General features: G+C 42.8%; 4 protein-coding genes and 1 long non-coding RNA gene across 12 annotated transcripts; 2 read left to right on the top strand and 3 right to left on the bottom strand.

Annotated features, from left to right (window-relative positions):
* Positions 1-17,101: 17,101 nt before the first annotated feature.
* Positions 17,102-22,889, bottom strand: VSX1 (visual system homeobox 1). Its single transcript, XM_004764323.2, has 5 exons — positions 22,441-22,889; positions 20,276-20,354; positions 19,738-19,861; positions 18,570-18,750; positions 17,102-17,385 (listed from the first exon to the last, which is right to left on the bottom strand). Exons 1-5 carry the CDS (start codon positions 22,862-22,864, stop codon positions 17,102-17,104), a joined length of 1,092 nt encoding a protein of 363 aa, XP_004764380.1. The 5' UTR covers positions 22,865-22,889.
* A 51,792-nt stretch (positions 22,890-74,681) lies between these two features.
* On the bottom strand, positions 74,682-76,845 carry RRP36 (ribosomal RNA processing 36). The gene is given in 4 exon segments (XM_045077927.1): positions 74,682-76,206; positions 76,209-76,412; positions 76,415-76,540; positions 76,611-76,845. Coding segments are annotated over 4 exon segments (939 nt in total). The 3' UTR covers positions 74,682-75,832.
* Positions 76,846-161,214: 84,369 nt separating this feature from the next.
* Positions 161,215-163,788, bottom strand: LOC101671546. The gene is made up of 2 exons (XR_201396.3): positions 163,740-163,788; positions 161,215-161,295 (listed from the first exon to the last, which is right to left on the bottom strand). It is a non-coding gene; the product is annotated as an uncharacterized LOC101671546 (long non-coding RNA).
* A 53-nt stretch (positions 163,789-163,841) lies between these two features.
* Positions 163,842-207,206, top strand: ENTPD6 (ectonucleoside triphosphate diphosphohydrolase 6). Of its 8 annotated transcripts, XM_045077587.1 has the most exons (15): positions 163,842-163,995; positions 164,273-164,500; positions 176,716-177,039; positions 178,628-178,704; positions 180,895-181,038; positions 182,885-182,960; positions 183,830-183,865; positions 184,739-184,827; positions 185,539-185,618; positions 186,243-186,307; positions 200,246-200,347; positions 202,828-202,968; positions 204,632-204,688; positions 205,834-205,946; positions 206,059-207,206. In XM_045077587.1, exons 2-15 carry the CDS (start codon positions 164,326-164,328, stop codon positions 206,155-206,157), a joined length of 1,578 nt encoding a protein of 525 aa, XP_044933522.1. In that variant the 5' UTR covers positions 163,842-163,995; positions 164,273-164,325; the 3' UTR covers positions 206,158-207,206. The 8 variants fall into 8 exon arrangements, with proteins under 8 accessions (XP_044933522.1, XP_004781286.1, XP_044933523.1 ...); XM_004781229.3 differs by lacking the exon at positions 164,273-164,500 and having other exon boundaries at positions 176,719-177,039; XM_045077588.1 differs by lacking the exon at positions 180,895-181,038.
* Positions 207,207-226,255: 19,049 nt separating this feature from the next.
* PYGB (glycogen phosphorylase B) lies at positions 226,256-283,015 on the top strand. The gene is made up of 20 exons (XM_004781236.3): positions 226,256-226,630; positions 240,007-240,108; positions 251,892-251,970; positions 254,664-254,767; positions 259,199-259,330; positions 261,349-261,460; positions 261,845-261,927; positions 263,062-263,205; positions 263,801-263,893; positions 265,229-265,375; positions 266,631-266,794; positions 267,717-267,831; positions 268,993-269,094; positions 269,760-269,907; positions 273,286-273,344; positions 275,272-275,413; positions 277,173-277,380; positions 278,763-278,897; positions 280,102-280,168; positions 281,601-283,015. Exons 1-20 carry the CDS (start codon positions 226,388-226,390, stop codon positions 281,751-281,753), a joined length of 2,532 nt encoding a protein of 843 aa, XP_004781293.1. The 5' UTR covers positions 226,256-226,387; the 3' UTR covers positions 281,754-283,015.
* Positions 283,016-285,631: the final 2,616 nt, after the last annotated feature.

Raw genomic sequence — 285,631 nt, 5'->3', positions numbered from 1 at the left:
AAGGCTGGGTTCACAATGGCCTTTGCACTGAGTTATAAGCATCTCCTGCTTTTTTTTTTTTCTCTGCTCCCACCTCTTCTACCCACTCTTCAAAACCTTTCTGCCTCCTCTTGAGTGACTAAAACTGACAGGTTTCAGAAGCCAGTATGTTGCTGTGACCCAGACAGGCCAGTTCTGGTATCTGAAATAGCCTGGTTTAGCTATTATTCCATGGCGTGTGTACGTGATACAAACCATTTCTTTCTAAAACAACAACAACAACAAAACACCAAAAACAAAACAAGACAAAACAAACAAACAAACAAAAAAAGCCCACTTGACCCTTCCCAATCCAAGAGTACTTCCTCTGTTTTTTTTTTTTTCAACTATGCTTTAACTTGGGTGAGAAATGTTTTTGCTTCTAAGGAATCCTAAGAAGAATTTCTATAAAGGAATCCTTACAAATAAATAAATCCTAATAAATAAAATAAATCCTAATAAAAATTCATATGTACAGACATTCCATTTACCACTTCCTGCTGGACTTGCACAGTCCCATCCATCAGCAAAGCATAGTTGGGGTCTTCAACTTGTCCCAGAGACTTAGCCTGGAAGTAGATCCCATGCGGTCACCTAGAGGGTGCACTGTGGACATTTTCAGGGAGTAAGGAAAGAACTCTTTTCTCCCAGTCTCCATAAAAGGGGCAGAGGCGGATCAGTTTCTTCTCTCATTGAGAAAGAACATTGGAAGGCCAGAGATATAAACCAATACAGAGAGCAGGAAATAAGCAGTCGAATTGGAATTGGACTTGGGCATAGAGGTGTGGAGGGGGATAAGGAGCCTGCTGCTCTAGCCCCTCATCAGCACTGCACTTCAAGAGTTCCCACCAGCTTCGGGTTGTATTTTTATATCTGCTTTTTATAGAGAGAAAAGTATATATTTTTTCCTCTTATGAGAAAATTCCTGTTCCAAGAGAAAATAAGGCAAGATCAAGGAAGGAGAGAAGAGCTAGCCAGAAATTACCTAGTAAATCAATCATGGATCCTAATCAGAACGTGAAATGCAAGTTAGTAGTAGTGGGAGACTGTCACTGTGGGAAAAACTGCAGTGTTGCATGTCTACAGCAAAGACTGCTTACCTGAGGTGAGTGCAGTCAGCCTCGCCTGGGCTTGGACTTGGACAGGAGAGAGGGTCGGCGAGTGGGAATCCCCCTGTCTCAAGTTGGGCTTCTCCTCCCATTTCCCCCTTCACTGGATTTTCTTTTTCTAAGCAGTCTTTCTTACTACTTTCCCCCTGGTAAGCCTGCCCAGAAAGGGGAAATGAGCTAGAAGCTTTTAGGGGACTTGTCTGCACATTCCTCTTTTGCCTCTGAAACTTGATCTGTCCTGTGTGCAGAACCACAAGTTGGGAGGTTTGGATCCTCACACTTTGAGGAGGATCACTCATCACCCTCATCACACCTTCTCTTTGAAGGACACAACTAAGGGACTGAAAGGACAAGTCAGAGATGAGAAGAAACTATTTTCCAGTCACATATCTGATAAAGCACTTAAATCTGGACTATATAAAGAACTATATGAAGAAGAGGGGGTATGAGGGAGTGCGGGTGGAAGGGAGACCCTCGGTTCTGGCAGAGCTGCAATGCCCTTGTCTTTACCTTCCCGTCCTGACGCTGGACATTATTGGGCTGTTCTGGCTTCAGCCTGTGGGTCTTCAGGAACCAACAGTTGCACCAGGCAAAAGAAGAAGAAGAAAGAAGAAGAAGAGGAGGAGGAGGAGGAGGAAGAAGAAGAAGAGGAAGAAATCAGTGACACGTGCGTGGGGGGACGCAGACTCCTGGCTCCTGGCACCCTGAACCACCTGTTATAGGAAGGAGCTGGTGAAGAACGTAAGCAACTGGTGGAGGGAAGCACGCAGGTGGGTGTGAGGACCACCACGATTACATCCTTTCAGCATCTCAGAGGCTGAAGTCCAAGTATCAACCCTTTTGTGTTCCCTTGAGAGGGAGCCCGTCATCTTGCTAGGCTGATCTGTACCCCCACCCTTCAACACACATAAGGGCCCGTGTGGGCCAAATGGACTGGTTAGTGGTCGTTGGGCCAGCATGTTGGTCTGGGGTCTGATGCTCAGACCTGGCCCAAGGACTGATGCTCTTAGCAGCCCGCTGCCCCTTGGGGTATAAGCAAAACAAATGCTCTGCTAACCTTGACTGATTTGGAAGCCTGGGGGTTTCTCCATTGCTCCCGCATCTGTAGCCTGGGCTTACACCTTGGCTTTGCTAGCTCTGTGACTTGGACAAGTTTCTTAAACTCTCTGTGCTTCATTTTCCTTTCCTTGAAAAGAGGAGTAACATCTCTTTCCCCAAGGCCAAGGTCAAGATTAAATGCAATAGTATCTGTAGAAAGTCTAGCCTGCAGTGGGCACACAGGAAGTACAGTAGTGGAAGCTATGCTGTTGTCCTCAAGCCAAGAAGGATAGAAGGAACCTCATGGAATCTTGTTTCAACCAGATTCTTCAAGATTCCAACACCCAAGATGTAAAAGTATAATAAAGAAGGCAAGCAGAAGAGAACCGGGATTTGGAAAACTGGTTGGTTGCATTCTTTGGGTTTGGGGAAGATTCTTTCCTGTTAGCTGTATGATCTGCAGAGGGAAAGACAGGCAGAGGAGAACATGTCAGATGCGCTTCCACTGGAAGTCAACCCCAGGCCCTGCTGTGTGTCTGTGTGTGTGTGTGTGTGTGTGAGAGAGAGAGAGAGAGAGAGAGAGAGAGAGAGAGAGAGATGCCCTCCTCCTGCCAGAGAACCAAGGATTTTAAGGCTGGTGAAGAGCGAAATAGCTAGCACTACACATGTGACTTGCTCTGTGCCAAGCACATTTTTTACTTAGCTTTAAAATTATCTACAGCTACCACCAATGACCAATCCCCTGGTGAGAAAGGTACACAAAGAAATAAAAAGGCTTATTGAAAAGCCCACAGCGGTCACATGAAAGAGCAGCACTGACACCCAGCACTCCTGCTGCCATCTCAGGAGCAGCCTCACCATTTGGCCTGAATCTTCATTTTTAATGGAAAATGCAAAACTGTCCATGAAGATTATGACTGTGGCACAGTGTCCCAAAGACTGCCACCAACACTACATCCCCTGTGTATAAGGGATACTGTGCTGCTCCGTGGAGAGGGGAGCCTGTCCCCCACCCGTTAAATACAGGCTAGGGGATTGCTTTGATGCCTGGCCACAGGGGCCATCCCTGACTGACAGACCCAGATCGGTGCCCTGCAGGCCCCAGCTGCAGCTCCAGCTTTTTTGGAACTCACGCGTGGTGCTGTAAGGGAGCTGAAGTAGCCTTCTAGAGGAAGAGCCTCACGAGAACAATGAGAAAAGTACATAAAGTTGACTCAACTTTAAAATAAAGTAGTACAGGGGCACCTGGATGGTGCAGTTCATTAAGCATCAAACTCTTGGTTTCAGCTCAGGTTGTGATCTCTGGGTCCCGAGACTGAGCCCCGTATTGGCCTCCAGCTCAGCTCGGAGTCTTCTTAGGACTCTTCTTCTCCCTTTGCTCCTCATCCCCTCAAATAAGGAAAGAAACCTTTAAAAGATAAAGAAGTACCTAGTTTTTGTTTTCTTCAGGCTGGGTAAAGAGAAGTGATTATGTGGACATAAAACATTTCAGAATTCAGGTGGTACAGAATTGCACTTCCAGCAGCCAGCCCATTACCCAAGAGATAACAAACCAGTTTTCCAAATCCCCAATCTCCTCTGCTTGCCTTCTTTATTACACTTTTACATTTTGGGTGTTGGAATCTTTAAAAATCTGGTTGAAACAAGATTCCATGAGTTTTCTTCTATCCTTCCTGGCTTGAGGAACCTGGGAACCTGCCTCCTGAGTGTCACAGCCCTGGGGTTCCTGAGGCCAAAGCCATCCTTTCTGCCCCCTGGAAACATATCTCCCATGACTAGAACCAAGTGGAGCCACTGTCCACCTGCCCCAGCCATATTCCCTGGGCTGCTTCCCTGGGGCCCCAGTGGTGCTGAGAGAGCAGCCAACCATCCAGGCAGAGCTGGTCACATGTTCTTCCCAACAGGCCCCTGGGCAAAGTCCTCAGCACTGAAATCTGTACATTGGCATGTGAAGAAGTAGGGAGGCCTGGGAAGTTTCCCATGGGAAGCTGGGGCTTATGTTACATCTTAGGCCTGATGTTCACATTGGAGGCTATAGCCCACCAACACTGCCTTTGACTCTTGCCTCCTTATATCCAACCACCTACATTACTTAGAAAATGGGGATGCTCCTAGAAACAGTTTTGTTGGTAATGGACGTGGGAGAACCGCCTGCCCCCAGTCAGCAAGACCTAGCCTTGACTCACCAAATCTGTTAAATCAGGTGCTTCCACAAAAGCCTTAAAAGCACTCTGCTTATCCACTCTGCACTTCTCTTCAATGACATGCAAAGGTTGTCTGTGGAGCCCCTCCTGTGTGCACAGCCCAGGGCTAAGGGCTGACAGCTTGACAAGGATGACCCCAACACAGCCCCTGAGCTCAAGCTTACCACGGAGGTAACGGGGAGAGGTGGTTACCTCCTCTCAGAGAGACAGTCACTCAAATGAGCAAAATGCAAAATAAAACCCAAACAAAAATTCCATAATAGGAGGCTTGAAGCATGTCTGAAGGTGGAGAACACTTGGTGGGCCAGGAGTCTAGGAGTGCTTTCAGAAGGGTGTAGGGAAAAGCTTCCCCCCTCAGGTTCCCGCTTTGCAGTGTTGCCATGACCTCAGTGATAATGATGACATCTGGGGAGGTTTGTATCCACCCCCTTTGGCAGTGGGGGCTCAATGATTCTCATATAGCTGCAGCACAACCTTTGTCTCCCATCCTGTAACACTGCACACCACATCCCTGTGGATGAGCTGCCCGACCTCATGCCCTGTAGGGTTTACCCGACGATACACAGCAACTACAGGGTAGGAGCGCTCCCCACCAAAGAGCAGCACAGGAGGTGAAAATCAGGACGAACTCCAGGGCTCCAAAGGAGACATACCATCTGCCACAGCTCCTGCCTGACTGATGCAGTCAGGAGCATGGTCTGCAGCTCTTTAAAGCTGGCCCAACTAGAACTGGTTTTGTTCTGGACAGAAGGGATGGATGGTCTGATGGGTTTCTGGTCCAGCAACTTCTGAGAATGGCAGCCAGTTCTGCTGGGAAGATTTGCATTTCAACTTGGATGAAACAAAAAATTAAGGGGGTAGACAACTAGGGAGGGCTCTCAGCTCAATCTTGGGGTTCCCGTTGAGCTCCACTGGTGATTCAGTGGGGAGGTAACAGGAGGAGCAGGAGGGGAGAGCAAAGTGGGCAAAGTGGATGAGACAGCCAACTGCAACACTGCTCAGAGAAGCTACCTCCCAAACTAGGACAGCCATCCTGAACAGTGTGTGGATTTCCTGCATGTGCCAGAAAGGCCTAGGGTCCACTTGTCCTCATGGTTCACCAGTGGGTTTATCCTCTGGTAGAGGCCTATAGAGTCTACTCACTGCTCGTCAAAGACCCTAACGCCCACCAGCAGCCCATCCTGTCCCCTTCATGGTCTCAGTGCAGTGGGTATCCTTGCTTAGACACTTGTCTGGCAATGATCACCCTGGATGTTTGGGTTCTCCATCACAAGAGTCTATGGGGGAGGAAGGGCATCCAGGGAGCAGTCTTTGAGCAGGTCTGAGCTATCGGGCCCCTTTTCTTGCCCCAAAAATGCAAAAGGCAGCTGAAACCACTCTTGCTATCTTTGCCTGTGGCAATAGGAATGCTTCCATGGGCTCCCCAAACTTTCACCTCAATCAACTCAAATATGAGATTTTACATACAGCACAACTTTGAGACAAACACCCTGAAAACAGAGGGCTCAGCCAGCAAACAGGTGCTGACCACCTGGGGAGGACACTGCTTTCTCTGGGGGAGGACACTGCTTTCTCTGGGTGCTGGTTCCAAAGACAGATTAAACAGGACCCCAACCCTGAAAGCACCAGCTGAAAATACAGGAGGATGTGTACTCATTGACTGCTTCAGAAAACCAGTGGTAGAAAATATAAATCTGGTAGTACCAAACATCTGATAGCATGGTGTTTGGAGAAATCTAAAGCCAACCAACACTGCCACCTGGTGATAAATTCTTCATTTAACTTTTTTCATTATTAAGTCTAGTTTTTAATCCCAGTCCCTCTTTTTACCCATTCTCCCTACACACCTCCTTCCCCTCTGGTTGCGGTCCTTTTGTTCTCTATAATTAAGAGTATGTTTCCTGGTTTCGCTCCCGCCCCCATCTTTGCTCAGTTATTTTGTTTCTTAGCATAATACTCTCTAGATCCATCTATGTTGTTGCAAATGGCAAGATATTCCTTTTTATGGGAAGTCTACATTTAATGTTAACGTTACTTCCCATCCTATCTGGGAAACCTAATATTTGTACTACAAGACAGGTCAATCAGATGACCACAATACATTCTTTGAAATCATGTCACCATCAAAGGAAATTCAAGAGGATTTTCTGAATAATGAGACCCCTTGAAATAGTTTTTGTCTCTTCAGTGAGTTCCTGAGCAAAGATTGATTGTGTCCAAGGCAGTGTGGCCATCCTGAATTCAAAGGACACACCCTCTGGCTAAGGACACGAAACATCTGTTATATATGGTAGGGAGAAAGAGAGAGAGAGAGAGAGATCATGGTGGTGGACTGGGTATATGAAATAATAAAAAATAATTTATTTTTAAATTCTGATAAAATGGGAAAGAGAAGCTTCATGTCTCAATCCATTTGGGCTGCTATAACAAGTATGGACAACTGAATGGCTTCAACACAGAAGTTAATTTTTCAGTGTTCTGGAGGATGGTAAGTCCCAAGATAAGGCACTGGCAGATTCAGTGTCTGGTGGGAGAACCCTCTTCCTGGCTCATAAACAGCCATCATTTCACTGTGCCCTCACATGATAGGAGGGACAAGCAATCACTCTAGGGTCTCATTTACAAGGGCACTGAACCCAACCTCAGGGCTCCACTCTCATGACCTCAGCATCTCCCAAAAGCTTCATCTCCTAATGTCAGCACGCTGGGGTTAGGATCTCAACACACGAGTTCTGGAGGCACACAAAAATTTGGTCCATAACACCATGGTTGAAGAAAAATCCTGAGGAGGAACAAATGGTGGAATTTGGAGAAGAAATTATAGCCCAAACATACATACAGTATGCTTTTAGAAATCAGAAATAATTCTAGAAAACTAGAAATAGAGAATGTAACTACAAACCATTGGTGAAGGAAATGGAACAAAAGTGGGCCAATCAAAAAACAAACAAACAAACAAACAAAAAAAGAAACTAAGCTGGAATGAGTAACATGGGAAAGGAATAAGCAAGAAAGGTAAGTCAGAAAATATAAAACAAGATAAGGGGATGTATGTCCAAATATCTTATCTGTAATAGCTATAATTAATCAGACTTTACCTATTAAATATGTTGCATAGAGTCAAAAGGATAGAAAATTTGAAAAAGAGGATGCAAGACATGGAGTGTGGCACACACACACACACACACACACGCATTTGAAGTTCCTGAGGAAACAATAAGAAGAGGTAATATTCATTGATTTAAAAGCTGTACATTGGGATGCCTGGGTGGCTCAGTTGGTTAAGCAGCTGCCTTCGGCTCAGGTCATGATCCCAGCGTCCTGGGATCAAGTCCCATGTCGGGCTCCTTGCTCAGCAGGGAGCCTGCTTCTCCCTCTGCCTCTGCCTGTCATTCTGTCTGCTTGTGCTCTCTCTCTCTCTCTCTCTCTGACAAATAAATAAAATCTTTAAAAGAAAAAAAAAAGATTAAAAGCTGCACATTTCCCAGAATTAGTGAAAGACATACTCAGTCTCTAAAGTGCACAAGTCAAAGCAGTTTAAGTAAAATGAAGTCAACACCTACACACATCATAGTAAAACTGTCAGAAAGCAAAGACAGACAAGCAGCAGGTCATAAAAACAGAAAGAAAAGATGGATCGCCTACACAGGAATGGTGATTAGATTGACAGCTGACACAGGTGGGATATCTTTATACTATTATAGGAAAATAATTGTCAACTGTGAATAGTGTAGTTTGTGAAATAATTTTTCAAGAACAAGTGCAAAGTACAAAACAAAAACTAATAGAGTTCTCCACTCAACTCCCTCACTAATGAATTCCTTCAGGAGAAAGAGAAATTAGCCCCAAATGAAGATCTAAAATTCAAGAGGGCCATATGCAAGGAAGTTGTTGCACTTGTGGGTAAATCAAAACAATAATTAACTATATAATTGGAACAGCAATGTCTACATGGTGTAGTGAATCAGAGAGGGAAACAAAATCCTGAACAACAAGAGTGTAGAAGTGGATGGGGGTAGCATCCTACAATCCTTCCCATGGTCGGGAAGAGTTTTAAATTTAAGAAAATATGACTGTTACATTTTCTAGATTAACCACAAATAGAAACACAACTTCTAATCTAGTAGCAGGGAAAGTAAAATAAAAGAATTTAAGCAATCTGAGCTATAGAAAGAAAGGAGAAACACATTTAAAAGAAACAAAAGAAAGAAAAGGTGAAATTTTTAAACACACATAAAAATAAATTAATGAAGGGAAGCTGGGTGGCTCAGTGTGTTAAGCATCTGCCTTCAGCTCAGGTCATGATCCCAGGATCCTGGGATCCAATCTCACATCAGGCACCTTGCTCAGAAGGGAGCCTGCCTCTCCCTCTGCCTGCTGTTCCCTCTGCTTGTGCTCTCTCTCTCTCTGACAAAGAAATAAATAAAATCTTTTTAAATTTTCAAAAAGATCAATAATTACATTCTAAGTAAATGGAGTAAATTCTCTTGTTGAATACAAAGATTGTTGGCATGAATAAAAATCCCAACTAGATACTTTTTCAAGGAATATACCTCAACCTAAAAATGTAAATATATATAAATATTGATACTGAAAGCATGGAAAATATTTACCAAACAAACGTGAATTAAATATCAGAGAAAGTGAAGTAGAATTCAAAATAGAAGGGGAGATAAAGACGGAAGTTACATATGGTAAATGGTCACCAGGAAAATTCAGGAATTCTTAACTTGTATACATCTAAAAATACAACTCCAAAAGCATAAAGTAAAAATTGACAGAAATACAGGGAGAAATTAACAAATCAATCCTCACAATTTTCAGGCCACGTATACACAATCCCAAAAAACAGCTCATAAAATTTGGGATAATGACTGGATGTCATTTAGACTGACAAAAATGCTGTTTGTTGGATTCAAGCTTTGTTTACAAAACTGAATTCAGTAAAGCCAGTTTGTGTGCAGATGGAATTTTTTAGATCATAAAAGCTCTTTCAGATTCCACTATAATTCTGTCATGGCTAGGATGTTACCCCCTTCCCACGCAACTTGAGACTCTTGAGGTTTTGTGAGCACATGGTTTGGCTTGGAAAGGAATGGAGTGGTGGAAAGAAGCATGAGACAGAGGAGGAAGGAGGGGACACCACAGCAAGGGCTCATTCTCAACAAGTCACCCCGTGGGCCACTGGGGCTGGGGTCCCACCAAGACCTTCAAGTTTCTTTATGGGATGCACATTAGAGTTGCTATTACAGAAGTGGAAAGGGGAACATTCATTCACAAGGATTCAACCCCCCTCCACCACAGGTCATGAGTTGTGGCTCTTGACACTTCCAAGTCTCACAGGTGAGAGTACCAGATGAACTCCCAGAAGGATCCATACCTCAGTGTCTGAGAAGCCCAGGTGGAAAGCAAGAGACTTTCCATGCAGCAGCCAGACTTGCAAAGTCAGTTGATTCAGCCAGAGTAAGAAATGTTCATGAAGATGTGATGTGTGTCTCAGGAGTATTTCAATCAGAAATTTCTTGAAGGACTCTTCATTGCATTACTTGGCAAAAGAAATGGATTTCTGTCCCCCACTCCCCATACACGTGAACACACACTTCCTTGCAATAATCATTTTTCCTAGAGCTGCTAGGAAAATCGCCACACCCATTACAAAGCCTTTTCTCAGAATTCCCAGAATTCTGAAAAACTTTGCAGCCCCTACTCAGTGTCCAAAGTGAGGCCAAAGAATCTCAAAATTAGTATCAGAACCAATGGCTCAGAGTTCATTAGCTGTCATTATTTGCCCAGCATGAACTCAGCAATATGGAAATGCAGAGCAGAAAGTCTAAGTCTCTCAACCTTCAAAGTACTTACAATTTAAATTTTAGGACACGACCTGCAAGAATTTCTAAGTGCCTGAGTAGATGGGAAGAGATTTATCCTTCTAGACTGAAAGGATTCTTCCCCAGATCACACATACCCACCAATTTGACTTCCTCAAAGGATTTGAAAAACAATTAGCATGCCTGCCTACCTCCAAAATATGTGCCTTCCAACATAAGTTTCCCTTATTTTAAAAAATTGTTAGGGCACGTGGCTGGCTCAGTTAGTGGAGCATGTGGCTCTTGATCTCGGGCTTGTAAGTCGGAGCCCCATGGGGGATGAAGAGGTTACTTAAAAATAAAATCTTTAAAAAATTGTTATCAAATAATTTCATGTCCCTGTTAAAAACTCAGATAATGCAAGAGGATGTATAGCAGGTAACAGGAGCCTCTGCTCTCCTTTCTCTCACCCTCAGCCTTTCCACTCAGCCACTCTTCTAATCCTTTCAGCTGTTCACATCAAAGATATTCCTGTATAACCTGAAATCTAATCACAAAGATACATTGAACACACCCAGAGAGGGCATCTTATAAAATAATTGATCTGTGTACTTCAAAAATATCAATGTCATGCAAGACAAAGAAAGGCTGAGGAATGTTCCAGATTGAAGGGAAATGACAACTAAATGTAATACATTATTCTGGATTCTGCACAGAAAAAGGAAATTGCTGTAAAAGACATTATTGAACCAATTGTCAAAATTGAAATGTGACTGGGGGATTAGATAAGAAGCTTCTGTCCAGATTTAGAAATCTGTATTTTTTTCAGATTTAGAATATTATAATCATACAGTGTGTAGTAGATAAAATGTCATGTTCAGATTATAATACTGTATTTAATGCAGTATTAAGCTATTGTATCTAATTGATACTATATTGTATTAGATAAAAGTATAGGATTCAGATTTAGAAATACTGTAGTCTATTCAGGTTTAAAATTGTGTTCATATTCAAAGCATTGATAATAGATTTTCTGAAGTCTATAACTAGTCACGTTATGTAAAAGAAGGCTCTTTTTCTTAGAAAATACACACAGCTTTAAAGATACAGAAGCAGATACAGCCACAATGGAAAAAAAGTATGGAAGTGCTTTTAAAAATTTAAAACAGAACTATCATATGATCCAGCAATCTCACTTCTGGGGATAGATCCAAAGGAAATGAAATCAGTACCTTGAGAAGACATCTGCATCCCCCTGTTCACTGCAGTATTATTTACAATAGCCAAGACCTGGAAGTGACCTAAGTGTCTACTGACAGATAAATAGATTTTAAAAAGTGAGATATATACATATGATTGGTAAATATATAAGTGAGATAAATGTATTATATATATAATTTATGAATATATAATGGAATATTATTCAACCATACAAAGAAGAAAATCCTGTCATTTGCAACAGTATGGGTGGACCTTGAGAGTTTTATGCTAAGTGAAGTAAGTCAGACTGACGGCTAGAAGACGTCATCCAGAAGATATGACTGCCAGTTCGCCCATGAACTGGACCATGATAATCAGAGTTTGCTCAACCCCTCCCCTGTTCTTAGAATGTGCATTCCATTGCCTTTTCCACTTCCAGAGGCTTCCCTAAGGATACAAACTTGAGAAAGTGAATGTGGTCCTGAAACCATCTGAACAGTATATGTGACTGAACACACTTAAGACCTTTGTAAAAACTTTTAAGATCTGGCAGGCAGGTGCAGAAATCTACCAATCTTGCTGCCACCCAAGACAAGCCTTGTATGTATGTTCCTTTTGCTATTAGAACTGCCACCTACCAACCTGGAGTGTCTGCCTCTTTTGTCCATCTCTCCCTACCCTCCACATACAGTCCCGTATAGATTTCAGGTTTCACCTAGGAAGCTCCTGAGGACCTTCTAACACAGGGAAGGACAAAAACTACAATTTCACTTATAAGGAATCTGAAAATGTGAAACCCATAGAAACAGAGTAGAACAGTGATTGTCAGGGCAGAGGAGTGGGGGAATGGGTAGTTACTGGTCAAAAGGTACAAACTTTCAGTTATAAGATAAATTCTGGGGGATCTAAGATACAGCATGGTGACCATAGTTACCACACTGTGTTCTTTAAAGTAGCGATGAAAGTAGCATTTTAATGTTTTCTCCATAACAACAAATGGTAATGCTATGAGGTGAAAGATGTGTTAACTCACCTATTGCAGTAAACATTTTGTGATATACTCATGTATCAAATCATCAGATTGTACACCTTAGATTTACATAATGGGCTATGTCAATTATATCACAATAATCCTGGAAAAAAAGAGAAAAAGAGGCAGATGATATATGCAACTTCCTCTTAAGTGGTTCAGAAATATATATATTGTGTGTGTATATTTTATTATATTTATACTGCTAAACCAAAGGAAACAACAGTGATTTCCACATCTTGTTCAAATGTCATTTCTGAAAGTATCTCCTGAGCTCATGAAATTTCTCATGCACTGATGTGCTGCCTCCTGCTGCTGAAAGCAACCTGGGAGTGTGATTCTGGGAATGTGACATATTAGGAATCTTTTTAAATTGGCCTCACTAAAATTGTAATTTTTTACAATCTCCTTTTGAGATTTTATAGCCATATTTTAGCCAGTAAGCAATTTTGAAAGCTGGAATGATTCAGTCCTGTTGTCAGTCTGTGAGCAGATTTTATTTTGACCGGCTGCATAATTTCAGTAAGGGTTTGAGAAGACTGTGTGTAAAATGCCTGCTTGTCTCTTCATTATCAAATTGGCACTTCTAAGAACCAGACAGGAAATGTGAGCAGAGTACAGACTTTTCATTATAAAAAGTTTTCACACTGTATTTTCTTTTTTTTTTTTAAGATTTTATTTACTTATTTGACAGAGAGAAATCACAAGTAGTCGGAGAGGCAGGCAGAGAGAGAGAGAGGGAAGCAGGCTCCCTGCTGAGCAGAGAGCCCGATGCGGGACTCGATCCCAGCACCCTGAGATCATGACCTGAGCCAAAGGCAGTGGCTTAACCCACTGAGCCACCCAGGTGCCCCACACTGTATTTTCAAGAGTTTTTGTCCAGTGTGAATTTAGCTCTAAACTGAAAAAGAGGTATTACTATTTTAATAATATTAACAAATTAATTTTATTTTTACATACTAATTTTATGAAACTTAAAAAATACGAAAGAAGACCAAAAGTCTGTCCTACTTTGTTCCTGGAACTCTTCCTAAATGTTGCTTACACAGAGCATTCTAATAGGTTACTATTCCATTCTGTACTTAGTCGATCCCATGTTGTTAAACAATGGTGGAAAGTATTCTCATTTGAGTCTTGATATTAATAGGAATGTCAGTAATAGTCATATAATAGCTAATATTTATTTTTCTTTTTCTCTGCCATGCCAGAAACTGAGCTAAGTACATTACTCATGTCCTCTTATCTCATCTTCTGGGGAAATTAGAATGTTCTATTATTATCCCCATTTTATGACTGAAAAAACTGAAAGATCAGAAAGTTTATATAATGCATCCACAGTTAGGAAGGTAACAGAGCCACCTCAAAGACTGGGCTTTTAGATATATGTATTGTGTATGTGTGTGTGTGTGTGTGTGTGTACACATATATATGTATATATACATATATATACACACACATTACAAAATATTAAGATGTGAGGCACCTGGGTGGCTCAGTGGGTTAAGCCTCTGCCTTTGGCTCAGGTTATGACCTCAGGGTCCTGGGATGGAACCCTGCACTGGGCTAGCTGCTTAGCAGAGAGCCTGCTTCCCCCTCTCTCTCTGCCTACCTCTCTGCCTACTTGTGGTCTCTCTCCCTCTGTCAAATAAATAAATAAAAATCTTAAATATATATATTAAGATGCTATTATTGTGGGGTTTTTTTGTTTTGGGGCTTTTTAAAGATTTTATTTATTTATTTGACACCGAGAGAGAGAGAGAGAGAGAGAGAGAGAGCAGGAACAGGAGCAGGGGAAGGCAGAGTGGGAGAGGGAAAGCAGGCTTCCAGCCAAGCAGAGAGCCCAATGCAGGTCTCGATCCCAGGACCCTGAAATCATGACCCATGCCAAAGGCAGACGCTTAAAGACTGAGCCACCCAGGAGCCCCTAAGATGCTATTTTTAAAATAAGCATCCTCTATTCCTACTTTTAAGTTTTTTTTTTTAAAGAAATAGGTATTTCTTCAGCTGTAGTGAAAAGAAGGGCCATCTGTACCCCAATGTTTATAGCAGTAATGGCCACGGTCGCCAAACTGTGGAAAGAGCCAAGATGCCCTTCAATGGACGAATGGATAAGGAAGATGTGGTCCATATACACTAGGGAGTATTATGCCTCCATCAGAAAGGATGAATACCCAACTTTGTAGCAACATGGATGGGACTAGAAGAGATTATGCTGAGTGAAATAAGTCAAGCAGAGAGAGCCAATTATCATATGGTTTCACTTATTTGTGAAGCATAACAAATAATATGGAGGACATGGGGAGATGGAGAGGAGAAGGGAGTTGAGGGAAATTGGAAGGGGAGGTGAACCTTGAGAGACTATGGACTCTGAAAAACAACCTGAGGGTTTTGAAGGGACGGGGGGCAGGGGGGAGGTTGGGGGAACCAGGTGGTGGGTTATTATGGAGGGCACGTATTGCATGGAGCACTGGGTGTGGTGCATAAACAATGAATACTGTTACACTGAAAAGAAATTTAAAAAAAGAAATAGGTATTTCTTGAATGAAATGTTAATATTCATTGTTTGAGTTGTTAATAAAATGTTTAAATAATTTCCTATTATGATACTAAATTCACTTTGCTTTCCTGGTGTAGGAACTTCTGTCTATAGTACAAATGTTTATGACTTTTTTGGTTAGTGATTTTTCAAAGTTCATACTTATTCTGGAGTCAGTGTTAGTAATATGTATTTTTCCAGAAAATGTGTCCATTTGTGGGAGACCTTTGATGTATGTTGGTTGCACAGGTTACTAGCTCCCTCCCCCAAACTCAACCTTAGAGATGGAAGAGAGATGGAAGCAAGAATCTTACAACCAGCTGTGAGGCAGAAGATGGTCCAAAACAAGCATGGCCATTTGGCTTGAGTGTGGTCGGGTGCCTCTAGACAGGAAAGTTAGAACATAATTTCTAGAGTTCTTTGCCAACACCTGATCTTTCTCCCTTTAGTCTCAGGATTCAGCAATGCTCTCTATGAGCCAGAATGAATAAAAGGAGGTAGTGCTCATGGTTGTCTGTTTCTACAGTAAGAATAGGTAACATTTACTTCTCCCAATAGTATGGAACTAGCTAGGATGAGAAAGACCAAAGGAAGGGAGGCTCTGTTTTATCATCTGGAAAGATGGGAAAAACAGACCTGGTCTGACTGCACCAACTTCCAGAGAAGGCCTCTCAAATGGGGGATCCTTACTTTCCTTCCCCACTCTGGCTTCATCATGAAGCTTGAGGTGAAAGATGATGAATCTAAGCTCTCTCTGAACTTGAACTCTAAAAGGTAAATTAAGGGCAGTTGGGTGGCTCAGTCGATTAAGTATCCAACTCTTGATTTTCACTCAGGTCATGATCTCAGGGTCATGAGATCATCGGATTCTCTCTCTCCCTCTCCCTCTGCCACTCTCCGCCCCAGTTCTCGCATGAGGGCACTCTCTTACTGTGCACTCTCTCTCTCAAAAATAAAATAAAATAGTAAAATAAAATAATAAAAAAGTGAATTAGACCTGGCTGCCACCCAGTGGGAGTTTACAAAGCTACACATGATACGTGCTACAGCCTAAAGATATTCTGAGATTTAAAAGGGCCAAAGGAGGGGCATCTGGGTGTTTCAGTGAGTTAAGCCTCTGCCTCTGCCTCTGGCTCAGGTCATGATCTCAGAGTCCTGAAATCAAGCCCCACATCAGGCTCTCTACTCAGCAGGGAGCCTGCTTCCCTCTCTCTCTCTGCCTGCCTCTCTGACTACTTGTGATCTCTGTCTGTCAAATAAATAAATAAAATCTTTTTTAAAAAGGGGGGGGGGGCAAAGGGGCTTCTTTAGGGAATCAGTGATAGTGGCATTGCATACACATGTAACAGAAAGAGCATCCCGAGAAGCAACACACCACACAACATTTATTCTTAAAAAATAAATGTGGCAAAAGAAATACAGGAAAGGAAACATTCATGAAATCCAAGTTGCTTTCAAACATAAATTTTAAAAGACCAAAAAGACTCATCTATCTTTAAAACATTGCTTATAGATATTGAATAATTATTTAAACATGGTCCCATGATATTTCAGAAGGGAAGGGAAAGTATGGCTTTCTTTCTTACTTATGAGTTCCAATGTATACAGCCTATCAAATGATGCTTAAAATAATACAAAAGTATTCCCTAACAAGAAAATCTGAAATGTCCAAAGCCAAGTTTAAGGTAAAGATACTTTAATTCATTCATGTCTGTATGGGCTTTTTGCTATTTTTAAAGACATCTGATTCTCTGGAGGTTAAATAAATTTATATTTTCAAATTCAGAGTAAGAACATCAGACCTCACCTACTAATCTACACAGTATATTGAACCAAATTTCAAAATGAGGTCCAGAAGTATATATGCTTTTTGAACTTTAAATCCTCCCCCTCAAGTTCTATAAAAGAGATGTAAAATTTTATATGAAATTAACTGGTTCAAGTGCCTTTAAGGAATGGTTCCCATCTAGAGTAAAATGGGGATTTTCCCTAAGCCATCCCTTTGTCTTCTTAAAGCAAATGGCATTGTGTTGTATCCTAACACTGGAAGAAGAAAGTCCAGCTGAGAGTTCTGGTCTTAGACAACTTCTGTCTTGTGGAAAATGCCATGAGGGATGAACACATTGCCCAGCCTTTGACAGTGGGTCCTGTGGGCCTCATCAGGCTCCTACCTTTCCTGGCTGGAGCCCCTTCAGCCTGGAGGAGTCTGAGCATCCTAGGGCACTGTTGCCCTGGTGTGCTTTCTTGGTCCCCTGCCGAGCAGAGCTGGAGAGATCAATAGCCACATCTTCCAAGCCATTCTCAGGGCGGGCTTCATCTGAGCCTCTCTGGGATCCTGCCAGTCTTCTAGAACCTTCCTGGAGGTGGTCTGAGTCCCAGAGTCCTGTCAGCTTTTCTTCATTTCCCGGTTTCCTTATCATCCCTGTGGATTTCTTATGCATCCCTTCCCAAAAAAGAAAAGAGAAAAAATAAAAAATAGATATCTCCAAATTCAGCAATTTTGTAAGTCTCTTCCTGGTCATTGTTCTCAAAATTCCATTAGAAGTGCCCTCATCAGTGCCCATCTCTGGGGTCACTAAGGATGCCAAGTTACCTACTAACGGGGTTAACACCTAACCCCATTAGGTGTTAAAATCTGATGTCTGCCTGTGGGGTGCAGCCAGCAACGGTATTAAAATGATTTTCTCTTAATTTAATTGTTGCCAACGATTTGAAATCAAGAGAAGGCACATCAAAAGCCAGACTTTCAGCTTTTCTGAAAGTAAGATGTCTGGCAGCACTGGGCCCACTTTCTTGTGGCCACAGCTCTGCAGATAACCAGTAAGTACCACTACCCTGCACCTGATCTGCTTGTAGAAGTTCAGAGGGGTGGATTTGGTTCCCAGCCCAAAATTCTCTCTGGTTCTTCAGTCTTTGAGGGCAAAGTCTAGGCCATATTTACAATTGTTATCTCTAGTCTCACCACAGCAAATGACCAAATGACCCTAGGGGCTAAATGAGTGCTAAACAAACCCCCCCATCACACACACACCCCTAATTCTAATCTCCTACCCTACCCCAGGGGCTATCTTGTGATTCATTCCTCCCAGGTGTGATCCCATTAGTTTCTGGTACAGAAAACACCCAGAATGCCCAGTCCCAAAGCTTGGACCTCTCTTGAGCAGACTGTTCTGTCTATGAGACAGAAAAAAGCAAGCTGTTAATGGCAGAACTAGGACTCAGACCCCAAACCTTCTTGTATGTAGGGGGTTAATCACCTACAGATTTCTCTGCTTAGAACTATCCTCATTCCTATTATCATGAGCTCTACATTGTATGGTTTCCAAACCTTGTAATAGCACTCAACAGTTTGAAAATATATTTCACAAATTACAAGTATACCATTCCACTTTTAGAACCAAGAACTGATGTGACCTTTCCACACACTGGCTACACAGTTTTGATGAAAAATAATTCTACTGACCATAGTTTCAATCTTGGAATTAATTAAAATCAATGTGATATTCTAGGCCCCAAACTGAGTAAATGGATGTTGACTGGCTTGGCAAATGGCTGCCCTTCAGGGAACCCTGGCCCCTCCCCCAGCATTTCTGGTCTTCTTGCTGGCTGCAGGGCCCTCTTCCTTACCCAAGAGCCAGGGTGCACAGGAACCAACCAGGCCACCCTCGGTGGAATTGAGGACGGAGTCTGGCAGTGGGATGCAGTGTCGCACCATGGCCCCATAAAGGCCGTACTCAGCCATCACGCTGCTACCACCCCAACGCTTCTCCCGCTTCCGCCACTTGGCCCTCCGATTTTGAAACCAGACCTGATGTGAGGCAAGACAGGAAGCAGAAGAGCATACAGGAGGAGACACAGTAAAGAGGATGCTCTTAAGTGTCCCTTATCAGGGAGTCCTAAAAACAGCCAACTAGTGGTTCAAATCCCAGACCTTAAGGAGCTGTGCCTACTATTCACTCAAAACTCACAGGGACTCATCATTGTGTGGATAATATGCAATCAGTTTCCACTAAGGTTTTCCAGAGAGCCAGGAATGACAAAAATAAAATCAAAGTATTATTTCCCTTGTCGTGTAAAAAAGTGGACTATTATGTTTCCTGATTTTTCTCATTGGTTGGAAAGAGTTCACAGTAGCAATGGTCCCTTTTAATGTCAGGTTGTTGGTTTGTTGGTGAAATTTGTCCTGGAAAATATTATCTTAATAAAGAAACAATAAGGAATATTGATTAGCTGTTAAAAAAAAAAAAAGAGTTAGTGACATATCTTCTGACCTGGGAAGTGTCCAAAATGTGTTGTCAAGCAAAGAGGCTAAGAAGTATAACAATGCCTTTTTGTATAAAAAAAGAAAAAAATTCCATGTGTGTAAATATACATATATCTATAGGTATACACATGTAAACATATTCAGGGCCAAATATATATGACAGAGATGGTGTGCCAAAAGGTTGCAATGGGCTATTTATGTTGGTTTCTCTCAGGGAATGATAGTCAAAGAGATGATAGATAAATAGAGTTATAGATAGATATAACTGTATATGTAGTTTTTAGTTGCAGCATACATTATTGTGTAATTTTAAGGAATAAATTAATAAAAGAAAAAAGACATTTGGGTTATAGGTGCTGTCTTTTTGGAATAAACATACAGAATGGCTCTAGCATTGTGGTACCTGCCGCTAAGTGAGCTTCGGTTTGTGTGTCAAGGGAAACGTGTGGGGTTGTAGAGGTGCCTGTGTGTATGTGAAAAAAGCATGTTCTCTGTGATGTCTTTGGGAAAGAGAAAGGGGACCCCAGACACCTGTATTCGGTCTTCTGGAAGCTCAGTTTTCACGGCCAGCATTTCCCGGGCATACACATCAGGGTAGTGGGCCTCACTGAATGCCTTCTCCAGTTCTTCCAGCTGGTGGGCAGTGAAAACAGTCCTGTAAGGAGACCCAAAGCACATGTGTAAGTGCATGTCCACAGGAGGCTGCCAGGCTTCCCAAATGTACAAGACCCAGGCCTGCCTTTCCACACCTTAAAAGGCCACCTCATGATAACTGGATATCCCACCTCTAAATGATTGGCCTCTGGAAAGTCCAGAAGTTCTTTAACATATTTTTTCCTCCTCGATGAATTCTATCAACTCATTCTAAGATCTATTTTAAAGGGCCACAAAATTGTCTTTAAAATGCTACAAAGATTATCCTGCAGCCTCCTTGAATAGCAGAATTATGTTCCCAAATGGCTATTATGTGTCAATCAAGAGGCCACAGGGCCTGTCATAATGCAGCACCATAGATTCCCAGATTCTGTGTCCTAAGTAAAGGGCCAGGGAAGACAGCCTGGTTATATACCTGTGCCGCCTCTTCTTCCTCTTGCCAGGAGCAGGGGACAGTCTCAGGCCACACCTGTCTTCAGATGGGCTATCCTCATCTGTTAGCACAGGAGAAAGAGAAGATTTTAAAGGTGAGCACATTACCTTTTATTGAAAAAAAAAAAACCCCTGTTTTTAAAGGTGAGCCTATTTTTCAGAGCACTTCGGTGGCACAGTCAGTCAAGTCTCCCACTCTTGGCTTCAGCTCAGGTAATGATCTCAGGGTTATGAAACTGAGCCTCAAGTTAGGCTCCATGCTCAGCATGGAATCCGCTTGAGATTCTCTCTCCCTCTCCATCTCCCACTTATGCATGCAATCTCTCAAATAAACAAATAAATCTTTTTTTAAAAAGTGAGCATATTTTTCTTTTTTTTTAATTTAAAAAATGTTGTTTACTTATTTTACAGACAGAGGTCACAAGTAGGCAGAGAGGCAGGCAGAGAGAGAGGGGGGAAGCAGGCTCCCTGCTGAGCCGTAAGCCTGATGTGGGGCTCGATCCCAGTACCCTGGGATCATGACCTGAGCCGAAGGCAGAGGCTTAACCCACTGAGCCACCCAGGTGCCCCAGAAAAAAGTGAGCATATTTTTCACTTTCTCTGGATTCTAATATGAAGATTGAAGTTATGATTCTGCTGAGGAATGTTAACATTTATTAATACCCACTAGCATTGTTAGCACTTACTATATTCCAGGCACTCTCCTTAGCACGCATTAGCATGCATTATCACAGTTATTCTTCATAAAATAAAAGAACTTCAGGGGAGCTGCTAGTATTGTCCTTTTTTTACAGATGAAGAAGCTGAGGTGCAGAGAGATGAAGTAACTTTCCCAAGATCACAAAGGTTGTACATTGTACATGGTGAAGTATTGTATGAAGACTGTGTGAAGCTACTTGGCTGTTAATGGCACTCTCTATCACCACTTAGCTCCCAACTCCCAAATTCATTCACTTCTTTCCACCTCCAACCCCTCCTTTTAACCAATACATCAACATTTCTCTAACCAGGGGTGGGGGCCGAGGTTTGACATTAGAAGCCTTGTCAGAACTGCACTCACTCCCTGCCTTGCTGTACCAATTTCGAATCTCTGGAAGTGAGATCCAGGAAACTCTTTCTTGACAAAATCTAGTCATATTTTGTCTTTCATTTTACCAGTGCTCAGAAAGAAAAAAACTCATCCTATGAAGGTGGTTTCTGAATTTTTTAGTGAAATTACTAATATAATGGTTTGTTTTATTTTATAGAAAGACCTATTAATACAGTTCTTTTTAAAGCAGAATGAAAGTTTGCTTGCCTGCTGATCTGTCATGCTTAGTTTTATTATTTTGTTACTTTTATTATCAGTGGAGACTCAATGTACTCTTTTGCCTTGGCTGCCTGGATGCTCAGCTCTAGGCTCTACACAGTTTCTCTCAGTCCACGTTTTCTAATATAATTCTCTGTTTTCTTCCACTCACACCCCAGACCTCTCAATTTTTTTCTTTTTGCCTCCTTCTCTTTCCCCATATTCCGCCTCAACTTCTTTGAGGAAATAACTGGGCTCGGAACAAATTGCTGAGCATAGCGCAACGAAATTGGCGAGTTTAGTCCTTTCTCACGTGTGGGAAGGAGGGAAGGCAGCGCAAAGTGAAAAAGGCGGTACCTAGATTCCCTTTTCAGCACCCCAGAAGGCGGACAGTTCCAGGCCTGCAGGCCGCGTGCTATTCAATCTTTAATCCAGCAAACCTTTGAGTGCACGCAGGGTACTGGGTTCTGTGCAAGTGATGAACAAGCACGCCCGGGCCTCACTGACCTATGCCGTTCGTAGAGGCCGAGACTCGCGTCGGGCGCTGAGGAAAAACCCTCAGGAGACCGCTGCTTGGTTGCCGAGACCCCCAGGGTAGGTCGAGAACCGGGTGTTGGTGATATCCGCTGTGCTGCGGAACTAGATCCCGGAGAAGAGGCAGGGATTTAGGGAGAGGCAAGGGTCAGGGATCGAGGCTGAGAGAATACGCCTCCTCCGACGGGACCACTGCCTGGGGTCCCGACTTCCCTTAAATCCGGAATGCTGGGAATAGGGGCTCAGTGAGGTTATGGTGAATTACCCCTGCACTGCCCCAAGCCGGAGGAAAGAGGGGCAAGACCCGGATGGGCTGGCCTGATTACCGGACGTCGAGACGCTCTCGCTGCTCTTCTGGCTGCTGAAGTGGGGAGCCGGACCACCTGGGGCTTGCTGGACAGCGGACTCAGGCGCTCCTGGTGGAAGAAACTGCACGTCGGCTAGGAGCAGGCAGGGCGCCCGAGCAGCCACAGGAGGCTGAGCGCCGAAACCACAGAGAAGGCCGAGCCCCAGTGGGAGGGCCCCGCGCGCCAGGCAGGAGCTCCCTACACCCGGACCCGTGCAGGATGCGGCCGGGGAGGTCTCGCAACCAGATCCTGGCCCGGGGTCGGAAGGCGCGGGCACCTCAGCCTCCAGGCCCAGCAGGTCTGTGATGGCGAAGCTGCGGGGGCGCGGAACACTAGGTGAGCCGCCAGGCACCAGCGCCCTGCTCCTGGAGCGCCCGTCGGAAAGTGCGTCCTGGTAGATCATTGCTTCTCAGTGGGCGAGACTTGACGTTAGCTAGGTCCCGTTTGCTGAGTGGGCACAGCTCAGAGGACGCTTTATACTGCTGGACACCCCGTCGGGCGCGGAAGGCCAGGAGGGTCCAATCAGTGGGTCGCGGACACGTCATCGCCCCAGACCCCGCGATATGGGGACGCCACAAGTTTCCCTCCCCTCGGTCGCCGCCCTCCCAGCTGCAATCCCCTCAATCACCTCCTTCTCTCTCCTCTCCAGCTGTCCTCCTGCCCATTCCCCAGCCAACCCTCTCCCCGCCCCCATTCTCAGGGAGAGGAAAGTAAGAAAGGGACGACCCCCCTAGGGATCTGCCGGTTCCTCTAAAAGCCACATATTCCAGGCCCCGGTGTGGTCTTCCTTTTCCTTCCAGATTCTCTAGATGGAGGTCCTGCTCACAGCTGCCCCCAAAGCCTCCTCCCAAGACCTAGGTCCTCTGGGCACCTGGCTGACTCAGAGGAACATGAGACTCTGACTCTCGGGTTATGAGTTTGAGTTCTCACCTGGTGTGTAGAGATTACTTTTAAATAAGTAAAACTTTTAAAAATATTTTTTAAAAAGACCTAAGACCTCATTCCCAGCCATACTACCACCAATATGACACACGCCAGCCTTCCAACTCCACCGCAAGGACCTTCCCCAAAAATCTTCAAGGGAAGGGAGTGGGAAACATTTCTTTAATCCACTCCCACTCCATCTCCAGCCGAAGTTACTCCCTGCTCGATAAATGGCTTTAGCCTGTGTTAAACTCACAGGAGCTAGGGGAAGTAGTAGAGAGTGACAGATGTAAAGTGAACCAGGGAAGAGTGCTCAGTTTAGTAAACAAAAGTACTGGAAGTCCAGTGAAATTTGAATTTAGATAACCAGTGAATATTTTTTTAGTGTAAGAATGTACCAGTATTTTATCTGGGAACTCTTAATTGGGTGGGAGATAAATTGGAACATAAGACCTGTGAGAGGCACCCCTATTCAAGGAGGCAAATAAATTACACTCAGATTTTACCATCATTCAAAGAAAACCTGATTTTCCTGTGGAGCTCCCTGATTTGTTAAAGTTGGCGCCAATTACATGAGTAAACCACTCTGGGCTCACACACAGAAAATTTGAGTCCTCCAAACTCAAATTGTTCAAAACCTTGAGCCCACCCTTTCTAAACAGAATCCTGGAAACAGAATCTTTTCATTGTCTCCACACAGCACCCACGCACCCACCCCACCCCCAGGGCCGGGCAGTCTGAGATCACCTAGTGAGAGAGGTTAAAAACTCTGGGTCCCACCGGAGTGGTTCCCTGCCCCAGAGAGAGGAGCTCAAGCCCTGAAAAGTGGGTCTCTGGCTTGCTGCACCTTCGAGTGGGTCCTCTGTTAAACATGCAGATTAAAGAAGGAGCTTCCGATAAAGATAATTACAACAGGCTGAGCATTAACTTTCCATTATTAAAGGAAGACCCAAATCTCCTCCCCTCCTCCTCCCCCTCCCCCTCCTCCCCCGCAAGCTGTTCCTGGTATTAGCAAAACAATAACTTTCCTTTAGGATAATTGTCTTTTGAATCGCTGGGGGTCAGGGGCGGCTTTGGACCCCAGCATCAATTTCAGCCCTGCCAGGAATTTAAAGGAAGCTGTTGTTGGTTCAGGACCACGTCAACATGCTCTAGCTCTTTGCTCCGCAGAATAGTCGTTTGTAATTAATAAATTGAGGCTGCAGTTTAGGAAGACACCTAAAGATCCACACGTTTTTGAGACTGAGTCCGGGGTAGACAGGAGGGACCATCCACCCCAAGGTGGCTCAACTGGGGTCACTCTCAAGGGGAGGGTGTAAGAGGTGGCTCCCCGTTTGGTACAGAAACTCTCTCGGACGCTCGCGCCACGCCTGCAGCCTGGAGAGCTAATAATGTCCCTTTGCCTCTGCTAGGGTCTTGAAGTCTCCCTTCCCAAATCTCTGCCCTGGGAGGTAGATGATTACTCAAAGGACAGGCCTCAAGTGGATGGCCTGGAACACAGAGGTACTAAAAGGCGGGCGGGAGGAGCCCAACTTCGGTCACCCCACACAGTGACCTCCTCACAGAGCCAAGAGCACACTGGTTAGCAACCCCTTCGGAAGGCCTCTTTTGCAGATGAGAAAAACTGAGGCTTATTAATCCAGTACATAAACACGGATAGAAAATCCGAGAAAGCAAAGCTGAAAAAAAGTGGAAGAAGGAGCTGAGATTGCAGCTCTAAAGGCTCTTTGCGATTCCTGCACAGGAGCGTCCCAAAAGCCTCCTTCCGCTCCAACTGCAGGAAGAGGCCCTCTGGACCAAGTTGGGGAGCTAGATGAAGCTGGGGTGTCTTCCTTTTTGCAGAGTGGCTGCCATGGGAGCGCAGAACCTGAGGACATCTACAGTGTCTCCTCCCCAGGGAGAAGCACCTTCCCTAACCCCTTGCAGCTCTAACCCACCTCCCCACTGCTGCAGACAGTCAGTTTGCTACAGCAACTCTGCCGGGTCGCTCAGAGAACGCGAACGCAGCCACAAGAGACTGACGAAGCCCCTGGCTCTACTTCTACTTCTGGTGCGGAGAGCGTTTCCACTCGTTTAGGAAAATGCGGAAGGAGAGTGTGACCTGGTGGCATCCTGAGCCCACCCACATTTCGCGAGTCCCCTGGCGCTGGGGCAGGTGCGGAGTCTATGGATGGGCGCAAGAATTTGAGGAAATTTTCCGCGCCCTGGCTGGGTGGAGAGTAGTGTCCTCCTAGCCCTCTCCCTCCACAAACAAATCTGCGGCCAGGGGACGAGCCCTCTGGAGCATCCCCGACCTGGTTCACCCCCGGAGTCGTTTTGGAGCCCTAAATCCGTTAAGGGGTCCGGATCTGTCTTCATCAACCAGGATTATCCGGGATTGAATTAATCAGTAAACGTTTCTCCGCTCATTATTTTCCAAGAAAGGTTTCCATCCCCTCTCTGTGGCCAACCACGAATGTGTGCTCCACTTAACCTGACCTCCCATGCGTTCCTGCTCTGCCCAGCTCCAGGCTGACGGAACCGGGTGTGAGTGGCTCAACTGAGTTGCGTCTGAGGCGTATAGGAGCCGCCCCTGGCCAGGCTGGCAGCATTAAAATAATAGGAATGGGATGGATGGGGGTGAATAAAACAGATCTCCATGTGAATGCACAAACAAGCCCTATGACTGTTCCTCTTCTGATTTTCTTCCTGCCTCTCTGGCTACTCCTTCTTGGTTGTTTTGTGGCCCCTCACCCTCACCCCTCAAAGGCTGCCTAGACACTGTTCTGCCCTCTCCACCATTTCAAGCCCTGACCATTCTGCCTTGCAGACCTGCCCAACCTCAGGTGCCAAACCACCCACGTCTTAGCCTGGGGACTTTCTCTGGTCTCCAGAGGCTACTTTGCCCACTAACCAGAGATGCCAAGGATTAAAATGCCCTGAGAAGTCCCAGACCACCTGTGCCAGGTCTAGGGTGGAATAGCTCAGGCATACATTCTATTCTGCTTCCCAGAGGTCTCCAGCAGGGTGTGCCCCAGTTACTGGTTAATTATCATATCCAAATTGCTTTCTTCCTAGGTGCTGTAGGTGCCCAGGCTCCCATTCTTGGGCTCTGGCACCTCCCTCCAGCTGCTATGAATGTAGGCTACTAACTACATTGCCCATAATGAGAATTTACCCCTGCTGACAAAAGCCTTTAATCTACAACACCCCCATCCCCACATCCGGAATGTTTAACTGACTTATATTAGACTTGATACAATGCTACCCTTTGCCTCCAGAGGAACAATTCTTCTGGATTGATCTCCTAACATTGGACCAGTGGTTCCCAAAATGTGATCCCCAGACAAGCAGGACCAGCATCACCTGGGAACTAGCTAGAAAGACAAGCTCTGGACCCCACCCAGACTTACTGAATGGAAATTAGGGGTGGGACCCAGATATCTGTGTTCACAAGCTCTCCAGGTGATTCCACTGCCCCTTCAAGTTTGAGGATCAGGGTCTCCTAGCAATATTTCATGACCCATGTGTCCTTCTTTGTTTAACAAATGTGGTCTGGGCATACAAACCTCTCCCCATGCTCTGAGGAGCTATGGGGAATGCTCAAATTTAAGGGTAGGATAACAGTTAACAGCCAGATGTGAACTATGGGAACCAGTAAATCAGGGGCACCAAAAAAGGAAGAGAAAAACTTTTATTTAAAACACATGTGTATTTAAAAAAAAAACATGTTATGGGATGCCTGGGTGGCTCAGTAGGTTAAGCCACTGCCTTTGGCTCAGGTCATGATCCCAGGGTCCTGGGATAGTCCCACATCAGGCTCCTTGCTCGGCAGGGAGCCTGCTTCTCTTTCTGCCTCTACCTGCCACTCTGCCTGCTTGTGCTCTTGTGCTCTTGTGCTCTTGTGCTCTCTCTCTCTGACAAATAAATAAATAAATAAAATCTTTTAAAAAATGTTAGTAAAACTAATAGCTTCCATTGGTGGAGGACTGGCTGTGTGCTGGGTGCTGTGCTAAGTGTTTTACGTGTATCAATTCATTTAATACATGCAAAAACCCTAATGAGGGAATTCTTCGTATTATCCCCATTTTGTGAATGAGAAAACCAAGACACAGAGCTGTAACTATTCTGGCAGGCAGTGAGGATCTACTGTCATCCTTGAAGGAACAAAGTCATGATGGGGAGAATGACAATGTTCCTCAAACTTGTCTGTGGTTAGGGATTGTTTTGGATTTTGATTTCTATGGACTTGAGGCCTGTAAAAGATTTAATCTTGCACATATCCTATTGCCATCAATTGATGGTACTGTGGGCTTGAGGCAGATTTCTGTGAGAAGTTCCTGTGCCATGGTTGTTCTTTTCTCCTTAGGTTCTGGGATAGTAGGGAAATCCCCAGTAGGAATGCACTCTGGGTTAACACTCTGGCCCCAAGGAATGTGCTTCCTTTCCTCTTCCTGGGACCCTGTGTCTGTCTCTCTCCTCCTTCCTCTTCCCTACCCCTCTCTTGCTTAGCCCTTCCCTCAATTTAGCTCATCAAAAGGCTCACAGCCACCTTCCTTAATTTCAAATGAAGCCAAATGAACTGCAAGACTCTGAGTTGGGATCCCCAGGGAAGAGAGAAGACATGACAGAAGGTGAGCATGGAAGGAAGAGACACTGGCATGGGCGAGGAATGGAGTGAGAAATTAATGGCACAGATCACGTCAACAAAAATATCATGGGAAGGGGACACTAAGGGCAGGCAGGAGCTGTTGATGAGCTTCATTTCCAGCATTAAACAAGCATTGGGTCATCTACTGGTGGAGAAAGCTATCTGGCAGCAAATGACAATGTGCTTGTAACGGATTTGTAATAGAGGTGAATATGTGGTCACCATCCCCGCCACAACCTAGACTGATGCTCTGGGGGAAGGTAAGAACAGTTCTGCCAGGGAGGGGTGACTGCAGTTTCCACCAGCTTGATGGGGCCTCTCCTAGGACACAGACACTTCTCATTGGAAGGAAGTCTTCCCTCCTACCACAAGTGCTTAGCTCTGCCAGCTCTCTTAGAGTTACCTGCCACATTTGTAATTACTCATGTCCTTTACTGCACTTTTCCTATACCCTTACCAGATACTATAGCTGGCACTGTCTGAGGGCGGCCCACCAACCCCCCAGGTCACCTGCAGCATCTGTGGACAGTTCCCAAACACACCAACAGCATCTTAACCTCAGCACCTGCAACTCTGCCTGATGATGTTCTCAGGCCCCAGGAGTACAGTGGCCAGGCCTGGGATCCAGGGAGGCAATGGCCCCAGCAACAACCCTCTAAGGGTGACTGGGAATTGGTGTGTAATACAAAAGCATCCTTGTCAAATGGGGCAACAAAACTGGAGCTTTTTTCACAGTCACTCCAAAGGCCACATCAGGATTGAGCCTGGCAAACTCCACTCATTATCAGGCTTCTCTGTGTCCTCCCCCTCTCCTCTACCATAGATGACTTATTTTACCTTCCAGATGAACCATTTCATCCAGTCCCTGTATCAGGGTCCACTCTGGGGACCTAAATCTGAATAGTGGAGAGCTCCACAAAAGCAGAGTTGGGCAGGCCGACAGGACTGTGTGCTGGGCGCCTAGCACATGGCTGGCACAGAGTGACTGCTTCCAGAAGGTCTGCAGAGTGGAAGATTCCATGGCTGTGATACATATGAACCATGCATCTGCTGCCAAAACCAGCTCCTCACCATCTACTCAGCACTCTTTCTCAAGAATCCCCTCCCCCAAATGCTTAAGGCCTGGTCCAAGGAAGATGGGCTAAAAGCATACCTCTGTGGCAACCTTGGCACTTAAGACAGAAAGGAGCCTAACCTTGGAACTCATAGCCTAGTCCTGGGACTAGTCATCCTGCCTCTTCCCACAGACCTGTTGTGTTCACTGCTGGAGACCAACGTTTAGAAATGTGTGGCACCAAGCTGCCCAGACACTCTGCAGCTGTATTTTCATCTGTGCTAGGTTTTTGCCTGTGAGGCCAAAGGAAGTGGCATTAGAGGCTGGGGTGTGTCAGGGACTTGTGGTGACCCAGGCCTGGTGCAGGATGGGGTTGGAGCAAGCCATCTGTGCTCTGTCAGCCTGGACAAAAGATGGCAACATGTCTGTCCGATTGTTGTATCTTACTTGTTCTAGCTCACTCCCCCCAAACACGCTAATTAAACCAGACATCCTCAAGTCAACTAGAGAAAACCTCATTAAAGAGGGGAGGAGAAAGCAAAAACAGGAGAAGGTATGACAGTGAAAACCTACCCCCACCCTGCAGACTAGGGCTGCCAATATGTTTTAAATCAGCCTTTACTGAACACAACAAAGATGCCTCTATTCAATGTGCAGCTCCCCAGAGAGAGAGAAAGTTGTAAACACTGAGACATTTTATTCTTCATACCACATTATAGCCAAGGCTTTCGTCTGCAAAGGGGGAAAGTATTTGGAGGTGGTTTGTGCTCTTGGTCCTCTCATGCTTGGAGGGACTTTCATTGCATGCTCCTCACACACTGGGAGCTCACTGATGATTCCCCAGACTGGGGTCTCCTGTATTTCTTTCTTTTTTTTTTTTTTCAGATTTTATATACTTATTTGATGAGAGAAAGGCAGAGAGTGTAGGAACATAAGCAGAGGGAGTGGGAAAGGGAAAGCAGATGAGGAGCTCAATCCCAGGACCCTCGGATCATGACCTGAGCTGAAGGCAGCAGACACTTAACGACCGAGACACCCAGGCACCCCATGTATTTCATTTGTTCTGGATATTAACAGATTTTATCTTTTTAAATATTGCCACTCCTCCATTCCTTCTAGGCTGTCCTTTATGAATTCCAGTTATTTTTTGGCTGAGCTTTCTCACTCTTTCTTCCATGACTCTTAAGCCTCTCTTTCATATTTTCGGTCCTCCAATCATTTTGCTACAGCTCTAACTTGATATTCCCTAATCTCTCTTCGATTGTGCCTAACTGCTCTATAAACAGTCCATTGTGTTTTAAATTTAAGACTGTATTTTTTCATTTCTGTCTGATTTAAACCCATTCATTTTAGAGTTGCCATCAGTGCTTGGTATCTGAAGCACTTAAAGGTCAAATTCTGTCATTTGTTCTTTCTGCTAATGTTTAAAATAGTTTTGCTTATTTTTATCAAGACTTTGGGTTTCTTTTTAAAAGCACTTTTAGATTCACAGAGAAATTGAGCAGAAATACACAGATTTCCCATATACCTCCTGCCCCCATACATGTACAGCCTCCCCAACTATCAACACCCCCCCATTCAATGAGCCTACATCAACAAATCATTATCATCCAAAGTTCATAGTTTACAGTTGGTTCACTCTTCATGTTGTATGTACTATGGGTTTGGACAAATGTATAATGACATGTATCCACCATCAAAGTGTCATATAGAGTATTTTTCACTGCCCTAAGAATCCTCTGGGCTCCACCTGTTCATCCCTCCCTCCCTTTAAATCCTGGCAACCACTGATTTTACTCTTTCCATAGTTTTTCCTTTTCCAGAATATCATATAGTTGGAATTGTATGCTATGTAGCCCCTTTAAATTGGCTTCATTCACTTAGTAATATGCACTTAAATTTCTTGCATGTCTTTTCATGGTTTGATAGTTCATTTCTTTTTTGTGCTGAATAATATTCCATTGTCTGGAGGTACCATAGTTTACCTATGGAGGTACCATTCACTTCCTAAATGATATCTTAGTTGCATCCAAGTTTTAGCAATTATGAATAAAGCTGCTATAAACATCTGTGCAGGTTTTTATATAGACATAACTTTTCAACCCCTTGCATAAATATTAACAAGCACAATTGCTGGATCTTACGATAAAAGTATTTTTATTTTTCTAAGAGACCACCAAACAGTCATCCAAAGTGATTGAACCATTTTACTGTCCCGGTAACAATGAATGGCAGGTCCTATGGCTCCACATCCTCCCCAGTATTTGGTGTTGTCATAGTACTGGATTTTGACCATTTTAACAGCTATGTAGTGATATCTCACTGTTAATTTAATCTGTATTGCCTTGATGACATACGATGTCATATGAACTTTTCACATGCTTATTTTCCATCTATATATCTTCTTTGGTAAGGTATATGTCTTTGGCCTTTTTCCTAATCAGATTATTTTCTTATTGTGAGATTTAAGAATTCTTTGTACATTTTGAAAAACAGTCTTGTATCAGATGTTTGTTTTGCAAATATTTTATCACTGTTTGTGGTTTGCCTTCTCATTCTCCTGACATTGTATTTCACAGAGAAGTTTCTAATTCTAATGATGTCCAGATTATCAATTATTTCTTTCATGGATAATACATTTGTATTCAAAAAGTCATCACCACACCAAAGGTCATCGAGGTTTCCTCTATGTTAACTTCCAAAAGTTTTATAGTTTTGTATTTTACATTTAGCTCTATGATCCATTTTGAGTTACTTTTTGTGAAAGGTGTAAGGTCAGTGCCTAGACAGATTTTTTGCATATTGATATTCAGTTATTCCAACACCATTTGTTAAAGAGATTATATTTGCTCCATTGTATTCCCTTCACTTTTTTGTCAGTGATCAGTTAACTATATCTATGAGGATCTATTTCTGGACTTTATTTCATGACAATTAGTCTATTTGTCTATTGTTTTGACAATACTGAATTGTCTTGATTACTGTAACCTTTATAGTGAGACTTGAAGCTGAGGAGCTCCAATCCTCCAACTTTGTTCTTCTGCATCATTATTAAGTTGGCTATTTTTGGTCTTTTGCCTCTCCATGTAAACATTAGAACCATTTTGTCAGTATTCACAAAATAATGCTGGTTCTTGGTCTTTTGCCTCTCCATGTAAACATTAGAGCCATTTTGTTGATATTCACAAAATAATGCTGGTATTTTGATTGTGACTATAATGAATCAATAGAGAAAGCTGGGAAGAACTGACATCATGACACTATTAAGTCTTCCAATTCATGAATATGAAATATCTCTCCATTTATTTAATTCTTCTTTAATTTCATTTATCAGAGTTTTCTTTTTATCCTCATATAAATCTTATACATATTTTATTAAATTTATACCTAAGTATTTCATTTGGGGGATGCTAATGTAAATGATACTATGTTTTTAATTTCAAATTCTAATTGTTCATCGCTGGTCCATAAAAAAAAATTGACTGGTGAATCTTAACCCTGTATTATGCAACCTTGCTATAATTACTTATTAGTTCCAGGAAATTTTTTTTCTGATTCCTTGGTTTCCTACATAGATAATCATGTCATCTGGGAACAAAAGTGGTTTTCTTTCTTTCTTTTATTTCTTTTTCTTTTCTTAATGTTTTAGCAGGGATTTTTAGTATAATGTTGAAAAGGTATGGTGAGTGGGGATATCCTTAGCTTATTCCTGATCTTAGTGGAAAAGCTTCTACTATCTCACCATTAAGTATGATGTTATCCTGAGCCCTGACAACATAACACAGAGAATGAGCCTCAGTCAAGCTAGCAAGTTCCCCAAACCATATCCTCCCCAAATCGCTAATGAGTCACAATGGATCACAAATGGGCTGCCTGATGGGCATGTCAGAGAATTAGCCATCCCACACAAAGACCAAGCTGCAACAATGCAATCCCTGTAGGCAAGCAACTTAAACCTTACTGTCCTCATATAGTGACTAAGCCACAACCAGGCTGAGGAAGAGCCCCAAACTCCACATTCCTTGTGGAGTAACCATAGCCCTGTCACAGCTGGCAGTCATATGCAGCCCACACAGAGATACCCACAGAAAATCTGGCTTGGCAGCCAGGGAAACAGCACTTCTGGGACACACGGAGCAGCTCCTATGTAAGACCATTCCTTCAGGACTGAATGAAGTAGTTGGTTTGTCTACTACATATAGACAAACAGACAGGCAAAATGAAGAGACAGAGGAGTATTATTTCAAGCCAAATTTATTTCAAGCCATAGAACAAGGAAAATCCCATTGCCTTAAGGAAATGGAAATAAACAACCTACCTTTTTAAAGAGTTAAAAGTAATGGTCATAAAGATTCTCACTGATGTCAAGAGAAGAATGAATGACAACAGGGAGAACTTCAATAAAGAGACAGAAAGTGTAAGAAAATATGAAACAGAAGTTATAGTGAAGGGAAAATAACTAGAAGAGTCCAACAGAGAGTGGGTAAATTAAAAGCACAAATCAGTGAGCTGGAAGACAAAGCAGTGTAAAACATTCAGACCAACCAGTCAAAAAAAAAAAAAGTCAAGCAGAGAGAGTCAATTAACATATGGCTCACTTATTTGTGGAGCATAAGGAATAACACAGAGGACATGGGGAGATGAAGAGGAGAAGTGAGCTGGGGGAAATTGGAGGGAGAGATGAACCATGAGAGACTGTGGACTCTGAGAAACAAACTGAGGGTTTTGGAGAGAGGGGGGTGGGAGGTTGGGTGAGCCTGGTGGTGGGTGTTATGGAGGACACATATTGTATGGAGCACTGGGTATGGTACATAAACAATGAATTCTGGAATACTGAAAATAAATAAATAAATAAAAATTTAAAAGTATTAGGGATACCTTAAGGGACATCAGACACACCACCAAATGGAATAATGTTCACATTATAGGAGTCCAAGCAGAAGAAGAAAAAGTGAACAGGGCAGAAAAAATTATTTGAAGAAATAAGGGCTGAAAACTTCCCTAATCTGGGAAGGAAACACACATACAGGTCCATGAACCCCAGAGAATTTCAAATAAGATAAACACAAAAAGAAATGCCCCCAAGAAATATTATCATTAGAATGGTAAAAGTTACCTGGCGATTCACAGACCTGTACCCTTGGGGATAAAAATATATTATATGTTTATAAAAAATTTTTTTAAAAATTAAAAAATGCTAAAAAAAAAAAAGAATGGTAAAAGTTAAGGGCAAAGAGAGAATCTTAAAGCAGCAAGAGAAAAGCAACATATTAGATACAAGGAAATCACCATATCAGCAGGTTTTTAAGCAGAAACTTTATAAACCAGAAGTAAGTGGCAAGGTGCCCAAAGGAAAAACTGTCAACCAAGAATTCTCTACCCATGAAGATTGTCATTAAGAATTGAAGGAAAAATAGTTTTCCTGATAAGCAAAAGCTAAAGGAGTTTGTCACTAAAGCAGCCTCACAAAAAAAAGAAATTGTAGAGAATTGGTATAATTTCTTCCTTAAGTGTTTGGTAGAATTCCCAAGTGAATGCATCTGGGTCTGGTGCTTTTTGACTTAAAAACTTATTAATTTTTAATTGGATTTCTTTAATAGTTACAGATCTATTCAGATTGTCTATTTCTTCTTGTATCAGTTTTGGCAGATTTTGTATGTGGGAATCCTCTGTACTTTCTGCTCAATTTTTTTTTTAAGATTTTATTTATTTATTTGACAGAGAGATCACAAGTTGGCAGAGAGGCAGGCAGAGAGAGAGAGAAGCAGGCTCCCCACTGAGCAGAGAGCCTGATGCAGGGCTCGATCCCAGGATGCTGAGATCATGACCTGAGCTGAATGCAGAGGCTTATTCCACTGAGCCACCCAGGCACCCCTTTCTGCTCAATTTTTAAAAATAATTTTGAAAATGAAGTCTTATCACTGATGTTGGCAAAGCCCACAAAGGAGAGTTTGCTCTCAGTACTTCACATCCCTGGTTTTCATCCTCATTTTTGGTCCCTGGAAATTCCCCATTTAAGAGATAAGCTTTGACTCTAAAGGGATATTTATGATATATTATTCAGTATTTCTAGGGAAGGTTATTAGCTTAATCAGTTTACATTTATGGCTGAAAATGGAAATCAAATACTTTCCTTCAGAAAAATTTTCAAGGCCCTTCTGGTTGCAAGTGTCAAAAATAACTTGAACCCAGAGATTAGGAAGATGGCAGAGTAGGAGGACCCTGAGCTCATAATGTCACACATTTTTAACTAGATACCATCCACATCCAAATAAACAAACTGGAGAGCATTCCAAAGACTGGAAAAGCAAATTCCACGACTAAATATAGAGAAGAAACTGCAGCTCAAAGCTTATGAAGGTCAGAAAGGCAGGAAGGATTTGTGTGTACAGAGAGGCAGAGAAATAGGCCCTTGCACCAGGGACACACACAGGGAAGACTAATCCCCATAACTTATAACTTTAAAAACCAGAGGGGCTGAATTATAAAACCAGTGGACATGGAGATTTAAAAGTCTGCTGACTCAATATTGGGCAGGCCAGGACGACAAGTGATAGCTGTGTTGCAACCTTTAAAAAGAAAGCAGCCTAAATAGCCAGGCAACAACAAAAACAGCAGTTTTGCAGTGCATGAGACAAATGGGAGACTGATCTCTTCATACTGATTTTGAAGCACATTGGGAGACTTCTCTGAAAACAGGGGAACTAGCAGGTGCCATTTTCCTCCCCTGCCCTCCAGCATAAATACAGAGCAGACTGCAAGTGGTGGGGTGCACAGACACTTGCTGCCTGACCTGCTGGCAGTACAGCACACTCATGAGGTCTTCTGAGGACTAGCCTACTCCACACCTGCTGGTCTCAGCTCTGGGGCCAGGGAAAATATTGTTAAAGCTGTGCATGCACCCTGACCAGCCACTGGGTCCACACCTGCCACAGTGCACTGCACACATCCACTGTGCAGTCCCAGCCACATGTCCCCCTCCACACCTCCAGCAGAGCTAGTATGCAGCCCCAAGCCACACAGAGTGCTTCAGAGGATCTGGCATAGGATTAGTGGTCCAGACTAAATTTTTCTAATACCACCACCCCATTCCCAAGTTTTCTGCTGGGCATTCCCCACAGAGTTCCCCACAGGGCTAAAACTACAGAGGGCAAACACAGCTCACACCAGGTAGAAAGTCAGTGAAGAAGACTGCACTGAAAAGAAAAGTAACTCAGACACAACAGCAGGGCATATGTAATACAGAGGATACTTTCCTGAAGTGCCAGGTTCTGATGAATAGGGTACACTAACACTGCAAGTCACCCTAGAACCTCTTCTTCATAAAGTCACTACTTTCAAGACCCAAAGACATAGTTGACTGTCTTAACATGGAAAAACAGACACAGAGAAGCAGACAAAATGAGGAGACAGAGAAATTTATCCCAAATAAAAAAACAAAGACACAGCCAGAGATTTAAGTGAAACAGATGTAAATCATATACCTGAAGGAAAATTTAAAGCAATGATCATAAGGATACTCACTGAATTTGAGAAAAAAGTGGAAGACATGGGTAAGTCCCTTAACACAGAGATAAGGGATAATAGAGCAGAGATAAAGGACTCAGTAAGCAAAATGAGAAACACAATTGATGAAATGAAAAGCAGGATGGAAGAAGCAGAGGAATGAATTGGTGACCTAGAAGATAGAGTAATGGAGAGTAATCCAGATGAACAAAAAGGAGAAAAAAGAATTACACAAAATGAAAATAGACTTAGAGAATTCAGTATGTCCATCAAACATTATAACATTCATATTATTTGAGCCCCAGAAGAAGAGAAATAAAAGAGGACAGAAAATTTATTTGAGGAAATAATAGCTGATAACTTCCCTACTCTGGGAAAGGAAACATAGCAAGATCCAGGAGGCACAGAGAGCTACCAACAAAATTTTTAAAAGCAGAGCAACACCAAGACATATTGTAATTAAACTTGCAAAATATAGCGATAAAGAAAAAAATCTTAAAACTGATAAGATAAAATAAGTCATTAACTTACGAGGGAAAACCCACAAGGTTAGCAGGAGATTTTTCAGCAGAACTTTGCAAGCAAGAAGGGAGTGGCATGATATATTTGAAGCACTGGATGGGAGAAAATCTGCAGCCCACAACATTCTATCCTGCAAGGCAGAACAGAAGGAGAAATAAAGAGTTTCCCAAAGAAAAACTAAAGGACTTCATGACTACTAAATCAGCCCTGCAAGAAATATTAAAGGGACACTTTGAGTGGAAAGGTGAGACCAAAAGTAACAGAATAAAGGTAGGAAACACAAAGCAGTGAAAATGAATATTTCTGTAAAAAATAAGTAAAAGAGCTCAAGAAAAAAAGATAGAAAATTAATGAGATATACCTAAAATGTGAGAGAGGAGAGGAGAAAAAAAAGGGTTTCAAACTTAAATGATCATCAACTTAATATAGATTGCTATATGCAAAAGATCTTAAAGATTCTATTTACCTAATGGTAATCACATATCAAAAATAACAAATAATTTAAAGAAAACAGGAAAAGAAATCCAAATATATTACTAAAAAACCCCAGCAAACAATGAAAGAGAGGAAGACATGAAAGGATCAGAGAAAAATGTCAGAAGCAATCATAAAACATGTAATAAAATGACAAGAAATACATGTCTATCAATAAATACTGTAAATATCAATGGACTAAAAACTCCAAACAAATGACATAGGGTGACAGAATGGATTAAAAAAAAAAAAAAAAAAGACCTATCTATATGGTGCCTGCAAGAGACCCATTTCAGACCTAAAGTCACCTGCAGATTGAAAGTGAGGGGATGGAGAAACATCTATAATACAAATGAATTCAAAAGAAAGAATGGTATAATACATTATGTTTATAAAAAAAATAACTGAAAAAAAAAAGATCGAAAGAGTGGTTAGTAATGCTTATTTTGGACAAAATAGACTTTAAAAGAAAAACTGTAACAAGAGACAAAGAAGGAAACTATAAAATCATAAAGTGGGGCACCTCAGTGGCTCAGTGGGTTAAGCCTCTGCCTTCAGCTCAAGTCATGATCTCAGGGTCCTGGGACCAAGTCCCGCATTGGGTTCTTTGCTAAGTGGAGAACCTGCCTCTCCCTCTCTCTCTGCCTACTTGTGATTTCTCTTTGTGTGTGTCAAATAAGTAAATAAAATCTTTAAAAAAAATTAATAAAAATAAAATCATAAAGTGGACGATCTAACAAGAATATCTAACAATTATATATAATCATGCACCCAATGTAGGACCACCCAAATACATAAAAAATTCAATAACAAACATAAAGGATCTAATTGATAATAACACAATAATAGTAGGGGCAGATCATCTAAATAGAAAATAACCAAGGAAATATTGGCATTGAATGACACACTGGAATAATTGACTTAACAGATATATTCAGAACATTCCACTCTAAAGCAACAGAATACACATTCTTTGAAAGTGTATATGAGAATTTTTCCAGAATAGATAACATATTAACTCACAAAACCAGCCTCAACAAATTCAAGAAGACTGAAGTCAGACCATACATCTTTTCTTACCACAAACTTATGAAGCTAGAAATCAACCATGAGAAAATATCTAGAAAGAGCATAAATACATAGACATTAATTAAATAAGATACTGCTAAAGAATGAATAGGTCAACTGGGACATAAAAGAAGAAATTTAAAATTATATGGAAACAAATGAAAATGAGAACACAACTGTCTAAAACTTTTGGGTACAGTAAAAGAGATTATAAAACGGATGTGTCTAGAAATACAGGCTTATCTCAAGAAGAAAGAAAAGTCTCAAATGAACAACCTAACCTTGCACCTAAAGGAATTAAAAAAAGAAAGTCAAACAAACAAAACCTAAAATCAGCAGAAGGAAGGAAATAATAAAGATTGGGGCACAAATAAATGATACAGAAAGTTGAGAAAAAAAGGATATATCAATGAAACCAGGAGCTGACTCTTTGAAAAAATCAATAAAATTGATAAACCTCTAGCCAGCCAAAAAGAAAAGAGAAAGGATCCAAATGAATAAAACCATAAATGAGACAGGAGAAATAACAATGAATACCATAGAAACACAGATAATATAAGAGAATATCATGAAAAACTATAGACTGACAAATTGGACAACCTGGAAGAAGTAGATAAATTCCTGGAAACATAAACTACCAAAACTGAAAATGGAAGAAATGGAAAACTTGAACAGACCAATAACAAGCAAAGAAGGTGAATCAGTAATCAAAAATCTCCAAACAAAAGTCCAGGGCTGGATAGCTTCACAGGCAAATTCTATCAAACATTTAAAGAGTTAATACCTCATCTTCTCAAACAATTCCAAAAAAATAGAAATGGAAATAAAACTTCCAAATTCATTCTAGAAAGCCCGGAATAATTACCCTGATACCAAAACAAGATAAAAACTCCATTAAAAAAGAGAACTACTGGCCAATATCCCTGATGAACATGTATGCAAAAATTCTCAATAAAATACTAGGAAGCCAAATCCAATGATACAGTAATAATATTATTCACCATGATCAAGTAGGATTTATTCTTGCATTGCAAAAGTGATTCAATATTTGCACATCTACCAATTTGATACACCTCATTAATAAAAAAAAAGAGGATAAGAACCATATGATCCTTTCAATAGATGCAGAAAAAGCACTTGACAAAATAAAAAATCTATTCATGATTTAAAAAATCAATATAATAAAAAAAATCAATATAATCAAGGCCATATATGTAAAACCAACAGTTAATACCATCTTCAACAGGGGAAAACTGAGAGCTTTTTTTCTATGGTCAGGAACAAAACAGGGATGTCCATTCTCACCACTACTGTATAACATGGTACTATATATCCCAATCTCAGCAATCAAACAACAGAAAGAAAGAGAAGACATCCAAGTCAGCAAGGAAGATGTAAAATTTTCACTATTTGCAGATGACATAATATTTTATTTTGAAAACCAAAAGACTCCACCAAAAAACCACTAGAACTGATAAATAATTTCAGTAAATCACAGGATACAAAATCAACATGCAGAAATCTGTTACATTTCTATACACCAATAATGAAGCAGCAGAAAGAAAAATTAAGGAATCAATCCCATTTACAATTGCACCCAAAACTATAAGATACTTAGTAATAAACTTGACCAAAGAAGTGACAGACCTGCACTCTGAAAACTATAAAACACTGATGAAAGAAATTGAAGATGACACAAAGAAATGGAAAGACATTCCATGCTCATGGACTGGAGGACAAATATTGTTAAAATGTCTATACTGTTCAAAGCAAACTTCACACTTAATGAATTTCTTATCAAAATGCCAACAGTATCTTTCAAAGACTATAATAAACAATCCTTAAATTTGTATAGAACCATGAGAAATCTTGAAAAGCCAGAGCAATCTTGAAAAAGAAAAACCAAAGCTGGAGGCATCACATTTCCAGATTTCAGGGTATATTACAAAGCTGTAGTGATCAAAACTGTGGTACTGGTACAAAAACAGACACACAGATCTATGGAACAAAATAGAAAACCCAGAAATGAACCCAGACTGTGTGGCCAGTTAAACTTTGACAAAGCAGGAAAGAATATCCAATTGGGAAAGATAACCTCTTCAACTAACAGAATTGGAAAAACTGGACAGCAACATGCAAAAGAGTGAACTGGACCAATTTCTTACACATACATAATCATAAACTCAAAATGGATTAAAAACCTAAATATGAGATCTAAGACAATAAAAATCTAGAACTCTTTGACATTGGCAGTATCATCACAGCAACCTCTTTGACATTGGCAGTAGCGACTTCTTTCTAGATATGTTCCTGAGGCAAGGGAAACAAAAATAAAAATACATTATTGGTAGTAAAGCTTGAAATCAGGTAACATGATGCCCCCAGTTTATTTTTGTTTTCAACATTTCCTTAGTGAGTTGGGGTCTCTTGTGATTCCATACAAATTTTTGGATTATTTGCTCCAGCTCTTTGAAAAATACCGGTGGAACTTTGATCGGAATGGCATTAAAGGTATAGATTGCTCTAGGCAGTATAGATATTTTAACAATATTTATTCTTCCAATCCAAGAATATGGAATGGTCTTCCATCTTTTTGTGTCTTCTTCAGTTTCTTTCATGAGTGTTCTGTAGTTCCTTGAGTAGAGTTACTTTACCTCTTTCGTTAGGTTTATTCACAGGTATCTTATGGTTCTTGGTGCTGTAGTAAATGGAATCGATTCTCTAATTTCCCTTTCTGTTTTCATTGTTAGTGGAAAAGAAAGCCACTGATTTCTGTACTTTGACTTTGTATCCTGCCACATTGCTGAATTGCTGTATGAGTTCTAGTAGTTTGGGGGTGGAGTCTTTTTGGGTTTTCCATATAAAGAATCGTGGCATTTGCGAAGAGAGAGAGTTTGACTTCTTCACTGGGAATTTGGATACCTTTCATTTCTCTTTGTTGTCTGATTGCTGTTGCTAGGACTTCTAATACTATGCCGAACAAGAGTGGTGAGAGTGGGCATCGTTGTCATGTTCCTGATCTCAACGGGAAGGCTGCAAGCTTTTTCCCATTGAGGATGATATTTGCTGTTGGTCTTTCATAGGTAGATTTTGTGAAGTTCAGGAATGTTCCCGCTATCTCTATACTTTGAAGCATTTTAATCAGGAACGGATGCTGGATTTTGTCAAATGCTTTTTCTGCGTTGATTGAGAGGACCATGTGGTTCTCTCTTCTCTTAATTTGTTGTATCACATTGATTTGCGAATGTTGAACCATTCTTGTAGCCCAGGGATGAATCCCACCTGGTCATGGTGGATAATCTTTTTAATGTGCTGTTGGATCCTGTTTGCTAGGATCTTGTTGAGAATATTAGCATCCATATTCATCAGTGATATTAGTCTGAAATTCTCCTTTTTGGTAGGGTCTTTGCCTGGTTTGGGGGTCAGGGTAATGCTGGCTTCATAGGGTCTGGAAGTTTTCCTTCTGCTTCAATTTTTTTGAAACAGCTTCAGAAGAATAAGTGTTATTTCTTCTTTGAAAGTTTGGTAGAATTCCCCAGGGAATCCATCAGGTCCTGGGCTCTTGTTTTTTGGGAGGTTTTTGATCACTGCTTCAATCTTGTTACTAGATATCGGTCTATTCAGGTTGTCAATTTCTTCCTGGTTCAATTTTGGGAGTTTACAGTTATCCAAGAATGCATCCATTTCATCTAGGCTGCTTAGCTTATTGGCATATAACTGTTGATAATAACTTCTGATTATTGTTTCTACTTCCTTGGTGTCATGTTACCTGATTTCAAGCTTTACTACAAAGCTGTGATCACCAAGACAACATGATACTGGCATAAAAACAGACACATAGACCAGTGGAACAGAGTAGAGAGCCCAGATATGGACCCTCAGCTCTATGGGCAAATAATCTTCAACAAAACGGGAAAAAATATACAATGGATAAAAGACAGTCTCTTCAATAAATGGTGCTGGGAAAACTGGGCAGCTATATGTTGAAGAATGAAACTCGACCATTCTCTTACGTACGCAAACTCAAAATGGATAAAAGACCTCAACGTGAGACAGGAATCCATCAGAATCCTAGAGGTGAACATAGGCAGTAACCTCTTCGATATCAGCCACAGCAACTTCTTTCAAGATATGTCTCCAAAGGCAAAGGAAACAAAAGCGAAGATGAACTTTTGGGCCTTCATCAAAATCAAAATCTTCTGCACAGCAAAGGAAACAGTCAAGAAAACAAAGAGGCAACCCACGGAATGGGAGAAGATATTTGCAAATGACAGTACAGACAAAAGGTTGATATCCAGGATCTATAATGAACTCCTGAAACTCAACACACACAAAACAGACAATCATATCAAAAAATGGGCAGAAGATATGAAGAGACACTTCTCCAAAAGACATACAAATGGCTATCAGACACATGAAAAAATGTTCATCATCACTAGCTACCAGGAAGTTTCAAATTAAAACCACATTGAGATATCACCTTACACCAGTTAGAATAGCCAAAATTAGCAAGACAGGAAACAACATGTGTTGAAGAGGATGTGAAGAAAGGGGAACCCTCTTCCACTGTTGGTGGGAATGCAAGTTGGTGCAGCCTCTTTGGAGAATAGTGTGGAGATTCCTCAAGAAATTAAAAATAGAGCTTCCCTATGACCCTGCCATTGCACTCCTGGGTATTTACCCCAAAAATACAGATGTAGTGAAAAGAAGGGCCATCTGTACCCCAATGTTTATAGCAGCAATGGCCACGGTCGCCAAACTGTGGAAAGAACCAAGATGCCCTTCAATGGACGAATGGATAAGGAAGATGTGGTCCCTATACACTATGGAGTATTATGCCTCCATCAGAAAGGATGAATACCCAACTTTTGTAGCAACATGGACGGGACTAGAAGAGATTATGCTGAGTGAAATAAGTCAAGCAGAGAGAGTCAATTATCATATGGTTTCACTAATTTGTGGAGCATAACAAATAGCATGGAGGGCATGGGGTGATGGAGAGGAGAAGGGAGTTGAGGGAAATTGGAAGGGGAGGTGAACCATGAGAGACTATGGACTCTGAAAAACAATCTGAGGGGTTTAAAGGGGTGGGGGTAGGAGGTTGGGGGAACCAGGTGGTGGGTATTAGAGAGGGCACGGATTGCATGGAGCACTGGGTGTGGTGCAAAAACAATGAGTACTGTTACACTGAAAAGAAATACAAAAAAAAAAAAAAAGAATGAATGAAAGAACTTGGTAGAAGACATGAGTAAAGATTTCTCCAAAGAAGACATACATAAGGCCAAGAGACACATAAAAAAATGCTCATCCTAGTTATATTCAGGCAAGTGCAAATCAAGACCACAATGAGATATCACAATAGCTAAAATCAACAGCACATAAAACCAAAAAAGTTGGCAAGGATGAGGAGAAAGGGAAACCCTCTTACACCCTTGGTGGGAAGCAAACTGGTGCAGGCACTGTGGAAAATGGTATGTTTCCTCAAAAAGCTAAAAATAGCAGTAACCTATGATCCAGTAATCACACTACTGGGTATTTACCCAAGAATACAAGAATGCTAATTAAAACAGATTCATGCATCCCTATGTTTACAGCAACATTATTTACAATAGCTAACATGTGGAAGCCACGCAAGTGTCCATCAATAGATGAGTGGATAATGAAGAAGATGTGATATACATACAAACATACATATATATATATAATTATTATTTGGTCATAATATCATATATATTTATATATAATATATTATAATATAATATAATAATTATAATTATTTGTTCATAATAAAGAAAAAATAATATAAAATGAATGAATAAAGAATGAAATCTTGCCATTTGCAATGAAATGGTTGGGGCTGGAGACTATAATGCTAAGTGAAAAAAGTCAGTCAGAGAAAGACAAATACCATATGATTTCAGTCATATGTGGAATTTAAAAAACAAAAACAAAAAGGAAAGGGAAAAGTGAGAGATATTGAAATCAAGAAACAGACTCTTAACTATAGAGAACAAGCTGATGGTTATCAGAAGGGAGGTAGGCAGGGGATGGGTGAAACAGGTGATGGAGATTAAGGAGTGCACTGGTTGTGATGAGCAACGGGTGATGTATGGAAGTGTATTTTGTACACCTGAAACTAATATAACTGTATGTTAACTAACTGGAATTTAAACAAAAACTAAAAAAATTCACCTGAGTTGAACTGTAACAATTATTATTAACGCACAAATGAATAGTACACTATAAATATACTTTAGTTTTAAAGAACCATTGGAAAAAAATAAAAAATAAAGAACCATTGAATATTGAAACTTCAGTTTTATTGGAAATATATCTTTTATTGAAACTTTTCTCAATTACTTCATGTATGCATGGGTGAATACTGCCTGATGTTAGCCTGGGAGAGCTTGCATCATCTATTTCAACTTATTTCTCACTTTTTATGTATGGAGTATTGAGATCACCTGTTTACATAAAGAAGTGGATGGTGCTAGAAGCAATTTCCTCAGAGCAACATCACTTAATTTTTTGAACCCATTTCTGATTCCATGCCCCAAATCTCATTGATAATCTATTATCTATTAACTGACAACCTAATAAGGTAATCTTTCAGTTTGTTAAAACAAAGAATAAGAAACAAACTGATGAAGTTATTTCTTACCTAGTCATTGGAATCTTTTACTTATTCATTTTCAAAAAAGCATAACCAAAAACCTTTACTTAGGCCTATCAAATGATTGTCAATTGTAACTTTTATTCTCACAGGTACCTCAATTATTACCATTCACTAAGATCTGTTAGGTAGTTTTTAAGGAACAAAACTGTGAAATTGAGGTAAGATTGGAAAATGTGCATTTTAAAAATATTCCAACAGAACAGTATTTTCAGTCAATTTTCACTTTATGTGTTATCTTACAGTGCTTAAAAATAAAATGCTTGATAGAAAGAGAGACAGATATATGTATAATACACAGACATAGGAATTGACTTTACAATAATGTTTCTGACAGATTTAGTGTAGCCTTGCCATATCTGAGAGGGAGGAATTAATCCTACCCAAATGAAGCTGGTTTTCTCAAATTCAGTGAATTGATTCCTAGATTATGTTGTAGGAAGATGTTTATCCTGCACATACATGCAGTGTATGTTCTGCTGGTAGGAGAGCATTATAATCCAGGCTTACAGCAGGGGCATAAATGACTGCTTCTAAGTGTGTTGTTTACAGAGCATGCCACAGTGCACTCCCCCATCACTGAAACAGAAGAGAAATGGCGCATGACTGAGAGCAAGAGACTTGTGGCAATATAAAATGTGTTTTTATTTTTATTTTCTATTTTATGGATTTCCAATATCCAACAATTTTTTGGCAAAAGTAAGGTATTTTTCCTACAAATTTAGATGAATTTTCTAAAATATATAAATTAGGAACTTTTTTCTAACACATTTTTATATGCAAATAGAATATATTGATCTGTCAAAAGGAAAGGTGAATATTTTCACCTCCTTTGCTTTGGCATTAAAATGTATAGCAGAAAAAAAAATGGATAGCAGAGACAAAGGCCATACCCTCTGCAAGCTTTACCCATAACTTAGAAGGCTGGAGTGCAGAACTGACATGCTTCCAGCACACTGGTATTTTCCAAGATAGTTTTTGTAAATGTTAAATATTCTGATTCTAAGGAAGTGTAGTAGGAAGATCAGTAACACCCAGATGTTTTTGCTGATCTGGTGCCACCAACCCCCCACTGCTGTGGGAGTAAATGGGTATGGGCTCACTGGGGCATCCTTCCCTGGGAATCTTCCTGAGCCCGGCAGAGCCACCTTGCCACCAAATGTCTGAGGATGAACCTCCTCTCAGGAACAGCCACTGGCTGACTGAACAGATCCTCAGGCATAGCCCCGTTCACTATGGATTCACTGTGGTTCGACTGGTGCTCTGGGTCCTTGCTTAGTTCCTTCTCCTAACCTGTCCTACCTCCTCACTCCCAAAGAGCTCTCCCTCAACAAACCACAGGCAAAAATCCCATCTCACACTCTGATTCCATAAAACCTACCTATGTGCCAAGTGGCTACAGAAGGATGGGCCTCCAGACTGTGGTGAGTACATGAGTGTAACTCATACATTAAATAAAATTGGATCTCATGGAACAGAATAGAGAACCCAGAAATTGACCCACAACCATATGGTAAACTAATATTTGACAAAGCAGGAAAGAATATCCAATGGCAAAAAGACAGTCCCTTCAAAAATTTGTTTTGGGAAAATTGGACAGCAACATGCGGAAGAATGAAATTGGATCACTTTCTTACACCATACAAAACAATAAATTCAAAGTGGATGAAAGACCTGAATTTGAGACAGGAAACTATCAAAATCCTAGAGGAGAATGCAGGCAGAAATCCCTTTAATCTCAGCTATAGCAACATGTTGCCAGAGGCAAGGGAAACAAAAGCAAAAATGAACTATTGGGACTTCATCAAGATAAAAAGCTTCTGCATAGCAAAGTAAACAATCAACAAAATGTTTTTATATGCAAATATTGTTGGGTCCATTATCAAAGGAACAAGATTGAGACAAAGTGAAAGTTATGCAAAGCCTTATTCTATGCCAAGCATTAGAAGTTAGACTGACCAACTAGGGGAAGGAGACTGAGACAAAGTGAAAGTTATGTAAAGCTTTATCCTCTGCTGAGTATTAGAAATCAGACTGACCAGCCAGGGCTGCCTCGGAAGAGAGAGACCCCTCCTTGGTCTTAGAGGTTAGTTTTATAGGGCGTAACCGCAGACCTCTACATATGTGGCTTTGGCTGATTGGATGTCTCCTACCTGTGTGTTTTAGCAACTGGTTACCTGGAGCCAGTATCAGTAACTGCTGAGGCATTTATTAAATAACAAAATGGCTACCAAGGCAACATGGCATCACTATGGCTAAGTAGGCCCAAGCAGGTCCTAGGGGTTTAACAGGTTTTAATGTGGAATTGGCCCCAACAACACAATATGTTAATCAGTCAAAAGGAAAGGTGAAAATGAAAGGCAGCCTAGGAACTGGAGAAATTATTTGCAAATGACATGTCTGATAAAGGACTAGTATTCAAAATCCATAAAGAACTTACAAAATGAAACACTCCAAAACAAAGAATCCAGTTAAGAAATGGGTAGAATACAGGAATAGACACTTTTCAAAGAAGATATCCAGATAGCTTATAAAACACATCATCATCATCATCACCCATCAGGAAAATACAAATCAAAACCACAATGAGATACCACCTCACACTTATCAGAGTGACTAAAATTAACCACAGGAGAAACAACAGGTGTTGGTAAGGGTGAGGAGAAAGGGGAAACCTCTTGCATTGTTAGTGAGAATGCAAACTGTTGCAGCCACTCTGAAGAGCAGTTTGGAGGTTCCTCCAAATGTTAAAAATAAAACTTCCTTGTGACCTAGCAATTGCACTACTAGGTATTTACCCATAAGATAAAAAATACATATTTGAAGGGGTACATGCACCCCAATGTTTATAGAAGCATTATCAACAATAGCCAAAGTATGCAAAGAGGCCAAATGTCCATTGACAGATAAATGGATAAAGAAGAAATGGTATACATACGATTTCACTTATATGTGGAATTTAAGAAACAAAACAGATGAAGATAGGGGAAGTGAAAAAAAATAAAATAATATAAAAACAGAGAAGGAGACAAGCCATAAGAGACTCTTAACTAGAGGAAATTAACTACGGGTTGCTAGAAGGGAGGTGCATGGGGGGGATGGGATAATTAGCCATTAAGGAGGATACTTGATGTAATGAACATTGGGTGTTATATGTAACTGATGAATCACTAAATTCTATCCCTGATACTACTACTAATAATAATAAGGGGAAGATATGGTATAATAGACAATGGAATATTATTTGGCTATCAAAAAGAATGAAATCTTGCCATTTGCAATGGTGTGGATGGAGCTAGAGCATATCATGCTAAATGAAATAAGTCAATTAGAGAAAGTAATTATATGATCTCACTGATATGTGGAATTTAAGTAAGAAAACAGATAAACATATAGGAAGGAGGGAAAGAAAAAAAAAAAAGGAGAGAGGGAAACAAACCCTAAGGACTCTTAACAATAAAGAACAAACTGAGGGTTGATGGAAGGAGGTGGATGGCCTAGGTGAGTGATGGATATTAAAGGGGGGCACTTGTTCTGAAGAGTATTGAATATTGTACGTAAGTGATGAATCACTGAATTCTACTCCAGAAACTAATATTACATGGTACGTTAACGAACTAAAATTTAAATTTTAAAAAAAGGTAAAATAAAACAGGATGGATCTCACTGCTTTTCAATTTTATTAAAACCTGCCTTTAAAAAAAGAAAAAGATGGGAGCACCTGGGTGGCTCAGTCGTTAAGCATCTGCCTTCAGCTCAGATCATGATCCCAGGGTCCTGGGATGGAGCCCTGCATCAGGCTCCCTACTCAGCAGGAAGTCTGCTTCTCCCTCTCCCACCCACCCACTTGTGTTCCCTCTCTCACTGTGTCTCTCTCTGTCAAGTAAACAAATTTTCTTTAAAAAATAAAAATTTAAAATAAAAAAAGATGACTTTTCATGGAAAAATAATTACTATTGCAAAAATGAAAGATATCTGTTTATAATATGCTAACCAAGGGAAAACTTCAGGAAAGCAAGAGGGGAAGCATGACAAAGGATTGCTTTCCTTCATTTAAAATATTCTCTGGGCCTTCTGTGCAGCATCTCACAGGAAGAAGACTGAGCTAAGTGCTAGGTCATTCCATGGTGTCCTAGGTGCTGACAGATGGGTCAGTATGTGATTAAATACTCTCTTGTGGGAAAGAGATACAGGCCTTGGGTTATGGAATGAGTAAATGAGGAATAAAAATTAGAGCATAGATAACATGGTCAATGATATTGTAATAACAATGTAATGGGACAGATGTGGCTATATTTGTGGTGAGCAAACATAATGTACAAACCTGTCAAATCACTAAGTTGTACACCTGAAACATGTCACAGTGCGTGTCAACTATACTCAAAATAAAATAAATGTCACACTTGGAATGGCTACTAATAACAACAACAAAAATGTTCCTCTTGGGAGAAAAGGAAGAAGCAAAAGATGGAAAGGAAGAGAGAGGAAGGAAACACTGGACTCAGAGCCACATTCCCCATTGACAGAGGTCTTCTAGGTGCCTGTGGTAATCTGTGACATAGTAGGAGCTGCACAGATCAATGAATAAAGATGATGTGGTATATATGTGGTATACACACACACACACACACACACACACACACACACCCCACAAAGGAATATTACTCAGCCATCAAAAAACGACAACAACAACAAAGTCTTGGGGCACCTGGGTGGCTCAGTGGGTTAAGCCTCTGCCTTCAGCTCAGGTCATGATCTCAGGGTCCTGTGATCAAGCCCTCCAACCTCTCTGCTCAGTGGGGAGCCTGCTTCCCCCTCTCCCTCTGCCTGCCTCTTTGCCTACTTGTGATCTCTCTTTCTTTCTGTCAAATAAATAAATAAATAAATATTTTAAAAGATTAAAAAATGAAGTCTTACCATTTGCAATGACATGGATGGAATTAGAGGGTATTATGCTAAGTAAAATAAGTCAATCAAAGAACAACAATTATCATGTGATTTCACTTGTAGATGGAATTTAAGAAATAAAACAGAGGATCACAGGGACAGAGAGGGAAAAACAAAACAAGACAAAATCAGAGAGGGAAACAAACCAGGGTTGCTGGAGGGAAGGTGGGTGGGTGGATGGGGTAACTGGGTGACGGACATTAAGGAGGGCACGTGATGTAATGAGAACTGGGTGTAATAATCAACTGATGAATTACTTAAGTCTACCTCTGAAACTAATAATACACTATATGTTAATAAATTGAATTTAAATAAAATTAAATTTTAAAAAATTGGGGTTGTGTTTCCTATTCTGCCTTTCAAAAGAGCACTGCTCAAAGCTTTAAAGGCTTTGCTCTGCCTGACAGTGCTGTGTTCACAGGGTCAGCATGTGATTATTCAGGGTCTGGTTTGGTTTAGCTCTTGTTTATTTTCACTTGACAGCTGCGTGTTAATAGAAAGTCCCCCTCAGTGAAGGATTTGCCTGGGATTTCTGTAATAAAATAGAAGGATTTGCAACAAATGCTAGAAGAACCCTCAGCAAAAGTGGTATTTTTCAAGTGATTATGAGGCCCAGAACATATTGTCATACCAAGGCTGCAAACCTGCCCTCCCTGTTGAAAGCATGACAGATGTCCCCTGTTAATGTCCAGTGATTAAATGTCATTGCAGAGAGACCTCCTCCTCTGTGAGGCTCCCTTACTCCCCCCTCACCTACAACTTGCTCTTTTCTTCATGAAGCTAATGCTACCACTTGCCAAAAAATCCACATTTCCCTGAAAGTTGCAGCCTACTCCAGGTGAACACACATGTTCCTTCTTGTCCCCAAGTGGGCACAGAGGACACTTTGGGACTAACAGTACCATTGCTGCCAACTGAAAATAAAAACAGTGTGGACACATCCTCTGATAGGAGCAGCTACCAGTAAGGAAAGCAGTAGACACAAAAGTTTATGAGGATGGCAAGTAGTCCCATCCTGGAAATTTATCCTGAGGAGATAATTTAACAGAAGAAAAGATGCTCAACATCACTAACTGTCAAGGAAATCAAAACCACAATGAGATATCACATCACACCTGTTAGGATGGCTTCTGTCAAAAAAGACAAGAGATAATAAATGTTGGTGAGAATATAGAGGAAAGGGAAGGAACCCTTATACATTGTAGATTGCACATAAATTGATGCAGTCATTATGGAAAACAAAAAGGTAGTTCCTCAAAACATTAAAAATTGAACTACCATGTGATCCAACAATGCCATTCCTCGGTATACAACCAAAGGAATTGAAATCAGGATCTCAAAGAGATACCTGCACCCCCATGTTCATTGCAGCATTATTCACAAAAGCCAAGATGTGGAAACAATCTAAATGTCATTCAGTATAAGCTTGGATGAAGAAGACATGTCATACAAATACATGGAATATTTTTCAGTCAAGAGAAAAAGGGGAATCCTGCCATTTGTGACAATTATGTGACTAGAATTGGAGGGCATTATGCTAAGTGAGATGAGTCAGAGAAAGACAAATACTATATAATCTCACTTATATTTTCAATCTGGAAAAAACTAAACTTGTGAAAAGAGAATAGAATGGTTGGGGGAACAGAGGAGGTATTGTACAAACTTGCAACTCATAGATAAATACAAATTTGCAACTCATAGATACGTAAGTTCTGAAGATCTAATGCACATCATAGTAATTATAGTCAACGATACTATGTTATAAACTCAAAGTTGGTAGGAAGCTAGATCTTAACTGTTCTCAAGACAAAAGAATAATTATGTCACATGACAAAGGTATTAACTAACACTACTTTAATAATCATATTGCAATATATAAATATATCACACCAACACACTGAACACCTCAGATGCCTATAATGTTATTATATGTTAGTTATATCTGTTTTTTTTAAGTGAAAATTTTTTTAACAAATATATAAGACTCTATTTACATGGATGTCCATTTAAGCATTTGTTAAATAACAAAAAACTGAGAACAGCTTAAAATATCCCTTTAAGGCAAATAAGTAAATAATAATAAATTCATTTGATTGGCTATGATGTGACCATTAACACAGGAATTATGACACTTGGTTACCAATAGTAAGTTGAGCAGCAGCTTTTGTCTTCATTGCTTCCCCAATTTCTGCCAAATGAAAGTAAAGGAGGGAAGATATATAAACCTACAAACACAAATGGGGTAGGAGATAAGAGTAGACAGTAAGGTCAATAAAAAGTCAAAGATATACAGTAAATGGGGGACGGGTGCTCCAGGGAAAGAGCTGGAAAGGCCTGATGGCCTGTGTAGGAACACCAATAAAATGTGGGAATTGTGTGCCACAGAGACACAGAAAGTTTCCAGAATTGGAGACCTAAGTATCAGGGTGGGCAGGATGAGTCCTGGGGATAACAGCAGGGGAAGTCTGTTGGAAGAAGTAGACTTCCAAGAAGCTATCCCTTTCCACGACAGGACCACTCCACTCCCTGCCTTCCAGAAGCTGGGGCTCTTTCTCTGAAGAAATTGACCCATAAATGCTCCAGAACTGGAGACATCAATCACATCAGAGGGCAGGACTAAGGCATCAGATAGAAAGTGACCACCTCAGAAAAAGTTGTGAGACGCCCTGGCCAGGGCATTAGGTTGGTGTCTAATTACCTACAGGGGAAGCTAAGAGTCAACAAGCACCTACCACACATTAAGACAAACACAATTACATACACACTCTCTTCCCACACATATTCATACACTCAGACATATCTACACCCATACTCACACACTCTCTCACATACCCACACACCCCACCACATCCCACACAGAACTTCCATTTTCTTTATGGTTATTCCTTCCTTTTTTATATTTTATTTATTTATTTGAGAGAGAGAGAGAGAGAACATGAGCATGGGAGAGGGGTTGAGGGAGAGGAAGAAGCAGACTCCCCACTGAGCAGGGATCCCGATGTAGGGCTCAATCCCAGGAACCTGGGATCAGGACCCGAGCAGAAGGTAGATGCTAACAACTGAGCCACCCAGGCACCCTTGTGCTTATCCTTCTTAAATGTGAAGGGCTAGCTGAGGAAAACCCTTAATGTTAGACACAGAGATAAAAACAAATAATCAAGAGTTAGGGAAACCCAGTGGAAGTAGTGAAAGTATGAAAGAGAAAGTATTAAAGAACTATCATTAATATCCTCAAGGAGATAAATGATATTTTTTTAAAGATTTTATTTATTTATTTGAGAGAGAGCATGAGCTAGGAGAAGGTCAGAGAGCGAAGCAGACTTCCCATGGAGCTGGGAGCCTGATGCGGGACTCGATTCCGGGACTCCGGGATCATGACCTGAGCCGAAGGCAGTCGTCCAACCAACTGAGCCACCCAGGCATCCCGATAAATGATATTTTTATCTATGAAACAAGGGTACTGTTTTTTAAGGTAAAAAGTAGAAAGAATGATCTCCTGGAAATTAAAAATGTGATATCCAAAACAAAAATAATTCAGTAGCAGGAGTTTAAGATAAAGTTAAAAACATCTTCAGAAAGCAAGTGGAGACATCATTTACCATCAGGGAAATACAAATCAAAACCACAATGAGATACCACATTAATTAATTATAATGGTAGAAATTAACGAGGCAGGAAACAACAAATGTTGCTGAGGATGCAGAGAAAAGAGAATCCTCTTACACTGTTGGTAGGAATTCAAGCTGGAGCAGCCTCTCTCTCTCTCTCTCTCTCTCTATATATATATATATATATATATATATATACATATAAACAGTATAGAGTTTTCTCAGGGAGTTAAAAATAGAGCTACCCTACCACCCAGCAATTGCACTACTAGGTATTTACCCCAAAGGTAGAGATGTAGTGAAAAGAAGGGACACATGCACCCCAATGTTCATAACATCAATGTCCACAACAGCTAAACTGTGGAAGGAGCCCAGATCTCAACAGATGAATGGATAAAGAAGATGTCGTTTATATATACAACAGAAAAGATGAATATCTACCATTTGCATTGACATGGATGCAACTGCTCTTGACTCTGGGAAAACAAACTGAAGGTTGTCGATAGGGAGGTGGGTAAGGGGATAGGGTAACTGGGTGATAGGCATTAAGGAGAGTAGGTGATGTGGTAAGCACTGGGTGTTATATGCAACTAATGAATCATTGGACACTACATCAAAAATTAATGATGTACTAATGTTGGCTAACTGAACTTAATTTAAAAAAAGAAATCAAATGGAGAGAGACAAAGAGATGAACACAATGAGAAAAAGTGTAAGAAAATTAGGGAATCACTTCAGGGATATATCTCATGGCCGAAGAGAGTTCTAGAAAGGAAGTCCAGGGGGGAAACGGAGAGAATTATCAAGCCAAGAACACAAGAAAATGTCCTAGAAAAAAAGGAATTTGTCTCTTGATCAAAAGGCCTATTAGACACCCAGAAATAGAAATGACTGAGGGCCCAACATCACAGCATATCACTAAGAAATTAAAGGGTAACAAGGACAAAGAAAAGATCCCAAAAGTCTTCAGAGAAGAAAAAACAAGTCAAAATACAATCATGAGAAATCAAAAAGGACTTCCCAACATAATGCTGGAAGCCATGGGAACCTTGCTTTCACAATTCTGAAAGAAAATTACTTCCAATCTAGAATTTAAACCACAACTAAACTGTTGATCAATTGGGAAGTGACATGTAATGTAAAAATTAGGGTGTTTTCAGAATTATTAAACGCAAAAATATCATTTTGACTCATCTTTCCACATGAAGCCACTGAAAAAAGCACTCAACTAAAATGAAGGCTGCAAAAACAAGATAGAGGAAAATATGGGATCCAGGAAATAGGGTCATACAAGGGAGAAGATAAAGAAACTCCCAGGATTTTGAAGAAATTTCAAAATGATGTCTGTGTGGATCTCAGGTTGAAGAGGTGATTGGAGGGTTCCAGGAGATATGTTTGTAGGAAAAATAGATCAGTAGATCAGTAATATTATCTGATAAACTTGGCAGCATTTAAAAAAAAAAAAGTTGTAATAGCAGCCTGTTGGAGACTGGAGGAAGAACTAGTGAGATTCTCAGAAAACAAAGCAGATTATAAAAGAGGCAATAAATAACTCCAGGAAAACAAGAAGTTCTACAAGAAATGAGATGTAATTATGGTATACTATATAAGTCCTAATCATGTAAACAGAATCAGTTTAACAAAAATTATAAGAAGAATGTGAGAAAAAGAAGAAAGTAGAGAAGATGGCAAAATCCTATTAAAGCATAATCTCCAAAAACTGAAAGAATTTGCAAACACCAAACCAGTTCTACAGGAAATCTTGAAAGGGGTCCTCTAAGCAAAGAGAGAGCCTACAAGTGGTAGATCAGAAAGGAACAGAGACCATATACAGTAACAGTCACCTTACAGGCAATACAATGGCCCTAAATTCATATCTCTCAATAGTTACCCTGAATGTTAATGGGCTAAATGCCCCTGTCAAAAGACACAGGGTATCAGAATGGATAAAAAAAAAAAAAAACCCATCTATATGTTGCCTCCAAGAAACTCATTTTAAGCCCGAAGACACCTCCAGATTTAAAGTGAAGGGGTGGAAAAGAATTTACCATGCTAATGGATATCAGAAGAAAGCAGGAATGGCAATCCTTATATCAGATCAATTAGATTTTAAGCCAAAAACTATAATAAGAGATGAGGAAGGACACTATATCATACTCAAAGGGTCTGTCCAACAAGAAGATTTAACAATTTTAAATATCTATGCCCCCAACGTGGGAGCAGCCAACTATATAAACCAATTAATAACAAAATCAAAGAAACACATCAACAATAATACAATAATAGTAGGGGACTTTAACACTCCCCTCACTGAAATGGACAGATCATCCAAGCAAAAGATCAGCAAGGAAATAAAGGCCTTAAACGACACACTGGGCCAGATGGACATCACAGATATATTCAGAACATTTCATCCCAAAGCAACAGAATACACATTCTTCTCTAGTGCACATGGAACATTCTCCAGAATAGATCACATCCTCGGTCCTAAATCAGGACTCAACCGGTATCAAAAGATTGGGATCATTCCCTGCATATTTTCAGACCACAATGCTCTAAAGCTAGAACTCAACCACAAAAGGAAGTTTGGAAAGAACCCAAATACATGGAGACTAAACAGCATCCTTCTAAAGAATGAATGGGTCAACCGGGAAATTAAAGAAGAATTGAAAAAAATCATGGAAACAAATGATAATGAAAATACAACGGTTCAAAATCTGTGGGACACAACAAAGGCAATCCTGAGAGGAAAAGATATAGCAGTACAAGCCTTTCTCAAGAAACAAGAAAGGTCTCAGGTACACAACCTAACCCTACACCTAAAGGAGCTGGAGAAAGAACAAGAAAGAAACCCTAAGCCCAGCAGGAGAAGAGAAATCATAAAGATCAGAGCCGAAATCAATGAAATAGAAACCAAAAAGACAATAGAACAAATCAACGAAACTAGGAGCTGGTTCTTTGAAAGAGTTAATAAAATTGATAAACCCCTGGCCGGACTTATCAAAAAGAAAAGAGAAAGGACTCAAATAAATAAAATCATGAATGAAAGAGGAGAGATCACAACTAACACCCAAGAAATACAAACTATTATAAGAACATACTATGAGCAACTCTACGCCAACAAATTTGACAATCTGGAAGAAATGGATGCATTCCTAGAAATATATAAACTACCACAACTGAACCAGGAAGAAATAGAAAGCCTGAACAGACCCATAACCAGTAAGGAGATTGAAACAGTCATTAAAAATCTCCAAACAAACAAAAGCCCAGGGCCAGACGGCTTCCCCGGGGAATTCTACCAAACATTTAAAGAAGAACTAATTCCTATTCTCCTGAAACTGTTCCAAAAAATAGCAATGGAAGGAAAACTTCCAAACTCATTTTATGAGACCAGCATCACCTTGATCCCAAAACCAGACAAGGATCCCACCAAAAAAGAGAGCTATAGACCAATATCCTTGATGAACACAGATGCAAAAATACTCAACAAAATACTAGCCAATAGGATTCAACAGTACATTAAAAGGATTATTCACCATGACCAAGTGGGATTTATTCCAGGGCTGCAAGGTTGGTTCAACATCCACAAATCAGTCAATGTGATACAACACATCAATAAAAGAAAGAACAAGAACCATATGATACTCTCAATAGATGCTGAAAAAGCATTTGACAAAGTACAGCATCCCTTCCTGATCAAAACTCTTCAAAGTGTAGGGATAGAGGGCACATACCTCAATATCATCAAAGCCATCTATGAAAATCCCACCGCAAATATCATTCTCAATGGAGAAAAACTGAAAGCTTTTCCGCTAAGGTCAGGAACACGGCAGGGATGTCCATTATCACCACTGCTATTCAACATAGTACTAGAGGTCCTAGCCTCAGCAATCAGACAACAAAGGGAAATTAAAGGCATCCAAATTGGCAAAGAAGAAGTCAAATTATCACTCTTCGCAGATGATATGATACTATATGTGGAAAACCCAAAAGACTCCACTCCAAAACTGCTAGAACTTATACAGGAATTCAGTAAAGTGTCAGGATATAAAATCAATGCACAGAAATCAGTTGCATTTCTCTACACCAACAGCAAGACAGAAGAAAGAGAAATTAAGGAGTCAATCCCATTTACAATTGCACCCCAAACCATAAGATACCTAGGAATAAACCTACCCAAAGAGGCACAGAATCTATACTCAGAAAACTATAAAATACTCATGAAAGAAATTGAGGAAGACACAAAGAAATGGAAAAATGTTCCATGCTCCTGGATTGGAAGAATAAATATTGTGAAAATGTCTATGCTACCTAAAGCAATCTACACATTTAATGCAATTCCTATCAAAGTACCATTCATCTTTTTCAAAGAAAAGGAACAAATAATTCTAAAATTTATATGGAACCAGAAAAGTCCTCAAATAGCCAAAGGGATATTGAAAAAGAAAGCCAACATTGGTGGCATCACAATTCCGGACTTCAAGCTCTATTACAAAGCTGTCATCATCAAGACAGCATGGTACTGGCACAAAAACAGACACATAGATCAATGGAACAGAATAGAGAGCCCAGAAATAGACCCTCAACTTTATGGTCAACTAATCTTCGACAAAGCAGGAAAGAATGTCCAATGGAAAAAAGACAGCCTCTTCAATAAATGGTGCTGAGAAAATTGGACAGCCACATGCAGAAAAATGAAATTGGACCATTTCCTTACACCACACACAAAAATAGACTCAAAATGGATCAAGGACCTCAATGTGCGAAAGAAATCCATCAAAATCCTTGAGGAGAACACAGGCAGCAACCTCTTCGACCTCAGCTGCAGCAACATCTTCCTAGGAACAACGCCAAAGGCAAGGGAAGCAAGGGCAAAAATGAACTATTGGGATTTCATCAAGATCAAAAGCTTTTGCACAGCAAAAGAAACAGTTAACAAAATCAAAAGACAACTGACAGAATGGGAGAAGATATTTGCAAACGACATATCAGATAAAAGACTAGTGTCCAAAATCTATAAAGACGTTAGCAAACTCAACATCCAAAGAACAAATAATCCAATCAAGATATGGGCAGAGGACATGAACAGACATTTCTGCAAAGAAGACATCCAGATGGCCAACAGACACATGAAAAAGTGATCCATATCACTCGGCATCAGGGAAATACAAATCAAAACCACAATGAGATATCACCTCACACCCGTCAGAATGGCTAAAATCAACAAGTCAGGAAATGACAGATGCTGGCGAGGATGCGGAGAAAGGGGAACCCTCCTACACTGTTGGTGGGAATGCAAGCTGATGCAGCCACTCTGGAAAACAGCATGGAGGTTCCTCAAAATGTTGAAAATAGAACTGCCCTATGACCCAGCAATTGCACTATTGGGTATTTACCCTAAAGATACAAATGTAGTGATCCAAAGGGACACATGCACCCGAATGTTTATAGCAGCAATGTCCACAATAGCCAAACTATGGAAAGAACCTAGATGTCCATCAACAGATGAATGGATCAAGAAGATGTGGTATATATACACAATGGAATACTATGCAGCCATCAAAAGAAATGAAATCTTGCCATTTGCAACAACATGGATGGAACTAGAGCGTATCATGCTTAGCGAAATAAGTCAAGCAGAGAAAGACAACTATCATATGATCTCCCTGATATGAGGAAGTGGTGATGCAACATGGAGGCTTAAGTGGGTAGAAGAAGAATAAATGAAACAAGATGGGATTGGGAGGGAGACAAACCATAAGTGACTCTTAATCTCACAAAACAAACTGAGGGTTGCCGGGGGGAGGGGGTTTGGGAGAAGGGGGTGGGATTATGGTGAGTGCTGTGAAGAATTCTTTTTAAATGAACATAGTTTAAAAATGAAAATTCTGGTCACCTGGGTGACTCAGTAGGTTAAGCATCTGCCTTCAGTTCAGGTCATGATCCTGACTCAGGTCCTGGGATTGAGCTCCAGGTCTGGCTTTCTGCTCAGCAGGGAGCCTGCTTCTCCCTCTCCCTCACCTGCTTCTCTGCCTGCTTGTGTGCTCTCTCTGTCTCTCTATGACAAATAAATAAATGAATAAATAAATAAATAATCTTCCTTAATAAATGAAACTTCTGGAAAAATATTTAATTGCTAATCCCTAAAGTAATAATCTCATTGCCTCACTGAAGAGAGAAATAGAGAACAGGAAGACAAAACTGAAGAAAATGCCCAGATTTCAGCATGGGGAATAAATGATACAGAAAATATGAAAGAGAGATAACAAGAAAGATAGAAGACCTAACTTTTCTCTAATCAGAGTTTCTGAAGGAGATAATAGAGACAATGAGAGAAAGGAAGTATTTGTCCTGATGATTCCTAAGCATTTTCCAGGATTAAGGAAAGACTTGAATCCCACAGATACAAAAGGACAATATTTACCAAGAAGAATAAAACAGACAAAAAGAAGATCTTAAAAACAAGTAGAGACAAAATAGAATTACCTACAAAGAAACCGCAGTTAGGCTTCTCTAGAGCCACAATGGGAGCCCAAAGACAGTGAAATGATATCTTCAAGAGATGAGAGAAAACAACTGTCAAAGAAGAATCTAAATTGGAGATCTCTCCCAGAATAAGGGTTATTACTATAGAATTTTCATCTGAGTGACCCATATGTATGGGTCACTAAACAATGGGTCATTAAACATCTAATTGCCAAACATCTTTTCCTCTTATTGTCTTGTGAAATGTATTCCTTTTCTCTGAAATTCAGAGTTCTCTTTAGTTCAGAATGACATATATACCTCATTTTGCCTGTCTTTGGAATTTCCATGACTATGTGAATTCCCCATATATACATCTATTAGATTTTATTTTCTTCTGTTTAAAAAAACTCATTCTACCACTCTATCCAACTTATATAAATATTTCAAGTATGAGGGCTAATTCACAGATGACATGATATTATATATATAAAATTCTTAAGATTACACACACACACACACACACACACACACCCAGCAAGATAAGAAATCCACGCAGTTATGTTTCTATATGCTAAAAATCACGTTATGTTTATGTTTCTATACACTAAAAATGAACATCTGAAAAGGAAATTAAGAAAAAAATCCATTTACAATAGCATCAAAAACAATAAAATACTTGGGCATAAACTTAACCAAGGAGATGAAAACTTAAAAACTCCAATCTACAAAACATTGCTAAGAAAAAAGCAAGAAGACACCAATAAATGAAAAGACATCCTGTGTTCATGGGCTGGAAGACTTAATAGTGTTAAGATGTTTATACCCAGAGGGATCTATAGACTCAATGCAATCTCCATCAATGTCCCAATAATGATTATGGCAGAAATAGAAATCCTGAAATTCATATAGAACATCAGAAGATCTGGAATAGTCAAAACAATCTTGAAAAGCAACAAATCTGGAAAGACTCACAATTCCCAATTTCAAAACTCACTGAAGGCTACAGTGACTGAACCACATGGTACTCACATGAAGACAGACACATAGATCAATGGAATAGAATAGAGAACCCAGCAATAAACTCTTGCATATATGGTCAAATGACTTTTGACAAGGGTGTCAAAGACATTCAATGGGCAAAAAACAGACTTTCAACAAATGGTATTGGGAAAATTAGGTATCTGCGTGCTAAAGAGTAAAGTTAGATCCTTATCTTATACCCTATAAAAAATTAACTCAAAGGGGATTGAAGTTCTTCAATCTGTAAAATTTTTAGAAGAAAATATAGGGGGGAAACTTCAAGACATTGGATTTAGCAATAATTTCATGGCTACAATACCAAAAGCACGCAAAATATATACAATTCCCAACCAGGTTAACATAAAAACCTCACACTGAAGGCTTATTTATTTATTCAGTTCCTATTCCAATATCACTATCTGTGGCAACTGATCACCTCTTTTTTTTTTTAATAGTGTAGACATCACTGTCTTTTTTTATTTCTTTATTTTTATTTTATTTTTTCAGTGTTCCAAGATTCATTGCTTATGCACCATACCCAGTGCTCCATGCAGTTCATGCCCTTCTTTTTTTTTTTTTCTTTAAAGATTTTATTTATTTGACAGAGAGAAATCACAAGTAGATGGAGAGGGAGGCAGAGAGAGAGAGAGGGAAGCAGGCTCTCCATGCTGAGCAGAGAGCCCGATGTGGGACCCAATCCCAGGACCCTGAGATCATGACCCAAGCCGAAGGCAGCGGCTTAAACCACTGAGCCAGCCAGGCACCCCTAGTTCATGCCCTTCTTAATAGCCACCACCAGCCTTACCCATTTCCCCCTCCAAAACCCTCAGTTTGTTTCTCAGAGTCTGCAGTCTCTCGTGGTTTGTCTTCCCCTGCGATTTCCCCCAATTCGCTTTTCCTGTCCTTATCCTAACGTCCACAATGTTATTCCTTATGCTCCACAAGTAAGCAAAACCATATGATAATTGACTTTCTCTGCTTGATTTATTTCACTCAACATAATCTCCTCCAATCCCATGCATGTTGATTACTTGTTTCTTAAATTGTCACTAAAGCAAATTTGATGTGAAACACACTTTTGGACCAGTTTTTTAAAATTAAAATATAAATGATACATAGATAGATCAATTGCATATGGCCCTAGAAGGTGATAAGCAAAGTGAAAAGAGTATGAGAATGACCACAATGCCTTCCCATCTATCATTTTTTAAACCTTCTTTGAGAGTGGCAAGAATACAATGAAATGTTTTCTTCCTTTAGATAACTGCACATGTGCAGACACACAGCCTCAGTGTGGGGGGTGGATAGGGAGTGGTGGGGACTGGGGTGAAATTGAGCACACATGCTTCTTCAAGAGGGGCACAGTTCTCAGCTAAACAGTTCATCATGGCCACCTGGAAGCAAAGGCCTGGAGTCTGTAGCTCTTCTGATCTCTCCATAAAAAGCAGAAATCCATATTCTCATGTAAAAATCAACCTATTTTTCACTGTAGTTCAAAGTTTTGTTTAAAGACACTTTGCAACAAAGAAAACATTTGTGGAACCTGGCTGGGAGCTGAGGGCTGCATCTGGGAAAAAACATCCCTACCAGGTGATATCTGAAAGATCGTCCTGTATCACACACACCTGTACAGACACACACTCCTCTACTAACATCACAACAAAGCCCCTATCACCTTATCCGTCAAGTGTCTGCTGAAAACCTCAGAATATTGTTGCCATCCTGTCATTGAAAACTTTACAACTGTATACTTTACAGGGGTGAATTTTATGGTGCATGAATTATACCTCTAAAAAACTAAAATTTTTATTTTTAAAAAATCCAAACATGTTCAAATCTAACCACAAACTTGAGGAACTCAGGTGCCTTCTGCCAACCATAGTAATGCAACATCCAGGACTTCAATCTTTCCTTCTAATGTCACATAGTACAGAGTTAATTCTCAGTTTCCATTAATTACTGATTTTTTCCAGATAATACTTGTTAAAGAAGAATTAATACTATTGTTTAAGAACAAATACTGCCCAAATGCAGTCTTTAGTGGGATTGTAATCAGCTTTACCCACTTTCTATCTAATCTGATTGAAGCAGATTTTGTATGAAGTCTTTTTTTCTTTTTTTTAATTTTGTTGCTATTAAAGGTCACCTATTTGAATCTGTCTGAAACTCTTAAGTTCCTGGGATCAATTTATAAGTTCATAGATGACCTGACCAGGGATTGAATTACTATACTTTTAATTAAAATAGGGAAAAAAGGGGGAGATAAAGGAGGAAGAGAGAAAGAGATACATTTTCACATATAGAAGGAATCTATGGGGGAGATGGGTGTTGCACTATTGAATATACTGTATCCTATTTTCCCCAGCTCTGTGTTATAAGTCTGTTCATCATAATGCCTTTTGACCCTCTGCACTTACTCCATCATAATTATCCTTTAATACTCTTATAAATGAACTTTTAGCTCATCTTCCATTAATTCTCCAGAACATGCAAAGCCATCTAACATAAAGTGTTTAACCCTTCCATGGTCTTCCTGTTCACAGAGGCAAGAAGGAAATTCCCATCATACTCCCGTGTGGACATGAAGATGAGTTGCAACCACCTGCCTCTCCTCCCAATGCCAAGGAGAAATTCACAACTTGTATGGGGAGTCCAGTGAGTGTTAGTGCAAAGTGAACAACTTTTTAAAATTTTTTAAAGAGAAAGGAAGTCTTCCTTTCCAGTAAGGAAAGCTTCCCAGGGTATACAATCTTCACAAAGAAGAGAGTGCTCAGGGGAAGGAACATTTGGTTCAGGGTTATATATGTTTTTTACATAAAGGGTTATAAGTCATCATAAAAGTTAGACTTTATCTTGTGTTTTTAGCATGTACAAGGTTGTAGGACTTGACTTTTATGGGAGTCAGGGAAGTATTTTTTTTTCTTATTTTATATTTGGAATGCTCCTTTTTGCTTGTTTTGCTTTAAAAGCAGACATACAATGTGTGCTCGGAGCTGAAATAGAGGCCATGCTTTGAGATTTTGCCCAGTTATTTTGACTGTGGTAAGTGTTAACATATAGCTCCCCTGGGAACCCAGAAACAGGGCCTATGAACATTAAATGTTGAACATTCCTTTATCATGAGTGAGGAAGACCTCCTGGCATCAGGTGTGGGGAAGTCTGGATAGGAGAGCTAAGAACTGGGATTCTCAGTCCCAAAGCACAGCCCTAGGAGCAGGGCCACTTCAGGGCTGCAGTGGTCCCAAGATGGAATGTATTGATCCATGGAGGGTGGAGACATGCCCTTGCCTTCATAATATGTGGGGAAACTCAAGTTTAGACTCCAAGCAACTCAGATGGTGGTAGGACAAAAGCTCTAGGCCAGGCTGACTGGAGTGCCCACTCTGCAAGTGGAGCTTTGCAACCCCCAGCAGCTGATGTCACCCCTCACAGCCTTCATCAGTGTCCTCATCTGTAAAATGAGAGCAGACTCATGTATTCCATGGGTGATGGTAAGAACAGAAGGAATGAAGTGTTAAGACATAAGACAGTGAGTTCAAAATGGAGTCACTTATGCTCAGCTCCATATCACCAAACCAAGACCTAACCTAATTACAGCTTCACCTCTCCCAGAAATGGATCTTAAGCCAATCAGTTCAGAATTGCCTGATCAGCCCTAGCTGGGTATTTGCCTGACACAACCCTGCCATCCCCTGCAGGAAAGTAACTTTGTAATAACCAACCTACTTTTCACCTTCTATAACTTCTTTGCTCTTGCTCCCTCCTTCCTAAAAGCCTTTCATTTTGTGCAGCTCCTCTGAGTTCCTTTTTATTTGCTGGATTGGGTGCTGCCCTGTTCAAATTTATGTTTGCTCAAATAAACTCTTAAAACCTTTAATATGTCTCCTTTATCTTTTAACACAGGGCAAGTAGAAGATACCCAGTAATACTCACCAGCCAGAACCCCTCTGTACCCGTACATGCTGAAGGTGCTTTCTCTATCAACAGAGAAAAGAGGAAGAGGTAAAATAGAATGAGAGCACTTATTTGGGGTCCCAGAACTACAATTTGGGGAACACTGATAAGGGGAGCAACCCAAATTTTATCCCCTAGGGAACAAAAGTAAGTCAAGGATTTATTTTTTATTTTTTCAGATTTTTATTTACTCATTTGAGAGAGGGAGAGGGTACATGAGCCATGGAGAGGAGCAGAGGGAGAAGCAGGCTCCTTGCTGAGCAGGGAGCCTGACATCAGGCTCCATTCCGATCCTAGGACTCTAGGATCATTACTGGAGCTGAAGGCAGATGCTTAACCAGCTGAGCTACACAGGCACCCCAAGTCAAGGATTTTCAAAAGACAAAAGAAAGGCTTGTATGTGTTGTTTACAAAGAATTTTGATTGGTGGTGTTGACACAAAACTAACCTTGGCCAAATATGATTGATTGCTAAGATTAACACTAAGCAAACTCTCTCACTATGGCAACTTGCAGGTGTTCTGGCACAGTCCCTGGAATATTTGCTGTTTGGCACAGGTCAGAGTTCAAGATTCCACGTGGTGAGGATGTGCATGAGGACCATTTCTTTAATGGCCTCGTGGTGCCATTTTAAAACCAGTTGATATAAGTGACTCCATTTCATTTCTCCATTCACTCTGTGAATACCTGTAAGTTTGCCCAGGGTGTTTTATCTGGCCTAGGCACATACCCAACTACTAGGAGTGCCAGAGAGTTAATGGTCCCAGAAATAGCCCCCACTTCTCTGCTCCCTGGCTGGGGTTTCCTAGAATCACAAGTAACACTAAGCTATGGCTTTTTTGTCCTGGGCCCATCTTCCCTTCCTCACCAACACTGAGCCCTGCAAATTTCCTCTACTATATTTTCCAGCTTCACATCTGGTTTGCATCTCCTGTGTAACCACTGACCAAAAGCCTTGATCAACCCACTTACCTTGGTCACCACCAAGTGAACTGCTCTGCTCATTGGGGAGGCTGAAAACATCTTCCACCACCTTATTTTGGTGGTCTTTCTCCAGGTCAGTGCAGCCACTAATGAGAGTGCACAACCCCTGCCCCCAGGGAGTTGGAGAAACCAGCATGGCTCAGAATGGATGTTCTGGACTGGGGTCCACAGAAGCAGAATGAAGACAGGATTCACATGTGTGCTGTTCATTGAGGGATAAAACTTAGAAAGGAGTGAAGAAGCAGGGCAGGGAAAGGAAAAAAGCAAGAACGTGATTTCAGATGAAGTCTGGCTCCAGCCTAATCCCACAAGAGCACTGGAGCCCGGACCATGCTATTGAGATAGGTAGCAATGGATTTATTTGTACTCCCATGGCCCCCACCCCAGCCAGGCAGTCAGAGGCTATAAGCATCCAGGCCCCAGGGGTAAGAGGCAGCAGCTCCAGGCCAGGCAGCTTCAACACCCCAGAAGTTTCCAGAGGCAGGTGGCAGGACTGAGACCCAAGCCCCCAGAGCAGCTGGAAAGACACATCTTCTGACCATAAAAGGAGATCCCTGGGTCTCTGGGCAGAACACCAAAAATATCTGTTATAATAGTTTAGATGTTCAGAGAGTAAGCGAGAACTTGTCTGGGGATGCTGAAGGTCTGGAAGGCTCCAGAAGATTCAAAAGCATCAGATATCAAAATCAAGTTTCTGATTCAAATCAATTCATATCAAATTCAAATCAAAGTTTTTGATTCAACTGTTCTGTTCATATGAAAACATTGCTTACAAAGGATTAAATACAAATAAATTACATTTAGTTATACAGTTAATGAACCCAATCCTATTGAAAATGTTAAACCTCATGAAAGTAGGACTGTTCCAGGAAACCCCAAGCAGCTGTGACTACCTGAGTGGCAAGAGGCTTCCATGGAGAACCTGGGATATGTTCATGAGAGGGGCACCTGTCTGGAGGGCTGTGACATCAGTGATTTCTAATGCAGCTCCCTGCTGAACCCAGGGGCTCCCTCCCTTCAATCATTGGCCACCACTCCTTCCCATAGACAAACCTCAGAGAAACCATACTTTCTCCCACCTTGAACCATGTGCACATGTTCCCACCACTGGATATACCCTCCTCTTTCTCACTGGCCAACACCCTTGCATGGTTTCAGCTTCAGCCCAGAGTCCCCTCCTTAAGAAAGCCTCCTCCAGTCCAGCTGAGCAAGGCACCTTCCTCTAAGACCCCTTCTACCCAGAGATTCTCCTAATCAGATGCTGTGGGATCATGAATACCCTGCGGGGGCAGGCTGGTGTGATGATGGAGACAATGAACACCATAGGTTTATGCTCCATACGAGCTATGTGCACTTTAAGCAGTTCACTCAACCTTATTGAGCTCCAGTTTCCTTCTCTATAAAATGGAGATAATAAATGTACCCTTTTTTGATAGGCAGTCACACCTCATTCCATTGGGCATTACTTTATTGCACTTCACAGATAAATACATTTTTTACAAATTGAAGGTTTGTGGCAACCCTGAATCAAGCAAGTATATTGGCACCATTTTCCAATAGTATTGCTCTCTTTGTGTCTGTGTCACATTTTGGTGATTCTCACAATGTTTCAAACTTTTTAATTATTACTGTATTTGTTATGGTGGTCTGTGATCAGGGATTATACCTGCAGAAGGCTCTGATTGTGGTTAACACTTTTTGACAATAAAACATTTTTAATTGAGGTAAATACTGGGTTTTTTTTAGACAAAATACTCCCTGAACAGACTACAGTATAACGTAAAAACAACTTTTATAAGCACTAAGAAGCCAAAAAATTCATTTCACTTTTTTTATTGCAGTGTTCTGGAACAGAATATCTGTAATATCTACAACATATGCCTGTATATGGTTATACTGCTGTTGGTAGTCTATTTAGCACAATGCCTGGATGTTCCAGACGTGGTCTAGATCATGTAAATGACTGTTAAACATTATAGAATGGAATAAAAATCACTAAAGGTATCTAAGACTCCCATTTGCAAAAGCTAAAATACAGAACTAAGAAGAAAAAAGTTGTTAAAAGTTTTATAAGTTAGCAAGTGTTATAGCTCAGGTAGGTAATCGTGTCCTGGACTTGAGTTACTCAGCACCACAACCACCACTCTGCTATTATGTACTGTGTTTCATGCATGTAGATAATGGCTTCAAGCCTTTGAAAGCTTCACAGAGAGCCCTCTTTCCAGCTCAGCCTGTGTTCACCCCACATCTTATCACCTGGGGCATTCCTATAAAAAATGGAGTGCAAAGAGTTGGCAAACACCTTGGAAAGTCCAAACAAGTGATGACAAAGAGAAATACAAATTGGAAAACCCAGATTATAGTCCTAACCTCATGGTTCACTGTCCAGCCCTTCTCTGGTTTCCATTTTGATCAGTAAAAGGGAAGTTAAATTATATTTGTACACTTTGTATTTTAACTTTATTTTTGAAAAAGAAATAAATGAGATGGTTCAAGCTTAAAATTACAAAAGTATATTCTTTGATAATCTCCCTCCCACCCCAACACCATTTGTGCATATTTCCAGAGGTAGTTCATGCACTTACTAACAAATGTATGGGTCATTTTATTCATACAAACTTCCCACATCATGCATTTTTCACTCACAATACACCATGGATTGTGCCATGCCAGTTCACAAGTATGTGTTGTTCATTTTTTTATATTAAATATTTTCACATTTCTTCTTTTTATAATTTTAATTTTATTTTTTTCAGTGTTCCAAGACTGATTGTTGATGCAGCACACCCAGTGCTCCTTGCAATACAAACCCTCCTTACTACCCGCCACCAGGGTCACCAAACCACCCAACACCCCCTCCAAAACTGGCAGTTTGTTTCTCAAAGTCCACTGTCTCTCATGCTTTGTCTCCCCCTCCAATTTTCCCCAACTCACTTGTCCTCAACTTCTCCCAATGTCCTCCGTGTTATTCCTTATGCTCCACAAGTAAGTGAAACCATATGATAATTGACTCTTCTTGACTTATTTCACTCAGCATAATCTCCTCCAGTCCCGTGCATGTTGGTACAAAAATTGGGTATTCATCCTTTCTAATGGAGGCATAATACTCCATTGTATATGTGGACCATATCTTCTTTATCCATTCATCTGTTGAAGGGCATCTTGGTTCTTTCCACAGTTTGGTGACTGTGGCCATTGCTGCTATGAACATGGCGGTACAGATGCCCTTCTTTTCACTACATCTGTATCTTTGGGGTAAAAACCCAGTAGTGCAATAGCAGGGTCATAGGGCAGCTCTATTTTTAACTTCTCAAGGAATCTCCACACTATTTTCCAAAGTGGCTGCACTAGCTTGCATTCCTGCCAACAATATAAGAGAGTTCCCCTTTCTCTGCATCCTCTCCAACACACGTTGTTTCCTGTCTTGCTAATTTTGGCCATTCTAACTGGTGTAAGTTGGTATCTCAATATGGTTTTGATTTGAATCTCCCTGATGGCTAGTAATTATGAACATTTTTTCATATGTCTGTAAGCCATTTGTATGTCTTCTTCGGAGAAGTGTCTGTTAATGCCTTCTACCCATTTTTTGACATGATTATCTGTTACGTGTGTTGAGTTTGAGGATTTCTTTATAGATCTTGGATATCAGCTCTTTGTCTGAAGTGTCATTTGCAAATATCTTCTCCGATCCCATGAGTTAAAATGTCTATACTGCCTAGAGCAATCTATACTATATTGGGATGGCAGTCAATGCCATTCCAATCAAAATTCCACTGGCCTTTTTCAAATAGTGAGAACAAATAATCTGAAAATTTGTATGGAACCAGAAGAGACCCCAAATTGCTAAGGAAATGTTGAAAAAGAAAAACAAAACTGGGGGCATCACATTGCCTGATGTCAAGCTTTACTACAAAGCTGTGATCACCAAGACAACATGGTACTGGCACAAAACAACAACAACAACAACATAGAATGGTGGAATAGAATAGAGGGCCCAAATATGGACCTGCAACTCTATGGTCAAATAATCTTAGACAAAGTAGAAAAAAAATATATAGTGGAAAAGAAACAGTCTCTTCAATAAATGGCATTGGGAAAATTGGACAGCTATGTATAGAACAATGAAACTTGACCACTCACAAAGATACACAAAGATAAACTTGAAATGGATAAAAAACCTCAACGTGAGGAATCTATCAAAATCCTACAGGAGAATGTAGGTGATGAGGGAGCAGGAGGCTGGCTGAGGACAAAGCAAAAGCTGGCGCCTTGCACCCCCTCTCCATCCGCTCCCCTCCATATGTGTAGCATTCCTCAGGCACCCCTGACTGCCATAAAATGATAAATAGTTAACTTGCTGAGATCACAATCCTGCAAGACAGGAGTCTCCCTTGGTTTGCAAATGTCCTTGAGATTACAACAAAGAAGTTACCTTATCAATAGCCCAATTTCCAAAGACACAGAACTCAGTTCCTCAAGCCCTAATGTCACCCTCCCCTCCATAAAAAACCGAAGGAAAAGTAAATAAAGTTAAATTTCTTCTAAACCTAAATCTCATTAACAAGGATGCTTGATAGCAGGAATGTAACATTCCACCAGACTTCCAATTGTCTTTACTTGATAGCAACTAAGCCTTCAATATCCTGATAGTATTCTTTGCCCCAATAGCCCTTCTGAACACCCCTTTGTCCTCACCTACCCAACTCCTGTGTATATAACCAACCACTCCTCACAACCCGGGGCAGCAGCAGCTCTTCCTGCCCACGGGTCCTGTCCCCGTGCTTTAATAAACCACCATTTTGCACCAAAGATGTCTTAAGAACTCTTTCTTTAGTCGTCAGCTCCGAACCTCACCCCACCGAACCTGACTTAGGTTCTGGGACTTCATCATAGGGAGTAACCTCTTCCCTATCACCCACAGCAACTTTTTTCAAGACATGTCTCTAAAGGCAAATGAAACAAAAGTGAAAATGAACGTTTGGGACTTCGTCAAGATCAAAGGCTTCTGCACAGCTTCTGTTGTGCCCAAATTCTGAGACCCCCCTAAAAATGACCACCAGAGTCCAGAGTCAAAGCCAAACAGCAAGGGTTGTTTATTACGAATTCGAACCCAGACCTCCGCGCACTCCTTGCCGGTGACGCTAAGAGTTCCTGAGCTCAGGATCACAGCACCTTTTATACACTATTTGGGGAGGCAGGGACTTAGCATACATCATAGTATCTCGTAACAAATCTCTACATACTGCAGGAAAATCAAACAGCAACTCTATAATATGACTGGTGCGCTACAGAGTGGGAAAAAGCTGAGAATAGATTATTGGTTAGATCAAAGGGCTGTCATTCTTCAAACTGCTCGGTTGGCACCGCTAGGGTATGTGTCACCTCAGGATTGGCCGGGGTCTCCCTGTCAAGCTGCAGGGTGCCAGATGGTTATTATCTCCCGTACCCAAAGCTGGGTGGTGGGTCCGGGAGCAGTCACTTTGTCATGTCCAATTTTGGGTGGGGGTTTCTCTGGCACCAGATGGCTGTTATCTCTCAGCCCAGAGCCGGGTGGGGGTCCGGGAGTGGCCACTCTGCTAGGTTCGATTCTGGGCAGGGGTTGTGTGGTTACAGAGTGCCTACAGAAAGTTTGCTGGTAATTTTCCATCTCCTCATGGGTTAGCAAGCGAAGGTACAGAAGCAGAAATAGCGGTTATGGTTATAATTTAGGCATCTCAGAAACTCATTTATTTTTGTTTTACGTGGCAGAGTCTCTGACTAGAGGGAGGCACTATAATTTTAGATAGCTTTTTAGGTTCCCTTCTAGCTCTGAAAATCCAAGTCACCCATTCAAACCTGCCTGTTGGCCTGCCCCAAGTGGGCAACAGGAAGTCTGCCACCCAGGAAGGCTCACTTCTCTGACCAGAAGGTGCTCTGGGAAGGACCTCTCCTCTTCACCAGCCCAGTCCTCTATTCAGAACTAAGACTGCCATTGTGGGGCCAGGTAGTGTGTTGGCAGCAAACCAGGCCTGAAAAGGTTTATCTCTATAGGTGAGCTAATACATGAGAGCTGGAGGCTTCCCTTACCAATCATTGGGACTCAGTGACTTAATCCCTTTTCCAGAAAATGCCTGACCCCAAAGGACAGCCTCTGTCTTTCCCCAAAGCTGGTCTGGCCTCTTGTGCCAGAATGATTTCCCACCAGTCTGGTTCATCCCCTAGGGGGGGATAAAAAGATGAAGAAGAAGAAGAGAATTGAATGCTGAAGACAAAAGAGTCTGTGTCCTCCTTGGAACTCCTCATCCAGCTACAAAGTTATGTAAGAGTTGGCCCACAGTATTGTAATGGCTGCCATAGTATGCAAGGGGGAGGCTTGAGCCCACCACAGGCATGCTGATGACCTTTCCTCATCCTGGGGGCAGGCCAAGGGGTAGGGTCCTCACAGGCAGGTAGGTAAAGCAGAGCAATCAAAGCAAACTGAGCCAAAATCACACACAGATGTTGGTATTGTATGCTGATTGGAGTAATACAGAGATCAAGGACAGTTGAAATCATCAAATGCCTGTGAAGGTGATGAGGGAGCAGGAGGCTGGCTGAAGACAAAGCAAAAGCTGGCACCTTGCACCCCCTCTCCATCCGCTCCCCCTCAGTAATATGTGTAGCATTCCTCAGGCACCCCTGATGGCCATAAATGATAAACAAATAGTTAACTTGCAGAGATCACAATCCTGCAAGACAGGAGTCTCCCTTGGTCTACAAATGTCCTAGAGATCTAGAAACAAGGAAGTTACCTTATCAATAGCACAATTTCCGGAGGCAAATAACTCAGTTCCTCAAGCCCTAATGTCTCCCTCCCCACCATAAACAAAACTGAAGGAGGCTGAGTTAGAAGGAAATGTAAATATAGTTAAATCTCTTCTAAACCTAAATCTCACTAACAAAGACGATTGATAGCAGGATTGTGACATCCCACCAAGAATCTCCCAACTATCTTGATGTTAATGACTGGCCTAAAGACAACATTGATCAAGCCAGCAAGGGCAAGGCCTCCAGTAGGCCTCCGATATCCTGGCACCTTGTAGGTCCTCTTTAGCATATGAAAACTCCGTTGAAACCTCCTTTCCCCTCACTTTCCCCCAACCGCAGAGTACATAACCTCACAACCCAGGGCAGCAGCTCTTTCTGCCCAGGGGTCCTGTCCCCGTGCCTTAATAAACCACCATTTTTCACCAAAGATGTCTCAAGTATTCTTTCTTGGTCATCAGCTCCGGATCTCAGCCCACCAAACGTCACCTAGGTTCTAGAACTTCATCAAAGGGAGGGTGACGGGGAGAACCCCCCAGCAAATTGTATAACAGAGTACCACACAGTTGAATGGTATAAAAGAGAAGTAATCATTTATTACCTCATCATTTCTATGGGTCAGGAATTCACTAGGTGGTTCTGGGTCTCTCACAAGGCTACAGTCGATGTCTGCCTGGACTGCCATCACCTGAAGGCTTGGCTGGAACTGGAGGGTCCCCTCCCACTGGGCTGCTGAGAGTGCTGGCTGTGGGATGGGCCTCTCCCATGGGCTGCTTGAGCATCCTTAGGGCACAGTGGCTGGCTTCCCTCAATGTAAGCCATCAAAGAGAACAAGATAGAAGTTGCAATGCTTTTTCTGTCTGGGTAGTTTGGAGGCCAGCCGTGATTCTGTGTGGGAGGGACTGCAGGAGAGTGTGGCTTGCAGGAGGCAAGGATCCCTGGCAGCCATCTTGGAAACAGGCCACCACAGACAGAGATGTGGCAGCCTACAGAAACAGGAAATCCTGAGCCCCCATGTCAAGTTCATGATGTAATATCCCAGAGTTGTCCTTTATAGTTCTCTTTGTGTTATATACCGTGTGTGTGTATGGGGAGGGTGGGTTATGAGATGGATTTAATTTCACAAGAAATGTAATTTCATTTCGTGGTTGTTGTTGTTTTGTTTTGTTTTGTTTTCATAACCTCTATGTAGTGTATCAAACTCCTTTTTCATTTATCAACATGTCTTGGACATCATTCCATGCGTATGTATATAATAAGCCTACCTCATTATTTTTAACTGCTGAGTGGCATTCCATACCTTAGATGTACCATGGTTGTGACCATTTGCCTAATGAAGGCAATTTGGTTGTTTGCATTTTTCCTATTACTAACAGTGATAAACTTTGTATATGCATCTTTGTACAACATTTACTTTTATGTAGTTTGTCATTTCAGTGTATATTTATATACACATGTATATATATATGTATACATATTTATATATAAAGTCTTCAGTTGTCATTTCTTAATTTTATTGTGTTGTGATCAATGTGCCCTATATTATGGTTTCCATTTTTTTGTTGTACTTTTAAAAGTTTACTTATTTTATAGAGAAAGAGAGAAGGGGCAGAGGGAGAGGGAGAGATTCTCCAGCAGACTCCCTGCTGAATGAGGAGCAGGACACAGGGTTCGATCCCACAACCCTGAGATCATGACCTGAGCCAAAAGCAAGAGTCGGACATTTAACATCCTGAGCCAAATGTTCCTATGTTTTGTATTTCATATTTCTAACAGGTTTTTGCTGGTCTGATTCTGTTGTGTATTTTTTCTAATGACTCTTAGTCATGGTGATTTCTTTCCTTGTGTGGCTTTGTATTTTCACTGAAAGCACACATTTCTTCAAATTTTATCTTAAGAAACTCCCTGAGGTTTGGGTTTAAAATACAAACCTCAAGAGAAGATTATACTTGCTTCTGCTAGGTGTCTGGGAGCACTACCAACCTGAGACCACTCCAACCTGAGACCACTTCAAACTAAACTATTAGCTTGAGGATTTTCCAGTCTACACAGGTAGTCTGAACTCTAGACCCAAACAGTACTAAGAGCCGGCTGTGGTTACACATTACTGGAGAAAACTCTGTGCTCACCCCCTACCTCTCCTTCTATCCAAAACCAAAGCTAAGAAGGTGAGTTGTGGGAGTGGTTTGCTCTTTCAATGACTATGTTATTTGAGGGTTAAGTAGGAGGGATCTCTGGTCTGACTTCCTTCTTTGTGGGAGCCTTCTTTGTTCGCTGCCAGCTGCACTAGTGGCCCACTGAAACAATTGTTCTAGGCCACTCACAGACCCCACCAAAAAAGCAGAAAAAAAAAGAAGAGTGACAGGAATGTTTATGAATTGGCTCTTAAATAAAATCCCAGCTCTAGGAACCATCTACAGACTTCATGACCTTCACCAGCCTTAAGATCACTCACTGGCCTGTTCTCTTCTGTACCACAATCATTGGTCTAAAGCAAGGATGGGAGGACATGAGGACACGAGGAACCAGATCCAAACAGAGAAGTGTGGCATAGCACAAGGCTGAGTTGCTCTTCTTCTTGTCCAACCCTGGAGCAGTCCAAGAGCCCTCTAGTCATCTTTGAGCCAACCTAGCTTAAGGGCTAAGATTCTTGCCCTTGGATGGAAAAGAACCAGAACAGGCCAAGCCAAAGTCTGTCCCCACAGATCCATTTCTCACTGGGCTCACAGTGGCAGAGCTCAGGACAGTTCCTTATTACTCTTTGCTCAAGGGGAGATGTTTCCGGTCCTTGCCTGAGTTTCTGCGCCTTTTTCGACTTAAAAAACTCTCTAGCTTCTTGCTGCGTTTCAGCTCCTTGAACTTCTCAGCTAGGACCAACTGGCGCTGCTCAGATTTCTTCAGGAAGTATGGCCGCTGGCCCTGCTGGGCCCGAGCCCTCTGCTCCTGCTTCAGGGCCAGGCGCAGCTCCTGTTGCCGCTTGCATTCCTGCTGTGCCCGTTCTTGCTGCTCCATCCTCTGAAGCAGCTGCTGCAGTTTCTCCTGCTCCTGCCCAGAACGGTGCTTCTTCAACTGCTTTTTCACCTACTCTTTCTCTTTGGCTAGGATGTCATTCAGGAATTCATAGGTTTGTCAAACACCTCAGGATTATATTCTCCTGAAAGATCGTCAAAGCGGGGATCCCGGGCTACCTTCTTACTGATGGGGACAACTTGATGCAAAAATGGCACCCGGACCTTGGCTGACATTTCCAGAGGCCTGTGCTTATCTGCAACACACGCATTTTGGACACGTGGTCTAGAACCTTGCTTCTTAGGACTGTTTCCAGCTGCCAACTGTATGTCTCAGTCCCCACTTGGCTCTGCAATTCCAACAGCTCTTCAAATGACATGTTAGATGTGTCTACTGACGCCTCCCCAGCAACCCATGCGTCTCCTGATCGTACTTTTACACACGGTCTTCTCCCTGCAGAAAACCCGCATCCTCCTTTTCAGAAACTGCCCGGGATCTGCTAACCCAGGAAGCGCCCCCTCACTTCCCAAAGCGTCGGTGGCTCCTTCAGAGAACTTCGCAGTCTCACGGTGACTGCACCACCCCCTGGCCTTCTCGCCGGCGCCCCGCTGTCCCTCGGCTCCGAACCGGGCCCTCACCCTTCTGCAGGCCCCCGGCGTCCTCCCCGCCGCCCCAGCCACCGCGAGGAGGTCTGGCGGCCGCCGCCACACTCTGACAATTTCTTTATGGCTTAACACACACCCAGTTTCTGTGACCATGCTGGGTATGGCTGAAAATAATGTAGATTCTCTGATGGGTCAACAAACCTACTATCTATTATATGACACATGTCATCTGTGTTATTCAAATAGTCTCCTTATTTTTATCTTCTGTATCTCTGTCAATTTTGAAAAATGTCCATACAGATCTCACACATGATGGCGAATTTACAAACTGATAGTTCCACTGGGGGTGGGGAGGGTTGGTGAAATAGGCAGTGGGGATTAAGGAGTGCACTTGTGATGAGCATTGGGTGATGTATGAAAGTGCTGAATCACTATATTGAACACCTAAAATGAATATAACACTGTATATTAACTAATGGAATTAAGGCAAAAACTTTAAAAAACTTAAAAATTTAAAAAGAAATAAATTTTTCTTTGTATTTCTATCAGTTTTTATTTTAGATATAAAAGTCACTCAAGTTTATTCACCATCTGGTACGTATCAGATCCTGTGCCGAGGACCTTCCATACATATTATCTCATCCCATCTTCACAGCCACCTATGGAGGAGGCATTATTGTTATCCTTGTTTTTTTAAGTAAGACATCCAAGGCAAAGAAGGACTCTAGATCACAAACTTAGAAAACAGCTGGCTTAGACTTAGACTCCAAGATACGAGTCATACTACTTCAGCTACTGTTCTTCATTGAGCTTTGCTGTTTTTTTATATGCCACTGAGGGGGGGAAAGTTACCAATTTCTGTGATGCACTGCTTTCTTACTGGAGAATTTTTACATTTAGTGAAAGAGTTCTTCTAGACTTACTTGTAAATCATTTTTATCATATATTTCTCTTAAGTATATTTTAAAAAGCCAGACCTAAGTGAAATAGATTGGTTAATGTGTTCCTACGATTTGTTTTCCTTCAGAACCTGATGCTTCTGAATCACTGTTTGAGTTGGGGCCAGTGCTGTCCATGTGTTCCTGCACATCTCGTCTTCTGTTCCCTGAGGAGCACTGGCAATTCAGGATTTCTTTAAAAGTGCATCACTGTTTACTGAGTTTTCCTTCCTAGGCATTTGCATTCATTCACACCAAAGCTGTTGCTTCATTAATGTGTTCCTGGAAAGTCTTCAGATGGTGACCCTCCCCAGTGACCCTTGCCTGGTTTGCTGACAGACAAGCTGAGGGTTGCGATCACCCATCTGGTCATTGGGAGTAACAGGTCAGCTTGTGTGTTCACAAGCAGTGACTGCTGCTTGGCCAATAGTCCCTGGGAGACATTCTGATCATGGCACATTCTCATTCTGGATATGGTAGAGATGAAAAGACATGTGTTTCAGGCATACATTTCAACTATATAGTTAGATACATGAGGTTTGTAATATAGCCTCTGGGAATCTTGTGCATTTATTATTATGAAATCTGCCTTTCACTGCCTTCCAGGGGAACTCTAAGGGGAAAATATTATGTTAGAAATGCACTAGGGGCACCTGGGTGGCTCGGTGGGTTAAAGCCTCTGCCTTTGGCTCAGGTCGTGATCTCAGGGTCCTGGGATAGAGCCCTGCATTAGTCTCTCTGCTCAGCAGGGAGCCTGCTTCCTCCTCTCTCTCTCTCTGCCTCCTTGTAATCTCTATCTGTCAAAAAAAATAAAATCTTAAAAAAAGAAAAAAAGAGAAATTCACTAAAGTTTGGTTTCTGTTTTGGTATTCAGCCTAAATCTGATGCTGGTACCTAAACTTGACACATGTAAACAGAAATGTGGACATGCAGTTAACCAAACAACTCTTATATAAGCTTTTCCACAAAGCACATTCACGATGCTTTAAGTGCTCCTTCTGCTCTCCTGAGTCTCCCACAGCTAACCCTGTACCATGTCTGAGTCTGAATAGTGAATCTGATAGAAGAAATATTTATGGTGTAAGGGCCTATAGCCAGAGCAGTTCCATCCTGAGCCTGCCCCCCTCCCCCCTGCCCTTCAGGGAACTTACTTAAAAACAAGTCCCAGAAACCAGTCCCAGATAACAAAGCCCAAATACAAGGGTGGGTCAGGCCAGGTGGATGTATCCAGTCGGTGGGGGCACATACTGTCTCCTAGCTACCAAGGAGTATGGGCCCCACCCTTTGGGTGCCCTTTGGGTGCCAATTCTGACCAAGGTGATAGGCTAGTTCAAATATCTACTATAGCGTAAATTGTAATTCAATTGGTCACTTACGTGTGACCTAGCAGAACTGTGCAGCTTTCTCTGTGTTATAATATCATCGGTCACCTGTGTGTGGCCAGACCCAACCGCATGGACTTTGCCCTTAAAAGCTAGTCTGTAAAGAAGAGAGACTCTTTGAAAGACTCTTTTCTGTAAAGAAGAGAGACAAAGAGAGACTCTTTGCAAGAGACGTCCCTGGCCGGTCAGTTTGATTCTTGATGCTTGGCACGAAATAAAGTTTTGCTTGACCTTCGCTTTGTATCAGTCTCATTCCTTTGACCATGGACCCAACAATGGAATAGGAAATCAGCCAATGAAAGTGCCTGGCCAATTGCCACAGACATCGAACAATTATGACTAAATTTCTGAGTGAATTAGAAATCACAGACATTGTTTTGCTCTCACTCTTCAGCTGTGTCGGGGAGCAATTGTAGTGAAGTGTGATGAAGGTGAACTATTGCCCTCAGCAGACAGAAAGATGAAGATACTCATTGTTCCTCAGCCAAGACCTTGGAGTGGCTGTGTCTTCACCTCTACAAGTTTTCAGACCAGATGGGGAGTTGCCCTTGAATGGCCTTTGAACTGTGGAGGGGTAACAATGTTTACACAAGGCTAGCAGGACCAGGAAGTGCCACCAAGGAAGACTTATTGCAGTAAGTCAAGGCAGATGCCACACTGTTTTGGTTCTTCATTGTGTTCTCAGTGCATAGCATGGTCTGGGAGACAATGGCAAAAAACAGACATGGCATGAACAGGGGCCCTAGCCACCCTTGGATTGCTATAGACTTTCCTGCTGCCCATGTGTCCCTGATGGAGAGAGAGCCTCACAATGCTGTGATGGGCTGGGTGACTGGGACTCATCAAGCAGGTCCATGAGTACTGGTTCTTCCAGTGGAAGAACTGCCAGCAGGGCATGCGTTTTCAGGGCTTCCAAACTGATGGTACTCAAGCCTTCTATTTGAAGTCATTTGAGAGCCACACTGCAATGGCTAGCCTCTCAATCCCTCTCCAGAGCACATGGAGTGTTTATTCTCAGTGATTGCAAGTAACAAAGACCACACAGGATTCATGATTGGGTACTTCAAGTATTCATCATTCCCCAGCTTAGAAATTCCATGTGTCTGATCTAGTTTCTGCCACCTGGTCTGTCCACAATAGAGATGACTAGATGAGGGTGTGGCCAAAATTAACAAGCTCTGGGAATGAATTGCAGAGAAGCAACTGCTTTGTTGGTTCATTTCTTCTGACCCATCAAAGTCCAACATAATGATTTTGCTGAGGAGAATGGCTCCATTATCACAGAGATGTCCAAGGTCTGTCCACAAATGTTTGAGTATGCACTGTCCCAGCCTGGTTCTGTGGTGGTTCACAATGAAGTGAGGAAAATGGTCCCTGTCTCAAGGACAGTATGCAAAAACATCAAAACCAGAAAACATACATGCACAGCAGTTTTTAAAAAGCCAGAATCACGATCGTATTATTGAAGTAAAGTATAATATTCATAAGAAATCATAAATGTACAATCATAAAAGTACAGCTCTTCAAATTTTCACAAAATGTTTACACCCAGATCAAGAAACAGAAATGTATTAGAACCATAGAAACACTCTCCCCCACCTGCTAAGGATACCAATCTCCTGACTTTTTCCACCACAGATTAGTGTTGTCAGTCTCTAAACATTATATAATTGGAATCCTACAATGTAAACTCTTCCTTTCTGGCTTCTTTCACTCATAATTGTATTTGTCATTTTGTCCATATTCACATCATAATTGTGGTTGGTTCATTAAAGCTGTCGCTGTGTATTTCACAATCTATTTGTCCATATCCTGGAGATGAGAATTTGAGCTTCCCCAGTTTGGGACCTTTACAAATAGTGCTGCTGTGAAGCACATAATTTACATAGGTATACAAGTCTTTGCATAGTTCCCTAGCAGAAGAATAACTGGGTCATGGAGGACACACATGGTCAGCTCTCATGGATAACTGCCCAAAGTGCTTGTCCTCTAGTCCCATTAAATGATCCTTTGACTTTGGATTTAAAGGACTCTACCCCAATGGATTTGATAAAATACACATCCATTGAGCTCCTAATGTATCCAGCCATGTTACCAGGCTGCACCTCCTTTCCTCCTCACAACAAGCCTTTGGCAAAGCAGTGCTGGGAGTCATGGCTCACCACAAGATGGACTTCCAAAGGGTTTGAGCAAAGAAATACATTCATATGATCAGAATACCCCTTTGGAAAGGTTACCTTTGAATATCCCATAGGAAGCCATTATGTCGAAGATTTATATACCACCTTTCAGCAAACTTAACCACAAAGAAGACCATATGTCTAAGAATATTGGAATTCACTCAGGATGTTCCATGTATCTAAGAATGTTAGGGTCATGCTCAGCAGTAACACGAGTGCTGAAAATGACCAAAGAGAATGTACCATCTCTTTGGGGGATGTGATCATTAGGTATAGTACTGGTTGAATGGCCACCACTATTTAAATTGTTGTTTCTAATTATTTCTGTCTCCCTCCCTCTGTCCTTCTCTCTCTCTCTCTCTCAAAACTTGTGTAAATGTATTTATAAAAGTCATATAACATGACTCCATTTTATCCTCTTCTTAAAGTTGATATACATCTAAGTCTCAGAAAAACTAAGTAATTTGCCCAAGATCATACAATATTCAAATACAAGACACTTTAATCCCACATGACATGATCTTTCAGGCATACACCTTCCCTTACAAAGCAGCTAGGATCATCTAACAGGCATATCTCAGAGATATTGCAGGTTTGATTCCAGAGCACTGGAATAAGGCAAATATCACAATATAGTCAAAAGAATTTTTTAATTTCCCAGTGCATGCAAAAGTTATGCTACACTACAATGTAGCCTATTAAGTGTGCAATAGTATTGTCTTTAAAAAGCAATATATAGGGCGCCTGGGTGGCTCAGTGGATTAAGCTGCTGCCTTCGGCTCAGGTTGTGATCCCAGGATCCTGGGATCGAGTCCTGCATCGGGCTCTCTGCTTCGTCAGGGAGCCTGCTTCCCCCCTTTCTCTCTCTGCCTGCCTCTCTGCCTGCTTGTGCTCTCTCTCTGTCAAATAAATAAATAAAATCTTAAAAAACAATATACATACCTTAATTTTAAAATAACTGTTGCTAACCATCACCTGAGTTTTCAGTGAGTTGTAAACTTTTTGCTGGTGGAGGTTCTTGCCTCAGTGTTGGTGGCTGCTGGCTGATCAGGTTGGTGGTTGCTAAAAGCTAGGGTGGCTGTGACAGTTTCTTAAAAGAAGATAACAGTGATGTTTGCTGAATCAATTGAGTCTTCCTTCCACAAACAATTTTGCTGTAGCAGGGGATGCTGTATGATAGCATTTTATACACAGTAAAACTTCTTTCACAATTAGAGTCAATCTTCCCAAAACTGACTGCTGATTTATCAACTATGTTTATGTGCTATTCTAAATATTCTGTTGTCATTTCAACAATCTTCACAGTGTCTTCACCAGGAGTAGAGCCCATATCAAGAAACCTCTTTCTATGCTCATCCATGAGAAACAACTCCTCATCAACTAAAATTTTATCATGAGTTTTCAGCAACTCAAATCAAACCACTTCAGGCTCCACTTCTGATAATAGTTTTCTTTCTATTTCCACCACATCTGCACTTACTGCTTTGACAAGTCTTGAACCCCTCAGAGTCATCCATGAAGGCTAGAGTCAACTACTTCCAAACTCCAGTTCACATTGGTATTTCAGTATCTTCCCATGAATTGTGTTCTTAATGGCATCTAGACGGGTGAATTTTTTCCAGATCCATCAGAGGAATTACAATTTTATAGCACCTATAGCCCTACAAAGAGTGTTTCTTAAATAATAAGACATGAATGTCAAAATAACTCTTTAATCCATGGACTGCAGAATGGTTGTTGTTTTAGCAGGCAGGAAAACAATTTTAATCTTTGGACACCTGGGTAGTTCAGTAGGTTAAGCTACTGACTTGGTTTTGGCTCAGGTCATGAACTCAGGGTTGTGAGATCAAGCCCAGCATGAGGCTGGGCATAAGATTCTCTTCCTCTCCCTCTGCTTCTGCCCCCTGCGTCTCTAAACACACACACATTTACATACACACACACAAACACATATCATTAATCTCACTGGACACTTGGGTGGTCAGGTTCGTTGGTAATACCCAGTAATATTTTCAGAGAAATATTTTTTTCTGAGTAGTAGTTCTCAACAGTGGACTGAAAATCTTCAGTAAATCATTTTTTAAAAGATTTTATTTATTTATTTGACACAGAGAGAGAGATCACAAGTATGCAGAGAGGCAGGCAGGGGCGGTGGCAGGTGAGGGGGGAAGCAGGCTCCCTGCTGAGCAGAGAGCCCGATGTGGGGCTTGATCCCAGAGCCCTGAGACCATGACCTGAGCCAAAAGCAGAGGCTTAATGCTCTGAGCCACCCAGGTGCTCCCACAGTAAATCATTTTTATAAAGAGAGGTGCAGTCATCCAAGCTTTGTTGTTCCATTATAGAGCAGAGGAAGAGTAGATTTAGCATAATTCTTAAAGAACACTAAGGTTTTTGTGATAGTAATTGAGCATTGGCTTAACTCACCAGCTGCATTAGCCCCTAACAAGAGAGTTAGCCTGTCCTTAGAAGTTTTGAAGCCTGGCATTGATTTCTATTCTCTAGCTATGAAAGTCTTAAATGACATCTTCTTCCAATAATAGACAATTTTCATTTACACTGAAAATCTGTTGTTGAGTATAGCCATCTTTCTTAATTATCTTCACTAGATCTTCTGTAAAACTTGCTGTAGCTTCTACATCACCACTTCCTGCCTCACCTTGTACTATTATGTTACAGAGATGGTTTCTTCCTTAAAACTCATGAATCAACCTCTACTGGCTTAAAACTTATCTTCTGCAGCTTCCTCACCTCTCTCAACCTTCTCAGAATTGAAGAGAGTTAAGACCTTGCTCTGGATTAGGCTCAAGGGAATGTTGTGGCTGGTTTGACCTTCTATGCAAACCACTGAAACCTTCTCCATATCAGCAATAAAGCTGTTTCACTTTCTTATCATTCATGTATTAACTGGAGTATAACTTCTAATTCCCTTCAAGAACTTTTTCTGGGGCACCTGGGTGGCTCAGTGTGTTAAGCCTCTGTCTTCAGCTCAGGTCATGATCTTTGGGTCCTGAGATCGAGCCCTGCATCAGGCTCTCTGCTCATCAGGGAGCCTGCTCCCCCCTCTCTCTCTGCCTGCCTCTCTGCCTACTTGTGATGTCTCTCTGTCAAATAAATAAATAAAATCTTAAAAAAAAAAAAAAGAACTTTATCTTTGTATTCACAACTTGGCTAAGCATTTGATGTAAGGCCAATCATTTGGCTTATCTCAACCTTAGACATACTTTCTCTTTTTTTTAAGAAGATTTTATTTATTTATACAGAGAGAGACACACCAAGAGAGGGAACACAAGCAGAGGGAGTGGGAGAGGGAGAAGCAGGCTTCCTGCTGGGAAGCAGTCCAATGCAGGGCTCAATCCCAGGACACTGGAATTATGACCTGAGCCAAAGGCAGATGCTTAATGACTGAGCCACCCAGGCATCCCTAGACATACTTTCTTCACTAAGCTTAATCATTTCTAGCTTTGATTTAAAGTGAGAGATATACAACTCTTCCTTTCACTTGAACACTTAGAGGCCATTATAGGGTTATTAACTACCTTATTTCAATATTGTTGTGTCTCAGGGAACAAGGATATCCAGGAAGGGGGTGGGGGGTATAATGGCTAGTTGGTAGAGCAGTCAGAACACAGGCAACATTTATCAATCAATTTCACTATCATATGGACACAGTTCATAGCCAAAACAATTACAACAGTAACATCAAAAATCATTGATCACAGCAAATATAACAACAATTTTAAAAGTTTAAAATATCACAAAAATTACCAAAATGTGACACAGAGACATAAGGTGAGCAAATGCTGTTGGAAAAATGGTGCCTATAGACTTGCTCCACATAAGGTTGCCACAGACCTTCAATTTGTGAAAAACACACCATCTGAAAAATGAAATAAAACACAGTATGCCAGGATGCCTGGGTGGCTGTTAGTTAAGCATCTGACTTCAGCTCTGGTCATGATCCCAAGGTCTTGGGATTGAGTCCTGCATTGGGCTCCCTGCTCAGGGGGATATCTGCTTCTCCCTCTCCCCTTTCCCCTGGCTTGTGCTCTCTCTCTCTTTCGCTCACTTGCTCTCACTTCTGCTCTCTCTCAAATAAATAAATCTTTTTAAAAAAGAAAGTTTAAAAGATAAATTTTTTTTAAAAGTATGCCTGTATATGGCATATAAAGAGACTTTTAGTACTAGTAAGTGAACTAGTATGTGAACAAATCCCTTGAACCACTGAAAGATTTTTGTGAGATCTGCATAGAAATTCTCTGATATTTCAGTGCTCATAATGAGTGAACACCTAATTCTTACTCATGAAATTTTCCCCAATAAACTGAAAGGGTAGATTATCCACACCAGTGTCCAGAAAACTGTTTGACAATGGTTTGTTTGTGAAGGTACACAGCTCACAATTTAACTTCTCTCATATGATTTATAGGTAAAAAGAACCACACATAGTATTTATTACTGTCCAATCTGTGGCTTTCTCCCAGTCAAAATTGTAATTATCTACTATCTGGTCTGAATAAACATACACCTTTTAGTTCTGAACATGGAATTAGGAGTAGATTCTTTCTCTTCTGAGTGGGTGTGGATCCCTAGATCTAGAAGAGTCACCTAGAAGCAAACAGGAATGATTCCTCATCCACTCAGCTTTTCCAGAAGCTGGAGAGAGGAACATAGAGGATTCCTTTCTAATCTGCTGCTGATGGACAAGAGCTCCCACTGACTTTCTTGTCTAAGAGAGGGGCAGCCTTTGTTCCTGGGAGGTGTGGTCCAGCCCTCTGGGCAGTGGCATGGGGACGGCAATTTCACCATTGTGTTCCAACAGTGTAAGTGCAATGGTATGAACCAAGGGAAATATCCCGATATTTCCAGCAGTCACAAAGAAAGCGTAGGGTTAAATGGTTGTGGTCTAAGGTCTTCTCACTGGAAGGATTCAGGCCTTCAGGAGCTGTTAGAACCAGCCCTTCCAATTACATTATTAAAAAATTAAAGACCCTCTTACTTTCCAAACACAGCACTTGCAATTAAATCAAACTGCTAAAATTGCTAAAATATGATTAAGTTGCATAAATCCAATTTTAATTTAAGGCCTAGTTTTCTCAAATAGTTAGGGAACACTCTGTGTACAATGGTGGGAGTTTTGTCACCAACTGACATTTACTTGGAAAATCAAAGTCCCTAAAAGTGACTGTACCAGGAAACCTTGCTAATGTGTCATCGCTAGCATTGACAGCCCTTTATTCAATTTCTTCCTTTTACAAATTATTTTTCCTCCATGGATCCTGTGACATTCTTTCTGTGTCTTTCAAGGCAAAGGAAACTATCCTTTCAAGTCTTCTGCAGGCTTTCCCTGCATCGCTGGTTACACAGTGTTTACTGAAACTTTAAGAAATGTTTTGATAGGAAAGAAATCTTCCTAAAAGCATTTTCCGATCATTGTTAAAGAATTAAATCCCCTCTTTTAGCTTAGAGATAAATAAAGTCCTGATTACTAGAGCAAAGTACCTTGAGAATTTCAAATTTATTCCCCTGATGACATAATCCTCCTGCCAATGAGTTGACCATGTGACATACACACTCCTGTAATGTCCATGTGTTAATGTCCGGGAACAAAATCACAATCTGATCTGATTTGGGTTTTGTTTTTGTTGTTTGTTTGTTTCTTTCTTTCTTTTTTTCTTTCTTTCTTTTTTTTGAGGAAGAAGAACTTGAAACAACATAATGCAGCCACATAATCATTAGACACAAAATAAGCTGTTTATCTGATTTTACATACGCTCACAATTGCATCTCACTTTTGAAAAACTAAAATTACTTTTTTAAATGATTCATTTTTTTCTGATTATAAAAGCCTGCATGCCTGTTGAGGAAATATAAGAAATGAGAAAATATCAAACACTCCAAGCTGATGATCCACAAATATCCTGTTAATATTTTTTGGTATTTTAATCAATACTTGTCAATATACATAACCTCACAACTCAATATAATTTTTGACACAACTTGTACTAATTTTTTTCACTTCACATCATTTATGTGCAGTTGTAACTGTCATTAAAATATTTCCAAATCTGCAAAGATACATGCTAAGGTATTAACAGTGGTAAGTTCTGGGTGATAAAAGTATGCTTTTACTTTCTTATTTTATGTATTTTTATATAAATTTTCTAATTTTTCTGGCATGCACATTTATTATTACAAAGAGGTTATTTTTAAAAGCAAAAAAGATTGCTTTCCTTGGCTATGCATATTCTGTCTTACAGAAACACTTTGGTTTATTTAATCTTTACAAAATGACAGACACTTGCCCATTCCAAAGTCTTGGGAGGAATCCCAGCAACAGGTTCACATGGTCATATGTTTTTGTAAAATCTGCCACAGTGAACCACCATAACTGCAGGCACTTGATACCACTCAAACTGCCTCCCTCACATCCTTGCATGTTGAGTGGTCAGAGGCATTTGGGTGAAGTTGAGTTGGGGATGCATTTATGTGACTCACAACCCTCTAGTTGCAGCTAAGTTACTGCAACCATTTTAGCATGGGGATGGCTTTCAGTAACACACCTAATGTCATCAAATACACAAGGACTTAAGTAAGGGGCTTCTGGGATGGCAGCAGCAGTGACAAAAGTTTTGAATCTCTTTGAATCCTACATGAAAATAATATCATAATTAGAAAGCAAAACTTAAAACACATGGACAAACTTACAACAAAACTAGATGATAAATTATTTGTCCCAAAGCCACCAACTACAAGCAAATAGGATAATCACCATGTGTCCAGAGTCCTGCCTGGTCTCACCACTGTGTGGAGGAAGGAAAAGGAAATAAGGAAATTAAGGAAACAGAAGACTCAGGAAAGAATTAAAAATGAAAGAAAATCAGCTGAGAAATAAAGGCAAACTTCAAGGAACATAAGAGCATATAACAGAACAGTTAATGTTTTGGAAGAAATAGGAGGATTTTTTTTTTTAAGTCATAAGGAAATTTAAGAAGAGGCAAAAAGAATTTTTCTAGAAGGGACAAGGATGAAAAAAGTCAGCATATGGGTAACAGGAATACCTGAATTTAAAAAACAGGAATAAAGAAACAGAACGAATTTTGAAATCTGTAACTGAAAAAAACTTTCCTGAAACATAGGGCTTAAAAGAGATTTGGAGCTACATATTGAAAGAGCACAGTGTGCACCTGAGACTATCATCCAGAATGACCAATACCAAGACATATCCTAGTAAAAGTACTAAGCTTTAAAGCCAAATAAACAATTCCTTTAAACAGCTGGGCAAAAAGAGCATGACAGGACCCAATATAAAAGCGACTGAAAATAAGATCACTATCAGTGTTGACAACTACGCATACTACAGAAAGAACTGAAGAAATCTATTTAAGATGCAGAGCAAGAAGGGGTGCCTGGGTGACTCAGTCATTTAGACAGCCATCTCGTGATTTTGGCTCATGTCTTGATCTCAGAGTCCTAGGATCAAGCCCCACATTGAACTCCAAGTCAAGTCCTGTGCTTAGCAGGGAGTCTGCTTGAGGATTCTCTCCTTCTCTCTTTGCCTCTCCTCCTGCTCTCTCTCTCTATCTTTCAAATAAAATAAATACATCTATTTAAAAAAAAAAAAGATGGTAAGCAAGAAAATGTGATTCCAGGATTTTAAAATAACCAAATTGCTTTTATTTTTTTTTTTAAGATTTTATTTATCTATTTGACAGAGAGAGAGAGAAACCACACATGTAGGCCAAGGGACAGGTAGAGAGAGGGTGGGGGAAGCAGGCCCCCTGCTGAGCAGAGAGCCTGATACAGGACTCAATCCCAGGACCCTGGGATCATGACCTGAGCCAAAGGCAGAGGCTTTACCCATTAAGCCACACAGGTGCCCCACCTTATTTTTTAAATAATTTTTAAATTGCTTTTAAAATAAAAAAGTACAATGCCACAGGCTTTTCTGGGTATCTCAGTAACCTTCTCAGCCCACACCCAGAGAAAGCCAGGAAGTGCCAGGGGCACCCCCCCTGATGAGGGCAGTAAGTCTGAAATTCACTCAACTAGCTGCTGAGGATCCTGGTTAATTGACCACCTTCTTCCTTGTCTCTTTCCCTTGTAGCCCCCAAGCCTGTTTAGGAAACTGTAAAATGCAGAGGCAAGTCCCAAGGTACTGAGTTCAGAGCACTTAGTACTTGCAATCCAAGGAGCTCATCTCAGTAAATTCCATGAGGCTGCCTCTACACAGGAATATAGAAAGACCTTGTTTGGGGTAAAGGGGTTAAGAAGGGTTAAAAGGAATCTCCACACCCAGCCCAGACTGGCCTGGAGCCACCACCAGAGAGTCTGACATCTGCTGGGAAGAATATGAACCAAGAGGGAATTCCCTGGGAAGATGATGAGCTGAGCCAGGCAGGTGCTAGAAGGAGAGAGCCACATCATTACACTGAAACTAAACAGTCTGTGGGGACTGAAATGTGCCCTTTCTACAGAAAAACTAGCATCCAGGGCAACCATCTCTAAATGCTTCCTATTGCTGTCCATTTTCACAGGAGCGCCCTTCCAACAACAAAAGAGTGCATCAATGCACAGGAAATCAATGACATTCAATTCATTTTTAGAGGTCTTTGACAATTTCACTGCCCTGGAGAGAATGCTGATGTCCTTGGCTCTTGTAAAGTCAGGCCTCATGTACCATAAAGCCCAAAACCATCACTGTATTTACACAGTCACAGAAACAAAACAACCAACTGGTTGTCAGCTGGCTTAGCTTTTTCTAAGTTGGTAAACATACTTTTCAAAAGTTCAAAGTTGTTTTTCACAAGACTGAGAAACTTTCACAAAGACTGAGAAACTGCCACAAATAGACGATGAAGGCGACATAGTGGTAGTATCCTGGATCAGGCTCTGAAACAGAAAAAACGACATTAGTGGGAAAACTGGTGAAGTCCAAATAAAGTTTGTAGCTTAGTAAATAGTCTAGTACTAATGTAAGCTCTTAGTTTTGCTAAAGGTAACATAGTTACATAAGTGCTCCCTGGACTTATCCCATGGGTCCCTCCAACAGTTGCTGCCAGTAATGGACAGTGGCTACAGCACCATTTCACACTGTGGCCCTGAATTCCAAGACAATGAGGAAAAATAGAGGTGACACTTTCTGGAATTTTCTCTATTCCACTTGAAGAAATGACTTCAGCAACCGTACTGAACACTGTTCTTCTCTCTGCCTACTTCTAAACATGGAGATATGGATGATACCTTTGAAGTATTTCCCATCTCATCAGTACTTGCTTGCCTTATAGCCCAGTGTTGATGTTAAACTGCTTGGTCCTCCCATGGAGTTTTCTGACATACTCACAAAGCACAGTCAAGTCCCCACACTGGCCTGTAAACCGGAACTGAGCAAGAGACCTGGTTAACTGAGAAATATAGGATGGAGATGTGACATTTCCCTCCTGCATGGCTACTGGGTCTGAAGAATCAGGGTGGGTCCCCACGATCTCCGTGTCTGTTTTGCCCTCTATAGCCAGATATCAGCTGGAGCAGGGGTGGAAAGATGGCCCTCAGTGGCTGGGGGCAGCATGCTAATATCCTGTGACAGGATGTGATATGCCAATGGGACCCACCCAGCAGCTGATGGTGGCACAATAGTGAGGCATTTGAGCCCTGAATCTGATTATGCTGTGTTCCAACTCCAGCTCAGTCACTGCAGATTTGAGACAAGGATTTGGTGCAAGGTGTTTATTTGGGAAGTGACTCTGGGAAGCACTGTGAGGGATAGGGGAAGTGAGACAGGAAATACAAGGGAGCCAAGGCAAAGCACATTAGTTAGCAGCTTACTTTTGTGGGCACGTGGGTTCAAGGATGCTGCATACCTCTGGGAGCCTAGGAAGACCAGTTTGGCTTGTGGGAAGCTGGGGTCTTTCTCCTTTCCCATGAGTGTGTCCTGTATGCAGCCAATGTAACCCTCTTCATGGGAGTTGGCCTCTGGGCCTCTTCCTCCAGTGGTGTCTCTGTTTAGCCCCCTTCCAGGGACTGAGAGTATCTCAGTGCAAGGCAACGAATGGGCTTGCACACCCTGGGAAAAAGGTGGTACAGCTACTGCAGCGCTGGGTAATTTCACATTTTGCCAAGTGACCTCAGCAAATTATTTATTTGTGAAAGACAAAAGGATGCTGTCATTATTCAATAAGTGCTGACAGGGGCCATTCTGTGATCCCTGTCCTTGAGAATGGCCACCAGGCATCCTAGCCTGAGTGTTTCCCCAGGGAGTCTTCACCATGGATGCCAAAGTCCACCACAGTGGGCCTTGAGCCCGAAGCACCATATCCGAGTTCCCCTCACAACTGACTGGGGTGGGAATTTTTCAATGTCCTGGGTGGTACACTGGGAGGATCTGGACATTGAGCAAGGAGTCAGCCCTCCTGTGGGAGCACAGCTCCTCAGCACTTCCACTTACCCTCATGTCTGTCCTACAATCCCATCTGTCTGCCGAACCAGAGCCCCCTGAAGTCCACTCTCTTGGGTGTCTGTCCCTACCTCTGCCTTGTCTCATGAGCTCTGACCCACACCATTTCTTCCCAGCTCCCCTATCCTACCTTCTCCTATTTCATCCCACCCTTTTTGACAAGACACTCCTAAGGCCAAATCTAGTGGAACAGTTCCCTCTACTACTTCGGCCTGGCTCTCAAAATTGTTCTGTGATCTCATCCCCAGCAGGGGCATGTGGACTTTTGGAGAGCTCTTCCTGGCACCCACCACCCTTGATTCATAGTGCTCTGCTTGTTGTGCATCAGATGTGGGAGCATGGGTGGACTGAGCAATGTTTGCAGTCAGCAGCTTGTTGCCCAAGCCCTCCCGTGGCTTGGGCGCTGTCCCCCAGAGGAGGCTCGTAGGCAGTGCTTGGACCACTGCTCTGGGACCTGTCCGGGGCAACAGACAGGTGAAAAGCCAAAGCCAGCAGTGAAAAAAGAGCTGCCACTGGGGACGCAGTGAGGAGGATGTGCAGCACAGGCTTGTGTTGGGGCCACCTTGGGTTTGAGTGCCTGGGTCAGTGTGCTGGATCCAGAGTCCTTTCAAACCCCAGTTCCCTCATCTCTGAAATGTGGGTGATAATCCCACCTCATGGGGTTGCTCTGGGAATGCAATGAGAGAAGTGTAAGCACTCAGCATAAGGCCAGGCCTGTGACAGGCATCTGTAATGATGCTATTATCATCACTAGCAACCATTTTTCATGTCTCTGAAGCCTCCTGGACAGAAAGCCAGATGTTATTGATAGATATTTAAGAAAGGAGAGCAGACTTTTGAATTAGCATGATTCGAAGAATTTTCTTCCAGCAACAGTTTTTAAACACAGGAAGCCTTGAAATTTCTTTTAAAAGATGATTCCATATCACCTGATTTGGGGTCTCTGAGAAAGAAGGAGGAAAGGGCTGGATTATTGCTCACATTCTCTCTGGAGCCTCAATATTTTAATTGTAAGATTCCTCACATCTCCCTAATTAAATTGTCTGGTTAGTCCCGCTCCTCAAGCCCTCCCCCTGGCCTCAGTCCTTCCCCTGCATTACAGCCATCCCACGCACACATCAGAGCAGGAGACAACTCACAGCTGCCTGCTTGCCATTTGCGGCCCCTCGACAATATGCTGGGCAGACAGACTGCTTTGCTCCACGGCCACCCCCTTTGTGCAAAGGCCAACTGGGAACGGGCATTTGGAATGTCTTCTCAGCAGACAAAAGAGCCGCTCAAGTGTGCAAGTATTTGGGAACATCCGCCACTCCCCTGGCGGGTGGTTAGGGTCTGTGCTGCCTGGAGCCAGCTGCTGAGCCCAAGGAGAAGAATAGAGCGGGCATGTGGGCTGGACAAAAGACCAAGGCCCCATGCCCTGGCCAACCCGCCTTGCAGGGCATCCTCAGCATATGGGCCCCCAGGGTCTCCCCTCGTTTGACAATCATGACTTCCCTTTTCGGGAGACAGCAATATTTGGAGACGTTAAACGGGCTGTTTAAATTCCCAAGGCAGCCAGAACCAAGATGCTAATTGGCTTGGCTCAAGGTTCTTCCCCTCCATGAAACAGATCGGCTCATTTTTCAGGCGACTAATTATTAATTAAAGTCATGAATAGAAAGCATGGGGAGGACCTGTCACCTCCCGCTTGGTAAATGTTAAAGCTTTGTTATCTGCAGGCACAGTAGAAGGGCCTGTGGGATAGGGGTTGCACACAAGTCAGGGATCCAGTGTGTTCAAAGTGTATCATGTTGATGCTTTTTCTCTGTAAAATGTGGTGGCAAGGCTGTTTGTGATGAACTGTCTTCATCAGACAAAGTGTGGAATGCAGAGGGGAATAACAAGGGCCATGTCATCGCAACAATTTCAGACTTTGGAGAGATCACCAAAATTTGCAGAGAAGTCTGTTTGTTTAAAACAGAGTGTAATTCTGACTGATATTTCAGAATTTAAAAATTAAAAATTTGTTCACACAATTTTCAACTTGCATCCCATTACAAGAAGCTTTGACATTATAAATTAATACTTTTAATAAATTAATATTTTTAATAAATCTAACAATTATCTTATAAATAGCACAACTTCCTTTACTGATTTTGGTGCATTAAAAGCATTTACTTGTTAAATGAAAACTGAAGTATACATAGCTTTTTTGGTAACCCATTTTTCTCCAATTTTTTTTTATGATTAACATATAATGTATTATTTGTTTCCAGGGTACAGCTCTGTGATTCATCAGTCTTACACAATTCACAGCACTCACCATAACACATACCCTCCCCAGTGTCCATCATCCAGCCACCCATCCCTCCCCCCACTACCCCTCAGCAACCCTCAGTTTGTTTCCTGAGATTAAGAGTCTCTGATGATTTGTCTCCCTCTCTGGTTCTGCCTCGATTCACTTTCCCTCCCTTCCCCTATGACCCTCTGTCTTGTTTCTCAAATTCCTCATACCAGAGAGATCATACGATAATTGTCTTTCTCTGATTGACTTATTTCACTTAGCATAATACCCTCTAGTTCCATCTACATCATTGCAAATGGCAAGATTGCATTTCTCTTGATGGCTGCATAGTATTCCATTGTATATAAATACCTCATCTTCTTTATACATTCATCTGTTGATAGACATCTAGGTTCTTTCCATAGTTTAGCTATTGTGGACATTGCTGCTATAAACATTCAGGTGCACGTGCCCCTTTGGGTCACTACATTTGTATCTTTGGTGTAAATACCAAGTAGTACAATTACTGGGTCATAATGTAGCTCTATTTTCAACTTTTTGAGGAACCTCCATACTGTTTTACAGAGTGCCTACACCAGATTGTGTTCCCACCAACAGTGTAGGAGGGTTCCCCTTTCTCCACATCCTCAACAACATCTGTCCTTTCCTAATTTTAGCCATTCTGACTCTTGTGAGGTTGTATCTCATTGAGATTTTGATTTGTATTTCCCTGATGCCGAGTGATGTTGAGCACTTTTTCATGCATCTGTTGGCCACTTGGATGTCGTCCTTGGAAAAATGTCTGTTCATGTCTTCTGCCCATTTCTTGATTGGATTATTTATTTTGGGGGTATTGAATTTGATAAGTTCTTAATAAATTTGGAGTACTGGCCCTTTATCTGATAAGACATTTGCAAATATCTTCTCCCATTCTGTAAGTTGTCTTTTGGTTTTGTTGACTGTTAACTTAGTTGAGCAAAAGTTTTTTATTTTGATGAAGTCCCAATAGTTTATTTTTTCCCTTGCTTCCCTTGCCTTTGGAGACGTTTCTAGGAAGAATTTGCTGTGGCTGAGTTCAAAGAGGTTGCTGGCTGTGTTCTCCTCAAGGATTTTGATGGATTCCTATCTCACATTGAGGTCTTTCATCCATTTTGAGTTTATTTTTTTGTGTGATTTAAAGAAATGGTCCAGTTTCATTCTTCTGCATGTGACTGTCCAATTATCCCAACACGATTTGTTTTGAAGGGACTGTCTTTTTTCTATTGGACATTCTTTCCTGTTTTGTCATAGATTAGTTGACCATATAATTGAGGGTCCATTTCTGGGCTCTCTATTCTATTCTATTGATCTATGTGTCTATATTTGTGCCAGTACCATACTGTCTTGATTACAGCTTTGTAATAGAGCTTGAAGTCTGGAATTGTGATACCCTCAGCTTTTGTTTCCTTTTTCAACATTCCTCTGGCTATTCAGGGTTTTTTTCTGGTTCTATACAAATTTTAGGATTATATGCTCCATTACTGTGAAAAAAATTGATGGTATTTTGATAGTGATTGCATTAAATGTGTAGATTGCTTTAGTAGCATAGACATTGTAACAGCATTTGTTTTTCCATGCCTTCCTCAATTTCTTTCATGAGTATTCTACAGTTTCATGAGTACAGATCCTTTGCCTCTTTGATTAGATTTATTTATTCCTAGGTATCTTAAGCTTTTGTGTGCAATTGTAAATGGGATTGACTTCTTAATTTCTCTTTCTTCTGTCTTGTTGTTGGTGCTTAGAAATGCAACTTATTTCTGTGCATTGATTTTATATCCTGACACTTTACTAGCAGTTTTGGAGTGGAGTCTTTTGTGTTTTCCACATAAAGTATCAGATCATCTGTGAGATAGAGTTTGACTTCTTCTTTTCTGATTCAGATGCCTTTAATTTCTTTTAGTTGTCTGATTGCTGAGGCTAAGACTTTTAGTACTATGGTGAATAGCAGTGGTGATAGTGGACATCCCTGCCATGGCCCTAACCTTAGGGGAAAAGCTCTCAGTTTTTCCCTGTTGAGAATGATATTCACTGTGGGTTTTTTATAGAGGGCTTTGATGATATTGATGTATGTATCCTTTATTCCTACACTGTGGAGGGTTTTGATCATGAAAGGATGCTGTACTTTGTCAAATGCTTTTCCAGCATCTATTGAGAGCATCATATGGTACTTGTTATTTTATTAATGCACTGTATCACACTGATTGATTTGCAGATGTTGAACCAAACTTGCAGCCCAGGAATAAATCCCACTTGGTTGTGGTGAATAATCCTTTTAAGGTACTGTTGGATCATATTAGCTAGAATTTTGGTGAGAATATTTGCATCCATGTTCATCAGGGATAGTTTCCTTTTTTATGGAGTCTTTGTGCCAGTACTGTCTTGAGATCAAGGTAATGCTGGCTTCATAAAATGAGCTTGGAAGTTTTCCCTCCATGTCTCTTTTTTGGAACAGTTTCAGGAGCATAGGTATTAATTCTTCCTTAAATATTTGCTAGAATTCCCTTGAGAAGTCTACTTACTTGGAAAGCCATCTGGCCCTGGGCTCTTGTTTGTTGGGAGATTTTTGATGACTGCTATAATCCCCTTACTGGTTATGAGTCTATTCAGTTTTTCTACTTTTTCTTGGTTTCAGTTATAGTAGTTTATACTTCTCTAGGAATGCATTCATTTCTTTCAGATAGTCTAATTTTCTGGCATGTAGTTGTGCACAAAATGTTCTTATAATTTTTTGTATTTCTTTGGTATTGGTTTTGATCTCTCCTCTTTCATTCATAATTTTATTAATTTGGAGAATGTTCCATGTGCACTAAAGAAGAATGTGCATTCTGTTGCTTTGGGATGGAATGTTCTGAATATAGCCGTGAAGTCCCTCTCATCCAGTGTGTCACTTAAAAGCCTTTATTTCTTTGTTGATCTTGATCTTTTGCTTAGATGACCTGTCCACTTGGGGTGTGTGTGTTAAAGTCCCCTACTATTATTGGATTATTGTCAGTGTGTTTCTTTGATTGTGTTATTAATTGGCTTATATAATTGGGTGCTACTGTGTTAGGGGCATAGATATTAAAAATTGTTAGATCTTCTTGTTGCATAGACTTTTTAAGTATGATATAATGTTCTTCCTCATCTCTTATACAGTCTTTGGCTTAAAATCTAACTTGTCTGATATAAGGATTACCACCCACCTTTCTACTGATGTCCATTAACATGGTAAATAGTTTTCCACCTCCTCACTTTAAATCCAGAGGTGTCTTTGAATCTAAAATGAGTCTCTTGCATAAAGCATATCAGTGGGTCTTTTTTTCTTCTAATCCAATCTGATACCCTGTGTCTTTTGATTGGGGCACTTTAAACCCATTTACACTCATGATAACTATTGAAAGATATGAATTTAGTGCCATTGTATTACCTATAAGGTGACTGCTACTGTATATTGTCTCTGTTCCTTTCTGGTCTGTTACTTTTAGGATCTCTCTTTGCTTAGAGAACCCTTTTCAATATTTCCTGCAGGGATGGTTTGGTGTTTGCAAATTCTTTAGTATTTGTTTGTCCTCAAAGCTTTTTATCTCTCCTTCTATTTTCAATGACAGCCTAGCTGGATATAGTTCAAAGATTCATTGTTTATGCACCACACCCAGTGCTCCATGCAGTACATGCCCTCCTTAAAATACCCACCACCAGGCTCACCCAACCACCCCCCCCTCTAAAACTCTGTTTGTTTCTCAGAGTTCACAGTCCCTCGTGCTTTGTCTCCCCCTCCAATTTTCCCCAACTCACATTTCCCCTCCTTCTCCCAGTGTCCTCTGTGTTATTCCTTATGCTCCACAAGTAAGTGAAACCATATGATAATTTACTCTCTCTGCTTGACTTATTTCACTCAGCATAATCTCCTCCAGTCCCATCTATGTTGGTACAAAAATTGGGTATTCATCTTTCTGATGGAGGCATAATATTCCATTGTATATGTGGACCATATCTTCTTTATCCATTCATCTGCTGAAGAGCATCTTGGCTTTTTCCTCAGTTTGGTGACCGTGCTCATTGCTGCTATGAACATTGGGGTACAGATGGCCCTTCTTTTCACTACATCTGAATCTTGGGGTAAATACCTAGTGTTGCAATTGCAGGGACATAGGGAAGCTCTATTATTAATTTCTTAGGGAATTTCCACACTGTTTTCCAAAGTGGCTGCACCAACTTGCGTTCCCCCCAACAGTGTAAGAGGGTCACCTGCCTCCACATCCTCTCCAACACATGTCGCTTACTGTCTTGTTAATTTTGGCAATTCTAACTGGTGTAAGTTGGTATCTCAATGTGGTTTTGATTTGAATCTCCCTGATGGCTAATGATGATGAACATTATTTCATGTGTCTGTATGTCCTCTTTGGAGAAGTGTCTGTTCATGTCTTCTGCCCATTTTTTTTGATGTGATTATCTGTTTTTTGAGTGTTTGAGGAGTTCTTTATAGATCTTGGATATTAGCCCTTTGTCTGTAATGCCATTTACTCATATCTTCTGTTCCATGAGTTGCCTCTTTGTTTTGTTGACTCTTTCCTTTTCTGTTCAGAAGCTTTTGATCTTAACGAAATCCAAAAAGTTCATTTTCACTTTTGTTTCCTTTGCCTTTGGAGATATGGTTTGAAAGAAGTTGCTATGAATGATATGGAAGACATTACTCCCTATGTTCTCCTGTAGGGTTTTGATAGATTCCTGCCTCATTGAGGTCTTTTGTCCATTTAGAGTTTATCTTTCTATATGATGTAAGAGAATGGTCAAGTTCCATTGTTCTATACATAGCTGTCCAATTTTCCCAACACCATTTATTGAAGAGACTGTCTTTTTTCCATTGGATACTTTTTCCTGCTTTGCTGAAGATTATTTGACCATAGAGTTGTGCTCCATATCTGGGCTCTCTACACTGTGCCACTGGTCTATGTGTCTGTTCTTGGGCCAGTACCATGCTGTCTTGGTGATCACAGCTTTGCAGTAAAGCTTGAAATCAGGCAATGTGATGCCACCAGTTTTGTTTTTCTTTTTCAACATTTTCTTAGCAATTCGGGGTCCCTTCTGGTTCCATACAAATTTTAGGATTGTTTGTTCCAGACCTATGAAAAATTCTGGTGAAATTTTGATCAGGATGGCATTGAAAATATAGATTGCTCTAGGCAGCATAGACATTTTAACAATGTTTATTCTTCTGATCCATGAGCATGGAATGCTTTTCCATCTTTTTGTGTCTTCAATTTCTTTCATGAGTGTTCTGTAGTTCCTCAAGTACAGATTCTTTATCTCTTTGGTTAGGTTTATTCCAAGGTACCTTGTGGTTCTTGGTGCTAGAGTAAATGGAATCAATTCTCTAATTTCCCTTTCTATATTTTCATTGTTAGCGTGTAAGAAAGCAACTGATTTCTGAGCATTGATTTTGTATCCTGCCACATAACTGAATTGCTGTATGAGTTCTAGCAGTTTGGGGGTGGAGTCTTTTGGTCTTCCATATAAAGTATCATGTCATCTGCAAAGAGAGTTTGACTTCTTCATTGACCATTTGAATACCTTTTATTTCTTTTTGTTGTCTGATTGCCGTTGCTAGGACTTCTAGTACTATGTTGAACAACAGTGGCAAGAGTGGGCATCCTTGTCGTGTTCCTGATCTCAAAGGGAAGGCTGTCAGCTTTTCCCCACTGAGGATTATATTTGCTCTGTGTTTTTCATGATAGATTTTATGAAGTTGAGGAATGTTCCCTCTATCCCTATACTTTGAGGAATTTTAATCAGGAATGGATGCTGTATCTTGTCAAATGCTCTTTCTGCATCCACTGAGAGGACCATATGGTTCTTCTCTCTTGTCTTATTGATTTGCTCTATCACATTGATTGACTGGTGAATATTGAACCACTCTTGCACCCCAGGGATAAATCGCACCTGGTCATGATGGATAATCTTTTTAATGTACTGTTGGATCCTATTAGCTAGGATCTTGTTGAGAATCTTGGCATCCATATTCATCAGAGATATTGGTCTGAAATTCTCCATTTTGATGGGGTCTTTGCCTGGTTTGGGGATCAGGGTAGTGCTGGCTTCATGGAAAGAGTCTGGGAGTTTTCCTTCTGTTTCTATTTTTTGAAACAGCTTCCAGAGAATAGGTATTATTTCTTCTTTGAATGTTTGGTAGAATTCCCCAGGGAATCCATGAGGTCCTGGGCTCTTGTTTTTTGGGAGGTTTTTGATCACTGCTTCAATCCTATTAATAGATATTGGTCTATTTGGGTTGCCAATTTCTTCCTGATTCAGTCTTAGAAGTTTATAGGTTTCCAGAAATGCAACTATTTCTTCTAGGTTTCTTAACTTATTGACATATAACTGTTGATAATAATTTTTGATGTTTGTTTCTATTTCCTTGATGTTAGTCATGATCTCTCCCCTTTCATTCATAATTTCATTAATTTAGGTCCTCTCTTTCTCTTTTGGATTAGTTTGGCCAGTGGTTCGATAAACCACTTCTAAATGTCTTCTAAATGTCATTTTGTCTTCTGTGTCATTTTATGGGAGCATTCAGGCTGTTCACATTGAGAGAAAGAATCTTATTGATTCTTTCCAAGAACAGCTTCTAGTTTCGTTGATGTGTTCTACTGTATCTCTCGTTTTTATCTCATTGATCTCTGCTCTAATCTTATTTCCCTTCGTGTGCGTGGGTTAGGCTTAATTTTTTATTCATTTTCCAGTTCTTTAAAGTGTACAGGTAGTTTTTGTACCCAGTATTTTTCTGTTAAAAAAATAGAGTGAAGCTTGGATGGCTATGTATTTCTACCGTAGGACTGCCTTTGTCATACCCCATAGGTTTTGGATGGATGTGTTTTCATTCTTATTCTTTTTCATGAATTGTTTAAGTTCTTCTTTGATTTCCTGGTTGATCTAAACATTCTTGAACAGGATTATCTTAGATTTCAAGTGTTTCAATTCCTTCCAAACTTTTTCTTGTGGTTGAGTTCCAGTTACAAAGCATTGTGGTCTGAGATTATGGAGATAATAATCTAAATCTTTTAGTACTGGTGGAGACCTGGTTTGTGACCCAGTATGGGATCTACTCTGGAGAAAGTTTTATATGCACTGGAGAAGAATGAGTATTCTCTTGTGCTAAGGTGGAATATTCTTTTTTTTAATATTTTATTTATTCACTTCACAGACGGAGATCACAAGCAGGCAGAGAGGCAGGCAGAGATAGAGGAAGGGACGCAGGCTACCCGAGCAGAGAGCTTGATGCAGGACTCGATGCCAGGACCCTGAGATCATGACCCGAGCTGAAGGCAGAGGCTTTAACCCACTGAGCCACCCAGGCTCCCCTGGAATATTCTTTATATATCTATGAGGTCCATCTGTTCCAATGTGTCATTCAAAGCTCTTGTTTCTTTGTTGATTTTCTGCTTAATTGATCTCTCTATTGCTGAGAGTGGAGTGATATGATCTCCTGTAATTGACATATTATCAATATGTCTCTTTATTTTGGTTAAAGGTTTGCTTATGTATTTGGCTGCTCCCATGTTGGGGATATAGATATTTACAGTTGTTAGATCTTCTTGTTGGATAGACCCTTTAAGAATAATATAGTGTCCTTCTATATCTATAACTAAAGTCTTTAGCTTAAAGTCTAATTTGTCTGTTATCAGAATTGCTATCCCAGCTTTCTTTTGGGGTCTGTTGTTATGAAAGATGGTTCTCTATACCTTCACTTTCAGTCTGAGCGAATCTTTAGGTTCAAAATGAGTCTCCTGTAGACAGCATATAGATGAGTCCTGTCTTTTTATCCAGTCTGCAACCCTGTGTCATTTTATGGGAGCATTTAGGCTGTTCACATTGAGAGTGATTATTGAAGAATAAGATTTTATTGTCATCATGTTGCCTGTGAAGACTTTGATCTATAGATTGTCTCTGTAAATTTCTGTTCTATATCACTTTTGGGGACTTTCTCCTTTTGTGGTCACATATTCTTTCAGTTTCTGCCAGTCCTGGATGCTCTTTATCTTTCCATTCGTTCTGAATTATAGCCTTGCTGGGTAAAGTATTCTTGGCTGCATGTTCTTCTCATTTAGTACCCTGAATATATCTTGCCAGCACTTTCGCTTGCCAGTTCTCTGTGGACAGGTCTGATGTTATTCTGATGTTCCTCCCTCTGTATATAAGGAATCTCTTCCCCCTAACTGCCCTTAAGGTGGTTTCATTGGTTCTAAGATTTGCAAGTTTTACTATTACATGCTGGGGCGTTGGTTTATTCTCCTTGATCTTGGGAATGGTCCTCTCTGTCCCTAGGACACAAATGCTTGTTTCATTCCCCATGTTAGGGAAGCTCTTAGCTATTATTTGCTCAAATATATCTTCTAGTCCTCTCTTTCCACACCTTCAGGGATCTCAATAATTCTGACAGTAGAACATTTCATGGTGTCATTTATTTTTCTCTAATTCTGTTTTCATGGATTTTAAACTGTTCCAGGCCTCCTCCTCTTCATGGTATCATTTATTTTTCTCTAATTCTGTTTTCATGGATTTTAAACTGTTTGTTCCAGGCCTCCTCCTCTTCCTTCTTTTCTATCATTTTGTCTTCTAAGTCACTAATTAGTTCTTCTGTCTCATTTACTCTAGCTGTTAGAGTATCTATATTAGATTGGATCTCATTGATAGCATTTTTAAGTTCTGCTAGATTAGCTCTCATTTCTGCCCTTAGAGAATCTATGTAGCCATTGATGGTTTTCTCCATTCTAGCTATTGTCTTCATAACTGTTACTCTGAAATCTATTTCCAACATCTTGCTTATATCTATATCCATTAGTTCTGTGGCAGAGGTCACAGTCTCTGACTCTTTCCTATGTTGGAGATTCCTCCTCTTAGTCATTGTGTTGATGGTTGGTTGAGGGAATGTTCAGAATCCAAATTATTGACCACAACCCAAGCAAGATGCACCTGTTTTATAGGGACCTTAGGGTTGTCGGCCTCTTTTCTTCCAGCCTGTCTTCTGTGGGAGCGATCTGCCATCCTGTTACTCAGGCAACTCTGGGCAGAATGACCCTGCCCCTGTGTGTATGTCGGGGTGGGGGGTCTCTGTGAAAACTAGTTTTGGGGGGCTTCTTTCTCTGGTGTCTTTCACTAGTGACTCTCAGTGTCTCTTCTGAAAGTCAGAGCAGAAGTAACTGTATCCAAACTTTTGTCTCAGAACCGAGAGAAAACAGTCTGATCTCCACTGAGCTCTCCAGGCCACATTATCTCTGTTTCTTTCTGTGCTGCTAAAAACTGCAGCAACCTGGGTTGTGTGCCCCATAGCAGCACTCCCAGACCTTGCTTCCAGGTCCAGACACATCTCTGCCCTTTGTGTTTCTAAAGCTGCCAGCCACCCTCAGTTTGCACGTGTACCCCTGGAGCTCCAGATTTCAGTCTGGGAGCTGCCCTAAAGTCCTTTCCCTGCCACTACTGCTACAGGTCTGTGAATCTGTGCCTGGTCCCCAGGGCAGGAGGCTTTTGTGCTCTGGTGGCACAGGATCACAGAGCCTCCCTCCCCCTTCCGCGTATCTTCTGATATCTTCCTGACCACCCACCAGAGACATTCTGTTTGTAGAAATCCAGATATATCTTCTTACATCTCAGCTGATTCCGTGGGTGTTCAGAATAGTTTGTAGATATCCAATTCAATTCAGGGGACTAGTTGAAATAGGGTTCCCTACTTCTCCACCATCTTTTTCTGTTTCCCAGAGGTAGAATTCTGTGATTCATCAATTGCCTATAACACCCAGTGTTCATTACATCAAGTGCCCTCCTTAAAACCATCACCTAGTTACCCTATCCACACACCCACCTCCCTCCTGCAACCCTCAGTTTGTTTTCTAGAGTTCAGCACCTCTTATGGTTTGTCACCCTCTCAATTTTCATCTTGTTTTATTTCTCCTTCCCTTACATTCATTTGTCTTGTTTCTTAAATTCCACATATGAGGGAAATAATAGAGTATTTTTCTTTCTCTGACTGACTTATTTCACTTAGCATAATACCTCCAGCTCCATCCAGGATGTTGCAAATAGCAAGATTTCATTTTTTTTGATGGCTGAGTAATAGTCCATGGTGTATATATACCACATCTTTATCCATTCATCTGGATAATGAGACATCTTGGCTCTTTCCATATTTTGTCTATTGTGGTCATTGCTGCTATAAACACTGAGATGCACGTGCCCCTTTGAATCACTATATTTGTAACCTTTGGGTAAATATCTAGTAGTACAATCACTGGGTAATAAGATTTTCAACTATTTAAGGAAACTCCATAGTGTTTTCCAGAGCAGCTACACCAGTTTGCATTCCCACCAACAGTGTAAGAGGGTTCCCCAGAAAGCACATTTTTTATACATTGCTGGTTTGATTTGCTAACATGGTGTTTAGGTTGTTTTTGTGTTCACGAGAGAGCTTAGGTTTCAATTTTGTTTCTTATATTGTACTTACTTGGAAACTTTCATGGTTATATTAGCCTTACCAAGGGAGTTGGAAATTAAAAAAAAAACAAAAACAAAAACCTGAAAGAGTTTGTGTATGGTTTGAGTTTTCTATTCCTTGCATATCTGGGAGAATTTTCTATGTGGGCTATTTTATTTTTATTTTTTTTTAAGATTTTATTTATTTATTTGACAGAGAGAGAGATCACAAATAGGCAGAGAGACAGACAGAGAGAGAGATGAGGAGAAGCAGGCTCCCTGCTGAGCAGAGAGCCCTATGCGGGACTCGATCCCAGGCCCCTGGGATCATGACCTGAACCGAAGGTAGAGGCTTAACCCACTGGACCACCCAGGCGCCCCGTATGTGGGCTATTTTAAATTGCTGATTCCATTTCTAATTATTCAAGTGTTCTATTTCTTTTTCATGCAGTTTTAGTGTATTTCTAGTGAGAGCTTTGTCCATTTCACCTATGTTTTGAACTTAATTGACATAACATTGTTCATATCTTATCACACTAGCATTTGTAGGTATAGTCTCTCTCTTACTTATAATATTACTTATTTGTGCCCTCTCTTTTTTTTCTTGATCAAGATTCCTAGAAATTTAAAAATTTTGTTGCTTTTTCCCTACAAGAACTAACGTTGGCTTCATTAAATACCTCTGTTGTGTCTGTTTGATATTTTAAAATTTCTCCCATTTATTTCTTTTGTCCTACTTTCTTTGAGTGTTGTCTGTTTTTTCTTTTTCTAATTAATTATCTCATTAATATTCAAGCTTCTTCCCTAATATATGCATTTAAAAGTTTAAATTTTCAAGTATCATACTAGTGTGTCCTACAAATTTTGCATATTGTCTTTTTATAATTGTCAGCTTGAAAATTTTTTCTGATTTCCACTATAATAACTCTCTGTCCTGTGAGTTATTTAGAAACATGTTTTTAAAGTTTTGAATTAATTTTTAAAATTAATCTTTTACTTAGTAAATTCTCACTTGATTGCATTGTAGTCTGAGAATATAATCTCTATAATACCTATTCTTTGAATTTTTTGAGACTAGCTTTGCAGCTACTCTTTGTAAATTGACCATGGATATTTGAGAAGAATGTGTGTGTCTAAGTTTTAGAGTGAATAAAATACCCATTAGATCACCCTTGCGATATTAATAAGCTAAAGTGCTGAAAGGAGACCCCACCATAGGTCTAAAGCAAATAGAATATGATTATTTGCAATTTCAGTGATACAGAATGGGGAGCTCTGCTCCCCATGGTCCATTATCCTAAGACCCAGATTCACTGGGCTCTGTTAACTATCAAATGTGCTGTCTAAGACCATCATCTTAGTAGAGTCTACACGCTGGGACAGCAGGAATGTGTCTGTTTTCTTTGCCTTTGTTCCTTCAGACAGTGCCCAGCACATAGTAAGCTTTCACGAAGTGTAAGTACATGAATCAATGAAGAAAGAATGGTCCCTTAATTAACATACCAACAAAATTTAATATATATTTTTTTCTTTTTAAACTTTGCTTATTTTTTCAATTAACAATACATAATTGTGGCTTAAATTTTAAAAAGATATGAAATTGTATACAGTGATGGTTTTCCTAGCTACCCAATTCCCCTTCCTGGTAACAGCTTGTTTATATTCCCCAGAGGTATTTTATATATACCCAAGCAACCATGCATATGTACAGTTGTTGTTGTTTTTTTTAAAGACAGAGAAAGAGTGAGAAAGAAAGTGAGAGAGTATGCACGCACTCGTGTGTGGGGGGGGGGGGGCAAAAGGAGAGAGAAAGAATCCCAAGCAGGCTCCACACCCAGCGTGGGGTACCATCTCAGGTCTCCGAGATCATGACATGAGCTGAAATTAAGAGTCAGCCCTACATGGGGCACCATCTCAGGTCTCCGAGATCATGACATGAGCTGAAATTAAATAACTTGCTTAACAGACTGAGTCACCCAGGTGCCTCTGTATAGAATAGTTTCTGACGTATTCTCAATCATAATAAAATGCCTTATTCTTCCCCTTAGGTATTCCATTATTTCTGAATTCACATTTCTGAGAAAGTGTTTGGTGTCAGTCTGTTGAAGGGACACTAGGTGGCAGCATACAACCAGAAGCTGGAGGCCAGCTGGGGATGGGGGTAGGCGTGGGGTGGGGGGTGGGGGTTTAAACAGGGGTTTCACATGGTTGTCCTCTGCACAGCAGGTCTCCTGAGCCACCCTGGCCAAGTTTGTCTGTGTTGGTGTGTGGGTAAATGTTTATCCAATTTTAATAAATGAGTCCTTGGTTGAGTTTTTAATCTATTACAAATTGAGCTATAGAACCTGACACGGAACTTATTTGTGGAAAATAATAAAATTTTAAAGCCACTCCCAATCCAAACTCCCCAATACATCCTCCAAGAGCATACATATGCCTAGGCTCATCCCTCAGAATTGTTAGTCTAAAATGATTTAAACCAACACGACACACATAATCTGAGGTGTTAAAGTAACAATGGAAGCACCCTTACTTTCTCCATGCTTTAAGTTTTCCCTTGCTTTAAGATTTTCCCTTTCCTTGACCATTTTTCTCACATGATTACTTTTCTTTTTTTTTTTTAATTTATTTATTTTCAGCATAACAGTATCATTATTTTTTCACACTCCCAGTGCTCCATGCAATCCGTGCCCTCTATAATACCCACCACCTGATACCCCAACCTCCCACCCCCCCGTCACTTCAAACCCCTCAGATTGTTTTTCAGAGTCCATAGTCTCTCATGATTCACCTCCCCTTCCAATTTACCCCAACCCCCTTCTCTCTAACTCCCCATGTCCTCCATGCTTTTTGTTATGCTCCACAAATAAATGAAACCATATGATAGTTGACTCTCTCTCCTTGACTTATTTCACTCAGCATAATCTCGTCCAGTCCCGTTCATGTTACTACAAAAGTTGGGTATTCGTCCTTTCTGATGGAGGCATAATACTCCATAGTGTATATGGACCACATCTTCCTTATTCATCCATTTGAAGAAATCCCAGAACCTAAGTCAGGTTCGGTGGGGTGAGGTTCGGAGCCGACGACTAAAGAAAGAATTCTTAAGACGTCGCTGGTGCAAAAGGTGATTTATTAGAGCATGGGGACAGGGCCCATGGGCAGGCGGAGATGCGGCTGCCCCGGGTTGTGAGGGTAGGCATGTTATATACCCCATGGTTGGGGGGAGGTGGTAAAGGGATGGGAGATTTCAACAGAGTTTTCACATGTTAGGGAGGGCCTACAAGGTGCCGGGGGAGGCCTTGCCCTTATGGCCTGATCAATGTCATCTTTAGGTCAGGCATTAACATCAAGATAGTTGGGAGATTCTTGGTTGGGTGTTTTGATCCTGCTATCATTTACATTCCCTTCTACCTCAGCCTCCTCCAGTTTATGGTGGGGAGGGAGACATTAGGGCTTCAGGAACTGAGAGTTATTTGCCTCTGGAAATTTGTGCTATTGATAAAGTAACCTCCCTGTTTAGGTCTCTAGGACATCTATAGAGCAAGGGAGATTCCTGTTCTGCAGAATTGCGATCCCTGCAAGTTAACTATTTATCATTTTATGGAAGTCAGGGGTGCCTGAGGAATGCTACACATATGGAGGGGAGCGGGTGAAGAGGGGGTGCAAGGCGCCAGCTTTTGCTTTGTCCTCAGCCAGCCTCCTGCTCCCTCATCACATTGAAGGGCATCTTGGTTCTTTCCACAGTTTGGCGACCGTGGCCATTGCTACTATAAACATTGGGGTACAGATGGCCCTTCTTTTCACGACATCTGTATCTTTGGGGTAAATACCCAGGAGTGCAATGGCAGGGTCATAGGGAAGTTCTATTTTTAATTTCTTGAGGAATCTCCACACTGTTCTCCAAAGAGGCTGCACCAACTTGCATTTCCACCAACAGTGGAAGAGGGTTCCCCTTTCTTCACATCCTCTCCAACACATGTTGTTTCCTGTTTTGCTAATTTGGGCCATTCTAACTGGTGTAAGGTGATATCTCAATGTGGTTTTAATTTAAATCTCCCTGCGGGCTAGTGATGATGAACATTTTTTCATGTGTCTGATAGCCATTTGTATGTGTTCATTGGAGAAGTGTCTGTTCATATCTTCTGCCCATTTTTTGATATGATTGTCTGTTTTGTGTGTGTTGAGTTTCAGGAGTTCATTATAGATCCTGGATATCAACCTTTTGTCTGTACTGTCATTTGCAAATATCTTCTCCCATTCCGTGGGTTGCCTCTTTGTTTTCTTGACTGTTTCCTTTGCTGTGCAGAAGCTTTTGATTTTGATGAAGTCCCAAAAGTTCATCTTCGCTTTTGTTTCCTTTGCCTTTGGAGACATATCTTGAAAGAAGTTGCTGTGGCTGATATCGAAGAGATTACTGCCTATGTTCTCCTCTAGGATTCTGATGGATTCCTGTCTCACATTGAGGTCTTTTATCCATTTTGAGTTTATCTTTGTGTACGGTGTAAGAGAATGGCAGAGTTTCATTCTTCTACATATAGCTGCCCAGTTTTCCCAGCACCATTTATTGATGATTACTTTTCTCACCAAACCCACGGCCACCCCTTCTTTTCTGTCCTGGGGACAATGCCTCCCTCATTTCTCCTACTCCTTTCTAATGAAGTTTGGGAAACATAAGGATCAAAGTGTGTGTATTTCTGTTATGGAACCCCCTCACCCATCACAGATTGCATTCTATATTTTGTTGTGCATACTTTTTTATTTAACATATACCCTGGATAATTACTCATCCGTATACAAAGAGAATAATTTTTTAAAGCTTTAAAAAATTGTGCTATAACTCACATACAGTAAAGTGCAATCTTATGTGTGGTGCTTGATGCTTTTTTTGCAGGGGTTCACATCTGTGTCACTACCAACCCCTCATGACATAGAACATGTCCCAGCTCCCAGCCTGCCCCTCCTGCCCCTTTCTAGTTGCAACTTCCTCCAAGTTACTACAATTGTGACTTACAGGGAGAAAATCAACTGTTTTAATGGCTGCATGGTAATCTCATGTATGGATGTGACTTTAGCCACGAGTTTCCAATCTTTTGCTATTATAAATGAGGATACTTGGACTATCCTTGAACACAAGCCACCTCTTGTCTTTTTACCTTTATAGGCAAGCCCAAACTCACTTTATAGAAAACACATATAAGGTAATTTTAAACAGAGTCTGGTCTTGCTATGTCTTCCTTTCATTTCTATCTTTATTCTATACAGACTCCTTTCCCTCCTTTGAATTCCTGTTGTTCTTGTCTCACCAATCAGTACCCTGCATCCTCTTGCTCTTGCCTTTAAGGCAATCTTCAGCCTCTCTCATTAGAACAGACACACCCTAAGGGCCTGGACCTGGGACTCATCTCTTTGCATTTCTATGCTTGGCCCAGTGGTTGGCAAAACCAGATCAAATTCAGTGTCAGCTTGGTAAACACATTTGTATGCCAATATATTAGATTTTAGGATTGTTAAAAATGTGTAACACTCTCAAGGGTCAAACATCTGTCTGTTAAACCGATATATATATATATATATATATATATATATATATATATATATAATAGACTATTATATATATATATATATAATAGTCTATTATATATATATATAATAGACTGTGGAGCAGATTGATTGCTTAATTTAATAGCTCTAATTAGTTCTTCTTACTAAGGCTTGTACTACAGCACTCTCCTACATAGGCAGTGCACTCACCTAAATTAGCCACGAGTTATTTATGCAATAAATACTACCAGGAATCCACACACACCAAGTTTCACCAATTGCACCAATAGAGTCTGTTATAGCAAAAGAAAACAAAATAAAAATTCTTTCCTTCGCCTTTCTTCCTTTTTGGTCCAGGGTACAATCCTGGATCATGTACTGAATTTAGTTGTCTCTGCCTGTCTTTTTCTTTCCTTTTTAAATTTAAATTCAAATAGCCAACATATAGTGCGTCATTAGTTTTTGATGTAGTGGCATTCCCACCAACAGTGTAAGAGGATTCCCCTTTCTCCACATCCTTGCCAATATTTGTTTTTCCTTGTTTTGTTAATTTTAGCCTAACTGGTGTAAGGTGGTATCTTATTGTGGTTTTGATTTATATTTCCCTGATGACAAATGATGTGGAGCATTTTCTCATGTGTCTGTTCTGCCAGTCTTTTTCAATCTATAATAGTCCCTTAGCCTTTCTTTATATTTCATAACATTGTCATTTTTAAAATCCCATTCCATTTTATTTTTGTTTATTGATTTTTGTTATGTTCAGTTAGCCAACATATTGTACATCATTAGTTTTTTATGTAGTTTTCAGTGATTCAGTAGTGTGTATAAGACACAATGATATGGAAAACATTCCATGCTTATGGATTAGAAGAATAAACACTGTTAAAATATCTATGGTGCCCAGAGGAATCTACGTTTTCAGTGCCATTCCTATTAAAATACCATTGACATTTTTTTTTTTTTTTTACAGAGCTGGAACATATAATCCTAAAATTTGTATGGAACCAGAAAAGACCCAAATCACCAGAGGAATGCTGAAAAATAAAAACAAAGCTGAAGCTGGGGATATTGCATTACCCGATATCAAGCTATATTACAAAACTGTGATCATCAAAACAGTATGGTATTGGCACAAAAACAGACACATAGATTAGTGAAAACAGAATGGAGACTCCAGAAATGGACCCTCAACTTTACGGTCAACTAAACTTCAAAAAAGCAGGAAAAAGTATCCAATGTAAAAAAGACAGTTTCTTCAATAAATGGTGCTGGGAAAATTGGACAGCCACATGCAGAAGAATGAAACTGGACTATTCTCTTATACAACACACAAAGATAAGTGCCATTTTTGAAGAGTATGTGCCAGTTACTTTGTAGAGTATCTCTCAATGTGGGTTCGTCTGATGTGTCTTCATGATTCAATTCAGGTTGATATTTTGGGCAATACCACAGAAGTGATGTTGTGCACTTCTCAGTGCATTGTGTTAGGAATCTGTGATGGTTCATTATTGGTGACGTTAACTTTAATCACTTGGTTGAGATAGTATCTGCTAGGTTTCTTCACTTTGTTACACACACTGTTTAAATTAATTCCTCAGGGAAAAAAAAATTTTTTTAAAGATTTTATTTATTTATTTTGACAGACAGAGATCACAAGTAGGTAGACAGGCAGATGGGGGGTGGGAAGCAGGCTCCCTGATGAGCAGAGAGCGAAATGCGGGGCTCAATCCCAGGACCCTGAGATCATGACCTGAGCCGAAGGCAGAGGCTTTAACTCACTGAGCCACCCAGGCGCCCCTATTCCTCAGAAAATTATTATAATCTTCTTTCTACAAATGAGCACACTGAGGCACAAAGATGGAGATAACTTGCCCAAAGTCATACTCATAAGCCAGAATCTCAACCCAGCCCTTTTGGTTCCAAAGCAAGCACTCTTACCTGCCAAGCTAAAGGGAGACTTTGGGGGCTGGAAGACTTGGATGTTCTTGGCCTGTGGAGAACTGTTGGAGGGCAGGGAATATGTGGATGGACAGAAACATGAAGTGTAATTGGCTAAGCCTCTTTATTAGTATGTCTGGCTTGGGGCTTGGTGTATTACCCCAAATATATGATTTGTGTGGGCTTGGGCCTTCTCTGGAATGGCAGGGCTGGACTGCTTGAGAATGTCACTACTCCAAATCCCCATTCTGGGGGTAAGTTCCTTGTAGTTGTTCAGAGGTCATGATGTGTCCCCAATCTTGGTTTCTTGGCTACATCTATGATTTGTATTATAGAAGTATAGTGAAAAAGTTGTCATAATTGAGTCATGAACAAAAAGAGTTGATCTATATTTTGGAATTCTGTGTGGACAAGAGATACAGACCTGTTTCACAGATAACTCCCTGTCTGTTCATGCCCAAGCTCACTGAGGGCTAGACGCTCCCAAGCACCAAGGCTTTGAGCAGACCTGTGCCTGATCCTTTGTTCTTTTCCTCCAGTTCTTTTGACCTGGCTTCCCCTAAGCCCTTCCTGACCCGTGAAAAGCTCTTGGTCATCTTCTCACTCCCTTGCTTCCCCAACTGCTGACTCACTATGTGCTCACAAGGTACACTTTACCGTGCACTCCTTCTCCACACCTGGCACAGCTCCAGCTTTCACTCAGTCAAGTTTCTTCTGCTTCACAGCAGTATTTCCAGATTCTCAGTCTTAGTTTGGACCACCTGGAAGGAAAGTCTGGGGAAGGAGGAAACTAGAGTAGTTAGTTATACATCAGCTCCTGTCAGTCATTTGTTCAGCTTTAATTTTCCTGCATATCTGGCCTGCTGTACATGCATGCTCTGAAAGAGCCCTTAGGCACAGAGATCAGATAAGGCAGATGGGACTGACTCTGGTTGATACTGGAAAAGGAAGGGTCTGAAGGCTACTGATGAGAAAGAACAGTGGCAACCTGGTTCATAAGCTCTTAGGATTTTAGAGCAGAAAAGGAGTTTAGAGACCATCTAGTCCACTTTCTCCCTCTCCCCCAATGGAGTCACATATAAACCTTGCATTTATAAAGAGGAAACTCAGATGGGAAAATTTCCTGAATTTCCTGGATTTCTCCAAACTTCACTGTTATTTTTTAAATTTTATTTTAAAATTTGTTTTCATTTTTTAAAAATTTTAATTCCCATGTAGATAACACAGTGTTATATTAGTTTCAGGTATACAATATAGTGATTTGACAATTCCATATATTACTCAGTGATCATCAAGATAAGTGTACTCTTAAATCCATTCACCTGTTTCACCTGTCCCTCCACCCACCTCGAACCATCTGTTTGTTCTTTGTAGTTAAGAATCTGTTTTTTGGTTGGTTTCTCTTTTTTTCTTTTATTTGTTTTGTTTCTTAAAGTCCACATATGAATGAAATCATATAGTATTTATCTTTCCGCCTGGCTTATTTCATTTAGCATTATACTCTCTAGATCCATCCATGTTGTTGAAAATGGCAAGAATTCATCTTTTTTTAATGGCCAAATAATATTTCAGTGTGTGTGTGTGTGTGTGTGTGTTTATGTGTGTGATGGGTACTTGGGCTGCTTCCATAATTTAGGTTGTAAGTAATGCTGCTATAAACATAAGGGTGTTATGTGTCCCTTTGAATTAGTGTTTTTGTGTTTTTGGGGGGTTAAATATCCAGTAGTGTATTTACTGGGTCATAGGGTAGCTCTATTTTTAACTTTTTGAGGAAATTTCATACTGGTTTCCTGAGTGGCTGCATCAGTTTACATTCCTGCCAACAGTGCACGAGGGTTCTTTTCCATCTGCATCCTAACCAACCCCTATTGTTCGTTGTGTTGTTGACTTTAGTCATTCTGACAGGTATGATGTGAGGTGATATCTCATTGTGGTTTTGATTCGTATTTCCCTGATGATAAGTGAGAGGTTAAACATCTTATCATGTGTCTGTTGGCCATTTGTAAGTCTTCTTTAGAGAAATTTCTGTTCATTTCTTCTGCCCATTCTTAAATTGGATTGTTTGGGAGTTTTGAGTGTGTGTTGAGATATGTAAGATCTTTATATGTTTTTTGGATGCTAATCTTTTTTTTTTTATTTTTATTTTATTTATTTATTTTTAAAAATTCTTTTCAGTGTTCCAGAATTCATTGTTTATGCACCACACCAAGTGCTCCATGCAATACATGCCCTCCACAATACCCACCACCAGGCTCACCCAACCTCCCACCTCCCTCCCCTTCAAAGCCCTCAGTTAGTTCCTCAGAGTCCAGTCTTTCATGATTCAGATGCTAACTTTTTATTGAATATGTCATTTGCAAATATCTTCTCCCATTCAGTATGTTGTCTTTTACTTTTGTTAGTTGTTTCCTTTGCTGTGCAAAAGCTTTTTATTAATTTTTATTTTTATATATATTTATTTTTGCAGTTTTTAAAATTTTTTAATGTTAGTCACCATAAAATACATCATTAGTTTTTGGTACAGTGTTCCAAGATTCATTGTTTAGGTATAACACCCAGTGTTCCATGTAATATGTGCCCTCCTTAATACCCACCATCAGGCTCATCCATCCCCACATCCCCCTCCCCTCAAAAACCCTCCGTTTGTTTCTCAGAGTCCACAGTCTCTCATGGTTCATCTCCCCATCCAATTTCCCCAATTCATTTTTCCTTTTCTTCTTCTAATGTCCTCCATGTTATTCCTTATGTTCCACAAGTAAGTGAAACCATATGATAATTGACTTTCTCTGCTTGACTTATTTCACTCAGCATAATCTCTTCCAGCCCCATCCTTGATGCAAAAGTTAGGTATTCATCCTTTCTGATGGCAGAGTAATATTCCATTGTATATATGGACCACATCTTCTTTTTTTATTCATCTGTTAAAGGGCATCTCAGCTCTTTCCACAGTTTGACTGTTGTGGCCATTGCTGCTATGAACATTGGGGTACATATGGCCCTATTTTTCACTACATCTATATCTTTGGGGTAAATATCCTGTAGTGCAATTGCCAGGTCATGGGGTAGCTCTATTTTTAATTTTTTGAGGAATCTCCACAGTTTTCCAAAGTGGGTGCACCAATTCACATTCGTACCAATGATGGTGCTGGGAAAATTGGACAACTATGTAGAGAAGAATGAAATTGACCATTCTCTTACACCATACACAAAGATAAACTCAAAATGGATGAAAGACCTCAGTGTGAAACAGGAGTCCATCAAAATCCTGGAAGAGAACATAGGCAGTAACCTCTTCAACATCGGCCACAGCAGCTTCTTTCAAGAGACATCTCCAAAGGCAAAGGAAACAAAAGTGAAAATGAACTCCTGGTACTTCATCAAGATAAAAAGCTTCTAGGGTGCTTGGGTGGCTCAGTGGGTTAAGCCTCTGCCTTCAGCTCAGGTCATGAGTCCAGAGTCCTGGGATCAAGCCCCACATCGAGCCCCACATCGGGCTCTCTGCTCAGCAGGGAACCTGCACCCCCTGCCCCCTGCCTGCCTCTCTGCCTACTTGTGATATATATCTCTGTCAAACAAATGAATAAAATCTTTAAAAAAAAAAAAGATAAAAAGCTTCTGCAAAGCAAAGGAAAGAATCAACAAAACAAAGAGGCAACCTATGGAATAGGAGAAAACATTCGCAAATGACACTATTTATTTAAAAAAAAAAAAGATTTATCCATTTGAGGGGAAAAAAAAGAGAGTGAGCCCAAGGGGGAAGGAACAGAGGGAGAGATTCTCAAGCTGGTGCGGGGCTCAATCTCACAACCCTGGGATCATGACCTGAGCTGAAATCAAGAGTCAGATGCTCAACTGACTAAGCCAGTCAGGCAACCCAAAGCTTTTTATTTTGATATAGTCCAAATAGTTTGTTTTTGCTTTTTCCCCCCTTTCCTTAGGAAACCTATCTAGAAAAAAGTTGCTATGGCTAATGTCAGAGAAATCACTGCTTGTTGAGCTTCACTTTTGTCATATGTAAAGTGAAGATTAAAAATAGTATCTAACCCGTGGGTAGTGCAGAGTACACCATAAATGTTAGGTGTCATTTTAGGAGAAAGAGACTTGGATTAGTTAGCTATTGCCACAAATCATCCCAAAACTTAGTGCATGCAGTAAGATCATTTCTGAAATGGTGCGAGATGAGCTCTGCAGACCTTTTCCCAAGCAAAACAGCCAAAACAGGCAAAGATTATTTGAAAGAAATAGCCATGTAAAGTCTGAAAATCCTAAGGGCATACAACACATGGAAAAACACTTATTCAAGAAGTTCTAGAACTCTTGGTAAGAACAATGAGTCAGTGGCACTGAGATATGATCTCCCCTCTTTCCCTCCCTGAAGCTCTATTCCAGGTGGATACCATCAATGAGATGGTCTCTTCCCCTCAACTCTTAATTTTGGTCTACAGATTTACCCTAGAAGGGAAAAGATGCTCATATCTCTCATCTCTCTCCAGCTCCACGTTCACAAGAGCTCTATTTAAGACGAGTGGCCAAGAAGCCTATTGCTATCTTTCTCCACCTATGAGCACCCACACATATGGCAAAAGTAATACTCCAGTTATGACAGGCCAAGAATACCGGGTGCTGATTGCCTGTACCCCAGCTCATTCATAAAACAGACATTCCATACCTGAAAAGGTAAGTTGAGAAAACCTCTGAAAGCTGAGGGGCTGTGTCCCTGCTTAGTGCCATGCTATTAAAGCAAGGACATCATTCTAGGAGCAGGGGACAACTTTCCCTTTCCCCAGAATCAAAGCAGTGGTGCAGTTGTTCTGTGAGGGAAAGAGACAGGTCATAAGAATGACATAGGGCTTTGTAGTTCTCCTCAAGGGGACTGACTTACATGAGATAGAATATGTGGAAGTTGAAGCCTAATCAAACTTTCAAAAGCAATAGAGATTTTGGTGCTCAGCAATTAAGAGGAGATGGATAACAATGAGGGAATTGGTGGGCCAGCTGTACTTTCCACAGAACCAGGGAAATAGGTAGCTAGGAAGAGCCCTACTGGAGTCAGAGCAAGTCTCAAAGACTGATTCAAAGACTACTCCTTTAAATAGACCCCAAGTTTAATTGGATCATCCAGAGCAATTTATGGCCCAGCATATTGTCAAAAACTAAGCTAACAAGCAGTGGGTGTTAAATCTGACTACAGTATCAGTAGAGGTAAACGATCTATAAACATAAAAGGAAATAGTCCTTTCCACAGAGAAAGAGAAGTCAAAGCAAGTCCAGCTAGGACAATTGTCCTCCCTGGATGGGGAGGGTTAACATGACTGTGAAAGAGCTGAACATTGTGCCTTCTAAAGAATGAATAACAGTTTGCATATAGGACAGGAAATGGACATCAATAAAAAGGTCTAGACAAGTCAGTAAACAAATAAGCAACTATAATGTTGGAATAAGTGTTCAGAGTTGCTACATTATATTACTTAAAATGCACAATTTTCAATGAAAAAGAATGAGACATGCAAAGAAACAGGAAAGTGTGACCGATTCACAGGAGGAAAAAACTAGTAGTAGTAGAAATTATCCTTCAGGAAGCCAAGATGTTGGACTTAAAAGACAAGTACTAAATGAAAATATATCTAAAGAATTAAAGGAAAGTATGAGAACAATGCCTTGCCAAATAGAGACTGTCAACAAAAAAATAGAAATTATTTTAAAAGAACCAAATAGAAATTCTATAATTGGAAAAGGACAATATTTAAAGTGAAAAATTACTAGAAGAGCTCAATAGCTCTTTGAACCGATGGAATCAAGAATCAGCAAATTTAAAGGTAGAGCAATTGAAATTATGCAGTCTGAGGATCAGAAGGAAAAAAATTAGACAAATGAAGAGTATAAGAGACCTGTGGGACATCAACAGCCATACAAACATACACATAGGGGAATTCTTAGAAGGAAAGAAGGTAAAGGAGCACAAAGGATATTTGAAGGAACAATAGTAAAAAACTCTCCAAATTTTATGAAAAACATTAATCTGCATATTTCAGAAGCCAAACTATTTCAAGTAGAATCAGCCAAAGAGACCAACACACAACACAAACAGCTTAAAGCCAAAAACAAAGAGAGAATCTTGAAAGCAGTGAAAGAGAAGTGATTCATCACCTAGAATGGATCCTCATTCAGAAACCATGGAGGATCGAAGGACACTGCCTTCCAAGCGTGAAAGAAAAAAAAACCATAAAATTTATATTCAACAAAAATGCCGTTCAAAATGCAGAAGAAATTAAGACATTTCCAAATAAAACCCAAGGGAGTTTGTCATTAGTAGACCTAACATACAAGAAGTGCTAAAGTGTCTTCCAAGTTGAATATAAGGACACTAGACAAAAACTTGAATCCACATGAAAAAGCAAAAAATACTGAAAAGATATATGTGTATATATATACATATATGTATATATATATACATATACATATATATCTGTATTTTTGTTTTAAGCATTTTCTTTTCATATATGATTTAAAAGACTGCTCTATAAAGCAATCATTATAAAATTGTGTTGATGAACTCCTAATGTATACAGATGTAATCTGTTTGACAATAATAGGACAAAAGCAGGAGCAGGGAACAGAGCTATATTGTAGCAAAGTTTTTGTGTACTATTGAAATCAATTAGCCTTAGTCAAAACTAGATTATTTTAAATTAGTATGTTCATTGTAAACTCTGGGGCAACCACTAAAAAACCAACCAAAAGTAAAATAAAATAAACAGAAAGAGAATTAAAATGATATATTAGAAAATATTTAAATAGAAAAGACAGTCATGGAGTAATGGAAACGCCAAAAAGATGTAAAAAGTGATTACTGAGAAGGTAGGATTTATGGAAGACATAAATCTTACCTTATCAGTAATCAGTTGGAGTGTAAATGGACTAAACATTCCAATAAAAAGACAAAGATTGTTGGAATGGGTTAAAAATGATCCAACTATTCTACTAGCCAACCAGGAAGAGTTCTTTTATAAGCTGATTTATTAATACTCTCTCAAGATAGGGCAATGTTATATAATTATATAATGAGAAGGAAAGGTCTTTCTGAGTCACAGACACATAAGCACTAAGATAGCTTTAATTATACAATTTTAGCTGCAGGCAAAAGATACAAGATATAAAATTCATAGGTCTTGATATCATAGAGTGTTTTCCAGTGGGCTGATGTGTGCTCAGACAAATATGCAAAAAAAAAAAAAAAAATCAATAATGATAAGCCAAATTCTCTGTCATTTCTAATCCCAACAGACAATATAACTCTATAAATCCATTAGACCAAAACACCAAATTCCATAATCATTGCTGTCACTGCTGGAGAATCCCTTGTCAGATATAAGTAAGGCAGAAACAAAAACAAATCAAAGGAGTATGAGAGAAACAATAAGTCAGCAAAATTAAAGTTCCATTTGTGCTTGAAACACACCTGTGGAAGTCAGCAAAAGTGGCTACTGAGCTTATGCAGCCCATGTAGTGTATTTCTTCAGCAACATATTTTACCTGGCTTTGGGTAAATCCATTGGGCATCTCAGTTAATAACACCCCTAACTGTTAAAGGATTTTTTAAATTAAATTATTTATTTTCAGAAAAACAGTATTATTTTTTCACCACACCCAGTGCTCCATGCAATCCGTGCCCTCTATAATACCCACCACCTGGTACCCCAACCTCCCACCCCCCCGCACTTCAAACCCCTCAGATTGTTTTTCAGAGTCCATAGTCTCTCATGATTCACCTCCCCTTCCAATTTACCCCAACTCCCTTCTCCTCTCTAACTCCCGTTGTCCTCCGTGATATTTGTTATGCTCCACAAATAAGTGAAACCATATGATAGTTGACTCTCTCTGCTTGACTTATTTCACTCAGCATAATCTCTTCCAGTCCCGTCCATGTTGCTACAAAAGTTGGGTATTCATCCTTTCTGATGGAGGCATAATACTCCATAGGGTATAGGGACCACATCTTCCTTATCCATTCATCCGTTAAAGGGCATCTTGGTTCTTTCCATAGTTTGGCGACCATGGCCATTGCTGTCTTTTCTCCACTGTATATTTTTTCCTGTTTTGTCGAAGAGTATTTGCCCATAGAGTTGAGGGTCCATATCTGGGCTCTCTACTCTGTTCCACTGGTCTATGTGTCTGTTTTTATGCCAGTACCATGCTGTCTTGGTGATCACAGCTTTGTAATAAAGCTTGAAATCAGGTAATGTGATGCCCCCAGTTTTATTTTTGTTTTCCAACATTTCCTCAGCGATCCGAGGTCTCTTCTGATTCCACAGAAATTTTTGGATTATTTGCTCCAGCTCTTTGAAGAATACCGGTGGAATTTTGATTGGAATGGCATTAAAAGTATAGATTGCTCTAGGCAGTATAGACATTTTAACAATGTTTATTCTTCCGATTCAAGAACATGGAATGGTCTTCCATCTTTTTGTGTCTTCTTCTATTTCTTTCATCAGTGTTCTATACTTCCTCAAGTACAGATCTTTTACCTCTTTTGTTAGGTTTATTCCCAGGTATCTTATGGTTCTTGGTGCTATAGTAAATGGAATCAATTCTCTAATTTCCCTTTCTGTATTTTCATGGTTAGTGTATAAGAAAGCCACTGATTTCTGCACATTGACTTTGTATCCTGCCACGTTGCTGGATTGCTGTGAGTTCTAGTAGTTTGGGGGTGGAGTCTTTTGGGTTTTCCATATAGTTTGACTACTTCATTGCCAATTTGGATGCCTTTTCTTTCTCTTTGTTGTCTGATTGCTGTTGCTAAGACTTCTAATACTATGTTGACCGAGGTGGTGAAAGTGGGCATCCTTGTCTTGTTCCTGATCTCAACGGGAAGGCTGCAAGCTTTTTCCCATTGAGGATGATATTTGCTGTGGGTCTTTCATAGATAGATTTGATGAAGTTCAGGAATGTTCCCTCTATCCCTATACTTTAAAGCGTTGTAATCAGGAATGGATGCTGGGTTTTGTCAAATGCTTTTTTTGCATCGATTGAGAGGACCATGTGGTTCTTCTCTCTTCTCTTATTAATTTGTTCTATCACATTGATTGATTTGCGAATGTTGAACCATCCTTGTAGCCCAGGGATGAATCCCACCTGATCATGGTGGATAATTGTTTTAATGTGCTGTTGGATCCTGTTGGCTAGGATCTTGTTGAGAATCTTAGCATCTATATGCTATATGCTGTGGTCTGCAATTCTCCTTTTTGGTAGGACCTTTGCCTGGTTTGGGGATCAGGGTAATGCTCGCTTCATAGAAAGAGTAAGGAATTTTTCCTTCTGCTTCAATTTTTTGAAACAGCTTCAGGAGAATAGGTGTTATTTCTTCTTTGAAAGTTTGGTAAAATTCCCCAGGGAATCCGTCCGGTCCTGGGCTCTTGTTTTTTGGGAGGTTTTTGATCACTGCTTCAATCTCATTACTAGATATTGGTCTATTCAGGTTGTCGATTTCTTCCTGGTTCAATTTTGGTAGTTTATAGTTTTCCAAGAATGCATCCATTTCATCTAGGTTGCTAAGGTTATTGGCATATAACTGTTGATAATAACTTCTTTTTTTTAATTTTTAATTTTTAATTTTTTATAAACATATATTTTTATCCCCCGGGATAGAGGTCTGTGAATCGCCAGGTTTACACACTTCACAGCATTCACCAAAGCACATACCCTCCACAATGTCCATAACTCCACCCCCCTTCTCCCAACGCCACTCCCCCCAGCATACCTCAGTTTATTTTGTGAGATTAAGAGTCACTTATGGTTTGTCTCCCTCCCAATCCCATCTTGTTTCATTTATTCTTCTCCTACCCACTTAAGCCCCCATGTTGCATCACCACTACCTCATATCAGGGAGATCATATGATAGTTGTCTTTCTCCGCTTGACTTATTTCACTAAGCATGATACGCTCTAGTTCCATCCACGTCACAAATGGCAAGATTTCATTTCTTTTGATGGCTGCATAGTATTCCATTTTGTATATATACCACATCTTCCTTATCCATTCATCTGTTGATGGACATCTAGGTTCTTTCCATAGTTTGGCTATTGTGGACATTGCTGCTATAAACATTCCGGTGAACATGCCCCTTTGGATCACTACATTTGTATCTTTAGGGTAAATACCCAGTAGTGTAATTGCTGGGTCATAGGGCAGTTCTATTTTCAACATTTTGAGGAACCTCCATGCTGTTTTCCAGAGTGGCTGCACCAGCTTGCATTCCCACCAACAGTGTAGGAGGGTTCCCCTTTCTCTGCATCCTCGCCAGCATCTGTCATTTCCTGACTTGTTTATTTTAGCCATTCTGACTGCTGTGAGGTGATATCTCATTGTGGTTTTGATTTGTATTTTCCTGATGCCGAGTGATATGGAGCACTTTTTCATGTGTCTGTTGGCCATCTGGATGTCTTCTTTGCAGAAATGTCTGTTCATGTCCTCTGCCCATTTCTATATTGGATTATTTGTTCTGTGGGTGTTGAATTTCCTAACTTCTTTATAGATTTTGGACACTAGTCCTTTATCTGATGTGTCGTTTGCAAATATCTTCTCCCATTCTGTCAGTTGTACTTTGGTTTTGTTAACTGTTCTTTTGCTGTGCAAAAGCTTTTGATCTTAATAAAATCCCAATAGTTCATTTTTGCCCTTGCTTCCTTTGCCTTTGGCGATGTTCCTAGGAAGATGTTGCTGCAACTGAGGTTGAAGAGGTTGCTGCCTGTGTTCTCCTCAAGGATTTGGATGGATTCCTTTCTCACATTGATGTCCTTCATCCATTTTGAGTCTATTTTCGTGTGTGGTCTAAGGAAATGGTCCAATTTCATTTTTATGATTGTGGCTGTCCAATTTTCCCAACACCATTTATTGAAGAGGCTGTCTTTTTTCCATTGGACATTCTCTCCTGCTTTGTCGAAGATTAGTTGACCATAGCGTTTAAGGTCTGTTTCTGGGCTCTCTATTCTGTCCCACTGATCTATGTGTCTGTTTTTGTGCCAGTACCATGCTGTCTTGATGATGACAGCTTTGTAATACAGCTTGAAGTCCGGAACTGTGATGCCACCAACTTTGGCGTTCTTATTCATTACTTCTTTGGCTATTCGAGGTCCATTCTGGTTCCATATAAATTTTAGAATTATTTGTTCCATTTCTTTTAAAAAGATGGATGGTACTTTGATAGGATTTGCATTAAATCTGTAGATTGCTTTAGGTAGCATATACATTTTCACAATATTTATTCTTCCAATCCAGGAGCATGGAACATTTTTCCATTTCTTTGTGTCCTCAATTTCTTTCACGAGTACTTTATAGTTTTCTGAGTATAGATTCTTAGCCTCTTTCATTAGGTTTATTCCGAGGTATCTTATCGTTTGAGGTGCAATTGTAAATGGGATTGACTCATTAATTTCTCTTTCTTCTGTCTTGTTGTTGGTGTAGAGAAATGCAACTGATTTCTGTGCAATGATTTTATATCCTGACACTTTACTGAATTCCTGTACTAGTTCTAGCAGTTTTGGAGTGGAGTCTTTTGGGTTTTCCACATATAGTATCATATCATCTGCGAAGAGTGATAGTTTGACTTCTTTGCCTATTTGGATGCCTTTAATTTCCTTTTGTTGTCTGATTGCTGAGGCTAGGACCTCTAGTAGTATGTTGAATAGCAGTGGTGATAATGGACATCCCTGCCGTGTTCCTGACCTTAGCAGAAAAGCTTTCAGTTTTTCTCCATTGAGAATGATATTTGCAGTGGGTTTTTCATAGATGGCTTTGATAATATTGAGGTATGTGCCCTCTATCTCTACACTTTGAAGAGTTTTTATCAGGAAGGGATGCTGTACTTTGTCAAATGCTTTTTCAGCATCTATTGAGAGTATTGTATGGTTCTTGTTCTTTCTTTTATTGATGTCTTGTATCACAATGATTACTTTGCGGATGTTGTACCAACCTTGCAGCCCTGGAATAAATCCCACTTGGTCGTGGTGAATAATCCTTTTAAAGTACTGTGGAATCCTATTGGCTAGTATTTTGGTGAGTATTTTTGCATCTGTGTTCATCAAGGATATTGGTCTATAGCTCTCTTTTTTGATGGGAACCTTGTCTGGTTTTGGGATCAAGGTGATGCCTGCGTCATAAAATGAATTTGGAAGTTTTCCTTCCATTGCTATTTTTTGGAACAGTTTCAGGAGAATAGGAATTAGTTCTTCTTTAAATGTTTGGTAGAATTCCCCCGGGAAGCCGTCTGGCCCTGGGCTTTTGTTTGTTTGGAGATTTTTAATGACTGTTTCAATCTCCTTACTGGTTATGGGTCTGTTCAGGCTTTCTATTTCTTCCTGGTTCAGTTATGGTAGTTTATATGTTTCTAGGAATGCATCCGTTTCTTCCAAATTGTCAAATTTGTTGGCGTAGAGTTGCTCATAGTATTTTCTTATAATTGTTTGTACTTCCTTGGTGTTAGTTGTGATCTCTCCTCTTTCATTCATGATTTTATTTATTTGGGTCCTTTCTCTTTTCTTTTTGTAAGTCGGGCCAAGGGTTTATCAATTTTATTAATTCTTTCAAAGAACCAGCTCCTAGTTTCATTGATTTGTTCTATTGTGGTTTTTTTTTTGGTTTCTATTTCATTGATTTCTGCTCTGATCTTTATGATTGCTCTTCTCCTGCTGGGTTTAGGGTTTCTTTCTTGTTCTTTCTCCAGCCCCGTTAGGTGTAGGGTTAGGTTGTTCATTAGAGAATTTTCTTGTTTCTTGAGAAAGGCTTGTACCGCTATATATTTTCCTCTCAGGACTGCCTTTGTTGTGTCCCATAGATTTTGAACCATTGTATTTTCATTATCATTTGTTTCCATGGTTTTTTTCAATTCTTCTTTAATTTCCTGGTTGACCCATTCATTCTTTAGAAGGATGCTGTTTAGTGTCCATGTATTGGGTTCTTTCCAAACTTCCTTTTGTGGTTTAGTTCTAGCTTCAGAGCATTGTGGCCTGAAAATATGCAGGGAATGATCCCAATCTTTTGATGTCGGTTGAGTCCTGATTTAGGACTGAGGTTGTGATCTATTTTGGAGAATGTTCCATGTGCACTAGAGAAGAATGTGTATTCTGTTGCTTTGGGATGAAATGTTCTGAATATATCTGTGATGTCCATCGGGTCCAGTGTGTCATTTAAGGACTTTATTTCCTTGTTGATCTTTTGCTTGGATGATCTGTCCATTTCAGTGAGGGGAGTGTTAAAGTCCCCTACTATTATTGTATTATTGTTGATGTGTTTCTTTGATTTTGTTATTAATTGGTTTATATAGTTGGCTGCTCCCACGTTGGGGGCATAGGTATTTAAAATTCTTAGATCTTCTTGTTGGATCTGTCCAACAAGAGTTGGAGTATGATATAGTTTGAGTATGATACAGTTTCCTTCGTCATCTCTTATTATAATCTTTGGCTTAAAATCTAATGGATCTGATATGAGGATTGCCACTCCTGCTTTCTTTTGATGTCCATTAGCATGGTAAGTTCTTTTCCACCCCCTCACTTTAAATCTGGAGGTGTCTTCGGGCTTAAAATGAGTTTCTTGGAGGCAACATATAGATGGGTTTTGTTTTTTTATCCATTCTGATACCCTGTGTCATTTGATTGGGGCATTTAGCCCATTCACATTCAGGGTAACTATTGAAAGATATGAATTTAGTGCCATTGTATTGCCTGTAAGGTGACTGTTACTGTATATGGTCTTTGTTCCTTTCTGATCTACCACTTGTAGGCTCTCTCTTTGCTTAGAGGACCCCTTTCAAGATTTCCAGTAGAGCTGGTTTGGTGTTTGCAAATTCTTTCAGTTTTTGTTTGTCCTGGAAGCTTTTAATCTCTCCTTCTATTTTCAATGATAGCCTAGCTGGATATAGTATTCCCGGCTGCATGTTTTTCTCGTTTAGTGCTTTGAAAATATCATGCCAGCTCTTTCTGGCCTGCCAGGTCTCTGTGGAGAAGTCTGCTGCCAGTCTAATATTTTTACCATTGTATGTTACAGACTTCTTTTCCCGGGCTGCTTTCAGGATTTTCTCTTTGTCACTAAGGCTTGTAAATTTTACTATTAGGTGACGGGGTGTGGGCCTATTCTTATTGATTTTTAGGGGCATTCTCTGCACCTCCTGAATTTTGATGCTCATTCCCTTTGCCATATTGGGGAAATTCTCTCCAATAATTCTCTCCAGTATACCTTCTGCTCCCCTCTCTCTTTCTTCTTCTTGTGGAATCCCAATTATTCTAATGTTTTTTCATCTTATGGTGTCACTTATCTCTCGAATTCTCCCCTCGTGGTCCAGTAGCTGTTTGTCCCTCTTTTGCTCAGCTTTTTATTCTCTGTTATTTGGTCTTCTATATCATTAATTCTTTCTTCTGCCTCATTTATCCTAGCAGTGGGAGCCTCCAGTTTTGATTGCAACTCATTAATAGCTTTTTTGATTTCAACTTGGTTAGATTTTAGTTCTTTTATTTCTCCAGAAAGGGCCTTTATATCTCCCAAGAGGGTTTCTCTAATATCTTCCATGCCTTTTTCGAGCCCGGCTAGAACCTTGAGAACTGTCATTCAGAACTCTAGATCTGACATATTACCAATGTCTGTATTGATTAGGTCACTAGCCTTTGGTACTGCCTCTTGTCCTTTTTTTGTAGTGAATTTTTCCACCTTGTCATTTTGTCCAGATAAGAGTATATGAAGGAGCAAGTAAAATACTAAAAGGGTGGCAACAACCCCAGGAAAATATGCTTTAACCAAATCAGAAGAGATACCAAATCGTGAGGGGGGAGAAAGGGGATAAAAAGACGTTCAGAAAGAAAGAAAGAAAAAAGATAAAGAAAAGAATTTAATAAAGAAAACGAATAAAGTATTATATATATATATATATATATATATATATATATATATAATAAACTAGTTAAAAAACATTAAGAAAGTAAAGGGTAAAAGTTAAAAAAATTTTAGCAGGAGAAAACAATGAAAAAGAAAAAAAAATTAAATTAATTGCAAGACTAAAGAATCACATGGAGAAAGCCATGAGTTCCATGCTTTGCTTTCTCCTCCTCTGGAATTCTGCTGCTCTCCTTGGTATTGAAACCGCACTCCTTGGTAGGTGAACTTGGTCTCTGCTGGATTTCTTGTTGATCTTCTGGGGGAGCGGCCTAGTGTAGTGATTCTTAATTGTCTTTGCCCCAGGCGGAGTTGCACCGCCCTTACCAGGGGCCGGGGTGAGTAATCCGCTCCGGTTTGCTTTCAGGAGCTTTTGTTCCCTGAGTGCTTTCCGTAGAGTTCCGGAGGACGGGAATACAAATGGCGGCCTCCTGGTCTCCGGCCCGGAGGAGCCGAGAGCCCAGGGCCCCACTCCTCAGTGTGCCCTCAGAGAAGAGCGCCCAGTTACTCCCGTCTGCCTGACCACCGGCTGCGCTCCGAGCTCACCAAGCCTGCGACCGGTTCAAGGTAACCCCGAGCTGTGATCTTACTGTCGGCTCTGTCTTTGAGCGGGCTTCCCTGTCCCAATAACTGCAAGCTCTGCGACACTCAGACACCCCCGATTTTTCTGTGACCCTGCAGGAGCTGAGGCCACGCTGACCCCGCATGGGCTTCGCCCCAGTTTAGCCTCTGGAGTGATGTCCCTCAGCAGAACAGACTTTTAAAAGTCCTGATTTTGTGCTCCATTGCTCCGCCACTTGCCAGGAGCCAGCCCTTCCCCCCGGGGTCTATCTTCCCATCGCTTTGGATTCACTTCTCCGCCAGTCCTACCTTTCAGAAAGTGGTTGTTTTTCTGTTTCTAGAATTGTTGTTCTTCTCTTCAATCTACTGATGGATTTGCAGGTGTTTGCAATCTTTAGATAAGCTATCTAGCTGATCTCCTGCTAGCTGAAGTAGTCTCAGCCTGCTACTTCGCCGCCATCTTGACCCCCTTGATAATAACTTCTGATGATTGTTTCTACTTCCTGGGTGTTAGTTGTGATCTCTCCCTTTTCATTCATAATTTTATGAATTTGGGCTTTCTTTTCTTTTGGATTAGTGTAGCCAATGGTTTATCGATCGTATTGATTCTTTCAAAAAACCAGCTTCTAGTTTCATTGATACATTCTACTGTATCTCTGGTTTCTACCTCATTGATCTCAGCTCTAATCTTGATGATTTTCCCTCTTATGTGTGGAGTTGGTTTGATTTGTTGTTGATTTTCTAGTTCTTTAAGGTGTAGAGACAGCTGCTGTGTTCTGGATTTTTCAGTTTTTTTGAGGGAGGCTTGTATGGCTATGTATTTCCCCTTAGGGCCGCCTTTGCTGTATCCCATAGGTTTTGGACCAAAGTGTCTTCATTCTCATTGGTTTCCATGAATTGTTTCAGTTCTTTTTTGATCTCCTGGTTGATCCAAGCATTCTTAAGCAAGGTGGCCTTTAGCTTCCAGGTGTTTGAGTTCCTTCTGAACTTTTCCTTGTGATTGAGCTCCAGTTTCAAAGCATTGTGATCTGAAAATATGCAGGGAATAATCTCGCTCTTTTGGTATCGGTTGAGTCCTGACTTGTGACCCAGTATGTGGTCTATTCTGGATAAGGTTCCTTGTGCACTTGAGAAGAATGAGTATTCTGTTGTTTTAGGGTGGAATGTTCTGTATATAAAGGATTTTTTTAAAGATTTTATTTATTTATTTATTTGACAGAGAGAGATCACAAGTAGGCAGAGAGACAGGCTGGGAGCAGGGTGAAGCAGGCTCCCCGCTGAGCAGAGTCCAATGTGGGGCTTGATCCCAGGACCCTGAGATCATGACCTGAGCTGAAGGCAGAGGCTTAACCTTCTGAGTCACGCAGGTGCCCCTAAAGGATTTTTAAAGAAGGAAATATTGACTTCCAAAGCCATATAAATTGCTCATATGCCAAAGATTATTTGGCTCATTAATTAATGAGGGAGACTGTAAGTAAAATCTTAAAACAAGTATAAAGGCAAATATTGAGTAGAATTATGTAGTCAAATATGAAATGCTGAAATAAGTTTTAAAAGAGAGGGGAAAACTTACAGCTTTAAAAAAAAAATCCAGAATATCTAAGTGCATTCCAACATGCAATTTATATTGTAAAATATCTCAAAGTCAAGGAAATGTGAAAAACCCCTGTAGAAATAGATACACAAAATGGGAATATCCTCAGTAAACTCTCAGTCCATTTCAGGTCTTCAAAAAAGATCCAATGGTGGGGGGGGGTGGGGACGGCGTCTGAGTGGTTCATTTGGTTAAGCATCTATCTTTGGCTTAAATCGTGATAGCAGGGTCCTGGGATCTAGCCCCAGGTGGAGCTTTTATTTTCAGTGGGGAGTCTGCCTCTCCCTCTCTTCCTCTGCCCCTCCCCATGGCTTGTTTTCTCTTTCAGACAAATAAATAAAATCTTTTAAAAAATCCAATGTGTATAAGAGACACATTAGATTTAAGCCCACAAATAAATGGAAGGTAAAAGAGTAGAAATAAAATACAGTAACCAAAGGAAAGCTGGAATGGCTGTGCTGACATCAGGCAAAATAGACTTTAAGACAAAATTTTACTAGAAACAAAGAAGACATTTTATAATGATAACAGGGACAGTCCACCAAGTAGAGATAACAATTATAAATATGTACCTAACAACAGTTAAAAATAAGTGAAGCAGGGGTGCCTGTGTGGCTCAGTTGGTAAAATGACTGCCTTCACCTCAGGTTATGATCTTGGAGTCCCAGGATGGAGTCCCACATAGGCCTCTGTACTCGCCAGGGAGTCTGTTTCTCCCACTGACACCTCTCTCTCTCATTCTCCTCTCTCTCAAATAAATAAATAAAATCTTAAAAAAAAAAAAGGTGAGGCAAAACTGAATAATTTAATTAAAAGTATATGAAGCAAATGTAAATAATAGAAAGGAGAAACACATTTCAACAATAGTTGGAGACTGTAATATTCAATTTTCAATAATGAATAGAGACCATGTATGCAAATGGCTGAAAAGGAAATAAAAATTTGAACATTACAAACCAGCTAGATCCATTAGATATTTATGGAGTATTTCGCTGAAGAGCACACGAACATATTCATCTCAGGCACAGGATAGACCATTGGTAGGCCATAAAGCAAGCCTCAATGAATTTAAAAGAATTGAAATCATACAAAGTACATTATCTGACTTTGATGGAATGAAATTAGAATCAGTAAACATGGAAATTGAACAACACACTCAAATAACTCATGAGTCAAAGAAGGACTCCAAAGGTAAATTAGAAATTGAGATGAATTAAAATGAAAACACACATACCAAAACTTTACAGGATACAGCTAAAGCAGTGTTTAGGGGAAAAATTATGGTTATAAATGCTTATATTAAAAAAATAAGATCTCAAATAAATAACTATCCATCTTGAGCAACTGGAGAGAGAAAGAAAATCAAATTCAAAGCAAGCAAAAGAGAAAAATAGTAAGCATTAAATTAGAACTTAATGAAATAGAGATTAGAAAAACAGAAGAGAAAATAAAGAAAACAAAAAGTTGATTTTTTGAAAGCCACAAAATTAATAAGCCTTTCACGAGTTTAACCAAGAAAAAGAGAGAGAGAGAGAGAGAACACTCACATTACTAAAATAAGAAGTTAAATATGTTTATCATGGGACACTTGGGGGGTTCAGTAGGTTGAGCATCCAACTCTTGATTTTAACTCAGATCATGATCTCATGATGGTGAGATCAAGCCCCACATCAGCACCATGCCCAGCAGGGAGTCTGCTTGATATCCTCCCTCTCCCTGTGCCGCAACCCCTGTGGGTATTTTCTGTCTCTCTCTTTCTGAAATAAATTATAGAAAAAAAAGATGTTTATCATGACCAAATTTCAGAAATAGAAAGAATTTTAAGAATACAATGATCAACTGTATGCAAACATATTAGGTACTCAATGAAATGGTCAAATTCCTAGAAAGACATAATTTACATAAAATTACAAAGACTGATTGAAGAAGAAATAGAGAGGGCCACCTGGGTGGCTCAATCTGTTAAGCAACTGCCTTTGGCTCAGCTCACGATTCCAGTGTCCTAGGATCAACCCCCATATCGGGCTCCTTGCCCAAGGGGGAGTCTGCTTATCCCTCCCCCTGCACTTGTGTTCTTGCTCTCACTCTCTCTCCCTCTCAACAGATAAAATCTTTTTAAAAAGAGAGAAGAAGAGGAGGAGTGAAGATGGTGGAGAAGTAGCAGGCTGAGACTACTTCAGCTAGCCGGAGATCAGCTAGATAGCTTATCTAAAGATTGCAAACACATGAAAATCCATCGGCAGATCGAAGAGAAGAAGATGAACAATTCTGGAAACAGAAAAACAACCACTTTCTGAAAGGTAGGACTGGCGGAGAAGTGAACCCAAAGCGATGGGAAGATAGACCCCGGGGGGAGGGGCCGGCTCAGGGCAAGTGACAGAGCAACGGAGCACAAATTCAGGACTTTTAAAAGTCTGTTCTGCTGAGGGACATCGCTCCAGAGGCCACCCGGGGCGAAGCCCACACGGGGTCAGCGTGGCCTCAGGTCCCACAGGGTCACAGAAGGATCTGGGGTGTCTGAGTGTCGCAGAGCTTGCGGGTATTGGAACGGGAAAGCCGGCTACAGAGACAGGACCGACAGTAAGCTCACAGCTCTGTGTTACCTTGAACCGGTCGCAGGCTTGGTGACCTCGGAGCGCAGCCGGAGGTCAGGCAGACGGGAGTGACTGAGCGCGGTTCTCTGAGGGCGCACTGGGGAGTGGGGCCCTGGGCTCTCGGGTCCTCTGGGCCGGAGACCAGGAGGCCTCCATTTGTATTCCCGTCCTCCGGAACTCTACGGAAAGTGCTCAGGGAACAAAAGCTCCTGAAAGCAAACCGGAGCGGATCACTCACCCCGGCCCCTGATAAGGGCGGTGCAACTCCGCCTGGGGCAAAGACACTTGAGAATCACTACAACAGGCCGCTCCCCCAGAAGATCAACAAGAAATCCAGCAGAGACCAAGTTCACCTACCAAGGAGTGCGGTTTCAATACCAAGGAGAGCAGCAGAATTCCAGAGGAGGAGAAAGCAAAGCACGGAACTCATAGCTTTTTCCCTGTGATTTTTTTTAGTCTTGCAGTTAATTTGATTTTTTTCTTTTTCATTTTTTGTTTTTTTTCTCGCCTTCTGGAAAAATTTTTTTTAACTTTACCTTTTTCTTTTTTAACGTTTTTTAACTAGTTCATCAAATATATATATTTTTTCTTATATATTTTTCTTATTTGTTATCTTTTTTTAAATTCTTTTCTTTTCTTTTTTTTTCTTTTTTCTTTTTTTTTTTCTTTCTTCCTTTTTGAACTTCTTTTTATCCCGTTTCTCCCCCCTAACGATTAGGGATCTCTACTAATTTGGTTAAAGCATATTTTCCTGGGGTTTTTGCCACCCTTTTAGTATTTTACTTGCTCCTTCATATACCCTTATCTGGACAAAATGACAAGGTGGAAAAAATCAACACAAAAAAAAAGATTAAGAGGCAGTACCGAGGGTTAGAGACCTAATCAATAAAGACATTGGTAATATGTCAGATCTAGAGTTCAGAATGACAATTTTCAAGGTTCTAGCCGGGCTCGAAAAAGGCATGGAAGATATTAGAGAAACACTCTCGAGAGATATAAAAGCCCGTTCTGGAGAAATAAAAGAACTAAAATCTAACCAAGTTGAAATCAAAAAAGCAATTAATGAGTTGCAATCAAAACTGGAGGCTCCCACTGCTAGGATAAATGAGGCAGAAGAAAGAATTAGTGATGTAGAAGAACAAATGACAGAGAATAAAAAGCTGAGCATAAGAGGGACAAACAGCTACTGGAGCACGAGGGGAGAATTCGAGAGATAAGTGACACCATAAGACGAAACAACATTAGAATAATTGGGATTCCAGAAGAAGAAGAAAGAGAGAGGGGAGCAGAAGGTATACTGGAGAGAATTATTGGAGAGAATTTCCCCAATATGGCAAAGGGAACGAGCATCAAAATTCAGGAGGTTCAGAGAATGCCCCTCAAAATCAATAAGAATAGGCCCACACCCCGTCACCTAATAGTAAAATTTACAAGCCTTAGTGACAAAGAGAAAATCCTGAAAGCAGCCCGGGAAAAGAAGTCTGTAACATACAATGTTAAAAATATTAGATTGGCAGCTGACTTATCCACAGAGACCTGGCAGGCCAGAAAGAGCTGGCATGATATTTTCAGAGCACTAAACGAAAAAAACATGCAGCCAAGAATACTATATCCAGCTAGGCTATCATTGAAAATAGAAGGAGAGATTAAAAGCTTCCAGGACAAACAAAAACTGAAAGAATTTGCAAACCCCAAAACAGCTCTACAGGAAATCTTGAAAGGGGTCCTCTAAGCAAAGAGAGAGCCTACAAGTGGTAGATCAGAAAGGAACAGAGACCATATACAGTAACAGTCACCTTACAGGCAATAAAATGGCACTAAATTCATATCTCTCAATAGTTACCCTGAATGTTAATGGGCTAAATGCCCCTGTCAAAAGACACAGGGTATCAGAATGGATAAAAAAACAAAACCCATCTATATGTTGCCTCCAAGAAACTCATTTTAAGCCCAAAGACACCTCCAGATTTAAAGTGAGGGAGGGGGTGGAAAAGAATTTACCCTGCTAATGGACATCAGAGGAAAGCAGGAGTGGCAATCCTTATATCAGAACAATTAAATTTTAAGCCAAAGACTATAATAAGAGATGAGGAAGGACACTATATCATACTCAAAGGGTCTGTCCAACAAGAATATCTATGCCCCCAACGTGGGAGCAGCCAACTATATAAACCAATTAATAACAAAATCAAAGAAACACATCAACAATAATACAATAATAGTAGGGGACTTTAACACTCCCCTCACTGAAATGGACAGATCATCCAAGGAAAAGATCAGCAAGGAAATAAAGGCCTTAACGACCCACTGGACCAGATGGACATCACAGATATATTCAGAACATTTCATCCCAAAGCAACGGAATACACATTCTTCTCTAGTGCACATGGAACACTCTCCAGAATAGGTCACATCCTCAGTCCTAAATCAGGACTCAACCGGGACCAAAAGATTGGGATCATTCCCTGCATATTTTCAGGCCACAATACTCTAAAGCTAGAACTCAACCACAAAAGGAAGTTTGGAAAGAACCCAAATACATAGAGACTAAACAGCATCCTTCTAAAGAATGAATGGGTCAACCGGGAAATTAAAGAAGAATTGAAAAAAATCATGGAAACAAATGATGATGAAAATACAACGGTTCAAAATCTGTGGGACACAACAAAGGCAGTCCTGAGAGGAAAATATATAGCGGTACAAGCCTTTCTCAAGAAACAAGAAAGGTCTCAGGTACACAACCTAACCCTACACCTAAAGGAGCTGGAGAAAGAACAAGAATGAAACCCTAAACCCAGCAGGAGAAGAGAAATCATAAAGATCAAAGCAGAAATCAATGAAATAGAAGCCAAAAAAACAATAGAACAAATCAACGAAACTAGGAGCTGGTTCTTTGAAAGAATTAATAAAATTGATAAACCCCTGGCCAGACTTATCAAAAAGAAAAGAGAAAGGACCCAAATAAATAAAATCATGAATGAAAGAGGAGAGATCACAACTAACACCAAAGAAATACAAACTATTATAAGAACATACTATGAGCAACTCTACGGCAACAAATTTGAGAATCTGGAGGAAATGGATGCATTCCTATAAACATATAAACTACCACAACTGAACCAGGAAGAAATAGAAAGCCTGAACAGACCCATAACCAGTAAGGAGATTGAAACAGTCATTTAAAATCTCCAAACAAACAAAAGCCCAGGGCCAGACGGCTTCCCGGGGGAATTCTACCAAACGTTTAAAGAAGAACTAATTCCTATTCTCCTGAAACTGTTCCAAAAAATAGAAATGGAAGGAAAACTTCCAAATTCATTTTATGACGCAGGCATCACCTTGATCCCAAAACCAGACAAGGTTCCCATCAAAAAAGAGAGCTATAGACCAATATCCTTGATGAACACAGATGCAAAAATACTCACCAAAATACTAGCCAATAGGATTCCACAGTACATTAAAAGGATTATTCACCACAACCAAGTGGGATTTATTCCAGGGCTGCAAGGTTGGTTCAACATCCGCAAATCAGTCAATGTGATACAACACATCAATAAAAGAAAGAACAAGAACCATATGATACTCTCAATAGATGCTGAAAAAGCATTTGACAAAGTACAGCATCCCTTCCTGATCAAAACTTTTCAAAGTGTAGGGATAGAGGGCACATACCTCAATATCATCAAAGCCATCTATGAAAATCCCACCGCAAGTATCGTTCTCAATGGAGAAAAACTGAAAGCTTTTCTGCTAAGGTCAGGAACACGGCAGGGATGTCCATTATCACCACTGCTATTCAACATACTACTAGAGGTCCTAGCCTCAGCAATCAGACAACAAAAGGAAATTAAAGGCATCCAAATCGGCAAAGAAGAAGTCAAATTATCACTCTGTCGCTCTCGCCAGCAAGAACGACACGGAGACACGCGTGGAGGGAAACTTCTTTAATGGCTTCTTTTTATCTTCTTCCTCCTCTGGTGCAGCACAGCACGCAGCTCCCGCCGCCCCGCTCGGGCGCCGCGGCCACCTCCAGGGCCTCGCGCCACCGCTGCCGCTGCCTAACCGGAACTGCGCCGCCGCCATGGTCCGGGCTGCGGCCCCCTCAGGCCAGCCGGGGTGGCGCGGCCTGGCTCCCGGCGGCCCGCCCCTCTACAAGTACATTCAAGCATATATACACCGGCAGCTTAGCCCGCCTAGCCAATCACCGCAGTGCTCATGCACCTCCTGCATGAGTGGACCTAAATGAACAGCCAATCATATTCAGTCCCTTATAGCTCTTATAGTAGGCCTCCTGTACTGGCTCCCGACATCACTCTTCGCAGATGATATGATACTATATGTGGAAAACCCAAAAGACTCCACTTAAAAACTGCTAAAACTAGTACAGGAATTCAGTAAAGTGTCAGGATATAAAATCAATGCACAGAAATCAGTTGCATTTCTCTACACCAACAGCAAGACAGAAGAAAGAGAAATTAAGGAGTCAATCCCATTTATAATTGCACCCCAAACCATAAGATACCTAGGAATAAACCTACCCAAAGAGGCACAAAATCTATACTCAGAAAACTATAAAGTACTCATGAAAAAAAGAAGGAAGGAAGACACAAAGGAATGGAAAAATGTTCCATGCTCCTGGATTGGAAGAATAAATATTGTGAAAATGTCTATGCTACCTAAAGCAATCTACACATTTAATGCAATTCCTATCAAAGTACCATTCATCTTTTTCAAAGAAATGGAACAAATAATTCTAAAATTTATATGGAACCAGAAAAGACCTCGAATAGCCAAAGGGATATTGAAAAAGAAAGCCAACGTTGGTGGCATCACAATTCCGGACTTCAAGCTCTATTACAAAGCTGTCATCATCAAGACAGCATGCTACTGGCACAAAATCAGGCACATAGATCAATGGAACAGAATAGAGAGCCCAGAAATAGACCCTCAACTCTATGGTCAACTCGTCTTTGACAAAGCAGGAAAGAATGTCCAATGGAAAAAAGACAGCCTCTTCAATAAATGGTGCTGGGAAAATTGGACAGCCACATGCAGAAAAATGAAATTGGACCATTTCCTTACACCACACACAAAAATATACTCAAAATGGATCAAGGACCTCAATGTGCGAAAGAAATCCATCAAAATCCTTGAGGAGAATACAGGCAGCAACCTCTTCGACCTCAGCCACAGCAACATCTTCTTAGGAACAACGCCAAAGGCAAGGGAAGCAAGGGCAAAAATGAACTATTGGGATTTCATCAAGATCAAAAGCTTTTGCACAGCAAAGGAAACAGTAAACAAAATCAAAATACAACAGACAGAATGGGAGAAGATATTTGCAAACGACATATCAGATAAAGGACTAGTGTCCAGAATCTATAAAGAACTTAGCAAGCTCAACACCCACAGAACAAATAATCCAATATAGAAATGGGCAGAGGACATGAACAGACATTTCTGCAAAGAAACATCCAGATGGCCAACAGACACATGAAAAAGTGCTCCATATCACTCTGTATCAGGGAAATACAAATCAAAACCACAATGCGATACCACCTCACACCAGTCAGAATGGCTAAAATCAACAAGTCAGGAAATGACAGATGCTGGCGAGGATGCGGAGAAAGGGGAATCCTCCTACACTGTTGGTGGGAATGCAAGCTGGTGCAGCCACTCTGGAAAACAGCATGGAGGTTCCTCAAAATGTTGAAAATAGAACTGCCCTATGACCCAGCAATCGCACTATTGGGTATTTACCCTAAAGATACAAACGTAGTGATCCAAAGGGGCACGTGCACCCGAATGTTTATAGCAGCAATGTCCACAATAGCCAAACTATGGAAAGAACCTAGATGTCCATCAACAGATGAATGGATCAAGAAGATGTGGTATATATACACAATGGAATACTATGCAGCCATCAAAAGAAATGAAATCTTGCCATTTGCGACAACATGGATGGAACTAGAGCGTATCATGCTTAGCGAAATAAGTCAAGCAGAGAAAGACAACTATCATATGATCTCCCTGATATGAGGAAGTGGTAATGCAACATGGGAGCTTAAGTGGGTAAGAGAAGAATAAATGAAACAAGATTGGTTGGGAGGGAGGCAAACCATAAGTGACTCTTAATCTCACAAAACAAACTGAGGGTTGCTGGGGGGAGGGGATTTGGGAGAAGGGGGTGGAATTATGGACATTGGGGAGGGTATGTGCTTTGGTGAGTGCTATGAGGTGTGTAAACCTGGTGATTCACAGACCTGTACCCCTGGGGATAAAAATATATGTATATTAAAAAAAAAAGAAGGGAATCTTTCTGCCCTTCAACAGACAAATGGATAAGGAAAATGTGGTCCATATACACTATGGAGTATTATGCCTCCATCAGAAAGGATGAATATCCAACTTTTGTAGCAATATGGATGGGACTGGAAAAGATTATGCTGAGTGAAATAAGTCAAGCAGAGAGAGTCAATTATCATATGGTTTCACTTACTTGTGGAGAATAACAAATATCATGGAGGACATGGGGAGTTGGAGAGGAGAAGGGAGTTGGGGGAAATTCGAAGGGGAGGTGAACCATGAGAGACTATGGACTCTGAAAAACAATCTGAGGGGAATGAAGTGGTGGGGGGGGTGGGAGGTTGGGGTACCAGGTGGTGGGTATTATAGAGGGCAGAGATTGCATGGAGCACTGGGTGTGGTGCAAAAATAATGAATACTGTTATGCTGAAAATAAATAAATTTAATTTAAAAAAAGAGAGAGAGAAGAAATAGAGAATCTGAACAGACTGCTATAAGTCAGAGATTGAATTAGTAATCAGAAGTTAAAAACAACAACAAAAACTCCACCCCAAACAAAAAAAAAAACAAACAAAACTTCCTATAAGGAAAAGCTCAGGCCTGGATAATTAAAAACAAAATTTTATATAGATACAGATATCTATATATATTTTATAGATATCTAGATATCTAGATATATTATATCTATATATATTAATGTATAGAGATATATATCTATATATTAATGTATCTCTATAGATATATATTGAGATCTATATATATATCTATAGATATATAGATGTATAATGTATAGATATATTATAATGTATAGAGATAATGTACATATATGTATATAATGTATATATGTATATAATGTATAGAGATACATTATATATGTATATAATATATAGAGATATATTGAGATATATATATATCTCGCTATATATATAATCTATATAATCTATAATCTATATATATAATCTAAATGTAAGAGCTATCTATATATATTATATATAATAATATATATTATATATATTATATCATATTATAACCTATATAGAGATAATAATCTATATATATAAAATAATCTATGTCTATATATATAGATATATGATATCTATATATCCATCCTTTCTAATCTCACCCAAAAAATAGAAGGGAACATTCCATTAACTCATTCTATGAAGCATGTTTTACTCTCATAACAAAATAAAGACATCACAAGAAGAGAACACTACACGGGGCGCCTGGGTGGCTCAGTGGGTTAAGCTGCTGCCTTTATCTCGGGTCATGATCTCAGGGTCCTGGGATCGAGCCCCGCATTGGGCTCTCTGCTCAGCAGGGAGCCTGCTTCCTCCTCTCTCTCTGACTGCCTCTCTGCCTACTTGTGATCTCTCTCTGTCAAATAAATAAATAAAATCTTTAAAAAAAAAAAAAAAAAAGAAGAGAACACTACAGACCAATACTTCTTATGAATATAAATGTAAACCTCTCAGCAAAATAGTAGCAAACCAAAACCACCAACATATTAAAAAAAGATTGTGTAGCATGACGACATGTAATTTATCCTAGAAATGCAAGATTGGTTGTATGAAAACCAAGGTTAAACATCATATTAATAAAATAAAGGACAAAAATCACATTATTATCTCAACAGGTACAGAAGCACTTGACCAAATCCAAAATACTTCCTGCTTTAAACTAGGAATGAAGGGAACATTCTCAAAGTATTAAATGATATCTATAAAATCCACAGCTATACTAGCATAAGGACAGACATGAAGACCAATGGAAGAGAACAAAGAGCCCAGAAATAAGCCTGTACCTTTACATCAAACGATTTTCAACACAAGTGCCTGCAGGGGGGTGGGAGGTTGGGGTAACAGGTGGTGGGTATTATAGAGGGCACGGATTGCATGGAGCACTGGGTGTGGTGAAAAAATAATGAATATTGTTATGCTGAAATTAAATAAAAAATAAATTTTTAAAAAAGTGCCTGATCATTCAGTGGAGGAAAGAACAGTCTTTTCAACAAATATTGTTAAGAAAACTGGATATCCACATGCAGAAAAATGAAGTTGGATCCTTACTTTACAATGTATACAAAATGTAATTCAAAATAGATCAAAGAGGGGTGCCTGGGTGGCTCAGTGGGTTAAAGCCTCTGTCTTCAGCTCAGTCTTGATCTCAGGGTCCTGGGATCAAGCCCTGCATTGGTCTCTCTGCTCAGCAGGGAGTCTGCTTCCCCTCCTATCTCTCTCTGCCTGCCTCTCTGCCTACCTGTGATCCCCATCTGTAAAAAAAAAAAAAAAAATCCAAAATAGATCAAAGATCTAAATGTAAGAGCTAAAATAAAATTCTTAGAAGAAAACAGAAAACAGGAAAAAACTTCATAACATTAGATATGACAGTGATTTCTTGGATATGACACCAAAAGTACAGAAACAGATAATAAATAGATAAATAAATAGGACTACATAAAAATTAAAAGCTCTTATGTTCATCAAAGATAGAGTGAAAAGAATCCACAGAATGGGAGAATATATTCACAAATAATATGTCTGCTAAGGGATTACTATATAGAATATATAAAGAACACCTATAAGTCTACAACAAAAAACAACCTGATTTTGAGAGGGGAAAAGACTTGACTAGACATTTCTTTAAAGATATAGAAATGAATAACAAACACACAAAAAGATGCTCAACATGACTAATTATTAGGGAAATGCAAATTAAAACCACAATGAGATACCACTTCACATCCATTAGAATGGCTATTATTAGCAAACACAACAAAACAAAACAAAACAGAAAATTACAACTGTTAACAAATATGTGGAGAAACTAAAACACTTGTGCCATTTCTGGTGAGAATGTGAAATGCAACTGCTATAGGGAAGAGTACGACAGTTCTTTAAAAAATTATGGAATTACCATATAGTCCAGCAATTCCAATTCTGGGTATATAACTGTAAGAATTGAAAGTAAAATATTTGTGAAGCCATGTAGCAGCATTATTCACAATAGCCAAAAGGTGAAAGCAACTCAACTTTCTATCAATGGATAAGTGGATAAACATAATTTAGTACATCCGCACAGTGGAATATTATTCAACTTGAAAAGGGAATAAAATACTGACACATGCTGCAACATGAATGAACCTTGAAGACATTATGCTAAGTGAAATAAGTTATGCACAAAAGGTTATGATGCCATTTCCTTTAATATGAAATACCTAGAGTAGTCACACTCACAGAGATAAGAATAAAATGGTTATCAGGGAGGAAATGGTTATCAGTAGGAAAGAATGGGAGTTAGAAATTAATGGGGACAGAGCTTTTTCAGTGTAGGGATATATCTCATTCTATGAAGCCAGCATTGCCTTGATCCCAAAACCAGGCAAAAATCCCATCAAAAGTAGAATTACAGACCCATATCTTTGATGAACATGGGTGCCAAAATACTCAACAAAATGCTAGCCAATAGGATCCAACAGTATATTAAAAGGATTATTTACCATGACCAAGTGGGATTTATTCCTGGGCTACAAGTGTGGTTCAACATTTGCAAATTAATCAACATGACAGATCACATTAATAAAAGAAAACCAAGAATGATATTATGCTTTTAATTGATGCAGAAAAAGCTTTTGACAAAATGCAGCATCCTTTCCTGATTAAAACTTTTCAGTATATGATAGTTCTCTTTCTCCGCTTGACTTATTTCGCTAAGCATGATACGCTCTAGTTCCATCCATGTTGTCGCAAATGGCAAGATTTCATTTCTTTTGATGGCTATCATATGATCTCCCTGATATGAGGAAGTGGTGTTGCAACATGGGGGCTTAAGTGGGTACGAGAAGAATAAATGAAAGAAGATGGGATTGGGAGGGAGACAAACCATAAGTGACTCTTAATCTCACAAAACAAACTGAGGGTTGCTGGGGGGAGGGGGTTTGGGAGAAGGGGGTGGTATTATGGACATTGGGGAGGGTATGTGCTTTGGTGAGTGCTGTGAAGTGTGTAAACCTGGTGATTCGCAGACCTGTACCCCTGGGGATAAAATATATGTTTATAAAAAATAAAAAACTATATTAAAAATAAAAAACTTTTCAGTATATAGGGATAGGGGGAACATACCTAGGTCTCATAAAAGCCATGTATGAAAAGCCCACAGCAAATAGAATTCTCAATGGGGAAAAACTTGAGAGCTTTTCCCCCAAGGTCAGGAACATTACAGGATATCCACTCTCACCACTGTTCAACGTAATACTAGAAGTCCTAGCCTCAGCAATCAGAAAACAAAAATAAATAAAAGGCATTCACATTGTCAGAGAAGAAGTCAAATTCTCACTCTGCCAATACATGATTCTTTATGTGAAAAACCCAAAAGATTCCACCCCAAAATTGCTAGAACTCATATAGCAACTGAGCAATGTGGCAGGATATAAAATCAATACACAGAAATGTTACATTTCCATCATGAGCAATGATACAGAAGAAAGAGAAATTAAGGAGTTGATCCCATTTATAATTGCACCAAAAACCATAACATACCTAGGAATAAACCTAACCAAAGAGGTATAAGATCTGTACTCTAAAAACTACAGAACATTCATGAAAGAAATTAAAGAACACACAAAGAGATAGAAAAACATCCCATGTTCATGAATTGGAAGAATAAATATTGTTTAATGTCCATGCTACCCAGAGCAATCTACAGTGTAATCCCTATAAAAATACCACTGACATTTTTCAGAGCTGAAACAAACAATCCTAAAATTTGAATGGAACCAGAAAAGACCTCAAACAGCCAGAAGAATGTTGAAAAAGAAAACCAAAGCTGGTACATCACAATACTGGCCTTCAGACTCTACTACATATCTGTGAACATCAAGACATATGGTAATGGCACAAACACAGACACATATTGATCGATGGAAGAGAACAGAGAACCCAGAAATGGATCCTCAACTCGATGGTCAACTAATCTTCAACAAAACAACAACAAAAAAAGAATATCCAAATGATAAAAGACACTCTCTTCAATAAATAGTGCTTCTGCCACATGCAGAAGAATGAAACTGGGCCATACACAAAGATAAACTCAAAATGGATGAAAGACCTAAATGTGAGACAATAATCCATTAAAATCCTAGGGGAGAATACAGGCAGGAACCTCTTTGAGCTCAGTTGCAACATCATCTTGCAAGACATATCTCTAAAGGCAAGGAAACAAGAGCAAAATTGAACTATTGGCATTTCATCATGATAAAAAGCTTTTCCACAGCAGAAGAAACTGTCAACAAGACAAAAAGGCAACCTACAGAATGGGAGAAGATATTTGCAAATGACATATCAGATGAAGGGCTAGTATCCAAGATCTATAAAGAATTCCTCAAATTCAACACCCAGAAAAATAAAAAATCCAATCAGGAAATAGGCAGAAGAACAGACATTTCTTCAAAGACAGGCAAATGGACAACAGACTCATAAAAAAGTATTCCATGTCACTTGCCATCAGGGAAATACAAATCAAAACCACAGTGAGATACCACCTCACACTGGTCAGAATGGCTAAAATTAACAAGTCTCTGGAAACAACAGCTGTTGGCAAGGATGTGGAGAAAGGGGAAGGAACCCTCTTACACTGTTAATGAGAATGCAAACTTTTGCAGCCACTCTGGAAAACAGTATGGAGGTTCCTCAGGAAGTTAAAAATAGAACTATCCTATGACCCAGGAATTATACTACTAGGTATTAACTTCAAAGATTCAAATGCAGTGACCCAAAGGGGCACCTGCTCCCCAGTGTTCATAACAGCAATGTCCACAAGAATGAAACTCAGGAAAGAGCTAAGATGTCCATCAACAGATAAATGGATAAAGAAGATGAGGTATACACACACCTACTCACCCCCCACACACACACGCACACAAACACTGGCATATTACTCAGCCATCAGAAAGGATACTACTTCATATTTACATCAGTGTGGATAGAACTGGAGGGTATTATGCTGAGTGAAATAAGTCAATCAGAGGAAGACAATTATTGTAAGGTTTCACTTATATGTGGAATATAAGAAAAGTGCAGAGGATCATAGGGGAAGGGAGGGAAAACTGAATGTAAGTCATTAGAGAGAGGGAAAAACCATGAGAGTCTATTAATGGTAGGAAACAAACTGAGGGCTACTGAAAGGGAGGTAGGTGGTGGGATGGGGTAACTGGGTGATGGTTATTAAGGAGGGCACGTGATGTGATGAACACTGGGTGTTATATGCAACTGATGAATTATTGAACTCTACATCTAAACTATTGATGTACTCTATGTTGGATTATTGAATTTAAATAAAAAGAAGAAGAAAAAAACCCTTATGAGATATTGCTTCACTTCCACTAGGATGGCAACAATAAAAAAAGAGAAGAAGAAATATTGATGAGGATATGGAGAAATAAAAACCTTGAACATTGTTGTTTTGAATGTAAAATGATGTAGCTGCTGTGGAAGACAGACTGGTAGCTCCTCTAAAATTTAAAAATATATCTTCAATATGATCTAAGAATTCCACTTCTGGGTAGAAATCCCAAAGAACTAAAAACACATGCTTAAAACAGTTATTTGTGAATGTTCATAGCAACAGTATTCACAATAGCCAAAAGGTGAATGTCCACCAATTGATAAATGTATCCATTTATAATGTGACATATTACCCAGCCCTAAAAAGGAATGAAGTGCTGGTACATGATGTGACATGGGTAAATCTTGAACACGTTGTGATAAGTGAAAGAAGACACAAAAGTCTACACATTGTATCAGAAGTTTCCAATTTTATGGAATGAGCAGAATAGGCAAAGTCACATAGACACAAGTAGATTAATGATTGCAGAGGCTGGTGTGAAGGAGGAATGGGGTGTGATTGCTAATGCCTTTCTTTTTGGAGTAATGTAAATGTTCTAAAACTAGATAACAATAATGGTTTCAAGGCTCTCTGAATATACTAGAAATCACAGAACTGTATACTTCAATAGGGAGAATTGTATGGTTTGTGAATTACCGCTCAATAAACCTTTTATAGAAAAACAAGTATCTTCGCTGCTATAACCACAGTACAATAATTAAAATTAGAAAGTTAACAAACTAATATAATACTGTAATTCATATATCTTAGTTTGAATTTATTATTTGTTCTATTAATTCCCCTTATAGCAAAATAAAGTCTTTGATTTTGTGTTGTAATTAGTTTTCATGTCTCATCTCATTTAATCTGGAAGAGTTTCTCAGTTTCCCTGCCCTTCCCTTCCCCTGACCACTTTAAAAAAAAAGATTTTATTTTTTTCAGAGAGAAAGAAAGCACATGCAGGGAGAGCAGCAGTCTCCCTGCTGAGCAAGGAGCCTGATGTGGGACTCAATCCCAGGACCCTGGGATCACGACCTGAACTGAAGGCAGGAGTTTAACCCACTGAGCCACCTAGGCATCCCTTGACCATTTTTTTTAAAGATCTTATTTATTTATTTGACAGAGAGAGATTACAAGTAGGCAGAGAGGCAGGCAGAGAGAGAGGAGGAAGCAGGCTCTCTGCTGAGCAGAGAGCCCGATGTGGGACTCGATCCCAGGACCCTGAGATCATGACCTGAGCCAAAGGCAGCAGCTTAACCCACTGAGCCACTCAGGCGCCCTCCCTTGACCATTTTTAAGAGTAAATTATTTTGTACAATGCTTCTCACTTTGCTGCTTCTGATATTTTCTTATGATTAGTTTCAGATTGTGCATTTTTGTCAGGAATACCAAAGAAGTGATAATGTGCCTTTTCTTTGCTGTGTATCCTAGCAAAGGGCAGGTGGAGGTTGGTTGTCCAGTCATTGATGATGTAAGGCGGTGTCTGCTTGGTTTTTCCATTGTCAAGGTATTATATTTTCTTGTGAAATTAATATGTACCTTGTGGATAAATACATGTATGACTATGTAAATATCCTCAAATTTCCATCCCTTTACGTGGAATTGAAGATTTTTGCCTGAAAAATTCAGACTCCTATCAGTTCCTACTTTTGTTTTGGTGGGCTTTATTTTGATTTAAAAGACTCAAAGAGCTTTGAGTTTTTTAAAAAATGTACAGTCAAGCACTGTCCTGCCTTTTTCTTTTTTTAAGATTTTATTTATTTGACAGACAGAGATCACAGGTAGGCAGAGAGCCAGGCAGAGAGAGAGGAAGGGAAGCAGGTTCTCTGCCAAGCAGAGACCCCGATGTGGGGCTTGATCCCATGACCCTGGGACCATGACCCGAGCCGAAGGCAGAGGATTTAACCCACTGAGCTACCCAGGCGCCCCTGGCTTGCCTATTTTGAAGGGAACATAGAAATAGCCAAATTATCCAGGTTTAATCATCCCTATTTGCAGAGAAGATGATGACATCTTGACTCAGGGGCTTAACACCAGCTAATTTTGGGGAGTTTTTTCCTCTGCCTTCTTAGACTTGTAGGGGTGTTTTGATGATTTGGTAATTATTGTAAATAACACTAATCTAGTGTTATTTATATCATTGATACCATTTTAAACTTCTGCCAGGTGGGCTTTCACTTCTGTCCTTAGAGATTCTATGTTGTCACTAATGGTTTTCTCTAACCTAGCTATTGCCTGGATAATTTTTACCCTGAATTCCCTTTCCGACATACTGTTTATGTCCATATCCAATAGTTCTGACGGAGAGGGCACAGTCTCTGATTTTTTCCTCTGTTGGGTGGTCTTCATCCTAGTCATTTTGGTGAGAGGTGGTTGAGGGTACATATAGCTGAATATATCAACCACTATCCAGGCGAGGTGCACCCTGGAATGTTTTTATACTTCACAGAGGTTGAGAGGGTCCTGGACAACTTTTATTTGTTGAGATTTCAGAATATGAAAATATAAGTAACAAAAGTGGGTTGTGACTCTGGTAGAAAAAAGATCAATAGTTACTGCCTGTGGGGGGTGAGGGTGAGCTGGGGTTGCCTGGAAAAGGCCAGAGAACTTTTTAAGGTAATGGAATTTTGTGTATCTTAATTAGAATGATACACCATGGTGTCAAGTGTTACATTATGTTTTACCTAAAAATTCCCACCAACACATACTGAGCTCTGGTTAATGATGCACATGCTGAGACATTTAGGGAAGGGCACTGATGTTAGCTTAACTTAGATGCTTATCTAAATTAAATACCTATCATTGGATGGATAGGTAAACAGAGGGATAAATTTGTGATAAGACAGGTTACCAAAACTTGTAGAAGGTTACCAAACAATTGTAGAATGTAAGTGGGGGCTAAATGAGTTTTCACTTTCAACTTTTCTGTATATTTGAAAATTTTCATAATAAAGTGTTGAAGGAAGGGGGAGGAGTAAAATGGCAGTGGAGTAGGAGACCTAAATTTCCTCTGGTCCAGGAATCCAGCTAGATAGTTTTCAAACCATTCTGAACACCTACAAACTCAACAGGAGATTGAATAAAAAAAATAGCAGTAATTCTATGAACAGAAATACAACCACTTTCTGGAAGGCAGGACATATGAAGAAGTAAATCCAAGGTGACATTTGGTATTAGGCAGCAGAGGGGGTGGGGGAAGGAGCCTCCATCAGCCAGTATCAGCAAGTGATAGAACAGAGGAGTACAAAATCATAACTTTTAGAGGTCTTCTCTGCTGAGGGATGTCATTCCACTGGCTAATCAGGAGGTGGAACACTTGCTGGCACAGTATGGTCTCAGGACCCTCAGGGTCACAGAAGGACCAGGGGTACCTGGGTGTGGCAAAACTCCCAGGTATCAGAGAGAGGAATCCGGCTGCAAAGACAGAGCTGACAGAGCTCTCAGCTTGGAGTTTACATAAGCCATGATCCATGGCACAGTTGGACCACTACTCTTTGAGCAGGGACCCCAGGAGTGGCAGATCGAGGGATACTCCCCTTCCTCCTCCCAGCAGGAGCAGCACAGGAGCACACCACAGGAATCTGCTGGGTCTGGAAACTCCAAATGGTGTCATGTGCTAGGGATAGAAACACTAGTCACAGGCTGGGTGAGAAGGGAGCATGGCTAGAGACCAGGGGGACAAGAGAGATTGACTGCTTTTCTCTAAGGGTGCACTGAAGAGTGAGGCCCTGAACTCTTGGCTCCTCTAAGTCTGAGATTGGGAGGCCACCATTTTCATTATTGTTCTTCAAACCTGTACAAAAAGCTTTCAGTGAACAAAAGCTATTGAGACCAAACCCAAGCAGATTACTTAGCCTGGTCCCTGGCAATGGTGGTGCAATTCCACCTCACGCAAAGGCATTTGAGAGTCACTACAGCAGGCCCTTCCCCCAGAAGATCAGCAAGAACATCCAGCCAAGACCAAGTCTACCAATGAACTGCAAAACTCCAGTGCTAGGGGAATACAGCACATAGAATTTGTGGGTTTTCCCCCATGATTCATTAGTCTTTCAAAGTTAATTTTAAAAATTTTTAAATTTTCTTAATTTTTCTTTTTCTATTTTTTTGAAATTTTCTTTTCTTTTTTCAACCATCTTGTCAATTCCTTTTTAAAAATCTTTTTTTTTTCATTTTTATACTCATATTCTGTCCCATCATTGTATTTATATATATATATACACATATATATAATCCATGTATTACATATATATGTGGATTATATATACTTTTGTATATATATGTATATATAAATATATATTGTATTTTTTGTATATATATGTATATATCCATACAATTATACATATATATATTTATATCCATACAATTATACATATATATATTTATTCTTTCTTTCTTTCTTTAAAATTTTGGGATACAGTTTCTTCTAGCAGCCCAAAATATACCTAAATTTAGGGTTCTAGTGCCCACCTGATCACATTCTCTCCTTTTTTCTTTTTAAATTTCTTTCTTCTTTCAACCAACTTCTTATCAATTCCTTTTTAAAAATGTTTTTAAACTTTCATCTTTATACTCATAGTCCATCCCTTCAACATATTTACCCTTATTTTTGTGTATATATATATAGATTTTTCTTTCTTTAAAATTTTGGGAGGCAGTTTCTTCTAAAAGAACAAAATACATGCAAAATCTAGTATGTGTCTTTGTTCTATCCAGCATCCTGATCATATTCTGTTTTCTTTCCCCGCTCCCTTCTTTCTCCCCTGGTTTCAGGTCTCTCCTGATTTGTTTAGTGTATATTTTTCTGAGGTCATTGTTACACTTTTAGTATTTTGTCCTCTCATTCATCTATTCTTCTCTGGACAAAATGACAAAACAGAAAAACTCACCTCAAAAAATAAAGAACAAGAGGCAGTTCTGATTGTCAGGGGCCTAATCAATAAGGACATTAGTAAGATGTCAGAACTAGAGTTCAGAATGATGATTATAAAGATATATAGCTGGGCTTGAAAGCAAGCATAGAAGATACTAGAGAATCCCCTTCTGGAGAAGTAAAAGAACTAAAATCTAATCAAGTTGAAACAAAAAAGGCTAATAATGAAGTGCAATGAAAAATGGAGGCTCTTACCGCTGGCATAAATGAGGCAGAAGAAAGATTTGTGATATGGAAGACCAAATTATAGAGAATAAGGAAGCTGGGGAAAAGAGACAAACAACTACTGGATCATGAGGGGAGAATTCAAGACATAGGTGATACCATAAGATGAAACAATATTAGAATAATTGGGATCCCAGAAGAAGAAGAAAGGGGGGGCAGAAGGTATATTGGAGCAAATTATAGCAGAAAAATTCCCTAATTTGGGAAGGAAATTGGCATCAAAATCCAGGAGGCACAGCGTACCCTCCTCAAAATCAATAAAAAATGGGTCAATACTCCATCATCTAATAATAAAACTTACAAGTCTCAGTGACAAAGAAAATATCCTGAAAGCAGCTTATGACAAGAGGTTTGTAACTTACAATGTAGAAATATTCTATTGGCAGCAGGCCTATCCACAGAGACCTGACAGGCCAGGAAGCACTGGCATGATATATTCAGAGCACTAAATGAGAAAAATACTAAGAATACTATATCCAAAAAAGATGGCAGAGAAGTAGAAGACCCTATTTCAACTGGTCCTCTAAGTGAGCTAGATATCTACCAGAACACTCTGAACACCCATGAAATCAGCCTGAGATTTAAGATTATACACTTCTGGATCTCTACAGGAGCAGAAGACATCAGTGGAGAGGTAAAGTGGAGTGGGGACACTCAGACTGATATCAGAGGATAAGCAGAAGGGGGAGGGAGTCACCCAAAGTGACCCATTGGAAAGTAATACCCCAGTATGTAAGTGCCCTGTGGTTGGGGAACAGCATTAACTTGGAGTCTGGTTGATGGCACTCAAAAAGAGCAAAAGATCTTAAGGGGCAAATGGAGGAATCAGGCTGTCATGGGCATTAACCTAAGCCCACGGACCCAGGACAGCCACAGCCAGTGACCACCTGTGCCAGAGAGAGTGCAGCAGAGGCTCCAGTCTGTGGTCCCTGAGCCCCTCCCTTTGCACTGCCTCCACCACTGCTTGGCTGGGCACACTCCCGTCCACATGTGAGAGAATCTGGTGTGGGCACCAGCTGGTGCTTTGTAGGTCCACAGCCTTCTGTGCTCTGTGTGCTCTGCACAACCATGGAGTGTGAGCACTCTCCTGCCCATGCCTGAGAGAGCTTGGTATGGCTGTCAGCCAGCACTCTTTAGGACCCTGGCCTTCTGCCACCAGTGGAGGGTCTGGATGCTCCCACCCTGCACCTGGAAGAACCTGGCATGATCTCCCATCAGGATACCTCGGTGGCAGCCTTCTCCAACCTGTGCAACCAGGGATCTGAGCACACCCTGCATGGGCCTGGACCCCAGGCAGCAGTCCCAGCAAAGACAGCCACCAGAATTGGCCTCCCTGGATCAATATTGCTTGTCGTTTTAGTGGCAGAGGGTGCAGAGACAAGCGGGCACCTCAGGTGACCACTGAGACAATGGCTAGGGATGCACACCACCTGTAGAATGTTGTGCTGTTTAGCGGAGTTTGTAGAGGAGGAGTCTGTATGTTCTGGACCATCCCAGAGGAGAGCAGACTGAAGTTTCTCTCTGAGGTGGAGGTCTGGGTGCAGTTTACTTTTCACTAAACCTCCAAAAAGCTGCAAAAAGCCTCGGAAGGAAAAAAACCTCCAGAGAACAAAAGCCTGAAAAACCGGTTTCCACAGAGCCCAGCCCCTTGAAAGAGGGCAGGATGAATCAACCCAAGCAAAACCTGTTTCCACAGAGCCCAGCCCCTTGTAAGAGGGCAGGATGAATCAACCCAAGCAAGACTGATGGAAAAACAACATGGCAGGCCCCTTCCCCAAAAGGCAAGTCAAAAAAATGAGAGGACAACAACCACATGGTGCCCATAAATGTAAAACCCCAACATCAGGGGAAAAGAATATATTAAGTTCCCGGTATTGCCCTAAAACCTGTATATTTCATAGATATGACTTTTTTTTTTAATTCATTCTCATAATTCTTGTTCTTTTAATTTTTTTTAACTTACTTACCATTACAACTAGAGGTTTAAACAACATATTCCATAATAACCTTTTAACTTGAACTTTTTCATACAAACACCTGTGTTTTTCTTTTTTTTTTTTTTTTTCTTCTTTATAAAAATATACATATAGGGTGCCTGGGTGGCTCAGTGGGTTAAACCTCTGCCTTTGGCTCAGGTCATGATCCTGGGGTCCTGGGATCAAACCCTGCATCAGGCTTTCTGCTCAGCAAGGAGCCTGATTCCCTGCCCTCCTCCCCCAACACCTGCCTCTCTGCCTACCTGTGATCTCTGTCTGTCAAAAAATAAATAAAATCTTAAAAAATAAAAAAAATAAAAATATATACATATACATACAAACTTCAAGGTAATCCTTTTTCCCTAATCAATACTACCCCTATATGTAAATAAGTTTTAATCTCCCTTCATCTCTGGAAAGTTGAGTCCTTTAACAAAGTTATCAAAATACATCCAGAAAGAATAAAATAACCTTCTTTGTCCACATCAAGGATTTATAACCACCCTCCCATCTTCTGTCAGCATTTCTGTGTATTTGTTTTTGTTCTGGTATTATATAAATCTTATTCATGGGGTTCATTTTGGTTGGGTTCATTGTTTTGGATTTTTTTTTTTTTTTGGCATTTACTTTTGTTGGTCTTTTTGTTTGTCCATTTTTGTTTATGTACCTTATAAGTCTTATTTTGGGGGCTCATTCTGGCTGGGTTTTCTCTTTTTCTTTCTTTCTCTCTTTCTCTTCTTTCTTTTTGGTGCTAACTTCTGATTGCTCCAAAACATTCCAGGGTGCACCTTGCCTGGATAGTGGTTGATATATTCAGCTATATATACCCTCAACCACTTCTCACCAAAATGACTAGGAGGAAGAACACCCAACAGAGGAAAAATTCAGAGACTGTGCCCTCTCCATCAGAACTATTGGATATAGACATAAACAGTATTCAGAAAGGGAATTCAGGGTAAAAATTATCCAGCCAATGGCTAGGTTAGAGAAAACTATTAGTGACAACATAGAATCTCTAAGGACAGAAGTGAAAGCCCACCTGGCAGAAGTTAAAAATGCTATCAATGATATCAATCTATCTAAATACTCTAACAGCTAGGGTAACTAAGGCAGAAGATAGAATTAGTGATCTCAGGGACAAACTGATATGAAAAAGGATCAGGAGGAGGTCTGGAACAAACAGCTTAGAAGCCATGAAAACAGAATTAGGGAAATAAATGATGCCATGAAATGTTCCAACGTCAGAATTATTGGGATCCTTGAGGGTGTGGAGAAAGAGAGAAGATTAGAAGTTAGAGTTGAACAAATTCTCCATGAAAATTTTCCCAATCTGGAGAAAGGAACAAGCATTCCTGTCCTAGAGGCAAAAAGAACACCCACCATGATCAACGAATCTAGAAAGACCTCAAGACACTTCATTGTGCAACTCACAAATCATAATTTTAGACAAGCACTTCTAAGGGCAGCTAGGGGGAAGAGATTCCTTATGTACAGAGGAAGGCCTATCAGAATAAAGTCAGACCTATCCACAGGAACCTGGAAATCCAGAAAGGGCTGGCAAGACATATTCAGGGACTAAATGAGAACAACATGCAGCCAAACTTGCTAGATAAAGCCAAACTTGCTTTATCTATCAAGTTTGACATTCAAAATGGATGGAGAGATAAAGGGCTTCCAAGACCGGCAAGGTTTAAAAGAGTATGTAACCATCAAGCTGACACTACAAAAAAAAATATTAAGGGAGGCTCTATAAAAGAAGAAAGAACCCAAGAGTGACATAGAACAGAAATTTACAGAGACAATCTATAGAAGCAAGGACTTCACAGACAACATGATGTCAATAAAAACGTATCTTTTCAATAATCACTCTCAACACGAAAAGTCTAAGTGCTTCCATAAAATGGCACAGGGTTGAAGACTGGTTAAAATGACAGAACCTATCCATATGCTGTCTATGAGACATATTTGGAACCTTAATGATATATCCAGATTGAAAGTGATGGGTTGGAGAAGCATGTTTCATGCTAACAGGCCTCAAAAGAAAGCTGGGGTAGTGATTCTCATAAGAAATAAATTAGATTTTAAGCTAAAGACTATAGTCCGAGACACAGAAGGACACTACATGATTCTTCTATCCACCAAGAAGGTCTAATAATTGTAAATATTTATGTCCCCAATATGGATGCAGGCAATTACATAATCCAACTGTTAATCAAAATAGTCATACTGATATGAATACATTAATAGTAAAGGATCTTAACATGCCATTTTCAGTAATAGATCATCTAAGCAGGAAATCAATAAAGAAACAAGAGCTTCGGATGACCCATTGGATCAGATGGACCTCATAGATATATACAGAAAATGCCACCTTAAAACAACAGAATACTCATTCTTCTCGAATGCACATGGAACTTTCTCCAGAATAGTTGACATACTGGGTCACAAATCAGGGCTAGAAGAATACCAAAAGATTTAGATTATTCCCTGCATAATCTCAGACCACAATACTTTGAAACTGGAACTCAACCACAAGAAAAAGTTTGGAAGGAATTGAAACACTTGGAAGCTAAAGACAACCCTGCTTAAGAATTTTTGGATCAACCAGGAAATTAAAGAACTTAAGCATTTCATTGCAATCAGTGAGAGTGAAGACACATCGGTCCAAAACCTATGGGATACCAAAAAGGCAGTCCTAATACATAGCCATCCAAGCCTCACTCAAAAACAACAACAACAACAACAAAAATAAACAGAAAAAGCCCCAAACAAAAACAAAAACAAAAAACCAGAATATACCAGCACTCTTTGCAACCTTAAGGAACTGGAAAATTAACAACAAATGAAGCCAACCCCATGCACAAGAAGGAAAATAATCAGGATTAGAGCAGAGATCAATGAGAGAGAGACTACAGATACAGAGGAACACATCAATGAAACTAGAAGCTGGTTCTTGTAAAGAATCAATAAGATCGATAAACCACTGCCCAAACTAATCCAAAGAAAAGAGAGAGAACCCAAATTAATAAAATTATGAATGAAAGGGGAGAGATCATGACTAACATCAAGGAAATAGAAACAAACATCAGAAATTATTATCAACAGTTAAATGTCAATGAGTTAAGCAACCTAGAAGAAATAGTTGCATTTCTGGAAACCTATAAACTTCTAAGACTGAATCAGGAAGAAATTAGGAACCCAAATAGACCAATATCTAGTAATGAGATTGAAGCAGTGATCAAAACCTCCCAAAAAGCAAGAGCCCAGGACCTGATGGATTCCCTGGAGAATTCTACCAAACATCCAAAGAAGAAAGAATCACAGGTGGCACCTCCTCCTTTCTCCGTGGCGGGTCTCGGCTGCCTCTTTCTCCGTCACCTCCGCTGCAGCCCTAGTCCCTGCAGGGCGATGGGGCCCTTCACACCGGCAGCCCCTCAGTGTCGCTCCAGTGCCTTGACGAGCAGGTGGTTGAGGCAGCCCACCATGGGGCGGAGGTCATCCACGAGTCCTGCAGTGATCATGGCATTCTCGTAGATCTGATTCACCAGCAGCTGCGCCAGTTCTGGCTCACTGTCCCGCAGCTGACTGAGCTTCCTGATAATACCTATTCTCTGGAAGCTGTTTCAAAAAATAGAAACAGAAGGAAAACTCCCAGACTCTTTCCATGAAGCCAGCACTACCCTGATCCCCAAACCAGGCAAAGACCCCATCAAAATGGAGAATTTCAGACCAATATCTCTGATGAATATGGATGCCAAGATTCTCAACAAGATCCTAGCTAATAGGATCCAACAGTGCATTAAAAAGATTATCCATCATGACCAGGTGGGATTTATCCCTGGGATGCAAGAGTGGTTCAACATTCGCCAGTCAATCAATGTGATAGAGCAAATCAATAAGACAAGAGAGAAGAACCATATGGTCCTCTCAGTGGATGCAGAAAGAGCATTTGACAAGATACAGCATCCATTCCTGATTAAAACTCCTCAAAGTATGGGGATAGAGGGAACATTCCTCAACTTCAAAAATCTATCTATGAAAAACACACAGCGAATATCATCCTCAGTGGGGAAAAGCTGACAGCCTTCCCTTTGAGATCAGGAACACGACAAGGATGCCCACTCTTGCCACTGTTGTTCAATATAGTACTAGAAGTCCTAGCAACGGCAATCAGACAACAAAAAGAAATAAAAGGTATTCAAATGGTCAATGAATAAGTCAAACTCTCTTTGCAGATGACATGATACTTTATATGGAAGACCCAAAAGACTCCACCCCCAAACTACTAGAACTCATACAGCAATTCAGTTATGTGGCAGGATACAAAATCAATGCTCAGAAATCAGTTGCTTTCTTACACGCTAACAATGAAAATATAGAAAGGGAAATTAGAGAATTGATTCCATTTACTCTAGCACCAAGAACCACAAGGTACCTTTGGAATAAACTTAACCAAAGAGATAAAGGATCTGTACTCGAGGAACTACAGAACACTCATGTCATTTGGTCTTCTATATCGCTAATTCTTTCTTCTGCCTCATTTATCCTAGCAGTGAGAGCCTCCATTTTTTATTGCACCTCATTAATAGCTTTTTTTATTTCAACTTGGTTAGATTTTAGTTCTTTTATTTCTCCAGAAAGGGCTTTTATATCTCTCGAGAGGGTTTCTCTAATATCTTCCATGCCTTTTTCGAGCCTGGCTAGAACATTGAGAATTGTCATTCTGAATCTAGATCTGACATATTACCAATGTCTGTATTGATTAGGTCCCTAGCCTTTGGTACTGCCTCTTGTCCTTTTTTTTGTGGTGAATTTTTCCACCTTGTCATTTTGTCCAGATAAGAGTATATGAAGGAGCAAGTAAAATACTAAAAGGGTGGCAACAACCCCAGGAAAATATGCTTTAACCAAATCAGAAGAGATCCCAAATCGTGAGGGGGGAGAAAGGGGATAAAAAGAGGTTCAAAAAGAAAGAAAGAAAAAAAAAAAGAAAAAAGAATTTAAAAAAGAAAATGAATAAAGAAAAGTATAAAAAAGAAATATATATATATTAAACTAGTTAAAAAACATTAAAAAAGAAAAGGGTAAAAGTTAAAGAAAATTAGCAGAAGAGAAAAAGAATGAAAAATAAAAAAATTAAATTAACTGCAACACTAAAAAATCACAGGAAGAAAGCCATGAGTTCTGTGCTTTGCTTTCTCCTCCTCTGGAATTCTGCTGCTCTCCTTGGTATTGAAACCACACTCCTTGGTAGGTGAACTTGGTCTTGGCTGGATTTCTTGTTGATCTTCTGGGGGAGGGGCCTGTTGTAGTGATTCTCAAGTGTCTTTGCCCCAGGCGGAATTGCACCGCCCTTACCAGGGGCCGGGGTGAGTAATCCGCTCAAGTTTGCTTTCAGGAGCTTTTGTTCCCTGAGCGCTTTCCGTAGAGTTCCAGAGGACGGGAATACAAATGGCGGCCTCCTGGTCTCCGGCCCGGAGGAGCCGAGAGCCCGGGGCCCCACTCCTCAGTGCGCCCTCAGAGAAGAGCGCCCAGTTACTCCTGTCTGCCTGACCTCCGGCCGCGCTCCAAGCTCACCGAGCCTGTGACCGGTTCAAGGTAACACCGAGCTGTGATCTTACTGTCGGCTCTGTCTCTGTAGCCGGTTTTCCCATTCCAGTACCTGCAAGCTCTGCGACACTCAGACACCCCCGATCCTTCTGTCACCCTGCGGGACCTGAGGCAATGCTGACTATGTGGGCTTCGCCCCGGTTTAGCCTCTGGAGTGATGTCCCTCAGCGGAACAGACTTTTAAAAGTCCTGATTTTGTGATCCGTTGCTCTGCCGCTTGCAGGGAGCTGGCCCCTCCCCCCGGGTCTATCTTCCCATCGCTTTGGATTCACTTCTCCGCCAGTCCTACCTTTCAGAAAGTGCTTGTTTTTCTATTTCTAGAATTGCTGTTCTTCTTCTCTGATCTGCCGATGGATTTGCAGGTGTTTGCAATCTTTAGATAAGCTATCTAGCTGATCTTCTGCTAGCTGAAGTAGTCTCAGCCTGCTACTTCTCCACCATCTTGACTTTCATTTTTCTACAGAACACTCATGAAAGAAATTGAAGAAGACACAAAAAGATGGAAAAGCATTCCATGCTCATGGATCAGAAGAATAAACATTGTTAAAATGTCTATACTGCCTAGAGCAATCTATACTTTCAATGCCATCCTGATCAAAATTTCACCAGAATTTTTCATAGGTCTGGAACAAACAATCCTAAAATTTGTATGGAACCAGAAGGGACCCCGAATTGCCAGGAAAATGTTGAGAAAGAAAAACAAAACTGGTGGCATCACATTGTCTGATTTCAAGCTTTACTGCAAAGCTGTGATCACCAAGACAGCATGGTACTGGCACAAGAACAGACACATAGACCAGTGGCACAGAGTAGAGAGCCCAGATATGGAGCACAACTCTATGGTCAAATAATCTTTGACAATGCAGGAAAAAATTACCAGTGGAAAAAAGACAGTCTATTTCTTTTAATCTCAGAAAACAAACTGAGGGTTGTGGGGGGGAAGGGGACAGGGAGAGGGTGGTTGGGTTATGGACATTGGGTAGGGTATATGCTATGGTGAGTGCTGTGAAGTGTATAAGCCTGACGATTCACAGACCTGTACCCCTACCCCTGGAGCTAATAATACATTATTTGTTAAAAAAAATTTTTTTAAGATAGTCTCTTCATAAATGGTATAGGGAAAATTGGGCAGCTATGTATAGAAAAATGAAACTTGACCATTCTCTTACACCATACACAAAGATAAACTCAAAATGGACAAAAGACCTCAACGTGAGGCAGGAATCTGTTGAAATCTTGCAGGAAAACATAGGGAGTAACATCTTCCACATTGCCCACAGCAACTTCTTTCAAGATATGTCTCCAAAGGCAAAGGAAACAAAAGTGAAAATGAACTTTTCGGATTTTGTTAAGATCAAAAGCTTCTGCACAGCAAAGGAAACAGTTAAGAAAACAAAGAGGCAACCCACGGAATGGGAGAAGATATTAGCAAATGACATTACAGACAAAGGGCTGATATCCAAGATCTATAAAGAACTCCTCAAACTTAACACTCAAAAAACAGATAATCATGTCAAAAAAAAAATGGGCAGAAGACATGAACAGACAGTTCTCCAAAGAGGACATACAAATGGCTAACAGACACATGAAAAAATGTTCATCATCATTAGCCATCAGGGAGGTTGGCCACATTAAGATACCACCTTACACCAGTTAGAATGGCCAAAATTAACAAGACAGTAAACAACAAATGTTGGGGGGGATGTGGAGAAAGGGGAACCCTTTTACACTGTTGGGGGGAATGCAAGTTGGTGTAGCCACTTTGGAAAAGAGTGTGGAGATTCCTTAAGAAATTAAAAATAGAGCTACCCTATGACCCTGCAGTTGCACTACTGGATATTTACCCCAAAGATACAGATGTAGTGAAAAGATGGGCCATCTGTACCCCAGTGTTCATAGCAGCAATGGCTACAGTCACCAAACTGTGGAAAGAGCTGAGACACCCTTCAACAGATGGAGGGATAAACAAGATGTGGTCCATATATATAATGAAATATTACTCAGCCATCAGAAAGGATGAATACCCAACTTTTGCATCAGCATGGATAGGACTAGTTAATTATCAGATGGTTTCACTTATTGGGGGAACATAAGGAATGACATGGAGGACATTGGGTGAAGGAAGGGAAAAATCAAGGAGGAGAATCAGAGGGGGAGATGAACCATGAGAGACCCATGGCTCCAAGAAACAAACTGAGGGTTTTAGATGGAAGAAGGTGGGGGGAGCTGGTGATGGGTATTAAGGAGGGCACATATTGCATGAATAACTGGGTGGAGGATAAAAACAATGAATCATGGAACACTATATCAAAAAGTAATGATGTGCTATATGGTAACTAACATAACTTAACAAAAAAAAAAAAAAAGAAAACAAAGGAAACAAAATTAGTATCTTGAAGAGATATCTATACTCCCATGTTCATTACAACGTTATTCTCAGTAGCAAACATGGAAACAACCTAAGGGTCCATCAATGGATGAATGGATACAATGGATACAATGCCATGAAAAAGGAGATCCTGCCATTTTGAAAAAGGATCTCCACTCAGCAGGGAATCTGCTTGTCCTCTCCCCCACCCCCCCACCCAGGCTAGTGCACTCAAGCAAACTCACTTGCTCACTCTCTCTCAAATAAATAAATAAAATCTTTTAAAAAAAATTCTACCTCTGAAACTAGTTTTTAAAATGTGTTTTCTATTGGGAATCAGGAGTGATTCAACATCAAAACTCAACTTCCCACATTTACAAAATAATGGAGAAACTCAGATGATTGCCTTAATAGATTAATAAAATATACAAAATAAAATTCAACATCCTGTAATGATTTTTTAAAACTATTAAACTGCATTAAAAGCTCTTAAAAGAAAGTTTTCTTAATCAGATGAGGTGCACATTAATATTTAATGATTAAAAAGTTAAGGGACTCCATGGAAGGGAAAATAGCAAATATGCAGCTGCTCAAGGTGTTAAACAGAACAATCTTCCACATTAGTCCGTCTGATAGTTAACCCAATCACCCAGAACACTACTTACTCTTGTTATAGCCACATTTATTGGGGTCCCAACTAGATTATCACTATGGTGCAGGTGGCCTCTGTTGACCATATATCAGAAAGTCAAAGGAGACCTTGTAATGGCCAATGTGGCAGGCAGAAATAATAATAGCCAACCTCCTCTGGGCAAGAGGAAGTTTTCCCTCACATTTTTCATGTGTGTACTTTTGGAAAATGGAGGGCTAGCCATGAATGCAGAGGATGTGACTTTTCTGGAGAGTTAAGAAAGAAAAATTTGAATGGGAAAGCAGCAATTTGTGGTTATACTTTCCAGAGAATCAGAAGTGACTAAGATACTTTGTTATCAAAATGACCTGTGAGCAATGGGTGTCTTAGAAAAAAATCTCCCCAAAACAAATGCTAAAAAGGGAGTGTAAGTAGTTGGGGAGCCTAGATGGCTCAGTCAGTTAAGCATGTGCCTTTAGATCAGGTCATGATCTCAGGATTCTGGGATGGAGCCCCTTGTTGGGCTCCCTGCTCAGTGGGGAGTCTGCTTCCCCCCTCTGGCTCTCTGCCACTCATGCTCTCTATCTCACTTTCCCTCTGTCTCTCTCTAATAAAATAAAATCTTAAATAAAAAAGGAGTGTGTGACCCCAAGAAACTCTAATAGAGTGGGAAAGACAGGGACAGGGAGTAAGCCAGTATGGGTCATTGCTCTGGGCAACTGGGGCTCAATTACACTGTATACCTTGCCAGAGTGCTGTTCTACTTGAGGTGCAAGGGAGGGAGAGGTAAATGATCCAGGGTATTCACACCTGTCATTGCCTTAGCCAATGGAAGCATTAGCTCCCTGGTGCTTTGTTGTCTGGCATGCTTGCGCCAAAAGAAAGGTGTCATGGGGAGAATCATTGGTGATTGAAATGGGAAGGATATGGGGCAGGGAGGGTGCTGGTACATTCTGATACCAGGGCAGTGTGGAGTCCATGTGTTTCTGTTTCATGTAGTAGATCTGCAGATGTCCCCCTGGACTGATGTGAGTAGGTAGATAAATCTGAGCAAGCATCTGCACAAAATAATGGGTTTCTGCCACTCTGTCCATAGTTACACTGGGTAAACTGAGGCAATTTAGTAACTCATTTACCTCTTCTAAAACTTCCTTACCTCCCAAAGGTAGGGCCAGTCAGACCTCCCTGCTGTCAGAGCACTTGCACACATTGTCTGCCATCCCATATTGTTGGTATCTGTCCCATTTCTTGTATGTCCAGAACAGGTGCCACTTGGCTTCCATCATCTTTCACCAGAAGGACTGAGCTGCTGCTTCTTGGCTGAACAGTGAAAACTGCCAAAGCACTACAATTAATCTATGCATTCCTTCAACAAGTACTTATTGAGCATTGCTTTGGTTTGGGTTTCCCCAAAGGCACTCTGGACAAGAGCTTAGATCTAAGTAGTTTATTTGGGGAAGGGGGCCAAGGAAGAAGAAAAAGTCAACCCAAGGGGCTGGACATGACTGAGCTGGTTACCACTGTGGGAAACTCAGGCTCAATCCAACTCTCATGAAGCGTGGGAGGCTGAAGCATTCAAACCCAATTAGTTAAGGGTTAACTTCCCTGAACTTCCAGATTATTCCTGCTCCCAGGGCTACCAGAGAAAGTTCTAAGGTAAGCTCTACAGCGGACAGCAAAGATCTACTTGAGGTGGCAGCATTCATGGGAACTCTCCTCCGCCACTGGAGAGCTGAAGTCAGAAGTGGACTGAGGAAATAAGGTAATAACAGTGTCTGCTACAGGTACCTACCACAGGCCAGGCAGGGTGCTAGGTGCTACCCATGCAACAACCATCAGGACAAACCACTTCCTCACTTCCATGGAATTCACCTTTCAGTAAGGTATAAGGAATATACCAATGTACAAATGAGCAAATAAATAATGATGGGTTTGAAAAGTACTATTAAATAAATTTTAAAAAAAGATTATCGGGGGAGGGGGACAGAACCACTCTAGATAAAATGTTTTCATGACATTTGAGTTGAGTCTTAAAGGAGGAGAAAGAATCTATGTCTCAGTCCATTGGGACTCCTATATGACTAAAATATCATACACTGGGTGGTTTATAAATAGCAAACACGTATTTCCCACTGTTCTGGGGCATGGAAAGTTAAGATAAAGGCACTGGCAGATCTGGTTTCTAAGGGCTGGCTTCCTCAGAGGGCTGCCTTTTGGCTGTAACTGCACATTACAGAAGGAGTAAGGGAATTCTCTGGAATCTCTTTTATAAAGACATTAATCACATTCATCTCCCAAAGACCCTAATACTATCACCTTCAAGGTTTATGATATGAACATATAAATTTGGGGAGTATATAAATATTCATACCATAGCAGTTTACTAAGCAAAGACCTGGGGTAAGAGCTTTCCAAGCAGTGAATGGCATATACAAAAGCCCATGTCAGTGAAATTGACAAATTCTAGAAACTCTAGGAGTGAAATATGGTAAAGGTGATGTTATGGGTAAGGTGGACAGAACCAAGGTCATCACGGTTTCATGAACAGAAATTTCAAAATATTAGAATAAATGTAAATTTAAACTGTATGTGAGATAGAATTTTTCAAACAGTGGGTTGGCACAGATACAAAGGTTTGTAATGGTTCCACTGGGGAAAAGTGGGGAAACCCACACTCCCATATATTATTGTGGGTATGTAAGTACAATGTCTGCAATTTAGCCACATGTATCTTAATATTTAAAAGAAAAAGGGGAAGGAGGACATAGTCTTTACCATAGCAATTCTAAGAATTTTTCCTATAGATATACCCACATATGCACACAAAAATAGTCCTCTAGGATCCTTGTAGCATTACTCATGACAGCAAGCACCTGGAACAAGGGACCATACGTGCTAACTGTTGTGTAACCAAGTCTTAGCAATTTGACCTGGTGAGTAAGGGCAGAGCCCAAGCAGGTGCTCATGGTGATGACATGCCCCATGCCAACTCCTGGTCTATGTATGTTGTCCCTATGTCCTGTCTGGTTAGCACTGACTCACTTTCAAAAGTGCCACCATCTTGACCACAGACCTAAGAGCACCGTGTGCTTCTGGAATCCACTAAGGGCCCTCCCAGGGTCTCCCCCTTCCCCTGCCCCACACCACCTCGAGATGGAGGGGGGGGCGGTTCTGAACCAGCTCCAGAGGAGGCACACACTCGGCTCCTTGGCCAGATGCTGTCACATGGGCAGCCCAGCTGCCAGGGAAGCTAGGAAGGCAGCTCCAGCACTGGGTTGAGCAAAAGGGGACTGACTGAGCAGACATCTGGCTGACCCTTCCACCATGATCCTTAAATAAACCGGGAGCCTGCGTGGATGCCTAAATAAACTCATGAGCTCCAGCCAACCTTGGCAGCACCTGGGAAGTTAGGAAAATGGGGGTCAAGAACAGGAGAGATTCATCGCACTTGCCTGTCCTGTTGTAGTTGCATTTTCTATCTTGTATGACCTTCAAAAGAGAAGGCTGGGGTGGGGGACATGGCTTTAGGTGTGGAGGGACCCAAGGAAAATTCTAAACTTCCTCAGGCTGGTCAAGGTCAAGATTGTGAGGTTAGGGCGGTAACTCCTTGGCCAGCACCACAGCCTGCCCTGCCGCCCAGAGGAACCCCTGCGAGCTGGGACAGCAGCCGAATCCGGCCGGCGAGGGCCCGACTGGCGCTCTGGAGGCCAGACGGGCCAAGATCCTGGCCAGGGCTGACAGTAGGCAAACCTATTCTGAAGGGAACCGTAACACTTACCCGCCAGAACACGCGCCCGCGTCTGCGCAGCGGGGTCCACCCCGCCCCGCCGGTCCGCCGCGCCTGCGCGCTGGGCCCCCAACGGCCCGCTCCGCCCAGCCGGTGACGCGACGAGCACGTGGGCGGGACTCCTGCTCCCGGGATCCTAGGGATCGCGGCTTGTAGGCGGAGGCCCGGGTAATGCCGGCCGGGAGCGAGAGCTAGGAAGCTTACTCTGGCGCCCGCGCGCTCGCGGGAAAAAGAACCTCCCTCGGTGGTAAGGCAGAGGGGACCCTGCCGGGTAAGGGCGGTCCGGGGACGCGTGTGGGGCTGGCGGAATCCGCAGGGCCCGAGCAGCTGCACGTGGGCAGCCCGGTGTACTGCGCGCAGGAGGGGGCCTGAGTGGAAGAGGGTCGGGGTCTTGGGGATCTAGACCCACACACCTGTCAGCTCCTTGGTCTCTAGCAGCGGCTCCAGCAGGCGGACTCAGGGTCATTCGCACGCGGGTCTTCCCTCTTGCTGCCTTCCTGTCCTGGCTCCATTAGTCCTTCCAGAACTCTGGGTTCGGCTGACCTGTGAGGGAAGCGATCCGCGTTCTGGTTACTGGATGGGCCAGACAGCAAGGGTCTCTACCCAGAGGAAGCCTGGAGCTGTTGCATTCATTCATTCAGCGTTTGCTGACCCGCTTCCCAGCTCCACGCCAGCTGCAGGAGATCCAACAGGGGAAGGACTGGCGAGGCCCCCTTCCCTCCTGGGCCTCACAGCCCAGTTGGAAAGCCCAGGTAACAGGCAAGACCATGCCATTCTGAGACTACCGCAGATGGGAGGACAGTAAATTCTGACATTGCTCTGGTGACCAGAAGAGCTCAAGGTGGTTCTGCCTGAGCTGAGGCATGAGCGAACAGTGCTCCAGACTACCAGAAAGAGAGAGAAAGAGAAAGACACCCTGAGGTGGATGGAGCTGGACACCAGGCTCGACTCCCTTCAGTGGAAATTCTCGAGTCAGGAAAATGAAAGAGGAGGGAGAGATGGACAGGGACCATGGAGGAAGGAAGGGTGGCTGTATCTTAAGTTCAGCTCGGAGCCATAGAATGTTTTTTTGTTTTTTGTTTTTTGTTTTTTTTTTTTTCATAGAATGGTTTTAAGGGTTGAGGGAAAGCCTGACTTGTTTTTGTTGATTTTTATGATGAGCACAGCGCTCCATATCCCAGGTGTCCTTCCAACAGAATCAGCCACCCAGAAGTGTCTGGGTAGCTTCCAGGGTCATGCATACCAAGCCATACATTGTACATCCTTAAGATCCTGTGGTGGTCCTAGCCCATAGTCCTCCACCCCCCCCAGTGTGGGAATCTGAAACTCTAGAAGGGAGGTTCTTGGGGATAGGTAGATAGCAACTGTGATTACAAGGGCTTTCTGACCCACTGTGCAAGAGCCATGATGGGTGGGGAATTCGGTTTTGTCTGGGGAGGTTCTCCTGTTGGTGTTACCAATAGGATAACAAGGTTTGTGGGTGTGGGGTAGTGGGGGGCATAGTAGTATAAATCCAGAAATTGTTTTCTGTACCCCCCATTTCTTCCCTTGTAAGCATCAATTGGCAAGTATGTCTCTCTCCCTTGTGGAACCTGATATGAAAAATCAGAGAGGTGGAGAACCTTGTAAAGAGATCTGGAAGAGCTTCCCCACCCACTGTGTCTTGTGGAAAGGAAACAACCCGTGGTGTTAACAGGGCTGACTCCTGTATGTATACTTTTTTTCAGAAAAGGAGAAAGAAGTCAGTTTAAACCTCCAGGAGAACAAGTAGTGGTTTGTTAATGTCGTTTAAGTTTGGATAGGTTTTTAGCATATGTGGAAGTCATTTGCACATATGGCTCTTTTGTGTACTTTAAAGGAAAACCTTGAAGAAACTGGCTAACAGATTGTGTGGCCACTGATCCATATCAGATAAAGCTTATATTTCCAAGAGCTCGCCTGCCTTCCCCAGCTCCTAGAAAGCTAGCTGAGGGATGGGGCAGGCACCTGCCTCCGGCCTCCAGCACCACTGTTCCACAACCAAATTCTCTCTGACCCCGACCTCCATTTGACAAAGGGTAGCCCCCGATAGGAGCCAGATGAGTACAAGTTTGCTGAGCCAAACCTGTTTGCCTTTGTGCACCTTTCATCATGCCCCACCCTACTCCCAGCCCACTTCTTATTCCCCACCTGGCTTACCCTTCCTTATGGCCTTGTTCTAGACTCTCTCTCTCTTATAAAGGACAAAACTAAAGCTGGGTCGTTTTCTTGAGCAGACCTCTAGGAAGAACCTGATTGACACATTACACTATGGTGTTAGTGGTCCCCATGAAAATGCAGTTTGCTCCTCTGGAAATTGTCTTACAGTGCTTAGTATTACTGAACACCTTAACCCAACGGAGTGAAGCTGGCTTTTAGGTTTGCACCTCCAAGACATGGAGGTGCCTGTGGGCCAGGCTGTTCCAAGCTCTGTGCTCCTTTAAATGTTTTCTGTTTGGACTCTGTTTATGTTGGGCTGAGCTTGTTGGTGTGTAACTGTAATGATATGCATGTAATTTCATGTGATATTTTTTGGTTGTCTAAAGTAGAGTCTTAATAGGGAAAGTGATTTGGAGACAGAAGCCACAAAGTCTTGTCTGTGCCTCACCACATGATTCCAGGCAAGTCTGTTGACGGATTCTCCCTGGGTCTTGGCACTATTTATTATATGGAAATATGTTGTCGTCTGTTGTATGGTGTAAGTATTGGCTTTGTGGTTCTCTCAACAGGATATAGCATATGTAAAGGGTATTTTTTTAGTGGGTAATTAAGTTTATTTATTTATTTTAAAAGATTTCATTTTTTTATTTATTAGAGACAGAGCATGAGAGGGGAAAAGGTCAGAGGGAGAAACTGACTCCCCGTGGAACTGGGAGCCCGATGCGGGGCGTGATCCCAGGACTCTGGGATCATGACCTGAGCCCAGTTGCTTAACCAACTGAGCACCCAGGGGCCGTGGGTAGACAAGTTTAATAAAGAGCAACCTTTACCTCAAAATCTGTTGTACCACCACCATGATCAGATTAATCTGATCATGTAGGTCATGGTTCTTAGACTAACAAAGGGCATAATAAAAGTTGATTATGTGAAAGGGTCTTATACCGGTGCTGCACTGGCCCACTGGAACAGGAGAGCAAGGGGAAAAAAAAGAAGAAAAAAGAAAAAGAAGGAAAAAAAGAAGAAGAAGAAGAAGAAGGATCTTTTAAAACAGTGTCAGATTATAAGATGTATTACTTTTATTATTAGTATTACTTTTGTGTCCTTATTGTTCATCCTTAGAAATAGTTGCTTTAGAACATTGTCCAAAAATACTTTTTGTTTAATGATTTCTTAGCAATGGAAAACTCTGGGTTACAGTAACCTAATGAAAGGAGGCCTGTGAGAAGTTTAGTTGTAGGGTGAGTGCTGGCTGCCTGGGAACAGGCATTCCCCAGGTCACATTTCAGCCTCTGCTCATTCCTGGGTCTTCTTTTTCTCATTGATGTCGTCACTCCTGATCTTAGCTAACATCCTCTTGATGCAGATCATTCCCTATGTCCCAACCCCAAACCTGCTGTCTCACAAGGGTCAGTTCCATTTCTGACCAATGTCCTGCTGTCATTTCAGATTTAACATATTGAAAACCTGGTCACAATTGTCTCCTGCCCAAATAGCCCCTTCCTAAATGGCCCACTTGTGTTGGTGGCCATCATCTGGGTCCTGAAGCACTGTTGATGGCTCCATCAGCTAGACTCTCAGATAGCCTTCTTCACCAGCAAGTATTGACTGAATGGCTACTGGGCTCTGGCCTTGTTTTGGGGTTGGAAGACCCAGGACAAGTGGGCTGGTCCCTGTTTCTAGAGAGGCACTCTAACCAGGGGAAAGAAAGGCGAAATGAACAACTCCACATACTGTTTACTCAGGGACACTGAAAAGCCGAAGAGAGAAGCCTCTAGCTGCCAAGGTTCAGAGTGGCAGTAAACATCTTGGGTAGATTTTGTAAGAGTATGGAGAAAGGACCAAAGGAACAAGATTAAAAAAAAAAAAATGCTTAACGTAGAAAGAATCACATTAGGACATGACCTGCTGCTGTTGTTGAGAGAGTGAGGTGAGGCAGAATTGAAACTTTAAACGTTTGATGCAATAAGCAGGCCCAGCCCTCTTCCTTCTCCCTCCACCACTGCCTTTAGTCCTGTGCCCACAGAACTCATTTTTGTTACCTGTTTGGCCTCAGAGCCATTAAAGGATTTTTGTTCTTGTGGAAAATATATATAACATAAAATTTACCTTTTCAGCGATTTTAAGTTTACAGTTAGTGGCATTCATTACATTCACATTGTTGTGCCCATCATAGCTATTCATCTCCAGAACTTTTTCATCATTTCAAACTGAGTCTATGCACTCATTCAGCATTCCCTGCCCTACGCTAACCCCTGGAACCACTATTCTACACTCTGTCTCTGAATTTGACTACTCTAGATAATTGATGTAAGTGGACTGTTAGTTCAGTTGTGACTGACTTATTTCATTTAGCATTGTGTCTTCAAGGTTCCATGTTGTAGCATGTGTCAGTTTCCTTCCTTTTTAAGGCGGAATAATAATCCATTTTGTATGTACACTACATTTTCTTTATCCATTCTTTATCCAACTACATTTCTTTATCCAAAATCAGTGGATTTTGGAGCTGTTTCCATCTCTTGGCTATTGTGAATAATGTGGCAGTGAACATGGGTATGCAAGTTCTCTCTTCAAGACCCTGCTTTCAATTCTTTTTCTGATATATACCCAGAAATAAGATTGCTGGATCTATATGGTGATTCTATTTTTAGTTTTTGAGGAACATCTGTACTATTCTCCATAGTGGTTCAACCATTTTATAATCCCACAGAGGGGGATATCTAGGTGTCTCAGTCAGTTAAGCATCTGCCATGGGCTCAGATCATGATCCCAGAGTCCTGGGATCGAGCCTGGCTTTGGGCTCCTTGCTCAGCAGGAAGCCCGTTTCTCCCTCTCCCTGCCACTCCCTTTCTCTCACTGCTTATATGCACACACTCTCTGTCAAATAAAATCTTTAAAAAATATATATAATCCCACAGAGGTTCTAATTTCTCCATCCCTTTTCCAACACTTTAGTGGCTATCCTAATGGGTGTGAAATGATACGTCATTGTGGTTTTGCGTATCTAATGATTAGTGCTGTTGAGCATCTTTTCATATGCTTGTTCGTCATTTATGTATCTTTTTTTTTAAGATTTTATTTATTTATTTATTTGAAAGAGAGAGAGAGATCACAAGTAGGCAGAGAGGCCAGGCAGAGAGAGAAAAGGGGAAGCAGGCTCCCCGCTGAGCAGAGAGCCCGATATGGGGCTCAATCCCAGGACCCTGGGATCATGACCCGAGCCGAAGGCAGAGGCTTTAACCTACTGAGCCACCCAGGTGCTCCAGTCATTTATGTATCTTTAAAGAGGTGTGTATCCGGATGCTTTGCATGCATTTATGCTATGAATTAAGTTCAGTTTTTTTGTTGTCGAGTTCTAGTTCTCTGTATTCCAGATATTAATCTCTGAGCAGATATGATTTGCAAATATGTCTTCCTATCCTGTGGGTTGCCTTTTCTCTCTGTGGTTAGTGTCCATTGATGCATAGTTTTTTTAATTGTCACATTTGTCTTTTTGCTTTTGCTCTCCTGTTTTTGCTTCTGGTACTTTTCCAAGAAATCATCGCCAAATTCAACGTTACAAAGCTTTTCTACTATATTTTCTTCTAGGAGTTTATATAGTTTTAGGTTTTATACTTAGGTCTTCAATCCATTTTGGGTTAATTTCTGCATATGCTGTAAGGTAAGGATCCAACTTCAGTCCTTTTTAGGTGGATATCCAGTTTTGCCAGTACCGTTTGTTAAGGAGACTGTCCTTTCCCCTATTGATGGTCTTGGTACCCTTGTCAAAGATCATTTTATCATATATGTGAAGGTTTATTTCTGGGGTTTCTGTTCTGTTCCATTTGTTTTTGTGTCTGTCTTTCTACCACTACCACAAGTTGTTGATTAGTGTGGCTTTATAGTTTTATAGTTTTGAAATCAGGAAGTATTAGGCTTCCAACTTTGTTCTTTTTCAGAATTGTTTTGTGATTTGGGGTCCCTTGAGATTCCTTGTATCTCCTATGAATGTTAGAATTTTTTTCCCTGTCTCTACAAAAAAAAAAAAAAAGCCATTTGGATTTTTATAGGGATTGAATTGAATCTGTGGACCACTATAGCTAGTATTGATACCTTTATCAATATTAAGTCTTCCCATCCATGAATGCAGGATATCTATTTGACTCTTAATTTTCTTTCAGCTATGTTTTGTTTTGTAGTGTTCAGGGTACAAGGCTTTCACTTCCTTGGTTAACTTTATTTTTAAGTATTTTATTCTTTTTGATGCTATTGTAAATAGAATTGTTTTCTTCCTTTTCAAATTGTTCATTATAATGGATAGAAACAATTGATTTTTGTGTGTTGATATTATGTACTGTTGAAATTATTAGTTCTTAACAGTTACTTTCCTTCCTTGTGGAATCTTTAGGGCTTTCTACATATAAGATCATTTAATCTATGAACAGATAGTTTTACTTCTTCCTTCTCAATTTGGATGGCTTTTAATTTTTTTCTTTCCTAATTGACCTGGCTAGAACTTCCAGTACTATGTTGAAGGGAAACATTGAAAACAGACATTCTTTCTTGGTCCTGATTTTAAAGTAAAAGAGTTTTCAGTCTTTCACCACTGAGTCATGTTAGCTGTTGGATTTTCATATATGGCCTTTATTATGTTGAGGTAGTTTCCTCCTATTCCTGTTTATTGGTTATGTTCATTATGGAAAGGTATCAGGTTTTATTAAATGCTTTTTCTGCATCAATTGAGATGATCATACTGATTTTCCCCTTTATTCTGGGTGTTTTTTTAAGACTTTATTTTTACTTACTTATTTGAGAGAGAGAGAGAGAGAGAGAGTGTGTGTGTGAGAGAGAGAGAGAGTGTGTGTGTGAGAGAGAGAGAGAGAGTGGGAGAGAGAGAGAGAGAGCTGGAGAAGAAGCAGAGGGAGACAGACAGGCAGATTCTGTGCTCAGCACAGAGTCCAATGGGCCAGATCTCATGACTGCAAGATCATGACCTGAGCTGAAATCAAAAGTTGGATACTTAACCAACTGAGCCACTGAGGCGCCCTCCCCCCTTTATTCTGTTAATGTGATATATTTGCCTTGATGGATTTTCAAATCTTGAACCATCCTTGTATTCCAGGAATAAATCCCACTTGGTCCCTTTGCCCTGTGGCTGAATTCAGTTTGCTGCTTTTTTTTTTTTTTTTTTTTTTGAGGATTTTTACATCACTATTCATAAAGAATGATGATCTGTATATTTTTGTAGTGTCTTTGTCTGGCTTTGGTGTTAGGGTAATGCTGGCCTCATAGAATGAGTTAAGAAGTGGTCCCTTCTCTTCATTTTTTGGGAAGATTTTGGAATTCTTCTTGAAATGTTTGGTAAAATCAGAGGTGACCAACAAATCAGTATTCATTTGGGCCAGGGCTTTTCTTTGTTGGGAGATTTTTGAATACTGATTTGGTCGCCTTACTAGTTATGTGTCTTTAGATTTTTATTTCTTCATAATTCATCTTGGTAGATTGTATGTTTCTAGGAATTTGTTTATTTCATGTAGGTTATCCAATTTATTAGTGTACAACGGTTCATAATACTCATAAGCATTTTAATTCTATAAAATCAGTAGTAATGTTTCTTCTTTCATTTCTGATTTTAGTTATAATTTGAATCTTCTCTCTCTTTTTTTTTTTTTAAAGATTTTATTTATTCTTCAGAGAGAGAGGGAGAGAGAGCGAGCACAGGCAGACAGAATGGCAGGCAGAGACTGAGGGAGAAGCAGGCTCCCTGCTGAGCAAGGAGCCCAATGTGGGACTCAATCCCAGGACGCTGGGATCATGACCCGAGCCGAAGGCAGCTGCTCAACCAACTGAGCCACCCAGGCGTCCCAAATCTTCTCTCTTTATTCCTTAGTTAAGATAGCTGAAGGTTTCAGTTATGGTCATCTTTTCAAAGAACCAACTCTTAGTTTCATGGATATTTCTCTGTTGATTTTCTATGCTCTATTTATCCTGCTTTAATTGTTATTGTTTGTTTTCTTCTAGCTCTGTGCTTAATTAATTCTTTTGGGGGGCACTTGCGTGGCTCAGCATCCATCTGAGCTTAACCATCCAACTGATGGTTAAGCATCCAACTCTTGATTTCTACTCAAGTCCATCTGAGGGTCCTAAGTTCAAGCCCTGTGTTGGACTCCATGCTGGATGTGGAGGCTACTTATAAAAAATAAATAAAAATTAAAAATGTTTAAAAATAAGTATGTGAGTGGGGGGATGGGGTAACTTAGTAATGGGCATTAAGGAGGGCCCCTGATGTGATGAGCATGGGATGTTATATGCAACTGATGAATTACTGAACGCTACATTTGAAACTAATGATGTTGGCTAATTTAATTTAATTTTTTAAAAAATGTTTAAAAATAAGTAAGTTGTTCTTTTTTAGTTTCTTAAGGTATACAGTTAGGTTGTTGGTTTGCAATCTTTTCTTTTAATGTGAGCATTTACAGGTATAATTTTCCCTATTGGTACTGCTTTAACTGCATTCCATAATGTTGTGTTTTCATTTTCATTTGTCACAAGATACTTTCTGATTTCCCTTTTGATTTCTTTTATGACCCATTGGTTGTTTTAAGAGTGTGGTATTTAGGGGCACCTGGGTGGCTCAGTTGGTTAAGTCTGCCTTTGGCTCAGGTCATGATCTCAGGGTCGTGGGATCAAGCCCTGCATTGGGCTCCCTGCTTAACAGGGGAGTCTGTTTCTCTCTTGTTCTATCTCACATAGATCCTTTCACTCTTGTTCTATCGCAAGTAAATTAAAAAAAAATTTTTTTAAAGTGTGGTGTTTAGTTTCCAGGTATTTGGGGATTTTCTAGCTTTCCTTTTCCTGTTAACTTCTAGTTTCATTCCATTGTGATCAGAATATATACTTTGTGATCTTTTAAAATATATATCCTTGATGAACAAGGATGCAAAAATTCTCACCAAAATACTACCCAGTAGGATCCAACAGTACATTAAAAGGATTATTCACCACAACTAAGAGAGATTTATTCCTGGGCTGCAAGTTTGGTTCAATATCTACAAGTCAATCAATGTGATACAATACATTAATAAAGAACAAGTACCGTATGATACTGTCATTAGATGCTGAAAAGCATTTGACAAAGTACAGCATCCTTTCACGATCAAAGCTCTTCAGAGTGTAGGGATAGAAGGTACATACCTCAATATCATAAAAGCCATCTATGAAAAACCCACAGTGAATATTATTCTCAATGGGGAAAAACTGAGAGCTTTTTCCCTAAGGTCAGGATCATAGCAGGGATATCCACTCTCACCACTGCTATTCAACATAGTACTAGAAATCCTAGCCTCAGTAATCAGACAACAAAAAGAAATTAAACATCTGAATCAGAAAAGAAGTCAAACTTTCACTCTTTGCAGATGATATGATACTTTATTCTACATAAAACCCAAAAGACTCCACTCCAAAACTACTAGAACGCTTACAGGAATTCAGTAAAGTGTCAGGATATAAAATCAATGCACAGAACTCAGTTGCATTTCTCTACACCAACAAGACAGAGAAAAGAAAGTAAGGAGTTGATCCCATTTACAAATGTATCCAAAACCATAAGACACCTAGAAATAAACCTAACCAAAGAGGCAAAGAATCTATACTCAAGAAACTGTCAAGTACTCATGAAAGAAATTGAGGAAGACACAAAGAAATGGAAAAATGTTCTGTGATCACAGACTGGAAGAACAAATATTGTGAAAATGTCTATGCTACCTAAAGCAATCTACACATTTAACACAATCCCTATCAAAATACCATCAATTTTTTTTTTCGAAGAAATGGAGCAAATAATGCTAAAATTTATATGGAACCAGAAAAGACCCCAAATAGCCAGAGGAATGTTGAAAAAGAAAAACAAGTTGGTGGTATCACGATTCCAGACTTCAAGCCCTGTTACAAAGCTGTAATCAAGACAATATGGGGGCTCCTGGGTGGCTCAGTGGGTTGAAGCCTCTGCTTTCGGCTCAGGTCATGATCCCAGGGTCCTAGGATTGAGCCCTGCATCGGGCTTTCTGCTCAGCAGGGAGCCTGCTTCCCTTCCTCTCTCTCTCTCTGCCTGCCTCTCTGCCTACTTGTGATCTCTGTCTGTCAAATAAATAAATAAAATCTTAAAAAAAAAAATGAAATCTTGTCATTTGCAACAACATGGATGGAACTAGAGGGTATTGTGTTGAGTGAAATAAGTCAATCAGAGAACAGTTACCATATGATCTCTGATGTGAGGAATTTGAGAAGCAGGGCAGGGAGCTGTTGGGGGTAGGGAAGGAAAAAATGAAACAAGATGAGAGGGAGACAAACCATAAGAGACTCTTAATCTCATGAAACAGAGTTGCTGGGGAGTAGAGAGGTAGGGATAAGGTGGCTGGGTTATGGACATTGGGGAGTGAGGGCATGTGCTATGGTGAGTGCTGTGAAATGTGTAAGCCTGATGATTCACAGACCTGTACCCCTGGAGCAAATAATACATTATATGTTAATTAAAAACATACATTGAGACATGTTCTGTAGCCTGTCATTGGGGTACAGATGGCCCTTCTTTTCACTACATCTGTATCTTTGGGGTTTTATACGCAGTAGTGCAATGAGCATGGAATGTTTTTCCATTTCTTTGTGTCCTCCTCAATTTCTTCCATAAGTGTTCTGTAAGTTTTCAGAGTATAAGTCCTTCTTTGGTTAGGGTTATTCCCAAGTATCTTACAGTTTTTGATGCAATTAGAATTTGGATCAAGTTCTTAATTTCTCTTTGTTCTGTCTCATTGTTAGTCTATAGAAATGCAGCTGATTTGCTGAATTCCTGTATGAGTTATAGCAATTCTTGGTTAGAGTCTTTTGGGTTTTCCACATAGAATATCATGTCATCTGCAAAGAGTGAGAGTTTGACTTCTTTGCCGATTTGGATGTCTTTTATTTCTTTTTATTTATGATTGCTGAGGCTAGGACTTCTAGCACTATGTAGAACAACAGTAGTTGAGAGTGGGCATCACTGTCGTGTTCCTGACTTCAAGGGAAAAGCTCTCAGTTTTTCCCCATTGAGAGTGATACTCTCTGTGGGCTTTTCATAAGGGCTTTTATGATATTGAGGTATATTCCCTTTACTACTGTGGAGAGTTTTAAGAAAGGATGCTGTGTTTTGTTTTGCTTCGTTTTTTGTTTTTTAAAGATCTTATTTATTTATTTGACAGACAGAGATCACAAGTAGGCAGAGCAGCAGACAGAGAGAGAGGAAGGGAAGCAGGCTCCCTGCTGAGCATGGATTCCCGATGCGATGCGGGGCTCTTTCCCAGAACCCTGAAATCATGACCTGAGCTGAAGACAGAGGCTTTAACCCACTGAGCCACCCAGGTGCCCCAGGATGCTGTATTTTATCAAATGCTTTTTCTGCATCAATTGAGAGGATTGTATGGGCCTTATCCTTTCTTTTATTGTGATGTATCTTGATTGATTTGCGGATGTTGAACCACTTTGCAGCCCAAGAATAAATCCTACTTGGTTGTGGTGAACAGTCTTTTTTTTTTTTTTTTTTTTTGAACAGTCTTCTTAATGTTTTGTTAGATCTTTTTTTAAAATAATCTTTATTATTTTTTTAAATAAACATATAATGTATTATTAGCCCCAGGGGTGCAGATCTGTGAATCGCCAGGTTTACACACTTCATAGCACTCACCATAGCACTTATCCTCCCCAATGTCTGTAACCCCACCCACCACTCTCTCCCTGTATTATTGGATCTTAATGTATTATTGGATCCTATTGCCTAGTATCTTGGTGAGAATTTTTGCATCCATGTTTATCAGGGATATTGGTCTGTTATGTGCCTTTCTTTCAACATGGCACTTTCCTGTCTCCTTACCTCTAGAAGTGTCCACTCCACTTGCCACAACAGAGTTAGGGATGGACACAGGTGGACATTCCCCAAGGGTAGGGGATCCTTGAGAATCAAGTACCCCACTTCTTGTCCTTTGAAGCCTCAGGTTGTCAGCATGTAATCCTTTAATAGCCATATTCCACTGTTTTCTCTCCAAACTTTGAAGCATGGTGTCTTACACCAGAAGCTGCTAAGAAAGCCCAAACAAATGCATTCATTTGGGGGCACAGGGGGCATTGAACAAAGACAGTGGTGCTGAGGTAGTTCTTTTGATATTCAGGTAGGATTTTCATAAGCTTGGAAAGCACACAGGCATTATTTCCTCCTTGGCAGAGTGTAGTACCTGAGTGAAAAGAGACATCTGTGAAACCTCCAGGAAAATGAGCTGCATTTCTCAGATATGGCTGGGGCTCACTGTAGTTCCCAAGGGATGAGACTTTAAGCCTTCTAAGAATTGAATATCTGTATAGAAGAGGAAGTGAGAATTGAAAAAATGAATTGGACATGTGTTTATGTACCTTGAAAAGTTTGGGGACACCATTTACATGTGGCTTTTTAAAGTGGCAACAAGTCCAAAAACCACTAGTCTGGAACATTACTTGCTGGGGACCAGGCTCAGGCCTTAGAGCCAGCAGTTGTGGGTCTGTGCCCCAAGTCAGACCCTCCAGGACCTGCTGCCTCGAACAGGTTTTCTGGTCTTTGTAAAATCCAGTTTCTGTTCTCTTCTGTAAATTGGGCTCATACCTCTGGAAGCACTTTGAGGACTGAATGAAACTTCTGATTCCAGGGGGAAAATGCAGACCAGTTTCTGGCTGATCATTTTGTCCCTAAGCACAGGAATTTCTGACTTGCCCCAGAAGCTTGTATCCTAACATGTCTTTCCTGCCTTCCCTTCAGCAGCTGCAGCACAGTCCTCAGCAGACAGAGAAATGAGAAAAATACCAAATAATGGGAACCTGAAGATGACAAAGGTGGTGTACCCCCTGGGGCTGTTCATATGCCTGTTCATCTATGTCGCCTACATCAAGTGGCACTGGGCCTCTGCCACCCAGGCCTTCTTCAGCATCACTGAGGTGGCATCAGGGGCCCGGAGGGGCCACCAGGCTCACAGTGCCCCAGGGACAGCTGCACATGGTCATGAAGTTTTCTACGGCATCATGTTTGATGCAGGAAGCACTGGAACCCGCGTCCACATCTTCCAGTTCAACCAGCAGCCTGGAGGTGTGCTGGGTAGAGTGCCTTGGCCTCTCACTGCTAGGATCTCTTCACTCACAGCAGAGCTCTTGGGATCTCTTTCACTTACAGCACAGTGGTTAGGCTGGATGCCCTGCCTCGGACTCACCTGGAAGCTTGTCAAAAATACAGGTTCCCAGAGAGGCTGATTCAGGTTTGGGTTGGGGCCCAGGAATCTAAGTTTCCCAGGACTCCCTGACTGTCCTTACTCACAGTAGCTTCTGGTGACCAACTGAAGGCATCTGAGATCCATGAGGGTGTTGGGTGGCCTGTCTAATCCCAGCATTCAGCAGCAGGTCAGGTGGCCAGGATCATGACTTAGGCCAGAAGCTGCATTGAGAGAGTTTAAGGTAGGAAGTTGCTCCTGACGGGCTAGTATGAGGCAGAGTCTGGGAAGTCATGAACTAGCCAAGGAACTGGGACCTAGACTGACATGGTGCAGCCCAGTGGGTCCAGTCAGAGTGACAGATGAGAGTGGCCTCAGCAGTGAGAAGGATGCTGGAGCCTGAGCCCCATTATAACCTGTGTTATAAACTGGGGATGGGGGTCCGCAGGCTTCCGGCACTAGGGTGGAGGGAGTTTATATGTATTCTCCCGTAGCTGCTTCTGTGGGGAGATCCAGTCCAGTGCGCAGCTCTGTACTCTATCCTTTCTCCCTTTGATCTCCTTTCCTGTCACCTCTTGAACCCTCCTGCTCTGAGAGTCACCCTCCAGCTTCTAGCCTGAGTGTTTTCCCCCTGACTGCTCAGGAGGTCCATTGGCCACAGCTGATTCTTTGCTGACCCTCAATACCTTTTGAGTAGACACTGTTCTGGGCATTTAACAGAGCTGGTGGCAACAGACACTGTTAGTAGCTCTCTCCAGAGCTGTCATGTTTTACTTTTCATCTGCTTTATCTTTTAACTCACTTCAGTAGTTGTTTTTATCTGCCAGACCTACCTACCTTCAAAAATGGTTTTTAAGCTTTTAAGACAACTTGTCAGCATGTAATCCTTTAATAGCCATAGTCCAGTGTTTTATCTCTAAAGAGACCTCCTTTCAAAAAGTTCTGTCCCTGATTTTTCCTCCTGGGTCTTCATGTCCAAATTCAGGCCAACATCCCTTGGCCACCAATGTGCCTCTAAACAGTCCCCTGCTGTATGCACATGAATCCAGGGCCTTCATAATTTAGGACAACTGTTTTTTTAAACGAAGAGAAAAAAAATGTTCTTTAGAACCTACTACACCTATCCCAGGATAGAAAAATAACTTTTATATTTGCAGTTTAGAATTATCTGCCCTGCTCCTCAGTCAATGTAACAGGAATTAACCATATTAAAATTCAGCAGTTTAGATGGATAGTTTTATATGTAAATCATATCTCAGTAAATTGGGTTTTTTTTTTTTTAAGTTCTGACCAAAGCATCAGGTAGAATGCTTATTTTGTTTATCTGGGCTAAAGAGGCAGTGTTCCGGTCACTTTGGAATTGGTCTGATTTCAGACATTTGCCTTTAAAAAGGGTGGCTAGCCATAATTGTATATATTCATATATATGTTCACATTTGTACTTTTTTTTTAAACATGTTTTCCTCTTAGAAACTCCCACGTTGACCCATGAGACATTCAAAGCACTGAAGCCAGGTCTTTCTGCTTATGCTGATGATGTTGAAAAGGTAATGATTTTCTCTCAGGTCTATTTGTCCTTCAGATTTGTTTTTCAGCTCGGCAACTTGTTAAAGCCAACTCCCTTTCTCGAGTGTGTTGATCTTTGCAGAGGAAAGCATCTCTGATAGTGCTGCCCTGAGACATTTCATGCTATTTAGGATAGTCAGTTGGGGAAACTGGTACAGTGCATGGGGCCAAAGGAGGACCACGACCCCTACCCCACCACCTTCCCCCACACTCCAGCTTCCCAGGCCCTTCCCCCAACCACCAGGCATGCCACCCAGAAGTCTTGGCGCAGTTCAAAAACACAAAGGCTACAAACTGACAAAAAAAACAGTGTTTGAGGGTTTGTTTTTATTCCAGTTCCTTCAACTGAAGATGACAAAAGTTGACAAAAAAATTGAACTTAAAATGTATTTTGCAAAAATCCACAAAACCAAATAAGTGTAAAAGTGACTTACTTAAACTGTCCAATAATGATTTTTGTAAATTCATAACTTTTATACTTCTCAACTCCTTAAAGCTTACAGCTGCACTCATTCAGGACACCTGTATTTCTGCTAAGGTGCTGATGAAATGGACTGGGTAGTAACATAGCTACTATTTCCTTTTGAGTCAAGTATGTCAGGGCACCTGAGTGGCTCAGTTCAGGGCGTGATCTTGGGGTCCTGGGTTTGAGCCTCATGTCAGGCTCCCCAGTGGGGAGCCTACTTCTCCCTCTGCTGCTGCCCCTGCTTGTACTCTGTCTCTTTTTCAAATAAATAAATAAAATCTTAAAAAATAAATAAATAAAGTAATACATATTTTTGTGCACAGGTCCATCTAGATATCAGATAGTAAATTCATAGGACTGCTTTCCTGTGGCTTGGTTAAAAAACAAGTTGAAAACAAAAAATGAGTGATGTTAGAGTAACTATAATATTACACATGAGTAAATTAGGTAGCTTTAGAATAAACTCTTAAGATTTTTAAAACCTTAGTTGTTTTAGGCAATGCATAGTCAAGTTGGACATATTTCACAGCTTCACAGGGCAGGTGGTGAGAGTGTTCCTCCTGCTCCATTCTTCCCTAGGAGGGCTGGTGATCCTGGTTTCTTTTCTTTCTTTTTTTTTCTTTTTTTTTAAGATTTTATTTATTTATTTGACAGAGAGATCACAAGTAGGCAGAGAGGCAGGCAGAGAGAGAGCGGGGAAAGCTCCCTGCTGAGCAGAGAGCCCGATGCGGGATTCTATCCGAGGACCCTGAGATCACGACCCGAGCTAAAGACAGAGGCTTAACCCACTGAGCCACCCAGGTGCCCCCTGGTTTCTTATGTCTTTCAAGGACTTGTTGACATACCTATGAACAAATTCATCTGTATTCTTCCCTTTCCCCTGTTTATTTCACATAAACAATAGAATGGCATTCATGTTGTCATGTACTTACTTGTGTCCCTCATCAATATAACAGAGAGAGTATTTACTATTAGAATGAGAAGGGCTTCCTTTATTTTTCTGGCAATGATATTGCAGTGTGTATGGGTACATTGAATTTATGGGAACCAGACCTCCCCTGAAGGACATTCAGGTAATGTCTGAGAAAGGCTACAGTTTGTCACCTTATTGAACTTCATTACCCACATATTTAAGGGCATCCATCTCAGATGAATTCATAGAATGAGATTTCTGAGTAAGAGGAATGTACGTTATCTCCTTGGGCAGGCCTTGCCAAATTGTTCCCTCAACTTTGTAGCTGTTGGTAATATCCAGAAGTACTTTACCAAAGTTGTTTTCCCACCTTTGCACTGACACAGGGCCTTAGCCAATTTTGGATTTCAAGCATTCTGGCAGGTATAGATGATTCCTTTGGGGTTTTCAGCACCATGAGAAACCCCAGGATTCATTCATGATGTCCAGAGGAGTCACAGCTCATCTGAGATCGTCTGATGAGGGTTGGTGATGGGGCTAGGCCAGAGTTTAGAATAGCAGAACCCTCTTATGTGCCTTCACCCCACCATGCACCACTGCCAGGAGTGTTGCTCTGTACTCGCCTGGTCCCTATACCCCTCACACTCACAAGCACCACTTAGGTCGTTTTCTGCCAATTTGGAAAGTTAGAAGAGGATGTGTTTGTAAGTTAATAAAGCCAAAAGGGTTGGGGGAGCATCTGTGACCCTGTATGCTGAGCTTTGACAGACCCTACTTTTACCACATTCACAGAGCACTTCAGGAATTCAGGAATTACTGGATGTAGCTAAACAGGATGTTCCTTTTGACTTTTGGAAGGCCACCCCCTTGGTCCTCAAGGCCACAGCTGGTTTACGTCTGTTACCAGGAGAAAAGGCTCAAAAGTTACTGCAAAAGGTGATTTTACCCATTTCCCCCAGCGGGGTTGGGGGGGCGGTAGGGGCTGGTGGATAGCTTAGGATAACTGAAAACACCAGATACTCAGCCAGTGTCTGAGCAGTCAAATGGGCTATGTAGAAGCTTCCTAAAGAGGAAAACACATCAAAATGTTAACAGCATCACCTTTAGCTGTTCCTGTTTTCTATAATGAACCTTGTTATGTAATAACAGTAACTTTAAGTATGTGTTGAGGCCTTTTGAAGGGCTTCCCCCCATGCAGAGACTAGATCCTTGTAGAGGGTTATAGAAGCCTGAGTTCCTGACGCTTCATTTCCAGGCTGCATGTTCTCATGGTAACTGCCAATTCTTCTCTTGGTCTGATCCACAGATGTAACTGCTGAGGAGGCCTTTACCCTTCCCCTGCCAGGATCTGACTCTCACATGGCCCAGATTGCCGCCAAGCCTAGCAGCAGCCCTGCAAAAAAACTATGAACCCTGTTTCTTATAAGTGCCTGGACAGTTCTTGTTGTCAGGCCCATTAGGAAAACTGCTTTTCATCCTTAGTACTGTTTCTAAACTATGCAGCTGCTAAATGATGAAATGTTGTACATCGGTCAAGGTCCATTGTAAAAGTTACCTTTACATGCTCAAGTCTGATTGTAGGTCACAGGTGTAGTTGGGATGTGCAGATGTACTGAAGTTTCTGTATGTTAGTACTTGCTAAAAAATTGGGAAGGAAGTGCACCCAAATGCTGCTGCTCACTGCCTTTACCTCCTGGCTACAGGGCCACCTCCTGGGTCCCAGGCTGAGCTCTGCTTTGAGGAGCTTCTGGAGCCTCATCTCCAGTCTAAAGCAGGGCAGAGTTTGGGGGCCTAGCAGGCTCAAGGTGCCCTTGAGCTCTTCTAGCCCAGAGTGGCTTTAAAACAGGGTTCTTCAAACACACATTGGAGAGGATGTGGAGAAAGGGGAACCCCTTACACTGTTGGTGGGAATGAAAGTTGGTGCAGCCACTTTGGAAAACTGTGGAGATTCCTCAAATATTAAAAATAGAGTTAACCTATGACCTGGCACTTGCACTACTGGGTATTTACCCCAAAAATACAGATGTAGTGAAAAGAAGGGCCATACGCACCCCGATGTTCATAGCGACCATGTCCACAATAGCCAAACTGTGGAAAGAACCGAGATGCCCTTCAACAGACGATGGATAAAGAAGCTTTGGTCCGTATATACAATGGAATATTACTCAGCCATCAGAAAGGGTGAATACCTAACTTTTGTATCAACATGGACGGAACTGGGGGAGATTATGCTGAGTGAAATAAGTCAAGCAGAGAGAGTCAGTTATCATATGGTTTCACTTACTTGTAGAGCATAAGGAATAACATGGAAGACATTAGGAGAAGGAGAGGAAAAGTGAAGGGGGAAAATCAGAGGGGGAGATGAACCACAAGAGACTGTGGACTCTGAGAAACAGTTTTAGAGGGAAGAGGGGTGGGGGGATGGGTGAGCCTGATGGTGGGTATTTTGGAGGGCACATATTGCATGGAGCACTGGGTGTGGTGTATAATGAATGAATCTTGGAACACTGTTAATGATGTATGGTGACTAACATAACACAATAAAAAATTTTAAAAAGAAGGTTTTCTTCAGGGTAGCATCTGCCTCCACCAGTCCAGGCAGTAGATAAGGATATCACTTGCAGAGGATTCGAAAAATTTAAAATAAGACATGAATTTTATTACTTCACAGCACCAGCTGACACCCTCTGCTGTTTTGTCATGACCTGCTGAAAGCACGGTGTAATTGGAAACTTTGAATTTTGACTGTAAAGGATAATGGTGTGTCTCCCTTTACATTTAGGTGAAAGAAGTGTTTAAGGCATCGCCCTTCCTTGTAGGAGATGACTGTGTTTCCATCATGAACGGAACGGATGAAGGTAGGGTCTCCAGGAGCTCTCTGTGCAACGAGGCTGTCCTGCAAGACAGGCCGTGTGCAGGGTTGCTATGGGAGCTTTCTCCTCAGTCAGATATGGGCAAGCAAGAACCAAAGTGACAGTCTGATTGTATTCGGTGTCACTGTCTTCAGAGGATCTCTGGGGGGCCAGTACTAGAGACAGATTCTCATCTCAACGAGCTCCAAACCTGGCACAAATGAGGTTTCTTTTTTTTTTTTTTTTTTTTAAAGATTTTATTTATTTATTTGACAGAGAGAGATCACAAGTCGGCGGAGAGTCAGGCAGAGAGAGAAAGAGAGAAGCAGGCTCCCGCTGAGCAAAGAGCCCGATGCGGGGCTCGATCCCAGGACACTGAGATCATGACCTGAGCTGAAGGCAGCGGCTCAATCCACTGAGCCACCCAGGCGCCCCACAAATGAGGTTGCTGAAAACAAATCATCTTTTCAGCTTTAAGAACATTTAGAGAGAATCCCCAGATTTTAGAAGTTTGTTAATGCTGAGATAGAGACTGTCAGGTTCTTCACCAGCTCCTGATTTTAAAATATGACCAGGGGGGAGGGAGAGCAAAATTCTCTTTCCAAAAAGAGGAAGTTCATGATAAAGAATAGGAGGGAGAGATGTGACATTTGGCCGAGTATTGTGGTGTTGTAGTATGGCATCTTCTGGAATAGTCTGCCAGAAGCTGCTGGGTGGCTTGATGACCACTGCCTCTTCCTGTAGCTGATCTGGAGGCTGAGGAGTGAGGGGCACTCACTTTGAGCTCCTGGAATCTCAAAGTGGTTATTTGAGTGCATGTGTTGTTTACAGCCATCTCAGGTGATTCACATGGTGTCTCTGACCCTCTCTTGTAGGCGTTTCAGCGTGGATCACTGTCAACTTCCTAACAGGTACATTCTTCCTCCCTCTCCCTGAAGCAGACAGTCCACAGATGCCATTCTTGATGGCAGAGGTCTCATTACTGGCTCAAAGTAGAGCATTAGGTTGAGTGAGGGTTCATCGGGCGAATATCAAGCTTCCAGATAAAATTGCTGGGGAAAGGAGCTTCTTTGTAGGCCTACAGCATAGTTCCTGCTTGCTGTATCCACTTCAGCCAGGGGCCGTGTCCTTTCATTTCTAAGAGAAATCATGAAGAAAACCTGTCATACTTTCAGTTATTCAATGTGGTGGGAATGCTTTTCACCTTAAAAATGAATTCCTCTTCTGTAGGTAGAAGAGGGAACAGAAACATCTGTTCTTGGAACAAGATGACAAGGAATCATTTTTCTTAGATTATTCTCAGTATAGGTTGCTTTTGTACCTTATATTATAATTATGGCAAAGACCAGTGTGTGTGAGATGCATGTATGGAAAAAGAAAGAAGCTTTGTAACAGAATTTGCCCCTTGGGGATGGAAAGCCATGTTAAGGGACACATTAGGAGCACAGTGCTGGGGGATGCATGCCTCTGGGCATGAAGGGACGAGATGGAAGTCAGTGTCCCTGGGGATGAGCAGTAGATGAGGCAGGCCCCAATTGATTCTCTGCTGAAGGTCAGTATTGTTTTACATTGTTCAAATTAAAGCCACAGACAGCTGGCAGAGCCACATTCATGTCCCTTCAACATGTGCATCCTTCCATGGAGATTGTTAAATACCCACAGTTGCTTGTCTGTTTTTCTTTCCACTGTGGGGCTTGGCTCTCAAACTAGCTGTACTTTTTCACCTGTTCTCATCTATTTACTATGTGACAGTGCTGTGTTGGTTTCTACTCACTCTGCTCCAGGCAGTTTGAAAACCCCAGGAAGGAGCAGTGTGGGCATGCTGGATTTAGGCGGAGGATCCACTCAGATCACCTTCCTTCCGAGAGTTGAGGTAACCAGCCCTTGCTGCTCCACTGTGGCCCCCACCCTCCAAAAGCCACCTGCCACCAGGAGTTGCAGTCCCTCAGGAAAGGCCCGTTAACCTGGTGCCTCTCCGCCTGTGCATTCAATTTCTGTCCTGAAGGCCAGATTCATTCACAATTAAAGCTCCTTCACTTGATTTTAATTTTGCCTGGGGGTAAGAAATGGAAGGTTGATCTTCAGTGTGATGATAAATTAGGTACTACCTAGAACCCTCAGGGCCAACCACAGGATGTGCGATGTCCCCTTTCCCCCAGGACAAGCCAGAAAGGGGGCCGTTACTTAGTCTACTCCTAGAAGGGGAGAGAGCCTCAAGCCCTGTGGGATGAGACATTGTAAAGGAGATGAAAATGCTTCTAGTCTGGACCATCTGCTGCTCTAACCACAGTGCATCCCTCACCCACCACTTTCTTCTTCTTATTTTTAGTTTACAGTGGAAGCGTACTTAAATTTATTCACAGTTGTCTTGGTTGGGCCATATTTGTCAGAATGGTAAATGTTAATTAGGAGGAGGAAAAACATTTTTTCATTTTGGTCATTTTATTTTTCATTGCTTATTCAAACTCTTTCACAACATGTGACTTAATGAAAAACTAATTTAATTGAATACCTCTATGAATACCCTGGTATTTTCAAAAGAAAGACCGGCAGAAAGGATAATAACTTTCATGTTCTTCTTCAGGACACCCTCCAGACCTCCCCGCCTGGCTACCTGACGTCACTCCAGATGTTTAATCGGACCTACAAGCTCTATTCTTACAGGTTTGTTTGGGAGTTGGGGAAAGAGGGAGAGGCTGCGCATCCAGGATTGTTGCTCAGCCAGCCCTGTGCCATGACCCAGAGCACCTGGAAACCCCACTGCTGGAAGCTCTCCCTCTAGCACTTCCTCCTCCCTTGCTGTTCCTTTCTCCTCCTGCCTTCTCCCCACTTCATTTTTTAGTTCACCTACAGTAAAATCTCATTTCTTTTTTTTGTGTGTTTATTTTGTTCTGCTTTGGAGGAGGTTTCTAAAAGGTGGGGAAGAGCCCATGGATTGTTCAGGAATTTTCTTGGGCATTTGTTGCTGGCCAACATGGCGCCTTCAGTCGATTCTTGGTGTAAAGCATATGCACTCATAAAGATCAGGGCACATCTGTGTCATTGACTGGCATCTGAGGCTCCTAGGCAAGCTCCTGTTAAGTAACAGGCTTTCACTTGTTGAGCTGAATGCCCTAACCTCCATAAAGAAAGGCTTCTAGAAGCAGAAAGTCTGCTGCCTCACCACAGGTTTCCTCCCTTTCCCACTTGTTTTGGATTTAGGCCAGGTGAACTGGAAGCAGGAATGAAGGTGTTACCCAGCGGTTGCTGTGGCAGGCCAGCCCCTCACACAGACTTTTCTTTCCACAGCTACCTGGGGCTCGGTTTGATGTCGGCGCGGCTGGCGATTCTGGGTGGCATAGAGGGGAAACCTGGTGAGTGGAATGAGAATTGAGAGTCCTTCTTGCTCAGCAGGCTTGAGGAACCCTTCAGGAAATGTGACCCTGCCCTCCATCATCACAGCAGCCTACTGGACCCTGCTCCGCAGGACTAGGGGAGCCCAGGAGGGATGTGTGAGGAAGAATGCACCCCACATCATGTCAATGGGCACTATGAGAGTGACAAATGGTCATGTGTTTTACTTGTGTATGTATGCTGTTATGTTTTAAAAGGAAGAGATGCTGGAGAATTCATTTCTCAAACTGTGGGCTGTGGGCATTTAGCCACCAAGTAACTGTTTAGTCATCCCATGTGTTTGGAGTGGACTAGTTTTTAAGCATCTGAAGGGAATTTATTCTTTATGACAGTACAGCAGGGACCATCAGCAGGTCATTCTGGGGCTGCTGCTGTGGAGCTGGGGAGACTTTTCCCCTCATTCACAGAGATTCCAGTGTTATGAGGATGTATGCTCCATCTTCTCTTGCTCTGTGAAGGATCATTAAACATGAACTTGGCCCTTCCTGCAGACATGGCATTGAACTGGAGATGGAGTCTATGTCAGGTCAGGAAGTTTCCTCCCAGGCCTTCTGTGATCATTCCTGACTGGCCTGGGTGAGGAGAAGCCTGGTGCTGGCCAACAGGTACATGAACTCTAAGGAGGTCTTAGGGGATCACTGTGTCCCAGTTTGGGAATAGGGGAACGTTGCTTCAAGGGTGGTATGGCCTGTCTTTCCTGACGACATCGATCAGGGCCTGAAGGCCTTGACACATGCCTCTGGTCCAGATGTGTGCCTGTGGGCCTATACATATGCTCCAGCCACATGCCTCTCCTTGCCCCACACCTGCTCACCTCCACAGGCCTACCGCTTCTCTGCACTTCTTCCAAGGGCCTGGTTGTTCTGACTGGAATTTTTGTTTTTCACATACATCTTATTTCAAATCTTGGTGTTTAACCTCATTATGGTATTCCTCTATTGCAAACCAAAAACATTTCCATGTCTCAGAAACACTTGTAACTTTCATTTTGTGGCCAGATAACACCTATTTAGCCAGCAGGAAGAAGGCAGTTACCCATTTGCTTGTTGAGGGCCAGCCTTAAACCCATTAACTACATGAAGTGCCTACCTGGGACACATAGGGCTGTGACACCTGCCAAGAAGGGTGTGGACAGCTCCTTGCCCTAGAGGAAGCATCTCCCTATTGTATTATCTGTTGTTGCACAACAAGTACACACTAAACTGAGTGGTCAAAACTAGCAAATAGCATTCATTTTATTACAGTATCTTGTGATTGCACAGGCTTGAGCTGGGAAGTGCCTCTACTGGGATCCCTAGAGTCTTGTATGGTGACAGCTGGGGTGGCTGCATGAATGTCTTACACCTCAGTGTTCCCCCACATGGTGTCCCCCAGCAGAATAGCCTGCACTTCTCTGGCAGCTCAGGAAGGAAGACTGGCCTGAAATCATATGCCATCATATCTTACACATTCTGCTAGTGAAAGCAGGCCCCAGCCAGAATCAAGGGCAGGCATAGGAACTCACTTAGCATGCATATCCTTGAGGGGTGGCATCATGAGGCCAACCTTAGAGGCCAACCACCATACACCCTTTGTTATTTGTGGGGCAGCACAGATACATGGCATGGTGGCATTGTCCTGGCCCTGCCAGGTTTCTAACAGCCTCGTTTATCTATAAAATCAGGTAGTGTTTGTTTCCCTTCTATTAGGGTGGTTTTGACAGTTGACTGAAAGGCACTTGGCCCAGTGCCTGGAACCCTGAAGCGCCTCAGAACATGTAAGCTAGGAGAGGCTATGTCTAGAACTGATGAGGCTTTGCAGCAGCTTTTGTGATAGAGAAAGGCTTGCATCCCCTAGTTGACCTGGAAAGCTTACACAAGTCAGGTCTCATCTGGCAAAAAGGAAGAATGTTCCTTGGCCCTCCAGTGCCTTCATTACTAGTATTGGGGAGGAAGAATTTTTCTTCTGCTTTTTAAGATTCTTTTGGCCTGTCTACCAATTAAATTCACATGAGATGGATTAATGGGAGAAAATTTTAATTATGTATATACAAGAGCCCTATAAGAATATGACATTCAAGGATAGGTCAGACAATTGAGGCTTATGTGCCATCCTGAACTAGGGAATAGGATAGGGGTCTGAAGCTTTAAAGGGGAGGAGGATAATTCACAGAACAATAAGAAGAGTGGCCGTTTGGTCATTATATGTTTACCCTTGCATACAGAAGTCATTCTTAAAAGCTTATGTCTGTTAACAGCTCTCTTTCTGGGCCAGACCCCCCTATCTAAATTCTTTTAGATAGTTAAGAGAAGGGTAAAAGTTATTCTTGAATCTGCTGGGTCTAGATTGTCTTTAGCTCAGAATAGTCCACATGCCAAAGTGGCACAGTTTGGGGTAATGTATTTTATTTCCTCTCGGTCCTGTCTTTGAAATTTCCCTAGGAAGTGTCACAGTGCAGAAGTCAAGCTGCTAGATTGCTCCATCTCACTGAACCAGGCTCTTAGTCCCAATAATAAATGGGTTCAGTTAGACAGTTGTTTCTCATTTCAGGAGGCAGTGATGCAGGTGGGCTCCCAAGTTAGGCCTGTGGTACAAGAACTCAGGTATTTAATAAAAGGCATTTCTATGGAAATAAATCATGGTTAATGATTAGAACAGATTATAATCCCAGTTTTTGCATTCTGAAGGCATCCAGTTGACAAAGATTTCTAGATCTCCGGCTTGAAGCACCTTTAGACAGAGTGAGGGCAGGCAGCAACAAACTGATAGGTTTTCCTGTTGCAGTTTCAGTGTCTTTGGTAATCTTTTGTAATGGTCTACATAGCAGGAGGCATGAAGATTATCTCTACTTGATCTGTTATGGTGATTTCTCTGAAGTTGTTATCAGAGCATCTAGCCTAGGTTGCGTGACTTTGAAAAAAGGGCAGTTTTAGTTCTCAGTGATTCCAAGTCAGAGGGGTGAGAGAAAATCTGGAAATATTATTTTGGAGAGTTATAGCCAAATATTGGAAGAAGGTAGAATAAGGAGGATCCAGTCCAACTTATAGGCAGAAAAGGAAACCTCAAAGACAGCAGGAGTAGAATCTAATATCCACAAGTGTATACTGTGGTTTCTACTGAAACATAATTTTTCTTTCTATAGTCTACTGAAGATAACAACAGTAAGACTAATTTGTTTGCAGATTAAGTCTAGTGTCAATAAATTTGGTTTGATTACTTGTATAAGTACAGTAAGAATAGGGACTGGCTATTTAGGATTTTTTTTTTTTTTAATCCTCTTTGCTGGAATTTTTCATAAGGAATCTCAGATTGAAGTTCTTAAAAACTTCTTAAAGCCAGAAAGGCAATCCTTGGCCATCAGACTTAACCTGCCATACCTTTAGATTTGGGTGAATTCCTTTCTTCTGGAGATCCTGAAAATATTATGGGCTTCTGTGCCTGCCAGTAAAGGACCTTGTTTACTCACCTGGTAAAAATGCGGTAAATCCTGTGAGCAAGGTACCAGGCTAATTTTTCCAGGGGCTTCTTTGGTTTCATAAAGTCACCCTTAGTTCCTTAAAGCTGTCTGGTCATATCTGAATTTCACACATCCTTCTCAAATATGACATTCTGGTCAAAGCCTTGGTAATATAACTGGCATTTGCAGTTGTGTCTTGGAGACACAAGGAGAATAGATTCCTCCTGAAGTTATGTATATAACTATATTGCCATGAAAATAAGAATACTGACTGTTTCCAAATTGTGGAAGGATCAGGTAGAGAGAAAAAGCAATTGTTTCATCTTTGTTCACAAAGGTATATCTTACCAAATTGTTGATAGCTTAGGAGAAGAGTAAAAGGTTTCCTTCAATCTGGAAAAATGAAACAGAACAGGCAGTGTTTCAAACAAAAACTCATAAACATTATAATCCTCCTCCTCCATTTATTCAGTTCCATATGAGTAGTGGTTGTTCTCCTTAAATCCAGTTTTCCCTTTAGTTCTGGAAATTCTTACCCAGCCCAGTTTTATGGCCTTTAAGGTTATAAGAAACCTGGAGGTTTCTGACAAGTTTTTGACAAGTTCACTTGTCAAAAGTCCTTTTCTTAAATCTCCTTGAAGGGAAGTGCTTTTTCAGGAACACGTTTACCCAGAATCATAGTGATACAGTAACTGTAATTGACAAAAGACTTAAGATGCCCATTATTAAAGATATAATGAGAGTTCATTGTAGCAGAATTGACAAGTCTGGTTATTTCTGTGGTGTGCAGTATTTTAAGGTAATAGCTAGAATTATGACTGATAACATTATACCAGGGCATATCAGAATTTTAGGAATTTCATAAAATTTCTATAATTCTTATTTTAATAACATTTACCTGTACATTTTTTTTAAAAAGATTTTATTTATTTATTTGACAGAGAGAGATTACATGTAGGCAGAGCAGCTGTCAGAGAGAGAGGGGGAAGCAGGCTCCCTGCTGAGCAGCGAGCCCAATGTGGGGCTTGATCCCAGGACCCTGAGATCATGACCTGGGCTGAAGGCAGAGGCTTAACCCACTGAGCCACCCAGGCGCCCCTTATCTGTATATTATGACCTAAGAAGGCTTACCATCACTTATTTGACATGCCTACCAGGTATTTCAACATACCAGATAAACTCAGTGTAACATCTCTTTTTGTAAACAGAGAGCACATATTTTTTTATTATGTTATGTTGGTCACTATACAGTACATCTTTAGTTTTGGATGTAGTGTTCCAAGACTCATTTTTTAGGTGTAACACCCAGTGCTCCACACAACACGGGCCCTCCTTAACACCCACCACCAGGCTCACCCAGCACCCCACCCCCTCCCTTCCAAAACCCTCAGTTTGTTTCTCAGAGTCCACAGTCTCTCATGGTTCGTCTCCCTCCTCCAATTTCCCCCAATTTACTTTTCCTTTCCTTCTTCTAATGTCCTCCATTATATTCCTTATGCTCTACAGGTAAGTGAAATCATATGATAATTAACTTTCTCTGCTTGACTTACTTCACTCAGCATAATCTCCTCCAGTCCCACCCACGTTGATACAAAAGTTGGGTATTCATCCTTTCTGATGGAGGCATAATATTCCATTGTATATATGGACCATCTCTTCTTTATCCATTTGTCTGTTGACGGGCATCTTGGCTCTCTCCATAGTTTGGTGTGATATCCAAGACCTATAAAGATCTCAAACTTAACACCCAAAAAACAGATAATCACATCAAAAAATGGGCAGAAGACATGAGCAGACACTTCTCCAAAGAAGACATACAAATGGCTAACAGACACATGAAAAAATGTTCATCATCATTAGCCATCAGGGAAATTCAAATCAAAACCACAATTTTTGGTATGTTCTAGAGGCCCTCTTGAAAATCTCAAACTTAGTTTAAGGCCATAAAAGACTTCATTTAGAATGATGTTGGAAATTTGTCAAAAATACCACATAAGATTTGGACACTTGACTAAATAGGTTAACAGATCATTATGAAGCATTACTTATCTGTTTAACCAAAGTGACAAAGGATTTTAAGGGCAAATACAGAACATTATGTAGTTGTGAGCAAAAGTGATCAAAGACTTGATAAAACATGGAAAATTATTTTGATAAAATATAATCTGCTTTTTGAAGACTGGGTACTTAGAAGGTGACAAAAAGTCTTTCACAGTCTTAGCAGGCCAGTAGTCCCAGAAAACTGTCCTTTCAGCAGGTGAAAGAACATTTAGTTTTGGTCTCGTATAAGTACACTACTGATTTTAAAGCTTCATTCTATAACCATTACAATAAATTCATTCAGTTTTAGCCACCTGAACCACACAAGGTAACATTTTCTCTCTCTTTCTAGCTATTTAATCTGTCTTTATTTTCCTGTTTCCCATCTGGAAATAACCAGTTTTACCTGGGACAAATTTACTTTCCCTTTTTTTTTTCCCTTAAAAAAAAAATGCCTTTTTATACCTCATATCTCTTCTTACCAAAAACACATCTTACTTTCCTTGCATACAGAGTTCTTTCTCTTATATTATTTCTAGTAATTTTAGTTACATATATTAATTAGAATTAACTCTTAGAAACCTTGACTAAGAAGTAAACAGTTAGTGAACTGTCACACCAGCATTATTTACAATGGCAAACTGATGAATTCATTTAATAATTTCTAGAGATGTATGTTAACTCATGACCCAAATACCTTTTAGTTCTTCTCTAAAAGGAATACTGTATAAATCTTTGTTCAGCAGTTAAAAGTGTGTAAATCTGTTTGGTGCTTTATTTAGAAATGGTATGGACATTCAGTTAATTTAACTTAATTTATCATTTCACAAAAGTTTAAAGCTTTAGCTTACCTGAAAGATTTGGGGAAACTATTTTTAAGTACACATACCATAAAAGATAATCATTGCTAAAAAGTTCACCTAAAAACCTTTTATACTACTTATATATATTTACTTGTCCTTAACAACTGTTTAGACTACTTCATGAGACACAAAGTAAGCCATCAGCCCAAGCTATGTTTCTTGGTGACAAATTTTTTTTTTTAAAGATTTTATTTATTTATTTGACAGAGATCACAAGTAAGCTGAGAGGCAGGCGGGGTTGGAGGGGAGAGCAGGCTCCCTGGCAAGCAGAGAGTCCAATGTGGGGCTTGATCCCAGAATCCTGGGATCATGACCTACGCCGAAGGCAGAGGCTTTAACTCACTGAGCCACCCAGGTGCCCCTTGCTGATAAATTTTTGTAAGAGATAGCATGAACTCATAACTACACCTTGTGTGCACATTGACCGACAGCAACATTTGTCTATACTAGCCTGGTGAGAACTATGAACTTACCAGTTTGTGAGTCCAGCCTGTCCCGGCAAAGCGGTGGAGCAACGGAGCACAAAATCAGGACTTTTAAAAGTCTGTTCCGCTGAGGGACATCACTCCAGAAGCTAAACTGGGGCGAAGCCCACGTGGGGTCAGCGTGGCCTCAGGTCCTGCAGGGTCACAGAAGGATCGGGGGTGTCTCAGTGTCGCAGAGCTTGCGGGTATTGGAACGGGAAAGCTGTCTACAGAGACAGAGCCGACAGTAAGCTCACAGCGCGGTGTTACCTTGAACCGGTAGCAGGCGCGGTGAGCTCGGAGCGTGGCCGGAGATCAGGCAGACGGGAGTAAATGGGCGCTGTTCTCTGAGGGCGCACTGAGGAGTGGGGCCCTGGGCTCTCGGCTCCTCCGGGCCAGACCAGGAGGCCGCCATTTGTATACCCGTCCTCCGGAACTCTACGGAAAGCGCTCAGGGAACAAAAGCTCCTGAAAGCAAACCTGAGCGGATTACTCAGCCCGGCCCCTGGTAAGGGCGGTTCAATTCCGCCTGGGGCAAAGACATTGAGAATCAGTACACCAGGCCCCTCCCCCAGAAGATCAACAAGAAACCCAGCCAAGACCAAGTTCACCTAGCAAGGAGTGCGGTTTAATACCAAGGAGAGCAGCGGAATTCCAGAGGAGGAGAAAGCAAAGCACGGAACTCATGGCTTTTAACCTGTGATTTTTTTTTTAGTCTTGCAGGTAATTTAATGTTTTTCTTTTTCATTTTTTTTTCACTTCTCTGCTAAAATTTTTTTTAACTTTTACCCTTTTCGTTTTTAATGTTTTTTAACTAGTTTATCTAATATATATATATATATATTTTATTTTTCTTTATTCGTTTTCTGTTTTTCATTCTTTTCTCTTTTTTCTTTCTTTTCTTCTTTTTTCTTTCTTTCTTTTTGAACCTCTTTTTATCCCCTTTCTCCCCTCTCACGATTTGGGATGTCTTCTGATTTGGTTAAAGCATATTTTCCTGGGATTGTTGCCACCCTTTTAGTATTTTACTTGCTCCTTCATATACTCTTATCTGGACAAAATGACAAGGCGGAAATATTCACAACACACACAAAAAAAACAAGAGGCTGTACCGAAGGCTAGGGACCTAATCAATACAGACATTGGTAATATGTCAGATCTAGATTCAGAATGACAATTCTCAATGTTCTAGCCAGGCTCGAAAAAGGCATGGAAGATATTAGAGAAACCCTCTCGGGAGATATAAAAGCCCTTTCTGGAAAATAAAAGAACTAAAATCTAACCAAGTTGAAATCAAAAAAGCTATTAATGAGGTGCAATCAAAAATGGAGCTCTCACTGCTAGGATAAATGAGGCAGAAGAAAGAATTAGTGATATAGAAGACCAAAGGACAGAGAATAAAGAAGCTGAGCAAAAGAGGGACAAACAACTACTGGACCACGAGGGGAGAATTCAAGAGATAAGTGACACCATAAGACGAAACAACATTAGAATAATTGGGATTCCAGAAGAAGAAGAAAGAGAGAGGGGAGTAGAAGGTATACTGGAGAGAATTATTAGGGAGAATTTCCCCAATATGGCAAAGGGAACAAGCATCAAATTCAGGAGGTTCAGAGAACACCCCTCAAAATCAATAAGAATAGGCCCCCACCACATCACCTAATAGTAAAATTTACAAGTCTCAGTGACAAAGAGAAAATCCTGAAAGCAGCCCAGGAAAAGAAGTCTGTAACATACAATGGTAAAAATATTAGATTGGCAGCTGACTTCTCCACAGAGACCTGGCAGGCCAGAAAGAGCTGGCATGATATTTTCAGAGCACTAAATGAGAAAAACATGCAGCCAAGAATACTATATCCAGCTAGGCTATCATTGAAAATAGAAGGAGATTAAAACCTTCCAGGACAAACAAAAACTGAAAGAATTTGCAAACACCAAACCAGCTCTACAGGAAATCTTGAAAGGGGTCCTCTAAGCAAAGAGAGAGCCTACAAGTGGTAGATCAGAAAGGAACAGAGACCATATACAGTAACAGTCACCTTACAGGCAATACAATGGCACTAAATTCATATCTCTCAATAGTTACCCTGAATGTTAATGGGCTAAATGCCCCAATCAAAGGACACAGGGTATCAGAACGGATAAAAAAACGAAAGCCATCTATATGTTGCATCCAAGAAACTCATTTTAAGCCCGAAGACACCTCCAGATTTAAAGTGAGGGGGTAGAAAAGAATTTACCATGCTAATGGACATCAGAAAAAAGCAGGAGTGGCAATCCTTATATCAGATCAATTAGATTTTAAGCCAAAGACTATAATAAGAGATGAGGAAGGACACTCTATCATACTCAAAAGGTCTGTCCAACAAGAAGATCTAACAATTTTAAATATCTATGCCCCCAACGTGGGAGCAGCCAACTATATAAACCAATTAATAACAAAATCAAAGAAACACATCAACAATAATAAAATAATAGTAGGGGACTTTAACAGTCCTCTCACTGAAATGGGCAGATCATCCAAGCAAAAGATCAACAAGGAAATAAAGGCCTTAAACGACACACTGGACCAGATATATTCAGAACATTTCATCCCAAAGCAGCAGAATACACATTCTTCTCTAGTGCACATGGAACATTCTCCAGAATAGATCACATCCTCGGTCCTAAATCAGGACTCAACCAGTATCAAAAGATTAGGATCATTCCCTGCATACTTTCAGACCACAATGCTCTGAAGCTAGAACTCAACCACAAGAGGATGTTTGGAAAGAACCCAAATACATGGACACTAAACAGCATCCTTCTAAAGAATGAATGGGTCAACCGGGAAATTAAAGAAGAATTGAAAGAAATCATGGAAACAAATGATAATGAAAATACAACGGTTCAAAATCTGTGGGACACAACAAAGGCAGTCCTGAGAGGAAAATATATAGCGGTACAAGCCTTTCTCAAGAAACAAGAAAGGTCTCAGATACACAACCTAACCCTACACCTAAAGGAGCTGGAGAAAGAACAAGAAAGAAACCCTAAGCCCAGCAGGAGAAGAGAAATCATAAAGATCAGAGCCGAAATCAATGAAATAGAAACCAAAAAAACATAGAGCAAATCAACGAAACTAGGAGCTAGTTCTTTGAAAGAATTAATAAAATTGATAAACCCCTGGCCCGACTTATCAAAAAGAAAAGAGAAAGGACTCAAATAAATAAAATCATGAATGAAAGAGGAGAGATCACAACTAACACCAAAGAAATACAAACTATTATAAAAACACATTATGAGCAACTCTATGCCAACAAATTTGACAATTTGGAAGAAATGGATGCATTCCTAGAAATATATAAACTACCACAACTGAACCAGGAAGAAATAGAAAGCCTGAACAGACCCATAACCAGTAAGGAGATTGAAACAGTCTCTAAAAATCTCCAAACAAACAAAAGCCCAGGACCAGATTGCTTCCTGGGGGAATTCTACCAAACATTTAAAGAAGAACTAATTCCTATTCTCCTGAAACTGTTCCAAAAAATAGCAATGGAAGGAAAACTTCCAAACTCCTTTTATGAGACCAGCATCACCTTGATCCCAAAACCAGACAAGGATCCCACCAAAAAAGAGAGCTATAGACCAATATCCTTGATGAACACAGATGCAAAAATACTCAACAAAATACTAGCCAATAGGATTCAACAGTACATTAAAAAGATTATTCACCATGACCAAGTGGGATTTATTCCAGGGCTGCAAGGTTGGTTCAACATCCGCAAATCAGTCAATGTGATACAACACATCAATAAAAGAAAGAACAAGAACCATATGATACTCTCAATAGATGCTGAAAAAGCATTTGACAAAGTACAGCATCCCTTCCTGATCAAAACTCTTCAAAGTGTAGGGATAGAGGGCACATACCTCAATATCATCAAAGCCATTTATGAAACACCCACCGCAAATATCATTCTCAATGGAGAAAAACTGAAAGCTTTTCCGCTAAGGTCAAGAACACGGCAGGGATGTCCATTATCACCACTGCTATTCAACATAGTACTAGAGGTCCTAGCCTCAGCAATCAGACAACAAAAGGAAATTAAAGGCATCCAAATCGGCAAAGAAGAAGTCAAATTATCACTCCTCGCAGATGATATGATACTATATGTGGAAAACCCAAAAGACTCCACTCCAAAACTGCTAGAACTAGTACAGGAATTCAGTAAAGTGTCAGGATATAAAATCAATGCACAGAAATCAGTTGCATTTCTCTACACCAACAACAAGACAGAAGAAAGAGAAATTAATGAGTCAATCCCACTTAAAATTGCACCCAAAACCATAAGATACCTAGGAATAAACCTAACCAAAGAGGCACAGAATCTATACTCAGAAAACTATAAAGTACTCATGAAAGAAATTGAGGAAGACACAAAGAAATGGAAAAATGTTCCATGCTCCTGGATTGGAAGAATAAATATTGTGAAAATGTCTATGCTACCTAAAGCAATCTACACATTTAATGCAAATCCTATCAAAGTACCATCCATCTTTTTCAAAGAAATGGAACAAATAATTCTAAAATTTGTATGGAACCAGAAAAGATCTCGAATAGCCAAAGGGATATTGAAAAAGAAAGCCAATGTTGGTGGCATCACAATTCCGGACTTCAAGCTCTATTACAAAGCTGTCATCATCAAGACAGCATGGTACTGACACAAAAACAGACACATAGATCAATGGAACAGAATAGAGAGCCCATAAACAGACCCTCAACTCTATGGTCAACTAATCTTCGACAAAGCAGGAAGGAATCTCCAATGGAAAAAAGATAGCCTCTTCAATAAATGGTGTTGGGAAAATCGGACAGCCACATGCAGAAAAATGAAATTGGACCATTTCCTTACACCATACACGAAAATAGACTCAAAATGGATGAAGGACCTCAATGTGAGAAAGGAATCCATCAAAATCCTTGAGGAGAACACAGGCAGCAACCTCTTCGACCTCAGCCGCAGCAACATCTTCCTAGGAACATCACCAAAGGCAAGGGAAGCAAGGGCAAAAATGAACTATTGGGATTTCATCAAGATCAAAAGCTTTTGCACAGCAAAAGAAACAGTTAACAAAATCAAAAGACAACTGACAGAATGGGAGAAGATATTTGCAAACGACATATCAGATAAAAGACTAGTGTCCAAAATCTATAAAGACGTTAGCAAACTCAACATCCAAAGAACAAATAATCCAATCAAGATATGGGCAGAGGACATGAACAGACATTTCTGCAAAGAAGACATCCAGATGGCCAACAGACACATGAAAAAGTGATCCATATCACTCGGCATCAGGAAAATACAAATCAAAACCACAATGAGATATCACCTCACACCAGTCAGAATGGCTAAAATAAACAAGTCAGGAAATGACTGATGCTGGCGAGGATGCGGAGAAAGGGGAACCCTCCTACACTGTTGGTGGGAATACAAGCTGGTACAACCACTCTGGAAAACAGCATGGAGGTTCCTCAAAATGTTGAAAATAGAACTGCCCTATGACCCAGCAATTGCACTATTGGGTATTTACCCTAAAGATACAAACGTAGTGATCCAAAGGGGCACGTTCACCCGAATGTTTATAGCAGCAATGTCCACAATAGCCAAACTATGGAAAGAACCTAGATGTCCATCAACAGATGAATGGGTAAGGAAGATGTGGCATATATACACAATGGAATACTATGCAGCCATCAAAAGAAATGAAATCTTGCCATTTGCGACAACATGGATGGAACTAGAGCGTATCATGCTTAGCGAAATAAGTCAAGCAGAGGAAGACAACTATCATACAATCTCCCTGATATGAGGAAGTGGTGATGCAACATGGGGGCTTAAGTGGGTAGGAGAAGAATAAATGAAACAAGATGGGATTGGGAGGGAGAGAAATCATAAGTGACTCTTAATCTCACAAAACAAACTGAGGGTTGCTGGGGGGAGGGGGGTTGGGAGAAGGGGGGTGGGGTTATGGACATTGGGTAGGGTATGTGCTTTGGTGAGTGCTGTGTAGTGTGTAAACCTGGTGATTCACAGACCTGTACCCCTGGGGATAAAAATATATGCTTATAAAAAATAAAAAATTTACAAAAAAAAAAAAAGAAAATAAATTGGGAGGATAATATTCTCACCACTTGCTTCAGCTAGATCCTGCAGGCAGAGATCCAGGAGCCTCACGTGGTAATAAGAATTCTTACCTGCTGCTGCACCTGTCAGAGGTCCCAGTCTCTCCCCTCTGCCATAGCCCTTGAATAGGCAATGTGCGGCCAGTGAAGTTTCTCCAGTCTAGCTCACCAACTATGGGGGAGGGAAGATTTTTCTCCTGCCCTTCTAGTTCTTTTGGCTAGTCTATTAATTAAATTGACATAGGCAGATTAGTAGGAGAAAAGCAAGTTTACATATGTACCGGAGCCCCAGAAGAAAATGACACCCAAGGACATGTTGGGCAATTGAAGCTGTGGGTCATCTGGAGCTAAGTAATGGGCTAGGGGCCCGGGGCTTTAAAGGAAGGTGGATGATTCACAGAACAAAAGAAGAACAGATATTTGGTCATTAGATGTTTGCCTTTCCATACAATGGTCATTTAGATAAAAAATTATCTCTAGTTTCACTTATTTGTGGAGCATAACAAAAAGCATCGAGGACAAGGGAAGTTAGAGAGGAGAAGACAGTTGGGGTAAATTGGAAGGGGAGGTGAATCATGAGAGACTATGGACTCTGAAAAACAATCTGAGGGGTATGAAGTGGCGGGGTGGTGGGAGGTTGGGGTACCAGGTGGTGGGTATTATAGAGGGCACGGATTGCATGGAGCACTGGGTGTGGTGAAAAAATAATGAATACTGTTATGCTGAAAATAAATAAATTAATTTAAAAAAATTTATCTCTAGTAATACTTCTCCTTTTGGGCCAGACCCCCTACTTAAATTCTTTAAGGTAGTTAAGGGAGAAGTAAAAACCTCCCCTTCACTAGAATACAGACCTCCTCCCAGCAGAATCCACATCCCAGTCTCCCTGTGGTAATGTGCCTTTCTTCTTTATCTGCTTATTTCAGCTGAGGATGGAAAGGAGTTGGTCAGCCCTTGTTTGTCTCCAGGTTTCACAGGAGAGTGGGAACATGCTGAAATAACATACAGAATTTCAGGACAGAAGGCAGGTAAGGTGGAGTGCTCATTTGTCATTGGTGTGTAAGGGTTAAGAATGACAGCCTGTCCTCTATCCCATACCTTCCAGATACCTCTGAGAACCAAAGAGGCTGTTGTTAGACGACCTCATTCACAGACAAGCCCATACTTGTCCAGGAAATGGAAGTAGCTCTGTGAACCGATAGGGTTGCAGGAGGCCCTTGCCAGAACACACTCGGAACTGCTGGCAAAGGGTCTCTCTGCACAACGCTCCCTTCTCTGTTGCCACATACTTTCTTTCAAAAGACTACATTTCCTAACAAGCCTCCAGTGAGGAAGGACCCGAGCATTCTGCCGCTCTAAGACAAATGGTCAAGTTGGGGCTATTGGCCCAGTAGCAACATGAGCTCATCTCTGAATTGAGGGAGAAACAGCTTCTCCTTAAGTGAAATCACCTGTCACCTCAGACTGCCTGGTGAGCATAGGAGAGGCTGCTCCAAGCTGTGTAGCCCACTGCCTGTGACAGTAGGTGTGCTTTCCCACCAGCCTGGCCCCTCTCGCCCCATGTGGGTGGTCTTTGTTGCCCTGTGCTCCTTTAGTGGTGCTAATAGAAACATTGAAATACTGTTTTCAAGCTGGACACATTGGGCAAGAATTTTGTCTGCCTTTGGTGACAGAGCTATTTCTACCCACATTTCTGGCACCAAATGTGTGTGGGTTTTCCCCAAACTAGCCAATTCTCCATCCATGAATAATTCTATTCCCACTTTCCCTGGAGTTAATGCAGACCACAGAGGTTAAGGGCTCAGTCTCACCAAGGCTCCCCCTAGGCACCTTCCACTTCAAATGCAAATCGCAAGTCCTAGGCCTCCTGTATTTCTAACCAGCCAACTACAAATTGGGGGTTCCCACAACTCCCCACCAGATAATTTGCCAAAATAGCTCACAGAACTCAGGAAGGTACTTTACTTATTATCACTATTTTATTATAAAAGATACAACTCTGGAACAGCCAAACGGAAGAGATGCATAGAGCAAGGTGTTGGGGAAGGGGTGTGGAACCTCCACATGCTCTCTAGGAGCACTATTACCTAGCCCCTCCATGTGTTCACTACCCAGGAGGCTCATGGGACCCATCCTTTAGGGTTCTGGGAAGCTTCACTACACAGATGTTAACTAAATCACTGGCTGCTGGTTTACCTCAATGGCCAACCCCCTACCATCCCTGGAGGTTTGGGGGTGGGGCTGAAAGTTCCAACCTTCTAATCACATGGTTGGCTCCTCTGACAGCTAGCATCCATCCTGAAGCCACCTGGGACCCACCAACAAGTGTCCACTCATTCTCATAAACTCAGGTATACCTGAAAAAGAGGTTCATAGTGAATAATGGAAGAGGCTCATCTCATCCCCATCATGCAGGAAATTCCAAGGGTTTTGAAAGCTCTGTATTCAGAACCAGGAACAAAGACCAGATATTTGTTTCTTATTATCTGGTGACCATGGAGTTCACTCTGACTCAGCCAGCCACTCATGCACATGATAGCATCAGGTCCTGCAGCAGCCCCTGGCACCCAGCTGATACTCCAGTGTGAGGAGTTATTAAAACACATGAGGAAGTAACTTGTAGGAAAAAACAGAGGAGGGCTGAAGAGAAGATTGCAGTTTTAAATATGATGGCCAGGGAAGGCTACATGGGTGGTATTTGAGCCAAAACATGAGCAGCTGGGGAATGGGCCACATGGATCTAAAGCAACACTTTTCCAGACCAGAGGAGCAGCGTGTGCATAGGCCCTGGAGTGGCTGCTGTGTTTAAGGAAAGGGGGAGGTTGTATGGCTGTCCTGATATGGGAGAGTGGAGAGAAATAAGGCCCAGCAGGCAAGGGCATGGGGAGAACTGGCTGGAGCTGCCTTGAGACTTTGGGCAGGTCTGCTGGTGGAGATGGGAAGCTGATTCCAGGGGTGGGTAGTGGGATACTGACATCTGTTTACCTCTGGGGCTCTCTGTTGTCCTTCTTCCAATCAGGGGTTCAATGATCTCAGCTATGTGATTGACAAGCTGTCTGTTAGGCCTCTGTTTTCTCATCTATGATGTAAGGAGGTTGCAGGCCACACCTCCAAAGTGACTGATGGGACAGAGTAAGAGTTTAGAGTTCAGCAAGGGCCAGCGGAAAATAAACGGTGTGAATCTGAACCCACTGGGCTAATGCCAGGACAGTAGATGTGTCCAGTTGGAGGCTGGTGTCCTCCAGGCTTGAGGGCCATGCTATCTCTAGCGACCTTCATACTTTGGGTTTCTCTCCCTTGATCTGAGCCTGCAGTGCTATGGCTCCTGTAAGGTTCCTGTTGGCATGGGTGGTGTTGATGAGCACGCAGACCCAGGTGCCATCCAGGCTTCTTTTCCTGCTTCACCCTCCAGGTCCAGGTCTCAAGTCATTGGGAAGGGCCTCAGGGGTTGTATGGCCCAGGCACTAAGCCCCCTAACCATTGTCTTTGTGCTTTTCTTTCGCCCCAGCGGTGAACCTCCATGAGCTGTGTGCCAGCAGAGTATCGGAAATCCTTCGAAACAAAGTGCACAGAACGGAAGAAGTGAAGGATGTGGATTTTTATGCTTTTTCCTACTATTACGACCTTGCTGCAAATGTAGGCCTCATAGGTAAGGGTAGGGCTGAGGTGTAGGTTCTCTGGACAGAGGGCCCACAGCAAAGAGTAATCATGTTCTCAGTCACTCTCACAGTAACAGAAATAGAGGAGTGTCTTGTCATCCATATAGGAAGTAATAAGCTCCCATTTTATAAATAAATCAGGTCTTTGAGCCACTTAGTAAAGTTACATTGTCAGTGCAGGAACAGTTAATTGCTGTCAAGTTGTTCTGCTCTAAGGCAGAACTGACCTACCTATGTAACTGACCCTTAGTCGTTCCTGCCTGGCCCCAGGTTTCTGGCTGAGGGAGCCCTTTGTGACATGGTCACATGGCCATCTTTCCCATATAGCACCCAGGCTGGCATGGGGAGGGGTCAGCGCACTCCACAGACCACCCTTAGGAGCTTATAGGCATTGTAGTATCTCAAGGCTCACTGAGCCACCTACTGCTCGGACCCAGTGTGCAACGCATCTAGCCAGGAGTGGGTAGTCCAGGTAGAAGGTGACCTTGTCATGCCTTGCTTGGGCCTGGGTCTCTCTGGCACAGGGCAAGGTCCTTGGGGTGCCTCCCAGTAGCTGGTCCTATAGCTACTTGGTCTGTTGGGCCTGAGGGCCCCTGTGGGCTTCTCATAACTGGAGCAGCAGTTTGTTGATCTGTACTCTCCTGGCCGTGCCACTAGCTATGGACATCACAATGCTCAGGGTCTACTACATGCAGCGTATTGGGGGCTCCACCCTTTCATGCTGGCTCAAAAGGACCCTCCACAGTATCACCTCATCAATTTGGGGCCCCTCACCTTGCCTTTAGATTGCCCTTCCATTAAGGGACTGACACTATCCCAAAGTGACCTCAGGAGGCGCTGGGCTGTTCAGAAAGCTCTTCCAATTCCCTTTTGTGGTCACACATGGCTCTGAAAGAGCTGCTTGGGTCTGTTTTAAGAAATGGAATCCATCTTCAGTGATGATATTTGCTGACTGAGCAAATGCCCAGTCAAGGAAAAGTCAGCTCACTGAGAAGCTGCCTCATACAAAATGTAAATGTGTGGGACAGCTCGAGAACCCTCTATCAAATGTAGAGGTTTTCGGGTGCATTGAAGAAACAGTTGCTATTAGTAAGATTTGGGGGGACACAGTTTTCATGCCTACTTCCCTGGGAATGTCACAGAGGCCTAGGGCCACTCTCTTCTTGAGAGCCCTGTAAAGGCTCTGCCCATTTGATCTAAGACCTGACAAACCACTTCTTGGCTTTTTTTTATAGAACTTTTTTCCCCACATTCAGAAAATTGATACCCAGCGTACCATTGCTGAACTCAAGGCCACAGCTCATGGAAACATGTCTGATTCTGTGCTTTTGTTTTTTTAACTTAAAATTAAGAGATTTCTCAGTCTGTGGGGCCCAGGGCCCCTGGTGACCTTCCTGTGAGGGACCCTCGAAGATCCGTGACTGCTAATCATCCCCTTGTGGTCTTGCACGGAACAGTTGCCCACCCCCAGCCACATCACCTAAGACACATGACCAGTGCATGTGGGGCTGCTGGCTGCTTATACCCAGACTTGTAGCCAGCCTGGACTCTCCACCCCATGTCATCCTCTCACGGGTGCCAGCCTCAGCGCCTTGGTGGCATCTCTGGTCCAGGGATGCTGGTGCAGACCAGGTGCTTGGTCTTGTCCAACAGATGCAGAAAAGGGTGGCAGCCTCGTCGTAGGAGACTTTGATATCGCGGCCAAGTATGGTGAGTAGCGGTTTCCCTGCCAGCTGAGAAGGGCCAGGTTGGGAGGCAGGAACCCTGCCCCACCATGTGGCAGGTGCAGCTTGGTACTTGTGAGGCAGTACTGGAAGTTCCAGGTTTGGTTCCTGATTCAGCCAGCCTAACGTGTTCAGAAGTATGAGAGTGTACTTGGGGGGTCACTGTCCTGTGGGCCTAGACCACGGGTCTGCCCCATCCTATGTGACCATGGCAGGGGGAGGGGGAGCCTCAGTGTCCTTCACTCTGAAAGTGGATAGTTCTAGTCCTAGGGTTGTTAGGAGTGGGCTTCCTGGATTTCACTTTTTCTGACATCTCTTCACTGTAGCTCAGGTGATTGTCACAGGGATTTCTCCTGAAAGTGTCCCAGCAAATTCACAATTGTCACAGCAGACCCAGCTTGTGGGGGTGAAGAGCTCTTCCTCTTGAATTTACAGGTGGCTGACCCCCTTCCTCTCCTTTGTCCATCATAATCCGGCCAGATGGGGTATGAAATGAAGGCTGGCTATAAATATTATGCTCTTCAGTGCTGTTCCCAATTACAGATCAAAAGAGTTAAACTTCATTTGTTTCTCTATAGAAAGTCCTTTCTCCCCCACTCCCCCAAAGTGGCTTTTTTTTTTAAGCTTTCTTATCACTTATGGTTTTATCCCATGGACACCTGGTATCCATGACTCTTCAACAGGAAAAGATTCTGAGCAGAATTTTGGGAAATCTGTTGGTGGGTTTGTTCATCGGCTTCAAGAATACACAAGAACACACAAGAATGTTTGTGTTTACATTCCCCAGAAAGCCAAGATTCACACCTGGAAAAGGTGTCCAGAGTCACAGGTCCAGGGCTCTGCCCTGTGAGACTATGGCCTTCAGCTCCTGATGCTAAAACATATAAGTCCTTCTTTGTCTTGGAGGCCAGGCCCAGTGGAGGCTGGTTCGCCTTGATATCCTACCTTTTGGTGTACTCTTGGTGAATCACCTTGCTATAGGCTGTAGTCTTGTCTAAACCAGTGAGGACCTGGGGCCAGCACAGAGCCTAGCATAGGGTGGGCACCTGGAGTGTGTAGAGCCAGTCTGCCCAAGCCCTGCCCCCCCCCCGCCCCCACCTGGAATCTGGGAAAGGGCTCTCTCACCCCCAGTGTGCCGGACGGCAGAGACCCGGCTGCAGGGCAACCCCTTTCTGTGCATGGACCTCACCTACATCAGCCTGCTGCTCCAAGAGTTTGGCTTCCCAGAGAACAAAATGCTGAAGGTAAGGACTGTCTCTAGATTACCCCTTTTGCCCTTTATGGCCAGAAGGGCTGGGGGTACTGCTTCCAGCCTCCCAACCATGCCCACTCTGCCCCTCCCTTTGTGTTTTCAAGCTGACTCGGAAAATCAACGATGTTGAGACCAGCTGGGCTCTGGGGGCCATTTTTCATTACATCGACTCCCTGAGCAGACAGAAGAGTCCAGCCTTGTAGCAGCCAAGCCGCCCTGGCCAACCTCACAGAAGTGACTCCGTCTCCATGAGAACAGACCTTCATGAGAATAGACCTTTGTGGAACCCCTTGACATGTTGGAAGGAAGCTGCTACTCTCCCTTTGGACTTGCAGAGTTGCCCCTGGACAGGCAGAGGGCTGTAGTGTGACCCAGGCCCAGTGTCTCTTGCCTTGGCTCCAGGTAGACAGTGAACCAGATAGGGCAAGGGCACATGCCAAGGCCAGGGTGATGCAGCCACACCATCCCCGACCTGTCCCTCTCTGCAGGATGGAGTGGTTGTAACGTGTTTCTGTGATAAGAGTCTTGTTTTATCTCCCTTCCCCTGTCTGGTTCCTCCCCCTATGCCCAGGACAGACCTCCACCTTCTCCCCAGAGACTTGGTGGGAGGTTGTACAGGCTCCCTGGCTGCTCTCAGGGAGGACTGGGTGACAACCACCATGCCCTCTGGGACAGGGGTTCTGTCAGACTTGAATGTTTTGCCTCCTCCTTGGATATGGATGTGTGAGGTGATCCAGAGGTCTGTTTTTTCAGGTTCTTGGATGGCTTGGAGCTGATAAGAGTTGACCCTGTGAATGGGAAGAGGGGCTGGGGGAAACACCTCTCATGTGCCCCAGCCCTACAGAGCAGGTCTGAATGTGAGCGTGAACTGCTTGCAATATTTATGGCTGTGCTGTGTGAGTGATGTCTCCATCGTGTGGGGCTGAGTATTTGTGTAACAACTGTGTTCTGAGCCCCAGTGGATGTATCGCTACCGTGAGCCATTTGCAGCTGAGCAGTATTGAAGACACATACCAGTCCCCTGTGGGTCAGGCAGGCTGCAGTCCCTAGAGCTTCCCTCTGGCTGTGCTGGGGTGCAGGGCCATGCCCATCCACAGGACACTGGGAGTTCCACAGGGCACTGGGCCAGACTCTACACTGGAGTGCAAGATCTGTGAGATCTGGTTCCCTGGATCACAGTCATTCCTGCGGTACCTGTAAGAATAAGCTAAACATTATGTGTTCCACTTAAAATAAAGGGTTTACAAGGGTTTCTGGCCTGGCGACTCCTCTCAGTGAGTGTGGGCAGTGTCCATCTACCCCAGCACTGGTGGGAAAGTCCCTGAGGTCCCTGTTTACTGTAGCTGGAACAAAGAACTGCCCAGGCTGGGTGACAGATGGCACATTAGGTCTCCTCAGTGTGCCTTTTGAGGAGACAACCACAAGACACATGGCAGCCACTCTCAGGCACTCCTGTGTCCCCGTGGTGGCAGGCTCTGTGGAGGCCCAGGCTGTTCCAGGGGAGCTGCTCATCTTCCCAACAGAACTCCCCTCCTCCCTGGGCCTGCGACCTGCAGCACCTGCTACATGGTGTGTTCAATGCGAACCTGGCTCTAATCTGGGACAGCTAGAAAGGGGTCGCATGCCAGGAAAAGACTGGGCAGGAGCACAGGGTCTGGCCCCTTGACCACCCAGGGCCACAGCAAGACCATGATGGACATGACTGCCGAATGAGCCCATGAGTGGAGGGACTCATCGGGAAAAGGGTTCTGCAGAATGCTGCAGAAGGTTGGTTTAACTCCTCACCTCTAAAAGCCCTTTGTCCCCAGTCCCCACAGGCAGAGGCAGGGAGGAGTCCAAGCCTAAAACCTTCTTTGATGTTGAGGAAGTGCTGTGCCCACAGGACGTGCCAGGGGAGCAGTTATCCCCTTTTCTGAGGGTCCTAATCTGGTGGTCTGATCATCACTGCCCCAATTCCAGAAGACTGGAGAGAAACAGCCCCCCCACCCTGGACAAAAACCACTGACAAAATAAGGCTAACCACCCTCTGCCCAGTGGTTTCCCCAAAATGTAAACCCTGGGGCAGAGGTGCAGAGGTGTACATGTGACATGAGCAGAAGAAAACAAAGCAGGAAAGGTGCTTCCCCTAAATAAAAAGCCACCTTTGGGCTACGAATCCTTCCCTTGACAAGGGCAGGAAAATTCAGCCTCCTGCACCTCATCACCCCTGGCTGGGTCTCCCCAGCCTTTTCCTTCCATAATATCTAACAGTTTTAAATATTTAAAGAACTCCAGAGGCCAGGAATCAAATATGCATGAAGGTAAAAGTGAAAATTTATTTGGTCCATTTCTAGGTTAGTGATCTCACATCTGAAAAAATTGAAACAACTGGAAGTCTCCCAAAAGATCACCAAATAAGTCCTGGAATATTTTTAGGCCCAGAAAAGTATGCAAGTCATTTTGCTCTGTCTTTTGTGGTTATAAGGTAGGCCCTTTTTTTTTTTTTTTTTTTTTTTTAAGTAGCTATATAACACATATCCGAATGTATAAAGCATGCAAACTAGGGGTATGGTAAGGATGTCATCACCTCTGCTGTGCCCCACCTCACAGAAAACATGTGCATCTGTGTGCTCAGATCTTCCCGGCACACCGCATACACTACCTCCTGCCCACATGTCCTGCACCTTCCTGTTCTCAGAACAGCTGCATTATCAGTGCACGCTGAGTTGCCTCTGTCTTGCAGTGGTTAGTGGCAGTCCTACATCTGACAAGACGCCATGGCATCAGAGGGTTTCCAGTCCCACATCCCTGTGCATGAGCCTTTCTGACATTGCCAGATCCAAGGGCTGAAGTATTTTAAATTATGGCTGTGTTGTCAGTTTTCCCTTCAGTTCTACTAGCAGCTTCTGTGCCAGCTTCCTGAGCCCTCCTCACCAATAAAGCTACAGCCAACACTGTTAACTCTACCTTACTGGATGGTAGAAAATAACTGGTAATTTTACTGGGCACTGACCTAATTTTTTTTTTTTTATGATTTTGCTTATTTGGGGGTGCCTGGGTGGCTCAGTGGGTTAAAGCCTCTGCCTTTGGCTCAGGTCATGATCTCAGGGTCCTGGGATTGAGCCTCGCATCAGGCTCTCTGCTCATCGGGGAGCCTGCTTTCCCCCCTCTCTCTCTGCCTGCCTCTCTGCCTGGTAATGATCTCTGTCTGTCAAATAAATAAAAATCTTAAAAAAAAAAAAGAGAGATTTTGCTTATTTGTCAGAGAGAAGGGGGCAGAGAGAGAGAGAGGCAGGCAGAGGGAGAAGCAGGCTCCCCACTGCACAAGGAGCCTGATGTGGGACTCAGTCCCAGCACCCTAGGATCATGAGTTGAACTGAAGGCAGATGTTTAACTGAGCCACCTATAATTCATCTTGTTTGTATGTCCAAGAGCATTTCCTTTTCAATGAAACATCCATCTTTGTCCCATACCAATTTTTCTGAGAGACTGTGGTCATTCTCTTACTGGTTTTAGATTTTTATACATTAAGGAAATTAACCATTCTGATAGAAGTGTTGCAAATTTTTCCTCATTTTGTTACTACTTTTTTACTATATGGTGTTTTCTTCAATTCACAGTTTTACTATTTTTATTTATATTTTTATACAACTTTATTACAATGACTTCCAGGCTTCTACACTTAGATAGTTGTAAAAGTCAACAAAACAGTGTTGTAGTGGGGTTTTTTTTTGTTTGTTTGTTTGTTTGTTTTTTGCCTTAAGAACTTCCAATGCATGCTTATGAACACCCTCAGGCATAGCAACTCATAGTTTCAAGGTAGATTTGATTTTTAGAACCATTTCAGGGTCACTGGAAGGCAAATGTGATATTCAAACTGGGATAATACCATTTTTTGGATAAAATCAAGTCTGAATATAAAGTCCTGAGGCTCTTTCATAAGTGTGCAGAATCCTAGCAGTGTCAGGAACAGTCTCCCCAGAAAGCCACACTGCACACGCAGCATAGTAAGGTTGTTTTCACGACTTGTTTGGAGAGCATGAAACATGAGGAATGACTGAAGCCCCTGGGACAGTCAGTTCATGCTCATGGAGGAAAAACCCCTGCCTCCTCTGCTGCCCACTCAGTCCTCTGTGCTCCATACCTCCTTCTGACACTAGTTATTCAGGGTCTACCCCAGGCGCAGCAGGGCTGTGACACCAACTGGGTGGCCTAACCCTGTCTACCTGCAGTTGGTGCAGACCACACAAGTACTCCCCCACACACACTTCAGGCTCTAGGCACAAACCCAGCTTGCCACCTGTGCTTCTGACCAGCTGGCTCTAAGTCCATGGTTTCCATGACCGCTTTCTCAGATTCCATAGTTGCTAAAGAGGCTCACAGAATTCAAAAGAATTCTGATTCACTATTGTTGATTCACTACAGAGGATGCAAATGAACAGTTTGGTGGAAGAGACACAGGGCAGGACATGGAGGCAGGAGTCTGGAGCTTCCAAGTCCTCTTTGAGCATGCCACCCTCCTAGCACCTATATGTGTTAATTAAACCAGTATCGGGGAGGCTGGCAGGCCCTGCCCTGCTGGAAGATCATGCAACTAGTAATCTCAGGGTTGTAAATTCCAGCCCCCCATTGGGTGTAGGGGTTACTTAAAATCTTAGAACAAAAACCAGAAGCTCTCCAAACCCCTACTTGGGATTTCTATAGAGGTTTTATTATGTGGGCTTGATTAAATAATTGGCTTTGGTGATAAGGCCAATCTCCATCCCTTCTTCCCTCCAGAAGTCAGGGAGGGATAGGAGAGGCTGAAAATCCCATCCTGTTTTTTGTTGTTGTTGTTGTTAAGATATATTTATTTATTTTAGAGAGAGAGTGTGTATGGTATGAGAGAGGCAGAGGGAGAGAATCTACAAGCAGACTCCCCACTGAGCATGGAGTTGGACACTAGGTTTGATCTCACAATCCATGAGATCGTGATCTGAGCTGAAACCAAGAGTTGGACACTCAGCTGACTGAGACACCCAGGCGCCCCTGAAAGTGCCAACCTTCTGATTACATGGTTTCTTCCCCTTCACAAATGTCCCCCACACTTTGTTCCCCAGGGGCTCTCCATAAATCACCTCATTAACATAAATTCAGATATGGTTGAATGAGCTGTGTTGAATGGACCCTGGGACAAAAGACCCAAGTACGCAAGTATTCTAACAAAGATGCTCCCATTACTCTTAATGCTTAACCCCAAGGGTTTGGGGAGCTGTGAGCTAGGAGCAGGAATGAAGGCCAAATCTGTTTCCTGTTACAAATCACGTGTGCAGTCCTGGGAAGAGAGGCTTTAGGGTGGATGGGACCCTGACAGCATCTTCATTACTATGAGGATTGTGAGACCCTGGCCTTGCCTGTGTTGCTGCAGGGGCCAGAGCTCAGACACGTGGGCACAAGTTACAGGGAACTGTTTTCAGATTTCTGTCTAACAAGGAAAGATGTCCTAAAAGACAGGGTCTCAGCCATGTGCATCGCTGCCCTGTCAGCACACAAGGGTACTCAGAAAGGGATTCCTGCCCAGATAAGAGGTCGGAATCCGGCACCAGTAAGGCCTCTTCATACCCAAGATCTTTGGATTCGCCTAGAAAATGATCTTGAACATCATGACCAGGTAAGCGTACTTGCATGTAATGTCCCTGAATTTGAATTGAAATGACAGTGGCCTTTATTGTGGAGTGCTTATTGTGCATCAGGTATGAGTGATTGCATCGTTGTGGCACCCATGAACAGGTACTGATCAGGGGACCCCAAGGAGCTCAAGGTTAGTGAGGAGTGAATGGCGCCACTCAGACCCAGATCTGGAGACTTCCAAACCAGTGTGCCATATTGCATGCAAAGTGAAAGGTGCTAAAAGAGGAATTCTTCCTCCTCACATCAGGCCTTACACAAAGCTGTTTATCAAAAGCAGATCTCCCTGCTAAAGAATAAATTATCACGGTAATAATTTGTTTTGTAATATTTAGAAACGTAGTTATACAGTCAAAAGAAATTAAAACTAACTGGGCCTAAGTGTCCCTTTATCATTTTGACAGCCTGACAGCCCACTTTTCTGTGTTATTGATTGGTGGATAAAGGTTTCTGCCTAAGAGCTTAAGTGCAGCTCTGTAAATCTGCATGTCGGTCTCCGGATTTACATAGTGCAGAGCAGATATCCCCCTATATGGCATCCTGCCTTGAGAAGCTGCTCAAGGTCAGAAGAGCGCCAGAGTCACATTTATGGTGTGGAACACAGGGCAGTGGGATAGCTCCAAACAGCTTCCAAGGTGTGAGGTGCTGAAAAAAGCAGCCTCGTGGTTTCCCAGATCCATCTGGAGGTCAGCTAAGGATCAGGTGGTTTTGCAAATAAAAATGCCAAAGTTTAGAAGGCCACAGGGCTTGTCCTAAAGCAACAAGGAGAAGTGGGAATGTAAACCAGGGTTTTCAGCTTGCTGGGGATGAAGAGGTTTTGAGGACTCTCCATACACTGGAACATTATTTGCCAGTAAAAGTGAGTGAAGTACTGACATCTGCTGCATCATGGATGAAACTTGAAAACATTAGACTAGTCAGTGAAAGAAGCCAGATACAGAGATCTCATGTTACATGATTCTGTATACAATGTCCAGAACAGGCAACCTGATAGTACAGCAAGCAGTTTAGTGGTTGCCTGGAGCTGGGGTGAGGGGGAGAGAATTGGAAGTAGCTGCTGAGTGGTCTGGATACAGGATTTGGGGGAGGTGATAGGAAGGTTCTAAACGATTATCTGGATGGGTGTGCACGTCTGCAGATATACCAAAGACCACTGAATCATGCACTTTAAATGGGTGACTGTGGTGTATAAATTATATCTTAACATAGCACTTTAAGAAATGAGGACTGAAAAAAAAAAAAAAAGAAATGAGGACTGGAGGGGCAACTGGGTGGCTCAGTCAGTTGAGCATCCAACTCAAAATTTTCAGGTCATGGTCTCAGGGTTGTGAGATCAAGCCCTGTATAGGGCTCCATGCTGGGTGTATAATCCTGCTTGGGTTTCTCTCTTTCCCTCTCTTTCGCTCTACCCTTCCACAGCTAACTCTCCCCTTCTCTAAAAAATAAATAAACAATAAAAATAAATTAAAAATGGGGATGGGAACTCCAAAAGGGCAAAAACCTAAAAGAGCAGGTTTCCCCGAAGTGGGTATAACTGACAGGTAATATTATGTGAGTTTCTGGTGTGCAACATAATGGTGTCATAGTTGTACACACTGCAAAATGATCACACGAAATCTGGTTATGATCTATCACCATACATAGCTAGAATTTTTTAAACATTTTTTTCTTGTGATGAGAACTTTTAAGATTTATTCTCAGCGACTTTCAAATAAACAGTACAGTATTATTAACTATAGTCACCATGCTGTATATGACATCTCTGGGATCTGATTATTTTGTAATTTTTTGACCATCCTCTTCCATTTTGCCCACACCATGGCCCCTGCCTCTGACAACCGCATATCCATTTTCTGTATCTGTGGGCTTGGGCTTCTTTTTTTGTTTGTTTCTGGTTTTTTTGTTGTTGTTTGTTTTTAGATTCTACATATAAGTGAGATCATACAGTATTTGTCTTTCTTTGTCTTACTTCTTTGTCTTACTTGTCTTTCTTTGTCTTACTTGTCTTTGTCTTACTTGGCATAATGCCCTCAAGGTCCATCCACATTGTCACAGTGGCAAGAGTCCATGCTTTTATGGGTGAATAATATTCCATTAGAAGATACACACAGACACATACACCACACACACCACATCTTCTTTATCCATTCATCCATTGATGAACACTTAGTTCGTTGCCATCTCTTGTCTATTGTAAACAATGCAGTGAATATGGGGGTGTATATATCTTTTTGAGATAATGTTGCTGTTTTATTCAGTAAATAAAGTAGAATTGCTGGATCATCTGGTAGTTTTATTTTTTTAACTTTTTAAGGAACCTCCACACTGTTTTCCACACTAGCTGTACCAGTTTGTATTCCTACCTACAGTGCACAAGGGTTCTTTTTTCTCCACATTCTCTCCTAAACTCACTATTTCTTCTCTTTTTGACAATAGCCATTCTGACAGGTGTGAGGTGATATCTCATTGTGGTTTTGATTTGCATTTTCCTGATGATGAGTGATGTTGAGCACCTTTTAATGTGTCTGTTGGCCATCTGGATGTCTTTGGGAAGGAGACAGTTCAGATCCTCTACGCATCTTTTAATTGGATTATTTCTTTTTTGCTATTGAGTTGCAGGATTTCTTTATATATTTTGGATATTAACCCCTTATCAGATATGATTCACAAATACTTTCTTTCATTCAGTAGGTTGCCTTTTTGTGTTGTTGATGATACCCTTTGCTGTGCAAAAGCTTTTGGAAAACCTGTACACAGAAAATTATAAGACATTTGTGAAAGAAATAGAAGAAAACACAAATAAATGGAAAGGTATTCTATGTTTATGGGTCAAAATAATTAATATTGTTAAAATGTCCATACATCCAAATCAATGTACAGATTCAATGCAATACCTATCAAAATTCCTCACAGAAAAAAACAATCCTCATTAGTATGGAAACACTTAAGATCCCCAAAAATCAACGTAATCTTGGGAAAGAAGAACAAAGTTTAAGTACAAAGCCCTGATTTCAAACTACTACAAAGCTGTAATAATCAAAACAGTGTGGTGATGTGGTTTGAAGTGGTGGGGTTCAGAGTGAATGGCCAAAAAAAAATTCTTAAGACATCTTCAGTGCAAAAAGTTGGTTTTATTAAAGCACAAGAACGGGACCCCTGAGCAGGAAGGACTGCTCTGGGGTCATGGAGGAGTGGCTGATTATATACTTTAAAGCTGGGAAGAGGTTAGGGATAGCACAAGCCTCCAAGGTATTTTGGAAACAAGGTTTCCAGGATCCTGAGGGGGCTAGTTATTGTTAGCAAAAAGTCATTTATTATTGTTTAGTAAACCCTCAGTCTTGAGACCCTTCAGATGGTATCAGTGGGCCATATGCTTGGAGAAGATGGTTGCTAACATGTATCTTGGTGGGGGTGTTTAGAGATAAAGGAAGTTTCCAAAGGAATGTATATGTTAAAGTAGATTTATAGGATCCTGGGTGGGGGGCAGGGAGTCAAGCTAAGATTGCATTTTCTTTTAACATGAACATCAAAGCAGCTGAGCTCCCAGAGGAAGGTCACTGTACCTGTTTCCAGGATTTGTCAATGGGCTGTGAATAGGAAGGAAATTTAATTCATTCTTTTGCCTCTGTTTCACACATGATATGGTACTGACACAAAAACAGACACAAAGATCAATGGAACAGGATAGAGAGCCCAGAAATAAACCCACAATTATATGGTCAATTAATCTATGACAAAGGAAACAGTGGAGAAAGGACAGTCTCTTCAATATATGCTACTGGGGTAACTGGACAGCCACACACAAAAGAATGAAAGTAGATCATTTTCTTTCACCATACACAAAAATTAACTCAAAAAACCCAAGACCATACAACTCCCAGGAGAAAATTAGGTGGTCAGCTCCTTGGCATCAGCCTTAGCCATGATCTTATGGACTTGATTCCAAAAGCAAAGGCAACAAAAGCAAAGTAAACAAGTGGGGGCTACATCAAACTCAAAGCCATTTGCTGAACAAAGGGAATCAAAATGGAAAGGCAACCCTGAGACTTTTTCCAGTCTCATGGACACCCCTTGAACCTGTGAGTTAAGAGAAAATCCCATCCCTGGGGTGAGTTCAGGTCTGCTCCTTCCTGTTGAACCCCTGGGTCCTATAAGTTCTGAGCTCCTGGGGAAGGGCTCTCTATTGCCTACTGAATAATGAAAGGTTGAAAGAAAACAGGAGAATTGGAAACCCCTGAGAATAGGGACACGGACTTTCCCTTCCCACCCTCCAGATTTCCTAGTGGAGCTAATAATCCTCCTGTTTACTCAGTGGGAGTGCCTGGCCAGGACTCCACCCAAGGCAAACACATTTAACACATTAGGTTAAACTGTCAGCAAGGCAAGTAGGTTTTCTTTCAAGAAGGCTTCCTTCACTTCCGTCTTGCATGGAGCCTTCACAGTTGGCTCAGAGCTTCATCGGGAATTCCTCTGCAGAAAATGAATCTTGAAGGAATTTGGTACTGCTTCCTACAGGCCTGGATTTGTTTTGCAAAAGGCTGCCTGTGTTTGGAACTGAAGATTGTTTTAGCTTTTACTTCTAGTGAATTTTTTTAAGACTATTTTTGCTTAGGTATTTTCATATAGAAGGGTGTACAGATCTTAACTATACAGTTCAAACGGTTTTGGCAAATACACAAGGCACATACCCCTATTCTATTGGCCCAGAAAGTCCCGAGACAGTCCCCTCACCCTTGGCCCCTGGTAACTACAGTTCTGATTTCCATCACAGCACCATACTTTTGCCAGTTCTGGAATTTCATATGAATGGAATCCTACAGTATGTGCTCTTTTGTATGTCTGGCTTTCGGCTCAGCATGTGTGTGGGTGAGTGTGGGTGAGGTATCAACATGTGGGTCAGCAGTTTATTCATTTTTATTGTTGAGTAGGAGTCCATTATTTCCATATACTCCACCTGTTTCCTCCTCTTCCTGTTGACAGTCACCTGTGCTGTTTCCCGTTTAGGGCTTTAATGATAAGACTTCTGTGAACATTTTTGCACAAGTTGGTTTGTGGACATGTTTTTATTTCTTCTGAATGAATACAAGCATACTTCATTTTATTGTGCAAAGCAAACATTATTGCACTTCACAGGTAATATTTTTTGTTTTTGTTTTGTTTTTTACAAATTGAAGGGTTGTGATAACCCTGCATTGAACAAATCTGTTGGTCCCATTTTTCCAGCAGCATTTGCTCACTCTGTGTCTCTATATCACATTTTGGTAATTCCTGAAATAATTCAGACTTTTTCATTATTATCAAATTTGTTAGGGTGCTCTGTGATCAGTGATTCTGAGTCACTGACAACTCCAATAATGGCTCTGATTTTTTAATTAAGATACATGCTTTTTTTAGACATAATACTTAATAGACTATAGTATAAGCATAACTTTTTTATTTAAGATTTTATTTATTTATTGGACAGAGAGAGAGACAGCAAAAGAGGAAACACACGCAGGAGGAGTGAAAGGGAGAAGCAGGCTTCCTGCTGAGCAAGGAGCCCGGTGTAGGGCTCGATCCCAGGACTTTGGGATCATGATGTAAGCTAAAGGCAGATGCTTAATGACTGAGCAGCCCCAGATCCCTAAGCATAACTTTTTTTTTTTTTTTAAGATTTATTTATTTGAGGGAGGGAGCATCCATAAGCGGGAAGGGCAGAGGGAGAAGGAGAATCTCAAGCAGACTCTGCAATGAGTCCAGAGCCCAACGCAGGGCTCAATCTCACAACTGTGAGATCATGACCTGAGCGGAAACCAAGAGTTGGACGCTTAACTGATTGCACCGCCCAGGCGCCCCTGTGAGCATAACTTTTTTTTTTTTTAAGATTTCATTTGTTTATTTGAGAGCACGAGCAGGAGGAGGGGCAGAGGGAGAAGCAGACTCCCCACTGTACAGGGAGCCCCATGTGGGCCTCAGTCCCAGGATAGCCCCCAGGATCATGATTTGAGCTGAAGGCAGATGCTTAACAACTGTTGGAGCCACCTAGGTGTCCAAGCATAACTTTTATATGCATTTTATTTGCACTGGGAAACCAAACAATTCATTTGATTTATCTTATTGCAGTATTCGCTTTATTGTGGTCTGGAACCAAACCTACAGTATCTTTGAGGTATGCCTGAACCTACAAGTGGAATGGTTGGGTCATATGGTAAGTGCATGTTTAACTGTAAGAACCTGCCAAACCATTTTCCAATGTGAATTACGATTTACACTCCCATTAGCAGTGCTTCACATCCACACCCACACTCGGTACTTTCACCAGTCATTTTAATGCTAAACATTCTAGCCAGTGAGTTCTGGTACCCCGCTGTGGTTTGACCATTCATTTCCTTGATGTGATATGAATTTTAAAGAAGCCTCAAAGGTGCCTGGTTGGCTCAGTTGGTTAAGCAACTTCCTTCAGCTCAGGTCATGACATCGGAGTCTGGGGATCAGGTGCCTCACGCTCCCAGCCTCAGGAGTCTGCTCCCCTCTCATGCTCTCTCTCTCTCTCTCAAGTGAATAAATAAAAATCTTTAAAAAAAAAAAAAAAAAGAAAGAAGGTTCAAGAGTCCTGCCGGGGCCAGCTGCCTCTTCCACCCCCAATCCACCTTGGCTGCCATGCTGCACGCAGATCCACTGGGAACTACTTTATTCAGTGTCCACTTGTGGAGCCCACACGTGTGAGGCAGTGCTGGGGACACACTCCAGGTTGGGGGCAGCAACCTCTTTCTGTTAAGGGCAGATAGTAAATACTTCAGGGTCTGCAGCCATGTGGCCTCTGTCCCGTTTGCTCAGCTCTGCTGTGGAAGTGTGAAAGCAGCCTTAGACTGAATGTGAAAGAATGGCTGCAGCTGTGTTCCGGCCAAACTTAATTTACAGATGCTGAAATTTGAATTTCATGTCATGTCCATATATCGAGAATTAGAATTCTTTTGAGTTTTTGGTTATTTTTGTCATTTAAAAACATAAAATGTATTCCTAGCTTGAGGGCCATGTAAGGGCTGAGGACCTGCCCTAGGTTAAGCAGAAGTGGCCGGTTCAGGTGCAACCCTAAGCCAGGCAGGAGCTTCACCGAGGGCCCAATACCCATCAGGGAAAGTGGCGACATCCAACTCCTCCAGGAAGGGACTCCATGAGATCAAGGGGCTGGGTGCCTCCCACTCAGGGAAGGGCTGAAAGAGGCAGTGGTACAAGAACCAAAAGGGGAAGGTTCCTCACAGACCCTCACAGCAACACAGGCAGTCCTGTGCTCCATAGTTCTGGGGCTCCTCCCCACCCTCACCTCGGTTCTGACACTCCCGCTCCTGCCTGGTTCCTTTGGAATCAGATACGTCAGAATGCCCACCCACTGTAGTCAGGTGCCCCCCATCCCCTTCCTGCACATCAGATCCCCCTCTGGGCCAGCCCCACACCTGCCCAGAGCCCTGCCAGGGAGTGGCTGAGACTGGCTTAGAAATCTTGCCCAGTTGGGGTTGTGGTTTATAAGAGCAGTGTTGGGCTCAACCTTCCCCTGAAGGAGTGTTCAATTCTGCAGCCTGTGTAAGGACAGTTCTAGGGAGTGTCCGAGAGGAAAGGGAACACATTAGGAAACTACAACAGGAATCCCAGCAGGAGGACTAAAGAGCAGCCGAGGATGGGTGAAAGGAGTCTAGACCCGCAGAGAACAAAGTGGCTAGAGGCCCCAGATTTCTTGGAGGACCTCAGTTCCTGAGACAGCCCTTGGGAGCTTGGGGGAGAAGATGCCCATGGCCCTTTGTGGTGTTGGCACCTGATCTAGAAGTAGGCAGAAAGCCACTGGCCTAAAAAAGTATCTGGAGCCCCGTTGGTCCGTTGGTTGTGGTGGGAGGAAACAGGATAAGCTGGGGAGGAAGATGGTGGAAGGCCAGGGACTGCACAGTATGAAACCCCAGGCCCTGCCCCCAATCTGTGGTGTTCACCATGTCCACAGATGCTCTCCACATGGGACTGGCTCCTAGTGTGCACAAGGTGAACTTTTGCACTTATTCATGCCATACTGCGATAGTTTTCCCAGACCCCGCAGACTTACGTCATCCCCAGTGGTATCCACCCCTCAAACTCAATCACCAATCTTAAGGCTGATGTCCTAGAGAATTGTCTGTCCTAGAACATCATGTAAATGGAATCTTACTGGATGTGCTCTAGTGCCAATGCTCTCACCCAGCATCATTCACCCGCGTTCCTGGCCGGAGTTGATCATTCTCGCCACTGTAGACTATTCAGCTGTAGGAATATGCTGCAATATATTTATCCAGTGTTAATGGATATTTGCATGGTTTCCAGTTTGAACTGTTTTGATTAGGGCTGTTACAAACATTTTTGTGCATGCCTTTGGGGTAGGCATATGTATTCATTTTTTTTTAAGATTTTATTTATCTGACAGAGATACAGAGCACAAATAGGCAGAGAGGCAGGCAGATGGAGAGGGAGAAGCAGGATCCCTGACAAGCAGGGAGCCCAATGCAGTGCTCGATCTCAGGACCCTGGGATCATGACCTGAGCGGAAGGCAGCTGTTCAACCCAACCGAGCCACCCACGCACCCCATTACTGTTGGGTATTTTCTTTGGACTAAAATAGCTTGTTCCAAGGCAGGTGTTTGTTTAACTTTCAGGAAAACTACCAGGACACCTAGCAGGCTCAGTTGGAAGAGTACTGTGACTCTCGATCTTGGGGTCATGAGTTCGAGCCCCACGTTGGGTGTAGAGATTACATAAATAAATAAACTTAAACAAAAGGAATACTACCAGTTTTTCAATATATCAACCTGTAAGTGTTCTTACTGATACAGAAACTGCAGAGGCCAAGATGAGATCAGGGTCAGTGGGAGCAGGGCTGAGCCAGGGACTCAGCCTTGCGGAATACCAGCAGTGATGTTAATGGGTGTGGACCTGAGTTGCTGGTAAGAGTAAGCAAGGAGTCGGTCCTCAAGTCCAGGGTCTGCAGGCAGGAACTAGGTAACCCTGGCTTTGGGTAGGAGGAGGAGCAAGAGGAGAGGGGTGCTGAGACATTGTCATGGCATGGAGGGAAGGACAGATACCAGCAGGAGTGTGGACCACAGGTCCAGACCTCATCCTCAGCTCTGCACATTGAAAAATTCAGCTAATTCATTCATCCAGGGGTCAGGAGATTGCAGGAAATCGTCATATAGCAAGCTGTAGGAGATGCCAATTAAGAAACAATTTGATGGGCATGCCTGGGTGGCTCAGTCAGTTAGGTGTCTGACTCTTGATTTCAGCTCAGGTCTTGATCTCAGGATCGTGAGTTCAAACCCTGTTTTGGAAGAAAAAAAAAAAAAAGAAGAAAGAAAACAATTTGATGTATTTATGGTGTGGCATACACCCATCCTCCAAAAGGCACTGGTTGTCCCTAACAGCCCCAGGTAAGCTCACTCAGAGTCACAGCACAGTCTGGAAATTCCAAGTCAGCAGAGATAGGTAGATGTAATGGAGGGACACTTCCATCCAGCCCAGCCACCTTGAGGAACTGCTCTTCCTCCCTCCCTGCAGAGGACAGTGGCAGGGAGTGTGGGAAATCATGATTTCTTCAAAACACCTTTCTACTAATTTCTATAATTAAAAACTCTGAGCTGTGATTATCCCATAAGGCCTCAGCTCCTAAGGTGTGCTCCCAGAATATGGGGGCTTGTTTGAAATGCAGACTGCAGCCACACTCCATACCTGCCAAATCAGAACCTGCCTCCCCCTCCATTTTTTTAAAAGTGAGCTCCATGCTAAGCATGGAGCCCCGTGCAAGGCTTGAACTTACAACCCTGAGATCAAGACCTGAGCTGGTATTAAGAGTCAGATGCTTAACTGACTGAGCCACCCAGGTGCCCCCAGCACCTGCCTTCTGACACTCTTGTGTACCTCCCAGGAAGCAGGGGCCAGGGGTCTGCTATAACTGTTACTCAGGTGAAGTGGGCCTCCTGGGGGCACCTGACAATGAGTCCACTGGACTCAAGGAGGCTTAAGGAATGAATAATGGAGCCCTTTTTACACAGCTCCTCCCACAGAAAGCATCCTAAAATTCCCCTTGGGCTGGACCCCGGTCTCCTTCCAGCCCCTTCTTTGTGTCTTCTGTGGGTGTGGAGCAGATGTACAGCCTGAGCTGTGCACAGCAGGTGTCAGGAGTGCCAGAGACTTTGGGAAGCTCCTGTGCCAGGGGAGCAGGTGACACAGACCAGGCGCCTCCTCGTGCAGCCTAAGGAGCACAGGCCCAGCTCAGCTGCACCTCTAGTCCAACTCCCCACCCTCCCCCTGGGCTGTGCATGGATTCACAAAGACACTTGTTTTCCAGGGTGACTTCCACAGGTAGCTGTTATCCCTCATTTTACATTAATTCAGGCTGTGCTGAGCCAGACTTCCTCACTGTGAGCTTAAATATTCTCTGCAGAGACAGGCTGTGCAAAAACCAGGCCTGCCTGTGTACTAGAACCTTCCTCTCCTTGCATTCCCAGGAGGTCTGTGCTAAGGGACAGGAGTGATACTGAGGACCCTGAACCTCTAAAGGCTGATTTCTTCCTGGGGGTCTGACCTTGAATGAGCAGGAGTTGTGGGGTGCAGGTGTGCATGTCAGACTCTCCTCACGCCTGGCCCTTCTACCCTGGCCCCATGGGTGAACTGCTGTCCCCCAGCTTACTCCGGTACAGCAGGAAGCCCATCCAGTATTCAATTCCAGGCTAATCTTAAAACTGCAAGGGCTTGTCCAGTTCAAGCCTATCAACATTGGGGAATGTTTCTGGCTTGGAGGACACCAGGGCAATGGCCCTGGAGTGTAACCAACTTCCTGTCATTAGCATGTTCACCACCCTGTCCCTTGCCAGCCCCTGTCTGTGCCACCTTTCCAGGGGAGAGGGTCCTTTGGGTAAGGAGGACCTCCTAAACTGACTCTTGCTGGCTTTAGACCCTACCTCACAATCACTTAAGAAGTAGCAGAACTTAGGACCAGACAGCTACATGCAAAAGAATGAAATTCTTTTTTTATACCACACACAAAACTAAATTTAAAATGGATTTTAAAAAATAATAATAAAATGGATTAAAGACCCTGCCACCTGGGTGGCTCAGTTAGTTGAACATTCTTTTTTTTTTTTTAAGATTTTATTACTTATCTGAGAGAGACAGAGAGAGCACAAGAAGTATGGGGAGCTGCAGAGACAGAAGGATAAGTAGACTCCCCACTGAGCAAGGAGCCTGAAGGGGGCTTCATCCCAGGACCCTGAGATCATGACCTGAACCAAAGTCAGATGCTTAACTGACTGAGCCACCTGGGTGCCCTATAGATTTCTTTTTGACATCAATGTGTTAAAATACATTAATGTCATTATGAGTATCTGTTACATACCCCAGTAAAGGGAAATCCCAAATTCCACAATATCATTCTAGCTGATGGTCTTATTTCTACTGAGGTTGACAATTATGGACCTCTCAAAAATAATGCATTTATTGTTTGTCTCCCATTTCCTGAAAGGCCAGGTCTGTGTTCATTTGCAATACTTAATTGACCCTCACAGATTGGCCAGGGTGTTGCTGGGATCCCAGGCAGTCTCCCTCTCTCTTTTCTTAAATTTTATTTTTTCAGTGTTCCAAGATTCATTGTTTATGCAACACATCCAGTGTTGAAAGAACAGTCCTTTCCTTGGAGGGGCAAAGCTGAGCCCACTTTCTTTCCATTTTATCTGTTCAGAAGCCCTACAGCTCTGTTGGAAGATCCAGATTCTTTATCAAGCCTGACCTGGCTCCCCACCTCCAGTCTGAATGTATCCCTTGGTTGTCTTGGGGAGGAATAAATCTTTTCTGCTATTTATCTCAAGTTCTCCATGTGGGGCCCTATAAATTTGGCTGGCCAAAGACAGATTAACAAGAGAAGAACAAACATAAACTTATTAGTATGTGCATCACACAAACACCCAAGAGTACCCAGAGACGAGCAACTTTTTTTTTTCTTTTTAAAGATTTTATTTATTTGACAGACAGAGATCACAAGTAGGCAGAAAGGCAGGCAGAAAGAGAGGAGGAAGCAAGCTCCCTGCTGAGCAGAGAGCCCAATGCAGGGCTCAATCCCAGGACCCTGGGATCATGACCTGAGCTAAAGTTAGAGGATTTAACCCACTGAGCCACCCAGGCACCTTGAGATGAGCAACTCTTAGTGGTGGTTAGAATTTGAGTTTAAATATTATTCTAGACTAAAACAACAGAGAGGGTTTGGGCGTCCTAGCTAGGAAGGCAAGTTATGGGAAGGTGACCAGAAATATGGTAAATTAAAGTTGTTTAGTTGTTTTATAGTCACACCTGTTAGGAGCGGAAAGATTTCTAGGAATGGAAGTGCCCTTTTAAATGTAAATTTTCCTCTACAAAGGGAGAATTTGCACCCTATTTTTAGAGTTTTCCTGCTTTTGCTGTTTTCTCAGAAGCCTTTAGCTCAAAATAGTCTGTAGGCCAAAGAGGCATTTTGGGGCTGGCATATTCTGGTACCCCTCAGTTGCCCTCTTTGCTCCACCTGCACTGGACTTGCTGTTCTGTGAACTGTCCAAGTGGGTGCCCACCTCAGGACCTCTGTAGTTCCTTCTCCCCCAGATTCTTTACTCATTAATATTTTGGGGGGGTCTCAATTCAGATATCATCTCCTGGCTGCTTAATGTGCTTTTCTTCACAACACTTAAAACTATCTAAAAATTACTTATCTGAAAATGGCTGAGATGACCATGGGGTTCATTATCCATTCCAGTTATATTAGTGACCACCTGGAGAAATGCCAGCCTGCCTGCAATTTATTGCAGTCAGGCTGCAATTAATTCCACATTTATAGTCCTCCAAGAAGTATGCATATAGGAGAGAGTCCACGTAAGAGGATTACTTGAAGTATCACACCAAGAAAACTCCTGCATCTACTTTCATGGCATCTTCTGCAGGCAAATTTGACCTCCATGTAAGTGGGGAATCTTTGCAGCCCATCAGTGTGAGACCACCAAGTGCAAACCTGCAGTGGCACAAAATTGGGCGACTGATCCACCGCAGTGAAGTAACTACAGGCAGTGGGACGTGGGCATCCAGGGAACAAAGGAAAAGAAAGGCAGGGGTCAGGGTGAAACTCCCATAAAGCAGAAGCTCAGAGCAGAGCAGAGCTGTATGCAAGGTGCCAGGTGCAGTTCCCTTGGGAAACCACTGCCCCCCCCCCCCCCCCCCCCCCCCCCCCCCCCCCCCCCCCCCCCCCCCCCCCCCCCCCCCCCCCCCCCCCCCCCCCCCCCCCCCCCCCCCCCCCCCCCCCACCCCCCCCCCCCCCCCCCCCCCCCCCCCCCCCCCCCCCCCCCCCCCGTGTTAAGCAGATGTGGGAGTCTGTGTCCAGATTCCCCTTATCTGGGGCTCCCACCTGGGTGGGATGGCGGAGCCTGCATCACATCACCCAGATCCTTGGCCAGAGTGTGGTGTTTCCTTCTTCCTGAAGTAATCTGTAGGGCAAAGTGAGGGCCAGTGATTTAGGGAATCCAGTTTCTCAGTGAGTAAGCAGCGGTTGTTCCTCAGAGGGATTGTTGTGACACTTCAGGGCGGCAGTGCCCCTGGGGAATGCTGTCTCCTGTTACCCAGCCTTGTGTGTCAGCCCAGGCTGAGGGTCGCAGCCAGGCTGGCATCTATCAGTATGAGCAGTTTTACATTAACTGTCGTTTTCAGAGCCACTCCGCCTCCAGTTCGGGAGACTGAGCCCACCAGGCGTTGGTGGGTGCGTTTTTAATATGCACCGGTTTCCCTTCCCATTTCCCAGGCCTCGGCATCACCTCAGCACCCAGGGCGCTCCCAGCTGGGGCAGCGCGGAACCCTGGCCGGGCGAGGGACGCGGGCCCCCAAATCCCAAAGCCACGAAAAACAGAGTATTCCATCTCCACGTGGCACTGGGGGCATGCAGGGCGGGATCGAAGCTCTTTCCCAGGCCTCCGGCTCCTCCAGTCTTCCCGCCTCTGGCCGGGCTTGGACATCTTGGGTCAGACCCCACTCTTTTTTTTTTTTTTTTTAAGATTTTATTTATTTATTTGACAGAGAGAGATCACAAATAGGCAGAGAGGCAGGCAGAGAGAGAGGAGGAAGCAGTCTCCCTGCTGAGCAAGGAGCCTGATGTGGGACTCAATCCCAGGACCCTGGGATCACGACCTGAACTGAAGGCAGGAGTTTAACCCACTGAGCCACCTAGGCATCCCTTGACCATTTTTTAAAAAATATTTTATCTATTTATTTGACAGAGAGAGATTACAAGTAGGCAGAGAGGCAGGCAGAGAGAGAGGAGGAAGCAGGCTCCCTGCTGAGCAGAGAGCCCGATGCGGGACTCGATCCCAGGACCCTGAGATCATGACCCGAGCCGAAGGCAGCGGCTTAACCCACTGAGCCACCCAGGCGCCCCCAAACCCCACTCTTAGTTGACGTGGGTAAATCACTTCATCTTCCCCACCTGTGAAACAGCACGCCCCTGCCGCCATCCGACAACTAAAGCCTGGACCCCGGACCCTACTATGCCTCTCTGGAGGCCCCGCCCCTTGAGCCGCCCCCCGTCTCCTGAGGCCCTGACTCAGGAGACTAACGTCCCGCCCCTATGTAGCCCCGCCCCTCCTCGCCTCTCGGCCCCGCCCCGGCACACCGCGCAGGCGCGGCCCATGCCAGCCGCTTAGCCGCAGTGCCCCGCTCCAGAGCCGCCGCAGCATCCTCGGTGTCCGCGTGTTCTCCCCGCTCTGCATCTCGTCCTTCTCCTCCTTGGCCGGCGCGATGGCGAAGCCGCTGACGGACAGCGAGAAGCGGAAGCAGATCAGTGTGCGAGGCATAGCGGGGCTGGGCGACGTGGCCGAGGTGCGGAAGAGCTTCAATCGGCACCTGCACTTCACGCTGGTCAAGGACCGCAACGTGGCCACGCCGCGCGACTACTACTTCGCGCTGGCGCACACGGTGCGGGACCACCTGGTGGGCCGCTGGATCCGCACGCAGCAGCACTACTACGAGCGCGACCCCAAGGTGAGGCCAGGGTCGCCTGTCTGGGGTCACTCCGTCCGTCTTGCCGCGGCCGCTGCCCCATCCCGGAAAAGGGCAGCCCTTCTGCCGGCTCTCGCAAGCCGGGGGCCCCTGTGACGAGAGAGCAGAGTGAAGCGTCTCTCCCTGAAAGACGCACGTAGTGCCCGTGCTTGCGGGTTGTCTTTAAGTTGGGCACGGCCACCCCCTCTCCGTCTCCGCAGGCCGTCGGTGGTCCACGCACCGGGCTCTCTGCTGGGAGAATAGCCTCGGCGGCGGCACGTTTCTCCCATCGCTTTTCCCCGGTCAGCCAGCTTTGCACAGGCCTAGTCCGGGGCTTCCCGCACTGCCACCCCGGGCGCAGAGCGGATTTGGGGGGTCAGGAGGTCGTCTAAGTAGGCAGATTAGGGTGTGGTCTACCCTGGGGTCCCCGGGGGACCTGGCCTCGGCATCCTCTGCTTGGGCCCGAGCCCACAGACCCTTAGCACGAAGAGCTTAGTCTTGCAGGGGTCCGCTGCTCCCCGCGACTGCTGAGCACCGGAGTCCTGGCGGAATTTTCCAGTCTGTTTCTAGCCCGGAGCTTCCGCGACGGCGGCCCAGTCCATGCTTCCTCCTCCGCTGTCCCCGCCCCCCACCTTTTGTTTTTCTGCAGCAGAGTGTTAGAAAAGAGAGTACTGGAGCCAGGCCTGGGCAATTTTGTGTCGGAGGTGGGTGAGCTCAGTCTTCTGCGGGGAATTGTGGGGCTTTTTTTGGCTAGGCGGTGACCAGAAGAAAAATCGTTGAGGACGCCTGCTAGGGGGTAAGGAGCTCAGAGAAGGAGCCCTCCAAGAAAGCTTTGTCGTTAGGGGTTTCTGCACCTTCCTTGAAGAACGTTGTCTTTGGGTTAAAGTTCACGGAGATTAAGTAATTAATCGCGGAGATTAATTAATTGTTACTTCTTGTATTTTGCAGAAATTTATGCTTATGTAGAAAAAGATGAAATATGCCAAAGAAAAGTCACTGATGGGACTCCATTACTCTTAACCATATTAAAATAAAAGTGTATGGACTTTCAGATCCTTTTCTATTAAATATACATACACATTTTTAAAAGTATATTGCATGTACAGTTTTGTGGTTTTTCTGTTGACATTTGTAGCTTTTTCAATAGCTTTCCAAGTTAGTAAATATGCTTCTCGAATGCCATTGGTAGGTTGATGGGCCTATCATAGTCTTGGTCACCCATCTGCTGCCAGTTTGGGGTTTTTCTTTTTGCTCTTGACTGTAGAGAATATTGTTCTTTCTATGATTCTGAGGTAGAGCGACTGATGAGGAAAGGACACACTTGCAGGCCTGAAGCCAGTTTGCAAATACCCGATTTGCAGTATACACATAGGCAGTGCTTAGCTTTGTTGATAGTATTTTAGAGTATTTTCATGAGGCATTAAGAAATGTTTAATAAGTGGTAAGACTGAGATTGACTGCTTTTCCAAACTTACTCTGGGGAACTCTTTTTTTTCTAAAATAGAGATGGTAAGAAGGACAGATTTGTTAGAATACCAAATGGGCTGCTTCACATTTAGCATGCAAGACGGCATAGAAAGAAGTGGCACCAAATGGGCAAAATGAAATACAGCAGGGGCTTAGGATGACTTTGCCAGGGACACTAGCCAAGAGGCAATGGCTGCCCCAGAACTCCTGAGGATGTCAGAGCTCTGGTTTGCAACATCATTTTTGCTGTCAGTGTAGCAGTTGACAGGGGTACAGCTTTGTTGCGCATTCAAGGACATTTCCCTGGACCTGGGCCAGGACACACCCCAAAACCTTGCGTTCCGTTAAAGTGTTTATGTATAATTAGATCCTGAAAAGGACAGTGAGGCTCAGGGATTATGGAAATGACCTTTAATGATCAGAATTAATTCCTCTAACAAAACGGCTTTCCCAGTCCTCCTGCCTCTTGTGAGAGGTCTGAGTTTTGATTGCCGTGGTGGATACAGATGGAAAGTTTTGTCTTTTAAAGAAACCGCACAGCCTGTAAGTGGAAGGTTGTTTGCCTGTTTACTAACAGCTCTTTCCCATAATTATGCTCACAGCATAGCCGTGATAGTAGATTAAGTAAAGACAGCTCCACCATGGGCCCAGACTGCAGTCTTAAATATTTCTGATAGAATAACCATAATGAATATGATTAATCTTATGGTTTGGCTGGACACAGGAGTTAAAGGAATATGATCTAGAGCAGTGTTTCTGCATTCTTGGCTGCCCACCCCCTCCACTTAAAAGATTTCCTTTTAGTGATGGGACAAGCCACTGGGGTCTTTTTAACACACCCAGTTTTGGTATGTTTCCACTTGTTTTGTTAAGTTGACCTTGTATCCCGTGGGCAAACTTCCCTGACATCAGAGAGCTGTTATTTTCTCTCAAGCTAGAAGCTTGAGGATAGACAGATGTTTTGTGTTGCTGATTAACCTGACAGCTCACCAAGTGGAATATAGGGTTAAGCTGTCATTTTATGAGATTAAGAAGCCTCTCAGAGTATGTGCTATGATTTTTCGAAGAAGACATTCTGGCTCTGCTCTTAAGAGCTGTGATGGCTTATTTACTGTGTCACCTTTTCTGGGCCCCAGTGTCCAGAAATTTGATCCAATACTATTCTGGACGTTTCTGTGAAGGTGTTTTTTAGATGAGATTAATATTAAAATCAGTGGATGCTTGAGTTGTGCAGATTAACCTCTGTTGTGTAGGGTGGGCCTCATCTGATCACTTGAAGACCTTAATAGAATAAGGACTGATAGCACCACCCTTGACCCCCACCCCCCAGGCTCTCCCCTCCCTAGCAGGAAGAAATTCTGCCAGCAGATTGCATTTGGACTGCAAATACCATCCTCCCTCCCTCATCTGATTTTAGCCTCAGACCTCCACAACTGTGTGAGCCAATTCCTTAAAATAAATTTATATATGTATTTTTCCTGTTGATTCTGTGTCTCTGGAGAGCTCTAATACCCAGATGCAATGGATGGCTGCAAGGACCCTTTGTATTTTTATGAAATACCATCACTGACCTTGCTTCTGAATCCTAGCCCTTTTTATTTATTTATTCATTTTTTTTTTAAGATTTTATTTATTTATTTGACAGAGAGAGATCACAAGTAGACAGAGAGGCAGGCAGAGAGAGAGAGGGAAGCAGGCTCCCTGCTGAGCAGAGAGCCCGATGCGGGACTCGATCCCAGGACCCCGAGATCATGACCTGAGCTGAAGGCAGCGGCTTAACCCACTGAGCCACCCAGGTGCCCCCTAGCCCTTTTTAAATGACTTTTTAAATAATTCTATTTTATCAGACTTAAAAGTTGCAGAAATAATAAATTCTCTTTTTCATGCAAATTCACAAACATTAAACATTTTAACACATTTCTTGTGTCCCTTTCTTTCTTTCTTTTTTTTTTTAAAGATTTTATTTATTTATTTGTAAGAGAGAGAGGAGCGAGAGTGAGCGCAGGCAGACAGAGTGACAGGCAGAGGCAGAGGGAGAAGCAGGCTCCCCGCCAAGCAAGGAGCCCGATGCAGGACTCGATCCCAGGACACTGGGATCACGACCTGAGCCGAAGGCAACTGCTCAACCAACTGAGTCACTCAGGCGTCCCCTTGTGTCCCTTTCTTTACATATTAATACATTTTTTTCTCTGAGCCATTTGAAAGTAAGTTGCAGACTTGCTGCTCCTTTACCCTTAAAAATGTAAGTGTGTACTTCCAAAAATCAGGGAGACTCTGTTAGACAAACCCCATGAAAGAGTAAACCCAGGACATTCATAGAGACATGGTGCTGCCTCTTACAGATCTCCTATAAATACAAATAAGACAATTGGGAGAACTTTATGTCTTTTCAGATTGTACCTAATTTTTCATCAAACAAATCCATGCTTTAAGCTATTTAGAAATCTGTACATTCTGAGATATGAAGCAGATCAGCAACAGATAATTACTGGCTTTTTTTCCCTACCTTCTATAGGATGGGGTTCTTAGGACACAGTAAAGGGAAGAGAAATAAACACAAATTTAGCAAGGTAGTCAGACTATAGAAAAGTTTGGTCAGCTCTATCTTGGATGGGATCTTCTGGTGTAGGAATTACATGTGATTTCAGCTCTAGTTGAGCATCTTCTCAGCCTGGAAATAGCACTTAAGATGAAAGGTGGAGGTAGCTTGGTTAAAATGCTGACTAGAAAAAAGTTTTTTTAAATAAAAAAAAGTGCTGACTAGGACCACATGGGTTATAAACCTACTTCGACATAGTCCAGATCATTTCACATAAATTGATTAGGCTCTGGCTTCTCTGGCTGGGGGAGGGAGACTTGCATGATTGGCACTGGAATGGGAGTGAGTAGATATTTTGTAGAGCTTAACAGCATGGAAGGCAGAAGGGAGGGGATTTTAAAAATGTCACGGAGCACACAGGAAATCTGTTCCCTGCAGAACTGAGTGATCTTTGTGATCCCTGTAAGTTCTCAAATTCTATTATTATATTTTACATTTTCCAAATTGAGCAAATAGCCCCATGTTCTAGTTCTTGGTACCAGTACCTAAAGTGGAAAAAGAAATTCTTGATCCACACCGGAACAAAAATCTTCCAGTTACAGGAAGCCAAAGTTTCCCTGGCACTTAATCCTAAAAGAAAGTGCTTGAGTGTGACTTCATAGATTGCCAACTGAGATAATGTTGGCACCCAGGTGGCTCAGTCGGTCAAGCATCTGCCTTCAGCTCAGGTCATGATCCCAAGTCCTGGGACTGAATCCCACATTGGGTGCCCTGCTCAGTGGGGAGTCTGCTTCTTCCTCTGCCCCTCCATGTGCACATGTTTCATGTTTTCTCTCTCAAATAAATAAAATCTTTAAGAAAGAGAGAGATGAGCTAATGTTCAACATCCTTATGGCAGACAGAGCAGTGGTTTCATAAAGGTGTTGTCAGTGTGACTCTCCAAAAAGCCCCTCAGATGCAGCAGAATGTGTGCCGTGACACAGCCAGTGAAGATTAGGATGAGCCTCAGTTGTCGGCAGCAGGGAGAGGCTGGGGCAGTGTGGCCCTGGAGCCACTGGAGAGGCTGGGGAGCCCACCAGAGTTGGCCTCTTCTTGGGCTGGTGGTCTCTGTCCTGGCCAGCTCCCTGACAGAGCTAGCTGCCTGCTGTGAGGGCCACTCTGCCTGATTAGCCACCACAAGAAGGCATTTGGCGTGTGAAGACATAGCACAGACAGAATCTGGTCGAGAAGGGGAGTGCTGCTGCCTTTTCCAAGGCACAGGATGACATGTCTCTGGCCAGAATCTGCTTCTTTTTGTTGAAAACAATTGCCCAGTCTGTGTTCCGTTGCCCTGAATGTTGGAGAAGTTCTCTGTTCCTTTTCCTGCAGAGCATTCAGAGCCTTCTGCTAAACAAAGACTTTCTTTTCCCTTGGGGAGGGAAAATAAATTGGTGGTCTGTAGAAGTCCAGTTCTGTTAATGAATCTCCATCGTGTAAAGAGAAAATGAGGCTCTGCCTCTTGTCATTCAGCTCCAGCTCCACAATTCAAATTCCTTAACTCCTAAAATGTCTTCAGGAGATTACTGTGTGGTGTAGGGTTTGTGTTGCTCCTCTTTTCATCTCTTTATGTTAGGGAGTTTCATTTGTTTTTCTGCAGTGCTGCCTGTTAGTTTAGGCTTTGCCTGTAATAGGTGAACACAATTTGAAAAAAAAAAAAAAAGCTGCCTCTAAGCCACTTTTTAAAAAATATATATTTTTAAAGATTTTATTTATTTGGCAGAGATCACAAGTAGGCAGAGAGGCAGGCAGGGGGTGGGGGCGGGGACAGACTGAGCCGAGAGCCTGATGTGGGGCTCAGTCTCAGGACCCTGAGACCACGACCTGAGCCAAAGGCAGAGGCTTAACCCACTGAGCCACCCAGGCACCCGTCTAAGGTTCTTAATATGTGTTACAGTCGTATTGTAAGAAGGGACCATACAGGAAAGTTCAACAGCCCAGCTCAGCATCTTAGGCGGCAGGCCCCCCCGCTGCTATAGAGGGACTAAAGGGGTCCCTGTCTCTCTCAGGCCAAAGCAGGGGAGTGTCTGGTTTTTCAGCTGGCTCTCCTTGAGCTGGGTGGCCCTGTCCACAGTTGCACAGACAGTGGCTGGGGAAGCTGGGAGGGTGGGAGGGGTGGAAAGAGGCTGGGCCAGACCTGGGATGAATCTGGACTTGCAGCAGCAGCAGCAGAGTGGTCATACTGAGGAGCTGGGCCTTCTTCACAGGTGAGCCGACTATGCTTTTTCTTATGCCAAGCCTGTGCCCTCAAGTGGTTTTGTCCAAAATTGCCACCCTGCTAATTAGGTTCTGGTTCTCTCCCTGAAAGTTTGGCCTGGCAAAGGGACCGATATAGCCTGAGTTCAAAGCTTGGTTGTACCCCAAGGTACACACGGTGTTTCTCAGGGAGGTGTATGGATCCAGGCCACACAGCTGGCCAGGCTACATGCCGAGATTGGGCCTGAGTGTGCATGATTCCAAAGTGTGCTCATCTCCTTGGGCCGCACCGCTGGCAAGCCTTCTTCAGTTTGCCTTACTCTGAACCATCTTAAGGAAATGGGGAAAACAATTTCAATACATTTGAGGAAACTATAAAAGTTCCTAGAACAAATTACACAGCAACAACAGAAAACTTGCCACAGGCCAGAGTGCAGAGCTCCAACTGGGCAGATGAGCTATGCCTGACTTAGAGCCCACTGTCTCCAGTCTTCTCTGAGTGACTGGGGGAGCCCTAGGGTCACTGCTTCTGCTCCCCTCTAATTCACAGGGGAGGCTCCCTGGAACTGTCTGTAGAATTAAATAAACCACTGAGCCCTTGACATTGTGCTCGACTTGGGAGAAAAAAGAAAGACTGGAAGATTTTAAAACTAGATCCAACATTTCATCCCTTACAAAAAGATAGTCAAGCTGTTTTCCTAATGCTAGTTAAAAGTTAGAGACTTTAGGGGCACCTGGGTGGCTCAGTGGGTTAAAGCCTCTGCCTTTGGCTCAGGTCATGATCTCGGGATCCTGGGATCCAGCCCCTCATCTGGCTCTCTGCTTAGCAGGGAGCCTGCTTCCCTTCCTCTCTTTATGCCTGCCTCTCTGCCTGCTTGCGATCTCTGTCTGTCAAATAAATAAATAAAATATTAAAAAAAAAAAAGAGACTTTAGCAGAGATGGAACTACAACTCAAAAGTACATATTTCTATGGGGCACCTAGGTGGCTCAGCCAGTTAAGCGTCTGGCACTTGATTTTGGCTCAGGTCATGATCTCAGGGTCATGAGATCCAGCCCCCTATGGGACTCTGCCCTGGGTGTGGAGTCTGCTTGAGATTCTCTCTCTCCCTCACCCTCTGCCCCTGCCCTCATTGTGCATTGTGTGAGCACATGCTCTATCTATAAATAAACAAAATAAAAACACACATTCTAGTTAAAGGCAACATAAAAACGTCTTGATTAATATTCCTGAGCTACCAACTTGTTATAAAGCCTCTTGGGGAGAATCTCAAAAGTAGTTACGTGGGGGAGAAGCAAGCCTTCATGTGTACATAGGAAAAGGGCACAACTGTTCTTGAAACCTTCACTCACACTCTTCTCAGACAGCTGGATTTTGTTGGGCTCCATGTGTTCTTATGGTGGCTGAGCCCCGTTTGGAGGGAGGGGCTGCACAACACTATGGAAACCCTGTATGACAATAACTCAGTTCAAGTGCAGAGTAAATAGCATCTGGGAAGAAGCAATGGACCATGAGCCGTGGTGACAGCAGCTGTCCTCAGCATGGCTGTGGATTCACTCACTGTGCTGCCAAGTGTGCGAGAAAAGGCTATCAGAGACGGAACTCGGCATGATTTTTTTTAACGTATGGGTTCTCTGAATTTGTGGATTTAGGTGGGTATGGAAAGTTTTCTTCAATTATATCAAAAAAAGTTTTTAATATTTTATTCAGGTGCTGTCTTTAGGAACACTAATCACACAGATATTAGGTATTCTTTGTATTCTGTATGGATATTTTCCTCTCCAATCTTTTTCGTGCTGTCCCCCATTTTGTTCACTTTTCCAGCCAGGTTTTTGTTTCCAGCTTTGCCCCTGTTTTGCATTTAGCAGTATCTCCATTTCTGTGGTGGTTTTATCTCTTATTTATTTTTCTTTCTGTGTGTGGTGGTGTCTTTTTGTTACCTTATCAGTGTTTCTTGATATCTGGGATTAGTCTGTATTAACAAATTGTATTTGTCCCTTGATAAATGCTGGGTGTTTTTTGCCCTTCTTATTTCCTGTTCTGTTTTCTGTTTTATTTAATTTTTTTTTTAGTTGTATTATTATTTTTTTCCCATGCAGCCCAAAGGGGCAAGTTTTCCTGTTTTAAATTTCAGGATGTAGATCCTGAGTTCATCTCCCTGAGTGGAAGGAATTCTTCCTGAACTAGCTTTTTGCAACTAGATAATGGGGCAGGGGACTGGAGGATGTGTGCAGCCTTGGAGCAAACAGCCCTCAAACAGCCCTTTCTTGGTCCCCAGATTTATGAGTGTGTACATGTGTTTGTGTGTATCCATATGTGTGAGTAGACATATGCAAGTGAGTGAATTGCATACAGGTTTGAGTGTGCGCATCTGTAAGTGCATGCACGTGTGACCATTTGTGACTATGTACATAAATGCATGCATCTCTGGGTGTGTGTGAGTGCACAGGTTTGGGAGCGTAAAGTGCTTTATCCATTCCTCCACTTCAGAAAAGCAGAAGCCAGCTGCGGACAATCACCCTTGTCCTCCCCTTGCAGCTCGGTGGTAAAGAGGTATGAGGGCCAGTTTTCTAATTTAGTTCTCCCTGTTCTGACTTCCCATCAGTGTGTGTTTTAGGGGAAAATGGGTATTTCTGCCATTTTTATTCTAGCATCTTTACATTGGAAGTATTCTACTTAATGTACATTTATTTTACTATAATCTGTCAAAATTTTATACATTGTTTGTACTATTTTATGTATATATATATTTTAAAGATTTATTTATTAGATCATGTGCGTGTTCATGGGGGGGGCACAAGGGAGAGACTCCTCAAGGACACTCTCCATTGAATGCAGAGCCCAACACAGGGCTTGATCCTAGGACCCAGAGATCATGACCTGAGCTGAAATCAAGAGTTGGACACTTAGGGACGCCTGGGTGGCTCAGTTGGTTGAGCAGCTGCCTACGGCTCAGGTCATGATCCCAGCGTCCTGGGATCGAGTCCCACATCGGGCTCCTTGCTCAGCAGGGAACCTGCTTCTCCCTCTGCCTCTGCCTGCCATTCTGTCTGCCTGTGCTCACTCTCTCCCTCTCTCTCTCTGATAAATAAATAAAATGTTTAAAAAAAAAAAAAGAGTTGGACATTTAACTGACTGAGCTACCCAGGTGCCCTTAATATTTTATACTTTTTGGTAAAAGCTTCGAGATAAAATTCAGATACCATGCAGTTCACCAATTTAAAGTAACAATTCAGTTTCAATATAGTCACAGAGTTTCAGTATAGTCACAGAGTTGGGCCATGACCAACAGTCAGTTTTTAAAACATTTTCATTACCCCAGAAAGAAACTCGACAGCTTTTAGCTATCACCCACCCCAAACTCCCTACCTCCAACCAGTTAGGCAACTCCTAATCTACTTTCTCTTTCTATAGGTTTATCTATATTTTATAAAGGGAATCATATAATATGTGGCCCTTTGTGACTGGCTTTTTTCATCTAGTGTAGTATTTTCTAGGTTCTGTCTTGTTGTAGTGTCTCTCTCTCTCTCTTTTTTAAGGATTTTATTTGACAGAGCAAGAGCTAGCACAGGCAAGGGAAGTGGCAAGCAGAGGGAGAGGGAGAAGCAGGCTTCCCATGGAGCAGGGAGCCCTACTCAGGGCTCCATCCCTGGACCCTGGACTCATGACCTGAGCTGAAGGCAGACACTTAACCAGCTGAGCCATCAAAGTACACTGTACTCGATTTCTTTTTTATGGCTGAATAATATTCCATGATACAAATATACCACATTTTATTTACCCATTCACCAATTGATGGACATTTGAGTGGCTTCCATCCTCTATTACATACAAGTTTTTGAATGGACATAGATTTTCATTTCTTTTAGGTACCTGCTTCAGCATAGAGCAGTTGGACACATGGTATCTACTTTTAACTTTTTGAAGACCTTCCAGACTGTTTGCAAAGCAACTGTACCATTTTAGAACTCACCTTCCATACCCCATATATGAAGACTCTGATTTTTTCAAACTCTAGCTGACATTTGTTATCATCTGATAACTTTTTGATTACAGCCGTCCTATAGAGGATGTGAATTGATGTCTCATTGTGGTTTTCATTTGCATTTCCCTGATGATTGTGATGTTGGGCATCTTTTCATGTGCTCATTGGCACTTGGTATTTTCTTTACAGAAACATCTGTTCAGATCCTTTGCTCAAAAAACCATTGGGTTGTCTTTTTATTATTAAGTTGTATATATTCTAGATATAAATCTCTTGTCAGTTATATGATTTGCAGATATTTTCTCCTATTCTGTTTCTTCCCATCCTTTTTACTTTCTTCATGTTATCAGAAGTTTTTAATTTTGATGAAGTCTAATTTTTCTGTTTTTTCTTACTTGTGCTTTCAGTGTCATACAAAAGAAACCATTGCCTATTCCAAGGTCATGAAGATTTACTTCTGTGTTTTCTTCTCCAAGTTGTATAAATCTTTGATCTGCTTTGAATTAATGTTCATATATGGTATGAGGTAGGGGTCTGTCTAACTTTGTTCTTTTGTATGTGGATATCCAGTTGCCCAGAACCATTTGTTAAAGAGATTATCCCTCTGACTGAATTATCAGGGCATGATTGTTGAAAATCAGTTGACCATAAATGTGAGGGTTGATTTCTGGCCTCTATTCCATTGCCCTGTGTGTCCATGCTTATGCCAGTACCACACAGTCTTGTTGACTATAGTTTTGTAATAAGGTTTGAGATTAGGAAGTGTTAAGTCCTCTAATTTTGTCCTTCCTTTTCAAGATTGCTTTGACTATTTCAGTTCCCTTTCATTTCCATCGATCCACCTAATCCACCTCGTGAATTAGTTTATCAATATGCAAGGAAGCCAGCTAGAATTTTGACAGGGATTATGTTGAATCTGTAGATCATTTCAGAAGTATTGCCATTTTATCAATGTTAAGCCTTCCAATCCATTGACATGGGATGTCTCCATTTTCCTAATTCCCCTGCCTGTGTATTTTGCAAATTGGGAGCCCCTTTCTACCTTGGCTCACCTTCTGAGGCTGCTTCTTGGTTCTGAGGAGAATTGTCTAAAAACTGCTGCATGAAAGTTTGAAGTAATGGTATGAACGCAGCTGTAAAAAATCAGAAGACGACACTGCTGAAACTGAAACCGTGGAGTTTTATCAAAAGGCTTCTGGTCAGCTGCTGGTCAGAATTCTAAATGGGGTATAAAGAAATACAGTTTAAGAGTGTCACTGCATGGAATATGGGTTCCAAAGTGGCTCAGGCTGGTCACCCTGTACAGGCTGGACATCCCAGTCAAACCCTGGCCCGACAAAGCCTGACGATGACGGTCTGTGGAAAGTGAATTCTCTTGCTGCATTCTGCAACCAGCTGATTTTTAAAAAATTGTCTTTTGAACATTTTAACCTGAAGGAAAAATAAAACTATAGTACAGTCCATACTTCCCCATGGATTCACACCTGAATCTGAGATACATACACTCATCATGCATGTGCACCACAGACACACCCCTTTCCAAAGCCTGGTTTTGCTTTGTAACTTTTTATATAGGAGCAACATTAGATTTGCAGAGGGTCACAAAGATAGTGTGGAATACTGTGTGGTGCTCTCTTTCTGCATGACCATAACACCATTATCAAAATGAGCTGGCACTGGCTCAGCACCTTCTTCAGATTTTTAGCACTTTTTCCTCTAATATTATCTCTGTACCTGATCATACCCAGGGTCCTCTGGTTATTATGCTTCCTTAATCTCCTCCCACCTGTGAATGTTATTGGTCTGTCCTTGTCTTTCGTGACCTTGGCAAATTGGTGAATGCTAGCCAGGCAGTTCACAGAATGACCCCTAGTTGGGGACCTGTCCAGGGCTCTCTCCTGATTAGTCTTGGTTGGGGGCTTGGAAGGAATACCACAGGGTACCTTCTCGTCACAGCATATCACTGTGACCTGGTACTGAGTCTGTTATCCCTGTCACCTGAGAAAGGTGGCACAGCCAGTTCCCTTCCCCATGAAGTTACAGTTTCCCCCCACTCCTAGACTGTTGAGTAACTGGGAGTCACCCCAATCCAGCCTACCCTCAGGGAAAGGGCTTGGACACAACCTACTGGAGGGACAGATATCAGAATTTTGGACATTTGTTGAAACCACCATTGTAATTAATAAATATTTTGGGGGTGATGTTGGAGGCTGACAGATACCCCATTAGTCTGTAAAGCTGTGTCTGCTGGTTTCAGTGTTCATGGTGACTCTTATCTGTGACAGTTATACTGTGCTGTATTTGTGGTGATTTTCTGTCCCGCTCATTCCACCTGTGTGCATTCATTGGAATTCTTCTGTAAGCAATATTTCTCCCTTCTTCCCCATTTATTTTCCCAGGCTTTCCTTTCAATGGCAGGAAGCAGCATGGAGTCCTGTGTAAAAGCAAGACTCTGAGGGCCAGAGTGTGGCTCATTCACTGCCACCCCATGGTCCACTGTATGGATGGTTGTGAGGAATAATTCATACCTTGCGTGGGAAGGGCTCAGAACCCTGCTTAGCTCCCAGCGAGGGGTTGGTCCTTATCCTTGTTTACACAGACTTGCATATCCTAGTCCCCCAGAGTCAGGCAGCAGGCACTATCCAGACGTGTGCCCAGTGGAAAGGGATGTGTCCATCCATCCATCCTGTTGTGTTGACTGGGTGTACTTATCGTGGGTGTCAGAAGTTGTTAATACTTGGAAGTACTCCCCTGTCACAGGGTTGTTTTCTCCTATGTTAGAGAGGTGAGGAGGTCATTTACTCATGGGCACGTGGTGGGGAAGAGGCCAAGGTAAGTTCAGACCTGGCTTTGTCCATTCTGGGAGCCTTGTTCCCCAGCGCTGCCCTGCCCTCCCTCCGGCCATCTGGGGGAGGCCAGCTTACATCCAGTAGGGCAGTGAGCAGAGGCTCTGTAGTCAAAGGGTCCTGAGTGCTGCCCTTGGAAAGCTGAGGTTGGCCAAGGCTTTGCACAGGGAGTGAGCCCATCTAGGGGCTGTGTGGGTAGCCCAAATGAAAGACCGAAGTAGGTACTCTTATGAATTTGCTCATCACCCTAATCTTCATCATGTGTGGGGTTGGAATGCAAAATCTGAGATGCTTTCTTTTGTCTCCCCAGCGCATCTATTACCTTTCCCTGGAATTCTACATGGGCCGCACACTGCAGAACACAATGGTGAACCTGGGCCTTCAGAATGCTTGTGATGAAGCCATTTATCAGGTACGGGACCCTAGGGCCCAGCTGCTGGGTAGCCTCTCATGGCACACTAAGTCTTAATCCAGGCCTCACAGAGGTGAGCAATGACATTGACATTTTCTCCATCTGGGGCTAGGAGTGACTTACGTCATAGTCTATCCTACATGGGACAGAATGGGTCAGTGGGTGGCACTCCTCAAGGGGCAAACATAAGGATTGTAGGGGAAGCTAATGCATGAGCCTGTGAGCACAAGGATGTATAGTGATGCTAAGGTTTCAAGGCTTCTTTTTTTTTTTTTAAAGATTTTATTTATTTATTTGACAGAGAGAAATCACAAGTAGGTAGAGAGGCAGGCAGAGAGAGAGAGGAGGAAGCAGGCTCCCTGCCGAGCAGAGAGCCCGATGCGGGACTCGATCCGAGGACCCTGAGATCATGACCTGAGCCAAAGGCAGCGGCTTAACCACTGAGCCACCCAGGCGCCCCGATTTCAAGGCTTCTAAAAGCCATTGCACTCCTCATTCCCACCCCAGGGGCAGATTTACCACAGGGCAGAAGTGGGTGGTTCTGTCCCATTTTTTGTCACTTTACTGAACTAGTTAGTAACCCACCTCTGGTCCCCTCTCCCACCCCAGGCAACCTGTTGTGTTCATCTTGCCCTCTAGGTATAAAATTGCCCTTTCTCCCCAGTCAGAATAAAAACTGCCTTTGCTTAAGCGTTCGTCATTAACAATTGTACATTTGTGATTCCACCCACAATTCATCTGTGGCTTTAGAGCAGATCTGAAATCCAGAACATCTGTTTTCTGTCTCCATACATACCCCCCTTCTCTGGATACCACCTTCCTCCTGCACTGGACACTCAATACATAGTTCTTAGGGTATGAACGTGCAGCACTCCCTCCCTCCTGCGTGAATGTATCAGGGTCCTCACCAGAGCCTTCCCTCCCCTAGCTCCCTTGCTTTTGTTCACTTTTGGTGTGGGAGGTGCTCTGGAGGCGCCACTGGTAGCAACGTGGTAGGGACCTCACATGGGTCTCAGCAGCCTCACATTTCTGGGGCTCCCGTCTCCCTTTCCACAACTTAGTGGAGAGGAGTCACTGGGGCAGGTAGTTTCAGTTGGCAAAGTAAAAATTTGGAAAAAAAAAAAAGTGACTCCCCCAAATGGGAATCAGTCCTCAAAATTCTATAAAAAGAGATTGAAAGGGAAGACAGTGGTGGAGTAGGAGGACCTCAGGCTCACCTTGTTCCATGAACACCTAAATATCCCAGAAATCAATCTGGAGACTGACAGAACAAGCTCTACGACTAAAGAGAGAAAAGAAGCTACATCAGAGAAGTTTGGAAGTATGGAGACATGAACGGTTTGGGAGAGAAACCGATCACGCCACGGTGATTGGGAGGGAGCCATGATTGCAGAGAATGGCAAGAGTCAGACTAGCACAGAGGGGAGCATGCAGGGAAGACGAATCCCCACAGCAACTGATATGGAAAGTGAGAGGGGTTGAGGCTGAATTTCATGACTTGCAACCAGTGGGGCTTACTTAAAGCCTGGGGTTTTAAAGATCAGTGGGCTTGGCTGGGATAGTGGGCGTTGCACTGCTATTAGAGAAAAGGCAGGCAAACAACCCACAGACACACAGCATGGAAACAGCTACCTGAAGAGCACCTGGGACACACAGTGGGGAGGTTATTTGCTTATCTCAGAGCATATTACAGAGAGGCAGCATTCACAGAGACCCCTCTGAGAACAAAGGAACTAGCAGTCACCATTTCTCTCCCATACCCCTCAGCATATGCACAGGGCCAACTGGGGGAACTGGCACAGTGCCAAAACTCACTAGGTCACTTGCTTATACCAGGTCTCACCCTCCCCCAACCCCCTGGTGGAATTGCTCCTCCCAGTCACACTTGTCTCAGTCCCAGAGTGGTGATCCCTTCCACCAGAAGACTGGACCAAACCCCTGCTCACACTGTGTCTCCTGTTGTGGGAGTTTTGGGGGGCTTCAGTTTCTGCAGTGGTGGAGACAGGTATCATTTCACAAGCAGACCAGAGCACACCTAAGTCAAAACTTGCACGTTTGGGCCAGGGACTAAACACTGCTCACAACAAAGAGAGTGACTGCAGATGACTGGCTTGAAGGACAAAGTGGCCAGGACACAACAGAATAGTGCACAGAGCACACATTGGAGACACTCCCTGAAATGCCAGGTCCTAGGGAACATGGGACACTGCACTACAGAACACTATAGAACCTCATCTTCCTAAGCCATTACCTCAAGAATAGGAGATATAGCTGACTTTCCTAACACAGAGAAATGGGTATAGAAACTTAGACAAAATGAGAAGACAGAAATTTGTTCTAAATGACAGGACAAGATAAGGCCACAGTCAGATGTCTAAGCAAGACCCATAAAAATAACATGCCTGATAGAGAATTTTACTTGTTTGTTGGTTTATTTATTTATTTATTCCTGATAGAGAATGTAAAGTAATGATCATAAAGATACTTGCTGGACTTGAGAAGAGAGTAGAAGCCCTCAGACATTTAACACTGAGATAAATAATATAATAGGCATAACAGGTTCAATACACAAAATGAGAAGCATGTTTGATGGAATGACCAGCAGGCTGGAAGAAGCAGAGGAACGAAGTAATGACTTAAAACACAGAATATAGAAAGTAATCAAGTTTAAGAAAAGAGAGAGAAAAGGATTATGTAAAACAAGAATAGATTTAAGGTAATGAATGACTCCGTCAAGCATAATAAATTATATGGATCCCAGAAGAGAGGGAAAAGGGGTTAGAAAATTTAATTGAGGAAATAATAGCTGAAAACTTCCCTAATCTGGGGAAAGAAACAGATAGCCAGATCTAAGAGGCACAGAGAATTCTCCCAACAGAATTAACGAAAGTAGATCCCCACCAAGACATATAGTATTTAAAATGGTAAAATATAGTGATAAAGAAAAAAATTTAAAGCAGTAAGACAAAAGAAGACAGGACAGAAGGAAAACCCCCTAAGGCCTTTAGCAGACTTTTCAGTAGAAACTTTTCAGACAAGAAGGGAATGGCATGATATATTCAAAGGGCTAAATGGGAAAAATCTTCAGCCAAGAGTACTCTATGCAGCAGAGCTGTCACTCAGAATAGAAGAGATTAAGAGTTTCTCAAACAAAAAAAATACAGGATTTCATGACCACTAAACCAGCCCTGCAACAAATATTAAGGGGACATTTGAATAGAAGGGAAAGACCAAAAATGACACCATGAAAGTAGGAAACACAAAGCAGTAAAATGAAAATTTCAGTAAAAAATCAGTCAAGGAACTGACAAAAGGATGTGAAATATAACACCATATACCTAAAACATAGGGAGGAGAGAAGTAAAGAATTGGTCCAAACAGTCATCAACTTAATATAGACATATATGCAGAAAATGTTATATAAAAACCTGATAGGGGGAGCCCGGGTGGCTCAGTCAGTTAAGCATCTGCATCTGGTTCAGGTCCCGATCCTGGGGTCCTGAGATCAAGTCCTGCATTGGGCTCCCTGCTCAGCAAGGAGTCTGCTTCTCCTTCTCCAGCTCCCCCTGCTTATGAACACTTTCTCTTTGTCAAATAAATAAAACAAAACAAAACAAAAACACTAATAGTAACCACAAATCAAAAACCACTAACAAATACTCAAAGAATAGAGAGAAATCCAAATATATCACTAAGAAAAACAGCAAATCATGAAAGAAAGAAAAGAAAGAAAAACTTCAGAAACAACCACAAAATAAGTAATAAAATAGCAATAAATACATATCTATCAATAATCTCTTTGAATGTAAATGGACTAAATGTTCCAATCAGAAGACATAGGGCAAGGGTACCTGGCTGGCTCAGTGAGAAGAACATTACCTCTTCACCTCGGGGTTGTGAGTTTGAGCCCCATGTGGGGTGTAGACGTTACTTAAATAAACTTTTAAAAAAAGACATGGGGTATCAGAATGAATAAAAGAAGCAAGACCCATCTATATGCTGTCTACAAGAGACTCATTTTAAACCTAAAGACACCTGAAGATTGAAAGCAAAGGGATGGAGAAATATTTATTAAGCAAATGGATATCAAAAGAAAGCTGGAAATGCAGTACTTCTATCAGAAAAAGTAGATTTCAAAACAAAGAGTGTAACAAGAGACAAAGAAAGACAAAACAAAATAATAAAGGGGACAATCTAACAAGAAGATAAAACCATTGTAAATATTTATGTACCCAACACAGGAGCACCCAAATATATAAACAGTTATAGTAATAATGTAATAATAGTAGGGACCATAATAGTAAGGGACCATAACACCCCTCTTACTGATGGATAGATCATCCAAACAAAAATTCAATGAGGAAACCATGGCTTTAAAAAAAAAAAAAAAGATTTTATTTATTTATTTGTGAGAGAGAGCAGAGCAAGAAATAGAGCACGAGGCGGGAGGGGGCAGAGGAAGAGGGAGAAGTAGACTCCCTGCTGAGCAGGGAACCCAATGTGAGGCTCAATCCCAGGTCCCTGAGATCACAACCTAAGCTGAAGGCAGATACTTAACTTACTGAGCCACCCAGGCACTCAAAACTGTGGCTTTGAATGACACATTGGACCAGGTAGATTTAACAGATGTATAGAATATTCCATCCTAAAAACAGCAGAATACATGTTCTTTTCAGGTGCACATGGAACACTTTCCAGAATAGATCACATATTAATTAGGCCACAAAGCAAGTCTCAACAAATTCAGAGACATTGAAGTCACACCATGCATCTTTTCTGACCATGACACTACTTCAAGAAGCAAGAAGAATCTCAAACAGCCTAACCTTGCACATAAAGCAGCAAGAAAACAAATAAAACCCCAAAGCAGCAGAAGGAAGGAAATAATAAAGATGAGTGCAGAAATAAATGATATAGAAACCATAAAGTTTTTAAAAGTAAAGCAGATAAATGAAACTAGCTCATTCTTTAAAAACTTTAACAAAATTGATAAGCCTCTAGCCAGACTCATCAAGAAACAAAGAGAAAGGACTCAAATAAAATTACAAATGAAAGAGGAGAAGTAACAGCTGACACCACAGAAATACAAATAACTATAAGAGAATATTATGAAAAACTATGCCAACAAATTGGACAGCCCAGAAGAAATGGATAAATTCCTGGAAACATATAACCCACCAAAAGCGAAGCAGGAAGAAATAGAAAACTTGATTTCTTTAGAAATCAAATCAGTAATCAGTAATCAGGGGTGCCAGGGTGGCTCAGTTGTTAAGCATCTGCCTGCCTTTGCCTCATGTCATGATCCCAGGGTCCTGGGATTGAGATCCGCTTTGGGCTCCCTGCTTCCTGGGAAGTCAGCTTCTCCCTCTCCCTCCCCCCGCTTGTATTACCTCTCTTGCTGTGTCTCTGTCCAACATAATTAATTAATTAATTGAGAACCTTTTTTTAAAAAAAGGAAATCAAATCAGTAATCAAAAAACTTCCAACAAGCCTAAGTCCAGGACCAGACAGCTTCTTCACAAGTGAATTCTACCCGACATTTAAAGAAGGCGAAATACCCATTCTTCTCAAATTATTTCAAAAAATAGAAAAGGGAGGAAAACTTAAAAATTTATTCTGTGAGGCCAACATTACCTTGATTCCAAAACCAGATATGTATGTTTTTTTCTTAAAAGTGATACTTCACTCACTTTAAGCTTTTTTATTAATCTTATATTTGAGAGGTTTTCCTGATGATCAAATCTTTAGTGTCTCTAGGCACACAATTGCTAGACCCTTATAGTTGTAAGATGGGGTGCCAGATTTTTTGAGTGGGAACCAAATGATGATGCAGGGCTTAAGTGGACCCCCTCCCCCAGGCTCCTGAATTTATAATGTAGTGTGAAAAGTGAAACATGCCATTACTTTATTGTACAGAGCTAGAAAGTAGTTCTGGGGAGCAGGTTACATTAAAAACTGAAACTTGAATAGAAGTACCTCCCTCCTGACTGAGCCATCAAGGGTGCATTTAAATCTTTTCTTTAATCATAGAAAATTTTAATTATGTACAGAAATGGAGTGACTGCTATGATGAACTTTTTCCATACACCCATCACCGGCCTCCACCTATCTTTAAGCCTCACTCATGACCTCTCTTGTTTCCCCTCATACCCCTAACTACTCCCAGATTATTTAAGCTAATATTAAACAGCATATTTCACTTATTGCTGTTTCAACAAGTATCTCAAAAGATAGGGTCATACCATTATGACCCCCAAGATATTGACAATAATTTTCAGGCAATTGACAAACTTGTTGATTGCCTTATAATTTTTTAACAATGTATTCAGAAAATTATTTGCATTTGGTTGATATGTCTCTTAGGTCTCTCTTAATCTGTAAACTTCTTCACTTTTTTAGTGTTCTGCCTTGCAGTTTATTTGCTGAAACTGAGTTTGTCCTGTAGAGGGTCGTATAGTCTCTATTTGAGTGATGGTGCCCCAGCTGGTATTTATTTTATTTATTGATTTGAGAGAGAAAGAGTGAGAGAGAGATCACAAGCAGTGGGGAGGGATAGAGAGAGAAGCAGACTTCCCACTGAGCAGGGTTCCTGACATGGGACTCAATCCCAGGACCCTGGTATCATGACCTGAGCTGAAAGCAGACCACTGACTGAGACACCAGACACCCCCAGTTAGTGTTTAACCTCCCACCTGTCCCAGGGATTTTGCTCTCACCAATTCTACTCAACATCATACTGATGATTTTAGCTGGGGTATTTAGGCAAGAAAATGAAATAACAAGCATCCAGATTGGAAAGTAAGAAGGAAACCTATCTCTATGTGCAGCTGACATGATCTAGAAAATCTTTTGGAAACCAATAAAAATATATTAGTACAAATGAGTGAGTACAACAACATTGCAGGATATAAGATCAGTATACAGAAATCAACTGCATTTTTATATATTGCACTGAACTGTCCAAAAATGAAATTAAGAAAGCAATGCTACTTAAAATAGCATCAAAAAGAATGCAATTCTTAGGAATTAATTTCCAAAAGAGATATAGACTTCCATTCTGAAAATTGTAAAACATTGTTGAAAGAAATTAAAGGAGACCTAAAAATGAAATGACATTACAGGTCCATCCATGTCTTAGAATACTTAATCTTAAGATGGCCATATTCCCCAAATCCATCTACAGACTTATTGCAATTCTCACTAAAATTCCAGTTGTCTTCTTTGCAGAGATTGGCAAACTGATCCTAAAATCCAGATGAAATGCAACAGACCAGAAATAATTAAAACATACTTGAAAAAGAAGAACAAAGTTGAAGGACTCATACTTCCCAATTTCAGAATTCACTGTGAAGCTTTAGTCGTCAAGACGGTGTGGTACTGGGTACTGGCATAAGAATAAACATATAGAACAATAGAATAGAATTGAGAGTCCAGAAATAAACCTTCACATTTATAGTCCAATGATTTTTCCTCAAGTGTTTCAAAACTATGGTAAAATAGACACAACAGAAATTGTATTCATATTGTACCATACTCACCACTGTCCATCTCTAGAACTCTTTCTGTCTTGCAAAGCTGAGCCTCTATATTCATTAAACACTAACTCCCAATTCTCCTTTCCCTTAAGCCCCTGACAGTTACCATTCTACTTTCTGTCTCTATGAATTTGATATTCTAGGTACCTCATGTAAGTGAACTCATGCAATGTTTGTCTTTTTGTGGCTGACTGGCTTAATACTAGTACCTTCAAGGTTCATCCATGTTGTAGCATATGTCAAAATCTCCTTCCTTTTTAAGGTTCTGTGAATAATATTCCACTGTATGTATATACCATACTGTGTTTATCCATTCCTTTGTCTATAGGTGCTTTGATTGCTTCTGCCTTTTAGCTCTTGTGAATAATACTTTCATGAATGTGAGTGTATAAATATCTCTTCAAGACCCTGTTTTCAGGGGCATCTGGGTGGCTCAGGTAATGATTCTGGAATCCCAGGATTGAGCCCAACATCTGGCTCCCTGCTCTGTAGGGAATCTGCTTCTCCTTCTGCCCTTCACCCTACTCGTGCTCTCTTACCCCACTTCTCTCTGGATCTCGTTCTCATTCTCTGAAATAAATAAAATCTTAAAAAAAGAAAAAAACAAAAAACCTGCTTTCAGTTCTTTTTGGTCTATACCAAGAAGTGGAATTGTTCGATCATATGGTAATTCTATATTTAACTTCTTGAGGAAACATCATATTGTTTTCCACAGTGGTGACACCATTTTAATTTCTCACCAGTAGTGCACAAGAATTCCAATTTCTCTACATCCTCATCAACACTTGTTCTTTTTCTTTCTTTTTTAAAGTAGCCATTCTGTTGTAGGGGGGATAGTATCTCATTGTGGTTTTAATTAACATTATTACTGATGAGTGCTGTTAAGCATCTTTTCATGTGCTTATTGGCCATCTAAATATCTTTGGAGAAATGTCTGTTCAAGTCCTTTGCCCATTTCTCAATCGAACTCTTTGTTTTTTGTTGCTGTTGTTGAGTTTTAGGAGTTCTCCATTCCGGATATTAATCCCTTACCAGACATATGATTTGCTAATACTTTTCCCTGGGTTACCTTGTCACTTTGTTGATAGTGTCCTTTGATGTGGAAAAGTTTTCAATTTTCTTGAAGCCCAGTTTTTTTTCTTTTGTCACTTGTGCTTTTGGTGGCCTGTGTAGTCAATTGCTTTTCTTCTTTTTGAAGACATTTCCCAAAACAGCTCAGCAGAGAAAAAAATAGTGTTTTGATAAATGATGCTAGAACAGTTGGATGTCCACATGCAAATAAATGAAGTTGGATCCCTACCTCACACTACATATAAAAATTAAGTCAAAATGGATGAAAGATCTACATATAAGAGTTAAAACCATAAAACTCTTAGAAGAATATATATGAGTAATTCTTCATTATTTGGTAATAGATTCTTAGAAATGACATAAAAGCATAAGCAATAAAAGGAAAAATAGTTAAACTGGACAAGAGTAAAAACTTTTGGGCATCCAAGTATATTATGAAAAGGTGAAAAGACAAAATAGGAGAAAATATTTGTAAATCATAAATCTAATCAGTGTCTGGTGTCCAGAATGTACAGACAGCCTAATTTAAACATGGGCAAAGCACTGGAATCAGCATTTTCCCAAAGAAGGTATGAAAATGGTCAAAAAGCATGTGAAAAGGTACTCCAGCTCATTAGTCATCTGGGAATGCAAATCAAAACCATGAGCTACCGTTTCACATCCACTTGAGTGGCTATAATTGTAAAGACAGAGAACAAGTGTTGGCTAGGATGTGGAGAAATTGGAACCCTCATACACTTCTGGGAGAAGTAAAGTGGTGGACCCTCTTTGAAAAGTAGTTTGGCAGTTACTCAAAAAGTTAAGCATAGAATTGTTTAAACCAGCAATTTCAGTCCAAGGTTTATTTCCAGGAAAAATGAAAACATATGTCCACACATAAAATTGTACATGAATGTTCATAGCAGCATTATTCTTGATAGCCCCAAAGTGGAACAAGCCTAAATAACCGTCAGCTGATAAATGGATAAGCAAAATGTAGACTAGTCCTACAACAGAAAGCTATGCAGTGATAAACAGTACTGTTACGTGCTCCAACATGGATCAACCCTGAAAACATTATTCTAATTGAAAGACGCCAGATACAAAAGGCCAAATGTTTGTATGCATTTCCATTTATATGAAATGATGAGAATAGGCAGATCTGTAGTGACAGAAAGTAAGAAAAGTGATTGCCAAGATCTGAGGGAATAGGGAAAGTGGGAGTGATTATCAGAAAGTATGGGGTTTGTTTTGCGGGGCAAGGAAGTACTGGAATCAGTGGTGGTTGCACAACTTCGTGAGTATGTTAAAACCATTGAATTGTTTGCTTTAAAGGGTGGATTTTTTATGGGATGTGAATAATATCTCAATAAATAAATAAACAGGTTAACATGCTCTATCGTGCTTTTTCTGTCTTCGGTTCAGAGCCCACTTTTGCGAGATTTTAGACTTGCTGTCACTTAGCTCTTTTTTTGTGCTTCTTTTGAATAGTCTCAAACTCATGGCAGAATTTGCCTTACTAGGCTGAGGTGTACCTACAACATTCAAGGTAAAAACAGAAGAGAACAAAACATCTTGCCTCCCACATTGGCTCTTAGCTCACCTTTATGTAGTGTAGTGGTCTTTGACTTTAGCAAATGTTTCATGAGTAAGAGGTTCCATAGTCAGATAAATTTGGAAAATGTAATTAAACGTGTTTCTTACATTGGAGCTGGTGTGTACTACTAGGTAAATCCTGCCTCCCCCACATATCCAAAATATTTTTGGTGGAACATATTCCTTGAAATTGCTATGGGAATTCAGTCAATATTTTGAAATCTTTCTCTGAATCAGATTACTGTTTGTGTTAGTACCATTCAAATTATTAATAGACACTAAACCATCTCTATGACTTTGTTTTTATTTTTCCACAAGTTTGCTTTGTAATTTATCAGATTCTTGAAGTGTGGTCTGGAGACCTCTGGGAACTCTAAGACCTTTTCAAGTGGTCCACTAGGTCAGAACTGTTTATTTTTATTCTATCATGACTATGTGGTGAAGCTTTCCAGAGGCTGTATGATGTGTAATATCTCAATAGATTGAATGCTAAAGCAAAAAATTTATTAAAGAGATTTGTAAAAATGTAAAACACTGCTACTCTTCTTAGTATTTGTTTTAAAATACTGTCATTACAAAAAAAAAAAAAAACCCTGTCATGACATTGTGTTATGTTAATATTAATGGGATTATTAGTTTAAAATGAATTCATATATACTTAAAAAACATTAATCTGTTTTAAGTTTCTAACTTGATAAATACTATAGATATAATTCCATTAAAGAATAGCTCTTGAAGTCCTCCAGAAGCCAAAAAGTTTAAAACACACTCATCAAGATAATTAATGTGAGCAATTTGTGAAGTTTAACACACTAAAGCCAGTTTGAGATTGATGGAACAGTTATCCATCCAAACCATTGTGGGATGATTTCAAGTCAGGTGAAGAAGTTGGGGGGACTTTGTTACTTTCGTTCCGATTTTCAACATTCCATATACCTGCTTCACAAGATTGCTTGAATGCAGTTGGGATACCCCGGGAAAGGTGCTTTAGTTTAAAAAGCTGTCGCATAGGAGTTCCAGAGAAGATGGCAGAGCAGAAGGACCATAAGCTCACCTCATCCACAGGAACAGTTAGGTGACTCCCACATCAGTGTAAATAACCCAGAAACTGACCTGAAGCCTGGCAGAACAGATACTCTACAGCTAAATGTAGTGAAGAGGACACTTTGGGGAGGCAGATAATAAATACAGCTAGTTAAATAATTAGTAAATAAATAAGTCACATAAATATTATGAGACTATACAAAACTAGAGAATTACTGAAGCTACTGGTTTCATTTTTAGGATACATGTTATAATCTGTTCACTGTACATAGGTTAATAGTATTTGTTATTATAAATAATAAATATTTATCTTTGGCTATTAAATCATGCTCCCTTTTGATTATTAATTCTTATGTAGTTTGGCAGCTTTTAAAATGCCTGGAAACTTTAATTTTCATGCTTTGATTAAGTGTCTGATTTTAATATTAGATTTTCAAGTCTCAAAGAAAGCAGACTCTGAGCTTTGACTGATACAAACTGACAAGATTTACTATCTTTTCACCTGTTGCTTGAGGAAGATATTAAGTGATATTGAAATGTTGGCTGTTTTTTTCATAGCTGGGGTTGGACTTGGAAGAACTGGAGGAAATAGAAGAGGATGCTGGCCTCGGGAATGGTGGCCTGGGAAGGCTGGCAGGTAACCCCGCCCTCTGGCTAGGCATGGCCTCTCCTGATACGGTGCCCTGGTCGCTGGTGTCATGGTGAGGCTGAGGTCAGCTGTGCTTCCAGCAGCAGTTTGTTGGGGTAAATTGGCCTCTCTGAGTGGATGGGAGAATGTGTCATCCAAGTAGAATAAAATGCAAAACATGTTTTCCTTCAGACAAGGATACTTCCTGATGATCATGAAGACAGGCCTTGCCAGTGTTGGGTAGCTGGCCATGGGGGGTGGTTTCCAAGGTACTGGTCACATCCCACAGCTGGTAATTAGGAGAAAGATGGACAGACACACACACGCATGCACATAGGCACACACATATACACATGCACAGGAGTGAACATGTACATATATGCATGCACATGTCTGTACACACACAAACACAGGTACAGGCACATACATATGTGCATACACATGCGCAATTGATGAATGAGGTCCTGCTGGGAAGCTGTTCCTGCTTTACTGTAGTAAACAGATTGCCCCAGAATAGCGAAGTCATTCCTTTTGGGATATTGCTCCTTTGGGTCATTATGTTGGAGAGCATATCCAGTTTTGTTTTGTTTTTCCTGTTTGAGTTATTTTTGCTAGCCTTTTAGGGCAAAGGGAACAGAGTAAAGGACTTAGAAGTGGAATGCTGCCTAGTGGTCTCAGTTGGAAGAATATGTGGCTCTTGATCTCAGGGTCGTGAGTTCAAGCCCCACATTAGGTATAGAGATTACTAAACAAACAAATAAGTAAATAGACTTAAAAAAAAAAACAAAAACGAAAACAAGAACTTAGAGGTGGAAATCACTGTCACAGTGAAATTTGATTTTGCTGTGTGCTTCAAGGCTCTTGGGCACAGTGTTTCTGGAAGAGAAATAGCCCAGGTTTTATGTTTATGTCCCCTTGTGTGGGGGCCACGGGAGGGTGGACTCAGACCCCTGCCATGTTGTATTACTGCTCTTTCTGAGAGTTGTCATTTTGTAAAGGGATCAAACCCCCTCAGATTTATCTGAGTATATGTATTATGTATGTGTTTATGTTTTCAAATCTTAAGTTAAATTCTTCAAAAATTATAAAAGCAGCAGATGTTTCTCTCAAACGAAATAACACCTGTATCTGTGTAATGGAACAGCTGGCAGGGCCTGCCCCACCTTCACCTCTTTGTGGGAAAGGTCTCTAGGTCCCTGCATCTGCTCCAAATGCAGGGCTTTTTTGTAGCTTATGATGTGATCATTCCAGACAGGAAGCTGAACCTTACTTCCCCCACAGATGGAATCAGGGTGCCCCCTCCTGAGGGAGCCCCACTGTGCCGCAAGCTTGGGACATCAGTCCCCTGCAGCCCCCTGCACCCTCAACAGCTCTCTCCCAGTCAGTAAAACAGCACCCGTTTCACCAAGCTCAAGGAAGGCTCCAGAACACTTGGTTTCCTTCACAGCTCAGGACAGCTTCCTAACTTCTCCTCCGACCCCAAGGCTGGTGACTGTCAGCCAGGACAGTCCCATCCATGGCCTTCCACCATCTGTGCCCTTCAGGGGTTCAGGCCTTCCACAGTCTGGATCCTATTTAGACTTCCTAGTCAGTTTCCTGCCCCTTGTAACTTGATATGTCCTGTGTTCTTTCTGCGAGAATGATTTCTTCAAAACAGGAGCCTAGGTCTTATATTTGTGGATGCTGTTGTTGCTTCCCCTTAGTACAAGGTCTGATAACAGGGGTCTGGGAGTATTTGTTCAGTTCAGCAAGTATTTTATTTGCTTGTTTCTTATGGACTGTTTTTTTTTTTCTTTTTAATCTGGAAGTTTAATAAGACTGCTTTCTGGATCTTTATTTAAAACATTGTTTTTGTCGGGATGCCTGGTGTCTTGGGAAGTAAGGTTCAGCTTCCTGTCTGGAATGATCACATCATAAGTGTCTGGCTCTTGATTTTGGCTCAGGTCATGATCTCAGGGTCATAGGATCAAGCCCTGCATCAGGCTCCATGCTCAGCATATAGTCTGCTTAATACTGTCATTCCCTTTTCCTTCCCCATCCCCGGCTCTCTCTCACTTTATCAAATAAATAAATGAGTCTTCTAAACATTGGGGTTTTTTTTTTTTTCCCCCAAGACATTTTGATTGGAACAAAGACTCCTTATGTCACCTAGCTGCTCCAGCCACCTTCCTGGAGGTCTTGGGGAATTTTGGTTCTTAGGTGTTTGACGTGTTTGAGTCCTTATATGTCCATCCATTCCCAGCCCCCATCCCTGTGCTTTCTTCACTAGTGCATAGAGCTATTTTGTGGTGTTACTGTCCAAACTACTTGGAGTTTAAGTAGAACATGTAGGGGTGTTGCACCCTCCAGCCTGCCTGAGGCTCTCCAAGACAAAGCTAGCAGTGAGGGACTGTGCACTCAGAGGCATGCCAAGTTAGATGGGCTCTCTGTGGGGTGCCTTACTTCTGTCCTTGCCGCCTCCCCTCACCCTCATGCTGAACACCCTCCGGCCTGGTCCCCTGGCTCTCAGGGAGGGGAGGGGGCTGTTTTCATTTCATGAAATCTAAGATGATAGGTCAGCCTTTAATTGCCATCTGGCACCCAGAGGCTAGCGTCCCAGGACCTACTTAATTAACATGGTTGTCTAGGCTTTGCTTCCAGTGGGCCTTGAAGCTGCTGATTGTCTTTGATCCCAAGAAGTGCTTTGTGTTTGGAATTTTCAGCCTGCTTCCTTGACTCCATGGCCACGTTGGGCCTAGCAGCATATGGCTATGGAATCCGCTATGAGTTTGGGATTTTCAACCAGAAGATTGTCAACGGCTGGCAGGTGAGTGAGACTCCCATTTCTTCACTTGTTTCCAGCTCTCATGTACACAAGAAAACAGGCACTTTCAGTCCAGCCTTTTATATGTTGAACTCCTTTCTGGAGAGATTGTCTGCTAGTCCTGGCCAAAGCAGAGGTGGGACAGATCTATCCTGTGAGCTCCATTCTTCCCTTAGAGTTCTCTGTGGGCTGCCAGAGGTTGATCTGTGTGAGCTTATCGCACACAACTTCTTTGTGAGCCTGCGAGGCCTGTTGGGGTGGGACCCGGCACCCAGCTGGTCCTGTAGGAGCACCAGGGGTTGAGGACGTCACATGCTGTGTGCTGGTTCCCTGTTGTACCTCAGTGTGGAGCAAAGGTGACCCTCTCTGGTTCACCCTCAGTGGGACAATTGACTCAGAGTAGTTTGAGAAATAGCAGTTATTGTAGGTTTTGTTCCCACCTTCTGCCTTCATTCCCTGACCCCAGAGACAGGACAATGTCCTGGGGGTTAGAGGCCAGACTGCAAAGCAAAGTGGCTCTGGGGAAGAGTGAGCTTGGATTTTGAAGCGTCAAACCACAAGCAAAGGGAGGTGGCCAAGACCACATTGGTGGAAAGAATGCAGTGTCTGAGTGCAGGCTCATTGCCCTCCAGTGGACAAGGAGACCATTTCCCTCATTCAGGACTTAAAATAGAAGGCATATTCCACTTGACTGGAGAATAGTTTCTGTAGTATAATTTGAGGCCTAACCGTGACACATAAAGCAAGGCTGGGGTTGGGATTAAAAGGTTTGTAACAGGAGAGTAGTACAGAACATGAACAGACTGGGGTGTTGGAAAGCTCTTGTGTCTTGATGGGGCTTGGGTCAAGGGCACAAGCAATTGCCAGAGCTCAAGAGTATCCTTCAGCTTTGTACATTGCACTGTATACAAATAAACCTAAAACATAAACACAGGATGCACTCTCCTTTACGGTGTGCATGCTCAACTGTTCGTGGAGAAGTGTACAGATGACTTTGAAATGCATCAAGAATTGGATGGGTTGATGGATGGATATGTGATAAATCTGTTACCCGAAGGTAACATGGGCACACCTGATACAGCAATGTGTTAACAGTTATGGATCCTAAGTTGAAGGTGCGTGAGTGTTTACTGCCAATTCTTCTAATACTTCTGTATGTTTGAACACACTCATAATAAAAAGTTGACAGGGAAAAGTATGGCTAACAGTAAAAGAAAACTTAAAACAGATTTGTATCTATTGCTTAATTTGTAAACATACTTTCTCCAACCTTAGAACTGCACTTGTCCTCCTGGACAAGTCTGGGTGATTTCATGCAGAGTTCCTTATGCATGTGTGTCTATCAGAGGCACACCAGCCCTCGTACACCTGTGTGCTTTGACCCATTCAGGCTCCTTACAGTCTGTGCAATGTGCATTCATAAGACAGAAACTTAGAGGCCCCTCATTGCCAACCTAGTGTGATGGTTATAGCAGGAAGATTTTTTTTAAAGACTTCATTTATTTGGCAGGCAGAGAGGCAGGCAGGCAGAGAGTGGCGGGGGCGTGAGCGGGGGGGGGGAGCAGGCTCCCTGCTGAGCAGAGAGCCCAATGTGGGGCTCGATCCCAGGACCCTGAGATCATGACCTGAGCTGAAGACAGAGGCTTAACCCACTGAGCCACCCAGACGCCCCTAGCAGGAAGATTTTTTTTGTGTTGTCTTTTGTTTGCTTGATCACAGACATTTCTTTGTTGTGTTTTTGTTCTTCTACTTCTTGCCATCTTGCATAATCGCTTAAAGACACCTGTGGTATGATGGGTGAGTTATAAATTCATCCTCCTCCCACCCTGTTGTGATGGGAGCCAGTTTTTGATTGAGTTTATCTATAGCAGAATTAAATGCTGGCACTGGTCAGACAGCAGTGTTGTTGGCCATAGGGGCAGAAATAGGGGTCCCTGAGAGACCTCTCCAACAACCTCTTACAGTCAAGGAGATGCTGCTTCTGCAAACTATTCATGGACGTAGATGGCCAGGCTGTGGTATTGGAGAATCTTACTAATGTACAAGGACATGGCACCAGATCAAAAGGCAGGGCTGGTCCCATGATGAATATAGCTGCCTGCACCAGACAGAAAAGCCCAGTCAGGAGTACGATGCAGAGACACATACTGATGCAATAATCTCGGCTGTGTCATCTCCCTATAACTGCAACCAGAAATTCTTGACTTTTTACTTCTGTGTAAGAACCATTAAAAAAACAAAAAAACAAAAAACAAAAAACCCCAGCGGTGCCAGGCTGGCTTAGTCAATAGACCATACAACTCTTGATCTTGGGATGGTGAGTTCAAGCCCCACACTGGGCATAGAGCTTACTGTGAAATAAATAAATAAATAAAAATTAAAGAATAAAAATTTTTTAAACCTTGAAGGTAACATATGGGCACACCTCGTTCTATTGTACTTCAATTTATCATGCTTCTCACATAACACATTTCTTACAACTTGAAGGATTGTGTCAACTCTGCATCAAGCAAGTGTGTGGGTCCCATATTTCCAACAACATTTGCTCTCTTTATGTCTCTGTCACATGTTGGTAATTCCCACAGTATTGCAAATGTTATTATTACATTGTTCTGATGATCTGTGATCAGTGATTACAACTTGCTGAAAGCCCAGATGATGGTTAACATTTTGTAGCAATATTTCTTAATTAAGGCATTATATTTTGTTTTTGTTTTTTCACCAAAATTAAGAAAAAATGTTTATTGTGTTATGTTAGCCACCACATAGGTATTATATATATTTTTAAGAGGTAATGCTGTTGGACACTTAATAGACTACAATGTAGTATAAATTTAACTTTCACATATGCTGGGAAACCAAAACATTCATTGGGCTCTCTCTCTGGCTATATTCACTCTATTGCTGTAGTTTGGAGCCAAACCTGGAATATCTCCAAGGTATGCATGAACTTAAGGTTGGTTATTAAATTTTTGAAGAAGACAGGGGCACCTAAGTGGCTCAGCCAATTAAATGTCTGACTCTAGGTTTTGGCTTAGGACTCTGTCCCCCTCAGCCCCATCCCTACATGTGCACAGTGTGTGCACGCTTTCTCTTTCCCTCTCTAAAATAAATAAATAGACCTTTTTTTTTTTTTTAACAATTTGAAGAAGACTCCCATTTACATTTATATTTCTAATTCTTTATTCACTGCTTACCAAATTAATTTATTCCTTTGCAACCCCACCAAATGCTTCTGCTCAAAGATTGTTAGATCTGTGGGCTACTTTTGGTTTTATTTGTGGGATACTCTTTTGTGTATTTACTGATTTTGGATGCTACCAGGTGCAGTTTTTGAAAAACAACCTGGTTTAAGGAAGGCCTTGCAGAAAAGCAGTGTCTTCCAATGGTGTATCCAGGCACTCCTGCGGCAAAGGCAGCCCAGCCACAGGTACCCACTAATTTGTGGTATTATTTTCCAAGCAGTGGGCTCCAGTGATTCTTTTCTTTAATTTCTTTTTCTTTCTTTCTTTTTTTTTAAATACAGCTTTATGGGATGCCTTCAGCTCAGATCATGATCCCAGGGACTTGGGATTGAATCTAGCATCCGGCTCCTTGCTCAGTGGGGAGCCTGCTTCTCCCTGTACGTCTGCCTGCAGCTGTCCCTGCTTGTGCTCTCTCTCTGGCAAATAAGTAAAATCTTTAAAAAAAAAAAAAAGTTTAAATAACAGCTTTATTGAGATATCAAGTGGTTTTTAATATGTTTACAAAGTTGGGCAGCTATCACCACTATTTCTGGAATACTTTTCATCACGCTAAAAAGAAGTCCCACATGGATTTGCAATCACACCCAAGTGCCTGATGAGCACTGATCTACCTGCTGTCTCTATGCATTTGACTGTTCTAGACATTTTCTGTGAATGGAGCTGTACCCTACCAGTACTTCTTTGACTCCACGTGTCTGTGAGGTTCACCCATGTTGCAGCACGCAGCGGGACTTCATTCCTTTTTATTGTTAAATTTGGGTGATTCTTTTTATTATTATTTTTTAAAATTTTATTTATTTGACACAAGGAGAGAAAGAACACAAGCAGGTAGAGTGGGAGAGGGAGAAGCAGGCTTCCTGCCGAGCAGGGAGCCTGATGCCGGGCTTCATGCAAGGCTGGATCCTAGGACCCAGGGATCATGACCTGAGGTGAAGGCAGATGCTTAACCACTGAGCCACCCAGTGCCCCTAAATTCCGGTGATTCTTAATGTCTTTACTTTAATGCTTTTTCCTGAGTTTGTTTCTTTAATAGTCCAACATGTTCACTTTTGAACACATGCCCTCGACCAGAACTGGAAATGTTCCTGGGCACAGAGGCCATGGTTTGTTCGGCACAGCACGGTGGCGCCTGGACGGCCAATCCCTGTGGGCTGAGGGCCTGTTTCCCTCACTGCCGGCCCCTTTCCAGGTGGAGGAGGCGGATGACTGGCTGCGCTACGGCAACCCCTGGGAGAAGGCGCGGCCAGAGTACATGCTGCCTGTGCACTTCTACGGGAGAGTGAAGCACACCCCTGATGGCGTCAAGTGGCTAGACACCCAGGTAGCCTCCCCCAGGGGAAGTGTGGGGCACAGTGAGGGATGGCCACAGTTCCTGGTCATACCAGCTTCCCTTTGGGAGTGCACACTGTGTGGTTTCCCCACACAGCCTGACCCGAGGTGAAGGCCTGGGAGGTTTTGTGCTCATATGCCTGCTTTTTACCAGTTGTCGGTTGTTGGGAGTTGCCCAGGCAGGGAGAAAGGTTCCGCGGGGGGCTTGTGTGGGAGTTGAGACCAGCAGTCATTGAACGGCTGGCAGGACAGTGTGGTGATGGGGGCAGGGCACTGAGGCCTTGGGGGACACAGATAGTTCCTCAGCATCTCCAGAGAGCAGGTGCTTGATGCCTGCTCTCAAACGCATACCACAGGCCTTAGTAGTGCCTCCCAGGTGTCATGCACCACCACTGAGCTATCTGAGCCCTGGGCAGTGTGGTGAGCTGGGTCTAGATGTCCCAGAACAGGGCACTGGCATTGACAAGGGGACAGGAGCATGGCGAGTCCAGTCTAGGCTCTGGGATGGCAGGTGGTGCTCATCTGGGTGGTCTTGGGGGCAGAGGGAGGTAGCAGGAGAGCCTTCCTGGGACATAGCTGTAATGAATAAGATTCAGTCGTCTGGATGTGGGGAGGTGAGCCTGGGAGACTGGGGAAGCCTTGGGCGTGCAAATGTGAGTCGTCCAGATTTTCTGCAGCATAAGTTTTAAACAGAGTGCATAGGCTAACGCTGGCTAGAGCCATGTTAACATGGCTGAGCCATGTTAAGATGCCATCATACATTGTTTTTAATCTGAAAGAATAGAGAAGGGGTCAGTTATCCCAGTGCTTGTAGAAGATAAGCATATCAGTGTATGCTGATAGAGAAAAGTGTAGAGACCATAGGGGCCTTATGCTGGAGGGCTGGCCCTGGATAGGGAAGGAGGGGTGGTTAGGAATGCTTTGGAGGGCTTGTAACTGGCTTGGACAAGGCTTTGGGGAGCCCGGGGGAGAGGGAAAGGGAGGGGAAAGGTGATACTAAGGTTCTCGTGATGCTATCCTGTAGTCCTTTTGGCTGTAGGAGGGGATTTCATCTTGTAAAGCTACAGAGTTGAAACTGTATGAGCCCCCACAGACATGCTTGAGTGTGAGAAGCCCCTTCTAGGGGTCTAAGGGTTGGAAGTGACCGTGAGACATGTGCATATCTTCCTGTCCTTGGTAAGAGTAAAGCAGATACTTGTGGACAGAGGGGCATCAGGAGGGGACATAGCAGGCCCTATGTTTGTAGCACAGGCCATAGATTTTCCATTGTGAGTAGAGTGTGGCCTGGTTTGGTTTCTCTGAGGGTTAGAGGTCAAGACCTTCTACAGACATTGGGAAATGGAGTCAGAAATAGAAGCTGTCTGTGGAGAAGTTAGCTGAGTCCTGCAGTTGCACAAGCAAAGTTGAGCAAGAAGAGGGACAGTGTTGCGGGCAGAGGACGAGGATTGAGGAGGTGTGGCTGCTAGCCCTGAGCATCAGTGAGGTTGACACAGTGGCCCCTTGAGCAGCTGAGTGGGAAGAATTCTTTTTTTTATTTTTTAAGATTTTATTTATGTATTTGACATAGAAATCATAAGTAGGCAGAGAGGCAGGCAGAGAGAGAGAGGGAAGCAGGCTCCCTGCTGAGCAGAGAGCCCCATGTGGGGCTTGATCCCAGAACCCTGAAATCATGACCTAAAGCCAGAGGCTTTAACCCACTGAGTCGCCCAAGCACTCCACTAATTCTTAATGCCAGTGTTGAAGGAGGTGAACTCAGAGAAGATAGAAGTGACCTCAAGAGTGTGGTCAGGACCTTCCTGCAGGGCCACCACAGGTGCTTTTGGCCTGGGCTGCCCTTGGGCTGGACTGTGGCCTGTCACAGGGTGAGTGGCAGGAGTCTGGGGTAGAACAGCCAGAGGGCAAGCAGGTTGGCTGCCAGCATGCAGCACAATGTTATTGGTGGAATGAGGAGGCCTGGGCCTGGGGCCTGCATCTCTGACTGACTGGATTGGACCATCTCTCCTTGGCCAGGTGGTGCTGGCCATGCCGTACGACACCCCAGTGCCCGGCTACCAGAACAACACTGTCAACACCATGAGGCTGTGGTCCGCCAAGGCGCCCAACGACTTCAAGCTCCATGACTGTGTGTTCTGCCTCTCTTGTCTCTTTTGGGTGGTTTCCCCCAAACTTGCCTCTCAGAGCTCTTATCCTGTCTGCACTGTCCCTGCTGTGGAGAGCATGAGGCTCTCCTTATAAGGCAGAGAGCGGCTCCCCAGAGACCTGGGGCCTCCCAGGGAGCACCCCCGGGCAAAGCCAGTGCTCCTGGGACCCTGTGCCTTCAGGAAGGAGCAAGGGGCCTGGGGTCCTGTAGGGTGTGAGGGCTCAGTGAAACCATGGCTCTGTGGGCACCCCCTGTTTGGGAATGTCCCTCCCACAGTTCAGGGAGGTGAGGGGGAAACTGGAGGCAGAGGGCACATGGGGAGTCGGGAAGGCACACGGGTCCTGACTTCACCGTCTCTGCTCACAGTTAATGTGGGTGGCTACATCGAGGCAGTCCTGGACAGGAACCTGGCCGAGAATATCTCCAGAGTCTTGTATCCAAATGATAATGTGAGTAGCTCACGTGGTTGGTTCTCATCTACTAGGAAAGTGCCCTGGGGGGCTGGAGCTGTCTAGAAGAACTGCACTTATCATCAGGTCAAGACCACATAAGTGCCCACCAGCAGCCCTCATGTGGCTCCTTGGGGTGAGGATGGCACCCCACATGCTTGATTATGCCCCACGAGTCTGTGTGTGTCTGTCAGCATCTTCCCCTTGCCATCTCCCTAAGGGGACACTTTGGGAGGTTCGTGGCCTCTTCTCACACCTCCACACTGCCCCATACACAGCTGCCCCTGCAGGCTGGCTCTTAGCTGACCCCATATGAGGCCATATGCAGGGCGCCATGGGGGCAACGTGACTTCACCTGTGGCCAGTTTCTGCTCTTCTGCCATGTGATGCTGCTTCCCTGAGAGTTGGGTGACCCCTTTCTCAAGTGGGGATAGCGGTCCCTGTTTGTCAGTGATGCCTTGAGGCATGTGCAGTCATGGTTTGAAAAACTTTTAGTATGTGTCACCACGCACTAGATCAAGTCCCAACCACAGCCTCCATTGCCACCGAGTTTAACATCTGCTGGCTTCGTTATTGTTGCCAGGCAAGAGCCCTTTGGAATTCACCTGTCTTAGTGGGTTTGCATTTTCTATTTAATCCGAGTAATATGTGCACCTTAGTAGCAAAGGGCATTGGTGCTGAAAGGCTCACAACCGAACACACCCCATCCTCACTACCCCCGCCAAGATTTTAAGCATTTTACCCCCGCCAAGATTTTAAGATTCTAAAGTTTTGGAGCTTGTGCTCCCGATTGACTCTGGGTGTTAAGGAAAGAGACCTGCATGCCTGCTGTCCTCATGCAGGGCAGTGTGACCCTGTGCTGGCTGCCTACCTGTTTGAAGATCACATGCAGATTAGGCCGTCATCACTTAATGCCTGTGCCCTTGAGCTGCAGGTTACCTGACCTTGGGCCCAGGCCGGGGGTGGGGTGGGGGCCCCCAAGGGCTCCCGTTCTCATGCACACATATGTCCCTGCACCCCTGGAGCGGGATCTTTCAGCCTAGTGCCCTTCTTGGGTCCTGAGGGGGTCCCTCGAGGGACCCTGTGCTGGTCCCGCTGGCTGTTGGTGATGCCAGCTCTATCCCATGTCTTCAGTTCTTTGAGGGGAAGGAGCTCCGCCTGAAGCAGGAGTACTTTGTGGTGGCTGCCACCCTCCAGGACATTATTCGCCGCTTTAAGTCCTCCAAGTTTGGCTGTCGGGACCCAGTAAGGACCTGTTTCGAGACCTTCCCCGACAAGGTTGGTTTGTTGATGGGTCTTAACACCGGTGCAGAAGGCAGGACATTCCCAGTCTCTGTTTGTTCCTCAAGGTTGGGGATCCTCAAGGTAGGGGAGGGGCAGGACCGCGGTCTCCCCTTATCCTGGTCTCCTTGTCGTCAGGGGCTGGGCCCCTCCTCCCTGACTAGGGCCACACAGGGCATCCTAGGAGAAGCAAAGGACACTGTAAAAGGTTCCCGTGGGTGAAACATGATGCATTTGGCAGGCTGGGTTCTGTGTTTTAAAACAAGGCCAACGTATCCTAGGGGGGAGGAACGTTCTGGGCCAGGGGGAGCAGTAGAGAGCATGAGGAGGGCCTTGGAAGCAGGCCAAAGGTCCTACTGAGGAACCTGCCTCCAGGGTCTTCCTGGCCCCTCCCTGTGGCCCCTGTGACCCCGGTTGGCTGGTTGTCCTGCTGGGCTCAGCACCTGTGCCATTGCTTTCAGCTCCAGTTGTTGGCCCTGTAGACCAGGCTTCTCAGGGGTAGGCAGCTGAGGACCCCCATTCTGCACACAATGACCACAGTGGCGCCCATGCAGGCAAGAGGATTGAGGGGGAGACCCTATGTAAATTGCAGGTTGCCATCCAGCTGAATGACACCCACCCAGCCCTTGCCATCCCTGAGCTCATGAGGATACTGGTGGATGTGGAGAAAGTGGACTGGGACAAGGTGAGCACCAAAGGCTGGGCACCAAGGATATGGTATCCCCACAATCATGGGCATGTGGGGTGATGGGTGTTCCCCACAGACCGGGGCATGTGGGGTGATGGTGTCCCCTGCAGATACCTGGGTATGTGGGGTTATGGTATCCACCAAGACCTGTGTGTGGGGTGACAGTGTCCCCCAGACCTGGGCATATGGGGTTATGGTTTCCCCACCAAGACCTGCATGTATGGTGGTCGTGTCCCCCACAGACATGTGGGGTTATGGTGTTCCCCCCCAGACCTGCATGGGGTAGGACAGTGTTCCTCTCAGACCTGGACACATGGGCTTATGATTTCCCCCCCCCAAACTTGCATGTGGGGTGATGGTGTCCCCTTCACTTTCAAGCCTGTCCCAACAACAGTGGTTGAGTACTGAGCTGGCCCTAGGATGTTGAGGAAGGCTTTTCTCCTGTGGCCTGGGGAAAAAGGGACATTGTCCCTGAAGAGACAGAGCCATGGGGAGGAGGACGTTCCAGGAGTGGGTCTGGGGTTTATCCCAGGGGACCAGGACACGGTGGGTGGGACAGTGGTACAAAGAAAGGCACATGAGCAGTTTTCTGGAAGACAGGAAAAGGATCCTGACACTTCTTAGAGCTTCTCACATACATTTTCTCATCTTAGAATTGTGACAAAATCCCCAGAAATATCAAGTGTAAAGAAACACATTGTTTATGTTTTTATGTTTGTTCTCCTGATTCATTTGGTCTTAGATCCTTGTATAGTGGGATTTTCTTGATCTAGTTTAAATCAACATGTAAAACTGTAGAGCAACTTTTATGTCATGGTGTAGAACCCAGATCCCCTCTCTGGTTTGCAGTGCACTTCCAGGTGGGGTAGGCAGCACTCCCATGGTCCCATCTGCTCTTGGCCAGTGGAGGGAGGTCACACAGTTTCCCAGTGTTCTTGGACTGGATGTGAGATTAGTTGGGTGGAAATAAATTAGAAAATTGTTTGGTGTTCTGCTTTGTTCACCAATAAAAAATGGTTTACACAGAGGAAAAGTCAGTCAGTGAATGATGCCACATGGTGAGGTAAGCGTTACTCATTTATATGTGTGTGCTCTGTTAGGAAGTAGAATGTATGTGGTCATGTCTGAAATGTAAAGGGCATGATGCTCACTTGTGGGTTTTGAGAAGATTCTAGACAGGGCCAGAGGGCAGAGATGTATAGCTAGCTGGCCTGGCCCCTTTCTGGTGGATCCGAATATCTCTGTTTGATCCTGGGCTTGCCCCTTGCCTAGGCATCTGGTAGAAGAACTGTTCCTAAACAAAATGCATTGGAATGTTCTGGAATGTTCTAGGCCTGGGAAATCACAAAGAAGACCTGTGCATACACCAACCACACCGTGTTACCCGAGGCCTTGGAACGATGGCCTGTGTCCATGTTTGAGTCGCTCCTGCCACGGCACCTGGAGATCATCTATGCCATCAACCAGAGGCACCTAGATGTGAGCAGCAGGGATGCGGGTGGGAGATTTGGGGTTGCTGCCTGACCTCCCCATGTCGTGATCAAGGGTGGAGGTGGTGGGCAGAGGTAAAGGGCCCTCCCATCCTCCACATGGAATCGTCTGGCCTAGAACAGGTGCCTTATTTCTTGAATAGCCTCTGCCCAGCTGAGGAATTGGGACAATCTGGCAGAGGTGGCAGAGTCAGTGATATCTAGTTCCCACACCTAGACCCCCACAGTGTATGTAGGAGTCATGGATTCAGGTCTTTTTAAAACATTCCCATTCCTGAGTGGGGCTCAGATGTGTCTGTTCTTGAAATGTCTTTGTCCTGGGCCATACAGCAACATTTGGGTGATTTGGAAACCAAGTAGCATTTGTCTTTCCTCTGTTACCTGTAGAAAGGAGAATGTACACGAAAAGGGCAACTTCGAGTCCAGGTGTGTTTGTTGTTCATTTTTAATGATCTTTTTTTTTTTTTAAGATTTTTAAAAATTTATTTGACAGAGAGAGAGAGATCACAAGCAGGCAGAGAGGCAGGCAGAGAGAGAAGGGGAAGCAGGCTCCCTGCTGAGCAGAGAGCCCGATGCAGGGCTCAATCCCAGGACCCTGGGATCATGACCTGAGTCAAAGGCCGAGGCTTAACCCACTGAGCCACTCAGGTGCCCCTGTTATTCATTTTTTTTTTAAGTTTTTTTAATTAATTTTTTGAGAGAGAGAGAGCACAAGTGAGGGGATGGGCGGAGGGAGAGAGAGAGAAACAGACTCCCTGGTGAGAGCGGAGCCAGACTGGGGCTTGACCCTGGGCTCGATCCTAGGATCCCGGGATCATGACCTGAGCCGAAGTCAGACACTTAACCGACTGAGCCACCCACATGCCCCTGTTGTTCAGTTGTTAACCTTATGGTGAAAAAGTAGCCATTACCAGCTGATCAGACTGTGGCTGGACCGTGCCTAGGCCAGGAGGGCAGCACTCTTGTCTCATCCTTTTGAGTCACGTGGCATGCCTCCGCACCAAGGTCCTCTGACTGTCTGCTTCTGGCAGGGCAGGTTTGCTGAGTCCTCTGGCCAGCACAGGCCCTTCCCTGGGTGGCAGCAGCATGGAGAGCTCCTCCTGCCCTCAGGGCTCTGGGAAGTGCATTCCAGGAACTCAGAGGCATATATGGAGTACAGCAACCCCAGGTTTTTCTTGGAGGAGGTGGACTCTTCCATGTGGGCCCCTGGGCCTTCTGCTCACAGCTCTCTGTCTTGGCAACAGCACGTGGCTGCCCTGTTCCCCGGGGATGTGGACCGCCTGCGGAGGATGTCTGTGATTGAGGAAGGGGACTGCAAGCGGATTAACATGGCTCATTTGTGTGTGATCGGGTCGCATGCCGTCAATGGCGTGGCGAGGATCCACTCGGAGATTGTGAAGCAGTCAGTGTGAGTAGGGCCAGCATTTGCCCTGAGCTGGGTGTATCTCCTCCTGACCCCAGATCTGCCTCTGGGGACGGTTAGCAGCCAGACACATGGTGGCTGAGGCCTGTTGCCTACGTTCCTCACTTGCTCTGCTGCCGTCATGCACGCTGACTTAACTGCCTGGGGCATATCCTTCTGTGGATGAAGACACCGAGGGCTCCAACTCAGTGGTATTAAGGTGCTGAGCCTTCTTGTCACCAGTGCCCTCCTCTTTTCAGGCTCTCCCCTCGCCATCTGCTGCTTGCCAGGTGCTGGGAGTGCCCCACTTCAGGACAAGTGTCCCAATGCCTATACAGCATGGAGGTCAGGGCAGGGAAGAGCCAGGGCTTGTCAGCGAGTGGAAGGAAGTATTCTTAGGTTGGATCTCATGCTTCTGCTCCCTCTCTTGGTGGGATGTGATCTTGGAACTCCTTCCCTCCATCCTCGACCCAGATGTGTGTGGAGCACCTCCATGACACTGGGTCTGTCCGTGTGGAGGCTTCTGTGTTCCCAGGGCCGGCCCAAGGGCTTCGTGTGTAATAGTCTTCATTCCCTGCAGCAGGCCTGTCAGTGGGGCGCATCCCCATTTTACAGATGAGGAAACTAAACCCCAGTTCTCAGGCTTCATAGCCTTTACCCTCTCCAGTGTCACAGTCCCCGTGGAAGATGGCCAGGCTCCACTGCCTGTATGGTCATTGCTCTGTGGCCGAATGTGCAGTGCTTTGAAAAGCGTGTGCTCTATGCCCACTGTGGTCAAGGTGGACAGTAATGCTAACTGCTCTGTGCTCTTTCGAAAACAGAACAGAAAAACGGAACTTTGGGACCTTCCAGAAGATTTCCTTAATGTTTTCTTGCTCACTTTGTTCCAAACACAGCTCTTGTGATACTTGCCTGTCTTCTTTCTTAGCTTTAAGGATTTTTATGAGCTGGAGCCAGAGAAGTTCCAGAATAAGACAAACGGCATCACACCGCGACGGTGGCTGCTGCTGTGTAACCCAGGGCTGGCTGACACCATCGTGGAGGTGAGACCCACGGCACTGAGTCCCCAGGGAGCTGCGGGCACACTTAGATCCTCAGCTGTCACCCAAGGCCCACAGGCCTGTCGCCAGGATGTGCTGAGGGGGTAGCGATCCTCCTTTGTGTGTTGGCCGGCAGTGGCTCCTGGCTGGGGGTGCATGGAGTCAGATACGGGGACATTGAGCCAAGCTATACTGCCAGTCAGTGGCCCTAGCGGCTTGTGCAGGGGTTCAGAAGTGAGGTCCTAGGCTTTGGGAAGGACTGGGGTGGGGCTGCCTAGCTGAGCAGCAGCCAGAGACCCACTGGAGAGGTTTGGTGAGGCAGACACGTGGTGATAAGCTGATCATTTATGTGCTTGTGCAGGAAGGAAGGAGGAAGTGGTGCTTTTACACACCAGGTGCTGTGCTGGCCTTGAGAATGCAGCAGGTGGCTGGAGGGTGACGCCTGGTGAGGGCCTGCCATGGGGACACTGGCAGTCTGGCTAGATGTGTCAGGGAAGGCAGCCCTGGCAAAGGGCCAGCAGAGCACAGACCTGAAGGGCTAAGGGGAGGGAGCCAGGAGCCCTGACTCTCTGCTCCTTTGGCCGAGGGGCATGGCCCACCTGGCAGCTGGACCGCCAGCAGGGCTCAGTACCAGGTGAGGCAGGCAGAGGGAGGACAGGCCAGGAGTTTTCCTTGTGATCCTAAGTTAGCAACAGGGGCACTTGGCGGGGGCACTTGATGAGCAGTGCATTCAGACCGACGGCCCTGCTGTAGTGCAGAGGGCCGGACCAGGAAGTGGCTGGAGGGTGCAGGGCCTTGGGTATGGGTGAGGAGCTGCTGGGCCATGGTTGGCCCCCAGGTTTGGGACGTGTCTGTGAAGGGGACAAGGAAGGATTGCATGATTATTGTGGATGTTTGAGCTTGACCAGACTGTGACGTCCTAGTCAGGAGCAAACCCAGGTCTGATTGGAGAGAGCCTGGGGAAGGAATGCTCGCAGCAGCTGCGGCCATGGTCTGGGGGTGTTTTCTGATTGCTGGCTATTGTAAGAGAGAAGCAGGCCTGGGGCCAGGCTAGAGCAGATCTAGCAAGGAAAGCAGAGGCAGGGATGACAAAATGGGAAGACAGTATCCAGGACGACAGGTCCTACAGTGAGCAGAAACACTGCTTCCCTTTATGTCTTATAGAAAATCGGAGAGGGTTTCCTAACTGACCTGAGCCAACTGAAGAAGCTGTTGCCATTGGTTGATGATGAGGCACTCATCCAGGATGTGGCCAAGGTCAAGCAGGTAGGCCAGTGTGGGACAGCAGTGCTGCATGATCTGGGTGTCAGACCCAGTGGCTGCCCTCAGGTCACCATCAGGCGGGCAGGTGGGTGCAGACCCCAGAGCAGCCCAAGGATGCGTTGCCCCAGGTTCTACAGGAAGACTTTGTCCACAGAAGGAACTCTGAAAGTCCATCCAGTCCTGGCATCCCTTCATGTGGCACATTGCTTGCTAGTGTGAGAGCCTCTCCCCAGGGCAGCCAGCCTCACAACCAGATGAGCAGGGACCCTAGAGCCCTCAAACCTGACAGGTGACCCCCATGACCAAGAACACAGCCCCTCTGGAACCTGCCTTTCTCCTGGTCTGCCACATGGTCTTAGGCCCCAGAAAGAGTCCTACCTCTTGAGTCTTCTCTCCCTGCCTGCCCCCATCTGTGTCCTTTGACACCACACTCCCCTTCGTTCTACATTTTTTACCTTTCTGCTTCTGCGTAAGTTTGTTTTTTGGTCTAGTTTCCCATTTATTTCTGCCACCGGGGAGTGTGCCCAGCTTCAGTACCCCGCTGCCCCACCCCTATCCCCAGAAGGTCTCCGGGAGCCCCTGCCCTGCTGTGTGGCTGGAAAACTGAAGCCTCAGTCAGACCTTGGGGACTCAGGGGTTTGACCTTCCTTGTCCTTTTTCCTCCCCAGGAAAATAAGCTGAAGTTCTCTGCCTTCCTGGAGAAGGAATATAAAGTGAAAATCAACCCTTCCTCCATGTTTGACGTGCATGTGAAGAGGATCCATGAGTACAAGCGGCAGCTGCTGAACTGTCTGCATATCATCACCCTGTACAACCGTGAGTGTGCCTGGGCACCAGGGCCTTCGCTGCAGCCCCCAGCAGCCTCCACAGCACCACAGGGACACGGGAGCTGGGCGGGAGGCTCCACATAGTATGGCATTCAAAATTAGTTGCTATCCAGTAGACTTGTCATGAGTTACTGGGAAAGATTTTACTTAACAGAATCATTTGAAGTATACTTCCCAAAAATAAAATACAAGGTGTTAAATTTATACATGTACCTTAAACTGAGCAAACATGAATCAAAGAACCACTATAAGTAAATATGAATATTTGCCAGATTTTTATATATATAATAAAGTCTTATGCAAAAACTTAGATTTTAGAATTTTGTAATTTAATATGCTGACTCTTAATTTTGAAAACCAAGGAACCACAAATACTCTATTCAGGATACAGAGCTCGTCATATTGGTCAGGTGGAGGAAACCACTCCCTTGTGAGACAGTTAAGTAACAGGACAGGTGACGTTCATGGCTGAGTGTTTCTGATGCTCCTGGCGCCAACCCTCCAGGAAAGGCTCCAACCGAGGGCCGCCTGTGTGTGGCTGAAGAAGGCACTCCACAGGCCCTCCCTGGCCAGAGACAGCAGTTCACAGAGTCTGTGATTTGTTTTCTTTGCCATGGTTTTCTTTTGTGATGGTTATTTTCCACCTTTTCTTTGTTCTGGGCCTCTGCTGGAAGCACGCCATCCGTCCCCTGTCTGTGAGCAGCTATGATGTCCCTGGGTGCCCACGCCATCCCTGTCGGTCTGCGTGGGCCTGAGTGCTTCTTTCCCATCCACACCACTTCTGGGCTTGCTAGCTTTCTATGGCATCCTGTGAGCCCAGCTGTACTACCAGGCAGGCTGCTGGGGGCTTGGGCCATTCCCCCCCATCATCTCCCCTGCCTGCCAGGTGCGCTTTCTCCCTGGTCATAGCAGACTGCCATGTCACTCTGCTCTGCTATCCTAATTCCCATCTCAGTCTGAAGATGAATACAGTCCGTGCTCACCACCCATCTTTCTGCAAAGCTGTCCTGCTCTGCCCTTCTGCCCAAATTTCCCTCTGGTTCATGACAGCCAGTTGTGTGAATTGTGCTGAGTGAGTTCTTGCTTGTTCAGAACATGTAGGACATTTGCAGGTGACATTCTTGGCTTCATTTTCTTTCCTTGAGCATCTTTGAGGTCCCTCCTGCACTGTCTGGAGCGGGGGGGACATTGGTGTGCCGTGGTGTCATGAGGACCTGTGCTGATGTCATTGGGCTGGTCTTGGTACTGAATGTTGTAGGTCAGTTTTCCAGTTTTCCCGGATACTCAGGGCATTCCGAATACACTCACTGAGGTCTTGTATAATTTCTAGGAAGGTCTCTTGAAGTGTATTTAAAACATCTATTTGGCGCCACCGTTTTGGTTTCCTTCTTCCCAGGTTCCAGTGAGGTATGCGATGGCTTCCTTCTACCTATTTTCTTCTTGTCTCTTGAGTACTCTCTAAACATTTCCAAAGATCTTTCCTTTCCTGCTATGTTGTCTGCTTCTTTCGTTTCTATCCTGTGTGTGTTGTGTGTGTGCTGTTTCCATCCGGCTCTTTCTTGGCTTCCTTTCACTCCCTTATCCTGACAGTTCTCATTTCATGCACTCCAGTGTGATGCCCTCCCCCCCGGGATCTCAGTTCCCAATCTGTGGACTCTTCTAGGCTGACGGCCATCCCAAGTTGGAGGTTCTTATAGGGAGGGCAGTTCAGCTTCTTGTCCAGAGGGAAACCATGTATCTTCTGTGTTTCAATTTGCCTGAGCTGCACTACCCGGGGCTACCAGCAGGGGCTTCATGGAGCCCAGGGCAGCTGTGGGCTTCCTCAGTGCTGCCGTGCCGTGGCCCCTGTCTGTGTGGCCATTGGTCCTCTGTCTTTCCAAGCCCAGGCTGGCTTAGAAGGCCACTTGCCCTGACCCCTTGATTTCTGCCTGGGGGCCTCTGCCCCAGGATGTCAGACCCTCCAAGCAGGTTTCCCTAGAAAAGAGGTACAGGTCCTGTACTCCAGGACACCAGCCCTGCCGTCAGCTCCTTTGGAGAGGCTGGGTCCTGGGGACCCCTTGCCCTCATAGCCCTATCCCCCACCCACGCCATGATGTGGCATAGCTGTTCGGTGACCTGGAGTTTGTGTGTTTTTCCTCTTTCTAGGTTTTGGTGAAAATGTAGTTTGTGTTTTATTTTTTTGCTCCTTGCATTGTTGTTTGGTCTGATTTCTGGAAGTGGGAAAGTTCAGAACTAGGGACAGCCATATTCTTGGTAAGACCTGGAGTCATTTAAAGCTCAGCCACAATTCTTTTTTTTTTTTTAAAGATTTTATTTATTTATTTGACAGTCAGAAATCACAAGTAGACGGAGAGGCAAGCAGAGAGAGAGAGAGAGAGAGAAGCAGGCTCCCCACTGAGCAGAGAGCCCGATGCGGGCCTCGATCCCAGGACCCTGAGATCATGACCTGAGCCGAAGGCAGCGGCTTAACCCACTGAGCCACCCAGGCGCCCTCAGCCACAATTCTTAATGCTCTGATTGGTCCCTGGCCTCTGAAGAATGTGATGGAGGGCTGCCTCATCCCTCTTTGTAGACCCCCTCCAGCATCTGCCCATACCCACTGACATTGAGACCCAGGGGCCTGGCAAAGGACTCTCTCAGTCTGCTGGGGCTGCAAGTGAGCCAGCCACTGTACCTTGACTCGGGCTGCACCCCTGCAAGAGCTTCAGGAGAGCTTCTTTTTTTTTTTTTTAAAGATTTTATTTATTTATTTGACAGAGAGAGATCACAAGTAGGCAGAGAGGCAGGCAGAGAGAGAGAGAGGAGGAAGCAGGCTCCCCGCTGAGCAGAGAGCCCGATGCGGGACTCGATCCCAGGACCCTGAGATCATGACCTGAGTCGAAGGCAGCGGCTTAACCCACTGAGCCACCCAGGCGCCCCAGGAGAGCTTCTCACCTCTGAACACAGCAAGGGTAGGGGGAAACTTGGAGTCTTGCCTGACACCTGTCAAGGGCTGACGGTACAATGACCATCATCCTGGGGCCCCCTTTTTCCATGTGCAAGGGCCTTGATAGCCAGTGACTAGAGCCAAGCCAGCCCCCCTGCTTTGGGCTGTTCTGGAAACAGAGGTGCATCTTTTTCTGTGAGCCTTTTGGAAGAGTTTGTTCCTAGCCTCCTTCCTCACCAAAGTGGGATATAAATGCAGCATCTAGGGGCTTGTCCCCCTTTTTGTAAGTGAGAGTTCCCAACAGACACAGGGGCCCCAGTGGCTGCACCCTGCCCCATGAGTTGGGGTTGATCTCTGAGGATGCTGGTCACCACGCCGTGTCCCAAAGCAGGGGTTTGTCTGGCTTTAGTGCCTTATTTGAATCTCTTGTTTGTCCTGCAGGAATAAAGAAGGACCCAGCCAAGGCCTTTGTACCCAGGACTGTCATGATCGGGGGCAAGGTGAGGTGATGTCCTCTTTGCTCCTTGTTTGATATTTAGCCTTAATACACAAACCACCATGCTTTTTGTCCGTGCAGACTGTGTCCTAACTGCGGTGCCAGCTGCCCAGTGGGCTGGACACTGTGGTGGCTTAGGGCTGGCATATGCACAGACTGCTAGAGGCCTTCTGCTTCCCCTCTGTGCCTGTGGACTGAGTTAGTTGGTTCAGTGTCCATCAGAACAGCCACAGGAGGGAGCCGAACGGGACCACTGCCTGCCAAAAATAAGAGTGGGGGTCCCCAGCTACAGCGGGCTTACAGGCCCTCCATCTGATGGGGCCATGCCTTTCCTTGCGTAGCTACTGCCTTCCACACCTGTGCCCAGCTCTCAGGCCCTAGCATGCTGCCCACTCACTCCCCTGTACTTGTGTGCTGAGCGGACATAGATGTCTGGCTGCTTCCTCAGCCCAATGTACACCAGCTGGGAGCTCAGCCTAGCTTTCTTTCATTTTATTCACGGTGGTGCATGCTTTTGGACATGTGATCATGGGGTCCCGGTGTGCGGCCATTACTCCCTGGTGGGTCTCCTCTCCGTACTCTGAGCTCTAGGACCTGTGTTTCCACTCTCTGCCACTTTCCCCAAGAGCCTGTGTCCTCAGAAAACATGAGGACACTGTGGAGCACAGCTTCTTATGGGGGACTACGGGGCGGAGACTGGGTACTATTTGCCCCGCTAGCTCAAGCACACATGAAGGTGGGCAGGAGGTATGAGCACCTGCCTGGGGCCAGCAAGCCCCACAGGGCTACCAGCTGGGCCCCTTCCCTCCCCTAGTGCCTGTTGGTTCCTTTGTCAGTATCCCAGGGTGCATTTCTTAGAGGTATGGGCTTTCCAACAGTTCTTTAAATGTTCATTGTTAAAATTTTTCAGCCTAGAGAAAAGTAGAAATCCTAGTAATAATATCCATACACCCATCCCAGACGCCTGTGGGACCATTTCAAAGTCAATTCTAGACATAGTATCACTTCACCTCTAAGTACTTCACGTGTTTCCAATGACGTTTTCCTTCCAAACTGCCACAGAAACACTTTTTAACACCACCACACGATTCCATCTTCACACATAGATAGTGAACTTACAAATATCTGGAACAGATTGATTAACTCTGGATCCCGGCAGGGCCTCACCTGGTAGATTGCTTGTTGTCTGCCACGTCATCGTCGGTGGCTTTCCTCCATGCCACCCTCCTCTCTCTCCCTGCAATTGATTTGTTACAGAGACTGGGCTGTGTGTCTTCCAGATATCTGTCTGGCATGTTCCAGTATGTTGCTTAGTTCCTTGTGTTTCCTATAAGTTGGTAGTTCTGAAAGTCTTCATCCTTTTTTTTTTTTTTAACTTTTATTTTCATTTTTTATAAACATAATATATTTTTATCCCCAGGGGTACAGGTCTGTGAATCGCCAGGTTTACACACTTCATAGCACTCACCAAAGCACATACCCTCCCCAGTGTCCATAACCCCACCCCCCTTCTCCCAACTCCCCTCCCCCCAGCAACCCTCAGTTTGTTTTGTGAAATTAAGAGTCACTTATGGTTTGTCTCCCTCCCAATCCCATCTTGTTTCATTTATTCTTCATCCTTTTATCTCATTTCTGAAGAACTAACTAGAGTCAGAGATGCATTGGAGGCTGACAGGTTTCAGCCCAGGCTGAGGCAGCTGTGGGTTGGCTGAGGCAGTCCCTGGAGTGAGGTCACAGGCAGGCGTTGCACCCTGTGGGGCGTGGGTTCCTCTGTCATGAGGCTGTCTTCCAGACTGCATGCAGGACAGGCAGAGGGGGCCGTGTGGCCAGGTGTAACCTCAGCGATCCAGCGCAGGGCCCCAGGATGCTCTGAGGACCCTGCACTGCCCTGAGCACAGGTGATCTTGTACTAAACCTCCCTCTGTCTCCAGGCGGCCCCCGGTTACCACATGGCAAAGATGATCATCAAGCTGGTCACATCCATTGGCAGTGTCGTCAACCACGATCCTGTTGTGGGTGACAAGCTCAAAGTGATCTTCCTGGAAAACTACCGAGTGTCTCTGGCTGAGAAAGGTAGGCCCAGGGCAGCCATGTCAGACAGGAAAGCCTGCCCCTGCCTGGGTGCGATGTGGGTGGTGGTTGCTGGTGGGGCCGATGAACTCTGCCCCAGATATCAGGCTCTCCCTGCTGGAGCGGGCCTCCGTTCTAGCAGTGAAAGGCTTCGGGGAAGCTCTCTGCCCATCACCGAGTGCAGAGAGTTACTCTCAACCTCAGACATCCTTCGTCTCCAGACCTTCTCACTTCTGCCTGTGACCTCCTCTGCTCCCCAGCTTTCATTTCTGCTCCTAGAGCTCACTCTTTCTGGTGGGATACAGCTTCCAGGTCGGCCTCCTTATCCCCTCCTCCCACCCCCAGGGGTGTTTCTGCTATCACCACCGATGTGCTCTCAGGGGCATAACTGCTTCTGATCTGGGCCGGCACCTGCCTCTTCTGTCGGTTTCCAAAGGCAATTTAGGACCTGACATCACGCCCCCTGGGGCTATTCCTCCAAGGGTGTATGTTGCCCTCTGGAGAAGTTCCTGCAGCCAGGTGTGCCTTTGAGCATGACTATCCTGAGCTGGGCAGAACTTTGTAAACTGGCCCTGTCTGGAGGTCCTGGCAGGAAGCAAGAGATGGGAAGCCTGAGCTCTGAGTATCAGGGACATCTGGAGCTCAGACAGACCAGCAGTTGCCTTCTACCCTGAGTAACGATGTGCAGGCTGACTCACTCCCCTTTCCTGCCAGTTCGGCCAGCTCATCGGACCATCTCTGGGTCCCTCAGCTGTCACAGACCATATGTGGTTCAGGGTCAATGCCATGCTTAGCTCCTCACTGAGCTTCTGACATCTTTGTCAAGCCTTTGGCCGCCTGGAACTGCCCTTCCTCACTGATATTTGGGGCCGGCTGGCTCCTGGGCATCTTTAGAACAGAACTTGGGGTGCCTGTTCAGGGACCTCAGAACTGAAGTCTGGGTCCCCCAAGTGCTCCCTCAGCTCTTGAACTTGCTATAGCAGCATGTACACTATCACATCAGCCTGCTCTCTGTGTAGAGATATAAGGGGGCTTGGGCTTGACCTTGAAGAAGGGCTGGACTCTGCTCTTTGCTGACCCCAAGTGCCAGCCACTGGGCTGGGGGAGCAGCATCAGCTCCATGGACAAGATGAAGGTGTGGGAGCAGGGAGGCCAGGGCGGGGTAGGGAAATGGAGCTTTCCCACTAGCCACATCTTCCAGGCACAGGGAGCCCACCCTTGGGAGAAACCTCGGGGCCCTGGCATTAGGGTCATCATCGTGGCAAGCTGTGCCCAGGGTGCATACTATAGAGTGACTTGCGTGCATGTGAACACAAGGAAGTTCCTAGTTCTCTGGTTCTATGAGTCCAAAGTCCTCTTGAAGTGCTCTAAGGAGCCTTCCGACCCAATGGCATGAGACAGAACTCCTGTCGGGATGAAACAGAGTGATAACACCAAAAGCCAGAACCAGGGTCCCCCAGACTATGGTTGGGCCCAGTCCCTGGAAGGTCCCAGAACAAAGGTCTTTTGTGACCTGGGATCTTCTCAGGAGTTACCATCTTGGCTTCAGGCTGCTCTGACTCAGGAAGGGAAGCCCTTACAGGCTAGCATGGGTGGGCTGCAGGGCTCAGGCCCATCCTGGACTGAGCAGCAGATGGCACCTGCTCTGGGAGCACCAGCTGTGGGCTGGAAGAGGGCGTGTGGTTTCCCTACACAGAGTTCCCATGGCTCTTATGCTGTGAGCAGCTTGTGGTGACCTACCTTCTCGCCCACCTGCTTGCAGTGATCCCCGCAGCAGACCTGTCCCAGCAGATCTCCACTGCAGGCACCGAGGCCTCGGGCACAGGCAACATGAAGTTCATGCTCAACGGGGCGCTGACCATTGGTACCATGGACGGCGCCAATGTGGAGATGGCTGAGGAGGCTGGGGCTGAGAACCTCTTCATCTTTGGCATGCGTGTGGAGGACGTCGAGGCCCTGGACCGGAAAGGGTGTGTGTCCCTCCCTGTGCTGTCAGGGCCCAGCAGCTCCCCTGGCATGGCTCGGAGCACTGGGGGTGGGGGAGCTGAGAGCAGTCTGGGAGCCAGGCCCATGCTTGCTGGGGTGATGCCCACCTGGCAGCTGGGGGTGGCTATGGGCACATTGGCTGAGCCTGCTCCTCTCCTGAGCACCCCACAGGCTGTCCCGAAGGCTGGCTTGGGCGGGAACTAGATGTTCTGTACTGGTCTCCACTGGCCCAGACCATGGGTTCAGAGCGAGTGTTTTCAAAAGGGTAGAAGGCCCTGGTCTCTGGAGGCAAAGCCCTGAGCACTCCAGGCCAGTGTGGGGATTTGGGGTTGGCCTGCAGCTGAGATTCCCTGGACTGATTCTGTAAAGTAAACTGATCGTCTTGGAATAGTATCAAGTTTTTAGAAAAGTTGCAAAGAGATCTCAGAGTTCTGTAGTTTTCCTGTTGCTGACATCTTCCTAAGTAGGGTGGTACGTTATCAGAATTAGCTAACCAGCAGCAGCGCAGTGTTACTTAAAGTCCCTGCTTGATTTTAATGTTTCCCCATGAATGTCCTCTGTCCCAGGATCCCACCCAGGGCACGCTTGTGTTTAGACAGCAGGTCTCCAGTCTCCTCTGGTGTGTGACACATTCTCAGCCTTTCCTCATGTGTCATGACTTCAGACCCTCTTGAGTTTGGCCGCAGCCTGATTCAGAGCAATAATGCAAAATCAAAGACTGTACTGCCTAACTGCCTAAAAGCTCTCAGGGGAATTGATGAGGTCTCAGGCACCAGCTGAGTGAAAACCCAGACGTCATAGATGAGAGTCACCCAACCTGAGAACACTCCCCCGTGTCCTTTTCTGCCTGACCCTCAGTTTGGACTTTCTGCCACATCAGTCTCCTGGCACTGCACACCTGCACACCTGCTCCGTGCTCTGCCCCCCACCCCTGCCCCTGCTCCGCTCCAGACTCTGATGGCTGTGGCCTCTTGTGTCTGGTTGTGCTTGGTGTACACCTCATTTCCTTTGTCGTGGTGGACGGGGTAGGGGGTGGCAGGAAGCAGGGCAAGGACAGTTAGGGGTAGGGTGTGGGGGAGTGGCGTGGAGGTGGCTTGCAGTGGGCATATTCTCGGGCAGCCTTCCCCTACAGGAATATGATGGTACCAAGCATGTGATTCTGGGTCTTCCAGTGATTGTGTTTCTCTAACCAGGGAGCTGCAGGATTCATTCTGCCCATCTAGCACATCACTGCCTCTTTGGGGCCCAGCGGCACGCGTGGCTAGGCAGGCCCAGAGCCAGGGGTGGTCTGGGACCAGAGGTGTGCCCAGTACAGACACCCTGTCCCTCACTCTGGAACCTGAGGTTTGGCCCCACCTCTCCACAGGTACAATGCCAGAGAGTACTATGACCGCCTGCCTGAGCTGAAGCAGGCCGTGGACCAGATCAGCAGCGGCTTCTTCTCTCCCAAGGAACCAGACTGCTTCAGGGACGTGGTCAACATGCTGCTGAACCACGATAGGTTCGTTCTCACGTCCTTTCCCACCGCTGGCCAGACAGAGGGGTCCTCCTGGTGGGCCAAGGCCTGCACTTTGGGGATGACCCATGGTAAGGCTTGCTCCCCACCTGAGCCCATGGGCAGAGCCCCAGGCTATCAACCAGGTCCTGCAGGGGCCTCTGGAGGTGCTTGCCTGCTTGGGGCCCTGGTGGTAGGGGTGGCCAGTGCATGGTCCAGCCCCAGGGCCCCCCAGCACTAGCTAACCCTACCCCCCCACCAAAGGGCATGACAAGCAGAAGGTGGTTTCAAATGGGGCTGGTCTGAGGCAATTCCTGATCCTCTCTTCCCTGTGGGCAGGATGCCCCAGAAACCTCTGGGGGGCGGGGTGAGGTGGGGGGCTGGGCCTCTACAACCAAAGTCCCACAGGCCCAACTGAGCCAGCTGTTGGCCAGTGGTGACACCAGGTGGTTTAAGAGGAATTAACTTGTGATGCAAATTAAGTTGTGATATTTTATTACAAAGCATCAACAAAGGGCTATACTGTCCACATTCCCGCACGTGCTCATTTGCAGCAGGTCAGCACCTCCGCTTGCCCTCTCGTGGCCTTTCTTTGCTCTGGCCTGTTGGCAAGAGCTGAGCTCTGTCCCACTCTCAGCTGCCTTCAGGTGGTGGCCTGTGCTGGCCATCTGCTGCTGGCCTGTGAGGGCTGGGGGCTGGTGTCTGTCAGACCAGATCGCGGCCCCGCACAGCGCAGGATGGGAGCTTGGCCCTGATTCAGACTGGAATCAAGGAAACACTGCTCAGTTTCCTGAACTGTCTCCGCAACTCAATCACAAACGGAAACACAGTCCCCTTACATAACTCCTGCCATGCTGTCCATGGGATCCTTTCCCTGGATCACCAGCTCTCACCCCCTTGGCTCTGGTAAGGAATGGCCAGGCAGAGCCTTGCTGCCTATCTGTGCCACGTACCCTGGGGCAGTGGAGTTGGAGGAAGCCTCTCAGCCTGTGCCACTCAGCCCCGCCTGCGTGGGGAGGGTGCGTTAGAAACAGGTGAAAACAAGGTTTCTGTAGAATAATATCCCCAGTACAAAAGTTCTGCTCCTAGAGCCACCTCTGTGGCTCATCCCAAAGCATGAGGACCTGGATGGCCGGGGCCTAGTGGCCCATTTCCTGACCTCCGACTCACCACCTGCCACAGTGGCCTAGCTCCCTGTCTCCTGTTTCAGGTTCAAAGTGTTTGCAGATTATGAAGCATATGTGGCATGCCAGGCCCAGGTGGATCAGCTGTACCAGGTATGGTTCTAGGGCCCCCAAGCTGGGATGGGAGGGTGGCCTGGCAGGGGAGCAGCAGGGGACGTCTGTAAGGTCCAGTCCTGGGAAGCCACTGTTCACCTTGTGGCCTGGACAAAGGGGGGGTGGGCGCTCAGCAGGCTGAGGTGCATCATGGACATGGGCTGTCCAGGGGTTCTTGATCAGCTTCTACTCACATGGTCTCCGTTGTCCCTCTGCTGTCCCCTGGTGAGGCTGGTGCCTTGCGACCCCTTGGGGCCAGGCCACTGTCCACACTGGCACGTTTCTGCCCAGGCTCTGAGTGGCTGCCATAGAACACACGTGAGCAGGACAGGAATTTCTGTGGACGGCAGAGACGATGGGCACTGTGGTCTGAGCCCCCAGTGGCTGTGATTGGGAGGATGTGGGGAGCAAGTGTAGAGCCAGGAAGACATGTGTGCACACAGAAAGCCTATGTTTAAAAATGAGAGTGCTTCCTTGAACAGGGAAAGCTTCCATGTTGAGTGAGGGGCCATTGCTGTAAAGAGTGGTCTTTCTAAGGCTGGACCACTATAGCCAGCTCCCCAGTCCTTGGCGAAGGTGGACAAGGAGGGACCCCTCATCCCAGTTTCTGTATGGAGCATGTCCCCTAGGGAGTGGGTGTATCCACGTGGGGACTCATAGGAAGACAGAGGACCAGAGCTTGCAGGGCTGAAGAAGGGTATCCCTTGGTGCCCACTTCCCTCCCCTTGCTGGGGTTTTCTGGACACCCAGCCTGTGTGCCCTACCAGTGGTGGCAGGGGGAGAGGACTCTGGGTGTTGTGGTGTGAGTCTGCAGTGGTGGGTCAGATGGATTCTTCCCCTGGTTCTTGGATGAGGCCTGCAGGATCTTTCTGATGTGTTGTGGTCCTGGCCCCTATCCCCCACCTTTAGGGAAGCTGTCTGCCCTTGGAGACCCATTAAAGAATAGGGGGGCCTGGAAACATAAGTTACCAGGCAGGGCTCTGGGGGGGGCACCTTTGCTTCCCAGACGCGGGCCTCAGCAGAGTCTTCCCTTTTGGGGAGGCTCCCCGTGATGCTGGCTCAGTCCAGGGATGGTTGTCAGGCTCTGGGGGAAGCCGTGGAGGGGAGACCACTTAGCCTTTTTCCATGGATGTACTTGGCGGGTACTCACTTGGTGGTGGTTCTTTGTCAGGTAGGCTGTGCCTCAGAATACGTGGCACATTTTGAGGCCCAGGGCCTTCTCAGGCTCCTTACCCCCATATCTAGTCATTTGATAGCTTTTCTGATTGGTGAGGATCCCCATTTCAGTGAGCTATTGATTGCAATTTCATCTTTGTTCATCATGCTGATGAACAGGGGCTGAGAGCCCATCTAGAAGCAGCCCTGAAGTTCTGGAAGTGCAGGCTGTCTTGTGTGGTACCTGAGATTACTCAGCCTCTTCTTCCCTCTGCAGAACCCCAGGGAGTGGACCAAGAAGGTTATCAGGAACATCGCCTGCTCGGGCAAGTTCTCCAGTGACCGGACCATCACAGAGTATGCCCGGGACATCTGGGGCGTGGAGCCCTCCGACCTACAGATCCCACTCCCCAACCTCCCCCGGGATTAGGTACCCTAGCAATGGCCTGCTGTTTCTGGAGGGCCATGAGAATTGTAGTGGTGATGGCTTGGGGTGGGCAAGGAAGAAAGGGTGCAAAGAGAGGTACTCCCAGTTTCCTGCAGGAAACAGAGCTTGCAGCACTGGGGCAGCTGGCCCCGCAGCTTTAGCTCACCTGACACAAGGAGGTGGGGAGGGTAGAGCCAGCCACCGGGTGGGCTCCTCTCAGACCTTGCACGCACCTTGCAGTGAGCTTGTTTTTAGTTTTGAGCCTCTGGATTCCAGGGTCTGGGCAGATAGCTGTGGCGAAGCCTGGGGAACTGTGTGTTTTCTGTACCACAAGTGCTGGCCCGCTGGCGTGGGCTCCCAGCCTCCTGGCCATGCTAGTACTCTGGCTATGTCTGCAGCTGCAACGTGGGCGCTGTGGCCCAAAGTTCCAGACTGATCAGATAAAGGGGCTCTAGGATGGCTAAGGGGGACATTGGGGAGGACATCTGTGTCCAGCATCCTGGGGTCCTTGGCTAGGACAAGGCTGGCTGATGCAAAGCTACCGTGGTTTTGCATTCTTGAGAGGATAATCAGCTTCCCAGGGAAATGAAAGTAGCTGAAGCCTTTTCTTTTTTTTTAGCAACTAAAAGTTATACTTTTGAAGTTTTGTGGAGAGGCAATGCTGGAATGTGTTGTCCAGACCTGGGGGCCCTGCGGTGGGGCGCTTTGCTGGGGAGGCCAAATGCCCCTGCCACGTGTGTCCTGGGGCCTGCCTTTCCTGTCTTACACTTGGGGCCACCCTCCCTTCTCCCTTGGTTTCTAGCAGAGTAACCACCTTGGAAAGGACTGAGCAGGCCCAGAAGGGAGCCCACTTTGCTTCTGTCTGGACAGCAGGCTGGTGGCAGGAAGGGTGGATGAGCCCCTCTCAGCTGCCCAGAGGAGAGAGCCAGGGAGCAGGCTAGCATGCTTCACCACAGGCTTAATGGAACAAGGAGGGGAAGCACCCTTCCAGAGGCTCTACATCCTTGCATGCTGGGTCTGGATGGCACAGGGCTCTGCCCTCACCCCAGGTCCTGACTGCTCACAGAATCAGGCCATGGAGGATTTGCTCACATGTGCCCTTCACCAGAGCTGCAGAGGTCTGCTGGGGAGGCCCACGTTCTGGGGCTGTGGTCACACCTCCGCCACCTTCCCGCTGCCTCATTTCTTAGGCCATGTGTGACCATCACTGTGCCACTTGATGTCACTGCCTCGTGTGAGAAACTGATTAAACCTTCCTGCCTGTGCCTCGTTGACCTGGCCTGTGTTTCATTCTGCACCGAGGACAGGGTGGGGGCTGCATCACAGGGGCAGGCTTCGGACCCTCCCTCGTAAGGGGCCCATCACTCTGGGATTAAGGACAGACCAAGCTCTCCCATCCCAGCTGCAGGTGGGACTTAAGAGTCTGTGTGAAAACAGATAATCATATCAAAAAATGGGCAGAAGATATGAACAGACACTTCTCCAATGAAGACATACAAATGACTATCAGATACATAAAAATGTTCATCATCACTAGCCATCAGGAATATTCCAATTAAAACCACACTGAGATACCACCTTACACCAGTTAGAATAGCCAAAATTATCAAGACAGGAAATAACGTGTGTTGGAGGGGATGTGGAGAAAGGGGAACCCTCTTCCACTGTTGGTGGGAATGCAAGTTGGTGCAGCCTCTTTGGAGAACAGTGTGGAGATTCCTCAAGAAATTAAAAATAGAGCTTCCCTATGACCCTGCCATTGCACTACTGAGTATTTACCCCAAAGATACAGATGTCGTGAAAAGAAGGGCCATCTGTACCCCAATGTTTATAGCAGCAATGGCCACGGTCACCAAACTGTGGAAGGAACCAAGATGCCCTTCAACGGACGAATGGGTAAGGAAGTTGTGGTCCATATACACTAGGGAGTATTATGCCTCCATCAGAAAGGACAAATACCCAACTTTTGTAGCAACATGGACGGGACTGGAAGAGATTATGCTGAGTGAAATAAGTGAAGCAGAGAGAGTCAATTATCCTATGGTTTCACTTATTTGTGGAGTGTAACAAATAGCATGGAGGACATGGGGAGTTAGGAGAAGGGAGTTGAGGAAAATTGGAAGGGGAGGTGAACCATGAGAGACTATGGACTCTGAAAAACAATCTGAGGGTTTCGAAGGGGTGGGGTGGTAGGTTGGGGGAACCAGGTGGTGGGTATTAGAGAGGGCACGGATTGCATGGAGCACTGGGTGTGGTGCAAAAATAATGAATACTGTTATGCTGAAAATAAAAGAAAAAAAAAGTATGTGTGTTTGAACCACAAGCTGGTAAAAGAATCATCAATCTGTTGTATAAACTGTCATCTGGATGTTGGCATCATTGGTGCAAATTACACTGGTTCTTTTGCACCTGCCCTCTACCAGCCACTCTTGGCCCTAGGACATGGAATGCCCTGGGGATGAGAGCATGTCCCCCAAATTGTGTCACTGTAGGCTGAATTAAAAGCCAGGAGGGACATGAACTTGGAGCTGTTAGCCAAACAACCTGAAAACCACAGGACAATGGAGCACCGTGGGCCCGCTGGAGCGGCCTGGGGATGCTGAGCAGCTCCCAGGAGACACGTTCTTCCAGGAAACATGTATTAACTGCAGAATTTATAGCTGTGCATGTCTTGATCTGTTTTTTTTTTTTTTTTTTTTTTTTTTTTTAAATTCAAGGATTGGTTTTGTGATCAGCAGAGATTACATCTGTCCTAGCCCACAATTTAGTTACTAATCTGAGACCAGCAGTGAAGCATTTGGACTTGATTAGCCAATCCGATGGCCCAGCAGCTCACCATCCCTATCAGTGCTTTCTAGAGCACTATCTAGAGCACCTATCAAAATACCAACAGCGTATATTTTACTTCATATCCTCTCACATGGCTCACACATACACAGAACACAGAACAGGAGGAAGCTTCCTGCCCAGGCAGGGTGGGTGGGTTGCATCTGGCTGAAGTGGGGTGGGAGGACAGCTCTGACTTGGGGCCTCAGTCACGGGGCTGAAAGAGCAAGCCTTGGGGGGCTACTTGGGCCCAGGGGGCACATCACGCAGAGCAGTTACATAGGAACACGCTATAGGAAGGGGCTTATGTCTCACCCCAGGGATGGGGTGGGGTCTTGCAGGTAGTGCACACACCCAAATCTGATGCCAGGGGAACCCGTCCAATAGAACGAAGACATAAACTGACCTCAGGAGAGTCTGTTCATGCTTCAACCCCTTAAGGAAAGGCATGGTTTCCCCAATGTGAGAATCACTATAGGCAGCTTGAAGGTACCTCAGAAAAGAGAAGCTGTCACCTGCCTTGGCGCATCGGCCCCACAGACTGCCCACAGCTGCCAAGAGTGGCCACAGACCTTAAAGAACAGGCTGGTGAACTAGGCTCCCTGTAACCCAGGGGAATTTCTGAGCTGCCAAGACCGCGAAGTCCCAGAGCCTTAGGACCCTGGTGGGGAGAGTCCAACCATCAGGGGAAGTAGGTCCCAGGTGGGCTTTCATCCTCTGTTGTGTATCACGCCTCTATACCTAAGCCGCAGGGGTAGGACAGTCCTCTGTGGGGCCAGCCTGAAAGCCCCTTACTAAACCACAGACTTCTCACTCTCTGGTTACTTAGCTAGGATATGAGAATCTGGCCCTTCACCAGCACCAGGGCTGTTGAGAAGCAGGATCCTCAGAGGGTGCCAAGTGGGGGCAGCAGAAGTCCAGGGAGACTAATTTGACAAAAAACTGAACAACACTCCCTTTCCCCAATAAGTGAACAAGGTGGTGCTCACGGACTAGAACTAGAAACCTCTTACTCCAATGCCCCATGTCCTTCCACGGACTCGTGCCAGGGCTTG

The sequence above is a fragment of the Mustela putorius genome, unplaced genomic scaffold, assembly GCF_011764305.1.
Source record: "Mustela putorius furo isolate JIRA1106 unplaced genomic scaffold, ASM1176430v1.1 tig00000224_pilon_pilon_pilon, whole genome shotgun sequence".
Taxonomy (NCBI): Eukaryota; Metazoa; Chordata; class Mammalia; order Carnivora; family Mustelidae; genus Mustela; species Mustela putorius.
The sequence above is the reverse complement of the archived record's forward strand: the minus strand, read 5'-3'. Positions and strand labels throughout refer to the sequence as shown.

Coding starts and splice junctions, on each gene's coding strand:
- VSX1 (XM_004764323.2), bottom strand. CDS start 22,864: ATGATCTACCAGGACGCACTTTCCGACGGGCGCTCCAGGAGCAGGGCG. Junction 19,862..20,275: donor AGGAAGAAGAGGCGGCACAG/GTATATAACCAG, acceptor GTCTCCTTACAG/GACTGTTTTCACTGCCCACC. Junction 17,386..18,569: donor CTGTGCACCCTGGCTCTTGG/GTAAGGAAGAGG, acceptor TTTTTTGGGAAG/GGATGCATAAGAAATCCACA.
- ENTPD6 (XM_045077587.1), top strand. CDS start 164,326: ATGGGCCAGACAGCAAGGGTCTCTACCCAGAGGAAGCCTGGAGCTGTT. Junction 164,501..176,715: donor AGCCCAGTTGGAAAGCCCAG/GTAACAGGCAAG, acceptor CCTTCCCTTCAG/CAGCTGCAGCACAGTCCTCA. Junction 182,961..183,829: donor CATGAACGGAACGGATGAAG/GTAGGGTCTCCA, acceptor CCTCTCTTGTAG/GCGTTTCAGCGTGGATCACT.
- PYGB (XM_004781236.3), top strand. CDS start 226,388: ATGGCGAAGCCGCTGACGGACAGCGAGAAGCGGAAGCAGATCAGTGTG. Junction 254,768..259,198: donor AGATTGTCAACGGCTGGCAG/GTGAGTGAGACT, acceptor GCCCCTTTCCAG/GTGGAGGAGGCGGATGACTG. Junction 263,206..263,800: donor TCGAGACCTTCCCCGACAAG/GTTGGTTTGTTG, acceptor TGTAAATTGCAG/GTTGCCATCCAGCTGAATGA.